Source organism: Chaetodon trifascialis, chromosome 13 (genome assembly GCF_039877785.1).
Source record: "Chaetodon trifascialis isolate fChaTrf1 chromosome 13, fChaTrf1.hap1, whole genome shotgun sequence".
Taxonomy (NCBI): domain Eukaryota; kingdom Metazoa; phylum Chordata; class Actinopteri; order Chaetodontiformes; family Chaetodontidae; genus Chaetodon; species Chaetodon trifascialis.
Genome location: NC_092068.1, coordinates 3,192,992 through 3,434,669, shown reverse-complemented (window position 1 = coordinate 3,434,669; position 241,678 = coordinate 3,192,992). Strand labels below are relative to the sequence as shown.

The 241,678-nt window shown below is 41.1% G+C and overlaps 4 protein-coding genes across 7 annotated transcripts; 1 reads left to right on the top strand and 3 right to left on the bottom strand.

The window, feature by feature from the left end:
- Positions 1–27,458: 27,458 nt before the first annotated feature.
- LOC139341484 (inactive pancreatic lipase-related protein 1-like) lies at positions 27,459–50,688 on the bottom strand. Its single transcript, XM_070978035.1, has 13 exons — positions 50,668–50,688; positions 50,520–50,574; positions 50,126–50,277; positions 48,112–48,231; positions 45,590–45,724; positions 40,994–41,102; positions 39,480–39,599; positions 39,142–39,258; positions 34,609–34,727; positions 33,120–33,249; positions 32,234–32,348; positions 31,421–31,588; positions 27,459–27,528 (listed from the first exon to the last, which is right to left on the bottom strand). The coding sequence occupies exons 2-13, from the start codon at positions 50,572–50,574 to the stop codon at positions 27,459–27,461; spliced, it is 1,410 nt and encodes a 469-aa protein (XP_070834136.1). The 5' UTR covers positions 50,668–50,688.
- Positions 50,689–64,735: 14,047 nt separating this feature from the next.
- pitx3 (paired-like homeodomain 3) lies at positions 64,736–85,162 on the bottom strand. The gene is made up of 4 exons (XM_070977650.1): positions 84,988–85,162; positions 76,793–76,910; positions 70,440–70,645; positions 64,736–66,199 (listed from the first exon to the last, which is right to left on the bottom strand). Exons 2-4 carry the CDS (start codon positions 76,899–76,901, stop codon positions 65,630–65,632), a joined length of 885 nt encoding a protein of 294 aa, XP_070833751.1. The 5' UTR covers positions 76,902–76,910; positions 84,988–85,162; the 3' UTR covers positions 64,736–65,629.
- Positions 85,163–99,526: 14,364 nt separating this feature from the next.
- On the top strand, positions 99,527–200,711 carry gbf1 (golgi brefeldin A resistant guanine nucleotide exchange factor 1). Of its 4 annotated transcripts, none has more exons than XM_070978299.1 (41): positions 99,527–99,823; positions 102,660–102,764; positions 106,644–106,710; positions 151,914–152,045; positions 162,461–162,579; positions 163,604–163,712; positions 164,501–164,561; positions 167,183–167,237; positions 170,431–170,466; positions 174,251–174,398; positions 174,670–174,899; positions 175,162–175,330; positions 175,603–175,814; positions 176,011–176,109; positions 176,193–176,387; positions 176,799–176,991; positions 177,261–177,395; positions 177,499–177,587; positions 177,694–177,896; positions 178,104–178,227; positions 179,364–179,489; positions 181,772–181,854; positions 182,585–182,821; positions 183,773–183,866; positions 185,183–185,359; positions 185,555–185,619; positions 185,719–185,842; positions 186,692–186,763; positions 186,933–187,027; positions 187,223–187,376; positions 188,571–188,796; positions 189,373–189,530; positions 189,734–189,983; positions 192,065–192,273; positions 193,399–193,549; positions 194,636–194,766; positions 194,967–195,068; positions 195,450–195,563; positions 195,949–196,126; positions 196,297–196,491; positions 197,106–200,711. In XM_070978299.1, the coding sequence occupies exons 2-41, from the start codon at positions 102,669–102,671 to the stop codon at positions 197,354–197,356; spliced, it is 5,664 nt and encodes a 1,887-aa protein (XP_070834400.1). In that variant the 5' UTR covers positions 99,527–99,823; positions 102,660–102,668; the 3' UTR covers positions 197,357–200,711. The 4 variants fall into 4 exon arrangements, with proteins under 4 accessions (XP_070834400.1, XP_070834399.1, XP_070834402.1 ...); XM_070978298.1 differs by having other exon boundaries at positions 192,065–192,285; positions 197,106–197,956; XM_070978301.1 differs by lacking the exon at positions 170,431–170,466 and having other exon boundaries at positions 192,065–192,285; positions 197,106–197,956.
- A 1,229-nt stretch (positions 200,712–201,940) lies between these two features.
- Positions 201,941–212,503, bottom strand: macroh2a2 (macroH2A.2 histone). Its single transcript, XM_070978303.1, has 9 exons — positions 211,787–212,503; positions 210,073–210,250; positions 209,188–209,294; positions 207,831–208,028; positions 207,017–207,115; positions 206,650–206,749; positions 206,458–206,547; positions 203,806–203,980; positions 201,941–202,478 (listed from the first exon to the last, which is right to left on the bottom strand). Exons 2-9 carry the CDS (start codon positions 210,242–210,244, stop codon positions 202,313–202,315), a joined length of 1,107 nt encoding a protein of 368 aa, XP_070834404.1. The 5' UTR covers positions 210,245–210,250; positions 211,787–212,503; the 3' UTR covers positions 201,941–202,312.
- Between the last annotated feature and the right edge of the window lie 29,175 nt (positions 212,504–241,678).

Below are 241,678 nucleotides of genomic sequence, written 5' to 3'. Positions count from 1 at the left end.
CTGGTTGTTAAATTAGACATCATTTACTACATTACTCCTACTCCCTTGTAGCAGTTACCAATGATGATGCCAGACATCGAAAAGTAAATCTGTGACTGAAGCCTCTAAAGGAAAAACAACCCTCTTTGTTGTTTCTGCTCTGTTTTGTAGGTTACAAAGATACAAGAACAATTTTCCATGAAAGTCTGTTTTTTTTTTCTCTTTCAGTTCCCCTCAAACACCCCCACCAGTGATTCGCCTTGTGGAACATGAAACTAAACACAGGCACTTATTCAGTAACCAGAATACATTTATGCAGTGAGTGTATTATTCTTACAGAAGTGGTGGTAGAGAGCCACTCAACCTTTTACAGGGCAAGGTTGTTTTTAGCTTGGATGTGTGTGTGTGTGTGTGTGTGTGTGTGTGTGTGTGTGTGTGTGTGTGTGTGTGTGTGTGTGTGTGTGTGTGTGTGTGTAGGGGTTAGGGGAAGGGGGCTGTGGAGACAGGGTGAGAGGGTTAGATAGGTGTGGCCGATTGTGGCCAATTTCCCTCAAATAGCTATGAAGTAGAATAGTTGCTACGGCAATCTGGAGGGACCCAAACTCTCCAAGTGGCTCTTTAGTTGCCAGCTCAGCTGCCCTCCCACATACACGCTCTCTTCCAGTTAATGGCAGGGTTCAGAGCTACATGACTAACCAATGAAATCATGGGACGGTAACAGGGGGCTTGACACACTTTGTGCTTGTTAAAGCTTTACTTGGTTGAAAACAGACAGAATGTAAGTTCATTAGAATTTGTTTGTTTGAATTGAATATTTTTGTAACCTTCTTAAGTGTTCAGGTGTAAAGGTACGCCTGGACACTTAACATACACACACCTCACCCACTCACACACACATGCTGGTGTTGACTGAATGAAGCAGACTGAGGGGAGCAAGAGATTCAGAACAAAACGTGGTGTGTTCTCACACTCACTCAGCACAACTCCACGTCTGCTCATCAGAGATGTTTGTGCATCCCAGCAGAAGCAGACATGATTTACAGCTTCAACAAAACTAGAAATGACCCCAAAGCTATATTCTAACTAACTTAAGTCTGTGGAGGTAAACAGAAAGGACACAAATAAGTAAAAAGTGAACATGCATAGGCATCATGCATAGATATTTGGACGGACCTTTGAAAATGACTATTTTCACATACAGCAGCATTAAGGCCCTGCTGTGCAGGATTTGAAAAATGTATAGGTTGACTTGTGTCAGTATTAAAAAAGCTGGTGTGATACTGTAAACAGGCCCTCCCTCCCCTTGTGCTTATGTAAACATGTGTCTTCTTCACTCACGCATGTCTCAGCTCTGTCTAATTTCAAGGGTCTTCATACCCACACTTTCAGTCTTGAGCACAGACGTGCACGTTGACGCACCGCTTGGAAAAATGCCAACTCTCAGTTCATGTCGCTCAAACAAGACACACACGTCGCTTAATGCAACTGTTTCCTGTTTTATTTTGAAGGTTAATCTCCTCATGTGTCATAGTTAGTCTTACTTCCTGTCTTTGTGTCTTGTCCAGTCTATTTTGCATCACCTGTGATTCACCTGTTGTATTCTGTCCACGTGTTCCATCTTTCGTCACCTGTGATTGGTTGCTTGTGTCCCTTGTACCATCCCAGTTAGTTCAGTTTTTGTATTTCTCTTTAGTTCTTGGATTAGGCTCGTTCTGCTTCCATCAGTCTTGTTGTCTGCCTGTTTTGTGGACTGCAATCAGCTTTATTTTCTGAAAGCTTGTTTCAGTTTCCCTATCTCGCCTGCTTGTCCTGTATTCAGGTTCAACCCCTAGTTTCCCTGCACCCTCCCTCACACGAGTGTGACCATTCTGTTAATGCCAACATCCAGTGCCAGTGCAGGGAATAATGTTTCCTCAGCTTTTTAGTTGTACTAACCTTTACCATTTTCCTACTGTCTCTGCCTAAGCAGAAAGAATTTCATTTCAATATGTTAAAAACATTGAAATTAATGTTATTTGGGGTTTTACAGGATTTCCCAATATCTTACAGCCAATAGGCCTGGCTATTAAATGTACTCTACAAGTGGGCTGCCATGTGGCCATTCCCCTGCTTGACACCTTATAGTGCTAGAGTAACAGTCAAGTTGTATGTGCTGGCCACAAAGGTAATATACAGCTGATATGAGGAACAGTTGATGCAGCAGCAGTAAAAGAGAGACACCAACATGAGTACTCCTCCAAAGAAACATCCTGAACTTGACTTATTCCTCTGTGTCTTCACAGAATGCGTTCAAGCCACTAAGAGACATGATCACATTATTTCACCGTGTGGCTAGAGGCTGGACAACATTCTGTGTCACTTAGGTTGGTGGGTTTTCTTCCCCTCGCCAGCCACAAAGAGCACCAATAACACCATTCTGCCCAAATTTGGTCAAGCCACATACTGTGTTTCCACACAGTATGTTTCAGTTTGACAGAAGAGAAGACTTCAGGAATGAAGACTAACGAGTTGGTTTGTGAAATGTACATCTGGATAACTTCTCTATCTCTGATACAGAGCCATGCGCAGCTGCTTCCCGGAGCTTTGCAGTGGGAAGCATGCAGGACTGCCTCCAAGCAGAGCTACTATATTTCTGTTGTCAAGCTGCAGCAGTTGTCTGTATTAATGAACTGATTTGTTCCTACAAATTCCAATAAGAGAAGGCACGTTCCTCAGATACATCTGGGGAGAGTTTCTTCAGTGGGACAGCTCTGTCAGCCTGTTATGGCCTATTTAATCTTGAAAATTCAGAAATGGCACAGAGATATAAGCTAGCTAACTGTGGAGAGCAGCGAGAGCAGCCACGACTGACCAAACATGGAGGAACAGGCTACGATAAAACTAAAAATCCTAAAACTCCGGGAGTTCACGGCAAAGTAAATCTGTGAGCTCAGTGCAAACAGCGCAGCAGTTATCTACTCACACTGTTGAGCACTACACACCTTCAGCACAAAAAGTCAGTTGCTTTAAAAAGACTGTATTGACCCCTGTCTGACCCATTTGCCTCTATTCAACCTCCCTCCGGCTCACTATAATAGATTCCTTTGTGTACACTCATATTACAACTGAATCCATTTATTATGAAGGTCAGAAAATATAGTGGTTTTATTTTTTTTTTTTATGGAGATCAAATAGGCTTAGCCTTTCTCCATGTGGCAGCTTCAGGAAGATGCTGGACAGCGTACTGTTTCCCTCTGCTTTCAGCATTGTCTTCTATATTAACACACTGTTACAGACTGTTCTGTCCTTGTTGGACATTCATTCAAGACATTTCTTGCTTTTGCTTGAACAACAACAGACACATGAATTCTTTACTTCTCAGTTCATACAAATAGTTTTTTGACAATACAATATAACCAAAGGCCAGGGGTTAAGTTTGTTGTGCAAGCATTCCCCAGGAGAGCTATTTTTCTCTTGCCACCTACATCTATACCTCACTAATTCATGACCTGTCTGTAAATGATTTGTTAGTAACAATGCCACCCCCGAAGCTACTGGCTTGAAGATCAGAAAAAGAAGCGCTGTCATTTGCAAATTTCTTGTGACAAACACACATAATTACAGGAATTAGCCCGCTATTTTGTCATTAGCCTTCACTTTCAATGAGCCAATAATCAAAAGAGAAACAACAGAGTCAGAGACAAAGACGGATGTCTTTAGAGGATTTCAAGACACTTTCTCCCCCACCTCTTAGCCCACACATTCAATTTGCTGTTTTATTAATATTATTAATGTAGTCAAGCTTGAAGCTTTGAAGCCAAGATTTTTTTCTTCTGATTGGTATTGTGTGAGCACTGATGGCTCAGCTCAGGGGAAGTCAGAGTGATTTCAAATGCACTTTGTTAGTACCATGATGAAAATGGCAGCTCGCTTTTTTAAAGCCGTATATTTGCAAGCGTGATTACGGGGTGTGTGTTCAAATAAATGAAGCCAAAACAATGGCACACAATCAGGACTTCATAAGCCAGCGAAAGGCCACGGACAGATTAATAAGTGCTTTGCAGATACGCACACGCATTCACACATGTACATGCAGAGGCCTTTTGGAATTACAGATATATGTGACACATTAGACAAGATTTTGTCTAGGACCATTCTGTATCCAAATGAGCAGGAGAAAGCAGTGATCTCACCATGTAATTTACTGTTGATTTGTGTTTGCACAAATGGAGCCTGGTGTCTTTCAACATTAATGAGGGTAATGTTTACCCTCTCCTTGTCCTGACAGGCCTTGGCAGTGAGGAACAGTTAGCTTTGTGAGGACAGAGAAAGACAAGGGACACTAATGGTTGGACATGTGAAGTATCCCTCATACTGCTGCTATTGTTGAGCCTGTTAAAGTGACAGTAATAACATTACAGTAATGGGGGACTATAAATAGCGATGAAGTTGTCAGAGATGTTTTATGTTAATTTATGTGAATTCTCACTCTGCTTCAAAGACTGATAAATAATGCATGGAGACTGTAAACTTGCAGTTAAAGATGCACTGCCTGATTTTGCAGCATGTTTTTTGAGACTCAACAGTGTCCACTCATTGACAAGCTAGTTTAAATAAATAAGTAGGTTACATTATACTGCTTACATGATCAGTGTGTTCTTATCTATTTCCTAGCTTGTCCAAAAGTGACATTGCAGGGATTTGCTATGTCTGTGTGGGCAGTTCGTCATCTGTTTGTGGGATTTTTTCATCTCCTTGTGGTAGTTTTGCATGTCTTTGTAGTTGTTTTGCATCTCTTTTTGGTTTTGTTTCTCTTTGTGGTGGTTTTGCTTCTTGTGGTGGTGGCTGTGCATTCGTGTACTGTTTTGGTGAGTTTGTGTCTCTTTTTTGTGGTCAATTTGTGTCTCTGTGGTCATTTTGCATTTCGTTGTGGTGATTTCACATCTTTGTGACTGTTTTGCATCTGTGTGGTTGTTTTTCTTCTCTGTGGTGGTTTTGCATCAATGTGTAGTTTGTATTTTTTTAAATACACTAAAATATACTAAATATCAGCACTGAGCATACCAAAGCGTACTTGCATCCAAACTATAAAATCGTGTACTTAAAGTGTGCTAAATTGGAACACCTAACTTTGTACTTATTACACTGAAGAGTAAGTGCAAAAGTCCAACTTGAGTTGTAAACCTGAAATGGCACTATTTTAAGTATACTTAATATCATGCAAATATACAATTATTTTATATTCTCTCACACTATTGATACATATTGGTGCATAAAATCTGAGGTTAATAGATTTACAAACACATGTACATTTGGAAACTAATGTATTTTTGCTTACTTGTTGTACATTTTCACTTTAAAACTCAGGATGAACAGGATGTACTCTACATGCTCTATATCAGATCAGATATATCAGATATATCATGCAGTCAGTGCACATTAATGCCTGCCTTTCCTTGACATATTTTGCACATCTTCTTGTCTAATTCTTGCAAAATGTTGGTCACTTCCTGTTTTTCCTGTTACTAACAGCATGACACATCATTCTGGATGTTTGTCTTATGATGATAATAAAACAAGCTTTAAAAAAGAAAACGGTCACACTTCTTCTCTATAAATTTCATTTGAAATGCAAAAGATGAAGATGATCCTGGAAGATGTTTTACTTTTTGCAAAACTGGCAGATGTAGGACCAGGTGAAAAAGGAAAACCTTATGGTTCGACAACAGGAGCAAAGCTGCAATAAAAAGACGAAGAAGACATTCAAAAATACCAAAAACAAACATCAAAGAGTTTCACCAAATGTAATCTGCTGGAGCTCAGAAGAAAGATGTGTGCTCGTTCCGTCATGGTGAAGTCAAGAAAGCTAGAGGTCTATTCATTCATAAAGGCTGTTAACATCTGTAAGGGGTGGCTGGTTCATGCAGTCACTTGCTCTTTTATACCGTCCATGTTAAAAGCAACGAGTGTCATAAAAGATGAAGTTACCTTTCCCTTCCTCATAGCGTTGTAGATCTCTTTTTACTGCTGGAACTTCTCCAACTCTACCTTAAACAGCACCTGTCTGATGTGCATCACCTCCTCCACAGTCAGAGACAGACACTCCACAGGGAAACAGAACTCCTCCTGGAACAACACACACCACACACACGCACACATATACACACACAGATATGTACAGACACACACAACAATGACTGACTCTGGCTGCAGAGACACAGGGCTCACACACAGCCATCCCTCTGCACCTTTCAGAGCTGCCAGTGTGGGTCCAGACTTCAAAGAAATGTTTTCACTGTTCACTGAGGAAAAGTCAGATTTAGAGCAGCTCATGATGGGTAATGAGAATGATGGGAAGACATGATTCCAGCAGCAGTGCAGAGCAGCAGAGTTACTCACAAACTGGACAATCATTGTCTTGAAGAGTTGTAGCTGTAAATATCCTGACACAACTGCACTCCACACACCCTTATTTACTCTCCATAAAGAACGAGGTGACAAATCAAGGCTATAACTGTGTATCTGTTGTTTCATCTGATAAAAGTTGACAGGTGGAAGCATTGTGCCTTGGTTTGAATATTGGTATAACTGTGTTGTGATTGACAGGACGTGGGTCGCATACTTATGATATTTTTTAATCTTCTGGGGCTTCGTGTTAAAGGAAAGCACCATCAAATTTTACATAGTTCATCCTCAGATGTAATATGTCCTACACTTTGCCATTGACCTCAGCGATCTGTAACGCACATTAAAATATGACAAGAATAAATGATTGAAATGTATAAATAAGTTGAACTAGTTAAAATGTTCAATTAATTAATTTACAAGTCAGTTAAAATGTTTTGACAACAATAATGTAATGTGGGGAATTTAAAAATGTGTGAAGAATAGTCGTGTCACCGCCCCTTTAAGAAACGCGCGGCTGCACCTGAGCAGAATGGAGTGGGCACAGAAAAAAAAGCAGAAGGTACTGAGCTGAAAAGTGTCTTTAGAAGCTCAAAATCTCATCTACCTGGCTGGAATTTGATGAAGAACATATGTAAAATAACCGACAGCGGTTTTGGTGAGTTTCAACTCATTTTGATGCACTTTTGCTGTGTTGTTTATGTTGTAAACGCCAACAAAGGGCAGATGTTACTAGCGATATTGTGTGAAGAAAACCTTTAGCACAAATGGTTTTTAGTTCATATCTTTAGGTTTGTTGAGCAACCCAGAGTGTAAATGTACAGTGTGTGAACGTATATTGTGTTAGGAGAGAGAGCTTGAGTTTTATTTCATGTACGCAACAGCGTTGCTAGCTTAAAGGTGCCGCTGTGCCGCCATTTTAGGTCTGGTGAACAACGCAGCAGTAATGTTAGGATTCACAGCTGCAGTAGAACATTCTTGAGTTTAATTAGTAATAGTAATTTATTTTGGTTATGATCTGTTGTACAGGTTAGGGTTTTTTTTTTTTTTTTTTTGTTTTTTTTGCTTCTGTTAAAAGCTCAGTCAGAGCGAGGATGCTGTGGTGTGTGGCCCTGCAATCGGCTGGCGACTGGTTCAGGGTGTACCCCGCCTCTCGCCCATTGTAGCTGGGATAGGCTCCAGCCCCCCGCAACCCTGAAAGGGATAGGCGATATAGATAATGGATGGATATATATATATATATATCTTGATAACATTTGCTATTCTCTTGTAGCAGTGTACACACCCTGTATTTGGAGAGTAAATGATCAGTCATGCAGTGCAATGCAGTTGATGATGGAAAGGTGAAATAGAAGATGGCTAAGAGCTGGGAGGAGCTGAGTTTGGTCTCTCCTCCACACTGACCAAGAAGGCCATAGACGGTGTGGTGATGAAACAATGGGATTTACCTTTTAAGAAAACTCTTGCAAATTGTATCTTTTCTGAATTGCTGCACGTCTTAATTTTTTATTCTGCATCTCTGGAAAGTTATTGTTGCAGTGAACACTGGGTAGTGTAGGAAGCCTGGGGGAAAGAGCTTTTTTTTTTTTTTTTTTCCTTGGCTTGGATTTGGATACACAAATTGTTTTTCACTTTTGTTAATACTGTGAGAGAGGGCATTAGGCCTTGGCAGAATAAATGCTGTATATCCAAACATCCAGTAGATGGTAGTAAAGTTAAACAGTGACAAAACAGCCAATTGTAGAGATATGATGACTTCATACCACAATTCACATTCACAGGTACCAGAAATCCTCTGGATCAGCCAACACACAGAGCTGCTCAACCTTCATACAGAAAGCAGTCGTTATGGAGCACTCAGGGACAGTGGTTTCATAGGAGGACCAGTACAGTTGCTATCATGCAACTAATTCCACTCTTATTCACATCCAAATGTTAAATTCTCATTGTTTTGGAAATATCCAAAATATCCAGACATATATAGTGGGTGCTCTTACAGATTTACATGTCATAGAAAAATGGACCATTGGTCTTGGCAGAGGTCGGCGCTGCTTCTAGTCGAGTTGTATTTTGTTATGGATCAGCCTTTAATACTTTTACTACTCTTGAAAAAATGTTGAGGAAGCAGCCACATTTGTGTTAGGATCAGTTGTTCACTTTTTTAAATGCTGCTTCAATAACAGTAACAGAAGACACACAGCACTGTTGCTCTGCTGCTCTCATCCTCACAGCAGTTTAACAGACAAAATATCACTCAGTGTTCTTCAGTCTGCTTTGAGGCACAAAATGTCTTTTAATATTATGTTGCTCAAGACAGCTGTTTGTATTCCCAGTGGAAGTGTAAAAACTTCAAAACTGTTGTGTTAACTTCATGTTCAGAGTTGTTGTCTTACCAACACAGTGTTTATGCTTCTCTGAAGGATGCACCTACATATAATATTCTTCCTTTATCAGGTATCCTTCACGTTTGTGTCCACATCAGTAAAGTTGGTTTAATAAGCAAATAACTACTGCTTTTTAGCAACAATTGTGTTTTTACTACAAACTTCAAATGTAAATCAGTAAAAAACAACTAAAATTAGGTCTGAAAATAAATTATTTTCATTGTCAATCTGCTGATTATTTATTATTATTATTATTATTATTATTATTCAATTGTTTAGCCTGTGAAACTTAACAAATGTCAATTGCTTGGGTTTGTTTGACCAAAAACTCAAAATTCCACTTTCAGTGACAATGGCAAAAGGTGAATGGACTGTATTTGCATAGCGCTTATGACAATCACTCAAAGCACTTTTACAAGTCTGCATTCACCCATTCACACACACTCATTATGAGCGTATCCATTCACACACACTCACACACCGACAGCACACCATCAGGGGCAATTTGGAGTTCAGTATCTTGCACAACATTTATATTTACAGTATATTTACATTTACATTTAGCTTTATCTTGTATTCACTGCTGCTTTTTCTGTATATATTTTTGTCACTTTATTGTTTACTTTTTTAAATTCTTGTATATATTCTATGGTCGTCTGTATGGGATCGAACCCCCAACCTTCTGATAGGTGGATGACTTCTGTCAACCTCCTGAGCTGTACAAAGAAAAGTAGCAAATCATCTCATTAAGATGCTCCAATCAAAGAGTGTTTCTCATTTTTGAAGGATTTTTGCTTAACTGAAATGTAGTCAATTATCAATATAGATGCCAATTATTTTTCTGTCAACCAACTCATCGTTTTAGCTATAACTAAAACTGATGTCAACACCGAATCAAACTATGTATCATGCAATGTGAGTGTAAAAGGTGATGCTACCTTTGCAAGTCTTTTCCATCAGCCTTTGTAACACATGGAAGCAGCAGTAACAAATTATGTAACCAGGGCAATTGAGCCATTAATTGAAACCAGTCTCTCCTTGTGTCTTGTAGGTACCTGGTGGATGGCTACCTGTCTTCAGAGGCTGTTGTGAATATGTTTAATAAGGCTGTCATGGAAATTACAAATTAGCTGAGTTTCCCAAAAATTCTAAAATTGGTCACATTTGATTGGTAAGCTGCTATTCATCTGGAAAGAACAATACTGTCGATTTACCTGTTGTTCTTTTATCTGCTGCTAAATGTGCTCCCTGAGGTGTAACACCCCCTTACATTAACTGTGCAACTTTATCACATTAAACTAACTAAACTTAAACTGTAAACGTATTTAAACACTGGTTTCACGCAAATGTCAGTCAAAATACTCACACTTTACTCTCCACTGTGTACTATGCTGTTTTTTACGGTTTAGTTCTACCATTTTTGGACTGCACACTTACTGTTTAATTGCACACTTACTGTTTAATGTTTAATTACTGTTTAATGTTTACCTTTACCAATTTGCACATGCTACTGTCGACTGTTTACACCTACCAGTTTGCACATAACACCACCTCGCACTACGTGAATAGCTATTGAATTATGTATATAGTCACTTGCAATTTCTGCTTATAGCTGTTGCAATTCTGTTCATTTATCTCGGATTTGTTTATTTATTTATCTTTGATTCTTTAAATTGCTCTTTGTTTGATATTGTTGTTTCTTATAGATCTCTTTTATCCTGGCATTCTCGTGGATGGTAAAGTAAGAATTTCATTGTACAAGGAAACTTGTTTCTTGCTGTGCATATGACAATAAAACACTTTGACTTTGACTTTGAAATCATGTCATGTGAGAGCCAGCTGATAATAATAATTATAATAATAATTGGTACTATCATCTGATAACCTAAACAATAGAAATGAATGTCTAACATGTGATATGGACTTCTGCATGTAGTTATTTCAATTAAAGTGTCATCACCACCATGCCCATATATACACTGAAAGAGTAATTGATTTTTGTAATCATTCCTTCTGTCCTTACTAGCAAAGAGGAGATCCTTTTTTAACGTGATTCAAATGTGAGTGATGGGGATACATTTGCAAAAATGCATTCTGAAACACAGCCGAAGTGGAAACCGCTTCAAATGGCTGAATTTGTCAAATCTTCCAGTGGGTGTTCTTAGTGTGGAGTTCCCACTTTGTATTTCATCTGACAGTGTTTTCTTGGTGAGCTGCGGCAAAGCATTGACCTGAACTTTGAAACTAGTATTTACAGAGAGCAGAAAATTAAAACCAGTCACATTCCTTGTATATTTAAACATGCGAGATGAATGATAAGCACGGGTTGGGGAAGGCATCTGTTCAGGCCCAGTACAGTCAGCAATGATTACAGTCAACAGTAATGTTTTCATCATACCATGTGGACATTATGAGCATGGTTGTAAGGTGGACTTGAAAAGATGTGAACCAATCCTTTAATGTACTAATGTACTGGCTTTGAACACTAGCCCATAAAAGGGTTGACTTTGAAGGATCAACGAATTCACTTTTAGGTTTTGGTGGATTCACGGGATTGTGTTTATGATCAGTTTCACTCAGACAGTTTATTGTAATTTAAAAGGTTTCACTAGGTTTGAGTTTTGGTGGCCACCTTTCAAGTTAGTGGGAGCTCTGGCTGTCATGACAACAACTTCCACAGTCCCCTGGAGGAGGCATGAGCCCAGGTGATGGCGAGGACGGAGGGGTGCCAGGGTCTCCGCTGTCAGCTGGGAGTTGCCACGGAGTGCCGCTGAGCTGTAGAGCTCACGGCTGGTGATCTGTGCCGATCACCGCTGCCACTGAGCAGCCACCTCAGTCAACGACCGACGCTGCTATTTCAGTCGTCCACCGGCAGAAACGTGAATGAGGAAGCCAAGCAGGTCTCGAGTCACTGGCAAGGATGCATGGATCGAGAGGAGCTGCTGATACATCATTCTAGTAAGTAAGTTTATTTTCAAGTGATCTCTAGATAAGACTTTGTTTAAAACTACTGACAATTTAACAGCATATTTAGAGAACAGATTTTGGCCAAACTGCAAGTGACTAATATGACGATAGCAACTAGCTGCTAGTCTAACCTAACGTTAGCCTGATGCCACGCAGCCATAGATATTTTAGAACTATGCATTGTTGTGACCCTGCAATCGGCTGGCGACCGGTTCAGGGTGTACCCTGCCTCTCACCCGTTGAAGCTGGGATAGGCTCCAGCCGCCCTGCAACCCCGAAAGAGATAGGCGGCATAGAAAATGGATGGATGGATGGATGGATGGACGGCATTGTTGTGACATCTGGTCTTTGATATAATTTGCCATCATTCATTGTAAATATTTGTTTGTACAAGGTTTCTCTGATTTATGCAAGGATTTACTCAAAGGTGATTGTAATGGTTTATAAGAGGTTTTGCTGGTTAAAAGTGTTTTCAGTGGGTTTGAGTTTTGGTGGCCACCTTCAAGTTAATGGGGTCTCCGGATGTCATGACAACAACTTCCACACTCCCCTAGAGGAGGCAAGAGCCCTGTTGATGGCAAGGATGCAGGGGCGCCAGGGACTCTGCTGTCAGCTGGCAGTTGCCAGGGAGTGCCGCTGAGCTCACAGCTGGTGATTTGTGCCCTGGAACAGGCACAGATCACTGCTGGATGCCACTGAGCAATTTCAGTCGTCCACTGGCAGAGAGATAGGCGTCATCCGGAGCATCTGAGCTCTTGTGTGTCCTCTGGAGGTGTGTTGTGGTTGGTGGACATTTTGCAGTGTCCTGTTGTGACATGAGGTGTTTTAAATGCTTTCCTCTGAGAACACATCTGAATTCCCAAACTTGTCCTTTTAGGTCATGGAGAGGTGGCCTGTGATGATTTTCTTCATTTTCATAATTTTAACCCTCTCAATGCCACACAAAAATTTATTATTTTCTATTTGATGAATGCCAAGTGGATTTAAATTTTTTGTGGATAATCAGTCTGGGATATGTCAATGATGAGCAACAACACTGATTTTGATAGATTATTTTTCGTGCAGTTACAAAAATCATTTCCATTTTTCGACTTTCCTCTTTTGACCTTTTAGGTCACTGTACATATTAATGATAATCGTCACAATTATCAATCGTAATAAAATGTATTTATTATTATTTTTTATTATTTATTTATTATGCTTTTTTTTTGTCATTAACTCCTGTCCTCATCCTGTATAGCAAATGTGAATTCATTTTCATAATTTGAACCCCTCAGTCTGAGTACAGTAACAGCACTGTCACCTTCGCCCAGCCAAGAATGCAAATAATTCTAAATAATAATTAAAGCCTACCTTTTCAAGATTATCGACACCACCTTTGTTTCTGCTGTAGTCCTTGTTTACTGAGCAGAAGCTCCGACTTCGACTTCCACTCAAACTCCTTCCCGACACAGAGACGTCATCTCCAGGGTTTTATATCCGCTGAGCGATGATGCTTACTCCGCTCGAAAAGGCCTAAAAGATGCCAGCTAGCCCTCCTTCAGCCATCTCAATCGAGACAGTGTGTCGTCGAAGCGAATCATTGCGGATATTTTTTCTAGTGACAATTTTTTCTAGTGACGATTTCCATGGCTTGCTCCAGGTTGAAATGCAGTTAGAAATGTCGTTCCAAGTTTTGCGGACAGGTAGAAATGTACAATTCCGGCCCTGGCTAAAGTTTATAGCTTGATGACCAGACGCAGCTACGTAAACAAATGGCGGCTACATTACGAGCATTCTTCTGCCACGCCCCATCTGCACACAAACCTGACACCTCCCCCCGATCTTAGTTGGCCAAAAAGCCGACTGTTTTGCAAACCAAACCACCCCTGAAGCCTGTGCTCGCTTTGAACAGAGACTCCTGAATTATCAAGTTCAGCCAGGGCTGCTTTTCATTGCTGGTAGCTGTTACGCACTGATGTTACAGACCACATCTCTGTTGCACGCACACGCACACACCTACAGACACACACTGTGGGCAATTGGGCAGTGTTGTTGCCATGGTGATGTGGTTGAAGTCACCCGAGATAGCAATGAATGCACTCAGGTGTTGAGTTTGCAGACGGGCCACGGCGGAGTGAATGATGTCACATGCCAATGTCGGGTTGGCAGAGGGGGGGATGTAAACAGCTACGATAATGGCATGTGAAAACTCCCTGGGCAAATAATATGGCCTGAGCCCAACAGCCAACAGTTCAATGTCCAGGCAACAGATACGTTCCTTGATGGTAATGTGACCAGGGGCCCGTTTCACAAAGCAGGTTTAGTGAAAACTCTGAGTTTGTTAAGCCTGAAATGAAGGAAATTCAGAGTTTTCCGTTTCACAAAGGAAGGTAACTCAAACCAGAGGAGGAGGGGTAACTCTAGCCGGTTTCACAGAGAGCGGTAACTTAAGCTCTCGGTCACTTACCATGGTAACAGACTCTATGAACTTAACCTGGTCGGGACCAGGTTTTTCCAATGAACCTCGAGTTTCTCTCTGTCTCCGCCCTCTGTCAGCCACACACGTTTTTTGATTTCCTCATTCATTCAGTCAGCAGGCGAGTTTTGGTATAACATAGTTCTGCCGTCTGTTATTTAAAAAAATCAGTCAGTCGGCCAATATGAGAAGTCCACTTTTTTTCCACTAACATGGCATGTCCTTTTGACAACGATCCTGTGGGTGAAGGTGCAGCATTACTGCGCAGCTAAATATTCGGGAGATGGTTATCAGACCGCGCATAGATGTTCTGGCATTTCCAGACAATTATCTTTTTGAACGGTACCGTTTCATGTCACAGTCCATCATCTACACACACAACCTAATCCGTCCTTACATTTGCAACATTACCAGCCATAGTCATGCTCTCACATCCCAGCAGATATTGTGTGTTGCGCTGCGTTTCTTTGCAAATGGGAGTTTTTTGTATAATATCGGAGATGCAGAGCACTTAAGCAAGGCAACTGTATGCAGGGTGGTCAGAAAAGTGTGCCTCGCGCTGCAACGGCTATTACCCGTCTTTGTGGTTTTCCCTGGACATAAACCTGTCAGAGTCATCAAGGAGGAGTTCCACAGGATTGCAGATGAATGATATAGAGATCCAAATGAATTTTAAATTATATTCCATTAATGACATTGTGCTGCAACCTCAGAATGGGATTAGTAATTTTAATTTCTTTTAGGATTCCCCAGTGTGATTGGCTGCATAGATGGCACACACATCCCCATCACGGCTCCCTCGCATAATGAAGCAGATTATGTCCATTCACAGCATAAATGTGCTGGTACATGTAGATTGACTACTGTTTCAAAATGTTAAAGACTGCATCATAGTTCAACATCTGTCATTCTCTGCACTGTCAAGATCGTATGTGATGCTGCATACTTAATTTCCAATGTGGAGGCCAAGTGGCCTGGGTCTGTTCATGACTCAAGGATTTATCACGAGTCTAACCTGAGCAACAGACTGCAACGTGGTAAGCAGCCTAAAGATTTGCACAATATAATTCACCTGTTTCCCTCCTTTAATATACTCTGATGTGTCCCCTACACATTACAGGAGAGTTTGATGGCCTTCTGCTGGGTGACAGAGGTTACCCATGCCAACCTAGGCTGCTGACTCCTTTCCCTGACCCTGAACCAGGCCCCCAACAGACCTTCAAATGGGCTCACTGCAGGACAAGAGCCCGGGTGGAGATGACCATAGGCCTGCTGAAAGCCTGTTTCCAGTGCCTACGTCACCTCAGGGTGACCCCTGAGAGGGCCTGTGATATTATTGTGGCATGTGTTGTTCTTCATAATATTGCCACTATTAGAGGAGAGCGACACCCTTCCCTACAAATTGAAGACCCTGATGATGACCCCATCCACCTACCAGCTATGCAGGACGGCAGAGCAGTCAGAGACACCATATGCCATAGTCACCTCAGAGATTGAGTCACCATCATCACCATCACCATCACCACAGCAGTCAAATAAAGACACAATACACACTTCATTTGGTCTTCTTTATTTCCTACAAATAAAAGAGCTAGATTAGTTAATGTTCCAATAGTTAACATAATTAACATAATTCACCTGTGACCATGCACCAACCTCTAATTTGTGTTCCAGTATTTCAATTTCTAAATCTGCCTTCCCAAGTATTGCATTTCTTTGTTTGTTTTTTGGATTTTTTTCAGCAGGTGAGTTTTATAAATCTCTTTTACTGGTAACTGGGAATACATAAGGAGGACATTAAATTATACAGTTGCACATCCACATCTTAGCACAACATCCATCTTACTGTGTCAATCTGTGCAGTGGAAGTTGAGGGACTCTCCTGCTGCTGCCCAGCCATGCCCTGTTAAAGAGGATGAGAATATGTTAATACTTCAATGTAGGATAAATGTCACACTCTATATTTCACCAGAATGTTAAGAGATGTAAATGGGAAGAGAACTATCAGTAACATATCAAGATGTTACCTCTATAGGCCTTTCTGGATCCCCCTCTGTAAAGGCAGCAGACACGGTTTCCTCATGTTCTTCATCCTAGATGAATGATATGTTTCAGTATACTTAAACGACCATTTGGCAAAATCTTTGGAGTATTGCCTGCTTACAGTATAGTCACAAGGTCTGTTGTGGCATTAGATGGCTCCACCAGGCAGATAGCACCATCAGAATCTGTTGGGACCAAAAAAAAAAAAAAAAAAGACATAAAAGGGAAATAAATATTTTTATGAATAGGCTTAAAAGAGATATATTGGCCTAGGCATATTACATTTTATAAAGGCACTTGTGTCTTGGGGGGTAAGCTCTGAAGATGAGCTCCCTCCAGGAATTCCCTCAGCCACTGGCCTTCCTAAATTGTGGCTTAGGGCCAGCTCCTCTGCCTCCGTTAGAGGTGGCGGTGCTGGGCCACCACCCGTTTTGCAGGCATCTGCCTTCTTTCTGTTGGCTGAGCAGAAGTCTGTGTTAGTTTAAATAGGCTTAATTATTTAACAGAATATGATATAGATGAGAAGACATGTATGTGTGTGAAAACAGCATTATGTTGGGGATAAAACAAAAGCCACATAATATTTACTTTACAATGTAAAACATGATCAAAATGAGGTACCCCTATTAAATTATGCCGGGGTCTTACCTGTTTGAACAATGTTTTTATATTTCATCTTAAGCTGCTGCCAAGTGCGCTTCTCCCCCGCAGGATTGCACCTACATGAAATAAATTAATGAGCTACCATTCTAGCAGTTTTCCCCTGTAATATTATTGTGATTGCAAAGGACTGCATTTAAACTTACGCACTGACCCGAGCAGCAATGTTCCCCCACACCGTCTCTCTCTCTTTTGCAGCTGCAGCGGTGTTGCACTTTTTTCTAAAAACGTGTTCAAACTCGCCGTATGAGCGCATTAAGATTTCTAGCTCTAGTGCAGTAGTGGCTTTTTATAGTCGTGGTGCACACGCTTAACTCTGAGTTAACTTACTCTGAGTTGATTGAACTAACCCAAATCACCTGTTCTGAAACCAGAAACTCTGAGTTTCCTGTCTCAGGCTAGATCAACACGAGGTTCAGGATTAGACTCGGAGTTTGTTGAACCTCCTTTGTGAAACGGGCCCCAGGATTACACCATTGGTTGTTGACTAGAATGGCGAGCCCCCCTCCTTTATGCTTACCGCTCTCCGTGCAATCCCGGTCGGCCCGAACAGTCTGAAAGCCACTGATGGAGACGTCGTCGGGTATGTCCTGATGCAACCATGTCTCAGAAAAACAAATCAGACTGCACTCCCGGTACTCCCTCTGACTCCTGGCGAGTGTTGTTAGCTCATCCACCTTATTTGCCGGCGACCTCACATTGCCCATGATGAGAGAGGGGAGACACAGCTTATATCTCCCCTTCTCAATAAGCCTCTTTTGTCTCGACCCAGCTCTTTTCCTCCACTGTTTCTGTACTCCCCTGTATCCTCTGTGTGTTTTCCTCCAGATTTCAGCGGGGATCTCTGATGTTCTGGCCGACAAGCCAGCCGGCCTCAGCGCGATCAGCTGATCTCTGGAGTAAACAATGCGCTGCACATCGGTGCTGTGTCTCAGTGAGAGTAGCAAATCCAAAGTGAGAAAACAAACCAGAACTCTCTGGGCCAACATGTTTGGAGAGGGCACATTTTCAAAATGATGGTCATAAAATTGCAGGTGGTAATAAAAAAGAATAGAGCAAAAGAATTTGTAAAACTAAGAAAAGAAACTGGAGCGACTGCGACAGGCTGCATGCACAGTCGGCACATGCGCACTAGATTTGTGCCCTTCATTTGTGCCATTGTAAATATTTGTGCCATTGTAAAAATTTGTTTGTACAAGGTTTCTCTGATTTATGCAAGGTTTTCAATGAATGATGGGAAAGCATTTCAAACACCGGATGTCACAACAGGACACTGCAAAACATCCACCAACCACAGAGGGGATACAAGAGTTCAGATGCTCCGGATGATGCCTATCTCTCTCCCGGTGGCCGACGCCGGGAGGCGGCGTCAAGAGGCGGCTGCTCAGTGGCATCCAGCAGTGATCTGTGCCTGCTCCAGGGCACAAATCACCAGCTGTGAGCTCAGCGGCACTCCCTGGCAACTGCCAGCCAACAGCAGAGACCCTGGCGCCCCTCCATCCTCACCATCAACAGGGCTCTCACCTCCTCTAGGGGAGTGTGGAAGTTGTTGTCATGATAGCCGAGACCCCACTAATTTGAAGGTGACCACCAAAACTCAAACCCACTGAAAACACTTTTAAATCAGCAGAACCTCTTATAAACCATTGCAATCATCTCTGAGTAAATCCTTACATAAATCAGAGAAATCTCGTATAAACAGATATTTACAATGAATGATAGGAAAGCATTTCAAACACCTCATGTCACAACAGGACACTGCAAAATGTCCACCAGCCACAACACACCTCCAGAGGACACACAAGAGCTCAGATGCTCCAGATGACGCCTATCTCTCTGCCATTGGACGACTGAAATTGCTCAGTGGTGTCCAGCGTTGATCTGTGCCTGCTCCAAAGCATAAATCACCAGCCGTGAGCTCAGCAGCACTCCCTGGCAACTGCCAGCCGACAGCAGAGACCCTGGCGCCCCTCCATCCTCGCCATCAACAGGACTCTTGCCTCCTCTAGGGGAGTGTGGAAGTTGTTGTCATGACAGCCGGAGACCCCATTAACTTGAAGGTGTCCACCAAAACTCAAACCCACTGAAAACACTTTTAAACCAGCAAAACCTCTTATAAACCATTGCAATCATCTCTGAGTAAATCCTTGCATAAGAACCTTGTACAAACAAATAAATGAATAATGGGAAAGCATTTCAAACACCGGATGTCACCACAGGACACTGCAAAAAATCCACCAACCACAACACACCTCCAGAGGACACACAAGTGCTCAGATGCTCCAGATGACGCCTATCTCTCTGCCGGTGGACGACTGAAATTGCGACGGCAGTCCTTGACCGAGGCGACTCTTCAGTGGCGTCACTGCGTAAAAAGTAACATTTCCGTCAATTTCCGTCACTGTAAATTGCCGTGGAAGTTCTCTCAGCCACTGTGACCATGAGGTGTTAAAATGCAAATTGTAAATGCTGCAAAGCTATACAAATGCAAATTGGGATTTTGTGTGTGTGTGTGTGTGTGTGTGTGTGTGTGTGTGTGTGTGTGTGTGTGTGTGTGTGTTCTGTGCCTACAGAATACAAAGATTTTTTTTTTCATGAGGATTTAAAAGTGTGTTTAAATAATTTTATAGGTTACATACAGGATAAGTGTCCTGACTCTCGAAGGTCTTTAATTTTCCACTTAAATTGCTAAATCAAAATTGTGAAAATTAAAGCATCTACAGTTCTTGGACACTGGTCACAATTTTTCACATTTTGCCACCACAACACCAGATGAACAATGCTTGTATGATTAGCTTGCAAAATTCCAGCAGAGTAAGTCCACTGATGATTCTTTAAGTAGGAATAAAAAGGGAACACACCAAAGTAACTTTTCTTTTTTTATTTTCGATGATGTCACTTTAAAGAAGTTTACATGTTTTCTAAAATATTCAGGTACAAAAATAGAAAATCAAAGTACCTGACAAAATCACAGCATGTTTTTCATTCTACGCAACAAAAATGGTCTCGCGAGAAATTCCGAGAGCGTGACCTCACATATGATTGGACGCCTCCTCTGACGCAATGACATCTGCAGAAAACGACCTCGGCGCGTCTGTGAACGCGAATCGAGCTTGGATTAGAACAGTTACGTTTCGGGTCCTGCTAAACTTTAACTCTGTTCATGCAATGGCCGGACGTCGTCTTCAGTTCATCCCAGAAGGCACTCCTCTGCAACGAGTGGACGGCCTGGCTGCGGAGCGACCATATCCAGAAAGTCCAAACAATTTAGAGAAGAAACTGCTGAGCGCCTTCAGTGGATTGCCTCAGCTGCTAACGCAGCTGATCGGGCAGTTGGCGAGGAGAATGACCGTGATAAAAGCCAGACTGCTCGCTCTGGAGGAGCAGCCCTGACCGAACTGCAGCTGCGGAGACGAAGAGACGGGTGCGTAAGTTACGTAAGTAACGTTAGCATTTAGTACTACATTGTGCAGTTTTTAGGGCGCCAAACTTTTATTATTCTTATTGCACTACGTTCCGAACGTTTGGTAATCGTTCACTTTACATTTAACATTACAATGTATTTTGTATTTTAAAGGAAAAGGTGCGACGTCTGCACAATAGTGACGGAAACGACAGGCAATATAAACCTGAGCAGGGGTAAGTTAATAAAATACACAGGAAATATTCTGCTGAATGTAAGTAAATATAAATGTTGCGTGACGTGTTTGTACTTTTTGTGTTTTACAGACTAAACTCGCCCCACAACGAAACGGTGACATCATATTTGATGGCGACTTTAACTGGGAGTCCAGACATGGATGGTGTGGACAGCAGTCTTTTAAACCCTTTCTGTTGTTTCTTGTTGTTGTTTTTACTGAAGCCTGTCTTAATTAATTCAAACCAATATATATTTTCTTCCAGCGGCCTGTAAGACATATTATGAGACCGTGCGGAGGAGCTTCAGGTATGCCTAGGCAGCTCATTCAGGTCAGGCAGCAGCAGCTGAGAAGATTTCAGCTCACAGCAGACAGAGAAGGAAGCGGGTAAGAGTTACATGAATGCCGCTTTATTTTCACAGCAATGTAAAAATGGGCTGAATTTTATTTATTAGCTGCATTGTTTTTTAACAAACATGGTCACATATGTTATCATGTGTTATTGTTTCTTAGCAGTACTAATATTATATTAACACCTGTATTTACAGCTGCTGGAAGCAAGAAGGAGTGTCCTAGCTCTCCAAACTCTGCCAGACACTGCAAGAGCAGCTGGAGAGCGACCCAAAGTATGTGGCGACACACCGCAAGAGGCTTCGCATCGAGTCCCCTTCAAAGCGACAGGCGCCAACTCTGTATGACCCAGAGGCAGCAAAGAAGCATTTCCATAGGCCTTAGACTGTTTGTTGCTATCCAATCACATGATGGTTTCCTTTTAAAATGCCTGTGGAATCATCCAATGGTTGTTTGTGAAGTCAGCAGGCCAGCCTGAGTAGATAAACATCAGTAGCATTCATGTGCTAATTAAAGCTATTCGCACCTTCGCGAAGGCGCGATTAACCACGCCCCCCGCCGACAGGCGGCGAAGTTCCCCATAAACTTGCGGTAAATCACTGAAAATCAACGAAATTCGCGGGGATTTACGGGTCGAAAATGTGGTTTTTCATGCAGTGTGTACAGCGGTGATCTGTGCTTGCTCCAGGACACAAATCACCAGCCATTGTGGTGTATTGGAACTGAGGCCCCAAGCCACATAGGCCATGAATTCAGAGTTTTTAGCTACACTCAATTCTTCAAGAAAATCTTCTCGGTGTTCAATGAAATCATCAGCAGGAGTCAGAGTTCTGGGTAGCAACAACTTTTATGTCAACAAAAAAGGAGAGTTGTTCAACATGCACACAAGATGCACATGACGAGCTCTGATCTAAATTGGCTGGTGCTTCTGCTTTTATACAGTTGGGACTGTGCTTGTCCACACCTATTTTCCATCCTCTAAACATTGTCATTCACCTAATCATTGTATGAGTCTTAATACACCATTAGGTAATTTCTCAACATATATTAGCAGATGGTGTTTTCTGTGTCTTATCACATTTCCCGTTCCAGATGCTCCCTAATTACTAGGACATCCTTGGGTTATGTCCTCTTTTTATTTAATAATCTCCTTCAGCCAGATTACACCAGTATTTTCGTTCCTTGGTCTTGCTTTCCAGTTTTGGAAAGTTATTATTAGTTCCAGACACCATTATTTCTTGGCTGTTGATTATGATATTTTTTAAAAATAATAATTTTATGCAAGTGCACTTAGGATTACATCAAGATGGGTGTTGCAGTGGGGTTACAAGGACAGAGTTAATAACAAAGTCACAGTGAAGTTACATGGACAATTAGATAACACAGGGTCAAACTGAGGTTACATGGGCAATTAGTTCATGACAGCCATTTCATCCTCGTTAACTCGTGTCCTTCTATGTCATACTAATGTACTTCCTTAATCTAAAACAGAACACATGACTTACTAATGGACTTAATCTAATACACAACACATGATTTATTGTTAAAAATTGCCATACGACGTCTCATCAGCACATCACATATCTTTGAAAAATTATAGTGCATTTCCCACCTTTGTGACTCTAGAGTCACATTGGCATTGATGGTTCACACCTTGCTAATATTAACAGAGATCCTAATCAACAACAAATGATAAAGAAAATGTAACCACTTCCTTTTAGAAAGAAAATGTAGCAACTTTCTTTAAGATAGTGAGGTTAAGGCATTGCTATTAGGTTTCCATTTAAAACACAATAATACCATACTCAATACATGATTTGGTTGTAAGATAAGTATACATAGTTAGTTCAGTGACCCAGATTACCCCTCTTTAGTGATTATTCAGTGCTCCAGGCATGCAAGGTATATAGTCCTTGATATCAGTGCATGTGGTGTTTGTGACATGGTGCTCCTGTGCAAGTGATGGTGGTACAGAAAGTTGTGTCTGTTTGTTTATTTGTCTATTGGAGGAGGAGTAGTGGGAGAGGACACAGGGGAATCCAGTGAATTGGATGTTTCGGACCGTGTTTTATCCAGCATTCGAATGATGCCCTTTTGAATTTGAAAAATCTTCTTTTGCTGCTGGATGAGTTTGTCCTTCTGTCGAATGATCCTACTCTTCTCGAGGATGACTGCTGCCAGCTGCTGATTGAAGCTTTCTTTGAGTTCATCCTTGGAGCGCAGAATGGTATCCTTCTCCTGCAGGAGGCGGCGTTTCTTCTCTACCCACTGTGGTCTCTCCTTAGCATACTGCTTATAGGCAGGCCTTTTATGGCCCTTCACATGAGAATACTCTCCTGTGTTGGGCACAGAGATACACAGCTTATTCAGGTGTTTTGTTAACCAGGAGGAGGTTGAACTAGGTCAAAGGCAGGGTGAGCAATGTCTCTGGGACTGGTAAACTCATGAGTGGATGCACCAGCTTGAGTGGTCATAGCCTCCCCTTCATTAGTGGTTTCTCATTCCGGATCCATCATGGTGTTGCTGCTTTGGGGCTGAAGTAGCATCAACCCCGCTGGCTGGGTTTGAGGCAAGGCTGATGTAGATGCATAAGATTCCATGTCTGTGCCTCCAGTAAAGGTGTTATCGGTCCCCGTCCTCTGACCATTGGTGTGGTTGCTTGCATCGAGCCATCCAATGGCTTCGGTGGGAGTTGAGGGTACCTCGGGTGGCCTATCCAATTTCCTTGGAGACCCATAGTGGAAGGCATGAATGTGACAGCCAGGTGATGTGTGCACACTGCCCGAACTGGACCCGAGTCATCATTTGTGCTTGCCAACCAGATGGATAAGGTGGAGGTGGGCGATAGGTTCCATTGGCGCATGTAGGTCATACTGCCAGTGAGCCCCTGGACAATCTGCTATGTTTTTCTTTCGTGGGGTGATATGAAAGGATTAGTATACCAATAAATCCTACTCTAGTGTCTATCTCCCCCTACTATGAGTTGTTTACCCACTTTACCCACTTTAAAGCATCTTTTCATTTCTACACCTTTTCATTTCTGCTCTATTCCTTCCCTCCCATACTTTTGCAGGAAGACATGTGTACTAAATAGTAAGAGTGACCTATAATACAGTGAGAGTATATTTAGTGTGTTTTTAGCGCTTAGTGGTATACGTTGAGGAGTTCCAGGAGTCAGTAAATCATAGTTAATAGTTGATAGTTAAAAGGTAAGTTGTGTACATACTGCTATGACACCTTGATTGAGATTATAGGTTTTATCTGTCTGTGCCATCTCTTGTATGGATTCAATCCGAATTACTAGGGGCAATGGCGGTAATGGGAAGTTCCCTTTCAGTCGATTCACTCTACACCTGCACATATATACGTGTACCACCACAGTCATCCTTCAGTTCACACAGTACACTCTTCACCTCCCTTGTGTCTCGATATGAGCACGCAGCCTAAGCAAGCGAAGGGAAGGTCTTCCATTCGCCCCTGTCTTCAGGGGTGCAGCTTCTCTCTGCACGAGAAGGATTTCCACAAAGCATGTCGCATCTGCCTGGGGATTGTCCACACCAGGAGAGCGTTGACTTAGCCTGGGTCTTGTGAGTCCCGTCACCAGCTCCAGAGCTCAACCCTGGAAAGACGGGTCAAGTTTGTGGAGAGAGTCCTGAGAAAGACAGCCAGTGTACGTTTGGACCCCCTCCTCTCTGAGTACAAGGACCTGGCTTCGTCTGAGTCCAGCGATGAGGAGCTCTTGGTCAGAGATCCCGTTGAAAGCTGGGCAGACCACATGAAGTGTGCTGGCGGGTTAGCAGGGTTTGAGCCAGGTCCCTTCGAGGGCGCTAGCCAGCCACTACCCGGGCTAGCCTGCTACCATGATGAGGAGGACGTGCTGGATGTCAGCCTGGACATACATGGTTTGTCGGAGGATGAACTGGAGCCATTGTTGTTGGGTCAGTACACCGCCGCTACTGCGCCGGTTGACCAGGTCGACACATCCTTCCTCTCACTGTACCATCATGCAGCTGAGAAACTGGAAGCAAATTGGCCCTCTCCTCCACCGGCTCAGAAACCATCGCAGTTCTCTGATTTTTTTCTTCCTCCTGAACCATCGACCGTGAAGAACAGCCTGCCCATGTTCCCTGATTTTGTTGCTGAGCTCACCTCGACATGGAACAAACCACTGTCTGCACTGCATGCACTCCATGCACTGAGCTCCATCACCATGCTTCAGACATATCAAGCTATGTGCCTGGCGAAACTCGGGTCACTCATGCCTCCCCATGGTCCACTGTCTCGTCTTCTGAATGAGGTGGGAGTCGCTATGGATTACATCCTCCGTGTGTCCTGCTGTGCAGCGCTTTCCCTGGGAAGAGGGATGGCTTCCACGGTGATGGCACAGAGGTACCTGTGGCTGACTCTCTCTGATGTTCCAGACCGGGACAAAGCGGTCTATCTGGACGAGCCAGTGTTGATTGATTGTTCGGTCATTTGCTCAACACCATCCAGGCTAAGTTCGAGCTGAGGAGGAAGCAAACGCGCCGCACGTGAGTTCGGGGCCCCAGCTGGTGAAGCAGCAAACAACCGGCCAGAACCCACGCCCATCAGCCTGGAGCGAGGGTCCGCCCCCAGGCCGCCAGAGGGGCTCAGCACACTGGAGGAAGAGGAAGCAGTCATCCTAGCATCAGGGCCGACTCTAGAGACACTGCTGCCCCTCAGTTGTTGCCACCAAAGAGGCTGCGTTTATGTTCCGTTCAGGAGTCCAGTCCCGTGAGGCACTGCACTCCCAAACACAAGTGCCCCAAAAATGGTGCCTGTTGTTCACTGTGTGAATGTAAATGTGCATTTATTGAATTCAATAAAGACTTCGTTTTGCTCTCAAAACATTGCAAATCAAATAAGCCGCAGCAGACCAGTGTTGCTGTTCCCCTCCAGCACGCCAGAGGGCGACAGCCCCTCCCCCACAGTGCTGCAGGTCAGTTGGCTGGTGGTTCACCTCCCTCGGTGGCGCGCATGCGCAGTCTCACCTTGGGTAGAGCGGTCCGTTGCCATGGGTTACCGTCCACAGTTCGGGGCCCGGCCGCCTCGTTTCTACTCTGTAGTAGACACAGTAGTAGGAGACAAAGCGGCAGCAGTTCTGAGGGAAGAAATAAACAACTTGTCGAACAAAAGAGCGATACGAGTTGTCCCCACTTCGGAAACGAACAAAGGTTGGTACAGCCGTTATTTCATTGTTCCGAAGAAAGGAGGGGGGCTCCGTCCTATTCTAGGTTTGCGAGTATTAAACAAATATCTACAGACTTACAAGTTCAAGATGCTTACACTCAGACAGCTACTGAGCGCCATCAGACCAGGAGATTGGTTCACAACAATCAATCTGACAGATGCTTACTTTCACGTAGCGATTCACCCGGACCACAGGCGGTTTCTAAGGTTTGCATTCGAGTGCGTTGAGGCGGCGTTAGCCCCACTATGGGAGAAAGATGTTCGCACATTATTATCTGGACAATTGGGCTCTTATTGTGAGCTCCAGAGAGTGAGTTAAAACTGTCTCTTTGTTGCTCTGGTCTCATTTTCTGTCCCTCAGAGCCACACATGTTCCAGGGCACTTGAACCTGGGGCCGGACTTTCTCTCCAGGGGAGGTCCTCTGGTGAGGGAGTGGAGATTGCACCCGCTGGCAGTGTCTCAGATATGGGATCGCTTCAGCAAGGCAGAAGTGGATCTTTTTGCGGGGATGGGCCAGTGCATCAGAATTTTCCCGGTGGCCTTTGGTGCCCCACTCCGCCCCATGCCGTTGACCCTATAGCAAGTCTACTCACAGCCTCCTTGGATGTTGATACACATTTGGTTCGTGTCACTTCCATAATTACATACACTTCTCCTGTCAGGGTCATAAAATGATCACTTTTACTTGTTTATTCTCAGTTTAGATCAATATAACTATGTAATAAATCGATATCATGGATTTGTACGGATTCAGTGAACACGGCACTGCACATAGTACATTACAAGGCCTCATAGTTATATGCTGATTGATACTCCACATATGATATTGGAGACATCTAGTAAATTGTTGTTTGGTATTCATGCTTTCCTTGCCTGTGGAGAATATGACTGGTTGCAGACATACAGCTACTCCTTATTTAAGATATGTTCTCATTGTCACAAACCATTTGCCTGATGAAGCACCAAAATGTTGTAAAGCAAACAATGGCATTATTGCAAGTTACACACTGTGAAGGAGCTTGTTTGCAACTTTTGATCACCTCGTCCTTCTCTTACACACCTGTCTCATGAAATAGATAAGTGAAGTGTTCTTTTGTTCTTCACAATGCCTAATATTCCAGGTCAATAAAGCATGCAGTAGGAAAGCTAGTTCATTTCGGGTTCATCAGCATCATCATATTCTTTCCTGTCTGCTGTCTTTATGTGACTTTGCACTTGATCTGCCCTTTCATCAGCCTTCCTTCATTGTCTGCTCATCACATGACATCATATCACACTACACTATGTGCAACAGCACAAAGTATCACATCAGAGAGAGCTGAAGAGGTTTGAATGTAAAATCTTTATTGAGAGACCCTGACTAACATGAGGATTGTGGCTGGTTAAGGTTGGCATGGAAGCACAGACTGGATCGCATTCTCTACCACATTCTTTGTTCCACAAAAGAAGTTGCTGTGAAAGAAGAAAAGGAGACAAAAATGGAAAGAGACTGAGTGAGACATTGTAGAAGAGAATGTTCAATTAATATTTTGTCTTAAGTATCAATTTTACAACAGTGTCTAATGCAGCTCAGTTATATTAACACAGGAATCAGTGAGGGCTGGCAAACCAAAATGTATTAACACAAATAATTCCATAAATAATTAATATTATGAACATAATGTTCATATTATTATTTTGTTCCAATTTTGTTCCAGCATGAGCAAAATCTTTCCCCCGTCACTGTTTTTATTTCTACTGAGAGATGTATGTTAATGATATGAAAATGATGACAAAGCATCAGTAAATACCAGACAGAGAAATCCTAAGGATGTGCTCAGCCATACCATCTTACCTCAACCCCATCCCCCACCTTCCCTAACCACTAGAGGGCACTAGGGGCAGTCCCATACTGCCCTCTAGTGACCAAAACTAGTCCAACTGCCACAGCTTGACAATAGAAACAAAGTCTCTCTGTTGATCAGTTTTTGTAAATGTCTACATTTGCCCACCCCCCAAAACTTCAGTATCATAACACTATAGAGTGATATTCTTTCTATTTCTTTTTAGCAAACCCACATTATCAGAAACTGAGTTACATGTTTATTACTGAAATCATAGTTTAAAGTGATGTTGTCCTGGACTACTATATATTGAGAGGTGTTCCTATTTTTTTTGTCCTTTCGATTTACATACATGTTGGGGGCAGCATATTAGAAACACCACTCTGTATAATGTAGTCCAGTACAGCACATCACTGACTATGGTCTCTGTGATCAACTATGGTAAAGTTGACTTTATGGCAGAACTGTTAATGTCATTGGATTGCATTAGATTGTAGAGGTGTGCCTGCTAAATTGGCCATGAAGTTTATATTTGTTCCTGCACAGCCTGTGTAACATATAAAATACATAAAAAGGGACATATAAAAAATAAAATCCTTATGTGGTGTAATAACAATGATAATAACAATGACTTATGGCCATATCTGTATTTAATCACCGTTAAATCCGGAAGCCCAGATTGTGCTAAAGGGAAGAGTTAAAGCTTCATACTACATATTGGGGGTTTTTTGTGACATCACAAGAAAAGAAAAATATATTTTCTAAATATATTAAATATATAAATATATAATATACAATTTGTTTACCAGCAGTTTTGTTGTATGAGATTTCTTCGGGTAAGCATTTCATTAAAATTGTATTTGTTCAGTCAAAATGTATTCACAAATGTTTGTAATCTTATTAAGATAAGATAAGATAAGATAAGATAAGATAAGATAAGATAAGATAAGATAAGATAAGATAAGATAAGATAAGATTTACCTTTATTAGTCCCACAGTGGGGAAATTTCAGGTATTACAGCAGCAAAAGTGGATAGCAAACATAGAGGGCATCAGTAAAAGGACATTAAATATTAACTATCAACCAAACAATATAAACAATATAAACAAGGAGTAATGAAATATGAGCAAACACTGATATTGCACATTGATATGGTTGATATGATTGCACATTGATATGAATATGAACCATCAGTACTGACATTTCACAATTGTACTCCTGACTGGAGTATTGATAGTGAATAGTTTTCTATATTGCACATAGGAATTGATATATTGCACCTTAAGTTGAAATACAAATATTTTCACAATGGGACACAAGTATAGTATAATGGGACACAAGTCTAAACACCTTTTTCCTCAAGAAAACATGAAGCTTGGTTCATCAATTCATCAAACGGAACTATTTCAATTTGTGCTTTTTAAAATGGCTGCTTGTTACAATTTGTTTGCTTTTTTTTGCATTTCATAGTTCCTTTTGTACTACAACAGCGACAACATGAATAAAATCAGTTTTTAATTTAACACCTCTTGTTCAAGACAACAGAAGGTGTAAACTTGGGATATAAAACATTTCACATAAAACATTACTAGATAAAATGAACTAATGGCCATATAAAATTGACAGAAAGTCAGTAAATATATGATGTGATCTTTGCAGAATCACATCAGACTTTCTCATTTGTGTGGCATCTGTGACCAACAGCTCCACAGTTTTTTGAGCGATGGATTCTTGTGGCGTGTTTCACTAGCCCTTGTGATTAGAGTATTTGGCTTTCTTGATTTATTATGAGTACCATCCTGAATTTACCTAATTTTGATAGTATATTAATAGGAAAACATCCAATAAATCTTTAAAAAAGCAGATGTAATAGTTTCAACAAATATAAAATGAAATAATGTTAGATTGACAGCAGTTTCTAATCAGAAAAATTCATATCCTATGGCAGTATCCATATCCATAAAAATTGATTTGACCGTGAGCATGAATTTTAAAACCTCAGTACACCTTGGGAATATGTCTATTTACTTCATCAGAGTAGCACAGTACAACTCATTTTTAACAAGATATCACAGCTCAGTTAATGTATGTATGCACATTAACAAAACCAGTTAAGGGTTCATGACAAGTGTTTTACTAGTGGTTTTATTGATTGGTATTTACTAGTGCTGTCAATCAATTAAAATATTTAATCACAATTAATCTCATGAATGCCATCGTTAACTCATGATTAATCGCAAATTATTCGCACATTTTCATCTATTCTAAATGTCCCTTGAATGATCATTTTAATACTCTTATCAACATGGAAAAGTAGATAGGTTTGCTTTGTGCAAATGTTTTTTAATTGAAACAGCAACGTGTAATTTTATATTTCACACTAACATTCTCACTTTGAGCAGTCATTCACCTTTGAATGAATCAAATCTCACACAATTTAACACTGTCAATAAACAGATGACAAAAAAAAAAAAAACTTGGTTACAAAAAAGCCCCTTCAACAACCCTTTCTAATAGATCAAAACAGGGTGATACAAGATAAAGTTACAAAGTGCACATCATTGTAAACTAGGACTCAGCCTATAGTGTAGTTGGCTTAAACTTTCCTTTCTTAAGTTTCCTTTGAACATACAAGCAGTCAGACTATAACGCTCTTCTGTTTATTCACCAGAGGCTCATCAACCATCCATCCATCCATTATCTATACCGCCTATCCCTTTCGGGGTTGCGGGGGGCTGGAGCCTATCCCAGCTACAATGGGCGAGAGGCGGGGTACACCCTGAACCGGTCGCCAGCCGATTGCAGGGCCACATGCAAAGACAGACAAACATTCACACTCACACTCACACCTACGGACAATTTAGAGTCATCAATTAACCTAATGAGCATGTTTTTGGTCTGTGGGAGGAAGCCGGAGTACCCGGAGAGAACCCACGCATGCACGGGAAGAACATGCAAACTTCACACAGAAAGGCCCCGCCTGACCCGGGGATCGAACCGGCAACCTTCTTGCTGTGAGGCACGCGCACTACCTGCTGCACCACCGTGCAGCCCAGCTCATCAACCCAGCCTCTTATTTCTCTCCAGAAAGAATGAACATTACTTGGCTATGGCTGCAGTAAGCTTGTTTTTAGCTTACGGATCCTGTAGTTTGTTTTTGTTTTTTTTTTCTTGTGCTGCTAGCAGTGGCCACATCTTATAAAAAACTACAAGTTCACTAGGTCACAAAGAGCGTTAATCTTGCGATAAAAAAATTGACGGCATTAAAATTGATTTGCGTTAACGCGTTAATAATGCGATGTTTTTGACAGCACTAGTATTTACCATTACTGGCAAAGCACTATTATTTTTTAGTACCACATATATTGTATACCGTCTATACCAAACTTTCTCCTAATAGCTACCAATTGTCTTGAAGAAAATGGCTGATGTTTAAGATATTACAGTGAAGGTGTTTGATTTTCATTATGTTGTGAGGAGTGCCACCTGACAGTCATGTTTACAGAATAGACAAACTTACATCTTCTTGTCTTTTCCTCTCTGCAGCTCCACCATGGATGCACCATATTTGGGTTTCATGGGGTTTAAGATATGGTTGTTCCAACGAAACTTCACCTCTGTCACATCACCCACGTCTACCTCAGCATCCAACAGCAATTCATAGGTCTGTCCAGGCATCATTGTACCCCTGGAGAAACATGTCACACTTGAAACCCACATGAAATGTAAGGATGTTTTTTTTGTTGTTTTTTTGTTTTGTTTTTTTTGAAAGTCTTTCTTCTTGGATGGCTTTGACAGTGCAATCTGAGCACCATTACTATAGCAGAGTTTGGTGGTAATGTGATGTTTGCTCATGACATATACTCATTCCAAACTGCAGTATTATAATACTTAATGCAATTAAAGTATTTTGCACTTTCATTCCTGCTAGTACATTAACATACTACTAATAGTAATAGGCTACAACTACTTTCAAAGTGAGATTTTGTGGAGGAACAATTTGGTGGCTATTACTACAACAGCAGCCTAAAACACTTAATGAACATTGCCTCTTCTGTTGACATACAACGCAGACATATGGAAAACGGTAGTCCACTGGCTGATGTGTAAAATGGTACAGTCAGTGATCATATCTGTCATCTCGGCAGCTGGGAGCACATGATTAGACAAGAGAAGGTACAGTTGTTCAAATTCTCAGGCTTAGTCAGCAAAGAGAAGCACAATATCTATGACAAAGAGGCAGCTCCCCTTCAGTGACTTCACCCCAGTCAGTGTGTTGTCACACAGACTAAACTCTGGTGTTTTTCACAGAGCAATGTTAAAATGTTCTTACATATGAAGCCTGTACTCCTTGGTGCTGTCATTGTCTCCGGCAAGTGCCACATACATGAAGCCTGGGTTAGGCCAGCTGGGACCATCCAAGGTAACTTTAATCTTGAAGCTATAACCTAGAAATGGAAAGAAATAGTTAACAGTCACATTATTGTGCCATAGCTCTGGCATGCAGTGTCACATCTTGGTAAATACAGAAAGAACATGTCTTCCAGTCAATCTGTTACTTTCATATTGTTGTTAAAGTAAAAACCTTGAAAATCTACATACTGGTAAGAAAAAAATGAACAAATATTTTTCTACAGATACAGCCTTATACTCGACCTTCTCCAGCCTATTCTGCATTTATATATAACTAAACAGCAATGAAAATGGAAGTAGTACAAACTTCAACACTTCTCAAAACTCACTTGAGTACCTTGTGACGATGCTTAGCTTGCTTTAAGCAATGCAGCTCGTGACTTACTAATGGTTCACGCTTTCCCCACTGTGGCTTGGCACAGCTGTATACCATTACTGTTAAGCTTATTCATGCTCATTCACATGTAGTCTATAACTTAATATTTTGAAAGGACGATGTGTAGTATAAAATAGTATAAATTACTTTGGTATAAAAATGTGTAATCCGTAATGCTCAAAAAACGTGAATACTTGAAAATTTGATATAGCTAGAGGTCCAGACAAAAGAAACATAACACTAAAACTTATAAGAACTATCTTTCAGGATGTTATTGAAATAGCCTTGTTTTAATGGATGATAATGCATTTTTGAAAAAGAATGAAGGTTTCAGTGGTTCTTCACAGTGAACTCTAAAAAGTGAGTTCTTACAACCTATGTGTAAGTCATACTTTTATTTTTGCCAGGACAGGAAGAGCAGTGTACTTACAGCCAAAAGGATTTGAACTTCCTGTGTTGAGGAAATACTTCATCTTTGAAATGCTATCAGTCACAGTGAACTTGTCAGCATAGTGGCCCATCAGAGGACATTTGTTGTCTGCACATGGGAAACACTTTCCCTGTGAAGACAAGGATATAGTTAGGTGTGAAGAGTGAGCTCACCCTGTGATTGAGTTTAAGTCTTCTATCAATGAATAGTCAGGGAAAAAAACTTCTTTAAAAGACTTCTTCAAAATGTTGCAGATTGCCACCTTATGAAGGTGAAGAATGGCAATAGTTTCACAATAAGTCACTGTGTGGGAACAGGCTGACTTTGCGGCTGTCAGCTATGACTGCAGGAATAACACCAGGGAGTGTTTACGAGGTGAACGACAAGGAGGTGCTGTCATCTCTCAACAGGGACATAGTCATATGAGGTCATGCTTGGCGCTCCCTGGGCCTCCTTTGATCGGGGACATGTGTCCAAAGCAGGGATAAACTGTCATTAACACCAACAGCTGCAGATACAAGCCCTCCCCATGGAAGACATGAGGGAAGCCCATTTACATCACCCCCTCTGCTGCAACAAAAGTCCAATCTTGCTGAATTGACTTCTAAAACCAAAGAAATGGTTCACAGCCATATCAGTGTCATACAGCAACAGGTGGTAGAACCATACACATGCTGGAACAGTGGAGACATGGGCCCCTTCTCCTTCTTCAGCCTTTCTCTTGTCTGAGACCATCTGATAGCCCTGAGTCACTTTTTAATTTAAGGACATAAGATGCCTTCCATATCCCTCATCTGTGGCCCCTACCACCAGAAGCTGTGTTGGAGTATGATTTGGCATGGTTTTAAGTTGGTCATGAGACAGGAGTCAATGGTACAAATGCATCTTTTAAGTCAAGCACACTAGCTTTGCTCGCTGTTGTAACTTGCTAGTGCTAGTACATAACCAGCTCAATAGCATGTTGCTGGTTAGCTTGCCAGCCACAGTAGCTTTCCAACTTATGTCACTCAAGAATAAATTCCCTTGTGCTACTTTCTGGTCTGACAGGTACTAAGAAGATATATGCCATAAGGTCAGCTGGTAGAAAGTAACCATGTAGGCTATATTAACTCAAATATTCTACAAATTGAGGGTACTGATGCTTTACTATGTTTATTATTCCACACTGACTTATCTTTAGCGACAGTAACTAGCTTCTTTTTATTTAGGATGAATTTTATTGCAGTGAGGTTATTTAGGCTACAGGAGATAAGAAAGGGATCATGAAGCTATTTTTTTTCTTGCATTTAGAGAATTCTACCTGATCCTATCATAACTAAACATGTCCAGGTCAACTTATTCAAATATTTTAAAAGATTTTGAACATGCACCAACCAACAAAGATCATAAAATGTCCAATATGGACTATTAATGTCTCATTATGTAATTTCTGTAAATAATAACGTGGTCTTTGGTTACATTCTGTTACATTCTGTAACCAAAGACTTACAGCAGCAAAAGTGGCCTTGTCAGGGCAGGGGAATCCTACAAAGCCTTGGGGTTTGACTATGCTCTCGCTGTAGTACTGGTGTGCTCGGACATGGTTGCAGGCATCAAACTTCACGGTACCTGGGAAAAGATTGGACCAGATTATGACAGAGGTGAAGAAGCCAGAGAGCCCATGTTAAAGAGGGTAAGGGAAGGAGAAATTCTTCAATTTCAGACAGCAAAGTATAAACTCATGACCTTCTGATTGGGGTCATCACTGAGCATAAGTAAAATTTGACAGTTTAGAAGATTGAGTAGCAGTCAACTGAAATAGAGAATTACATTTAAAAATAGAAAGAAATCCCCTGCTATAATTTTGAATTCACCAGGAGGATTAGGAGGAAGTTATGGTTTTAAAGTAATAATAAGGACAATCTCAGTGTCAGTCAGAATGTTAGAGAGAGAGAGTGTTAGGGAGAGAGAGACAAACATAGAAAGAGGTCATGGCTTCTGCTGTTTTCTCTGCTAGCACAGGGTAAACACTAGGCACTCAAAGACCTTCAGCTATGCAGCCCTGGCTCCCACTCTCCCTGTCTTATCTATATGATCAAAAGTGGCAGATTCAGCTGTGCCAATTCCCAATCCCCCTGCCCTCCACCACCCCAACCCCCTCCTAGATCCAGGCATGGCACCAATGCTGCCACTTGAGCCTTGGTACTCAGCGGTACATTTCAACAGAGGGCTGTCGTCATCCATATTAGAAAATATTTGCTCAGATTGGAATAACTCTGCCTGGGGTTTCTTTACAGTTTTTCCGTTGGGGCAGCTCCAATATTCCACAGAGAGTTTGCATTGTAAGTTGCATGGTTGAGAAAATAGGATGCATGAGTCATTGTGTTATGTATAGAAAATATGCCTGTGATGAAGCCTATAGACTTCAGAACACTGGATGTGTTATGTGAAGAGCATATCAAAGTAGAATATCAAAGGTCACATCATGTGCTAGTAAGTTTACAGCTACATTTTAGTTACTTTTTTCAAATTAGAAACCATGGATCTCAACAACCTTGGATTTAGTGAATTGAGACCAATCAGAAAGTAGATGAATGATTGTTGTATTGTTCCTAATGTTGTTCTGTATTACTGGTTGGTACATTGCATACCAAGTACGGTTTGTAGATTAGCTTGCTGACACTCATCAATGACAAGTAACCCATGTCCTGAGGTATCAGATGTCTAGCGACAGAGGAATCATTAATCCTTATGTAGAAGGGTGGGAAAAATCTAATTGTAATTAAGACCACAAGAGGGCACTATTGCATTTAGGGTACCCCTGTGAGCATGAGGGCTATTGAGAAACAGAACAGAATTAGACGGGAATGGGAAGCCATTAACACAGCACTGACACATGCTAACCCTTTTTGGCTGTTTTCAGAATGAGAATCCATCCATCCATCCATTGTCTATACCCGACCATCCCTTTCGGGGTTACTTTTCTCTTAGTTTTTTTCTATGTTTATGTTTATCGTTAAGACCACCAGCACCGGATCCCCTCAGGGCTGTGTTCTTTCTCCTCTGCTCTTCTCCCTGTACACCCTGTAAACAGCTGCACCTCCAGTCACCAGTCCGTCAAGCTCCTGAAGTTTGCAGACGACACCACCCTCATCAGACTCATCTTGGTTGGCGACGAGTCAGATTCAGTCAGAAGATTTTGTGGCTGATCCCTCCCACCCTGGACATAAACTCTTTGAGATACTCCCCTCTGGCAGGAGGCTGCGGTCCATCAGGACCAAAAACCTCACGCCACAAGAACAGTTTTTTCCCCGTCTGCTGTCAGCCTTATTAACAAGGCCCGGAACCCCCCAACACTCTTCACACTCCACCTCTGACTCAACTTGTCATTGACATTGCCATATGCGTTACATTAACGCTCTGCTTGGACTTCCTTTCGAAAAAAAAAAAAAAAAAAAAAAACAGACTGTGCCTCTGTAAAAAAAAAAAAAAACTGACTTGTGTACATATATTTATACTGTTAGATTTTTTTACTTGCTGTTACAGTTTCTAATATTGTTATATATTTTACTTATTTTTATATTATTTACTTACTGTTATATTTTTTACTGTTCTGATTCTTTTTTCTTCTTTTTAATAGATGTGTCATGCACCAACCTCACCAAAGCAAATTCTTCATGTGTAAAATCGTACGTGGCAATAAAGCTTTTTCTGATTCTGATTCTGATTCTGTTTCTGATTCTGATTCTGATTCTGTTTCTGTTTCTGATTGTTTCACCTGCTGCTGCAACAAAAGAATTTCCCAATTTGTGTAGCAGTACATTTTTGTGTAAAACTATGGCTAAATATGTTCATCAGTGAAAAAAAAAAGTAAAAGTAAAGTAAAAAAAAAGAATAATCTCTCTTTATTTTCATTAATAAAAGAGAGGAGACTTTTTTTTTTTCTATGCAGCAGTTTTGTTTGTGCTGCTAATGTCATGACTGCCCCAGCAACACACAATGAGCACAGTCAGAGAATACCACAAACCTGAAGAGACATATTAAGGCTTACCACAGAGAAACTGAAGTACGTTAATAATGTTTTGGATGATCAGATAATGATCTTATGTGACTTGGTCGACTGGAATCTTCAATAAAATCCGATGTCTAAAAACAAAACTAAAATGTCAACAGTTTTCATTGACGAAAAACAGCTCTCAAATTATGGCCTAAAATTATTGTTCAATTAGAGGCCAGCCCCAAACAGTACAGTACAGGCCAGGGGAAAAAAAACTCCCTGTGGATGTTATATAATGTGCATGCCAACTATGCATAATGAACATTTGCATCACAACATCCATCCATTTTCTATGCCGCTTATCCCTTTCGGGGTCGCGGGGGGGCCGGAGCCTATCTCAGCTGTCAACGGGCGGGAGGCGGGGTACACCCTGGACCGGTCGCCAGCCGATCGCAGGGCATATACACACAACCATTCACACTCACACTCACACCTAGGGGCAATTTAGAGTCACCAATCAACCTAATGAGCATGTTTTTGGTCTGTGGGAGGAAGCCGGAGTACCCGGAGAGAACCCACACATGCACGGGAAGAACATGCAAACTTCACACAGAAAGGCCCGACCCAGGAATCGAACCGGCGACCTTCTTGCTGTGAGGCACGCGCACTACCTGCTGCGCCTGCGTCACAACAATATAATCATTTTTTATCACTTTGTTGTTCTGGATTACTCATCTACTCATCTCTCAGTACTGTTGTCCTATTTCAGTCAGTTTGATGTATGTTTGTTAATGTCTCAACAATAATGCCAAACAATATGTTGTAGAAATGTACAAGTATCACAAGATTATAGTGGCTACATTTAAAGTACTATAATAAAACACTGCAGAAGTCAGTGAATTTTACCTTTCCTGCAAATATTTCATAATAATTGCAGTTAAGAAATAAAGGTATTCTGTCTACTAAAACACTATAGGGCTTTTAATATGAAATGGATACAGGAAGTGTTGGGTTTGTATTAAAAGCGTACTGTAGTTACAGAAATTTAACAGGTCAAAATGGGAGCAGATCAGAAAACAACAATGCCTTGTACTAACATATGCCCAAGTATAATTATCAAACAGGGAATATGAAATAAAGGTTTGTCTCTAATATAAGCCTGCTTCTTATAAAGGCCTGATATACTGTGCAGTTAAGTGAAATAAAGGCCATGGCAACTGTTTGAGAGTTTGATTCTTTAATTAAATTTACACAAAAGATTTGAATGTACAATTTCTAGTTGTGAATATGTGGGCTATAGTTAAGGGAACCAGTGGGGGCCAACAGCATAGAGGACAACACCTCCTCTCATAGAATGTTGAGCTACAGTACATACCAGAAGTTCTGTTTCATAAACGTTTCACTGTCTAAGGCTATCACTAGTGGGATACTGGTGATGCAGGATGTGGCACATGTCCACATCCACAACACACAACCACTTCACGAGAAATCAGTATCCAGTCCATACCTTGCCATTGCACAGTCGCACATCATAATATATCATAAGCACACAGATGACACAGAGACAGTAGAATTCCTGATACTCACCATGCAAGAATGAAACAGGAAAATGACATAAAACCTATTACTGTGGGAAGGAGAACTGATGGTTTTGCAGTATAATAGTCCAGCATAGAGCAGAGTATGAGACAGAGAGGCAAAAGAAGGGCACACAGTCAAAGCTCCTCAAATAACCACTCAAATAAAACACTCAATACAGAGTGAAGCATTGAAACATGACAGACACCTGCAGATAGAAACTAATGAAAGAGCACAGGGAGATAATAGATCATTAGAATTGTTATAATTACAATTAGACAGAAAAGTTTACTTTCAAACCAAACATCTTGAGTGAAAGTACTGTTCTTGCAATTGCATTTATAAAATTTTGCTGCAAAAACTGCAGGTTTTGACTGGATAACAGACAAAAAATAACAAACAAAAAATACCAACTCATCATAGTGATCATTGCATTTCCATGTCAAATGTGTTAGTGTTTTATCTTACCCTCCCAGATGGCATCCAGGTCAGTGGGTTTGCCTTTGTTGGCAGAGCAGCCAGGCATCAGCTCTCCTCCGTTGGGGTAGAAGTCAATGTGGCCCACTGATTGTGACATGCCCAGACCTGAGGATGGAGACAGAAATCACTTTCTGATTATGATTTATTGAGATTTGACCAAAATTTGATAAGAATGATCAAGCTTCAGTTCCCTTACTTCCAACTCTATTTGGAAAAATGGCATACAGATGGTTAATTGAAATTGGCTGAATGTTTTTTGAAGAGCACTGAATATTGTTGATGAAGACGATGAGTGATGTTTCATTGATATCAACAGTGATATGTACCAAGTTTGGAGTCAAAAGGAAGGTCATCAGTGTGAATGACATCCACAAAGGTGGCATCACTGGTGTCCAGACGAACAGAGACATCAGTGCCCTGGAAGTAAGGTTCAGCTGGGTCCAGTCCTAAGCAGAGAAAGAAAGAGTGAGAGCACAGGGGGATCAATGGAAGGCCCTGTAGTCTATCTGATCTCATTGCTGTAAGCCTAACCTTAATTTCTAAAAACCTTGTCATTATCAAATAATCAGACATGTACAAGGACAGATTCCAATGTAGAAAATCAGCTGTCTCAGCAACCTAAATCCCATGGAGGACTGAACTGAACATCCTTTGCATCTTTTCAAATTTAAGATGCTGTAGATTCACCTGGTTGAAAAAATAAAATAATAGTGTCAGACAGGGGTCACTTTTCTCCCATTGGAAATAACAGTTCAAAATAAGCAAAGTCCAGGCTGTCTTTTAACCAGAAGGTAAAGTGATAAAGTGGTGCTATCTGTGTTTTGTAGTTGATTTATGCTGTGTCTCTGGGGGTGTTCAATACATCAACATATCTAAACAACTGAATAGGTTGATTGCCAATGACTCCTGAAAAGGTATACATGACCACTACCAAAACGATGTATGTCATCAATGGAGAAAACCAGTGACAGACCTTAATCCTCATGTGGTTAACATTGTGAAAAATTGCAATTAGCTTAGTTTCAGGCACCAAAACTATTTGGTTAGGTTTGGCAAAAGATCATGGCTTCAGTTAAAATAAGAGTGTTATTAAAATGCTGGGAGTTTGCTGAGGTTCAGCCACCAGAGCTTCTCGGTTAAGTTTAGCCAACAAAAGTACATAGTTTAGGTAGGTTTAGGAAAGGGGTTGAATATGTGTTAAAATAACTATGTTTACTATTATGTACTTTATTTAACATTGACTTTCACTCTCACCCAGCACATGAATAGTGGTCTTCTGGGTGAAAGTCCTGTGTTTGCTTGACCCATCCATACACCCCATCTTCGTCCACATGCAGACTCCCTTGCTCTTTATACTACTTCACCTGACTTACTTGTTTTGTCCCATCATAAGTAGTACAACCACTAGAGGTCACTGTCTAACAAGAAACATAATGGGTCACAATAACCTGCTTGCACAGTTGACCTATAGGGAGGTTTTTTCTGTTGGAATTCATTGCATGTGTTGCGATGTAGTATGAAATTATGAACAGTTTTTTTAAAACACTTCACAAAAAAAACCTTTCAATATACACTTAACTTACGAACGAATATGTTGGACTGGTGTCAGTGTCAAGCTGGTAATAAATGTAAGTACATTATATGTAACAATATTGGATATTAGTTACACAAAAATGCAATAATACAAAATATTGTGTTTTTGAAATTCAAAAAAACCTACATATTTTACCTAAATAATAGATTCTACTTTCAGAAAAAGCATTTGAGCCATTTAAAAAAAGTGCTGTCTGTTAATCCTATGGGCATGATTATTGAGAAATAAGTGCTGCAGCAGGTTTACCTGTGACGCGTGCGAGGCCTGGGATCCTGCTACCAGCATCTCCTGCAGCGTGAGCTCCAAGGCTGTGTCCGATAATATGGAACTTATCAGCCTTCTGCTTGTATTTGCCCTGCATCATGCAACATGCATGTTAAATTCAATTTCAGCACACAATCATACATACAACATACAATATATCCTTTAACCACTTTGTATAAGACAGAATATCGTCTCAGCTTCCATTTGTCTGTCTGTGCCCTGTCCACCCTGTCTGTTGTGAAATTTTTTTTTCTTTAGTTTTATTGTAGTTTTGGTTTCTGCTGATAACAGCTGTTTGGAAACAGTAATATGAAAAAGTTTGACATACAACAAAGCTCCATTTTGAATATGAGGGTGTCTGTATCTATTTCCACTTTTTGTTTGAGACACATCTTGAAATGGATTCAGTTCATTTTTTCCTCATTAATCTACACACAATACTGCACAGTGACAAAGCAAAAACTGTTTTTTTCCGTTTTTTCCAGAATGCTCAGGATCACAGGCTGGGGCAAAGCTTTAGATTTCAACAAGAAAATGAGGCACGTTGTCTTAAATTGTGTCCACATTTGCCTCACTTGCATGTTTTCCTTAGATCTCAGTCCCTCCCACCGACAATGCACGGAAAAATACAAGGGAACTATGCAAGAAGAAAGGAAACGAGGAAATGTGTTTTTAGAGAAGTAAGACATCCTTTACTTTGAAGCATCACGTGAAGCACTGTCCTTTTCTGATGATGGTAGCAGCTGATCACAGCTGGATAAGTTGTCAGTCAGCTTTAACAGCTATGGAGCTTAATTTGTGTCTGCACACTTGCACTGTGCAAATACTAATAAAGGCACATATTTATAGTATATATTTATACTGCATACTGTGTCCTGCTCAGAGGTCCAGGAACCATCTTTACTGGCAGAATAAGATAAGTAAATTTATTGATCCCACCCTGGCGAAATTAAGTCGTTACAGCCAGCAAGTATTAAAAAAGCAGGAACAGTGGCACAGAAGGATAAGATAAAAAGTTTCATACAGGATATAGAATAAATAAAATCAACTATGTAAATGTACATTATGTAGCAATTATAAAAATACTAAATGACATGAAAATACTACTGCTCATAAAAATACTGTTGCCAATATTCTTATGAGGAAAAACTACCAGTGTCGTCTGTTATATTTCACTAGAGAAGTACTGTTTCATGGAAAGAACATGGAATTTTACAAGTCTATGCATATGTGCAATATTTACAGCTTGTAAGATGTAATGGATAATGTGAGCGTATGTTAGCATGGATAACAGCGGTGCAAAACAAAAGTGGGTTTATGATGTAGAATTGGGACAGACAGCATCAACACAGTGCTACATTACATGATGCTGGAGTTTAACAGTCTGACAGCTGTTTGGATGACAAACGTCTGCTACTGAAGGAGCTGCTTAAGCCCCCCACCGTCTCATGCAGGGGGTGGGATGGGTTGTCCGTGATCGATGCCAGCTTGGCTAACATCGTCCTCTCGCCCACCTCCTCCATGGTGTCCAGAGGGCAGTCCAGGACAGAGCCAGCTCTCCTGACCAGTTTGTTTAGTCTTTTGCTGTCCCTCTCAGAACTTCCATAACTCCAGCAGACCACTGCATAGAAAATTGCAGATGCCACCACAGAGTCCTAAAATGTTTTTAACAGCGTTCTACGTACTCCAGAGGACCTCAGTCATCTTAGTAGGTGGAGTGTGTTGTTGAGGTGAGCACCCAGGTATTTGTACTCTTCCATGATCTCAATGTTCAAACCCTGGATGTTCACCGGTGTAGTCTGTGGCACTTTCTTGCAGAAATCTATCACCACCTCCTTTGTATTGCTGGCATTTATGTGCAGGTCGTTCAGTTCACACGATTTGACTAAAGCTGATGATGACCCTCACTGTGCTCCCAGTGTTCTCCAGGTGGGAAAGAGATCAGTCGAGCCGATAGATGACTGCGGTGACAATGACCTACATACGTTAAAGGACCTCAGTCTTCTGTGGAGGGTGGAGGCCACTTTGGCCCCTCCTGTATGGGACGCCTGTGTTGTTTGTCTAGTCCAGTTTGTGATTAAGGTGAACACCCAAGTATTTGTACACATCCACAATCTTAATGTCCAAACCCTGGATGCTGACCGATGCAATCCGCGGCTTTCCTTCGGAAATCTATCACCATCTCCCTTGATTAGCTGGTGTTTAGATGGTTCAGTCCACACCAGCCAACAAAGTTGGTTATGAGCTCCCTGTATTCCAGGTCATTCCCCCGTGATACATGTTCAATGATGGCTGTATCATTGGAGAACTTCTGGATGTCTGTTGTGAAGCCTCACATACTGTGGTCTGTGGGTGAGGTAGTTGATGGTCCACTCAGCCAGGAGGCAGTTTACTCCAGCTCCTCCCAGCTTCCCCCTGAGCAGTGATGGTTGGATTGTATTGAAAGCAAGTCAAAAAACAGGATTTTCACTGTGTTCCCAGAGATTTGCAGGTGAGAAAGAGATTGATGAAGCAGGTAGATGACTGATTCCTCCCTCATCCCTGGTGTTTCTGTTATGGCTGGGTTTTTTGCTTTGATTGTGTTTTTGGTTTTGTGTCTCTCCAGGGCTGGTACGTGGCAGGGGCGGGGCTGATCTCACCTGAGACTAAGCAGCAGCCTGACACACCTGCAATTAATTTTCACTGATCAGAGCTCCCTCTCTTAAGCGTGCTTCTCTCACTCAAGATTATGGTTCTTCCCCATGTGAGTCTCGAACGGTTGATGGTCTCTGGTCCCTGCCACGTATCTCCCGCCGCTGAGTTAAGCCTTTGTTCAGTTCTCGAGTGTTTTGTGTTCTGCCTGTTTTCCCTGACGGTGATTTTTTGTTCTTCAGTGCTGTCGAGTTGTTTTTCCTCCAGTACGTGTTCCTTCTTTTGTCTGCATTTTTCCCCTAACGGAGTTTTTTGTTTCAGCTGTTGAGTTTTTTTCCTCCAGCCTTGTCTCCTGTCATCGCCGGCCTGTGCACCTTCCCAGTTTTTTTGGAGTTTTGTGTTCCGCTGTTCGAGCTTCCCTCCAGTGCAGACTGTTCTTCCTCAGCAGTGCACGGAATCCAGCCTCTGAGAGTTTTTTTGTTGTTACTTGTTAAATAAACTGTCTTACCATTGCCACTCTGCTTTTGAGTCCTGCTTACCTTGCCTTGGTGTCACAGTTTCTGCTGTTTTCCCATCCCAAGTGTTTCCTGTTTGTCTCTCTCTGTTTGTGTGTATCGATGTGTCTGTTTCAATCAAGGCATGGCAACTGAATTTCCTCTTTCCACCTACTCATCTGCACACCTGCTACCAATCCACTCGTCAACTACACCTGTAGCCTGCAGTAGAAAGACCCTGGTCCTTCACTCTACTCTTCACTGCATCATTCTGTGTCATAGTGGTACTACGGTTGGCAGATTCTCAAAGTTCTGCCTGCCTAATCCTATTTTACCTGAGCTTCAGGTCTATTGTCTGCTGCCTTCCTGATTTGCCTGCTACACCGTGATCCTTGTATGCATTATTAAAGTTAATGGGTGAAATAACAACATGAAAAGAAATATTCCTAATAAGTGAAAGTTGTTTGTGGTCCTTTTGTTGCTCAGCCCTACAATTGACACAGATTTGAAACTAGGTGGTGAATGAGCAAACAAATAAAATACAGAATTTGGGAGTGATACTCTGAGTTTAATCTGAGTTTCTCTGAAACTTCAGTGATGTTGTGATGTATCAGATCAGTCCAATCACCTGCAGTGTCCAATCAAGAACTGATATCCAATGACAGAGCAAGTTGGCTCGTGAAACACTTCCTCACCCAAGACTCCTCAGAGATCCCTCCTCAAATCTGTCATTGCTACCAAAGGTGCTTTAACTGAGTACTATTCTAATAAATTTATGAAAACTCCATAAACTTGTTTTTGTTTGTCATTTTGAAGTATGGTGTGTAAGTTGATGAGCATTCTTTTTTAAATCCATTTAAGATGAGTTGGGGGGGGGATCACCTTAGATGACTTATTATTTTCAGTTTTCAGTTGTAGTTTGCTTATGTTTAGGCAACATAACTACATGTCAGCATTGTTGGCCAAGGACACCTTGGTGCAAACAGCCGTTGCCTTTTTTAAAAAAAAAAAAATCTGTCACTTGAAAGTACCCCAGCTTTAAGGAAATACAATAGTATACTGCTGTAATACTCCTTTACAGGAACCTGACCAATAGTCAGGGAAGTACGCGTGTATGCTGTCTTACTGGGAGTCTGATGAGAATATAGGTATCAGTTTTATCTCTCTGTGTCCAATGCAGAGGTGCAGGATATTTTAGCCTAGCTTCAAATAAAAATAGAAGCAGGGGGACACTGCTAGTTGAGTTCCATCAAAAGTTTAAAAACATATCTAACTCTGTACAAGAAATCAGCAATAAAAAGTCCTTCCCAAAACTTCCATATAGAAAGGAAATTCATAGTTTTTTCTCTGTCACCTGTCTACCAGTAATTTATCTGGAGAGCACAACTGTTGTAGTTGTGACCTACACCTACATGACACCAGTGTCTGACAGTTAATTAAGTGCTATATTTACCATGAGGAATGTGACCATGGATGCCACCTGGGCAGCCACCACCCTGGCGTTATTGGCAGCCTGGGCATACTGAGTCTTCACACCTTTCTTCCACTCCACAGCAATGCAGTTCACATTCTCCCACTTCACCATAACCTAGACCCAGCAACAAGTTTTATGCAACAGGGTTAAAGGGTCAGATCACCCAATTTACATAAACATGTTTTCTTACTAACTGATATTTAGTAAATTCCTAGAGATTAATCATACAGCAAAAGCTACAAGGTGCCTCACTATAATAGAAAGGAAGTGTAGCATGAAATAGCAAACAGGCAAAACAGAATGAACAAGACATACATAAACAAAAGAGCAAGAACATCAATTGATAAAATCACACATACATAAGTGAGGTTTGAGAAGTATTTTAAAAGCTGAATCGAATGACATTGACAGGTGAACTATTGCAAAATTTAGGAGAAAGACAGGAATACTACAAATACTTCCTTTATGTAATAATCACTGGCCTACCAGGGAACCTTGCAGCTGCTAGTTTCATCACAAGCTTTATCATCATATCACAGGCAAAATCATGCACTAATTTCTCAGTACTTTCAAACGACAAAATACATATTTCTCAATGCAGAAAAGCAGGACGTTCATGAAAAAAAATATGGAAAAGTAAACTAAACTAAACTTAACTCTTGTCCAGGTTGATGTTAGAAGATGAAGGTCTGGCAGACTGTGGCAGGGTCTAAAAAGTAGGAACTCTGTTTTTTTTGTTTTTTGTTTTCTATATTAAACTCCATTTTATCAGAGTGGAAGTTTAAATGTCAGACAGATATCTGAAAAACTGGACAAAAAAAGGCAGGCAACAGGCTGCAAACCTCCAGCTTCTCAGCAAGGTAACAAAATCCCTTCAGTCTCAGTGCCTGCTGTCCAACATCTTTATTAATACCACAATAGTTTGTTTTGCTGCGCCAGAATTATGTGACCTGTAGTATTAAATCACATTTGCTGTTCCCATCAGTAGCTACAGTGTTACCAAAATAAACCAGGACTGAAACCAGGACTTGAGAGGATTTAAGAAAACTGGACTGGAATTGTGTTCATATGCTGAAGGCAAGAGCAGTGGGAAGGTAAGACCTGTCAGAATGAAATGATCATCCTATCAAACTGATAAAATTGATTTCTTTTCTGGGATCAGCCTTATAAACTCAAATGTTTGTCCCTGGCTGAGTGAGTGAGTGAGTGAGTGAGTGAGTGAGTGAGTGAGTGAGTGAGTTACACTGTTGTCAATACACTGCAAAAAACTAATATCTCATAAACAAGAAAAAGAAACAGTAAATTAATTGGAGAAATATTACTTAAAATAAGCAAGTATCTACCAACAGCAGAGGGAAATTTCATTTACCAAGTGAAAATATCTAGTATCAAAGAACCTCATCTAAAAAGTAGTGTGGCCAGCCTGAACTTAAGCAAAGCAGTTTTATACTTTGTTGATCAAACATCTTCAAGCATTATTTTAGATTTATTATTTCAGTAACAAGTTCTAATGTCTTATTAAGATAATTAAGGACAAACAAATCTTGACAGAAGTGAAATGATCAAACATAAACCCGCCCGTAAGAAGTTCTTTCTTGCCAGACTAAAAACAAGCATATATTATCTTGATTTAAGATACTTCATCTTACTTACTTTCACTTTTTGCAGTGTAGCCCTGAGCAGTCCTCAGTTTACATTCTCACTGGCTTTTACAGCTGTTCCACTACTTGACTACCACACACTCTAAACCTGTTGCACACTAGGAACAAAATATTATGCTTCTCTTCGAAGCTACTATCTGAAGACTGGAGGCTTCTGAATTAATTGACTGCTTACAATGTAATGGTCATCGCCATGTTCTGTTTAGTGTAGTGTATTATAGATAGATGGCAACAGACTTTCAATAGACAGAATATGATAAAAAACTGCTTGCAGAAGCCAATCAAAATTATGATAAGAAAGCATAAGCACCATAAATTCTCAAATAGTGGCCATAGCCCTTATTTACCTCAACTGCAGAGGGTACCAGGCTGTATTAGAAGTAGGCTTATATTAGAAACAGGCCTCAATTTCAAATTCCCTTTGCATGATAAGTGTCAGCTTATATTTTAGTATGAAGCCTTGGTTTCTTATCCCCATTTTCCCTGCTCATTTTCCTTTATTGTGAAATAATAGCAGGACCATGTTATGGAAAATGTAGTAACTTACACGGTTCTCATATGGTGCTTCGAATGTAACTACTGCCACCTTGAAACCCTTCTTGTCGAGCCTTCTTGCGCTTATACAGTGCTTATTCCTAAACAAATCTGTGCAACAGATAACCACATATTAATTAAATGAGGGGGTCAATAGGGGCATTCATTTTTGGCAAGGGGCCTCCTTAAAATTTCCAGTAACTTACCCACAGCTTAACTTTCTGTGAAGCTTCCTGATCATTGTCTGTCTATAGAATCTACTATTTCAACATCCTTGACAGAGTTTTTCAATGTGTGCTTTCTTACCTTACACATCTCCTGTGGCCAGTCCTCATCTCCTTTTTCCAAATAACCAGGAATGATGAATCGAGTCTTTTTCAACCCACTGTAGTTTGATGCCTGGATACTTTGATCAGTCTTGATCTCCTAATAGTTTTAACAGAGAAGCAATTTAGTGTTTAAATGATAGATTGATATTTTTGAGCTTGTTTTATGTAATACTTGTATGCCCAAATGTACATTAAAAGCATTAATGGTTGAAATTGTTCTTTTTGCTCATATTAGCCACAAAGAGATCCCTTCTTTAAGCAATATCAACTCAAATAATGGAGGACAAAATCCACAGCCTTGGTTTAAGGAAAGAATAATTCTGAAGTTCAACTGAAGCTAGTATGAGGCTACTGCAGTCTGAGACAGACAAATGAAGTGGGTACATTCCAAAGTTGTGGTCATTTTTTTAATTAAATCCTCTCCGTGTTACTGTCTTGCTGCTATAGCTCAGCAAGGACATGAGGGAGCTTCATACTATAAGTATGTAAAGTCTGACAGCAGCAGGAAGGAAGGACCTGCAGTATCTCTCCTTTACACACTGTGGATGAAGCAGCCTGTCACTGAAGGAGCTGCCCAGTGCTGTCAATGTTCTGCATGGGATGGGACCTCCACTAGGTTGAGGGGGCATCCCAGGCCAGAGCTGGTGTTAACCAGTCTGTCATAATCTCTTCTTGTGAGCAGTCAAGATGCCATTGACCCAGCAGACTCCATTAAATGGGAGATGCCTTGTGCCACCACAGTGTCAAAAAAGGTCCTCGGGAGTGCTGTCTGCAATCCAAATGACCTGAGCCTCCTCAACACATACAGTCTGCTTGGGTCTTATATTGTGTATTTGTATTGTCAGTCATGTAGAGTTTATTGGAGTTATTGGAGTCCATTTTAATGTTGGATTTCAACATTTCAGTGTTCATTTCCTGGATGACACTGGTTCAGGATGTGATTCTTTGCACCTGCCAAAGTCCACTACCAGGTCATCAGATTTCTCTGAAAGGGAGCTAGGACTGTTCCCTGCAGGGTCCCCATGCTGCAAACAACCATGTCACCCTCACACTACTGTATACTCACATACAGTGGCACGTTGGTGTGGTTGTCCATGATACATGCTGTTTGGTGGTGGTCCACAGCACAACATACAGTTTAGGGCATTGGGTTGGGGCATTGGACAGGAAATGCAGTGGATGCACAGGGTGGCTGTGAGTTGAATGTAGTTGGAAGGGGGATGGAGGTGGGGCAGGACACAAGGCATGCAGACTATGGGGGTTGCAGCAGAGAGGCCTGGACATGGGAAGGGGCAGACAGTTGATCAAATCTATTGAATTAAAAGTTCAGATCATTCACCCACAAGCTGAGAGTTGGGCTTCTTGGTTTAAAGGCCCCTCCAGTATCTACTGATGTTCTGCTCCGACTGTTTCTCCATCTTCCTCTTGCACCTGTTTTCTCCTCCCTAACTCTCCTCAGTTCTCTTTGCACATTCTTCTGTTCCTCTTTGTTTCCTGACCCAATGACCCCTTTTTTACCTTGAGAAAAGCCTTTATGTAGGAGTAATCCAGTGTTTGCTGTTGGAAAAACACTGTAGGTACAGCATTCTCCACACAGAATTTGATATAGTCCATTATACAGTGAGTGAGACTGTCAATGTCCTTCCCATGAGCATCACAAAGTACTTCCCACACAGTTGTATAAAAACAGTCCTTCAAAGCCGCATCAGCCTAGTTGGACCATGTTTTCACTGTGCGAATGACAGTTGGCTACCTGTGTTTTGATCGCCATACATGCTTGGAAACAATACAAAAACTAGTAGAGAGACCAGGGCAATATCAGTGAGTTTAGTGTCCATAGTGCAAAAATAAATCAATCACATTAAAATCACATTAACTTAAAGAACCTAAAAGAGAAGGCTCAATGGTGAGTGGCACTGCTGCAATGGGTTGCCAACTGTGCAGCACTGAAGTTGAACTGTCAAACAAAAGAAAATCAAGCTTTCCCTTGCCTGATAGTAGCGGTTCTTCTGGGTGAAGAGGAGGAAGCGGGTGCCAATCTCCTCATGGTGCCAGGGCAGGACACCGACTGGTCTCTGAGCAGTGCCCCCCCAGGGAGGTAGGTCATCAAAGCAGCCCAGCTCATCAAAACAGACCTCGGCCGCTGAGGACATGGAGAGCACAGATGCATGTTAAAGGCTTTAATTGGTCACCAAACAAGTACTTTAATGGAGAGGGCAATAGCATCTAGAAGCTGTGCCACTATCAGCAACAACAAAATAAAGAACTGATTCGATTTTCAGGAACATGAACATTTATCAAGCGGTGGTCTGATGGTGGGGTACTCATGCATGAAACAAAATGTCACTGAATGAAAACTGAATCAAAAAATCAAAGTCAGCTCACCATATGATGTGCCAATGAGGAAGCAGAACAGACCTAAACTCCACATCTGTGCCATCTGTTGAACATGCACATGAGATGACACACATGAGGAATTTTGTTCGTAGAGAAGTGAAACAAAGATATGATTGGGATCATGCTGTGTACTTACCTCAAGGCCAGACAACAAGGTAGTGAACTACCTCAGCACTTCTTTATATAGACAGTCAGACGCCTTTTTGTCCACGTAGGACTGGGAAACACACAGGTGACAGACACAGTTACATGTAAGAGTGTGAGGCCAAAAACAGGTTACTGATTAGTCACATGTGTGCTTCATGTATGGATCTACTTGTTGCCTTCACCTACGGTTCAGAGTTTGAACAGATATCTTCAGTCAACAGGATTTGATTATCGTAAATGTTTGAGCAGCTGGGAGGAAAACTCAAACACTGTGTTGAACACAGCTTAAGCAATTCACCAGATTCTCAACTACTCACTAGTCAGAACGGTATGAATAGTCACCATATCATATAGAATAGATACATCTGGGTGTGGAAAAAGCTGTTTGTGTACTGGTTGGATTAAGAAGAAGAAGAAGAAGAAGAAGAAGAAGAATCAGAGGGACAATCCCCTTTATTAGTCACACAACACACGAACACGTGCACGCCATGCAGTTGGTGAAATTTGTCCTCCGTATTTGACCCATCCTGGTCGTCCTTCCTCCGCAGCAGACCAGGAGCGGTGGGCTGCCATCCGACCGGTGCCCGGGGACCCAGTTTTCTTTGTCACCATTGGTCAGGTGGTGAACTTCTTGCATGTCTTTAGTGGGTATTTTTAAGGAGGATACCCCAGGTGAACACGGGGAGAACATGCAAACTCCACACAGTAAGGCCCTTTTCCTCGAGCAGCAGGCACTGGAGGCATGGTGGAGGACACGCCCCTGGTGCCCACAGTGCGAATTGAACCCAGGGACCTTCTAGCTGTGAGGTGACAGTGTTTCCACCGTGCCACCCTGGATTGTACTAATTATGCCATTGATCCACCAGCTCTCAAGTATTCCCCCCAAAAAAATGTTTTTGAACTTATTGGTTATTGAAAATTATTTTTAATGCATCTACTGCAAAAAAAAACATGAGCAGAGGAAGAATCCTCCACTTGCCCCAACACATGCATCACCCTACACTCAAAAAAACATACACAACCAAACACAACACAAAAAAATGTAAAAGCACAACAAGCACAGAGAAAAGTTGACTGACAAATCATTGAAAATATAAAAAGCAATTAAGTTAAGAGAAAGATTTCTGGATGTGCCCTGCGATCGGCTGGCGACCGGTCCAGGGTGTACCCCGCCTCCCGCCCATTGACAGCCGAGATAGGCTCCGGCCCCCCCGCGACCCCGAAAGGGATAAGCGGCATAGACAATGGATGGATGGATGGATTTCTGGATGTAGCAACACAAACATTTACAACAGGGTGTACTATATTCTGTCATTATAAACAGCTAACTAGTTCAATCAGTGTATGAAGAACTGGGTACTGAGACTTAGAGCTTGGTCATGGTCTCAGCCTTAACTCTTTTTCTTTGGTCAGATACTAACAAAGTCTAATGTAAATTTTATTCTAGATTTTACTTATTTGTTTTAGGATGTTAATGTTAAGAGGACATTGATGCTATTGGAGATTTGACTGACTCATTTTGAAAACTGAAGAAAGTCAAAGAGACAATGTTGTTGTGACCAAATTTGTATTGTGTATGCAGCGTTTTTCCCTGCCTTCCAGAATGCTGCTGGTTTCTATACATTTCAGTGTGATGACTTAATTGGAAACTATAAATGCTTGAAAATGCAGTTGTTGTTTTTTTTTTCAACTCAAGCTCTGGTCAATATGCTACAGTTCGCATATCAAACAGGTATTGCCGTGGAAGACGTAGTCGTCTACCTGCTCCACCGATTTCTTTCCCACCTGGAGAACAATGGGAGAATGGTGAGGTTCATCATCAACGCCAGCAATACAAAGGAGATGGTGATAGATTTCCCCAAGAAGGTGCCACAGACTACACCAGTGAACATCCAGGGTTTGAACATTGAAATCATGGAGGATTAAAAATATGTGGGTGTTCACCTCAACAACACACCTGCTAAGAAGACTGAGGTCCTCTGGAAAAACCTTTTATGACTCTAATGGTGGCATCTGCAATTTTATAAGCAGTGGTCTGCTGGAGCTGTGGAAGCTCTGAGAGGAACAGAGAGTCGTCAAGGAAGTGGATGAGACAAGAATGTTAGCTAAGCTGACATCAATCATTGACAACCATTACATTAAAAGATATTATTAGATGAACTCAGGAACACTTCATAAAACTGTTGTTGTTAAAAACAGCAGAAACTGTGGAGATCTGCCCTCTCTGCACATTCCTTGAATAACCTTTAAACTGTTATTTTCTAAGTCAGTGTTTATAGGTCTGTCCCTGCTTTGCTGCAGTCCATCCAAAATGCTACAAAATGAGAAACACCTTATGGTCCTTAAAGTAAACAAATCAATGCCTTGTTATTTGACTCATGGTGATTAATGATGAATGCCATTAATAATTACATTACTGAACAATAATGGTACAGTGTTAGAGGGTCACATTTGTCTTGCTTACAGTATGTGTATTTTTTTTTTTTTTTCAATACTTCAAGATTCAGGATTTTAAACACCACAGCTGATTGAACTTCACTGCATCTCCTGACCATTGCATCTCATCTCATTTAAATTATCAAAAAATGTTATACTGCTTATAATGCTAAATGAAGTGACCTATATGGATGATATTGACATAAGAGTAATTTGTTTTTCTTAGATTTTGGACCTTTGCATGTCCAGTAGATGGCATTAGAGAGCAGCTTAATGTACCAGAGCCTCCCTGCTGCACCATGCTCTGACAGACCTCAGCTGAAGCATATCCCCACTACCAGTGTCCTGTTGTTGCAGACTTACTGTACATTGTCTTGATTCACGATGACCACCCCTGCAGTTTGATAGCATATTGTGCTTTGAACAGCGTCACTACTCAAGATAAGTGACTGATTCATTGTGGTTTAAAATCATCAAGTATGTCACACTAATTATACTAAATGTGTAAAACTTACCAACAATACATTACTGTGAAGTCCTATATTTAGAATTTTCAAACCTTCAAAACATAAAAATGATTTCTACAAGCAGGTGATGATCAATAACTGTCCTAATGATATTGTGGGTGGTATTGTGTCCTAACCTGGAGACCACATCTTCCACAACTCACATCTCCCCTGAAGAGAGCAATCCTGACCTGCGTTCCAACTCAATGCAACAAATTTAACTGTGTTATGAGTGTGACAAAATGATACAGGCCTACAAAATCATGACAGTTTTGAGTGTAGGATTGATTAACATTAGTACTCTTTCATGCATGGAAATATAAAACCTTGATTGTCCATGTTTAATTTCAGAAGTTCCACGTCTGCACTTTTGAATGTCCTGTATATATTTGGAACTTTGATTTCTAATCTTAGAGCAACAGACTCTGTAAATGGAAGGTGCAAATTCCATGACCTTGAACACCCAAGATATGCAACTAGTAACCAGTCACTGGTCACTTAGAGGACATGATGACAATTAAATACTCTCCCTGCCAACTGAGCAAATGCCATCTACTGATGATGATAATGATGAAAGCCCAGGAAAAAACTTGTAAGAAGAGCTTGAGTCAGTGTATATAGTTGTAACTGATTTCTGTAGTTGAAATATCGGATGCTGTAAATGGAAGATCTCAATAATAGACGTTTTGTTTGTTATTCCAGTATATAATATTCAAATGTTTTTCGCCTGAGAGCAAATGATCATTTTCCCCATCACCAGTTTCATAACCTTCCATAAATTAATTTCAAATACTCCTGAGCACTAAGGCAGTGCAGCAACAAAAAAAGTGTTTGTGCACATAAATGTGCACACACACTTATGCGCCATCACATTGGTGTTGTGAATGGGAATCGTGGAGCATTATGGGGTTGTGGCGTCATTTTCATTAGGATAGTGTACTAGCTTAATTATCTGTCATTGTCACCAGTCATCTGTCAATCCTTCATTGAGGACAGAAATGTTTAAAAGCACACACAAAGACAAATGTTAGTTCAAGTTATGCTAAACTATTGCGATCAACATCTTAGCTAATCATGCAGAATTAATCTGCCAATATCTAGCAAAATGAAACACCATTAGCCTACTGTTGTGTCTGACTGAATACTGTGACATCTAATGTTTTCAGTCTCATTCAGTGTGTGTTGTATGTTTTCAGTTCAGCAGTTCTTTTTGACACCTACAGTAAACAGCCAGCATGTGGCACTGTTACCATTGTATAGAATACGACAGTTTTGCCAAGATCCTGAGTAAATATCATTCTTGTAGCTTCTCACTGTGTAACACGACATGTTATAGCCTACAGTATAGCCTAAAATATCTGATTTTAACTACTTCCTAATTTATCTCCCTAGCTATCTAAACGTAACAAAATATTGAAGTTGCTGTCACACACTGTCTGTCCTGCACTCACAGCACCTCAGCATGACCTCTGGTTTTTGTTTGTTTGTCAAATGATCGGCTTTTACAGGCCACTATACAGCAGTGAGTTGAGACTATTTAGCTAGATAAGTGATGAAGTTGTACAGGTGAGGGTAGGTATCCTCCAAAAATGGTCGATTTGCTGTTAATGACGTCACATTCCCATTCCCTTTCCATAACATATTCCTGGCAAATTAAACATGGCGGCCTCTCATCACATGGAGAGGTGTTTTCTCCCTTAGTGTGTTCTATGCTGTGCTTATACAGTGTGTAAGTACAACAGTAGGCTTTATGTTTGTCCCCCAGTGTCATTAGCTATTGTGCTGTGACGCATTGGCAGAGGGGTTATTGTTTCACATGAAGTGGGTGTTTGTGCTTATGGTTGCCAGAAGGACCAGTGGAGCATGGACCACATCCTGCTTCACTACTGATAGCCCTATAGGGCAAAGCCTCATGAAATAGATCATTGTTGTCATTAGTGGGTTCATCGCTTCTCACGTTACTTTTAATCCAGGCTCACATATTACGTGAGCAGGAGTCAGTCTCACTTGGTGTGCAAACTGGGCTGAGAGAGGACGATCAGCTCCCAAACAGCTGAGTTTTTCTTTGTTTGAGTCTGTCCGTACCTAATGTTATTCCCTATGCATTTTAAAAGACCCATGGAAACCCAAACACTACACCAACTGATGGTGTAACTACATCACTTGCTCAGTAAGTCAAGGGCAGACTTTTGCTTTCACAGGGCAAGCCCTGCTTTGCTGCTGTCCCTCCGCAATGAGTCTTTCAACTTCGTCTGGATGTTCTAATTTTAAGAGACTTTTGACAGGCAAAAAAACACAGTGATATGACGTAAAATGCAGGTGACTACAGGGTGCTGTGATATTTCGAATAAACCTGATATTTTATAACATCATTTGTGTTTAAAATAATGTGTGTAGCACCTTCGAACTCATTGCCTGCCAGAAGACCAGCAGCTCAGAAACACTGAGTTAAATCAGAGCAGTCAGATTGAGTAAACAGGCCAGCAGGGGCCAATTTTTGTCAGATGATGCAGTGAGAGTTTTGGGCTTTTCTCTGTGAAATTGGGATTTGGACCTGGGTTAATCCCATGTGAAAACAGCCCTGAGTGCACTCTGCTCTCCTGGGCTCCTGGATAAATACCGGCCAATTAGAGGTGTCTGGGATAGGTTTTAGACTAGAGCTGCAGCCACAGCCACTGGGAGTCTGAGCGTGTCTGTATGTTTGTTAAAAGTTTCTGTTCTGCCTGTGTTTTTTTGTTTTTTTTTTTTCAGACTATTTGGATTTAAGATCAGGAAAATCAGAATCTATTGTGATGTATATAAACAGATTTCATTTCTAGGTTTCATGACATTCACTGAGGATAACAAAGACACGATTAAATTGTCTTTAAAAGTAATTTAAACTTAAATAAATGCAATCACACACAAAATCCCTGAAATACTCTACATCTCTCTTACTATCAACAAAGACCATATGTGGACCTAAACCAACAATCACATATCCTACTAACAAGTACTGTGTGTGCATGGAAGCCTGATATATCTTATTCCTCTGTGACATAGAGCTCAGTTGGTCAGAAACTACTGAAAGCACATCAGTGAGCCACACTGTTGAACTGGGTGTCATGTCCCTTCATTACTATGAACACACACTGTATTTATTCTGAATCAATCACACATTCACTGTACTGCCCAAAATACTCAGTAGAACAGTGCTTACCAAATTTGTCTCATGTGTCCTCATAATTCTGTCAGAGATTGCCCTTTATCCCTTCATGTTGAACGATTCCATATGAATTTTGTCCCATGCCAATGTTCAGTGCCAGTGCTGGAAGTTTGCCATAATCACAATCGTTGTCTAGAGTTAATTATACTACAGTTGCCATACAGAGATACTGTCAAAGGTGAGAATTTTTACAATGCTGGCACTGGACATAAAAAAATAGTCAGTGAATGTCATTTTGGGTTTTGTGATACTGATACACAGTATGATTCAGCTTATTGTGAACATGGTCATCCTGGAATTTATGATGCTCAAACCTGGTCTCTTTTTGTCTTTTATCCATTAGGTTCAGTTAAGTTTGCATAACTATTAATACTAATATCCCATTGTTTTACCATCCATTTAAACTTTTCTGCATTCTGACAAACTAGTTTTCAAGCATACAATCACCACACATAGTGTTCAGGTGCTGGTACATCATGGTGGAGAGAATAGAGCAACTAACAGGCCTGGGACTCAGTGCCACAGATGCATTTATTTTGTGGATTCACTTATTTTCAGAATGAATAAATGAAAAGGTGAAGAGGTCTGCTTAGATTGTAATGCACATGGCCCAAATATGTCTGCTACACCTTTGTCCAGAGACATGACCTGCGGTTGACTTGTCACAGCAGGTAGGTTATTGTGATGATAAATACACTAAAGCCTCACGCTCAGAATTTCTGCTATTCCAATCCTTCCTTCGTGCACCCCCTGGTAGATGAAAATGTTGCACCTGGAGCACAAGTACCACTTGGTTGGGAAACACCTTATCTGTGTCAATCCATTCATTTTTAAGTTTATTCTAAAATTACAGTGGCCAGGTTTGTTTGTTTGTTTGTTTGTTTGTTTGTTTGTTTGTTTTCTAGGGCAGGTTAGAGAAGTCAGAAAGTTTTGAAAGATGGACTAACGACTGTCTTACATTTTTTTTCATGACTGTTATGACAACATGACAAAATGAAAAAAAAAATTAAAATGAGCCTAAAGGTCAGGCAAATAATTTTATGAAATAAGAAGCAAATATCATAGCAATTCTCATTTTTTAGAGATATTTTTAGCAGACTTTGCTGAAGCCAAAGTTGAAAATACTTTCCTGTGAAATATAGGATTTGATTTCTCTCATGTGTAAATGAAATCAGAATCAGAATCCAGACTGTCAGCACAGTGTGTGTCTGTCTTAATACCAGCAGTACAGGCTCACAAATAGAACTTAAATCTGTGTGCGTGGCATGCATGTTGGAGTCTGTTGTTAGGATGGTGGGGGAGTTATAAGGCAAACGGGAAATTACATGCAAGCAAGCACAAGCTGGAGGGACTAGGGAAGAGGACAGAAAAGCTTGGTTGGTTGGGTCTGCGCTGCAGCAGCTTACTGTAGGAATGTTAATCCTCCTAATGTATTACAGTTGGAGGAAGAGCAGGACCACAGGCTGAACTGGGCCTTCGGGGCACAGGGTGGAGCAGGAGGGAGGAAAAAGTGGAAGAGGAGAAAGGTAAGAAGGTGAGAGAAAAGAAAAAAGGAAATGAAAGGCAGAAGTGAAGGTGAAGAGCAGAAAGATGGAGAAACAAAGTGGATGTACACAATAGAAACAATAGAAAGAGTGCTACTAACTCTATGTGTGTGTGTGTGTGTGTGTGTGTGTGTGTGTGTGTGTGTGTGTGTATTTTCTGCCACCTGGCATATAGACAATACGTTTCCCCAAATCCCTAAATCAGCACTGAGTGTAAGAACCCTTTGAAAAACTTCAGGTCCTGTTTCACAGGAGTCTAAATTAGAGGTTTGAATGAGTCCTTCTTCAGGTTCAACACTGTATGTGTGTGTGTTTATATCCCTGTGAGGACTTCAGAGTGACTGCACACAGACACCTCCTGTGGGACCCGAGGGCCTCAGACTGCTTTGTGAGGGTTAAGGCTTGTTTTAGGGTCCGGGTTAGGCTTTCGGTTGTGATGGTTAAGGGTTGGGTAAGGGGCGAGGGAATACATTATGTCAGTGAATACAAACATGATGCAATGCAAACGTGTGTGTGCGTGTGTGTGTTTTCCAAACACCCCTAGGAAAATGAGGCAGACTACACACACCCAACATTGTCTCTTTTATGGTTCTACATTAGCTTCAAAGCGATTTGTTGCTTTGTTGGTGCATCATACTAATGTTAGTGATTTAAAGTCAGGCGTGTTTAAAAGATTGATTCACCCAAATTACAGAGAATAGATTTTCTTGCACAGGTACGATAAAAGGTGAAGATATTAAAACTGTTGGCAATGGACATTAAAAAAAAAAAAACTACTGTATTAGCCAGTAAATGTGTTTTTGCAAAATTGACCAACACTGACATTTAAATATACTGTTTTTTCAAAAACAGTCAACATATACATGGTGATTGTGGAATCGATGATGTTCAGGCTTACTCTCTTTTTTTTCTTTTGTTCAGTAGGTAGTATAAAGTTTGCATTTGAACAAACTAGTTTTTAAGCACATGCTCAATCACCACACAGTGTTCAGGTGCAGGGGCGTCACAGTGGCACAGTGGAGGGAACAGTGGTGCTAACAGGTAAAGATGTAGCAGTTGTAGCAGCAGGGGCAGCACAGATTTTTTGTGCTCTTACACAACATGAACGTGGTGAAATTTCCAGACATTTGCAACAAAGTGTTTCCACACCTTAGCTTTAGGATGCTCGGTTTCAGTCCTAAAATAGCACATCTTCTTCATACTTTTTCTTTTGTGCTTGTTGACCGCATATCTTCTGTTCTGTTGCTGGTAAAAAACAAGGCTTTGTTTTGGATCAAACACCAAACAAGGCATGTTCCTTATGTCCCAACAGGTGTGCCATCACTGGCTGTCAGCTGCAGGGAAGAGCTCATTGTGAAGCTGCTCACACCTGCTGTGAGGTAAAGGCCATTGTGTAAATTACGGTTAGACTGATATACTGGTTTGCTGATATACTGGCCTCATGTAGAGAAGCACTGTTCCTCTAGCTCTTCCACTGTGTTAGTGGCCATTGGAACTGGAACCTTTCATGGTCATCAATGTCACTACGCTCAGAAAACGACAGCCTTGAAGTTTTACCAGCGCATATTGTAACAGCTGCTTTCAGGACTGTCCTCCCGTAAAAATGTCAGGCATTTGTTCAAATATGTCACATGTTTTTTGTTCAAGTGTTTGCGCAGTGTGTTCATCAGAAACTGTCAACAGTGTATGAAGCTGCATTTTGTAGTCTTGGAGTTTGATAGTGTTGGCACACTCAGTTCCAAACACAGTGCATCAGTGTTTCTATTGACTGAGCACACAAATTCACAGGGCAACAATGCTAACTACATTACCTCAAGTAGTACACTTGAGAACAAGTTTGAGGCACTTGTGGCACAGTTGAGTTTTCACATCTTGTGCTGGTCAGACTGTTTCTTTGAACATGATGGGGCTTTCTTCTAACACAGCTATATGAAAACATCTACAATAAACATCTATAGTCAGGTGGCAAAAAAAGAGAATTTGTTCATCTTCACATCTATGAAACTTTTTCCTAAATCAGCACTTGCAATTAACTCCTGAGATTTATCCCACTTTAAATAAGCTGAGCAAACAGCTCATAAAAAGTATCTGCAAAAGTCACTTTGCTTAGTTAATAACTTTGAAAGGTTTGTATCAGCCAGTTCAAATTTTTTCTAATCCCCTACCAGGAACAAACAGTAAGAAGAGCCTGCTGAATTTCTCCCTCGCTCTGTTTTTTCAACAGTAATTACTATGAAGGTGTTTTCTGCTTGAGTCCTAATTATATTTATCACATTCCTTGCTTTCATTCAGTCCACCTCCTCTGAGACAGTAATCTACCATATCAGTGAGGAATAGCAAAATGCAAATAGACCGGCAGATTTATGTGTACAGGTCAGCAGACATGAGCCTCTGAACTAACCCGCCTTGTGGAAAATAGGAAACATCTAATAGTTTTTACAAATACACACATGATCAGATTAACAAGGATGGTCCTGCATAATCAGGCTTTGAGTTAAATCACTTCGACATCCATGTGATTATTAATACTGTGTATTTACAAATGGCTGGTCAAAGCTGCTTTGTCACCGCATCATGACTATTTTTTTTTTTAATCTTAATTGGAGTGGAAAATATGAAGCATCACGCACATGTGTAATGGTGATTTGATGTCTCTGAAATCTCCCTCCACGTCAGTGGGAGGGGTGTATCAGAGGCTTGAAACAGATGTAAATATTAACCGCCATTACGCTAATCTGCTGTTGACTGTAAAAGTGATTTGGTCCCCAGGAAGTTGCAGTGACGGGTTACAGACAGATCCAGTTGCTCAGAAGCATGTCACTTATGAGTTCTTAGCTCCGTGCTGACATGACACTGGCTGTATCAAGTTCTAAGCAAGAAATAAAAATTGTGGCATTTTTTTCGCATCTTGGTTTTTTGGTGCTGCACAAACTTCTACAAGGACACCCACACTCACTTTATTCCTCAAGAAGTAGATGTTCAGATGTTCCCATGTCTGTGCACAGAGCTGGAGTTAGCCTAGCTTAGCATGAATACAGGAATCAGAGTGAGGGGAACAGCTAGCCTGGCTCTGTCCAAAGTCAAAAAATACAACACATCTAAAGCTCACTTGAATGTTAAATCCATGGAGAAGTTACACCGTCCTGCTGCCCAGATGCTGACCACAGCACTAAATGTGCATTAATCTACAGCTAAAATAGTCCCCAACAAATGCACTTTCATCCTGTTTGAGGGAGATTTTATAAAAATGACAGTGGCTGAATGTTTTAAGAAATAATGAGCCTATTTTTTTAAAGAAACTATATATTTGAGCTGCTTTTAAAGATTAATATCTCACATATAAATGAGCACTACAGACAGGGTAGAGAAGTCAGGAAGTATTGAGCCACGCTGATGCTTTTGGTCTTTTCAAGAAATTCATTGATGATTATTCTGAAAACAGAATGCCAGTCTCGTCCTTTTGGCATGTACATATTACACTGGTTTTGACAGCTTTAAATGGTGTGTAATTTCATAAAATGAATGAAAACATTATTATGGCTGAATAAATTATGTTGGGTATTGTAAGCATCCTTACAACCAAAACCTCACTTTAACCAATAGCTTTTAGAGAATGTCTCTATGTGTATTTTGGTGTGTTTCTGTGTATTTATGTAATTTGTCCTGTTTTTTTCACTATAGGCAAAAGTAGTACAAACCTCTCAGTCATAACATCATACTATTAATTGTTATTATACTCATTTATGTTTTGCATGTATCATTATTTTTTCACATAAAATGACATGATGTAACGTGATTTTAATAATCTAAAGGTCATATGTACTTAATATTCCATATCATCCAATAAGTAGAAATGAATGAATTAATGAAACCAGTGTCCTGTAGAATCATATAATGTATGCTCCTTCAGATATTTCCACCTCTAATTCCACCATCTGTTATTTTGTTATTTTTCCTCCTCTCTATTCTCTGAGGTAATCGTTAGAACTTCCTCTGCTTCTGTATTTTTTTCCAGACCATGGTCTGTGCTCTTTCTTCACTTGCTGTAGTTTTGCACTGTGAGTAAACATCAGGGACCGTCACACATCTCCCCTCCAGTGGAATATTGATTCTGTAGTGTGGTGTGGTGGTGAAGAGCACACACTGTGACCGCTTCACCTCACTCCACAAAACAGGTTTCTGTCTGCCACCAGGAGAATAGCTGCTGTCAGATCAGCGGGTTGATTTGGGAAGCTCCTCACTGCCTGTTTTAGAGTTTGAAAGGGTCTCTCTCTCTCTCTCTGACAGTGTTTTTGATGCAATAACACATTGTTGCTCTGATGAAGTTGTAATACATTTAATCTAAAACTTGACAACATGTGAACTAGAATTTCTTGGATACTGATAAAGACTGATAAGTGAATTTGCCAGTGCACGAGGTAGACTTGGCCATTTCTGATTGTTCTGATTGTTTCTGGTTAATGACATCTCTCCTGGACATGACGTGGATCATTCCTACACTGATGTTCTTCAGTGCCTTCAACATGAAGTGATTCTGAGAAACCTGATGATTCATGTGTGTAAGAGATTAAAAATGGCCTCATCCTTTCGGAGGAGCGTGTTATCCTGATTTTTGTCCAGCTGTTTTTAAAACATGAAAATTAGCAAAACTTAAGACATGTATGACCAGTGTCATGCATATTATTTGTATGCTAGTCTTTGCTGTCTCACCGTGGTTTGTCATTTGTGTAATCCTTATGCAGCAGAGTACAGACTGTGTATTTTTAATATACTTTATTGTAGTGTCCGACCGGTGACCGGTGATTCATGGCTCTCTTCCGAGATAAAATCTTTCTGGTTCATATTTTTTGATTGCATGCCAACAGCAGCCACTGGTGACCCTGAGGAAATTTTCTCTAATTTTCCTGGAAATATATGGGTTTGCATTTGTGAAGTTCTACCTTTTTGAGGCTGATTTAAGTATTTCTAGGCCCAATGCTGTAAAATTTAGTATTTCTGAACCAGGAGCAACATGGAGACAGCATGCAGACTCTCATATGGAGAGAAAAAAAAAACAGTAAGTACAGTTCGAAGGTGTAATTAGAAGAAAAAGACAAAATTATTATTATTTTTTTTATTTCAATGCAAAATGTTTCATTTTTTTATTTTTAGTCTTTTTATTCTCCACATTTGTTCATGAAAACTATATGTTATCTTATATATTTCATTTTTTGTACTGTGCCCTTTCACTGTAAAATGTATTGTTTTGAGCCATCTGATATCAAGGTCCTCTTACAAACTTTTGCTGAGCAAACTCATTGAAAGCTCTGAAAAAAAAGAAAAGAAAAGAAAAGAAAAGAAAAGAAAAGAAAAGAAAAGAAAAGAAAAGAAAAGAAAAGCTAGTGCTGTAAGTTCACTCTGATTACAATGTTTTATTTAATGTAGAAAACATTGATGGAACGACTGTTATACTGCTTTTCACTCTGTACGGAAACTCCAAATCACAGGCTTTTTATGTCTTCTTCCAACAACTGTTTTTTGTGATTTTATGGCCTCATCATTGAATTTGGAGCTTGTGAGTGGACCTTGCGTTATTAGAAAGAACAAATGCCAAAACAAATTGTACTTGTGAAAAACTTTGTTTTGTTTTTGCCTGTCTTTCCATGTCCTCTTTAAAACCATGAGTGCGTACATTTTTTTAACTTGTATCTTGCACTTGTATACTGTTTCAAAGATATTTTAGGAGCAGTAGTTATATTAGTATGAGCAGTAGTATCTGAAGTCCAATTTGTTTGTGAAAGAATTTAACAATTAAGTGGTATAAACATTGAAACATGTCCAGCATCATGACAAGATATTTTAGAGAGGCTAAATGACTTAAAACGTGACTTCGTAGAATTTACTTAGAAATAAGCATGAAGAAAATAACAAAGGAAAGAGCAATAAACAGTTGCAGGGGCTGATGGGAATTGACAGGCTGCTAACTCCTCGTTTGTGGCTCCGCTGGGACACCTCACTCCTTGAGGCCCTTATGTAATCCTGGCGCTGCTTCAGCCTCGGCCTCTGTGAATTCCTGCTGTGTTACTGGATAGCCTGTGGTTACTGCTTGGAGTGTAGGTCAAACATATCAGTGAGCAGCCATCGGGAACATCTATATCTCCCCGCCTCTCCCTCTTCAGCCAACTACTCTCTTTCATCGTTGCGTAAGTGTTGCCATGGAAGTGAGTCGGGGTTTCCATGGTGTTGCTCTCATTGTTGTGAGAACACAGTGTTTTTAGTGTGTGTCATAGGCTATAGATTAGAGACACGGAAGGACATGTACTGTTCGGCTCAATGTGAAAATCCATTTGTAGTTCATAAAAACAGATCCTTTAATTGGTTCTTTAATGAGACAAAGCAGGCTACACCAGGAAAAAAAGCTTGTTTTTTTGTTATGACAACTGCACTCTTACATACATTTTTTTACAGTCATGGACTCCCTTTGTATAACACCACACAAATCTATATACTCAATGGCTTTTTAGAGTTTTACTTGAAAAATCATTCTGATATTCTGGTATAGGTGTGAGTAAATTGTTGCATTTGTGTTTAACCACTTGAGGTTGTGTTAACTTTACAGGACTGGTCTCCTCTTGCCCATCCAAGCTGACCTTTGACCTTCCAAGGGGAGAAAAATTCACAACAAAGTTTGAAGTTCCTACAGGATGTGCTCACAGTACATCAACCTAGGGCCTTTGCTTTTAAAGAACATGCTTTTCTCATCTTCAAAGTACATTTTCATATATTTTTTGTCACATACAAAACAGAAAAAAGTCCATTATATACATCCTCCATTTCTCCCACACTGCAACCATTTTCCAGGTCCCTTTTCCTGCGATAGTAGCAAAGATTGCATTTGATGTTTTATAGGCCACCTGTCCAGTTGAAGCATCCATGTTTTATTTACCCTTCATTTCTACGATTACTCTAATCATGCAGTTCAAAAGAAGGAAAAAAATGATAATGGATAGTAATCTTTAGAAATCCTTTTAAGCAGTTGGTCAGTTCAGCAACAAAGTCTCACAAACTAGAGAGAATTCCTTTGAAGTGCGGTGGTCCATCTGGGCATGTCTATTGTTGTTTGTCAGTTCTGAAGATTATTCTCATTGAGTGCCATCACCACATGATCTGCCAGTCTGCAGCACATTTGGCAGCTTAGAGATGGAACTGAAGAGATGTGAAGTGGGGGAATTGTGGACTTACTGGTCGGCTGGGTCAGAGGTCATTGCCGGAGCTTCGTCTTCATACCGGCCGATCCACAGCATACTGGCAGGGGCTCAGGTTGGACACAGGGTTCTGCACTCCCGGGTAAGCGAAGTTGGCGTGCTGCTTGGCCTTGAGCCGCAGACTGGCCAGGCTGGAGTTGCAGGTGTCTCTGTACATGTAGGGACTGGCTGTGGTGGCATAGGGGCATGTTGCTGCAGTCACCGCTACCGAATTCAGTGCCGTGGGGCTGTTGAGGTTGTTGAGGTTGCCCAGGTTGTTGAGCCCCGTAGTGGGAACCCCGGCCACCGCTGAGGGCACCATGCTAGAGGCCATGTTCATGGAGGGGATGGAACTAGGGGGGGAGAACATAGGCTGGGATGACAAGGGGCTTACATTCATTGAGTTAAAGAATGGGAAGCTCTTGGCGGACAGTGGGCTGCTTGCTAGGCTCTTGGTGGCCCAGTTGTTGTAGGAGTAGCCCGTGTACATGTCATCATAGGGCTGCATGAGTCCATTGAACTGGGCACCAAAGCCATTTTTGCATAATTCTGCCTGCTGGTTCCTCTCCCGCTTTCTCCACTTGGCACGCCGGTTCTTGAACCATACCTGTGGAAGCCAAAAGGAGAAGAACAATGAGTGTACAGTTTATTTGACGAACCCTCTTTTAACCCTGATGCTCCCATTAAGGCCCTTCAAAACTTCACTTCAAACCTCAAGATTTCTCTCATAACATGAAATATGTATGACTAAATAACAAATAGGTTTGATCAGAAGTATGTAACAGCACCTTGTTCTAACCTTAGGGCAGTGAGAGAAGTACAAAGAAAGACACAGATGTAGATACCTCTGAAGGGAAGTAGCCTAATCTTTTCTAACTTTGCAGATTCTGTTGTTTTCGTGTAAGATCCCATCACTCAAGAAAATGTGTGGGAAAAATGGGAACAGGTTAACATCACTAAAATGCGGGAGTCATGGACCAGTTTATATGTTTTTAAGTTACATATTTAAAAAAAAAAAAAAAAAAAAGGCTTGAACAAATATGATGTAGAGTGGGTGGCTTCAAAGTCGATAGGAATTGCAAAGTAAAATCTTTTCCAGCTGACATCAGTGACCTGCACACAGCCAGTCAGGTAGGCTTAACTGGACTGGAGTGAATCACTTTGCCCACTTGTCAATTAAAAAACATGAGATGTTGTCAAAGCTTCTCATATAATTTAGACTAGTGTTATTTTTCTGCACCAAGTAAAAAATATAATGAGTGAAAAAGATATTTTTAAATGACTTTTTCCTTAACTTATCAGAAAGTTTCAGGAGTCAATAAAGTCTAATTCTAAAGCACATCCAGTCAGAGTATCCTAACCCCTCTCAAATACTGTCAGTAATATTGTGTGCATATGTATCCAGAATATTTGAAAGAAATAATGATCCCAGAAAGTAACTTGAGGTGTATCATCAAACAGTCATATTAGGCAAGGCTTATTAAAACTAATAATTGACTTATTTGAATAGTGAGAGCCCAATGAAACAAATGTCAGGGACGAGCAGTCTCCACATTTGTCATTTTATGGTCCTATATTTGGAGGATATGAATTGGATTAAAGCTTTAGTGGAAATCTAAATTGCAGGTTTTTCAAAATGAAAGTGTAAAGTTGTGGACAAACATTTCATTTGCAGATATAAAATGATATAAATACAGTATCTGACAGAGATTTCTTGGTCATCTGTTAACACTCATGTATTCATTTTATATTAAAATGATTTGGTATCAAATATTTTATCTCTTTAATCCTCATGAAACTTTTACAGGCCTTTCCTGTGTTGATACACAGCCGTGTCTCTACCCCCTTTGCATGCATGCTGTGTATCATCCAATCCTCTGTTATTATAGTAACAGAATGCTGTTGATCATTAATATGTTGAGTATAAAGTGCATGACTCCAAGTTTTCCATCCCACTCAGTGACAGCAGGGGAAACCCCACGCCAGAGGACAGAAGCTACCCAATCTTTACCGTGACTCTGAGGCAATGCTGTTTGAAGGTTTGTGGAAAAGGCTCAATGTCAAGGTTATTCAGCGGCTCATCTGCAGCCATATTTATTCATCTTCTGTGAAACAGTCAAATGATTGCATTAGAAGGAGATCAAAATGTAAATGTAAATGTAAATCAAACAAACCTGTCTATGGCTGACTTTAGAATCAAAAGAACTCGCAGCAGGCAGGCTGTATTCTGATTGATTCCGATTTGTTTGAACAATTGAAGTTGTGAGATCCTAATGGTGAAATATATGTAACTCCAGCGTTCATTTTCAGTCTAGGCTAATGATTCTTATTGATGTCAGCATACTGTGGGCATCACCTTTAAAATATGAAAAATACCCTGATACCCTGTCGTGAGCAGCCTAGTCTCTGTTGGAATAATGCCCAACTGAAACATTCATTGCTAATGCAGGAAGTATTTGCAGGACGTAGTGTGACATTTTTGTAGCGTAACGAAAGTGAAGGGTGTGGAAGTAACACATTCAACTTGCTGAACCTTATACCTGTATTCACTGATTTTTGGGCCACTTGCGTAAAAGGCTGTATATCTGATATATTATCACCTCATGCAGTTGCTAGCAAACAGTTGCCTGTTTACAGATCCTGTAAACATGGAGCTGCATATTTAGTGGGAGTCATATTTTTAAACACCTGATGAGTCATACTACATTCCATCTGCTTTTAGCTCTAGTTTGGTCTCCACAGATTTCTGAAGAAACTTTCCTACTAAATGCTCCACTATGTTCACCAGCTAGCTGATGTCTTGCTGTATTTTCTGTCTCTTTTGCTGGACAGGTGCTATAAAGTGAGTGATCCTCTGTGGTCTGTCAATATGAGGAACACCTTTCACTTAACATATTTGACTCATTGTTCATGCAGAATATAATTAATGAGTGCCATTAATTAACCATGCCTTAACCACACTGTAATCTGTCTTCCAGATATTGTAGCAATGATTAAGAATAAAATGTTAGCACTGAACTCTGAAACACTGAAAACTGTATTTCTGTGAGCACGTTGGTCTCTAAATACAAAATACATAGTGAGCTGCTTATATGTACTCCTAGAATCATGTCTCCCATGCACAAGATGACGACTTGCTAGTACAGCCAGAACAGATTGCTGAGAAATGAAGGCTAACTAACAGATAATATTTGATATTGTGTAACATTTACGACCCACCCTGTATTTTGATATATTTAAGCTCATGTGGTGCTGAAACACAGACAGAGTCAGTCATGTCGTCGGTCCACCACTTTGGTCCAGACTGAATTATCTCAACAACTGTTTGGATTGCTGTTATTTTTTCTACACATGTTCATGGCCCCCACAGGGTGAATCCTACAGTCTCTGGTGATCCATTGGCCTTTTATCGCACACCACCAGCAGATCAGATTTTTCATTAATGCAATGAAATATCTAAACATCTATGCAGAAAATTTGGTGCAGATGTTTCTCAGATGATGCATCTATAGACTTTGGTGATCACCATGAGATTAAAATGTTTTGGATTCAACTGAGATGCTGCTCACAGCAGCTGTAGAGCAGAAAATGTGGAGCATATGAGCTGTTTTTGTGGTATACTCTGATGGTCCCATTACATGATGTTAATCAATATGTTTCAGTTGAGATAATTGTATCTATGTGGCCTGAAATCACAAATCATACATTTGCTTCAAAGGTTTTTACAGTCTCTACAGCACATGATACCTTCTACCCCAAGACCAATTGTCACTCAGTTGAGTGTTATCAATATGTTCCGTCAGGCTGCAACTGTGATGATTAATGACAGCTCTCTGACAAATCACATGAATCAAGCTGACAGGCAAAGTATTTTGGGCATGTAAGAGTCTGCCTGCATGCAGGTGGAAGAAGGGCCACTGATAGATGCTAAGGATGTAGTCTGTTGTCCTTTCAAAATAACAACCATGAGTGCATGCTATGTGACCTTTCATCCAGCCAACATTAATTTGATCCATTACTTGTCAGGCAGGCCAGCGATTGTATTGTCATCCATCAGAATGTGTGTCCTCCTGCTCCATATAGCTACAACGACCAAACCACTGGGCGTAGGCACACTCTGCTGCACCTTTGACATTCAGGTTCAGTGAGTGAACTTAAACTTTGGCAGAGGGGAATAAAACATCTCACCTAGCATATCAAATATTTCTATTTTCTGACCATTTCTGACTCGTATATTTTCCCTGTTGTAGCATAACTGGAAATTGATTTGTATAATCTGGAAGAGGTCAACAAAACTACAAAATGATTAGGGTTGGACCCGTATTTAGCTTTGGAAATGATAATGGCAGATTTCAACACTTATTAGATGGTCACTAGAAGATTTGTCGCAATAATATTACACCAGTATCCATGGTAGGATTCTAACCTTAAACTTTTTTTCTATACTATAGGTAACATCCAGATTTAAAGATTTTGAAAACTGCTAAGTTTTGGTTATTAACAGCTACAACAGCTTGAACATGATAGAAATCAAAATCCATACTGTCTTGAAAGCACCTAAAAGACTTTAAATCTGTGAATAGATTTTTTTGGCCACTGGGGCAGCCGAAATCTTTTAAGGTGATATGGGCAGCAGTTAGCCCAAAAGACTCTTTCCATCTTTTTCAGATGATTTGCATTTGCTCCATGATTCTGACGGCTTTCATTCTCACCAAATACTACACTTCACTAATGAGCACACCTTCAACTGGACAGGAGGGTCTCATCATTGAAATGAGCTGCTGTAGTAAAAATATGGTCCAGGTTCTCTGTTCCAGAGGGACCATGGCAGAGTTGTGTGTACCCACCCTGACCCGTGCCTCAGTGAGGTTGGTCCACACTGCAATCTCCTCTCTGGTGCTCATGTCGGGGTAACGGTTTCTCTGGAAGGTGGCCTCCAGCTCCTGGAGCTGCTGGCTGGTGAAGTGAGTCCTCTGCCGCCGCTGCTTCTTCTTCAGAGAGCCATCCTCAGCACTGGACTCATCCAGCTGGTTCTGGTGGGATTTCTCTGCGTCTACAGACAGACAGGAAGGAAAATGATTTTATAAGAACAGTTGGAGGGACGTTCAGCTTAGGAAGATAGAGGAGAGCAGACAGAACAACATGACTCACCAATGACAGCAAAACTAATGAGCATCAAAGTTCATTCGTGACCCTCACGGTAGCAGTTAAACAGCACAATGTGATGACCATAGTTTCCATGCTTATATGACAACTGAGCTGTCTCTATAACAACTGAACAAACTCCATAAACAATGAAGACTATGACATGCATTTAAAAACTTTTTTGGGGGGGTCCTCAGTTACAATAACAATTATTCAAATCACAATTGTGGATTTCAGTATTTAACCAGAAGGACTAATTACAGTAATGTTAAAAATGTGATCTGTTCCATAAAAAATAATGAATATAAAATGATAATATACTTTTATTTTTATATTCTCTACATGCATAAATTCAGACATAATGAATGAAATGAATGTAGCCCGTTTTGATCAATGCATCTCTGGGTATTTTGAAGATAACTGTACTAAAACACTGTAGAAATGCACGCTGTAGATGTCAATGTGGAATATTTCATGTAGTGTTTTGAGAATGAGGGAATGTACAGAGGAAACTGAAGCTGTGGAATTGTTTTGAATGGCAACATACAAACATACAAAGCAATCATTGAAAATGTGTGAAAAGATTGTGTAACCTTCAGTCAAGTGAAATATTCTGAAAACAACATGAAATGAGACAGAGGGTTATTATCATTTGTTTTCAGGTGTTTGTCAATATTAAAAAAAGGTTTTCACAACTACAAACTACATGCATGTGTGCTGACATTGTTCATTGGTTTGTTGTCATGTTGCATTACACTCAGGACTGTATTAACCCATTAGGAGCTGTAGGTGCCTATTGGCCCTCCCACTTACATGTATGTGGCTTGATTAAGCACACATTTATTCAGTAGTGTCCACCATGTAAGCACAGTATAAAGAGAATTTGAAACTGGCAACAAAACTAGATTTTAAACTGGGGCCCCTCAACAGGACAGGGCCTCAAGATTAGGCAATAATGCAGATGTTGCCTTAAGGTCCCCATCATTTCACTGTGTAAAATGCTTTAGTGATCCATTACAAAAACAAATCTGTAGTCAAATAAATTAAACTAACTGCCACACTTTTCTGGACCCTTTCCCCTGTTGGTAACGCCTCTCACCCTACTAAGTCAAAATTGGAATTTTAACCAAAGTTATCACAAAACCAGTGTTTTATTTTTTGTATCACAGTAATACTGATGAAAGGATGTCAGCAATATTATGACCTTGAACAAAAATATAAATAAAATGAAATCTTTTTCACACGTTGTTAAAAGTAGTTACACTTTATTTTAACAGAATTTGTTAATGAAAGTATTACAGTATGTAATTTAGCGCTAATTATAGAGAAAATGGATACAGTATTCCAAGGAAGCAAAATATGCATTTGTACAATCATGTATGAGTCTGTCAGAATGAGAAAAAAAAATATGGTTATAACATAACAGATGAGAAGACAGTGGTGAAGAAGTATTCAAACCATTTAGTCCAGTAAAAGAACCACAATGTCAAGAAAGTCCATTATAAATAAAAAGCCGGCATTCAAAATCTCACTCTAGGTGAAGTTCAACAGTACTATCGGCAAAATGTACTTAAAGTATCAAAAGTGAAAGTATTCATTATGCAGAATGTCATGTTTCACAGCGTTATCATATATATCAAATCAGTGGATTATTAGAATTATTTGAATATGTCAGCAGCATTTCAGTGTCGTAGCTGGTGGAGGTGGAGATAATCTGAACACATTTTATAATGCTGGGTAGTTTAATCCATACAAATATACCATTTAATTGTTAATTATACACTATGGCTGGTATGTAAACTTGTATTACTGTCTGTACTTCACTCTGAAATGTACCCGATTAGAAGTATAAAGTAGCATCAAATGAGTCCTTCTGAAGTACCTAAACATTTGAAAATAGAACAGATGAAGTTAGATGAATTTCATATATTTGTTGTTGTTGAAATTTCCTTAGAAGGAACTACTTAAAGCTTGACAATTGAAAAAGAACAGATTTAAATAGAAGATATTAGAATTTCCATGAATGAATATTCCCTTCTAACTGGAAGCTTTATTCCCTGAACTGTATGCTTTAATTTCCATCTGGCCTGCTGTGCTGTGGGTAAAAGACTACCTGTGCAGGTTACAGATGAATTTGAGTTAATTAAATGGAAATGTACCAACTGAACATTGTCTGTTTCCCTGTAACTATTACCAGGTTTCACAGGAAGAAACTACAGGTTTCAAGGTCTTTCTAGAGAATTACTAGGATTCTGTGGGATCTGTAATAAAGTGCCCCTGTAGCACATGGTGAATGCATTTAATGCACAAAATTATTTGACATTAAAAAAAGCATATACACTCATGCTGAGAATTTCTAAAACATATACTGGAAGCAGCTAAAAGCAGAGCTCTTTTGCGGAACATCTGAACCCTGCTCCTGCAGGTTTAATTGGCTGAATTCTGCATAGAGAAGCAGTGTCAACACTTCAAAAGCGAACACATTCTGTATCGGTGAAACAGCACACTATTCTAACACCTTTCACCCCGGATTGCATCAGCACTATCCAATCCCTGCTGAAACTGACTGGATAATATTGACAGATCAAACATCATCTGAAATCCCTCCATCCCACAGGCTGGAAATTGACAAGCATGGGTGTGACGTCGCCAAGAGAGAATGAATCCAAACACTGCATTAGGTTCAAAGATGTGCAGGAGCAGTGAGTGATTGCATTTGGCCCCCAGCGCAGTGAGTTTAAGGGACCACACATCCATGTTATGTCTGCCAGGGCTCTTCTCTGCCAGATCTTACTCCGCAATTTGAGGACCTCACAGAAAGAAGTGAAATTAGCTTGCCAGCTAATCCTACGGATCAGGCTTTTGTGACTGGGGCAAGTTGGGCTCTGTTTGGCAAGGGCTTAGCTCTTGGAGCAGTTCGAAATGATCAGCAGGGTTTAAAAAGAGGCTCCACAGGGCCACCAGCAAAACCAATAAGGGCCAGGCCGAGGCTGTTATCTGGCAGTAAACTGACACTGGGTAAGCTGTCACTTAAGGCCAAAGTCTATAAAACAATACAGAGAAAAGGGCAGCCCTTTTTAGAGTGACGCGCTGACCAACAATAGGAGCAATCTGACTGATAATGTGCCGACATGACAAAGCCGTCACAGGTCAGCTTCTCAGAGGGTTTTAATCTGGAAGAGACCCGCAAGAGGCTTTTAACTAAATCACTTTTCCACATCTGAAAATACAAAAAATAAAAGGCTGTCATGTTCTGCACTTAATCAAAGAGCAATAACGACGAAGCATGGACGATGCTGTCCAGGTAGGCGCTTTTAAAAGCTGGCTGCCAAACTTGCTCTCAAGTCATGGGTGGGAGGTAGCACACTCTATGGCTGTGGCACGGGCATCTGCTTGGTGTGGTGAGATGTGGCAGTCATATCATACTTCAGTATAACCAAATCCAGATTAAAGGTTGGGTTTTGTGTTCATTTTAAAGGGGAACAAAACCCACAATTAACTGTACAAAATATGTTTGTAATGCCAGCCTCAGAAAACATTCAGGATGATTGTTCTGTCAATTCCCTCTGCTTTCAGAAAGAATGCACAGGAGAAAACACATATGGAGTGTTTCTCATCAAGGAAGTCAGTTTACAGTCATTTTCTCGAAGTGGTGTCAGGGCATGACATGCTTAATCTACAGTGTGTGACAGTGCTGATCAGGAAGGGCCACAGGAAGGACTGTACAGATACTGAGATCAGGAGTCCCCACAATGCTCACTGCACTGAGCGCTGACACAAACCAAAACTAATATTTCTGCAACTTTACAAAGAAACTTTGATGTCTACATTTGAGTTCCCACATTGCCAGCAATAAAAAATGGGCAAAGAAATGCTGAATTCTTTATTCACTGGCCTTGAAGTACTCAGATTTAAACCTCAACAAACTGACGTGTATAAAATGCCCGCAATATGTCAGTTTTTAAATATAGAATGTATAATATGTATCATATTAGCAGATTAATATTTCATAATATTTTACTGCAAAAGAAGAAACAGTCTTTATTTTCTTTAAGTCATGTTATTGAACAGTACACAGATTCAACACTGAGGCAAATATTTAAGGCTTCATGTGAAACTATATGTGTTTAATAAAACATGTCAATTAGATTTAATTTTACAAAGAAGTAACAATGATATTCAATAATTGTATGATCTAAAGTCTAAAGTGTGGTGAGTCCTTACCACATTTTTCTAACAGGGTAAACCTCCCACTCCGAGCACTCATTGGATTGTAGTTTTACCTTCCAAATAAAATCCATCCATCTATGCAAAAGACATGCAACTGAGATACTCGTGAATAAGGGATTTATGTAAAAACTGCCTCTGTTTCTCCCTCCTGTGCTCACATACATATACACCATCTGGGCCTTGTTAATATCATCAATTTGACATTCAGGCCCTATAAAAGCAGCAGGTCCCAATAGAGACAGACAGCAAATGAGTTTTACTGAAGACTAAATTATGAAAGATTTTATTAGCTACATGAGTCCTTAAGAAGACGAGCCACATGAAAGCATTATTACACCACATTTCTCTCCAGAATAGCTGGTGTTTGACAGTTTGTTAAGACTGTATTTCTAACCTCGCACAGTTTAGCAATTAGATTGGGTTACACACACATCAACACAGACAACCACACACATACACCAGATATAGACAGGTGGGTGGGTTAAGACTGGATATTGTATGGAGGAGATCAGAAAATGTGCCCCGGTGATTATTTGGCACGGGGGCAGCCAGGCCTGATCACACTGCAAGTGTCTGAAAGCAGAGGAAGAAGTAACGCTGACAGAATATGACCTCCAGCTGATCCTCATAAAGAATTATGTCACAATCCACTAATCAGCAGGCAGCATTTACCACCTGTTTCCACCAATGAAAACTCAGATCAAGCAGCTAGATGCGTTAAGAAAAGTGAGTGAATCTTGATTTAATATATATCAAAACCCCAAATATTTCAAAACAAAATCTAACTTTCTAATCTAACTCTCTCTCTCTCTCTCTCTCTCTCTCTCTCTCTCTCTCTCTCTCTCTCTCTCTGTCTAGAAGTTTAATGTCCTCGTGGAATATGTCAGCCTAATAGGTAACCATTTATTCGTTAGATGTATTCTTTATTATCGACTGCAGATAATTCAAAGAGTCTATAGATGATCAAATATAGATGATCAGGTCGATCATAATAAATGAGATATTGCTTGATTTTATTGTGCTGAATCAAATCAAGCCGCCGCGCTCTGAGTCTGATGCTCTCAGGAGAAATAGCTTTCGCTCATTTGCAATGAATTTACATATTCAAAGTCAAATGAGTGATGTGTTATTACAGGCCATCACCTGCGCCTGAGCCGGATCAGCGTCAGAGGAACTCACACAAATAACTCTCCAATTAAAGAGGCTTTGGTTTCAGGATCAAGTCTCTGCACACTGACGCCGAGTTCCTTTTCATTCCTCTCAAAGCCGTTTACAAGCCGAATGCTGCGTAGTTAAGAGCATGTCTTCTTTTTAGTAAATGATCTGGATTAAACTGCCAGAACTACACCTGAGTGCGTAATCGGAGGACTGACCGCACAGCGGGAATGGTTGTCTCCTGCATCCTCGGTATGATTCAGCATGCAGAAACACTGAGCACCGAACAGGCTGAAGGTCTGTTATTAAAGCGCAAAGTAATTACAGCCTGTTTGTTTTGGAGCCAGTTTGTTTCAATAATTTATAAAAGCTATTGTACAGAAATACGCAATCCGCTCCCGATCATTATTATTATTATTATTATTATTATTATTATTATTATTATTATTATTATTATTATACTTCCTCCGCATGACATCCATCACTGCACGTTTCTGCGGCACCGAGCTTCTCCATGATCGTCATTAGTCATTTTGAACGTTTTCTGTCATCTTGGTTTCATCCAGTGGTGCGCTAGGAAAGTTACGTCGGCTCCGTATCTACCATCAGCCCGGACAGATCTAGCCTACAGACGCACACACAGCGCACATGGTGAAAGGTGTTCACTGACCGCTGTTGTCCTGGCCTTTACATCCCTGGTCGTGCTGCGGGGTCCCGGAGTCGGAGAGCGACAGCGCAGGGCTGCGGGGTTCACTGTCCGTCAGCAGGTTAAAATCCATAACCAGGCTCTGCAGAGAGACACACAGACAGACATGTCAGGCTCCATCGTCCTCAGGCTGACGGTCACACGGAGCGCAGCCGCAGGCCCATGTCGGCCCATCATGTCTTTGTTGGAAATGCGTAAAATGAACACATTGAATTTGTACTGAATTATAATGCATTGGCCCGACTTCAAAGTTCTCCTGTCACTACGACAATATTCCAACTGTAACAGAGGTCTATATAATCGTCTCGTGAAGCTTATTATTATATATTCATTGTTTTATATTTGATAATTTGGATTTCCTTGCCTATTTATCTAGTATTCCAATGACTTCATCGGGGAAACAGCAATGACTCTGTACACCCGAGCTGCTCAAAGAGATACACAACCGGTAATATATTAACTGATACCCTCATGTAACACAGCAAAAAGCTTTATGAAGTCTTTTGTCTTGGTTTATGCCTCCCAGAAATCACATCAGCTGACCTATTAAGAGATTAAGAGAGTTTATCAGAAGCATTTGCAGCCTGACAGAAGGACTGTCCACATTCCACCAGTCTTTAGAAAGTTCTGAAACCTCCTGGACAGGTTTTTGTGGAAAAAAAAAATAAAAAAAATAAAAAAATAAAAATAAAAAATATGACCAAAAAACAAACAAACAAACTCAAAATACTAAAATGGTTTAATCTCCACTTTATAAATGATACCAGGCAGAGAAGGACCCTGCGTCCTGTAAAATAGAACATAATTTACCATAAAATCTTTAACCCCACATGAAATCACTTTGATCATTTTGCATTTCATGAATTCTACAGTATTTCAATAGCAATTCTGGTTCTTTTGTTGGATTACAGACACGATTAGCAGTTTCATCATCATGTGTTGATTGCTAGATTGATGTAAATGTATTTAATGTGTGATTTTGGTTGTAGAACACCTGACCTGCTGCGTCCCTCTCAAACATACACCCTGCTTTCTTCTTATTTTGTCTCCTATTTGGGGGAAGTATCAACATATTTCTGTCAGTATGGACTCCATCTGAGTGTGTATTTGATTAATTTGGCGGTGCAATCAGTTTCTATTTTCTCTTTGATCTTTCCATTCACCCTTGGTTGTGGGTGTAATCTTGATCCCTTTATATGATCCTGACATAAGTAGCTATAACAAGACCTGCCCTGAATTGACTCTATTTTGAGCTTCATGTGGAGAGCAATAGAGTTATTGCTGTAAAACACTGGATGGCATTTCCAAGCTAAATTCTAGCCGGCGAGGTAGAACTGTTGCTCTACGGAGCCCAAAAATAGCTGACCGTTTATTTATCCGAGCAGTTAACACCTTGAAAACACTGGGGGACACATACACTCCATCCAAGCTGAGAGACGGTTGGGATTATTTATGGCTGCAATACTTATGAAGTCAAAAAGAAGAATAACGTCTGTCTTACACTTCATATGTGTTTTATCAAAAAAAAATATATAAATCCTAATTCATGTCGACAGTCAGAAAGACAAAGACTCAAACATCAAAGAGTTTTGCTCCAGAAACTAGTCTGGTCCTCATGATGTCCTCATGTGACTTAATTATTATACCTGTGATGTCATGTTACATTTAGAAGCTGGCAAAGTATTGAACATAATGTCAAAGCACTGCATCGAATGTGGGAGGCACATATTTACATAGAGGAATAAAAGGGATAAAGCAGGCGTAAAACGAAGGCTCAGCCCACCTAAACCCAGCGCACTGCTAACTGCTTACCCTCCTCCTCTTATTTACCTTGCATTCACCAGGACACTGGTGAGTAAAACCTAAAGTTTACAGCTTTAGAGGAAAGTCTTAAGGCTGCTGTAGACTACAATGAATCCATGTCATCAAAGATTTAACAAGGCGATAAACCTCATCTCTGAAAATCAAACAGTGACTTTGAGCTGGGGTTTAACCATCCCTGCTGACTGTTTGGACGTTGCCACTGTGTGTGTGTGTGTGTGTGTGTGTGTGTGTGTGTGTGTGTGTGTGTGTGTGTGTAGTCAGTGTTGTGGTTACGAGCTTGATACTTGGAAGCAGCAGATTTAGATTTTCAGGGGAAGGTGCATATGTCACTGCTACTCGCCTCTCTTCGCCCCTGGAGAACGAGTTGCCCCGCTGTGCCCCGCACTCTGCTCGCCCCCGTGCCAGTCCTTTGTGTGCCAGTCACATGTGACCTGTGCTGGGGTTAAATCTGAAGCCTCGCGGAGGAGGCAGGGTGCAGAGCATGGCACAGCGTCAAACGACTACAACAACACATTGTACAACTTGGTTGAACTCTTGAACCAGACTCACAGTCACCACATGAAGTTGTTGAAATGGCATTATTTCCCTCGGCGCTCTTTGAACATCAGCATACGCTTCATACACTCAGCCACTCTATTTTTAGAGCTGACAAGGCTGAATCCTCCTACTGAAACTCTTTAAAACAAGAGGATGAATTGCTACAATGCAAACGTTTTTTTCAGTCAGCAGCATAGTGTCATTTTATCTATTGTAATTTTTGGAGGGATACGTAGTCTTTTTATTATATATCATTTTTTATTTTAAAGTCATTTACTTCTTTTTTCGAAATACAAATGCAAGATATTGTGTCTGAAAAGCATCAGAATCCACCTTCACACCCTGCCATGTGTAATTTGGTTCCAGCTGTAGAATGTAAACTCCTCTTCACGTCATTACAACACACAGACACAATTCTGATTATATGAGCTCAGTTCAAAGTTCAAATTTGAAGTTAAAGACAGAGATAATAGATTGCAAAAATAGGTTTTAGATTAAAGAGAATTTGATCATTTAGAGGTTTGTCTTGCTGTAATATGAAAATTCTACTAAAAACTTGCTGCATACATCAGTATCTCCAGTTTTCATTTACTGCTGATGAAATCAGTGAAAGAGTGCTTTTCTTATTTCTTTTTCCCTTCTCATCCTTTTGTCAGATGTGCCGCACACAGGCTGTGACATCCTGAAAACCCACTGTGTACCTGAAGCCCTCCAGCCTAAAGTGCAACACCTCTAACAAACGTCTTTGCCACAAGAATACAGTATATTCAAAATTCAATTGCATGCCTGTTCCGTTTCTCAGGAAACTTGTCAGACACGTTTTGTGCTTTCCTGTAAAAGGAAATGTGACAGAAATGACCGACTTCCACTTTAGCAGCTAAACATATATCTAAAGCTTCAAGCACTTAAGACACACAAGGATTCTAAAACTCAACTGTGATCAATTTCATAAATAATCATTTATCATTAACAATATGAATAGTCCAGTTTTAAAGGAAACTCACATTAAAATCTATTTCATCCACTTAAAATGGGCTTTAGAAGTCATAAAAGCTCATCGAATAGAGTTTGCTTTGTTATTTTGTCAGCAACCACAGAGCTCCATATTTCACTGGTTTCAGTAAAATCTGACTTGGCACACAAAAATGAACAATGTCATCAGTTTTTCCTTAAACTCTTCATGACCCTCACTTAACATTGTTTCAGTCACTCTGACAAAGCATCATAATGCTGCACTGAAGCCAACCTGCATATTCTGATGAAAGGTTTAGCACCTTATTACCAGTGAATATCTAGGACAGCTGATAGGTGAGTCAACATTTTCTTCCATCAAACACATCCGCCGTCTTCTTTTGGCCACACAGACAAAGCCTCAACACTTAGAAATGCTGCCTGACGCACTTTTAATATTTGTCACTGCAAACACAAGTAACATTTGCCGGAGACTTTAAAGAAAGACTTGCATCTGTTTTTTGTTTAGTATTCGTGAGAATGGCCGAAGCATTTCACAAAAGATTAGGAGACAGGAAAATGGGTATTCTTCTGTCGGCCAGAGGCCATCTCTGCATCCCTGGGAAAAAAGATGTGAGACTAAGGATAAGGTCAAATCTTCCAGTAGAGAGATTACCTCGCTAAGCACGCTCCCTCTGTGTTGAGGCTTTGGATTAATGAGCCTCTGATATGGATTTGTGGGTTAAAGTTGACTTGTGAGTAAGAAAGATCAGTTTTCCCTGCGTTCATAACTGCACAAATGTTGTTTATTTTCCTCTTCAGTTTGGTTGAATGAGAGCAAATGATGTGCCTGTTTTTGGTTTTCAAAGGGGTGTCAAAATGTGACCTAAAATTGAACTTCATTTGTTGGCTTTCCTGTAAGTAGCAAGTTTGATTTTACATTTATCTCATTTTGTGTTTGAGTTTTGCAAACAGCCCTGACCTGACATTTCAGAAAGCCTCATCTGATAGAGCTGTAGCACTGTGTTCATAACGGAGAACGGGTTGCATAACCTAAACTGCTAGCAGTAAATTACTGATCTGGCAAACATAACAAGCTATCACCTTTGCTGAAGGTTTCCCTTTGGGAAAGTAACACCACTCAGCACAAATGTAGGCTACAGCAACAGAAGTAACAAGAGGTGAATTCAACACACAAGTAACTTCGATATTATAAGGAAGTTTTTAAAATTAGACCATCTAATTTTTGGTTTTAAACCGCATTACCTTTGCTGCAGATGTGTGCTGAGCCGTTTCTCTGGGTTTTAAAATCAAAGACACTCCACAAACTGGTCCCAGTGGCAGCTGGAGCAGTTCAGTCAGGGTAAGATGCTTGCCTGACAGAGCAACAGCTGTCCCTTTGTGAGTGCAGAGCCCAGGTCTAGTATCAGCAAGGTCCAGTATTTTGGTCAGAAATATGAATGCGAGCCAGCCTGGGGGACTATATCCGCTGTGGCAGTGATGGATGGACAGGCGGCCTGGTGTCAATGTGGTGCTGAGAGGCTGGCTGGCTTGGCAGCGAGGGGCGTGCGGGTGATGCAAGCCAGTCATTTTGTCCAGAACAAGGTGTCAGTACGCCTCCACCTCGCCCCCCTCCTCTCCCAGCTACACACACCCGGGGCGCCACATGATTATATTTCCAAAATCAAGAGCCCCTCTCCCCCTCCCTTTGAGCTCAATATGGCCAACAAGCTATCACTGAGCTAACGAGCAGGCTGAGGTGCTCAGTATCTGACAGTTACACTGATCACTGAGCCACTCTAATGCTTAAATGGTGACTGTGTTGATGCTGATTCCCTCTGCGGGGACACATCCCACTGTGAGCGGACTCAGAGCAGTTTATGAACATCAAAAAGCTTGAACCCTCCTCTCACCTACCACGGGGCTCAGGCTATTTCATGGTGAACTTGCGGTACGGAAGCCGCCACCTCCACATCCACCTGACATGCTGTTGCGCTACTTCTGTGTTTAAATAAAGCCGAAAACATTGCTCGGATGGGACTGTATGTTTACGCTTAATGCTGGAGGCCTCCTGCTCAGAAATGGACGCAAATCAACAGCAGGATGAGAGTCTCCGGTTTGCATAAGATTGGGCGCTTTGCATAAGCAGTCGCCGGGTGACACCGATCTCATTAAAATATATATCTGGAGATAATAATAAAAAATAATAATGGAAGCAAAAATCCTCTCATTTTTCGGGAGATTGCCGGGTCCATCTGGCGGTGCGCGCCGCAGACTGCTTGCATTTCCACGGACTGCAGGCATTAGCCCGGGAATTATTCATAAACGCGTCGAGAATTAATTCCCGGGATTAAGAGTTGATTAAGATGTGTGTCACTTTGCTGTCTGAGAACTTATTAAGGGCCTCCTCGAAGAGGCGGCAGATGGAATTTCAGTCCAATGTTTGTAGATGTTAATTTCTGCCCTCCTATAACATCCATTTGCATATGATTGAGGGACTGAGGCCGAGCAGTCCTGCCTCCATGCAAAGAGAGCCGACGAATAATTGGCTGTGGAAGCCAATAGAAGTCCACAACAGTGATTAATACAGAGCCTTTCTACATCAACATTTTATTACAGTACACCAAAAATATATTTCACTGAACCGACTCTAGAAGTGTAAAACAACGTCTCAAATTTATAGGAAATGACTGAAATTGTTGAAATTAGTCCAGGGAAATGTGAGATTTATCATTTTAAAATACAAAAGTATAGATGACATGATAATTGTCGATTTTATCAACAGATGCGCCGTTAAATTTAAGTGATGATATTATAAGAATTTGAATTTAAGTAGGCCTAAGTCTCCGTTTTACAGTTAACAAATTTAATGGAGTTAAACGCATAGAAATTAAATACAATTAACAAAATAATATTCAGGTTTGAATGTATGTAAATGTAGATTTTTGGCTGTTTTAATAACTTTGTTATGTGCGAGCTCTTGGATTTGTGCGTGTTGAGGTCAAATGATATGGACCCATGAGTCTGAAATAAAGTTGAATTGAACTTGTTAAGGGCAATGAAGTGGATTTCTTCACTTTAATTGCAAACATTAAAGTGAAGAAATATTTGGGAATGAGACATGATTTCTAAATGTTTTAGCGGACAGAGACGCGCTGTGACGCTTCAGCTTGCAGCGTTGGCCTCTCAGCACAGCAGGCCGTGGCCTTCACTTGCCTCCGTCGCACATGGTCGGCTGATAACCATTTACATTGCGCCCTGAGGCCAAACGTAAACTTCGATTAAACAAATGGTATTTTCATATGTCCTGACCAGGGAGCACATGCAAAAAAGGACACCAACTGAAGGCCTGCCGGAGGAAATCTACCCGCTGATTCTTGAAAGGATCTGCCCGGCCTTTCATTTCATATATGAGAAACTAAACAGCGCGGCCTTTAAATAAAGCACATTGTTTATTAATTGTTTTTGTAAGTTTAGCAATAAATCATGCCTCAACCTTAAAATACGGATTAGGCCTTTTTTTATTGTAAAATACAAAATAAAGAAACTAAACATAACAAATCTGTTCACGACACTTGCACTGTGGGCTCCACTATTCACCGAAAATTTCTCTTATAATTTCCAGAATGACAGTATTTTTATTCATGAATGTATTTAAATCGAGTGAAGCCGAATGGGCTACAGTGTGTCAGCCTCGGTCTAAAAACGGGCCGTGGACAACAAGAAACATTTAATTTGGAAAAATCCCCCTGAGGAAGACATAAGTGGACGTTAATTATTGTCATTATTATTATTATTGCTATTATTACTATTGTATTAGTTGTTGCTGTAAAAGTATTGTGAAAACTATTGTATCCAAAGTCAAGAATAAATATTCAGTCTTAATATAGAAACGGTAAAAACCTGAAATGATCTCGTCGTAATGTTTGAAAAATGGATGTAAATATTATGAGCTTATGTGAGACTGAAGTTTGGGTATGCGTTTGCGTGCGCGCGTATCCATGTTTGTATGGGGGGGGGGGGGGGGGGGGGGGGGATCCTGCTCTGTTTTTCTGTCCACGGTCTGCTGTGGCCCCGGCAGCCACCTGCCACCTATCAATTTCATCCACATCTCCAAACATTTTTGACGTCCCAAATATTTTCACAACGTCCGCCTCTGCGCCTCAATAGAATTTGGGGAAAAACAAACAACATACAAAGCTGTAAACATGAAAATTTAGTAAGGGGTTGTCTAAAAGGCTTTTTTGTGGGGTGGAAGCGCCGCTTCCACCAGTTCCTAAACAGTCTACTTTTTTCTACCCAAAGGCCTCAAACACGCACACAGAATTTCGGCCTTTGACAAATGAAACGTTCCCTTTAAAACACAGCACGGTAAAGATGATAATAAAACCGAAAAGGCCAAATATTCATGGAACCTTTACGCAGAGGGTGTTTTCTTTTTTCATTTAAGAGTTTCAAATATTGTTCGAACAATTCGTGATCACGGGAACATTTTGTCTGAATGGAATGCCTGATGCGCTGCCTCTCACTGGCGTTATTATCTGTTCCGTGGACGCACAGCCAAAAGTCATCTCCTGCTGTTCTTCTTTTTCTGTGTGTTTCAAGCCATGTCCAGAGCCTCTAAAAGCTTATTCTTGGCGCTTTAACTTGTAGGCCCACATGAAGAATCAAGCGATGCTGACATTGTGGAAAGCTGCGAACGACACTTTAGCACAGAGTTAATGAAGCCCCTGTTTCACACCTCGGAGAGATTTTGCCAACTTTTACGCACAAATACAATCGCTGGATGGATTCCAGACACATAAAGACAAAAATAGGGGGGAAAAAGTGCGGTTATTTGCACTTACATCGACTCCCGGTCTGGTTAAATTAATCCGTGGAAAAGGCAAAGAGCTTTGCTGCAGGCTGATGGGTGTCCTGGCCTCAGGTTTGCTGGTGACATGGACAAAAAGTTCCACGGCGCGTCAGAAAGTCAGAAAAAAAACGTCAGTCAGTCACTTTCCTTCTTCCTCTTCTTCTTCCCTCTGTGCTGTCAGACATGAAGGCTGTGGAGGAGTGAGGCTCGATCCCCACACAGAGTATAGGGAAGGAAGGAGGGGTGGGGGTGGGAGGGGGTTGACTTCATGCTAAATATTGTGTGTGACAGGTCTACTGTTGAAAGGACAGCCCCTACTCTCTCTCTCTCTCTCTCTCTCTCGCCCTCTCTCCCGCTTTCTTTCTTTCTTTCTTTCTTTCTTTCTTTCTTTCTTTCTTTCTTTCTTTCTTTCTTTCTTTCTTTCTCTTTACGCGCACATGGTGCACACACACACACACACACACACACACACACGCACACACACACACACACACACACACACACACTACGAGCAAACACAAACTCCAACCTCCCTCAACCCTCCCTCTCCCATTGGCTCCTTGTCTACAAATGGTCTCCATCTCTTCCATCTCTTTCTTCCTCCAGCCTCCACAGTGCAGCTTTTTATTGTGGGTTGGGCTTGCAAAGGTGTGGGGACTACATTTTAGTTTATAGGTTTTTTTCATTTATTAATTTTTTTATATATATACATGCATGTATATATGTATACATGCATGTATGTGTGTGTGTGTGTGTGTGTGTGTGTGTGTGTGTGTGTGTGTGTGTGTAGGTATATTTATATATATTACTTTAATGTGCAACAATGCTTTTTCAAGGCAAATTAAAATCAATTTCATACTTTTGGCAGTACCTGCAATGCAATAAGCCCCCCTGAGGAGACACTCCCAGAAACCAGCCTCAGTGCCAAGAAGGAAGCGGACTTGGAACAGACTGTATCGGACAGAATAGACATGAGGGACAAAAACATGTACTCAAAAATCACACAAACTGCATAAAATGATTGACATGGTTCGTTTAGAACTCATGCTAAAATTGAACAGGTAGTCGTTACCTGTGCTGCTTAGCAAGCTCACTTTACTAGCCTAGAAGATGCTCCATGGACCTGAAGACCCAAGTGCTCCAAGTAGGGAAAGAAGTGACCAAGCGCAATCAGAAAACTGCAGATCTGGAAGGAAGACAGTGTCTCTGCACCATTTGAATTCTTGGGACAAAGGAAAAATTTGAGGCAGGTACTACTCCCTACAGTCTGGACGCAACACCAACACTGGACAGGGCCAATTGCAGTCTGTAACCAGAACCTGGAAGAGGACATCAACGCAGGGCTTTCATTGTAAAATTTCATTACGAACAACAGAAGTTGGAAGTGCGACTGAGTGTGGTAAGCATGAGTCTACCGACCCACAACAGTGACAAGATAATGAATTTGCCACACCTGCTACTCACTGTTGTGAATTGCATGGCCACATTCAAAGAAGTAAAGGAGTGCCACCATGGCCAGCATATGTGATTCAGAATGCTTTATCCAGCAAGACTTAAAGGGGTATTTCACCACTGGCAATACGGTCTTGTCATAAAACTGTATGTAATTGGTGCTACGCGACCAGAGAAAAAGAGCTGTTGTCTTACCTTTTGCTCAAAAGATAGAAAACTTACAACAACCAGAATGCATTCCCTTCCAAGGCCATTCTCAGGCCACTCCAATAGGACAGGTTTAACCAGAGCTTGGAGACCAGACCACACCAGCATCATCACTTGCTCTGCCTCAGCCTGCACTGCCAGTCAGCTTTGCCCCAATGCCCAAACCTTCAACGGGGGCCACAGTAACCCATATCCCAAGTCGATTCAGAAGCAGACAGATTTCTGGGTGTGTGGGTGAACTGTGGAATAATGTGTAATAACTGTTGTTGATTTTCGTGATTCAGATTAAAATCCTCATCGACACATTTTCAGTCTGCTCTTAAAAATGTCAATTTCATTCAGTGTTATTGCAATAGGTGAAGAGAAACAACAAAGTTCTCTATTTTGCAAACACAAGTAACAGGGATAGGTTATGAAATGAAGTACTTTTGGGTTGATAACTCCTGCACTGGGATTACTAATTTATTTATTCATTCATTTTAATTATTGTAATAAATGTATTAGTATAAAACAAACATTTTATGTCTTGAGAGAGAATCAATAGTTATGTGCAAAGAGAAACTATAGCAAGAAGCAAAAACCTTTTTGTTGCTGCGCAATAGCATGTCCTCACTAATGAATATGACATACATACAACAGAACAAACTACAATAAACAGATGTTAAAAGTTTTACCCACAAAAGTTTTGAAAAATGCACAATCTTCAATTGCATAATGCAGTGATTCGGTGACCTGAATAATGTCATGATCTTGCTCCTGTCGCTGCCACGGCCATGCCTCCAGTTGTTCCCCATTGCCAGTTTTAAATTCCGGTAAACTCTACAAATTTCTTGCCAGCTTCTGTCTGAGTCTTGCTTTTGAGTCCAAAATTTGCTGAACATAACAGAATGACCTTGCCATTATGGAGTCTGGAGACTCAGAACAAGAATCACCCAATGGTTGAGTCAGTCACCAGCCAAGGCATCTTACTGGGACATCATAAATAGATCCTGTGGACTCTGTTTTGGCAACCAGGCTATGGTAAGTCAGTATACCCAATTAACTAATGAAGTACCTACATTAACTTATCAACTCCCCCTGTTAGCCTCTGCAGCACAACCGAGTCAGCCAGTCCCTCTAGTTCCATGTCCTCAGTGTAGAAAATCCTACATTCCAGATCAAGAAGCCTTCACTAGCAATCTTGGGAAAGCAGGGGTTTCCTCCGTCAGCGCTTGACCAGCAGCCTCTGACTTTTCATTGATATCAATCCAAGGCACACTATGTAGTAGGTCTATTGAGAGAAAGGGCTCTGGCTCAGGCGAAGCAGTTCCTGCAATTCAGTCCATCACTCTTGTCTGATGAATTTATGTCTAACATGGAAAGAGTTTTGATCATTGTGGAAATGATGACGCTCTACAGGGCTGTTTTGAATGGACTGAGTGAACAGATAAAGGATGAACTTGCGTCTCGTGATGAACCCTGTAACTTTGACTCTCGTTTCCCTCACCATCAGCCTTCTCCACTACCTCTCACAAGAGCAGGGGTTAATGCATCATCTGTGGCCCAAGCTCCTTTACCTCCTGTGACGAGCTCATTTATCAGGTCAAGCCGGTCTCTCTCCTGTTCGGTGTCTTCACAGGATGAGGGCAGGTTAGTGACTTCACTCTGGTCAATCTAGTCACTTTCTTGCTTCCTGTCCTGTTCGACCAAAAAGGCATGGTTTAACAGTGAAAGTGGGAGTACTGGTGAGCCAGACTGATTCCCCTGACCCATCCAAACCTAGAATGCAAATTCAAGCTACCCTTTGTACAGTAAGTTCAACTTGCCTTTCACTGCTTTGGTCAACTCTAGGGCAACAATCTCTGGGCACCTAAGTGCTAAAAACTACAGTTCCTCAAATGGCCACTTGAGGTATTCCGGTATTCTGTATTCTCACACAGTTAGCCCCGAATGTCCAATTCCAACATTACAATATTAAAGGAGACTTTTTTTAATTTCCAATACAGGCAGACAAGAAGGAAGCTTTGTTTTTGAGTGGCATCTACAGCACATTCTCTGGATATCAAGAGGTGGACACTAGAAATAATGGGAGAAATAGCCTGGAGTTCTTCAGAGAACCAATGAAGGCACAAATTTTAAAGCAGTGCCCCAGAGACACAGAATATTAAACCTGTTGTTGTTTGTCACACTCTACCCCTTTAAGCGTCCCTTTAAGGTCTCCCCATGGAGAAAAATATCCATTGACCTAGCTGCTGCCAAAGACAGTTATAAAAAACTGTCTTTCAGACCAGAATCATAAGACTAACAGATAAGTGCTCTATGTTAACTAACGCCCTGCGACCGACTGGCGACCGGTCCAGGGTGTACCCCGCCTCTCGCCCGTTGACAGCCGAGATAGGCTCCGGCCCCCCCGCGACCCCGAAAGGGATAAGCGGCATAGAAAATGGATGGATGGATGGATGTTAACTAACACATAACTAATCATAACATAGACTAGCATGGGCTGTGAGTCATGATTATGAGGTTTGAACCGGCAAACTGTGTGAAGTTTGCATGTTCTTCCCGTGCATGCGTTGGTTCTCTCCGGGTACTCCGGCTTCCTCCCACAGACCAAAAACATGATCATTAGGTTCATTGGTGACTATAAAATTGCCCCTAGATGTGAGTGTGAGCGTGAATGGTTGTTTGTCTTGTGTGTTGCCCTGCGATCGACTGGCGACTGGTCCAGGGTGTACCCCACCTCTCACCCGTTGACAGCTGGGATAGGCCCTATCCCCCTCGCAACCCCGAATGAATGTTTCTCAAAACACTTGAACCTCTGCTTTATGGAAAACTTGTAGATTCCAACTGTCAGCCAAAATCAGCATGCAACTATGGAAAGCTCCTTTTCAGAACATGATATTGAACTTGCAGCTAATTCTTTACATAGTAGGAAAACTCTTGGCCCTGCCTTAAAGGCCTACATGTGAATTTTAAAAAAGCATTATTGTCTTAGTCCTCTTTGCAATGTGCAGCATTTTCCAAAATAGATGCAAAAGGTCTGTTGCTGCACACTTTAACCCAAATGACATTTTTTTTTTTTTCATTTTTATACCCTATGTAGAGCTTCAAGCAAAATCCAGTCAGCAATCATTTTTGGTCCTTTGGAGTATGTAGGACACTGTTAAAAACATTTTAGGACTCTGTGGTGGCATCTGCAGTTTTCTATGCAGTGGTCTGCTGGGGCTGTGGAAGCTCTGAGAGGTACAGAAAAAGACTAAACAAACTGGTCAGGAGAGCTGGCTCTGTCCTGGACTGCCCTCTGGACACCATGGAGGAGGTGGGTGAGAGGACGATGTTAGCCAAGCTGGCATCGATCATGGACAACCCATCCCACCCCCTGCATGAGACGGTGGGGGGCTTAAGCAGCTCCTTCAGTAACAGACTGCTGCATCCAGACTATAAGAAAGAACACTACCTCAGGTCTTTCATTCCAACAGCTGTCAGACTGTTAAACTCCAGCATCATGTAATGTAGCACTGTGTTGATGCTGTCTTTCTCAATTCTACATCATAAACCTACTTTTGTTTTGCACTGCTGTTATCAATGCTAATATATGCTCTAATGCTAATATCTGCTCACATTTCACCTGGCACAGTTTCTAAGTTGTATATTTCTCTCAACTGTGCAATAACATTATTTATTATTCATTTTGGCAAGAGTACATTTCTAAACTGTATATATTGTGCATATACACAGACCTAGTATTTCTCAGGTGCAATACAATACATGTCATGTCAGTAGTTAGTGTTCTCATAAGACTACTAGCAAAAGGATTCTTTGGCATTTAATCTTTTTTTTATCTATCTGTTCTTCTATTCTGTATCTTGTATACTTTTATATTTCTATTTTGACCTCTTTATGCCACTGTGCTGTAATGACTAAGTTTCCCTGGTGTGGGTTCAATAAAGTCCTATCTTATCTTATGTTTTCAAGGAAAAATAAAACACAAAGAAAGACTGAGAGCCAAAGGTCATTTTGACCCTTTAAGTTGTGCGTTCAAATACATCTTCATCACCAGATTTGAAGGACACATTTTCTGTGCACCCTCTGCCATAACAGAACTGAATAGAACATCCACACTGTGCCTGTTTGTGTGTTTGTGTATGTAAAGTCTGAGAATGTGCTGGTGGGTGTATGATGTTGGATTCATCTATTTATTTGTCAGGTTTGATGTAATCTGTCCAATTTTTTGTATTTACAAATAAATCTAAATCTAATCATCTCAGTGGAAATGGCAGTTAAAATGAAAGTGCTACAAGAAATTAACTTCAAACCTCAATATGAATTGAGAGAAATTGAGGTATCAGGTGAAGTAAAAGCCCAAAAAAGAAGCGGAAGATTCAGTTGAAGTTCAAGCACTGAAAGGTGTTGAAATTGTTTTGAAGCTTAGTGATAAATTGAACTGAAGTGTCAGTTAAAGTGTCAGAACTCAAGATGTATCAGCTCTCAGTTAAAGAAGCAGATATGGAACCAGTGGAACCATCCGTTGATGCATAAGCACTGAAAGCAGTTGAAATGTCACTAGAACAGTAAGATTATGTCCACAGTTAGCCAATCAGTTTTGTAAACACAAATTTTTCTCACAGTTTCAATGCTCCTCCACATTAAAACAGCATTTTTCACTTTGATACTGCACTTTTCCAAAACGGTTTAGAGTGTATAAATCTTGAAATTACACCAGTATGGATCAAAGACTGCCTGAAAGTACAATCAGGAAGCAGTTTTTATCGGAGAAAAAGACACATCAGTGTTTTTCTATTGTTCAGGTGATTCACTGTGGATGGAGGCCTCCAGTAAAATGACTTCAAAATACTAACATGGATGCAAGCCATTTTCACACGAAAACTAAAAGCAGTTTATTGTTAGTTGAAGAAAAATATGGAAGCAGTTTAAATGTATTTTGAAGAGACGTGAGGGAAAAAAAATGTTTAAATATAAACATTGATACAGCTGTTAACCTGCACTTTCTAATTTTTGTCAGATGATATCTTTATCATAAAATACTCTTCCCTTTTTTATCAACACTTATTCTAAACATCCATTGAGCTGATCTCATAGCACAGCTGTTGACTGCTGTTCAACATATTATGAGCCACGATCGAATTTCATTCTTGTTCAATTTCTGACAACACAAAGCAGATGTTAAAAAAAAAGCAATCCCAAATCACCAAGATGCCAATTCGCACGGGATGGATATTATCACACAACCTCTGTGCTTGGAAAACACAGTTTTACAGTTGAAATGTCAGTTGAAGAGTCAGAGATGAAAGCAGTAGAAATGTTGGCCTCCGCAAAAGTATTGCATGAAACTGCCATCCACAATTACATAATTGTGTTGGCAGGCAGGCCTGACTCAACGCAGTCTACAGCATCGAGGCTCTTTGTTGATGACTGCTTTGTTGGTCTGTGGGACTCCCAGCCCAATCACTTCCTCTTTTGTGACCTTCAAAAACACACCAATACTGTAATTTGAGTCAGCACAACATTATTTAGGAATATGCACCATGTGAGCATAATCTGAACTGAAATAAAAGTCTTAAAACTAAATTTTGATGAGACTGAAAATCCCAGAATCCAGTAATCCAGTATCATTAGTTCAGTTCTGCGTTATTTACACTTGAAATATACTGACTCCAACACATTCTCTCTCCCAACTCGTCACATGGTGGCATGGTGGAACAAGTGGTAACACTGTCGCCTCACAGCTAGAAGGTCCTGGTTCGAATCCCGCTGTGGCATCTGTGGTGTGTCCTCCACCATGCCTTCAGTGCCTGCTGCTTGAGGAAAGGGGCCTTTCTGTGTGGAGTTTGCATGCCCCTTAAAAAAACCCCACTAAAAACATCCAAGAAGAACCACCTGACCAATGGTGACAAACAGGAACTGGGTCGCCGGTTGGATGGCAGCCCATGGGATAAATGCTGAGGACAAGTTTCACCAATTGCATGGCGTGTATGTGCATGTAACATTGTATTCTCTTACATAAGAGCATTTGGCCAGGACCACTTGGTATCACTTTTTAGGGCCCTAGATACCGCTTTAGCATCATTTTTCAAAGTGCAGGGCAAACCTAACTACTTGTTAGGTTTAGGAAGAGAACAAACCCCAGTCTGCTGGGTGAAAGTCATCGACTTGACAAAACCTCCTCTATAGGTGGGTTTTTTCTTGTTCTTTATGCTCTGTCATTTGACATGTTGGGAGTGAGAACAGGCAGTCTATAGAAGTCTACCAGGCTACCCTGCATGTTAAAAATGACACCAAAGGAGTGCCCACTGCCTTAAAAAGTGACACCAATTGATCCTGGCCTGGTCCATATGTGACAACTTGGGAGTGAGCATAGGTTGGATTGGTCACACACACACACACACACACAGACACACACACACACACACACACACACACACACACACACACACACACACACACACACACAGGACCTTATTTCAGGATTTCTTTGTTAATGGAAGGATGTTATTTTATTTTTATGACTAATTGTGCATTTATCCATTTATGTATGTTTGTTATGTCAGCAAAAGGACTACAATAAGCATTTTGTTAAATAACTCTGTATTGTAAAATAATGGAAAAAACAAAACCCTGTGCCTTGTAACGTGTTAACTGTCAGTGGCTACATCATACATGGACTGTATTTTGTAAAGCGCTTTTCTAGTCAGAAGACCACTCAAAGCACTTCTACAACTGTTAACTCAAATCACAACTGTGCATGTTGTATACTCTAAGCCTTCTTACTTCAAATGACAACTTCAAAATTTCAGTCAAGTAAAATTACTGTATTTTTAAACCTTTAAATGTTTTACACCTGCCAGAGTATTTTTGTTGTATGCAAAGCATTAAAAACTGTGCCCATTTCTTATTTTCTATATTATTGTCATTTTACCAAAAAGGAAACCTTACTTGGGATTTTTATTGTAAGGGCAGTGGAAGTTTGAACTGTAGGCAGAGAGTAATCATCCTGGAGTTACACTGGTTCAAAGAAAGCTATGAATCACACATATTTGAGTAGTGCAATTCTTAGGGCTCTGTGGGCTTTGAGATATTACATCGGTGTACACAACGTTAACGTTTGTCATCTTTCAATGAACTTTGCTGGTAATGCTGGAACTCTGGGGCTTGCAAAATCATTGCCAAAGCAGGTGGCTATGAAAATGACTAAAACTTGAATGCAGCTGTATTTGTTTTTCTGTAACACCTGGTGTGTGAAAGGGAGCCCATGCTGCATGCCAGCACTGATAAACTGCTTTTTAGTATTCTGCAGGTCAAGCGATACTGAGCGATGCTAGTTTGTTTAGAGTGGGGAGCATTCAGAGCTAACTTGTCATGTCCCTTGGATTTTTCCCTGTGAATTTAGTGGGTTTAGCAACCTGCAGTGAGTTTACGTCTAGCTTAGCATAAAACATTGAAAGTAGAAGAAAACAGCTTACCTGTGAAAAACACACGAACCAACACCTTTGAAGTAAATCAGTTATCTCTTGAATCTCTTTTGTTTAACACTCAGTGAAAGATATATAAAAATGACAGTTATTGGTTGTAGGGGGAGCTCTGCACCAGAACTATTTCCTAGTGAACAACTGTCTAGCTGACATCACACACAGGTTTCTGAAGAGCCATTGTGAAACTGTCAGTGGCTCTGGTCGTTGCCATCTTGGCAGTGCCTGACTCCACCAAACTCCCAGTGAACCCAAAAATGGGCAAAGATGTGGAGTGTGGGTGGAGCTGAGGTCGGCCCAATGAAGCCTGGTTGCTGAATCATAGCAGCTAGCTGTCACTTGAAACCGCCATGCCCATAATAATGTTAAACTTTAAGCCTTAAGATAATTGAAATGAGTGAGTTATATAAAAAAATCACCCCTGTACAGTTGTCATGAACAGGCAAATTAGCTGTAGAGAGTAAAACTGTTTTTCGTACCAGGCGCTAAGCATGTTTATTTGCATTTTAGTATGGGGGTCTTTTTGGGTCAGCCTCAAGTGGACATTTAAGGAATTGCAATTTTTGGCACTTTGGCTTCATTTTGTAGCCACAGGCGTTGTGCAGCTTCACAGTGTCATGCTATTACAGTGAGGTTGTCAGGTTTGGTGCCACAGTAACACCTTAGTAACACAAAGGACATCACTGAAATGAGTAGAAGTGATTGAGAAAAACACTCCCAGAATCAGAGGCTTCAGCTAATTTGGTAGACAATGATTTGTTAGACTGTCCTGTATACAATTTCGGAGACATGATTGTGCGCTCAGGCCTGAAATACCGCTAGGATATATCTCCAACAATCTTGGATAAACTTGTGATAAACAAGTCTCAATTTATCACATCTTTCAAACAAGAAAACGCTTGCCAAATATGACACACCCATTTTGTGACACAAAGCATCTTACATTGTCTGGGTTTATGTTTGTATAATTTGTAAAGCCAAAATGTTGATTCTTTGTCTTCTTGCCAGACAACAGGACAGATTATGAACTTACCCTGAAAGACCAAATAGGAACAATATGACGAAGGCATCATCACTGAAGCATACATCAATCCTCACCTGGAGCCTGACAAAGTGGTGAGAATGTGTAATTTTGGTGTTTTAGGGATTTGGATAAATGAGATTAAAATATTAATGGAATCTCAGTGCTCTCTTTCTCGTGTCTGTAATTAATGATGAACAGGCTCACGTCCAAGACACTAGCTTACATAAATATTTTCACTTGGGACGAAGAAAATGTAATCAACAGAAATCCAGCTGTTTCATATGCAACTGAACATGGATAGGACAGGGACATGGTGGATCAAATGAGGATATGAAACGTGACATCATGGTTATTAAAGATAACTGGAAAGACACTGTTTCTTTGGTGACCAAACCTGGTTCTATAGGCAATGACATTTACATCAGTCTGTGACTGCATGTTTGTTTCCCACATGTGGATTGATTTTCTATACTATTTGTGAACACATTGCAAATGTACATGCAAGTGCATGAGACACATACAAAGAAAAGTGTTGTTATTGTCTCATTGGTGCAGACATATCTGCTACTGTGGAAATGACATGCGTATATTTGCAGATGAAATGTTGCAATTATAAATCCCACAGGTGATCAAACACTTTGCAAAGAGCAAACAGAGGTCTGACACAAGTAGCTTTGACATGCAACACAGAGCAATACTTTGAGTGTAGGTGTTGAGCAAATGGCTGCTTCTGATTGCACAGAGAGATAAGAGATTGTAGGATTGTAGCTGTGCAGTCTTTGCTCAGCCCCCGCCCTGCCATTATAAAGCAAACACACACACATTGTTTTGTGATTGACTGTTGGGTCATTGGACTACAATGTTACATTCTATAAAGTCTTTAGTACATTTTGCACACTTTCTTCTTATTTTTGAAATATCAAAACAGAACATACCAGGAAGGGAAACAATATACATATAATCCAATTTTTTAACATATACTGCAACACCAACATGCACACAGTAGACAAAGCAGAACATATTCCATTCTATCATTCCACCCAGTTGCCACAAACAAAAAAGAGCCTTAAAAAGACGGCAACAATGGGGAGAAATACACATTCACAGATGAACATTGCATTACATTATTTAGCTGATGCACAGATGAACATTGCATTACATTATTTAGCTGATGCTTTTATCCAAAGCGACGTACAATAAGTACATTCAACTATGTGGACACAACCACCAACAACTGCAAGAACCATGCAAGTATATTAGCCTCACCAAATAAGCTGATCTGTTTCAAGGGCTACATTTAGAAACAGTTAAGAGATTTGATGAGCAAAGCAAAATTCTGAACAGATTAGTTTTCAATTTGCAATGGAAGATGTACAGAGTTTCTGTTTTATATCATCAATGGGGAGCTTGTTCCACCATTGTGTAGCCATGACAGCAAACACTCTGGGTTTTGCTGTGCAGTTGGTGGGCCCTCTTTTTAGTGAGAAAGAAGCAAAAGCCATTTGGCAGTAGAAGAATGTAATGGCTGGGTTGTGTAGTTTGACTAAGTCCTGGATGTAGGATGGGCCTGAGCCATTCGCAAAGCTGTAGGCAAGTAGGCAGATTATTTCTGTTCACTCACCAAAATACATCCTAAAGGGTGTTTAAAAAAAAAAAAAAAAAAAAAAGTATTAGCTAATATCCCATCCATCCATTGTCTTTCCCCAACTATCCCTTTACAGGGTTGCGGGTGGGGGGGGGGGGGGCTGGACCGGACACCCTGAACTGGTCGCCAGCCGATCGCAGGGCAGCATATACAGACATGATAATTGCACCAGATGGTTTGTTACACAGAATCAGAATCAGAAATACTTTATTGATCCACGAGGGGATCATATGGGAAATGTCCATGGAAGGGCAGGCACTTTCAAAAAATACTTGGCAGGTGATTGAATGAACCCTCTGTCCATCATGTATATCACAGGCTAATTTCAACCAGTCAGATCAATAAACCATATGATGGTTCCTCTTTTCCATTGAGAAAATTATCTTTTCTCTTCTTTCAATGAGGAAATACTGTCCTGTGGATCGTGAACTGTACTTTCCCCGGTGAATACACTGACCTCTTTGGCTATTACAGCTGTATTTCTGGGTGGGGCAGAATGGACAGGCCGGAGTGTTTGATGGGTGGGCTACCACCAGGCTGCCCCTCTACATGCACCAAGCTCTAAAAAAGGATAGCCAGGACTAACGTTGCTTGGCTTCAGGGGCAGCACAGTGTGGTTTGTTTGGAGAGCAGACCAGAACAGATGGCAACTGCGGGTCCACTGAACAGCCTGGTGGACCTACCGGTGCCAGGTGTGGCAGGTGCTGGTCCAGGTGTGTGGGTCTGGTTTAGCCTGGTGGAGAACAAAGCGGAGAAGTGGCCATGGACCAGCTGCACAAAATATAGCCTGTATGCTTTACTCAAGTGTTTTCCATTATGGCTCTGAAGGAGGGGAGACCCACGTGAGTACAGTTTCCATGGGAACACAGCCGTCAAGACTTTCATCATACGGAAGTGGGCGTGGTTTCATCGCAATTAGTTTGCAAGAATTATAGATGCCACTCACCTGTAGCTGCCAGTAGTTCCTGATAAGATGCTGATTGGTCTGAACAGCTGAAGCTCGTTGGATGATGGTACTAGTACTTTAATACATCCTGGAGTGTGCCATGTCGGAGTTTTTCAGTATGAAGACAAGTGAAATTTAACTGTCAGGAGCCATTCTCGGGACAGTGATAACAAATGTTTCTTTCGTCCCACTACAGCAATAATGAGCATCTCTTTCTCTTTGACTAATGTAGTCACACAGCATGTATTAAAAGGTTTCTTGCACCAACAGAATATGTCCTTTATAACTTCTGTATTTGAAGAAAATTTTACCCCAAACTCCGTTCAAAAACTGTGATGTATCTGGAGTGAACAGTAGACCTCCCAAAAACAAAACTAAAGACTTTATTTATTCTTCATAGTATACTTGGATACGGTATATATCTGCACAATCCATGGAGCAGCAGTTTATTTGAATAAAACTACAACTTAATTTTTAAAGGTTAAGTCCAGTTAACAATAATGCACATTGTTAAAATGCATTTTTGTTGCCTGCAGTGTGTAAATTACATTACTGAAAAGAGCATCCAATTCAAAGTTTAGCTAAATATTAAAAAAAGAAAAGTTAATTGTGTGTTGGGAGACGTTCAGCTCACCCCTGCCTGTGGAAAGGGTGGGTGCAGTTTAAATCTAGAACAATACTTGGTTTTGGCATTGGTGTTTATTCATCTATAAAGCTTTAATGAAGTTTTTAACTCTGAACTCACATAGTCTTGGTACTCATTTTCTTAGAGTGCACCTTAGACATGGAATGACCTGCAAAAGGCCTCACACTTGGACTCTCTGCCGCCACTACGGCTGTTCAAAGGTCTTATTTCAGACCTATTTTTTTCATTGATTGTAAAGGTTTTTAACTCATTATTGCACTCCATTTTAAATATTGTTTTTATTTATTCTATTTTATTCACATTTTCTTAGTATTTACTTGATATCATGTTATTATTCTGTATATAACTGTTTTATTGTCTGCTGTTGTTTTAAATGATGATACCTCCTCAATGGTCTTTGGTGAAATAAAGGTTAAATGAATGAATGTAACCATTTCTTTAAAGCCACTATTAACGTACTGCGTGAAACACTCAGTTTCAGATGATGCAGATGAAAACTGACACTGAAAGAGGGTTAGAGGGTTTAAATAAATCCAAAGTAACAATGTGCAACTTCCATTCAAAGTCAATTATACCGAAGCCCCCCACATTTGCACAAAATTGCACCTGGTATTGATAGAACACAGAGAACGGAAGTTAGTTTCTGTCTCTAACCTCATCATTTCTTTGGATGAGCATGACACTTGGTATGGCAGCTCTTGCTGCCATGAACAATTTAATTTAAAAACATGACAATTCCACCAGGTAGTTGTAGGCTACCCGAAACCCTCTGCGGCTCTTTCTTGGAAAGGATTAATTTGTCATTTGTTAAACCTGCAACAGAGTTACTGCGCGGGCACCCACTGACAGTAGTCCACACTGTCAGATTCCTCTCTTCAATGGTGATGCTAACCGTGCTTTCGTCATCAACTCGGCGTAACCAACCTTTACTCCACTACTGCTACTTTGTCCCGCCCTCACATCTCTGTGATATTTGCTTTTTTGTGAGTCTTTCTCATTCTATATGATTAAATTAAATAGAACAAACACTAATGGAGCCCAAACGTAAGTTATCTGTTATGTACTTGTAGTTAAAAGACCTATATCACGCTGAAAATGATCATTTTAGTGGACTGTCAATCAATACGCAATCATCAAGGTAGGTTGAGACGGTAAAGGTTTTCCACGTCAGTGTGTTTACCAAGACCAGATTGACAGCTGCAGGAAGGTGTTCAATTTATTTACTTATGGAGCATTTCTTTGAAGAGTGAATTAATAAGTGGTGTTTAGGGATACTACGTTATCACACAGTGGAATGTCCGAAATTTTTAGTTTGTCTTTTTGTCGTAGTGAACTGAACTTTGGTCTTCATTCACTGTTGGCCGGCTAGCCTGCTAGCTTGCAGAGCTAGGCTAGCATTATCTACAGCAGGACTCCATCTTTGAAATAGCAGCCACACACAGGTAATATATTTATTTCTAGATAACCAGAAAAGCGTTGTCACATATCTGACAACAGGCATTTTACGTTGTTAAATCAAGAAAATGAACTACTGGTGTCTGACAGGACAAACGCTGAACCTGCCGTTAGCCGGTTAGCACGCTAGCTGGTTGAGCTAAGTTGTTAGCTGTAAGGTTTCTGGGCAGGCAGTTGTTCTTGTTAATGCAACAAATGCATTAACTCTTCAGTCCGTTGATGGACAAGAACTAAATAGTAGTCACGTGTCCTCTCATTGCATTTTTGTTTGTCCCAGAGGACTGTCAACAGTTATAACGCATGAGTTTGGTGGAGAGCTAGCCTGTTAGTTTTGCCTTTGAGTAGACGCTTCCGACTTAACATTAGTTAATCTAATTACCTAGCAATCGCCTTCCTAGCTCACCTGACAGCCAACTCATTGACTTGTGTCACTTGCTTTTAGTGTATGACTGTACTATGTTGCATTTACGAACATGTGTTAAGGGTTTCAATATGACAACGTTACATTCTGGATTCTGAAATCTTGCCTTTAGTTGGCTGTTTCAATATTTCTGGCAAGTTACAGGCTGAGATGTTGTGGTACTGTGACATTCATGTAATTATTTTAAACCAACGTGAACTACCTTCTGTCACTGATATCTAGAATTTACTCAACAACATGTAGTGATTCATGTGCTTCATTGCTAGCCTGAATGTCAGCATCACAAGGAAAGCTCTTAGTATCATGCAAGACAGGTGTAACATCATCTTCCAAAATGAACTGTTTCATTAACACTACTAAATCTGGATATCTACTGTTTCAAACAACAGGGAGCCCCTTTGGCCCGTGAGCTGTCATTTAAATGTAGTATAAGGTACTAAGCTGGAGGAGAGACATGTAAACATACAGAATTTTTAATTATTTGTCTAGAACATGAATGGGCAGAAAGTGTTAATCTGAGTAAACTCAGGATTCAGAAAGAAGAAATTTGTTTAGTAGGTTGGGACAATCTTTGAGAAGCCCTCTGTGTACAGATTGTAAAGCACTCTGTAAAACTGGGTTTTTTACCTGAGGAATCAAGGGAAACTGTAAACCTGTTGATCTCGTCATCTGTCCCTAATTTGTGTTTTTCTGAATTCATGTTGAACAAATAGTTCTTCCTGATCTCTGACTGTTCCTGAGCAGAAGTTCCTACCCCTTCACCCTTTTCCTCTGTCTGAATTAGACATAAAACCAGTCAAGCCAGTCAGTGTGGAGTGGACATGGACAGTAGAACCCTCCAATAGCATGTCTGAAGCAGTGGCAACTTGTCATTATTCACAACCCCTAAGATGAAGTGCAGGTGCAGGGGTAGTGCAGTGATTCGTACTGTCACCCGATAGAAAGAATGGTCTGCGGCAGTGTTTCTTACACTTCTTTGTTGTTTTCCTAGAAAATAAATGAAATAGATCAAAAATAAGGTGTGATGCACAGAGTTTTTACTTTATGCAGAGCTATTCAGCTGTCAGAAATTTATCTTAAAATGACTTGGTTTTACTAAGTTTACTGTACCTGCCTTGTGCACTGTGCAGCTGCATTATTTTTGAAAATACAACATCAGATCAGAACTCAACATCATTGATTTAGATTGGAATTGATGTTGTGCCTTAATCGGTACATCTGTAGTGACGACTCATTTATATGATAGCTGTTTCAGCTCTAAGCCTATCCCTCTGTCCCTACATCCTAGCCTTTATCCATCATACCTTCATCCTCATTATTTTGAATAGGCTGCTTACCATGAATTTAAAAGAGCCTCAGCCACCCAGTCTCCACATTCAGCAATCCTCCTGTAAAGTAAGAGTATTATCTGACACGGCTTTCATGACACAAGGAAAAAGGTTAATCCAACCATTTTGAGGTATACTGCTGGTCAAATATGGACTGCATGTCATTGTGATTCTGTTTGGTTATCTATATTGGTTTTAGGGATTGTCAAGGTACACATAGAAATTTGTGGTTTTGTTCTTAGATTCTATATTCATTTGAGGGTGAGAGTTCATAGGTTGACTTTAGACCTGCAACTCAATTTTAATCTGTATTTGTGTGTATGTTAGTTCTGTGGATCATTGATCTTATATCCACCCATGCAAGCTCTCAATTTTAAGCTATCTGCAGGTTGGAAATCAAATATTGTATCAAATTTTGTATTAATCACAGCATTATTACAATAGTTACTTCAGTATTACAAGTCACATAAAGATAATATTATGTTCTGTTGAGTCAAGTGGTTTGTAGTGTTTTTTTTGTTTTTTATCTCATATTTACACCAGATGTGAGACATCACTGGCATGTAAATACTTCTGATGCATCAAGCCATTTTATCCAAAACAACTCTGATCTCTGCTCTGTTACAGCAACACTGTCCACAGAACCAGCTGTGCTATCAGCAGAACAGCTGAAAATAAGTACTGGTCTTACTTGGCTAACTGATATCAGTAATTCAATTGACATAATAATTTTTATGTAGGTTTCATGAAGAGAACACAGGAAGAAAATGGCATTGTTTGTATTTATTGAATGATTTATTTTTATTTCCTCTGTCCACTGTAGCTGTTAATACCCATAGTGAAACCAGAAAGCTCATTGTGAAACTGGGGGCTGTAATCTGTCCTTACAGGTTTTTCATTTCATGCTGTGACAGATTTGAATGAAATATAACCTCTATAATTCAACCATGATATCCTGATATGAGAATTTTGTAGCAATATTGAGGGACTATAAATGATAATATAGAACTTTCTCCAAACCCTGGCTTGAATTTCTGACAAAACTAACCAACCCCTCTTCTGTTTTTGTTCTAGAAAAAAAGGATGGTGGACAAGAATATCTACATTGTCCAGGGTGAAATTGGTGCTGTTGTTGGAGCTATCAAGAGGAACTCCAGATGGAATACGCACACTCCACTGGTAAGTTAAACAACAATTGTATTTGCTAATTTTAACTGACTTCATGTTGGATTTATTTTGCAGACTACATCAGTAACTTCAGACTGATATTGTAAGGGTCGGTGTTCCTCTTTTCAAAATGATGGACATGGAAGTTAATAACAGGGATAACATTGGTATAAAGTCCACAGTAATTGCTGATTCATTCCTTGTTTCTGGAGCTTAGGTATGGTTACAGGGCTCTACAGTGCAACATACATGTTGCACGTGCTATGAAAAAATCTATATGTGCAATGAATGAAATGACGCCAGTAGCACCCGTGCCATACAACCTTGCAGTGTGTGTGTGACAGTCTGAAACTGTGCTAAAATGCGTGTCTGGCTAGAGACCGCTTTGAATTAAAACACTGTTTTAAAATGAAAACGCGCATGTAGCCAGATCTGCTTGATTGTGTGAGAGGTGAATTGATGGCGCAGCACTATTCTGCTCGGCAGTTGTTGTCTCTCATGCACTTCAAAATCATGCCCCAGCATACAATCTAGACATTCAACAGCAATTCCCACAATTCCCACAATTCCTGGGGAAAGGCTGCTGCATTGGTATAGGGAAATTGGGCCTCTTAATCCAAGTACTAAGTATGCCCTAAGGCAGGAGGTGTATACACAATTAAAATCATCTTTACCCATTGAATTTTCCACCGATTTTCGAATGGCAAATTTGTTTTATGATACTGAATTTAACCAAATGAATGAAGAATGTGGGTTTTCATGCCAAAATTATCTTATGTAGTACAACATAACAGTAAAAGTTGTGTAATATACATTTAAGATGAACTAACCTTACATAATTAGTTTCTAAGTACATTCTTTTTACTCCCTGCATGTAAATTGGCAGCCATGGTATCATTTTGTTTCTGTTTTTCCAAATAAATTTAGACTTAATTAAATGAATTAGACTCAATTGCAACAAACACAAAAGATACATTTCTGTCAGGCTTCACAATTCTGTTTTCAGTTATATTTAGAATGACATATTCATATTTTTCTAATCTTAATTTTGATTCACACATTACATCCAAAAAATATCCAGCATATTTCAGTGTATCAGCAGTGGAACAGTCCCAGTCTGATAAGTGAAAATAAATGACCTGAGTGAAGAAAAATTAATAAAGTTCACAAATGTATTTTTGATGCACACACAAATATAACTTGTTTTGAATATATATCACAGAAATCCACAAATATCTTTATCTAAAAACATTTGCAATTTTCATCTAAATCATATATGTATATTGTGACATTTATTCACGAACTGTCGAATCTGCATTTGCGAACCGCTCTCCATTTTTGAACTTCGCTGCATTTGTGTGTGAATGTTTTTGAGACTCCCCTGCCGTCTCTCGATCCACAAATGCATTTTTTTTTAACAGGGAAGTATCTGTAGCCAATCAGATGTCGCCCTCTTTTCAGCCAATCACAAGAACGTGCCCCACATGGGGGTGGGATGTACTTTTCAGCCAATCATATGAACGCGTCCGCACAGCACTATAAATGCCTGCCACAGCCAAGGACAGGCCGTCGTTGACCATGAACATGGCGTCCGGCAGTGGTAATGCGGAAAGTGTAAATGAAACATTATACAGGTTTCCTTAGTTTTCCTAAGTTGTGAGGTTTCCTCATAGTTAGAAAATTGTATGAAATATATAGTTATGTGGTTTCATGAGTGTGAGTGTTAGGCCTACTACTGTATGCACAATGTTCATATATCATACTTCCATCTTCAAATGATACAGAGCGGTGGATGGCACTGATGGATTAATATTAAATGTGACAAAGTGTGTAACAATCATTCAATTTGCTGAGAAAGCATATAAATAGTGCAGTGACACTCGTGCGTAATGCTGCACAATGGATGCGCTGGCACTGCTGGAAGATCACGCAAATGGTGGGATCAGGATGGAGAGAAGTTTTAGTGACCACGGAGATTTCCTGGCCCATGATGATGACTGGCTAGTAAGCCGATTTAGATTCCCTAGAGCGGTGCTCTTGGATCTATGTGCTGAACTGGGCCCAGTGTTAGATAGACCCACCCGCCGGAATCGCGCCATCCCGTACCAAGGATCGAGGCTATCTTGGTGTCCAGTGGTGTGGATCGTTCTGTGGCACTGGAACTATTCACTGCGGTGACGACGTGCTGCCACTAATTTTTTTTTTTTCTATTTTTTATTTTATTTTATTCCTGACGCCATTACTGTGACCACCAAACAAAATATCCTTTCTGGCCTCCACCTCACCCACAAGCACCTCGATTTCAGTCTCCGTAAAATTTCTTTTTCTTTTCTCTGCCATGCTCGAACGTAAAATGCCATTGATCAGCAGGCATATTTATATGCAAAGACATTCATGAGGTACTTTGCATTGACCATTCATGGTAAAATGTGGGTGTGTCAGGGGCGGGATGTGAGGTGAATCCACCTGTGCAATCTTCCAGGTGGAGTGTGATTTATAAAGGGAAAATTGCGTGCAGGTGTGAGTATGCACGGTTTTATTAATCCTAATGTTTTTTGGCGTACGCCATTTTCAGCCTTTTGGTGTACGCACACTTTTAGTGTGGATTCTACACAATATTTTATAAATGAGGCCCGTGATCATGCTGTCCATTGAGGTAGAGGGTTTCTTGTATTCTGTAGTGTCAGCTGGTAATGGAGCTCTCAGGTCACACTGGACATGTCCTGTGGATACCAAGACTTCCTGATGCTGCTGGCCGCTGTGATGTCTTCAGGTCTTCGCTTGACTGAGGCACAGCACCTGCTGAGCAATAACTTACTCCTCTAATGAATTCTTATACTGTGAGGAGAGTCTGGTGGATCGAGGAACACAGCTTCATCAGGTCATGCAGATAATCTGTAAAACATGGCAGACTGTTATTTTTACCACCAACCATGTACAACAGAAGAAAAAGTTGGTCTTGAATGAAGGAGAAGCATGTAGGTGTGTGCTGATCACAGTGGTAATGTGACAGTGGTTACAGTATGACCAGAGGAAACCAAAATGGCCCACTTACACGTTGTAATTGAGTAATTCGTGATTCTAGCTTGTTAGAGCATGCCATGTTTTTATTCCCAGGCTATCCGACCCTAGTTACTGACATTAAATATTTTTCTTCTTTAATTTGCTTTCTATGAGGATAACTTCCAGAGTTAATGTAGCCTGATATTGTGAAAGTGTTGTGACATTTGGAACATGTTTTTTAGGATCTTAATTTTAGTAGTCATTGGTAATTCTGGTAGGCATGATTTGTTTTCGTATGAATTATAAAAAATGACCATGCTTTTCCTAATTTTTATTTTTTTTATATATATATTTTTTAACATTGGAATATTCTCAATTTCTGTGACTATTCTCAGTAATTACACCAAGCATTTTCTCTATGAAGAACCATAGGATTACACTGTGGGAGGCCTCATTGGTGATGGCTCAGCTTCTTCACATCATTAAAAAGTTTTCAGGAGACAAGGCCTGCAACTGAGCCTGGAATAACATTACAAAATAGGTTCAGATGCTAAATTGCAGTGCCCATGAAAAAATGGTTCTTCTAGAGCAGAGACTGAGAACTTCTGCAGTATGGTGTTATTTCTGTCAAGAGTCAACATACTGGGGACTTCTTTGGAAACATAAACAAAACAAATACTCCATTAGAGACTTTGTTGACTCAGCCATCTCTGTTTTTAAGTAGAATATTTTTCATAAAGTGCTGTGCTTATTGCTGGGAATGGATGGCTTTATAACCCACATTCTACCAAATGCATCCTTAGACTGAGCATTCAAGTATCAAATTAGTGTCTTAAATGTCCTCCCATGCTCCCATCTTGTTCTTATCATGTTTTTCTCTCTGCCCAGGATGAAGAACAGGACCCATTACTGAACAGCTTTGGCCACCTCAAGGAAGTACTCAACAGCATAAAAGGTATGTGGGCCTGTGGTAATGTTGGTTAGGTGTAAGGTGATGGGATCAGCACCAGTTTGAACAGTGTGGACCAAGCTGTTTGAATGTGACAGCTTTCACATCAGCTTAGACAAACTGAACAAAACAGGCAAATTCACCGAAGTTCACAAAGGAGGTTAGGTGTTAGGTGTGAAAATACCCCAAATCCACAAAACACTAAAATAGCTGTCATTTTCAGTTTTCCTTGTTTTAACACATTACTTGAATATATCTCAGGGATTTAGCACAGTAAATTTGAGCATATTCAGGTCACCTGTATAGCTAGAGATACTAAATCATGTGTGTTCAGTAGTTTTCCACCGAGAAATGCCTTGGCCTTTCAAACTTGTCAAAATGATCTCACAACATTTTACAGTGAAAGAAATTTTTTCCTTTGCCAATTTTATTAGAATATCCTCATTATCAGAAGACAACAAAGGTAAATGTAAATGAGAATTGTGAGGATTTGCTGCCTATTTTGTCTTATGTTGTAGTAATTTGAAACTCTTTGGGTTTGGTCTGTTGATTGGGCAAAACAAGACATTGGATTCAGTGCTAATCACAGTAAGTGTGGTGACTGATCATTTGTGAGTTCAATGGGGCGTGAATGCAGTGGTGTCTGTCTGACAGCGCCCCCCCTCCCCTTTTTCTGAGACAAGCCCAGATGGGCTCTGAGGACAATCCTGCATGCTGTCATGTCTTTGCAATGAGAGTCCTGGCAGCTCCCTCAGCCCTACAGCTCCAGTTGTAGAATTGTAAGCAATGGGAAAGATGCAACACATGGAGCTGCACAGTCTGAGCCCCCACCGCTGCTGCCTTCCTCCAGGGAATGCCTCTGCCACTGTGAGATGGACAGGCGCTGCTGGCTGAGGAGGAATCCACCACACTGGTTAACCCTTCTCTACCCTTTCCCTCTCCCTATAACCCTTTCCCCTCAGCCCTCAAATCACCAAAAGCCTATGTTGTACTGTTACCCTCACTAATACAGATTCTGTTACATTTACTGTATTTGACCAGAATGAAATTCAAGTATAAAATTGAAATTTTTCTTTCAGCTTTTTTTAGGACATTTGCATGAAGTAATGAATCCATGTCAAGGATGCTTGAAAGCCTTGTTGCATCCTTACGCTCAAATCCCCTGTGCACCCAGTCTCTCAAATCATCCATGCCCTGATGAGAGACAAAATGGAGATCAAATAACCACAGTAGAGCTGAATTCTGTGCTTGACAGACTGATCAATTTGTTTTGTTTTTACAGCAGCATAATAACCTAATACATCTCTGTAGCTGTGTCTTATACAGAAACGCAGCAATATTTTGGTAGGAAATCTTGCGGGTGGGCTGTTTTGCTGCTGCTTTGAGGTTTTGCAGCAGCCCAGCTGTCTGTTTAATGAAAGCCCAGTAATTCCCATTTACTCTGCTGTGTATCTCCGCTCCCTTTTAACAACAAAAGCCAAACAGCAAAGGAAATATGAATTAGGCTTCTCAGCCCCTCTCTGTCTGTCTTCACTTTCTTTCTTTCCATCTTTCTCTGTTGCTTTCTCTGTCTGGCTGAGGGTCTCTGGTCTCGCGGTCCTGTTCTGTTGTAACTAGTGTGATTGACAGGGCCATGTGCCATAGAGCTGGAGAGAAGTGCAGCTGGAAGTATATCATCTGCAGTTTTAGTTGGGTAAATATAGCAGGGAGTCTTGTCAAGCAGAGAGATAAATTGTTCTGGGAAAGGAAGTGTTGTCTCTCTTTTCTGAAAGCAGGAAAAAAAAAGTTTCCTTCAACTCCTGGAAAATGTGGTCCTCTCTTGACTGTCGAACAATGAGAGCACAGATGAAGAAGCTTGGGCCAACGAAGGACCATATGTTGTGATGCCTCAGCTCCACCTTGCTCCGTCAGCCAGGCAAATCAGACCCAGGAAGCAGGAGCGTTTCCTCTGATTTAAATGGGATGGTTTGGATTTAGCCTGCTATCTAATGCCCCATCCCTAACCTTATTAGACCCATATAATTGAGTGCTTTCCACAGCATCTGTCTTTAAATGTGTACTGGATTGCCAAAAAAATGTGGTGTTTTGTGTCAAAGGTTCTTTGGTTTGAACTTATAAAACACAGTGGTACATATATCACTTATGCTTAAAAATATTCCCTATGTGTGTCACAAATATAGACGTTGATATAATGATAGAGCCCCCTTGCATATTAATGTTTGTTTACATGTCGACTATGCTCAGGAGCTAGAGAGGTCATCCACTTATCAGAAGGTTGGTGGTTCGATCCCTGGCCACGGCAGTCTACGTGTCGAAGAATCCTTTGGCAAGAGACTGAACCCCAAATTGCCCCCGATTCTGTGCAATCAGTGTGTGAGTGTGTGTGAATGGTTTAAAGCTTGTATTGAGCAGGTGGCTTAGCCATTGTATGAATGCATGTGAATGGGTGAATGCAGACTTGTGTTGTAAAAGAGTGGTCGACAGGCTAGAAAAACAAGAATTTTTTTCTTATTGACCGTATGGCGATGTTTGAATGCCCTAATTTTTACAGTAAGGACTTTGGTTAATGAGCCATTTTTAAATGTTTATCTTTGTCAGAATAAAGGTAAAAATGTTTGTTTTTCCATTCTGTATTGAAAACGTACACCCCTAAATCAAGCTAGGTATTGAACATCGCTTTTGCCAAAAACCCTATAAAATCTGTTAGTTCTTGTTATTATTATTTCAATTATTTTCATGACATTTTGAACCTTTATCTAGCAAGTCTTGTCATGTAATATAACTTCATCAGTGGTAGTTGGCTAAAAGGACCAGTTGCCCTTGCAATGACATGAAGAGCCATGTGGGCTGTGTCACATCTAATCCAGGCCCTACACTGAAATTAAAAACTAGCAATATTAGCATTAACAAATTGGTGCTAAAATTTGATTCATTGCTGCCTATAAACATGAACTCCCATGATCAACTACCAAATATAAGAATGCACAGAAAAATCTTATTGTATGTGCTGTTCCAACACCTGAAGCATTGTTTTGAACTGCAGATTGAGTCTTTGTCTCTTACCTGACATTGACGGGGGTCTCTGCTGTATAGGATTGTCATCACACAGACAAATCTGTCTCAATCTCTTGTTGAATAATTCTGTGGATTTATTTTATGGCTGGACTATACCTCAGAGAGTAAGAGAGCGTGTAGAACAGCCTTTCATTCCACCATACACTTTATTTCATCTCCTGCTCACCTATTTTTTTCAGTTGCACCTTTTTATGCAGAAGTCACTGAGCCTCAGCTTCTCAAATCTTCAATTCTTTCCTCCTACCCTCCTCTCCCATCAACCCCCTCTGCTGCAGCGAAGGTCAGATTTTTGACAAGTCTGCAGAAGAAACAGTCTGATCCTAAATCCCTTCATTTTTATTCATACAAATACAGGTTTAGAGCCCCTTGCAGCCCCCTAGATACAAAGCCAGAGTGGCCTTTTGACTGACAGCTTTCTCCTTTTTATCCCAACACTAACGAAATTCAAAAGCACACCTCTAATTGACTTGAATCACCAGCACAGCAGCAGAGGTAGATATCAGGGGGCATGGAAGTGGATTTGCAGAATGAACATTGTGGAGAATGATTTGATTACTCTCCAGCTGACCTTTGAATAATTATCCAGCTTTCCCAAAAGCAGAACACAATTACACAAGCAGTGCTAATTTTATATGGAACAGTAGAAGTATGACAAAAATATTTTATCATGTCGTCTGAGGCCCCAACATGTAATCCTCACTATATATTTTATCTCTTCAAATAAAATGAAGGCACTCAGTGTGACATGTGTGTTTTGAAATGTTTTCCGTTTGTTTTCACACGGCCTAATCCATGCGTTACTGACAACCCCACTAATTCATCACATTTTACTGTCCTGTCAGTCATCAAGAGAGAATGCACACATGCCGTTCCTCTCAGTCTTATTTCAAGGTCAAGCGTGAGTGTATGTTGTCTCAGTCCCCAGCTGTAGTCAGGCTGGCACTAGTGGGCCTCTGGGGTTGGAGCCTGAGCACTTGGGAACTGGTTGTGGCCTTTTAGCCCCCCCTTCCACCCTCTCTCCCCTCCCTTCCTCTTCCCTGCCACCTGATCTTCAGACATAAATCACTCCCAATTGAACCAACAGAAGGCAGCTGGCAAATGCTGAGGAGGAGGAACCATAATTCATGTCGCTCAGTCACTTATGCAAATATGTTTACTCATGAAGGCATTCTGAGCAAGGAGAATCTGCCTCATGCCAATTCTTTACATGTCTGCCACGTGGCCCCTGTGTCCCGTCGCTTTAAGCACAAGATCATGGGTTAAATTCTTGGTCATGCTGTCAGTGTTATTTTTATGATATGGTCATAAAGTCAATGAACTGAGTGGGTGGAGTTGTCACTTACATTAATGCCTTGTCAGGTTTACTTTGGCTTGACGTTGGGTGGGCATCGTACCCAGATGAATGAATCCCTTAATATTTATGCATGTGCATAGGAAAATACAGTAGGGCTGCAACTAATTATTCTATCCATTATTTATTAATTAGCATCATTTAATTTTCTTGATTTTTTTTCATTTAGTTTATAAAATGTCGGAAAATACTAAACCTGAATGCTCTTCATCTTTTTCACAGTCAAGGTGATGTCTTTAAATGGCTTATTTTTAGTCCTAAAAGCAGTAAAAACCCCAAAGATGTTCAGTTTTTTATCATAGAAGACAAAGAAATTATTCACATTTGAGAAGCTGGAACCAGCGGCATTTTGGTACTTTTGCCCAGAGTTACTTGAATGTTTAATTGATTTTTGGGATTGTTGATTTTTTGTCAATAGACACTTTGAGCTCTGAAATATACTGACAGTAACAGCAATGATAAAATTCAGAATTATAAAAATGCAACACACTGTCAAAATGACAATGTCATGTTTGATACAGTCACAATTTCACAGATTATTTTGCCAGATTATGTTACCGTGAAGGGAGGCTGCACGGTGGCGCAGCAGGTAGTGCGCGTGCCTCACAGCAAGAAGGTTGCCGGTTCGATCCCCGGGTCAGGCGGGGCCTTTCTGTGTGAAGTTTGCATGTTCTTCCCGTGCATGCGTGGGTTCTCTCCGGGCACTCCGGCTTCCTCCCACAGACCAAAAACATGCTCATTAGGTTAATTGATGACTCTAAATTGTCCGTAGGTGTGAGTGTGAGTGTGAATGTTTGTTTGTCCTTTCATGTGGCCCTGCAATCGGCTGGCGACCGGTTCAGGGTGTACCCCGCCTCTCGCCCATTGTAGCTGGGATAGGCTCCAGCCCCCCGCAACCCCGAAAGGGATAGGCGGTATAGATAATGGATGGATGGATGTTACCGTGAAGGTGTTGACCCTTTCATGCTGACCTGACTCATGTTGGCCTGACCATGTCCCAGGTTACCCTAATAAAAAACATCTTTGTTGCACCCAAAGGCAGAAAATGCATCACATTTGATTATGATAGAAGTTGCTGGACAAAGATGAGTAACATGTTATCCCTTGAGGTCAGTGATTTTGGTGGTGGGAGGGGTTTGGTATGGAGCTCGAAGGTGATTCTAACCCCTGTAACTACCTAAGATAATGTGATGCCAAAGGTTATAGTGCTGATGTTGAAATACTGCTATTAAATCAAAGTAAAACATTTTTAAGTCAACTTTTAGCTGAGTGAGATAGAGGTTATTGGAGTTTTGAAACTTTTTAGTTCATTTGACTATTATACAGTGTAGCCTGGCTTCTTAGAGTTAAACTTAGGTCTCTTAGGCGTCATTTGTGTGTAGTTGTGATTGACGGTTGGTGGGAGGCACCATGGATTATCCAGGTGTTATATAGTGGCAAGCCTTTGGTCTACCAGTTGTAAAACTCTCCATCAAAACAGCTATGATTAATCGGAGCGGCTCCCCCTCCCCAGACAGGCTGCCACCTAGTGCTGGTTAGTAGCTGTAAATCTGGCCAGTTAACAGTGCCCTAACCGGGAACTGACAGGCAGGGCTTAGACCCAGTGTGCAGAGGGGATGCAACTGTTGTCCTGTTTCAGAGGCTCTCAACAATGTGCTGAGTGGATGGAGAGTCCCAGCAGAGGGCTATTAATCATGCCGGCCAGGGTGTCTGTGTGGGAGGGGGGTCGGGCTCAGGCATGGACAGAGCTGAGGGTTAGATGGAAGAGAGGGTTGAGGGTGCCGTGGAGGATCTGGATGTGCTGACAGGAACAGTGGGCAAGATGTGAGCAAAACAAACTAGCCCCCATGAGCCCCAAAGGAGAGGAGGAAGTGGAGGGGAGGTTGGACCAGGCCTTGGACACAACAAATGTGCTTTGCACTCCATGCACTCTCAAGAGTGCATGGAGAATTTTGAATTTGTTTGAATCCAATTAAACATTGTATTACTTGTTCATTAATACAGAAATTCATTTGTTCTAAAATAAGTCTCTGATGAAACCCATCACTTTAAACTGACTGCACCAACACAATTTATTACCGTTCAAACTGTGATTATGCAAAGCACACTAGAGGCACTAGAGTTTAAAATGCTGAATAAGGCAGGAGGTAGTTGGATATGGTTAGTGATGACAATGGTGCGCTGTGCTCCAGTCCACACCCCCTGAGCAGAAGAATGAGTGAACCACTGCACAGCGACAATTTCTCATTCAGTGGCTAACCCAGCAGCACCAAGCATGCACCCACAGCAGTGAGCATTGACTGCTATTTTGCTTGTGTTAATATGACTGTGGCATTTAGTGAAGTTGTCATTTATTTATTTATTGAGAGAACCAGTACTCTCATCACTACTCCTCTCTCCAACAGTCTCTTGGTGACTCGTCCTCCAGCAGTTGTCAGGCAGTGTGCATTCATGGGTTTTGGGGGAGTGGCTGGAGGGAGGCATTACGGGAGAGGATGGAGTTTTTGGTTGTGTACTTTGAAAGCTAACTTACTCTTGCTGGCTTCTCCAGCATTACCATCTCCAGCTTTTCAGAATTGAGGATCCAAAATATTTAAAGAGCATTTTCACCCAGTAAAACAATAAAACTGCAGAAACAGTGATTTATATTCTAATTTTATGCCTCTGTGCTGACTCCAGCCATGACTGGAGGCATTATGTTTCCATCTGTCCCATTGTTGTGAACACGATATCTCAGGAACTTCTTGAGGAAATTTCTTCAAATCTGGCAAAACCATTCACTTGGACTCAAGGATGAACTGATTAGATTTTGGTGGTCAAAGGTCACAAATGTCTCATAGGATAAATTGAAGAAGTGAAGACATTTTATAATCAAAAGGTCAAAGGTCAACCTCATTATGACATCATCATGTTTTGCTAAAACTCTTTTCTGGCCCTTATTCAACACATCACTCAGGAACAGAAGGGGAGATTGTGACCATGTTTCACATTTGATCAGACACTGATTTGATGACACTAATTTTGAGCATTCACTGTGAATTGCTGATTGTATAGATCATCTGTGCTGCCGGGTTGAAGATGTATGTGAAGCATCCATGTTTCAGAATTTGTAACTTCTTTGTAGCAACATCCACATCTGAAGCATTGTTTTGCTGATATTGAGCTTCAGGTGATTGGTGGTGAAGCTCTCTGTCAGTCCTCTGTGCTCCTCAGTAAAAATAGTCTCCAAGTGAAGACAGCATGTTTCTCACTGGAAATGATTCACTGGAATCAGACATCAATGCAGTGATAACTTCCATTTTACCAAAAAATACACCCCATACCTTTTATTAAATTCTTTCAAAGACTTCTATACATATATTATGACATGGATGTAACTGCAGCTTGACTTGTTGGAGGCAAAATGTTGCCGGCCAAATTCCTCAGGCCATAAGGCCCACCGGCTCCACTTTGGGCAGCCCTGGTCTAGACCTTCTCTGTGTTGTCAGCTGTGACTGGATGGTGAGGATTTTGTGTTTTTCTCTGCACAACCTGGACTATGTTTTAATTTTCTGTTAAGCATATTCTTATGAGGTGGTAATTGGGGTTCAATACAAGACAGATACCCTGATGCACACCACCTCACTTTAGTTCGCTCCTGAGCTAATGGGCTTTGAGTTCACTGTTGCTTTAATTACTCCACACTGAGCTCTGAGCATTAATAAAACAAGGGGTATTAAGGTAGGGTTTTGGATGTTTCAACACCTCTGAATCCAGTGCCCACTCCTCACAGGAGGTCTGCTCTAAAAACAGACTCCTGGTCTGCACGTGGTGACATGTTGATTGGCCGAACAGCATTTTCAAGATTGACTATACAAGCTGGTATTCACAATTTCTGAAGGTGTCAAGTGTAGGTTTTCAATGTGTAAATGAGTGTGTCTCCAAATTTAGCCCCTATGCAAGACAAAGTTAGAGGGCCTCTGAATTTTGTTGACGTGACCTGCTGTATATGACTTTTAGAAGTGATCATCAGAAACGTATCTGCTGTGAATGCCACATTTGAGTATTGTGAGATTTTGTTTTTGCAATTGGTGTCATCTGAAAATACTAATTTTTGCATTTTTTACATCAAACCTCATGCTTCTTTTCATTTGGTGTCACCCAACATGTGAGAGCAAGATTGAGGTCGTCACCACTAATAAATGAAACAGGAAAGTATTAAGTTCATTCTTAAACTTGGAAATGGTATTCTGACAAAATTATGTTAAATGAAATCTGCTTTCAAACTTTGACGAGCTTCCGACAACATGACAATTGAGCAATGTTCAGTTTGTTGTTGAAGACTGCACGTTAAGATTATTTTGTCAGGTGCCGTCATTTTCCTTCAAATTAAATATTTTATTCACACTGAAGACTCCCCCCCCCCCCCCGCCCGTGTCTTTAGTGCACATTATTCCCTACAGCAGAAACACGTGAATGCTATGCTTCGCCCTATTAAAATTGAACAGGTCTGAAAAAAAATTTCAAGTGTTTAGCAATAACAAACATTATTGAGAAAATTATGGACAATTCGGTGTCAAATTGAGCCTTGTTTCAATTAGATAACAGTACCGTGACGCAGATTTCTCTCATATGAACTTAAGATTTTGCATGTTGTTCATTGACAAAAAAATCTCAAGCACTAATCACTGTATTATAATTACTTTGGTCAAATATTACTTTTTGTGTTCTCTGGATTATTTTCATTTTTGTATCATCTGTTTTCTTTCTTTAACATGAGTGCTTTGTCCTAAGACTTGTGGCACATGGTTAGTGTAACAGCTTGTTATTGGAAAACTATCCAACATAAATAACGCTAAGTCAGTGTCAACAAACTGGCTATTATGCGTATGCTGCATAAGTCATGGCTAGTTAATGGTCTTCCCATTATTCTGATGTCTGCTATGGTGCCTGCTGGTTGTAAAATGTGTTTGCAAGAACACTGACTAAAATAGGGTCTTTAAATCCGCTGAACCTTTGACAGAGCCCTGTAATTCCATACTGACAGTTATATAGGGTAAACTCCTGTAAACTAGGTTTCTCGCTACTCTTTTGATTATTATCTTAATCTTATAATGTTCTGCAGGGTGAATCACAATGGAAAGTAAGTAATAAAGAATTGAGGCCATTGTTGACAATCTCCTCAGTACGACAGCAAAGCTGGTGCAATCAAAGCTCACAGTCCACTAGCTATGTAAGCAGCGCTGGTGTAGAGGTGTTGGCTGTGGAGGGGTTTGGAGGGTGTATGTTGTGTGGGGGGCTTGTTGTGGTAGAAAATAAGGGCCTTTATTAGTATTGCGGAGAGGCACTGTCTTGCTGTCTTGCTTGTGTGGTGCTCACATCCTTAAGCCTTTGGTGTTTCAGTGTGAATCCCACACTGCCTTGATGGACTGGGTTAATAAACCTCTCAGCAGCCATCCCTCCCACATACACAGGCAGACAAACTGGGCACACACACATGAGGTCTCTTAACACACACAGCTGCTTGTTATTTCATGCCCCATAAGGGTGCTGTGACCACGGACATTGTAATACACATATCCAATTAGCTAAGCATTGCATTACCCATTGGTCTCAAGCTGGGATTCTCACAGATACATACATGCTCTGTTGTACTGGATACAGAATTTATTTTCTTGTTGGTCTCTCATCACAGAATAGGGTTTTTTATTTCAAGCTGGGCTTTACTCATCTAAAAATTAGTTAAGTTGAATATGAATTTATCTTAACATTGCAGTTGTTAAATTGATAGATAGTTTATACTTTACACTTAATAAATGCTGGTGTAAAAGAGATCTTGCCACTGTTTTTGAGACTGTAGCAGGTTTTATTGTGTGATAAAACACATTCTTAAGACCATTACTGAAATGATTATTTCAAAGTCTCCATAGACTTACCTCTTTTACTTTTTGCCTTTGGAGTAGAAATTAAAGCTATGAAAACAGCTTTTAGCTATAAATGTCCCAATCATGTGTTTTTGCCTCCAATGCAGATTGCCAATCATCTATGAGCCATAATGGCTGATCTCTTTTTTTCTTAAAGCAGCTGGTGTAGCTGTATTGTAGGTTAGCTTGACTACTTTATAGTGTATTGGCACTCTATTACGTAGCAGTATAATCTTGGATATAAATGCTGTGTGACTATGGTGTGACGTAAACAACCACAAAATGTCAATCTTGTTCAGAGGTGTAGCGCTATTTGCTGAAGTACCAGAGTACCTAAGACGTGCATGATTAAGTTATGGCTCATTTAAAATTTTATGTAACTGTTGTTCCTACGGTCGCAAGTTTACATACATTTGTCAACTATAACTCACCACACAGTCAAGTACTAGACTGACTTCATGAATAATATCATCATACTGAGAATATTATGCAGCAGTCAACCAAACATCTAGCTAAGTAGTATTAAATGATAACATGGATATAATTAGTGGCATTAAGCAATACAGGCGAACACGAATATATACGAATGATATTCTGGCTTATTTGTACCAAGCAAATGAAGCTACATTTGAAACAGCCGTCCTGAGAAGTTACAGTGCAGGCAGACATCAAGCAAAATGAATCACAAATAAAGAAACTTTCAGAAGAGGAATAATGAATGAAAGGATAATTTGATGCCATTTCATCTTCACTAACTCAATGTTTTGCTCAAAGGCTACTGGCAGCTACCAGCAACTTAAAAGTTGGAATGTTTTCTTGTATGTTACTTAGTGCATGATGCAGTGCACGAGTGAGTTGATGTTGTGATTGTATTTTCAAGCCCTTAAAAAATGTGTATGAATTTATATGACGTCTGGATTATGTATACTGAGAATTTTCTGTGTCCACACTTGGAGAAAAAAACTGCTTGAATGTTGTTCCATTGTGCTCCAGCAGCACTACACCTATGATCTTGTAGGTTTCTTAGGTTCTTAGGTAGGTTTCTTGCTTTTACTTCGTCCATTCAATCAACAGAGCATTGCAAAGAAATCCAAAAGAGCAACAAGTAGCCTACAGTAATAGGACAACTGAAATAGGCTATGTCATCTCTCTCCCCCTCCTTTTGCACCATGTGCAGGCAGTCAGTGTGTGAGTGTGTGTGTATTGTGCAGAAGATAGGACACTGGAAGAGGACACCACTTGCTGGAAGTTCACTTGTAGTGATGTAATAGCAAAACAGAGTGCCCTTAGAAACTTAATAAAATACGCGGGAAAGGCCAGTAGTACCTGATTTGCTGGTCTCTGACTAAATTCACCAACATAATCATGCTTTTTTTCAGCACTTTCCTGTTCTTGATTACTTACTTGATTACTAGTGTTAGTGTCCAAGTGCTGTATGATGTTGTAGTAGGACTTTGCTGAAGCCAGTCATGAGAAAAGCGAAAATATCTTTCCCGTCAAGAAAAGCCTTCAGCATCATTCTTGGCTCTCTCGTCTGTTCTGATATAACTCATGCTATTACAGCATCTACGTGAACCTCTTTAGGAGCCACCATTGTTGTTTTCAAATGAATAGTTGCTTCTCTACCATGTCCATACCTGCCAGTAGTTCCTCATAAAACGCTGAATGGTCCAAAACAAACTAACACATAAGTTGATTCTGGCAATATTGATTCTCAGCTTTCGTGATCTCACAATATCGCAAATCTAGCTGCCTCACAAGGTAACTGAAACCCTAGATTGCTTTTAATTTGACACAGAGACAGGAAATGTTGAGTTTGTGTTAACATTTAATGCAGTAACTTTTGCAGGGCAAACAGGAGCCGATCAAAACAAGGCTACGTATAAGAATATGGCCAATTATACTTACCAAACAAAGGGAACTGAAAATAGAGGCCTGCCTCAAATTCAAGCCTGCTTCAAATAAAGGCTTTGCACCCTTTGCAGCTGATGTAAATAAAGGCCTCAGTCACTGTTTGTGGAAATACAGGAGTTAATATACTTCTGAAGAAAGGATATTTTTGGCCGTGAAAGGTATTGTTTTACCAATCAGGAGTGTACAATGGATGCCTGCACAGCTGCCTGCTGGTCGTTAAATAACACTTCCCATTAAAACAGTAATTATTTCATTTGCCCCATTTGTTGCCCAATTATTATTCAGTTTTCCCTCACCCACTGTTATTGTAATACATAAGGCCATAGTTTTTGTGCCCAGAGGTAAATCTTTTATTTATCGTTAGAAAAAGTTGTCAGATATTTTTCATCATAGTTTCTATTGATGAAATGAAGAATGACTGTATGCAGGCTTATTCACTGAATGTGCAATGGCTGATGCTCAATTTCATCATTGAAATCATTTGACAAACTCACTGCACAACATCCATTCTGTTGTCATCCCCCTCTTGTTTGAGCTTGGAACAAGATACTGGCACAAGGCACTTGCCTCTGAGTGGACACCCAGAATTAAAAAAAGATGTCCTATTTCTGGGCTGCAGCTGGGGATATGAAAGAGTGTGGGCTTCAAAGGTGACATGGGTCAAAAATCTCTTGTCAAGGCATGGTGGGAGGGTGACTGGTGGGGAGAGGAAGACAGGCATGCTGGTGGGCATCTACAAAGGGGGCGGGGGGATTAAACAACAGGCTACATTTCGTAGCACAAATATTGAATCAAAAAGAGGTGACACATGCAGCAGGAGTGCTTTAAACCTGTTGACGCACCCCTTCTTAAATAGAGTGGGATCATTGCCACTGATAACAAATTTTAACAAAAGCTGCCCCGCTGACAGGGGCGGGAGCCGAGCAGGCCGGTGAGGGCCAGTGCAGCTGACGAGGAGACACGCTAACAACCTAGGACAACAAGAGGGTGTTGATTGCCCTGAAAGCAAAATAGACCTGCCAATATGTACAACCATGTTCACTCCCTGCTGTCTGACCCAGTGTTTTTTTTCACAGCTTTGGACTGCACAGGCATGTAGAGAAATAGAGAAGTGAGGTTGAAGGATTTGTAGTAGAAGTATGAATCATATTTGCTGTGTGTGTGCTCAGACTGGAGGAGAGTATGAATTTTAAGCAAATCAGTTTGTTCCTATTACGTGGATGGAATGAATTCCTCCACTCAGCAAGATGTCATGTAGAAATAGAAAAGATACTTTTACTGGCCTAAATGAAAAAAGTTTCGGTAAGGCAGAAAGGACCATTCCAGCATTGACGACTGCACAGCTAAGAACTAACCCTGCTGCTGTTGAATATGAACACAAGTATGAAGCTTTGTCCACAAGATACTCAGCACATAATAAGAGTGAAATATGAAGTTTTTCTGAACAGCAGTGATGCAGCCTTATGTCCAGAAAAAACTGGAATCACTAGCATTTGACTCGCTGCCTCCCTCAGAGAGGCCATGATGAGCGTGATGTCTGCACTATGTTTTATGATTGCTTTGGCTGAATTTTCACATTTGAAAACTCTTTTTTTTTTTTTTTTGGCCTTTTGCTGGTATTGGATAGAAACAGCTGAAGAGAGACAGGAAAGGGGAGAGAGAGAGGGGATAACATGTAGCACAGGGCCCGTGTGGAATGAAACGCAGGCTGTTGCGTTTAAGTCTCTGCCTTGTTACACGGCACACACACTCTACCAGGTGAGCTCCTGGGGTGCCCACATTTGTAAAACTCTGAACACAAAATGCTCCTAATGCTCCTATTTGTGAGTGCAAAATCTCCTGATTTGCACCCACAAAGCCTGTGTGTAATGAAGTAATGCATTATGCATCAAGTTTATCAGAGCATCACAACATTGTATTTGTTCATTGCTAAATTTGAATAATTGTTGCATTTTACAATAAAATGGTCATTATCAAAAAATATTGCCAAACAGGATTTGCATATTGCATCTGTGTTGTGAAAATCACAATTGTGACTTTAATTGCAAATATGAAAAAAACTAATTTTATTTAAAACTAGGTCAGACATTTTAAATGAGGCATTACAGATATTATTGCAAATGTTCATGTGAACAAATGCACATTTTTTTCTTTGCTCTGTTAAAATACACGTTGCCTGTATGATTTTCCCATTGGTGTTTGATATGTTTCCCCCTAGATTTGACCATTGTTCTTCATAATCCCTGTTAGAGAGGAACAGAACTCTGGCTCTGCCTTCTCTTAGTCTGACAAGCGCCTATAAGCATAGAGAAGCTAACAGCCATCTTTGCAATGCAGATATGTCTATGCTGGTTTTGAACTGTAAAATTCCTGCTAAAGTGGCAGGAGCTGACCAGGTTGTGAATAGTGAAATGATGTTAAATTTATGACTTTGGAGGACTTATGTGTCATCACAGTCAGTGTCTTCTGGCTAGACTTGAGATGGGGTTGGTGTGGTGGGGTGGTAGGGGGTCAGACGCAGAGGTCAAGGGAGAATGAACTAGTGGGGAGTCAATGTTACTGTTGAAGTCAAGTATAGGCCAAACTAATCCAGGGCTCAAAGCACAGATTCCCCTAAACTCAACACCATGGATGTATTGGTCTGGGCTGTAGACTGCATGTGCTCCGAGAAAACAGGGTACGCAAATGCAACTTATGTGCTTCGTCATACGGGGGCTATAACATTTTGAGAAAAGGATACCACCCAGTTGCTTTGTTTAAACCATCTACATGGCTCCTTATATGTCAATAAATGTACTACCAATAATTTCTTGACAAAATAAAGGAAGGTTATGTTATTTAATGTTGCACTGATGAAGTAGTGACAATAGTTTGCTGATTGGCTTAGTGTTTGCAGTGATCATATGTGGATGGCACCCACACTCAAACCAACATGTAGTACATTCAACGGCATGTACCTACATTTTGGGGTGATGGTTTGGTATGAGAAAAACAGTTTGAAATGACATTTTTGTCATTCATTTTGAAAAATAAGTCAACATTCAACATTTGCCACAAATTACTGTAACAGTCAAGGAATTTAGATGGTTGTATTGTTAATCAGATGAAATAAATAACAGAAATAGATAACACATGTCAGTAATGCTCCATCATAAGACTCTGACCTGTTGTTCTTTCTTGAACAACAGCAGCTTGTGCTTATTTCAACAGGGCAGCACAATGGACTGACTAAAATGCACACTATTATCAACACTGAAGCGCTACCTGTTGCTTTGGTCTGAATCTGCATTGAGAGGCTTGAAGGACTCGCCTTCCAGTCTGTTTTTGACTCGTTCTGCTTGTCCATACAATCGGTCGATCCCGACCTAAATAACATGTCTGACGTGCTTCCACAGACGTACCCAACATCAGTGGAACAATGTCGGCATACAGGTCGACAGTAACTAATTCATTTCATTGAATTCTTTAACAGAAGTTATGTTGATGTAAAATTACCCAAAATATTAGAACTGCTGCTGTTGCGAAAATGATGAATAGAGCCCTTTAATTATTATCACTGCGGTAAGGCTAGGCACTGCGTTGTCTTCACATACAGTCAGTCTTTAAATAATGAATAAATGAATACATACATACATATATACACAATGTATACCAAACCAAGGAAGTGTCATACCAAAACTGAATGTCCTGCATGGAACGGTTTGAGACCCTTACACCTACCGTTACACTCCTAGTATCTGCGGATACATATATTTGTCTAAATTTTGACTGAATATGTATCTGACTCATTGAAGTAACTACTGAAAAAAACACTGCTGAATTTTGCACAGCTTACGTTTTACAAGCTACTTAACCAAAAATACTTAAATATTCCATTTTCATTATTGATCTAATATGAATGAAAGTTTATCTCAGAGGTTCTGACTCCTTATGTTGACATGATACAATATGCTTGTTGTAGTTGTGGGAACAAAGCATTTTTTTGAACAGGAAGGAGACGTTTTGTTTGCTGCAATGAAAAAGAGACAAATGACTGATAAAGCATGAGACATGGACCTCCTCTGTGGTATAAAGAGTTTCAAAACTAGCACAGGTAAAAAAGACATGTGCATGTGATATGACCACACAGAACGGTATCTGTGAGAGGAAAAGTCCTTGTGCGGGAGCATTTTTGCTCAAATGCGGTCCCCCGAGCATGGGGCTCTGACAAGCACAAGCTCAACCCTCCCTACATGCTTGCAACTGCTCAACACTCCCTCACTGACTTTTGAGACTTTGGAGGCGGGTATGAAATAAACAGTGACTGATGTATCTTCTGTCCTTGTCTCTCATCATAATTACAATAATAGCAAAGTATGTACGTAACTCATGACTGCAAGATTGCGCAAAATATGATAGCTTTTCATTTTTGTGGGTAATTCTTCAAAACCCCTTGTGGTGATTTCTTCCCCTTTCATGTCGGTACTCTGGTTTATGATGAAAAAACTAATGGCACTCCATCAGCCTCAGTGCTAATTTGCATGTCAGCAAATGTTAGCATGCTAACCAACCACTACCAACTTTTGAATTTTACTGTGACTGCTAAGGATCAAAAACTTTGGACCTCGGCTTTTATCTGTCTTATAGTTTGGTTTTCCTCACCAGAGTGTTACAGCAACACAGAGTGCTAAGACAGCCTTTTTTATTCGACTTTGTTATACTCTAAGGTATTTGCTGAACTGCCTGTAAACCCCTCATATATAGCTGTATCTGAATAGATTAGATCTCATCAGATGTGACTAATAGTGTCGGTATCTTTTATCACAGTATCAGTGATAAGTAGAAATGCTGTTGGTCCTTTCTGAAGAATCCAGAGGATTAAAGTAAAGGTGTGAATATAATATGTATATGATATACATTTATTTTACATCCCTCTACTGTTACAGTTTACAGAGAGGTTGTGTTTAGCCATACAGACAGTATTTGTCACTTATGCCAACTACTACCAAATACTACCCATGCCATTTTCTTTAAAGGTGACAAAAGGGATAACCAATTGTTTTTCTGTTTATCAGAGGTGACATGACCAGTGGCGCAAGGGGGCGAGGAGGCCCTGTGTTGCCATAGCTAAATATACATCCCTGACAGCTCCATAATAGGTTCCAGGAAGTTCAGTCGAAAATAAAAACAAAGCAACATTTCTAGCTGATTGGCTTTGAAAGGCCGTTTTTCCTTGCTGAATGGGAAAAATGTGGACTTCAGCATTCCATGGCCGTGATGCCAGTCGGATTGGATAGGCGCAGCCTTGCGTGTGCAGAACGAGCTTGGTGTGAGGGAGACACATTGCACTGCAGAAACCAACTTTATGGGAAAGAATTTGTCTACATGTTTGAAAGAGCTAACGGCAAACAAAAAATATTTTGTGCTGTGCACCTGTCAGTCTTGTGTTACACATTATTTTGAATTTTGCAAGTCAGTATTGGCATTTCTATGCTTTTAACACAGTACAGTGTAGTTTCCAGACATGTATTATGTTGACGCTGGCACCTTTTCACTTTTTGTAGTGCAAGACATTAAAGAGTATGATTTTTTTGTGGTTTGGAGTTAATTCTTGTAAAGCCTGTAGTGTAAGCCAAAGTAACTGGAAACTATGTACTCCTAGTTTTCACCTACATTAATGTGATGTTAATGATATGAGAGTGATGTGTGCAGTAGCGATGAAGTTTCTCTTTTCAGTCGAGTGATATTGCAGTGATGAGACAAATGAAGACAAAGTAAAGCCTGCCGTCCACTGTATATTTCAGTTCTTCAACATTCTTTTGCGAGAGCAGGCCACAGACAGTGTGTTTACAAACACCTATGCCTCTGTCACTTTTGTACAAAATTTAGTCATGAATTCATAAAGATAATGCACTCTCTGGATCCCATCCCATTTGCTCAGCTGTCTGACATTACCTCACAGTATCTTTTGAGGAGCCACTTACTGCAGCATGGTTTAGAATTACTGCAGTCTTGGCAAACAGCCTCAGAATTAGACTCCAACATTACTTTGGTAAATTATGTTTGTTTTCCATTTTTTTTTCTCTTTTTTGCCTCTCAAGTTTGGTTAAATTATGTGCTGAGAGATGTTTTATGACAAACAGCAAGCCCTAGGGAAGTGCACTTTATACATCTGTGGAAGTAAGCTGCCATGTGAACAGCAGTGAAGTGGCTCATTTTTCTCTCCTCTTCAACCACTCAGCCCCCTTCTTGAGTTGACACGCTAAGAAAAACGAGGAAACTTCTCATGGAGGCAGAAGAGAAGGCTACAGTGTTAGAGAGCTTATTTTAAAGCGATATACCAGGTTTATTAGAAAAGTTTAATTGTTAAGAGTATATTAAAGTGTCCATAGGTCCTTGCTGATGGCTCCTTCATATATAGGTGACAAGGTATGGTGTATGGTGGGGGGATGGGGTGGGTGTTGCCCCAGAGTTTCCCTAAAGCTGTTTCAAGTATGGCAGACATGCAGGCCCACAGGGGAGTAATTTATGACAGTTGTCACCTTGGTCTGCTAAGCCAGCCCGGGCCATCTCCAACCACTCTGAGCAGGGCAATTCAGTGCTCCAATGGGGATAAACCTGATAGGCTTTAATGTTTCCCTGCCATGCAGCCTGTGTGGCATCAGTGGTTAGAAATGTCCCCTGTAAGCCTCTGTTGTTCGAGAGTCACCATGTGTTGCCATGGAGAGGGCATCCTGTTGCAAATGGAAAGCTTACATGACACCATGGCTTGTGCATGGTTGTCTTTTATAGAAGGAGCTGTTGTGAAATGCAAGTGACAGCAGAAAAATCCAGTGCGTTGGCCCTCTCTTGTAATTTCATTTTATTTGGCGAGTTGTCACATTTGTGAAGGATTAATTGTACTATCCTTAATTATTCTTCAATGAAGTGATTGTTAGATCATGAAGTGATTGTCAGATCATGAGAAACAACTGAAGCATCCATTCTGATGACAGAATCAGGTGGAGTGGGAAGCTGCATCTGAGTTGTGAAAGTAGCAATAACTCAAGATCCATCCATCCATTGTCTATACCCGACTATCCCTTTCTGGGGTTGCGAGGAGCTGGAGCCTATCCCAGCTGTCAACGGCGAGAGGCGGGGTACCTGAACCGGTTGCCAGCCAATCGCAGGGCAACATATACAGACAAACAACCATTCACACTCACACCTAAGGACAATTTAGGAGTCACCTGTTAACCTAATGAGCATGTTTTTGGTCTGTGGGAGGAAGCCAGAGTGCCCGGAGAGAACCCACGCATGCACGGGAAGAACATGCAAACTTCACACAGAAAGGCCCGACCCGGGATCGAACCGGCGACCTTCTTGCCGTGAGGCACTACCTGCTGCGCCACTGTGCTGCCTAACAACTTAAGATGATCAGTTTAATAGTTTTGAACGATCATGTGAAAAATAATTAGATTTTAAATTTAATAGGCTGCAGCTGTTATTTCAATGTGCCAGACACATATTTAATCAACATTCTTCATCTTCTGTTGTTATGTAAATGCGAGTATTGGATTGGAATTGGATTGAGATCCAAAAAATCTTTGAGATATCCCTCACACAGAGACTTTTGGGAAGCGACTGTTAGTTTGTTATTATCCAATATACTTGCCTATATGTTGGACATGGTTGGATAGTACATCCTACTACGCAGTTCAGTTTAAGCATACTAAGACCTTTAAGGTTGCAGTCGGAAATGGGTACAATGGATACCCACTGAACCAAATAGCAACATGAATTTATCTCTGCCACCTGCGTGCAATACAAATTTATCTTACATGCCTTCGAAGCATTGTTGATTCACAATCCTTTGTTTTGATGTTATATAGATGTCATTTATTCTTTGGTCTCTCTTGTAAAAGACCCGTTGATCTAGGGCCGGGTCCCCAACATTGATACTTTTATTGCACCGACTGAATTGCTTGAATGCTGTGGAGTATCAGAAAATGCATTTTCACTCAGTAACATATTTCAGTACCTAAGGTGTAAATGAGCATTAAGGATGCAGCATACTTGCACCGAGATCAGATAATGCTGGTCATTGGCAGTCTAATGTTACATATCACTCAGAGATAGACAGGGCTAACATTTTTTTTTAACCTGGCAGTTGCTAATCTGCACAGATAACTCTGTAAACTTTGTGCTGCTTGTTAGTGAGCCAGGGCAGCTAACCTGCTAGTCAGTGAGTCCATTCACCACATCAGCCAGGGGCACATCCTCTCTTCTTTGATCTGGAGTCAAGGCGGAGAGCATTTCTGACTGCAAACATGGTGTTGCATACAGACTGACATGCAAAAGGACAGAAACATCCCGTAGTTGATCCGGTGGATGGCCAGAGAAGGACAGAGAAAGTAACAGGTCTCACTCTGGTATGATTTCCCAATACCATCACGTTGGATAAGGCAGACTAGATGCTACAATGGTGTATTGCTTCCCTATTCTGTATATCAGTGTTGCTTTTGACAGTTATTTCTATTTTGTATATAGTCCAATACTGTACAGATATGCCATCAATTTCTTCATTTCAGGCCAGTTATCCAGGTTAAGAAAGGTGCACATAGAGAATTTCCCCGGTATGGGATCAATTAAGTCTTATCTTGTACTCTAATATGTAATGTAATTTTCTGTTTGTGAAGATTTTAGAAAATTGGTATTGAAAAATGTGTCGTTCAGGAATCAGTATTGAAGTCAAGGTACTGGTACTGGTATAGGAAATTTTGATCTCAGTGAGACTTCTTGAATAAATAAGGCTTAATTAACAAGCTTCACAAGATCATGTTCTATTCAGTTTGAGTGAATGCATTCTTGTCATCTCATGTTAGAATTAATGTTCTGCATACTGCCACCTCCAGGGGGATGGGCAGACAGTTAGACCTCCCATCAAATTTACAGCCAACCTGTTTTTTTTGACAGGTCTGGACCTGGTCAAAATACCAAACGTGAAACCATATGTGAAACCATATGTGTGTCTACATTAAATCCAAAATATCAGAATTTGTAATCTAGAATCATAAAATCTTTATTTTCTTTTTTTATTGGTTTCTTGCATCTACCACTTGAAGTACACTTTTGGCACAGGTATCAGGGGAGGGAAAACATATGAAAAGAGCATCCTGGAAAGGCTCAGTTGTTCAGAAGCAAGGATGGAGCGATGTTCACCACTTTATAAAACTATAGTAAAAGTATACATAAGTATTATATAAAGGATATTCATACATGGGCTCAGAAATATTTGCAAACCTGTTGTTGGAAAAAACTTTGTTTGCTAATGTTTGCATTCTGTATTTACCTGTTTTACACAGTATCTCAGCTTTTTGGAATTAGAGTTGTAAAAATATATTAGCACTGATTAGCTAGGTTACAGTAAAGTTATATGATTTTTGAGACAAAACTGAGTGTAGCTTTTCTCTACTGCTTCTTTACTTTTTTCATTGTGTTTTTTTTCTTTTAGCTTTTTTGTAGTTATACACATTTTAAAATCATTGTATACTCCAGTGTGCAACCTTTTGCTACACTATGTCATATTTTTTTTATTTTTAAGTGCTGTTTGTAGAATGAGGCAAACCTCAGCTTCAGGACTGAGGACTTGTGGCTCAAGACTGATCACCAAGTGCACCTTGAGGCTTTCAGCTCTGTATACCCAGCCTCAGATTTTGTTTGTTTGGGTGTTTATCATAGCTGTTGAGAGCAAAGGGTGAGGTGCTATGTGTGGGGAGGCTTTTTATTTATGTGTGTGCCCTGGAATAGCTAAACAGCATGTAGTCCTAGAGATGGACCATCAGCCAGGCTATTTCTTTGGCAGTGCTCAGCATGCAAAACCGGCTCAGTAATGTACTTTTGCTGTCTTTGGGAACTAGCAGACTAGCTGCTGGTCAGGGAACACACACTGCTCTGTTGTCCCCTCAAACCACCCACCCCTTCAGCCCAGGGTAAACTGAAACAGCCAAGATTAGTATTAATCCCTCTTAATGCTGTGGGTCATAATATAGTCATTAGGTGACTTGAGACTAAGCCATCCCACCTAACTGCTGTGATTTATTAAACACACACAGAGGATTTGCTGTCAATGCTGGGTGGGTATAAAGCGAGAATCACGTCTAAATACATTGGTATCAGCCTATTAATACTGATGAGATGTGCTGTGAATGGTTACATTCAAATGAGGGGTTCACACACTGAGGCAGGGATAAAATAGGATGAATGGCCTCTCCACTGGGTCTCCTGCTTTCCTGCATGTTGTTGAAATTCCTAAGCATATTCTACAAGCACCTCACATATTTATCTGTAATAAAGAGCTGTGTAAAATAAATTACTACATCTACTACTACTACTACTACTAGTACTACATATCCATCCAAACTTTAGAGCTTTAAATAAGTGAAACAATGTTTTTATGCTCTGTTCTTCACTTTGTATTAGATGTTAAATCTGAAATACCATCAAACACATTTCCTAGGCTTATGTTTTGATTTATTGACTTATCGTCAGCCTCGCCCAGCCTTAAGAATAGTTAAAGCACCTCCAGTGATGGTACAGCTGGCTGTGAATGTAATGTCAAGAAAATCAACCGTGACCCTGAGATAGTTCTTGAGGGATTTCACTCTGGAGGAGTGCCAGACTTTGGAACTCTGGATCTGATTTGCCTCAACTGCCTGAGGATGGTGGTGGTGGTGAATTGTCATGTCACGACACCCATTTTTTGCTTGGGCAATATGGTTTATAGTAATTTTTTTTTCTGTTAATTTTTCTGAATTCTATGTGGTCAAAGGATGAAATTTCAGCAGTTCAATAAGAAAATAATAAGTTTAATGATTAGCAATTAATTTGATCTAACACAACATAACACTATTTTATATCCAACAAATCTTCTGCAGAACAGCCTCTGTGCTCAGCCAATGCTCCTCTTTGTTTACAATGCATGACCAGAAACAGGTGTAGCTTTTTGATTTTTTCCAACAGAATATCTGATTCCACACATATAGTCACAAAGTCGTCAACTTTAGGGTATTTTGTGCTATCACATAAATCATAAATCAATAAATGTTTTTGGTTGTATCATATTCACTTTACCAAGGATTGATAATTGAAATGCATCAAAGGCATACTGAGAGCGATTAAGGCCCTTGGCTGTGGTAGAGCCTGGGCCATATAAAATAGTATCATCAGCAAAAAATGAAGCATTGATTAGGAAGAGGGCTGCACGGTGGCGCAACAGGTAGCCTCACAGCAAAAAGGTTGCCGGTTTGATTCCCGGGTCGGGCCTTTCTGTGTGAAGTTTGCATGTTCTTCCCATGCATGCGTGGGTTCTCTCCGGGTACTCTGGCTTCCTCCCACAGACCAAAAACATGCTCATTAGGTTAATTGGTGACTCCTAGGTGTGAGCGTTTGTGTGAATGGTTGTTTGTTTGGCGACTGGTCCAGGGTGTACCCCGCCTCTCGCCCGTTGACGGCTGGGATAGGCTCCAGCACCCCCCGCAACCCTGAAAAGGATACGCGGTATAGAAAATGGATGGATGATTAGGAAGAATTATGTTTTTTTTATATGCAGTGTAAACAGTAATGGACCAAGGATAGACCCCTGTAGTAACCCATTTCCAGTGGTAAGGTCTTGATTGAGTTCTCTGTTAGGTAAGAGTGGAATCAATGAAGTGTGGCTTCATTTAGACCTATAGACTGTTGTTTGTGGAGTAAGATTTTATGATCAGTGGTTTCACACGGTTTTGAAAGGCTGATAAAGAGGGCAGCACAGAATGTTTTTTTTATCCAGCCAGGAGACAGTGTTGTCAGTGAATCAAAATGGTGGTGTGTCTGTGCGAAAACCAGACTGCTGTGGCTGTTGTATGTTTAGAGAGTCAATAAAGGGGTGTAGTTGTAAATTAGGTACTGGACGGTAGTTGTTGTGATCAGACACATCACCACTTTCATTATTAAGTATTAATTCTAAATATTTAATATTGAAAGAACGATTAAGGTGCTTCTCCACTATGGTGGAATCATGCCTGTTAAAAAGGTTTGAATAAAAATAAAAAGGTAAATTTGGACATATTAAGGTGCCACTTAGAAGAAGATACTGCTCAGGATTATCTGCACTGGTGTTTTTGTATTGAGCAGAGCTTTGTAAACATCTGCACTGCTTACTAAGGTGAAAGAAAATTTGCACTCAGAAGAAGTTGAGGCATTGGGCACTCCCTCTGCTGGACAGATATGGTAATTCTCTATTGTTTAATCAGCAGACATATTAAATAATAGACCAGGGGAGAGGAAATGGTGATTAAAGACTTCACCCATGGATGATCAGTTGGTAATATGAATAGATACTTTGATTTTAGGTGGGAGGTGTGCTCATGATGAGATCTTTAGAGATTTTACAGCATTCCAAAATTTAATGGTACTATCACAGGCAGAAATAGCTGACTGATAATAATTTGATTAAGCCTTCCGAATTATGCTGGTACAGATGTTTCTTTGTTGCCCAAAGGTTAACCAGTCATCAAGGATGTCACTGGATCCAGCCATGGCCCCAATTTTGTCTCTATTATGGATGGCATTGGAGGGTTGTGGGGAGAACAAAGGACTGTATCTGTTATTAATTCTGTTTTTTTATAAGGAGCATGTCTGTCAGCATTAACTTTAAAAGACTGTAAAAAGTTTTCCAGTGCCACGGCAGGGTCAGTAATAGAGAAAATATTATCAGTGTCAGAGAATGACAAATCATTTAAAACAATTCTGCAGATTAAAATGCTTATGATTTCTTGTGGTGATAATTTGAGAATTAGGAATTTTAGTGTCCCTGACACAGTGATCACTGACATCATGGGGAAAAACTCCAGAGGCAGAGTATTTGTGTGGTTGGTTAGTAAATATGATAACAATTAATATGCAGTTAAGAGGTTTTTTGAAATTTGATCTGGCGGGTATATCTATGAGCTGAAAAAGACTGAGTTCCAGATACTGTTTTCAGTATCATTGCTTTCAATTTGTTGATAGCCAGTCCAGGTTAAGATCCACCATTATTATTAACTCAGAGGAAGCGTACAGTGACCAGGGCTTTGCAGTGCTCTCCAAGACATCAAACAACATTAATGGATGTTGCACAGTGTTCCGTAAACTCTGGACCCTGTAGGGCTCAAAGGAGAATGGCTATTTCTGTGATACTGGAACTACAACGTCTAACACCAACACATCATTGCAGAGTCCGTAAAATCACTTGTGTTGTCACTCTAATGTTTAGTCAAGCTGTAACTTAACCTCTTGACCCTGGCTACATGCTTCATGAAATGAATTACAGCAATATGATTCACTGGCTAACAGCAATGGCGAATGAAGATGACACTGTGCATTTCAAAATTCTGACATAATCATGGAATATTTTAAAGATAGGGAATATTGTCAAAAATGTGAAGAATATCACCAGTATCTACCTTTAAAAGCCTTGGTTTGTTGAGTGCTTTCAGCCCAGATTGTGTTAGATGTACTTACAACTCCATAGATGTTATGTTGACTTAAATATAGATGTAAAAAGCAGCTCTTTCACTAAATGTAAAAACCCAACCAATATAAATAGTGCTTTGTGATAGTGGAGTGTTTCCTGTGAAGATACATTATCCATTCAGCAGCAGTCTCACTGTTTACACTGCATCAGTTTGTTCAAAGCGGCCGTGTGTGATTCTCAGCAGAGTGCAGTTGCAGTGTGAGCCTCTGTGGCATTGGTGTATTGTGTCTCATGTGAACAGAGTAGAATCGGTCTGTACAGTGTGTGGTTTCTGGAATCTCTCCTACCCCAGGGGAATGCCATTAGTGGGGAGCTGAAGGAGTGCAGCAGGTGAAACAAATAAGGACGATAACTCCCCACTCCTCTACGCACACACCCTTACACCACAGCTTTGTCTCAGTCTTTTCTCTCCCCACGTCTCACATATTCTTTCTCTCATCAACTCCTATCAGTCCACATTCTGTTTTTCCTCTGTGCCACTTCACATCCTTGCTGTGGAATGGATTTTCTACTTGTTTGTACAGAAAAAAGCACCCAATCCAATATGGATTTATACACTGATATCCCTGTTTGGAAGTTTACAAAAGCTATATATCTATATGTCAGCCAACGGACATAAACATATAGCAAACAAAGCAAGCAAATAATCTAGATTATCTAATCTAGATTTGTGTTTTGTTGTTTTTAAATTGTGACAAAGATGTATACTGAGTGGGACATTGTGTAGTTAAAAAATCAGCTTGTCAGTGCTCTCTTGTGGACATTCAATGTAGTGGTTCCTCTGTGCTACAATTTTTTGTTACATATTAGCTGACACATCTACTGATATGTCTGCACGTTTTGCTTCAGACATCAGTTGATTTGAGTAAGAATTACCGTATTCCCTGCAAGTGTGCAAATTACTGTCACTGTCAGTTTTCCCTACCTTACAGTTGCTTCACTACCTCACCATACTTCTCTGACCCTCCATCCCTCATTCTTTCCTTGCACTTGTGGAAAGCGGTACTCATCAAGAGCGGTGTGAAATCCAGTCCGAGCCCAAGCATGTGTGCTGGTTTATCCGCCAAATGGATGCCATCTGCAGCTTAACCCTATACTGTACCCAACCTTGAGCAAACCTCATTACCCCAACTGTATGCGTCCTCCCTCCCTCACGATCCCGTCCTCATCCCCTTTTTCTTTCCCCGCCCAACATCTTAACCAAGACACACACTGACATTGGCAAGGGTACGTGGTTAAAGGATGGGATGGAAATTGTGCGTCTTGCTCTCCACTGTTTGTTTTTCTGGAAATAGAAGTGATAATACGAGCCTGCCTCATCTGAAGGGCACCTCACTGTGACACTACAAGCAAACACTTATGAATCAAAATTAAATAGAATGGTTTGGATTAGTTGGCTGCATTTATACCAAGGCAGGCCATCTAAAGAAATGTGTAGAGTTGATGTTTTGTCAGCTCCAGTGAAGGACAGAGATACGCAACTATGAAAGATAAATTCACATGAAGAATGTTATTTTACACAAACGATATCCTGATGAGTTACTTCCGTGTGCTAACAGTGATACCAGAATATTATACACTACACACTTATACAGAAATGTTTATATGCACTCCCTCAGGTTTGAATTCAGCATAATAAAACATCCGTTATTTATAAGTACACTGAGCGTAAAGTATGTCCATCCATCAGAGGGGACAGCAGGCTGTGAAACACATTAAGTGGAAGTTGGGGCCCAGCCAGCTCTCTGACGGAATAATGTGGCCTCTGTGCAAAGTATGCAGCATAGAAAATACATTTTATATACAGGATAACAGGTGCAAAGCAGTGCAGTGGCTGGTAGGCTTCAGCCCAGGCAAGGTTTGGTAATGAAGTCATGCTGTTTGAATGCACCTTCTTTACTGGCTGTGTGTTTGTTTTTTGTTTTTTTTGTTAGAGAGATTTTTAGAGATCCAAGGTCTGGACTATATGTTATTTCAGAAGCTTTCTCTCCTGACAGAAGTAGAATTCATGTTTCACATTTTAAACATTGTGCAAAAGCATGAATTACTAAAATTAAATTAATTTTATTTTTTAATTAATTTTTAAGAATTAAAGTGATCTTTTGTTACAACACAAACAATAATTAACACACAAAAAAACAGACATCTGGTGGATGCACAAGTATTTATCCCCTTGATTTATTACTTGGTAGAACCACCTTTAGGTACAATTACAGCACTGAGTCTGTTGGGGTATGTCTCTGCTAGCCTGCACATCTAGAGACTGCAATTTTTGCCTATTATTCTTGGCAAAAAACAGCTCAGTGTCAGTCAGATTGAATGGATACTGTTTGTGAACAACAATTTTCAAATCTTGCCACAGATTCTCAATTGGATTGAGTTCAAAGGTTTGACTGGGCCATGAAGTTCTGGCCATATGCGTAGGGTCATTGCGCTGCTGGAAGGGAATTCCTCACCCCAGTCTCAAGTCTCTTGCCGACAGAAACAGGTTTTCTTCAAGAATTGCCCTGTGTATGGCTCAGTCCATCTTTCCCTCAATCCTGACCAGTTTCCCAGGACCTGCTGATGCTGTGATGTTGCTACCTCCATGTTTCATTGTGGGGATGATATGCAGTATTAGATTTCCAGCCCACATAGCATTTTGCATCAGAGCCAAAAGCTTGATTTTTTTTTTTCTCATTTGACCAGAGTACCTTCTTCCACATGTTTGCTGAATCTTCCACGTAGTTTGTGGCAAACTCCAAATAGGATTTTATACAGCTTTCTTTCAGCAGCAGCTCTCTTCTCACTACTTTTCCATAACATCGAGATTTGTGCAATGTACAACTAATAGTTGTTCTGTGGTCAGATTCTCCCACCTGAGCTTTAAATCTTTCCAACTCCTCCAGAGTTGCCATTGGCCTCTTGGTGGCTTCTCTGATGAATGCATTCCTTGCCAGGTCCATCAGTTTATAGTGGCATGAAAAAGTTTGGGCACTCCTGGTCAACATTTCTGGTACTGTAAAATGTTAAATAAGTGGAAGAGGAACTGATCTAAAGTTCAAGATTAGTGCATTGTTTTTGGTTTGTACAATTTTAGAGCGAAAAAAAGGAAAGGAGCACCATGTAAATGTTTGGGCACCTGAAGAGCTTTGAGTCTCAGATAACTTGTCAAGACCTTACCAAGGTCTTGACAAGGTCTTCAAAATCATCATTAGGAAAGGCCAGGTGATGCAAATTTCAAAGCTTTATAAATACTGTGACCATGCATCACTGCATCCCAACGATCAGCAGCCATGGACTCTTCTAAGTAGCAGCTTAGTGTTGTGAACATTAAAATAATGTATGCTCACAAAGCAGGATAAGGCTAGAAGAAGATAGCAAAGAGTTTTCAGGTAGCTCTTCCCTCTCTTTGTAATGTAATGTAATTTAAGAAATGACATTTAACAGTTGTGGTCAGGTTCAGGCCTGGAAGACCAAGAGAATTTTCTGAGAGAAGCGCTCATAGGGCTCCTAGAATGACAAATCAAATCACCTGTTTGACTGGCGATGATGAAGATTTAGCAGACACCAGAGAGGTGGTTCCTCTGCAGTGAAACTTGCACAAGTATGACCTTCATGCAAGAGACATCAGAAGAAAATCTTTCCTGCATCCTCACCACAAAATACAGTCTCAGAAATTTGCAAAGGAACATCTAAACAAGCCTCATGCATTTTGGAAAGAAGTCCTGTGGACTGAGGAAATTGAACTTTTGGCTGTAATGAGCAAAGGTATATTTGGAGAAAAAGGGTGCAGAATTTCATGAAAAGAAGACCTCTCCAACTGTCAACCACAGGGGTGGATCGATCATGCTTTGGGCTTGTGTTGCAGCCAGTTTTTGACTTTACAGCTGCTCCTGACCAGGCCTAAGATTTATGCCTGGTCTTGGCAAGAAGAAGGCTTAAGCTGAGATGATGCAACTGGTGTAACTATTAGTTTGGACTTGGTACATCAAGTTATGACTGACTTAGTTTAAGCACAGACGTTATCCCTGTTGGTGCAGCGGGCCCCAGAAATTGAGATTCTGAATTGTAGTCCCTCGTATGTGCCTGGATCCTATATTCCCCATGATGCATCCAATAGCATGTTTTCATTCAGTCAGTCTTGCTTGGTAAATGTCTTTTGAACTCCACACTACCAGTTTGTTCACAAGCTTTCTGTGGACAGAAAGTACTCTCCAAGCCCAACCCTGCTTACATCATCAGGGTTATTTTCTCAGACTTGACAAGGCCTCTTCAGAGCCACTGAAGTCATTATACAAATGTTTTCACAGGCTGAGGAGTAATCCATGACCAGTAAACTGACCTTTATGTGTAAAGATGCTGTAATTTGATTTATCACCCAGGTTCAATATCAGGCATTTGGTATGAAAAGGTCACACTTTAACATAGTATACACTATGAAACATATTATAGCAGTTATCTGGTTCTGGTTCTAAAATCCATGCAGAGTTTGAACTCCAAATGAAATTAAATAAAATATATTCATAATGCGGGCTGCACGGTGGCGCAGCAGGTAGTGCGCGTGCCTCACAGCACGAAGAAAGGCCCCGCCTGACCCGGGGAACACACAGGGTCAGGCCGGTTCGATCCCCGGGTCAGGCGGGGCCTTTCTGTGTGAAGTTTGCATGTTCTTCCCGTGCATGCGTGGGTTCTCTCCGGGTACTCCGGCTTCCTCCCACAGACCAAAAACATGCTCATTAGGTTAATTGATGACTCTAAATTGTCCATAGGTGTGAGTGTGAGTGTGAATGGTTGTTTGTCCTTGCATGTGGCCCTGCAATCGGCTGGCGACCGGTTCAGGGTGTACCCCGCCTCTCGCCCATTGTAGCTGGGACAGGCTCCAGCCCCCCGCAACCCCGAAAGGGATAGGCGGTATAGATAATGGATGGATATTCATAATGCCTACAACATTGTAGTTAACTGCATTTCCTACATTCTTTAACCCTATGTCCTAGCCTTATCACCTTGCCTGTAATACCTCTATTACATTCACCCCCCCACACTTACTCTCTCATGCCTCATACATAATTGGAGCCATATGCCTTCCCATTGACAGGTGGTCCAGTTTGTCTTAATGATCAGCATGAAGTCCAAAGGCCAATTTGAACTCAGCCCTTCAGGTCAGAGGTTGCCACCAGTGCTGTGTGTTTGGTTGGTCTTTAGTGGTGTCATCATTAACATCAGGGCCTCAGTTGCAGCAAACAAAGCATGGAAGACCAGCAATGGGGGTCATTCTGTGACTTTCCAAAGGATTTCAGTGAAAAATGATGGGGAAACAGAACTCACATACTTATGTTCGCGTAATTATGGTCACACACAGGTGGAATCTCTCAAAGTGCTGTTTATTACAGCTCCGTCTTTGGAAATGATTTGCTTGTAAGTAATGTAATTTAAAATTGTTTTTGAAATAAGTGCATTTTTGACAGACTGCCTTCACTGGGTTATTAATCAGTAATAGTGACTAGATGATGCAGTACAACAAAGGATGATTGTTCCAAACACAAAAGCACTTTTTGTTGCTTCTTGTGTCTGTGTAATTGTCTCATCTAATATCACCATTTTGTGCCATTGTTGTTGGTTTCACATAGATTTGCATTAACATAAAAGGATGATGCTTTGAATGAGTGACAGATTTTGCAGCATGTTACATCTCAAAAGGCAAAAATCTATTCAGCTTTAAAACCAGATAGAATTGTGAATGGGGACTAGTTATTTTGAGCATCCAGGGTTCCAGAAGGAAAAGCTTTATTTTCTGCGTAGACAATCAATATAGGTATAGGTACAGGTAATGTGGTTGACAGTTAAAGCACCCCAGAAACTTCAGTCTTCCTGTCTTTGACATGGAATTTGACAATGCTTCACCCCATAACTTTTCACATTTGCGTGATACCCTGAGAATCTCTGCATCTTTTGACTGTATTTTACATGAAAATGTCTGGTATTTAGCTCAGAGCTTGAAATATAGCATAATAAAAAAATTTATATGTTGCTCATGCAAAGAACAGGGGGATCTTTGAGCTTTGAAAAACCCCCCCACACACAAACACACAAAGCTGTACTTTGTGGGCTTCACTTATAATAACTTGGATGCGAGCTTGTTTAATTGCCAGTTCAACTGTTAAACTAAGTAGCAACTGTTACATTTGTTACTTTTCTGAGGAAGCAATATGAAGTCATCTTTTGATTGACTTTGTGATTGATTGGACTTTAGGAGCTTATACATGCTTGTGAGGCTGTTGGTTCTCTGCTGCTTCCTCCTGGAACAATCCAGTAAGAGCGTTCTTGTAAATACAAATGCAAAGTGTATTCCGTGGAGCCCTTTAGGAAATGCTCTCCTGCAGTAGCCATTACAGCTGTCCTCCCAAGCATTTTAGAAAAGTTTTAATTTCTCCGGGGCTTTCAAATTGCCTGTTTAGGTTGCGCAGAGGCATTGTTTCAAGCATCTATAAAATACCACTGTGACCCAGTGAAATGACCATATGTGCTCCATAGCATTGTTCCATCCTAATTGCCCCCCTCTACAAGTGTCTATTTCATTCAGGAGAATACAAGGACTGAGGGCTGAAAAGAAGAATGAACGAAACAAGGGTGGGGGCAGAGGGCTAAGGAGAGCTGACATTCATCAAACTTCTCCCGACAGATGTATAAAAATACTGTCATGCAGGACTTTGTTCAGCAGATGAGCAGCAGAATTCTCTGTGGATTTCATTTAGCCTTGCCGGTCTTGTTAAACCGTCGCCTTTCTCCTCAGTACGAGGAGCCTCGGCATTGCAACCAAGGACCCTGACTCTTAATTTTAGCAGCTGAAGAGGTCCAGATCAATAACCATCAGTGTTTGGTTTTGGGCCGCTGCGTCAGTCAAAAGGGGCTTTCACCCCCCCCCGCATTTGCTGCTCCACCTCTCCTTGCCTCTGTTGCACCTAATAGAAGATGTCATTTTATTTTGTCCATTTTCACTGACAGCTTGTGAAGTGTGTGTCAGTGTTGGGGCTGATTTTGTGCGCGCGTGCGCGCGTGCGCGCGTGCGTGCGTGCGTGCGTGCGTGTGCTGTACAGACAGGTGTATACCGCAGTGAAGTCAAACAGCTGGACCATGTTGTTTCTTTACAGATTTCTTCTGCTGTGCCTGCTCATAGATGCATTGATTTTTTAAATAATCATGTGTTTAGCCTTCTCAAGATTTCACATAACAAAGGATCTGCTGTTTCGTTACTCAATCATACATGCTTTCTCTTTTTGTGAACTCCGCAACACAGATATTTTAATGATATACAGTAAAATAAGATATTTTGAAGCATTATCTAAAAGTCAGATGTCATGCCCAGTAGAAAGTAGATGGTAATGCAGTTGAAGCGGAGGCTTGTGTCACTGTAGAATTCGACACATTAGACTGGAGGATTCAGTTCTCTGTCCTTTTATGATTGTAATGAATCAACAGCAGATGATTTGCCTAAACCAGCAGCTGCAGCTTTAGTGTTTCTTAGTGAGTCTCTCTCTCCTGCCTTCAGCACCGCTGTACCTTGATCATAAGTGCTGTGGAATTCCTCCATCATAATATTCCAACAGCTGCCCAGTTTGGATTTTTTTTTTTATTTAATGGTAACACACAGAGGACCTTGACCTATTTAGACCCACTGTACATCAGAATGGGAATGAACAGAAAATAGCTATGTCTGGTGGTCTTGTTGCACTAAATATAAAATGCACATTCACACAGTTAAATTTAAACATTTTTAAAGGAATAACATTAACATCACTATGGATATGAATGCAAATACAAAAACTCTATCAGTTGTATTGAGTGGCACTGTGTGGTAATGTGCACAGCATGACTACACCCTGAAAAGAGCTAAGCATTAGAAGCTGGGAGGGAGGATAGATTAAAGAACAGATTTAGCTTCAGAATCCAGGTACTTTGCTACATGCATGTCATAGCTCAAAGTCAGTCAAAAAGGTGCACATTAATAATTTTTTCTCCCACCTTAAACATCATAAGCATTTGCAAGCAAAATGGTAGCACAGTAGATAGGACTGAATGATAAGGCCAAAAATTTTAACACAGGACAGGACAGAACCTTAAAGAAACCAGAAAATCAGTTATGATTTATGATTAGAATATATTTCTGAACAGAACGAGTAGATGTCAAACATTCAACAGAGCCAACATGGAAAAATAAAACAAAAACTTCCATGTTGCAGGTGGTTATACTCCTGTAAATTCTTTGAATATTACACATTCTTGGCAAGTTCACCACACGTTTCTTGCAAGAAGGACTAATTGGCCAACTGTCTCAGACTTTAAAGCTGCCCTATGGCAGGGTGCAGTCTTGGTCCCTGTTCTCAAAGCACTCTCTGAGGAGGAAGGTGACAGGTCTGCAAAGGTAGCATTTTGCCAGGAGGCTCACTCTAGGAAAGGATGTTCCATGCATCTTCCACCATGCCAGGGGAAAGGTCTCACTGTCTGTATCAGGAGGTAGCAGGTAGTTGTTGAGTTCAGGCTCAGTAGGCTGCCCTTCTTCAAGACCTGATGTGGTGCTGGTGGAGGATTTTTTGAAAGTACCCAGTTCCTGTGCATCTCTTCTGGTGTAGGTGCAGCTGCAGCAGCTCCTTTCCAGCTCCTGCTCCTCTTCCAACATGTCAGTTGTGGATCTGTCTTGTATGGCTTTTAATTTCTCCTCTCTTATGTACGTGGTCTTGAACCTAGACTAGGATTTACTGATAATGCCATGCACAGAAGGTCATCAGTGGTGATGTCATCATATTTCTCTTTTAAATGTTCAGTGACACTGTCATCATTCATGCTTTAACACCTCTTTATTGAAGTTGTGGGACTGTTTTGGAAAAAGATACACTGATATAGTCTTACCCAGAGAGGGCATCTGTGAAGTGTAGAAGTGGATTCAATACCTTGTGGATTGCCTCGAGGACATCTGTATCCTTCCACATGGGAACCAGATGCTGTCTTTTTGGGGTTTTTTACCACAAGACCTGTGCAATGGTTTACTCTGGTTCCAGCACACTCTTTACCATCTTTTGACTTGACCCCCATCTTTTAGGTGACTTGACCATCTTGTGCTGTGGTAGTTTGAGCTCCTCTTGAGCTGCTGCCAGGTCTCTTGTCTTTTTCCAAGAGAAGGAGAAGGCACTGACCACTCTTCTGTATACTCCAACCGCTCTTTCAATCCTTTTTTCTCTTCCACTCTTCTCTGACGATACATAGAATGGCAATATAGAAAATGTGATAAATAAGATTCAACAACAGTCAGTGATGATATGAAGTTTTGAAAAAATATCTATATATCAACACTACGTTAGTATCTCCAACATAACAATGCAATTAAATAAAACTAATACTGTGCAGAGGTTGATGACATGAAATGGCTTTTGAAAGTTCAGTTATTTAAGGATAACACTGGTGTTATTTCACATTTGCCTTATCTCACATCATTGCATTATTAAGTCAAAAATGACTCAGCTGCTCATTGCCTTATCAACGGGGTGTCACATTCTAACCAGAAAATCATTAAAAATGGATTCAACATGCTAACAGTCAATGTTTATCACAACAGTTTATTTGTATGAAAAACCTCTATAAACCATATACCCCTCTCTCTCTATATACACACACACACACACACACACACACACACACACACACACACACACACACACATACACACACACACACACACACATACACACACACACACACATGAGACCAATTGGTTATACCGAATTGACATAAATTGCATTTAGCATTACTTTCCAAGTTGTGTGTGATGATCATAGACTTTGCGTAACAGTGCTGCATGTTTTTCGTGCTTTTTGGAACACAATGGGATCCAATGGCTTCTTTTACATGTTTAGGCTTTGCAATTTTCTTGCATTACTTCGACAATCTTCCATTTGTTCTTTCCAGTACTATACGAATGTAAACCTCCTCTGTTTTGATGTATCAGCCGTTAAAAGAAATTGATATTTTGCCTCTGTCCAGCACCTCTACACTGCGATTCTGTGGAAGACAGACTTATTTGTAAAAGTCTCGACTCTGCTTAGAAAGACCTGCAAAGGTCTTTGGAGACTCCACAGAGAAATGTGGTCTGGTTGGATGTAGAGATTGTTTGTGTTTCATTTCTTCATATTTTCTGTGCAGTTTTTTCTCCGGTCTCTTCTGGACAATAAGGTGTATCTGCAGCTTCTCCTGCTGTTGTTCTCTGTGTTCTAAGCCTTTTCTGCTCCAGTGCCAATAGATGTGCATGTGTTAAAGATGGCTTCTGTTTAGCGGTGAGCTGGCCTCATCCCGAGGTGCTCTCCTGGGGGCAAAGGTTCACCCCTGCCTCCCCTCTCTCTCCTTGCTGGGGTCATTTGGAGAGGTAATCCACACATGGCTGGATACTCTCACTACAGCTCCGAGCAGAAAGAAGGAGCTCCAGCATGGTAAAGGTAGATAGGATTAGGCTCATGGTGAATCGTAATAGGCTCATTTCACAAACCTCTTTTTTTTTACCAATTAAGATCAAGTTTTGACTTGTACGCACTCTTAAATCAGGACTTGTACCCAGCAAACCCAGCCCTTAGATGGCAACATGCATGCTTCGGTGAGTCGCTTTAATCCTGTGGGTTTTTTTTTTTTTTTGGTCAATGTCAGCCAGAGGTTAACCTGGTTATAGAATGATTGCCTCACCACGGCTGCAGCCGTCGTTATTTATTTCACTCCACACCACAAGCCCCGGAGATTGAGTTGAAGTACAGAGCCTGTATTTAGACTTTATATAAGAAGATTGGTGGTGGCCACCGACAGACCGCTCCAGTCAGCCCTGTGTTCACCGATGGCCAGCCGGATCAATACAACACAATTGAGTTTTCCAATCTGTGGTCTTTGGGAACGCAGCCACAGCACTTACAGGGTGATCACATCTGATGAAGTCTTCATCAGGGTCTATTGACAGATTCATTTGAGCACCCCCCTTTCACCCTTACTACACTGTAAAGTAATGGGACACAAAAACCCTCTTTAAAAAGTTTTATGGCAGCTGATGGACCAATCAAACCAACAGAGCTACTCCACTCTCTGAAGTTAACACTGATTTTAATTTTTATTTTGTGTCATTCATAAGTTTATGTTTTTATGATATCTTTCATAGGGAAAACTGCTTATTTTACATGCAGCCATTTGTAAACTTACACTCTGTGTCACCCTTCACCCTTTAAACCAAAACTGCTCCAAGCTTTCAGATTTAACAATAACTAAAATAAAGCACCAGATGAAAAAATATTCAATAAAGCAGAAAGCAAGAGATTTGCTTTTGAAAGTGAGGCCTAAAAGTGACCTGGCGGCCGATAAAGGGACTGTGTAAATTTCCAAATTATTTCATATTTGATTTCTAAACAAGCCGCAGGGGTATTGGATATCACACACTAATGCGCAGCGGTCACATGCGCACTTTTGAAAATTGGTTGGACACTCTCCTCGGCGCTTTTGATGTTCAGGTTGTTTTTTCTCGTCCGGACTGGAGCTGCTCTTAAGAAAGCCATAATCCTCACGGTATTGCTGTGGCAAGCACTCCCCTGGCACAACATTTCACAGCGGCGTTCGTGACTCCACTAATTTTCTCCCTTGTTGTTTTACCTGTTTTGTATTTTTGCTTCCCCCTTTCGACCCCCTTCCTCTCTGAATTCACCAGAGAAAAAGAGAGTCTATTGAAGTTGGGGTGGATTGGCCAAAGGTGTTTTCCCAGAGTGGAATGCCCAGCGAAGCTCCCGTCTTTGTGAACTGTTTACAGAGGAGGATCTGCTGCATCTCGCACTGCAGCTGGATTTAATAAAATGTAGGATTCAATTGGTGTAGCTTTTTAATACAAGTGCTGATGATCATAGTTTGCTTCTGATAGCTGATATTTATGTGAGGTCAATAATATAATAGCTCATTATTTGAGGTTTCTATTGAAAGAAAGAAAGAAATGTATGATTTTAGAATTTTTAAAAACAGTCAACATTTTTCTTAACACCAGACGGCCCTTTTTTCTGCTGTTATGTTTTTGAAATAACATGCTCACAATGACAGTTAGGAAGGTATGTATTATTTTGACCATGTTTACCATCTTAGTTTAGTGCGTTAGGCTAACTGTACTAGCACATAAAAAGTCTAGTTTTGGCTGATGGAAAATGTGCTAGATTTGTAGATATTTGGTCAGAAACCATAGTATTAGGCTGTCTGTTGTTGAAATTTTGAGCTTATGGTGGTGCTAGGGGAAAAGTCAGGCAGTTAAAAATGACAGTGGTTACAGATTTGCCAGTTGGTATTTGTTGTAAATTTTGGTTCATTTCCGACAGAGGTAGACAAAAAGAAAGCCTCTCATTTTTAGCTCACAACTATCAGTTGTTGCAGCGGAAATGACCAGTTGTTGGCAGATTTTACCAGTAGTCGTACAATTAGGAATGAACCACACAACAGGCGTGGTGTAAAAGCATGATGTGTACAGGTGTATTTTTGAACTTTGGACAGAGCCATGTCAGCTGTTTATCCGTGCTTCACATTGTTTGCTCCACTCATCTCTATATTGAAAATGCTATATAAAGAGTTATTATCTTGAAGTAACAAAGTGAACATTTTTCTCAAAATGTTGAACTCTTCGTTTAAATGCACTGTCAGCTTCTCTGAGCTGACTTTCCCATCCCTGTCCCACTTCCTTAATTCTCATACATTCCTCCTTGCTTTCTCTCTCACTCGAGCTGCAGCAGAGGTTCAGCATCCTATGACGTTAATTCCTTATTGATCTGGCCCCCTCAGGCCAACAGTGCTGTTTACACAGACCATCATACAGAGTGCATGGAAAAGAATATTAAAAGCTACACAACACTGCAGACCGCTCTGTTCTGGCTTGTTTGTGCGTCATTGTCTAAGGATGAGGCCTTCACAGAAGGACCCCGCATGGTGTGGCTTTGCCGTGACATGTAGAGGTACAGGAGGTACAGCAGAGGAGGAGAGATCATAAAGTTCATTTGTCCAGTTTTTTGACTTGTGTCTTAAAGAAAGAGAATGACTTTTTGTCACATCTGTTATCTTTGGACTGAAACGTTTGTATAGAGCAGTGTTTCCCACCCTTTTTTGTCTTGTGTACCCCTTGAGCCTTTTTGTCATACCATGAGTACCCCCTCATACGTGAGCGTCAACTGAATATTCAACGCAAGTCATTTTATTTCATCTTCTTAAATTGGAAAATTAATATTCAGGCATTATCTTCTTATTTAACTCAAATTAAACATAAAGTTATGTTGCCTTCAAGGCAATAAAAATGATAAATATAAGAAATAATATTAACGTTTGTATTATTAATACTGTATTATTAATACTAATATATTATGATTATATTGTTATTAAAGAAAAATAATGAAGTTGAAATTAGAAAAAAGAGAATGAGCTCTTCAACAATTGAGTGAGGCTTTTTTGATTTCGCCATGAGCAGAGATACAGCGTAAGATGCCTCCAGTGCTTTGCTTGACACACTCGTGGCTTTTCTCATTACAGTCTGTCTTGACTTAAATTCCGACAGCTTACATTTGTAAAATTCCTCAGTTTTACCAACACTTTCCGAGTGTTTGGTGCTCTGGTGTCGCTGTAAATGGGCTGGCTTTATGGAGTTATTTGCCAGGACTTCACTGCAAAAGTAGCACTGAGGCTGCGGTGGGTCCGCAGACATAGAAGTGAATCCATATAAAGTATAGTTTTCACTATACTGCCTTGGTTCATTTTTGGCATCTTTCTTGCATTTGTCGGCGGGCTCCTTTCCCCCTCCTGGATCCACAGCAACTGGACGTTTCAGCCATTTATCCATATTTACCTGCAGGTAAACAGGTTGCCGCTGTTTTGATTTTGGTATGGCTGTGCCACAGGTTATTGTCTCCCCAGGGAAACAAGTCATAGCACACACGTACCATTTTATTGACGGACTTATGAAATGACTGAGAATATTTTTTATTATCCATCCATCCATCCATTATCTTCCGCTTATCCGGGGCCGGGTTGCGGGGGGAGCAGTCTGAGCAGGGACGCCCAGACTTCCCTCTCCCCGGACACTTCCTCTAACTCTTCCGGGGGGATCCCGAGGCGTTCCCAGGCCAGCCGAGTGACGTAGTCACCCCAGCGTGTCCTGGGTCTTCCCCGGGGCCTCCTCCCGGTGGGACATGCCTGGAACACCTCCCTAGGGAGGCGTCCAGGGGGCATCCGATAGAGATGCCCGAGCCACCTCAGCTGACTCCTCTCGATGCGGAGGAGCAGCGACTCTACTCTGAGCTCCTCCCGGGTGACAGAGCTCCTCACCCTATCTCTAAGGGAGCGCTCCGCCACCCTGCGGAGGAAACTCATTTCAGCCGCTTGTATCCGGGACCTCGTTCTTTCGGTCATGACCCAAAGTTCATGACCATAGGTGAGGGTAGGAACGTAGATTGACCGGTAAATCGAGAGCTTCGCCTTTCGGCTCAGCTCCTTCTTTACCACGACAGACCGATACAGCGACCGCATTACTGCAGCCGCTGCACCGATCCGCCTGTCAATCTCACGTTCCATCCTTCCCTCACTCGTGAACAGGATCCCAAGATACTTAAACTCCTCCACTTGAGGCAGGAACTCTCCTCCAACCTGAAGGGAGCAAGCCACCTTTTTCCGGTCGAGAACCATGGCCTCGGACTTGGAGGTGCTAACTCTCATCCCAGCTGCTTCACACTCGGCTGCGAACCGCCCCAGCGCATGCTGAAGGTCCTGGCTCGAGGAAGCCAACAAGACAACATCATCCGCGAAAAGCAGAGACGAAATCTGCCGGCCCCCGAACCGAACCCCCTCCGGCCCCTGGCTGCGCCTAGAAATCCTGTCCATAAAAATGATGAACAGAACCGGTGACATAGGGCAGCCCTGCCGGAGTCCAACATGCACTGGGAACAGGTCCGACTTACTGCCGGCAATGCGGACCAAGCTCCTGCTCCGGTTGTACAGGGACTGTACAGCCCTCAACAGAGGGCCTCCAACCCCATACTCCTGGAGCACCTCCCACAGAATGACGCGAGGGACACGGTCGAATGCCTTCTCCAAGTCCACGAAGCACATGTGGACTGTTTGGGCAAACTCCCATGAACCCTCAAGCACCCTGTGGAGGGTATAGAGCTGGTCCAGTGTTCCACGGCCAGGACGAAAACCGCATTGTTCCTCTTGAATCCGGGGTTCGACTATCGGCCGGATTCTCCTCTCTAGTACCCTGGAATAGACTTTACCAGGGAGGCTGAGGAGTGTGATCCCCCGATAGTTGGAACACACCCTCCGGTCCCCCTTTTTAAAAAGAGGGACCACCACCCCAGTCTGCCAGTCCAGAGGCACTGTCCCCGTCTGCCACGCGATGCTGCAGAGGCGTGTCAACCAAGACAGTCCTACAACATCCAGAGACTTGAGGTACTCAGGGCGGATCTCATCCACCCCCGGCGCTTTGCCACCGAGGAGCTTGCGAACTGCCTCAGTGACTTCAGCCCCGGTGATGAATGAATCGACCTCCAAGTCCCCAGTCTCTGCTTCCTCTACGGAAGACATGACAGAGGGATTGAGGAGATCCTCGAAGTATTCCTTCCACCGCCCGACAATATCCCCAGTCGAGGTCAACAGCTCCCCACCTCCACTGTAAACAGTGTTGACAGAAAGCTGCTTCCCCCTCCTGAGGCGCCGAACGGTTTGCCAGAATTTCCTCGAGGCCAACCGGTAGTCCTCCTCCATGGCCTCCCCGAACTCCTCCCAGACCCGAGTTTTTGCTTCTACAACCGCCCGAGCTGCCGCACGCTTGGTCTGCCGGTACCCATCAGCTGCCTCAGGAGTCCTATGAGCCAACCAGGCCCGATAGGACTCCTTCTTCAGCTTGACGGCATCCCTTACTTCCGGTGTCCACCACCGGGTTCGGGGGTTGCCGCCACGACAGGCACCGCCGACTTTACGGCCACAGCTATGGACGGCTGCATCAACAATGGAAGTGGAGAACATGGTCCATTCGGACTCAATGTCTCCAACCTCCCTCGGGATCTGGTTGAAGCTCTCCCGGAGGTGGGAGTTGAAAACTTCCCTGACAGCAGGTTCCGCCAGACGTTCCCAACAGACCCTCACGGTACGTTTGGGTCTGCCAAGTCTGTCCCGCTTCTTCCCCTGCCAGCGAATCCAACTCACCACCAGGTGGTGATCAGTTGACAGCTCAGCCCCTCTCTTTACCCGAGTGTCCAAGACATACCGCCGAAGGTCAGATGATACGACTACAAAGTCGATCATTGACCTCCGGCCTAGGGTGTCCTGGTGCCACGTGCACTGATGGACACCCTTATGCTCGAACATGGTGTTCGTTATGGACAAACTGTGACTAGCACAGAAATCCAATAACAGAACACCACTCGGGTTCAGATCGGGGAGGCCGTTCCTCCCAATCACTCCCCTCCAGGTGTCACTGTCGCTGCCCACGTGAGCATTGAAGTCTCCCAGCAGAACAATGGAGTCCCCGGTTGGAGCACTTTCCAGTACCCCTCCCAGGGACTCCAAGAAGGCCGGGTACTCTACGCTACTGTTCGGCCCGTAGGCCGAAACAATAGTGAGAGACCTATCCCCAACCCGAAGGCGCAGGGAAGCGACCCTCTCGCTCAGCGGGGAGAACTCCAACACATGGCGGCTGAGCTGGGGGGCTATAAGCAAGCCCACACCAGCTCGCCGCCTCTCACCGCGGGCAACTCCAGAGTAGAAGAGAGTCCAGCCTCTCTCAAGGAGTTGGGTTTCCGAGCCCAGACTGTGCGTGGAGGTGAGCCCGACTATCTCTAGCCGGTACCGCTCAACCTCCCGCACTAGCTCAGGCTCTTTCCCCCACAGTGAGGTGACATTCCATGTCCCCATAGCCAGAGTCGTTGTCCAGGATTTGGGTCGTCGGGGCCCCCGCCCACGACTGCTACCCATTCCACATAGCACCGGCCCCTTCTGATCCTTCCTGCGGGTGGTGGGCCTACGGGAAGGCGGGCCCACGTCGCTCCTTCGGGCTGTGCCCGGCCGGGTCCCGTGGGCAAAGACCCGGCCACCAGGCGCTCGCCTGCGAGCCCCAACCCCAGTATTTTTTATTATCTTGGAAATAAATTCTTAATTTTTCCACGTACCCCCCGCAATGTCCTCACGTACCCCTAGCGGTACGCGTACCCCTGGTTGGGAAACACTGGTATATAGAGCTGCAGTCATGACATCACATCCATGCTAGCATCTGGTCCACTAATTTCTGGAAGTCAATGCAATCTATCCTTCATAATTTCTTTCATTATTCTTTCTGAAAATGATTACTTTGCGAGCACAGCGTGGGTACTTGAGTCATTCTCTCTTGGTTTCACCCATAGCTGTAAAACTCACCAACTAATGGTAGTCTCTGCTGTCTAAAAAGTGCAGTTATTACAGACAGTTTGAGCTCGACTCACTCGTGGATTTATCTTTTCTTATCAAACAGTGATGTTTTGCCTGTGAATGTCAAGTGTTTATGGGAAATGGTGTTTGCTACATACAAATTGAATAAACAAAAATATTAGATTGTTTTTTTTTTTTAATACTACCACCGTGATCAAAGAATATGAAGCAAGCTGCGTAGTACACTGTTCAGAAAGGCTTCGTTCCATCACTGTGTCTATGCCTCACAGCAGCAGCCATGGACAGAACCATTATGTTTTCAGGTTGTCGTCTGTCCCAGTAATGAGATGTGATGTGAACAGAACTCCTTGAGGACTTTTTTAAAAGACAAACATCCATTGGCACTCAATGATGAACTGATTTGATTTTTATGGTGAAAGGTCAAAGGTCACTGTGACCTCATGTCCATCCCATTCTTATGAACACAATGTCTTAGATGGAGGGAATGTCATTACACCTGCAACAAGCACGCACAAAGAACAGTTTTTGTGGTGGTGCTGATGGTATAGATCATTCTGCGCTGGCGGGTTGAAGATGTGTGTGAAGCAGCCATGTTTCAGAATTTGTCGCAACATCCACATTTGAAGCGTTGTAGTCCACAAGCTCATTGGTTCTGCTGATGTTGAGCTTCAGGTGATTGTTGTTGCTCCATGTGATGAAGCTCTCTGTCAGTCTCTAAGTGAAGACAGCTTGTTTCTCAGTGGAATCACTGGAATCATGTATGTTGATATAGTGAGAACTTCCAGTTCAACAAAAAGTGCTCTTAATACCTTTAATTATATTCCTTAAAAGTCTTCACTACCTATACTGTGTGAGTCTGGACAGATATAGATTTAAATGCATATTGACTGTTTGGCAGAGGCATTCAACTATGATGTGGTAATTGTAGTTTCAGTATTAGCAGTGGGATTTCTTACTTCTGGAGCAGATCTCAGAATTTCCCTTGTTACTTTGGCTCTCTATGAATATATATTAGTGCTGTCAGGCGATTAAAAAAATTAATCTAATTAATTACAGGATTTGTAATTAATTAATCTAATTAATCGTATTTTAATCTCATATCTGCTAAAGGTCCCCAAATAAAGAATTTGAATTCTAGGACATTACAGTTCACTGACATTCACATTACAGCTGGTGAATTCTTTTCATCACTGTAGTTCTCGACGGTAGCTGGAAATTAGAGTCAGATGACGCTATCTGAAACGCCTCTTTTAGGCCCTCGTCTTCCACGATTGAAATCGGCCTGCAATCAGCAGCAACCCACTTTGCGATGGAGTTTGTCAGTTTTTCTGTCGTGGCTTTGCTCATTCGTTTTCCTAACTCAGCAAGTGTGGGTTGGCGGAGTGAGCTCACGGTAGCACTAGCGGCACTAGCAGCAACTACATGTTTAGCGTTTAAATGATAATTCAGGCTGGAGCTGCTACGGTGATAGGAAAATTCTTTTTTACACAAGGTACAAATCACTGCGTTCTTGTTAATAGTCCCGTCTTTGTTCTTTTTATAAATAAACTTGCCGTTCAAAGGTCCAAGTAGGCTTGCCTCGCTCTCCGGTGTCGCATCCATGTCTGTTGTCACCCTGCGTTTGACTAGTGGCGCAGGTAGGATGCGACCTGCCACTGCAGCCTACGGGTCACTCAAAGGGCCAAATTTAAAATGCTTGCGGATTGACTTGCCACTCATGATTAATTGCGTTAATTTTTATAGCGTGTTCATTTGCAGTGTAATTAATTAATCTAATTAACGCGTTAAACTGACAGCCCTAATATATATATATATATATATATTATTATTTTTTTTTTAATCTTTTGTAGTGTTTCCTTGAATAGCATTTTTGGTCAGGTCAAATATGTCTCAAACAGTATCTGTAATGTGTCAGACTGCATCCTATCCTGTACATGTTAGATTTTGGGTGACAGTCATATCCTCATGATCAATTGTTCATTGTGTGTTTACCTGACTGTTTGTCTCTCTTCTTCTTCAGTGTTGTCAGATGTTGAACCCAACATTTTTCTGAGGCCCTTCTTGGAAGTGGTCCGCTCTGAGGACACCACTGGACCGATTACAGGCCTTGCTCTTACCTCAGTCAACAAGTTCCTTTCCTATGGCCTTCTAGGTAAGACATCTTGACATTAACAATGTGTCTGATAAGTTTTCCCATGAAAGTGTACCAACATCTGCTGTGTTTTCAAAAGCACATGGCCCCACAATGTTTTTAGAGGTCGATTACTTGATGTATACTAATGCTTGCAGTATTAGTTGATGATAGATGACTATCATCTATCATCATGCATATATACCTACAGTACCGGTCAAAGGCTGAGAGCTTGGGAACACCTGGTGAATGCCTTAAAAGGAGAGAACCAGCATGTTAGGGGTTGATCACACAGAGATGCATCTGCAGAACCATTTTAGAACTGCGCTGCGTTGCCCTGTGTGTGTGTGTGTGTTTTTTAATTACATAAATTACACTTAGGTACTCTGAGTGATCATCATCTTAGATATGTGTTGGCACAGAGGCACAGAAAGAGTTTCTTCTGTAACACATGGTCATTAAAAAGAAGAACTATTTGTTCTTTGTTCATAGTAGGCAATGTTGATACAGCTTAAGATAATATTTAGTTGGCATTACCACATTAAGTGATTTTACCGTATTGCATTACCACACTTAATTAGACTCTTCACATGTCTTGTTTTCCATTGCTTTTTCATTGCTTTGCACTCTAACCAGTGTTTCATTTGCTGTACTTCTTCTAATTAGGTCACGTTCACTGACAGTGATTAAGATCCCTATGAGCAGTTGCTGTCACATCTGTTCTTTGTCAAAATACAAGTTAAAGCTGCAATAAGTTGTATTAAAGTAATTTTTTTGTCATATTTGATAAAACTGTCCCTTTGCCCAGACAGCAGTACATGAAACATGTAATCTACGAAAAAAAACAAAAAAACAGCTCCATTGGTCCCACCTATATTGCTCCTACTGCGATCTGCAAGAATCCACCCCACCTGACACAAAATAACCAATCAGAGCCAGAGGACCATCTAAGGGAGTGTCTAACATCTGTCAATCACTACTCACACACGCTGCGAACCACCCCCTCCCTCCGCCCATGCTGCTGGCTGCCGCTCAGTCAATTGGCTCTATGAGAGGCGTCAGGAGGCTAGTGAAAGCTATGGTGGAGCAACAGCCACCCGCAAAGGAGAAACTGCCCATACCGCCGCTGCCAACAACAGCATACAGCTTATAACAAATAACCATAAAGCTAATATGGTGATTGTTACAGTAACACTCCACAGTGCGTACGGTATGTTAGTGACTGTGATGTAGCGACTGGGCACAAATTTCAGGCTATGTCTGCTCTCTTCTCCATCTTACCTATTGCAGCTTTAAGCAATATTCTTCACAGACTTGGCTTTTTTTAAGTCGGGGGCACCTGCTAGCCTTTTTCTTAAAACCTTAAGTGTTTCTACACAGACTTATAGACCTGATTTCCATGATTTTATTGATATGCATTCTGTGTCTGGATATCTTATATGGAGGATAAAGTTGTTTTTATTAAAGAAATACACTTGTTAATTCAACGTGTAAATGCATGCAGAACTCAGATCTCAGGCAGGTTTTAATGACATCTGTACATTTTGGCCACAGTCTTAAGAAAAACTCCTCCCAGGTCACCCAAGTTCACGTCTGCAGATGAGCCCTTCCTCTACAAAGAAAAAAGAAGAAAAGCAGAGCCCATGCAGCACCATCACTCAGGACTGCGATAATGAAATGAATCATATGATTCTCCACTGACATTAGCTTCACCAGCAAAGCTACTGAAATATATCCTGTGGATGTCTTCAGCTATTTTGAGCTGTCATCATCACCTGTTGTCTAACCTATTTTTTTATTCAGGTACAACTCATATGTTAATACAAGGTGGAGCAGGGGTCAAACTATTAAAAGTATATATAATTAGCAATCACTTGGTATGACATACCTGAGTGCCACTGACATCTATGGTCAAAGGTATATGCACAGAAATATTTTCACTGGTTAATTGAAAGCCTGTGTATCATTTTGACACTGTCCAAAGTTCTGAGTTTTCCATGCGGAAGCTATGGGCATTTTTTTGGTTATGTCTGTTGGTGATTGTTCGTCTGATGGTCAGTCCAGGAATGCCAGGAATGGTCTATTCTCATCTTAGATGCAGAAGATGACTTGTGCTGGCGTACAGTCAAGACTGCCTGTCCTCATTAGCCTCATCACAGAAATATGGCCCAGTGTCTGCCAGTTGTTTTGTTAAGTGTGAAATGAGCATGTATCACCAGATGTTAGTCTTAATAGCAAGAGTTGAGTTAGTGTTACATTGCTGTCTACACAGCTGCAGTCATTGCATAACTGAATCAGATCCTGTGCAACAGGAACATTGCACACTATTAAAAAAACACTGAGGACGCACATCACATTTCTAGATCTATTAAATAGTTTGTAGTTCTCTTTTTACCATGGTCAAGTGAGCAACCATTAGGCGATAGGATTTCATGTTGGAACTGAAATTTCTTTGAAACAAAATGCAATGCATATAAAAGTGAAAACATTCTCTGGAACAGATGAGGGTTCAGGATGTTTAGATGTTCATTCAAACTGAAAACCAGCAGTAGTCTATGCTTTCCAGACTGCCAAGGCTCACACACACACACACACACACACACACACACACACACACACACACACACACACACACACACACACACACACACACACACACACATAATATCTGTTCAAAGATCACATCACAAAGTCCCAGAGTCTCAGTCTGTCACTGCAGACCTGACACCAGTTCCCTTAATCCCCACCACCCCCATCCTGACGCCATCTCACCACCACCACCATCATCTCATCAGCACTGTTCTCAGGGGTTCTCAGCTCGGTCGCTCTCAGGGCAACGGCTCTCACTCTCCACTTGCTGTAAAGATGAAGAAATATGACAGTAGTTTGACATCTTTATTTACCCTGCTGCATCTCAGTCTGACTTTTTTTTCCTCAAACACAATACAAAGTCTCTGGCAGCCCATTAAAACACTTGACTCTCCTCTTGTTTTACTTCACCATGCATCTTTTTTTCTGGTCGTGGGGTGATGGGGGTGTGAGCATGCAATGCTGAATGCGAGTTCAAAGAGTAGTGAAACTCGATCTGAAGAATGTGTCAGAAGCTCCATGAGGAGACCAAAGACACATTTTCTCATGACAATGTGGAGCGACTGTGTATTAGACTTTGGTTTTCATTTCATTTTTTACTGAACCATGTGGTAATTTTAAGTCAGCTGCAGAATATAGCATAGCTTTCCAATGAGTTTTTAAAATGTGATTCTTCTTAAACAGAGCCCCTTTTTAATGTCCAGTGCCCATTTTTGGTGTCTGTTTCATTTTAAGTGACTACTGAAATTTTAGATTTTGTTTTTGAAGAATGTAAAACACATAGCAGATTTGTTATGTGTTCTAAAAATACATTTAAAGGTGAGTGTTGCATTAGTCTGTCTGAGTTTTTTCATGGATAGTTGCATGTTGTATCTGGTTATTTTTTTGTTTGACAGCTGCAACTCAAGATAGAAAGAACAATATGAAAGAATATTCAAGTAAGTAGGTAGATAGATGGGGTAGATTGGATGGGTGGATGGATGAATAGATAAATAGATTTTAATAATTGTTTGATTAATTATTTAATCCTAATCACAAAATGCAGCGTAACACCACCAAAGTCATATAAATCACGAAGGGAAGGAAGTGAATACATGCAAACCACAAAAAAAATGTACTGCATATACGCTGCACAATGATAGTGACCGAGACCATACTGTACTTTGGTAGTGCAAATCAATCCAGGTCACCGAAGCAAAAACACCATCCATACAGCAGGAAAATGGTACTTTTAAAAAGCATTTTACTCTGACTTTCCCATAATTTTAATTGAAGCAAATCATGCAGTTAATTACAGCAGTGGAAAAAAGTTTTTAAACAGCTGAATGATTTCCTCTGCAACAACAGTGGGTTTGAAAAATTCCAGTCTGGTTTTAGGGCCCAGCACTGCTGGCCCTGTTAGATCTCAGTGCTGTGTTCGATACTGTGGATCAGAATATTCTGCTGGACAGACTTGAACACTGGGTTGGTCTCTCTGACACAGTCTTAAATGATTCAGGTCTCATCTCACTGGTTGACAGTTCTTTGTGGCCATGGATGATCACTCCTCCAGTAAAACAGACCTGACATGTGGTGTCCCACAGGGCTCTATCTTAGGTCCAGTACTTTTCAGTCACTTACCACTTGGCAATATTATTAGACATCATAACATCAATTTCCATTATTATGCAGGCGATATCATTTCTGTATGTCGGTAAACTTAAATGACTACAGTTCTATCAACAGCTCAATTACATGAATCTGAGACATCAGCTTGTGGATGACTCAGAACTTACAGCTAAATGAAGACAAAATATCCATCCATCCATTGTCTATACCCAATTATCCCTTTTCGGGGTTGCAGGGGGGCTGGAACCTATCCCAGCTGTCAACGGGCGAGAGGCGGGGTACACCCTGAACCGGTCGCCAGCCGATTGCAGGGCCACATATACGGACAAACAGCCATTCACGCTTGCATTCACAGCTAAGGACAATTTTAGAGTCACCAATTAACCTAATGAGCATGTTTTTGGTCTGTGGGAGGAAGCCGGAGTGCTTAATCCACGCATGCATGGGAAGAACATGCAAACTTCACACAGAAAGGCCCTGCTGACCCGGGGATCAAACCGGCGACTTTCTTGCTGTGAGGCACGCGCACTACCTGCTTTTCCAACGTGCCGCCACGAAGACAAAACAGATCCTTGTTATTGGAGCAAAAGCTGAGAGAGAGAAACTGTCTGAACACCTAAATCTACTTACACTAAACATCAAGGAACAGACTGATTCAGACCTAAATTTTGAACATCACATTAGAAACGTGACTAAAGTGTCATTCTGTCAGTTTAGGAATATTGCCAAAGCCATCCGTTTCTATGCTGGCCAGACATGGAGAAGTTAATGCATGCTTTTATCTCCAGCAGGCTGGACTACTGTAACGCTCTTCTATGCGGTGTATCTAAGAAAGCTATTGGTCAGTTACAGCTTGTGCAGAAGGCAGCAGCAGACTTTTGATGAAAACCAGGCAGAGTCCACATTACTCCAGTCTTAAAATCTTTACTTTGGTTACTTGTCTTGTCTGTCACTTTAGAATTCGTTTTTTTAAATAATTGAATGGCTTTGCCCCATCTTATCTGTCTGACATGGTGAAGACATATGTGCCTGTAAGGTCGCTTACATCCTCTGACTCAAACCTCTTGACTGTTCTGAGTCCAGTACTGTAAGGCACGGAGAGGCAGTCTTAGTTAATTACAGCTCCCTGAGGCTCTTAGGGGTTCTAAACCTGCTGATTTATGAACAGATTCTTAAGACACATCTTCTTCATATCATTTTGTGTCTTTTCTTTTTACCTAACAGTTGTTTAATTTTGTTTTATTTGGTTGTTTTAATTTTACTGTTATTTTATTTTTGTTTTCCTGTTATTATTGTTTTATCACACATCTTATTATTATTTGATTTTATCTTAAACACTTGGTGTTGCCTTTTATGAGAGAATTATTCTATATAAAAGTTGTCTTTATTATTATATTCTAATTAACTGTTAATCGTAAAAGCATTCATGACAAACACTGACAGTAAGACCATCTCTCATGATCTTAAATCATAACTGAAGTTAGGATATATGGAACTGACATTGCCTTTGTGATAGCCGAGTAGATGTGAGTGGTAGATTTATAGAAATAACAACAACATTGGTCTTGTCAAGTACTGCCATCTTCTGGTTAGGAAGAAATACAAAAAACCTTACTTTTGAGTCTTTGATGAACATTTTTTGTAACTATGACACCTGGAGTCAGATTATCTTAAGCATTAGGTTTGCATGTGAAACCTCAGCTTCAGATCTGTTAGTTTTAATTACCTGCAGTAAGACAGAGGCTGTTTGCTATACTTCTGTAAGTGGCCATGATGTTCCGAGTGTATTGTGATGCTTGCAGAATGATGTCATGTTACTGTTTGATGCCTGGTAAGCTTTCAGGAAAGGTTGGAGTGTGTTGGTGTTTAGGATCAGTTCAGGTTTAGACACATTACACCATCACTCCTCTCTAAGTCTGCAGTGAAGAAATGGCTTCCAGCAGGCAGTTGTGTTCCCCGTTATCCTTAGTATTGTGTCGAATATGGTCCTCCTGTTCAGTGTGTCACTGGGGATATTTTCCCCTTTGTCCTGGCACTCTTTAAAACTGTTTGCTTGTCTAGGGCCTTAGAGAAAGGGATAGGTCTCACTCACTCACTCACTCACTCTCTCTCTCTCTCTCTCTCTCTCTCTCTCTCACACTCACACTCACACACACACACACACACACACACACACACACACACACACACACACACACACACACACTCATTTCACTCACCCATTTCATTTAGTGTGAGATAATTCCTCTCAATCTGTGGCCTGAGGTCTCCTGGCATGGAGGAAGCAGTAAACTAAGCCTCTGTGCTGACGGATATCCAGATCTCTGCCCTATCCTTTCTTTTCCCAGAGCTCATCTCTCCTCCCCTGTTCCTCCTTCATTCTCCCTCTGTTTCTCCTGCCCAGCAGAGTCAGCAAAGCCCCTCACTGTGCTGCTAGCAGCCGCATGGTCACCAGCCCACGCAGGGCTCACACTGAGGCTCAGCTGAGGCTTAAGCTGCAGCCACTGCCAGAAGAGATGAGCTTAGAGTACAACTGTAGCCTGCCTATGATTTCAGAGTTGAATAAATTGTTGGTATTGATTAAAGTGTTTGTTATGATTAAATAAAGAAGTTCATAATTGACATGAGCAGCAATATTACATGTAATTCAGCAAAATATTCAGCAACACCTAATCCACAGACAGAAAAGAAAGGGAAAAAGTCATCATGGTAAAAGTTCCAATTTTTATCCTCAGTACAAATTCAAGAAAAAGGTGGCAGTCCAGAGATTTAAAAAAGGAAAAACCGTCAATCCGTGTCGTCACATGTCTTTTTAAAGAACATATAAAAAGCAGGAAACAGGAAAACAGTTTGACTTGTGAGAAAACAAGTCAACACACAAACAATACATATAAAGAAAAAATATAAGAAAAAAACATGAAGCTGTGAAACTGAAGTAGAGAAATAAAAAAAAAATAACAGAAAAAAAAAATGATTTAAAGAGGAGGAAAAGTCTGAGAAATCTGAGGAAATATCCCAGTGATGTCAGTAAAATTATTTTGAAATTTCCCTTTTACAGGTCCAAAGCCCTCATGGTAATACAGTACCAAATATCTGCAGTATCCCTTTAAAAAAAAAAAAAAAAAACTTGGAACAAAAGAAATTAAAGGATAAAAGGATTGCAGTTCACATGGTCTATGCTGATACCTGCATAACTCACACTGATCATTTTAAACTCGAAATCAGTCATCATTTGTCATTTGGATCGCTCTGTCTGTATTTTACTGTTCAGTTCTGAGTTGTGTGTTCTTACTGTATGTATGTATTACTGAGTTTGTGTCAATGTGTTGCGTATTTGTTGAGTTGAATGCAGTTTTAAAGCCCATCCAGGGACAGGCATTGCGAAGTAGCTTAGACCACACTGTAAATGCTGTGGTGTGTGGTACTGGTTCACGCTACATACTTGTCCCTGTACAAATATAGTTTTTGATATTTCTAATTTTTTTTTTCTCACGTTTTTAACAGCTTGATTGCTGCATTTATCCTGCATTTGTTTTGGGGAAGCACAAACATCCCAGAGATCATGTTTGTTGCATTTTTGAAGAAGGAGATGCAAAAACACCACAATACCATAAAAAAATACTCCATACATTTACTCTTATTTACACCAAATGTGTGGCTAAAGCAGGGAGCGCAGCAGCCAGCTGAAAGGTGATCTTGTGCTATTCAGAAGATGAACAGGTGAACAAACTCATTTTCTTCTCTGACCATGGAAAAACCCAGCAGTCCATTTGTTTGGTTTCTAAAGATGTATTGGCCCTCGTGCAGAGTGCAGCTCGAGAGCTTTTTGTGTGTTGCATGCTTAAAACCATCCACTCTGCCCTCTCTGCTCTCCCTCACTCACGCCACGTCTTTGATTTTTGTGACCAGAGTTTGGTATTACTTAAACTGCTTTATGTGGCAGCTGGTTCAACCCCCTATTGACTTTGCCCACATACCCTCAGGCGCACACACACGCACAAACACACACGCACATATTGAGCCTCTCCTCTCCTCAGTGTTATTTTAACAATCCCACCCCCCCCCAACCACTCTTTTGGACACTACTTGTATAGACTGTGTGCCAAGAGAAGGATTAGTGTTTTATATCACTTCTGACATTGTGCTGGATCCCCCTGTGGCTCCAGTTTCTGTGTCTGGACGTTGGATGTTTTCAGCGCAACTTCCATGCTTGTTGTCGCCCTTGCCTCTGGAGGGATATTGGCATTGCTTTGTCTCAATGGCCTCAACCACACGAAAAAAACAGATCTCAGCCATTAACCAGCTTCTGACCGATACACTGTCTTTACTCCAGGTCTTCACAACAGCCACCAATCACTAAAACGTCCCAGACATTCACAAAGTTGGTACTGTCTTAAGGAGTAACATCATTTATCTGATGTCCTCTAATAATCACATGCTACTCATCTTTTCTACATATCAGTCTTCATGTTGACAAGCTGCATTGTTGTTTTACTCAGAAAATCCTCATCTGCACCTCTCTTTCTCCTTCTCTGCATCCGTCCTTCCTCCCCTCTCTTTCCCCCTGTGCTTATTAGTTAATGAATTGCTGCTCCTGAGGGCGATGGGAAAGGAAAACAGGCTGGCTCCAGGCAGATAGCTGGCCAGTGGCTCGGGTTTCAAAAACACTGGCTTCTGTCGCTCTGACAGCCAATTTGTCCCAGCCTGCCTTCAACAAAAGGCCACATCTGGTCATTAGATCCCAGGGTTTGAAGGACAATGTGGACAGACCATACTAGATTTGTCTAGTTTTGTTTATGTGCTGAGCTGTAGTTGTGTTCTTGGTTACTGAGAGAAGTAAACCATTACCTCCACTTTACGTTACCTATAGAATTGTGACATCTTGTTTTGTCATATCTGACAAAGAATGGTTTTAATTGCCCAAAACACCACTTTCCATTCAGAAGTTGCATTTAAACTCCTGGAGTGGGTTTCCACCACAGGCAGGGGTAGTTATAAACTGCTCCTCCTCTTTTCATTGGGTGGTGGAAATGAGTAGCCTGCATGAAACAAAGTCTTTACAAGATCAGTTTTCCAAAGTACTGCTCACAGTTGTAGGTTCTCCCAAATGGAGTAACAAACTTCAGTGCATGTCTCCTCAGATAGGAACATCCTCAGGATACAGTTTCTAGCCTTGAGCTCATCATTGCTTTGCAGTTCACTGAATTCATGTTCGATGCTGTCAGACACATCAGCTGGTTCCATGTTAAATGTTCGAACACATATGTTCAGCTGCATCTGAATATGCCTGACCAGCAGACTTTTGTTCTTGCAGAGCAGGAAAATGGACAGTGTTTCCTCTTTCCAGTTGCACTTGCCACAGCTTTAATTTCACTTCAAATGATTCAGGTTTTCCTTCATCTCTATGAATCATTCCAGACAAACTGACACTTTGGAACACTTTTGATTTGTCTGGTGCTAGCAGCTCTACAACAGCAACAAGGCTCTCCTCCCTTGCTATTAACTTGTTCACCGCAAAACCTGCCTGCATAACACTGTCTCTGTCAGAATGTGGTCTTGTGGGGCACCCAAACTGCCAAAGAGCGTGAACTTGCTCCCTTCATCCAAGCAGATTTGCCCTTCCAGCTCATCTGGTTTAGGATGTTTTGGGCTGTATTAAGCTCCAGATTGTCCTTTTTCATTTCTGTGAGCTCGTCCCCACAAACTAACTTAGGCACACTCGCTTGCATTTTACGTCCACAAAACAATAAGAATTTCTCCATTTCTCATGGAGAACCACCACATGCATGTTATGTTCAGGGACTACACAGCAGCACATGCTAGCCTACTGTTTTTTGTACTGTTTTATTTAGTCACCAATAAGTTACCAATTCTTTTCAGTCAGTTGCTAAATCCACCAAACGTTTCAGCTGTGAATTCTACTTTTTATCAAGCTTATAATGTTCTGTTTTTGTTTATGGCGTCAGAACGGTGTTAAATGGTTATTAATGTTGCATTAAACTGCATCACACTGAGAAGTGGAATGAATGTTACACACTTGATTTCTGTTGCGCATTTGTACATATGTACCAGTGATGTGTGCCCCCCTGCATAATCAGCTTCAACTCCAACTGTCCTTCCAACTGAAGTGTTCTTTCCCATTAAAAGCTCTCTTTATCAAGCTAATGAAGTTTGTTGTAGAGTTTGAATTTTCTGAGTCGGCCTGTTGAGAAAATTGTGTGTTTCTTGTCTGTTTGCAGATGCTAACCATGAAGCAGCAGCAGAGGCCATTGAGAACATGGCTGACGCAGTCACACATGCAAGATTTGTAGGAACCGACCCCGCCAGTGATGAAGTCGTCCTTATGAAAATTCTGCAGGTACAGAATGTTTACTAGTAGTAACTCCACTGGTCTTGCTCTGACCTGATAGACCTGACAAATGATGTCCATGTTGTCTCAATCCCTGTGCAAGTTAATCCAGTATAGTGTGGCAGCCTTTCAATAGCGAAGCCCTTTGAAGATATTTAAGTTCATAGTAAATTCTAAAGTCTTGACAATGAACATACAGTTGGCACAACACTTCTCTGAGAGAAGCATCACAAGTAGAGCAGAATGAGATAGCTAAACCACAAGAAGTGTGTTTTTCAGCCTTTTGACAGTCCTGCATATTCATGAAATCTCTGTGCTAAAGACTTCTTTTTACAATGAGACATCAGTTTCAAATGAACACTGCACAGGCAAGTACACACCATACAAGCATTTCTATATTATTTATTTAGTTTTTTTTACTTTATTTTATAAATATGTAAACAAGATTAAAATGCTATCTCTCATTGTTGTTGAAAGAAAATCAATGTATCATATAATACAAAGCACCAGAAGACTGACTCTGGGGCTGACAAGCCAGCGGGTCTTTCATTTGATGCAGTGCCAGCATTAAGTCTGGTGATACTACCCAGTACAAGGCTATACCTGCTTCTGCCTGTTCATAACAGTAAACAGCCAATTTAATGCACAAAACTAACATCTTTTTTTTTTAAATTTCCAACCGAAAAGCAACAATAAAATATTTTGAATAATGAATATGTCACTTAGCACTACAGTCATTATGGGAACCGGATGCTTGATTTCACCATTTTACCATGAGTGTCACCGATATCTCCAAGCTTTCACTTGGGAGTGAACTACACATTTTCAGACTGCTTTTTGTGAGTGTTTTTCCATGCTGGGTAAAAAACATACATATAGCAGAGTGAGTAGTTGCACAATTTCACTTGACAACTCCAGTACACATTATTTTCAGTGTCCTCGTGTCAAATACTTGTTCCATGAATGTGATTGATATGTCTGTGGATTTTAGTACAGTCATAGTATGTCATAATCCTTATCTTATTTGTTTCAGGTCCTGAGGACTCTGCTTCTGACTCCAGTCGGAGCCCATCTGACCAATGAGTCTGTCTGTGAGATAATGCAGTCCTGCTTCAGGATCTGCTTTGAGATGCGCCTCAGTGGTGAGTCACATCAGACACTCATCAAGCACTATTTCTGAGAGGATGGTCATTTCTAGGAAGACTCAGAAGATTTTAAAGATGTTTTACTTCATATCAACTCATGGTACAAAATATTTATTCTGGGGGTCAGGACCTGCAAATGGGTGTCAAGATAAATCTGACAGTTCTGGAGACGACAGTAATGGGATAGGAATACAATCTAAAATGTGTTGTATGATTATTTATGTTTTATGACTTTTTAACAATCTTTATTTTTTATCTTTATTTTTACTCCTCCAGAATCTAAAAGGATTCAAATCCAACAAGCTGAGAAAAAGATGTGCTTAACTGAAACCTGTGATGAAGGGTCACATTATTGCTTTGTTTTAAGGGGACACATTTAACAGTGTATTAGGGGCAGCACTGTTTAGCTAAGACTTTGCAGACAATAAGAAAGAAATGTCCATATATCTCTTGTATACACATCTTCTTTCATCTGTTTGATGACGTTTGTTGAGCAGTGTCTCTGAGGTGTAGATGCACGCTGTCTTCCTTGGTGTTGAAATGGTCAGTTGAGAATGAATGACAGCACATAAAATTTTGTTAATTAATTCAAATTTCAAATGCATAAGCTGAAAAAAAGACATCACTTTTCTCAGGCCTGCTCTATTAGCTCTACCTCGCTTATACTCCCCTTGAAGTTTGTCTAAATGTCTCTGTGCCTGACTGTTGCTATCTCCTCAATTCATGTACCTTCCTCTGTTTCAGTCTGTTTGGTTCCAAAGTCTCTTTCTCCCGTGTGTTTGCAGAGCTCCTCAGGAAATCAGCTGAACATACACTGGTTGACATGGTACAGCTACTGTTTTCAAGGTAAATGAATGGGACAGTGGTGGATGAAGATGAGTGTCATATGAAGGTTGATGGTTGTGTTCAGACATACTTTAACGTGGACTTTTTGGAAGTTGTTAGGACTCAGTATGTTTACATTCAGTTTTTTTGTTATATATTGAAATATGATGCTTGTTTGGGTTTTTTTTTTTTTATCAAATCAAAACACTTTTGTGGGGCTAAAATTGAAGCATGAATGCTGCTTCAAAGTGAAGGAAAGTGAAGGATACTTTAAAATCCCAAATCTTAAGTTGTCTCACCACAGAAGAAGAGCAGGCCAAACTGCCCCTCCTCCATCACCTCTGGATTACAGATAGACGGTTTTCTGCATATATCTGTCTCTCAGGCCTCATTATACCCCTTGGAGCTCATGAATTTCATTTTGTACTCTTCACAGGGTCAATGAACCACTGATTCACTAATGCCATAACATGATTTCTCCTTTGGCATTTAGCGTAAGAGCTCCTCTCCTCCATCTTCCCCCACCACACAAACCACCTTATCCAGATGCATCAGAGTGCCAGTCACATTCAGTCACAGACAAGCGGATGAGCCAATTGAGCTTCACACTGCATGATCTGCATATAGATGAAGCTGGTCTCTGCTTCAACAGCAAAGCTCCCAGCCCCATACCTACAAAAAGACACACAGGCACACATACAGAATTAGCATTGCCAGTGATCCCAGACAGAAGCAATCAGGAAAATCAGCCACAAGAAAAGCTTTCTGCTCATCTGAATGTGACAGAGCACACCTGGAGAACAAATAGAGCTCTAAATAAAGTTATGGGTTTATCCACCTCCTGTGTGAAGGCGTGTATGTCTCCATCGAGACAGTTTGGCGCAGGATTTGCCATAAAGTGAGGGTTTATCTCCCCTCAAGTGAAGTCCAGTGTTGGTTTTTGCCAAGCTTGTCACCATTCACTGACTCTCCCTCCAAGCATTCTTGGCTTGTTTTATTTATTGGCAGGACTCTTGTATGACACCTTATTATCATGTCCTCTAACAAGATTTTACTGTGCGAGCGTGGAAATAGAAAAGCACGGCAGCCACAGTCATAAACAGAGGCATCCCTGCACATGAACCGGAGACATAAATTTAGTGTGGGATTTTTACTACATCCCTCTGATACTGCTCACACACATGCACGCACTTCACATCTCATTTTGCACATGTTCAACCCCCAGCCCCCCACTTGTCCACAGACCCTGGGTAATAGAGATGTGAGAGGGTCTTGGCTGCCCCTCCCCCATCAGAGAATAATGAGCAGCAGCTTTCTTCAGCTCCTCAGAAAGACTCTTAGATTGCCTGCTGAAAGTATTAGGCATGTTAATCTGTTGGACCCACAGATCATCCAATAATCGTGCTCGCAAGACAACACTCTATTAACGCTGAGTTAATGTCAGGAGGGGGGCCGTCGGCTCCTTTTTCTTTGTTGGTCTGTGTGTATGTGCGTGACTGGTGGTGACATCTCATTTTCCAGCAAGGCTCTGAGTCCACAGAAACCAAGTGGCACACACACACACACACACACACACACACACACACACACACACACACACACACACAGAAAGAGTGCGATGCCTTGGGAACAGCAGCCAGCATTGCTCATCAAATGCTGGAAAAGTTTATTAGCTCAGGTTTCAAATGTTGAGGTTCCCACCGTGATATTGCCTCTTAAGCAGCTTAGGACAGGTTCTAAATTCCTTTTGTGTGAATTGTGTCATGTGTTTTAGGTCAAGAAAATACATTAAAGGGGCACAATTCTTCATTGCACTTCTGTCGATTTGGGGGAATCATAGTAGACAGATTTGACAAATTGTCAAAATCTAAGCAGGCGAGGCTGAGATATAATGGCTTAAGAAGTGAAACGATTGGTCGATAAATCAATCATTCAATCGTCTGTAACAATTATGATAATCTGCTAAATATTTTGGAAGCAAAAATAACAAAAATCCACAGGTTCCTGCTTTCAGAGGTGTGGCACCATGCTTAACCAGTACAAGAAAACAAAGAGATCATATGTGCTAATTGCTCAAGTATCAATAGGCTACACCTCAAGACTTAACACCAGTCTGTGCCTCATTCACATTAAATCATTTGAACAACACAGTGAATAAAAGGTAAGCTGTATTTCAATGAGTGTGCAATGTATTTTCAGTATTTGAGATAAACTATGCCAGTAAGATGTCTAAATTACAAAGGTGTCCCAAGATGCAGCTGTAATGGTAAAACCTGTGGGTAACAATACAGTTTCACATTTAATTTGGAAAAATGTCACCTTTTTAGGTGAGCCACAGCTCTGCATCCTACACAAAATTCTTTAGTATTTAGTGATGTACACAAATGTCCTTTTCTGTGGAACATGGAATATGCTGTTTGGGCCTTTTTGAAAACCTAGTGTCTGAACCAGCAAAGTAACATAAGGATACAATTAAAGAAAAAACAGCAAAGGCATCAGCAACACAATAAATGCCTTTTTAGACACAAAATCATGCTTTCAGGTTTCCTGTACTTATGAGACTGGTGCCTGGACAATAGTCTGGAAAATAGGCTATATTTATATCAGAGGATTGTTTTATGTTTTATGGCTGTTTCTTTCAGGCTACCACAGTTCAAAGAAGAGGCCAAGAGTTATGTGGGTGCCAACATGAAGAAGGTAACAGGACTGAGATGTTGATTGTCTATTTTATCTGCTTGCTTAATGTTCTGTTTTTCTCCATTTTTACAGCATTTGTTTTTCTCATTGTCAGTGTGTTGTTTTAGGTTTCTGTCTGAACATTGTATCTGTGGCTGTATAATACAGTTAATGACGTAAAAACATCACTTAACTGACAGAAATGTAGACATGTCCGAAATATCAAGATCAACCACATTTTTTCTGCATATTCTAATCTATAGTACTCTATTTACATCTAAGGTAAAATGCCCTTGATTCATTAAACAGTGTAATTAAGGATTCAAAGCCTGGATAAACCTTCAACGCCCCCTTTATGATCATCCTGCTCCTGTCACCTGCTCCTAACAGTGCAGTCCCCTATAATCTCATTTCTGCCCTTTCACCTCAGTTTGGCTTTTTGGAACTTTTAGTTTTCAGTTTGAGTTGCCCATCTTTCTGTGTGTGCCTGTTTTCTTCCCACAGACCCCATCCTGTGTCCTGCACATGCAGGATCTGATTTGTGAAGAGCAGTGTAGAAACACAAGTCAGAATGGCCTAGAGAGGGTACTGAACTTCCTATGTGATTGGCCTGCTGGTGTAGTGCACTGACAGGCAGGGTTAACATGGCTTCTTGGCAGGAGTGCATGGGGTGCTTTGGGTTGCTATTAAACTTTGGTGGTTTTCATGTTTTTTCAAATAGTTTTTCTCATGCCCTTTCAAGTTCAAAAGTTACCATTGAATTAATTCCTTTAGAGATGAAAGTTTTTTTTCCATTATTCCACCATTAGGCATTCTAGTTGCTCATTCTAGTTGAAAATGAGAACATTAAGTGGTAGAACTGAACTGAACTGAACTGAACTGAACTGAACTGAACTGAACTGAACTGAACTGAAGTTTGAGCAATGGCTATCAAAATGCTGCAAGTATCAAATACTGCCATTGCAATGCATCCTTTAAGGTGACTAATTACCAATTTCTACACCCAAAGTTGAAGTGATGTCAGTAGTTTAAGGCGCACCTTAGTGACCATAAACATGTTTGACCCAGAATTGAATTACGCAGAAAAGCTAGTGTATAGCAAGGGGTGCCAAGACAAAGTGAATCACATATCTACTGCTTTGGAGACAGTCCCGGATGTTTCCCATTGAAAAGATTATTCCCTTTTCTTACATATGAACTCATCCAGTGGAGACGTGACAGGGTTCAGTTCATAGGAAATTGGACCTCTGGCCCTGTGATTCAAAAAGTCTCCCAGCAGTGCAATTTGGGGCAGCTGAATAAGGTCCAACTTTATACATGTCATGGTAACACATCATGCAGGAAATAAACTACTTTGTCATGTATGGCAATGTGACAAAATAACTACCCAGAGCTGAGTATGTTAAGCATGCTCTCAACACTTAACACTTAAGCAAGCTTCAGGCTCATGAGGGACAAGAGAGAACCTGTCACTTTGAGTCTGGATGTGTGGATTGACAGTTATAGAAGTGTATGCTGCTCTTTATCAGAGGAACGTTCATGTACATTTGCCATACCAACCAGTAAGTCTTTATTCTTAAGCCTTCTGTTGTGTGAAACAAATCAGATGAAGCATAAATCTCACCCTGATGTGACTAATTCAAGCTTTCAAGTGAGACATCTTCTTTGCCTCATTTTCATCTAATGTGCCAAGCCAGAAATGGCTCGTCCCTACCATCTGTGGTTGTATGGTTAGTGAGAACTGCAGGTGTAATTGGTGTCGTTTCTCCATTCGCCCCAAGGGGCGACAGTGTGTTACTTTGAAGGTGCTATTGGGAATTTTCAGAAAATCTGTGTTATTAATGATACCGTTGGCTGGTAAGTGAACTGTAGTCAGTATCCTGTTCCTCATGTTCACACTCTGAAGGTGCAAGTGAGCATCAGCCAAAACGCAGATGTGATGTACATGAGACTGAATGCTAAAATAAACACTGAATGCTGGAAACTAAATTACAATCACATTTAGAATAATGGCACTATTTGTAATGTTCCTATATTTTGTTGGGACTGCTAGCTCCATTATACTACCTACCAGCGTTGGAAATTCATCTTTTTTCATATTTTTTACCAGCAACCATTTTGTAATTTCACTTTTGTGTGTAACGAAATTTTGTGTAAATGTTGTTAGGTTACAGTTAGCTAGTTGGCCGTTCTGCCTTTTGTCGCTCTTGGCTAGTAGAAAGCAGTTGTAGTTTGCTTTTTACCGTTACATAATTTTTTGTAACCTAAAATCAACACCATTTGTCATAATACACTAGTAGTAATTTGGCTAGCAGGCCAACTAACATATCCACACAGATAATATTTAGCTACCAATAATGTATGTTATCTAGCTAGCAATTTGTCTGCATTAGCAAGCAAGCTAATGTTAGTTAACAGTATCTATAGCTATATTTCACTGGTTAACTTAGACTTTGGACTTGGACTGTTGATGTTAGCACACTCCATTTCAAAGCTACTGTTACACTGTTAGCCAAGACTCTTTGGAGTGTGTATAAATATGTCACATCCTTTGCACCCCCCCCCCCCCCCCCAAAAAAAAAAAAAAAAAAAAAAAAAAACTTGATGGATGAGAGCTAGCTAGCTGGTTTGGCAAATGCACATCTGGTTACGTTCCACACCTCTGATGAAGAGCAGCACAAAATGGCTTCCCTAAGCTTTTCAGTGGAAATACTATGGGATCCCCTGTGCAGTGGATGGGAAAGTCCCAAGTAGGTCTGGGCTGAAATGGACTTTTAATTTGATTTCTTTCAACTTTTCCACTCGTGTTTCTACTATAGTTCCTACCAAAGAAACAAAACACATGTTGTTATAAATACACCAATAGCCAAAATTTCTCCATTTTGTTGTTTCATTTAAATGGCTGTTGTGTTTGTGTTACACATGCAGTATTTTTGTGAGACCTGAATATTGAGCTGGAAGCAGGAGTTGCTTTTTGCATGTTCTGTCAGCCTGTCCACTCACACTGCCTGCTCATTAGCTGGCTGCTCATTCTCTAGTAGTTCGAGCCTATAGTGGCTGTGTCTGTGTCTCCAAACCCTGTGCCCTGTTTGGATCCCACACCCCTCCCATCATGCATAAACGAGTATGCTCAAATGTGTTTTGTGTTGGTCCCACTGCTGACATGTTACCATCACTAATCACGGGCACCTGCCCGCTCCCCTTCTCTTCTGAGGCTTACAATATCTTGTGGAAAAACAAAAGAGTGCAGGTAAGGAAGATGACTTTCAGTATTTAGGCTGGAGAATCTCTCCCCATAACCTTTCCCCTGTCCTTTTTTAAGACCTCACTAACCTCCCACTTCGTTAGTCTTTAAACTTGACTAAAAAGAGGAACTTGACGTACTGTGTTTAATAAATAATCATCTGTTATTAAAGAACAACGTAACTGATAGTTGATTTTGGACAGTCTTTATCGTGTTAAACACAGTTCATTATGACATGTCTGCTTGTGAATGCTCACATTACATTTGTATTGTTATTGAACTTTGTTTTTAATTGAATTGTCTTTTGGGTTTACGCCCTCATGCATATGTCTCATCCGCTGTATATCACACCACCCTTATGCTGTCTCAGCTTTTGCAGGATAGAAGCATGTCTTAGTGGTTTTTGCTTTTTTAAAGAAAGGTGAGATAAAGTCACAAAACAGATTTAGAAGAGTGTCAGAAACCATACAAGATTTCTATAAATAAACACAAACAATGAACCTGAAACAGGACCTTTACAGAAGCTCTTCAAATAAAAGCACTCCACATCAGAACAGATTAAGTGACAATGACTCTTCATTGTCTTCAGTAATTGTGTGCATGTACTTAGTGTTGTTTTTTTCAGTGAATTGTTTTATGAAATGCAGGTTAATCCAGTAGCTGAAGCTTTGTTTGTTTTGTGCCGTGATCAAATAGGATATTCTCTTTTGAACCTCACTCAGTATCTTATCTCATCACCCATTTCTCAGAGAAACAGCAACCAGCAGGGTTTATTTTTATGTTGTTGTATGTGTATAATTTGTACAAGCTTGATTAACTATAAGGTTACCAAAGCATGTTGCACAGGGTTAACAGTATAAGTGTAATAAATCAGAATGTAAGAAAATAACAATTTTGAGCTTCCCTTGGACAGTTCAGTATGTAGCTTTGAAAATATGCAGCCGTTTAGTGATGCTGACTAAAGTGACATCACTTGAGGACATTTATCAAACTTCACTCCCTCTGGTGACACTAAAGGCTTTAAACAACTTTTTTCACATAAGCATAATTATCTATGTGTAAAGTCATAGGAGTTCCCCTCTCAGAATAAGCTCTTCATGTTTAAGAAAAGCTTACATAAAGCTAAAAAACAAACAAAAAAATAGAAAACCCAAAACACTAAATAAAATATCAATGCAGGACTTTTGTTTTTGCTCCCATTTTTCACGAGTTGAAATTAAAGCTATGAGACTTCCATACAAAAGGTTAATTTTGCTTAAGTCGTGTCACAAGTTTGTTTAAATCTTTGTTAGGCAAGACCTCTCCTTTGCCAAGATAATCCATTCAAGGGAGCATATATATGGCATGCTGACTGCAGCAATTTCCACCAGAGCTGTTGCCAATGAATTGGTTGTTCATTTCACTTCCATAAGCCATCTCCAATGCCGTTTCTGAGAATTTGATGGCAGAGCCTCTCAATGGCAGACCACATGTAACGATGCCAGCCCACGACCTCCACATCCGACTTCTTTAACTGCAAGATCATTGGGCACCTGCCACCCGGTCAGCTGATGCAGCAGTTGGTTTGCACAATTAAAAAAGAAGATTAATTACATATCTCAGGGAAACTCATCTGAATGCTCGTCGTCTTCACCGAGGTTTTGACCTGACTGCAGTTTGTTGTTATAATTGACTTGAGTGGGAATATGGTCCCCTTTGATGGCGTCTAGCACTTTGAAGAAGTGTTGTCTCCACAGATGAATTCCAGATTTCACTGCACCGGGCAGGTCGCAGACTGTGTACAGCATTGTGCGAGAGTGGTTTGCTAATGTCAACATTGTGAATGAGTGCCCCATGGTGGTGGTAGGGTTATGGTATGTGCAGGCATAAGCTACTGACGGTGATGAGATCCTGAGGCCCATCGTTGTGCCATTCATCCACTGCCATCACCTCATGTTGCAGCATGAAAATGCACAGCACCATGTTGCAAGGATCTATACACAATTCCTGGAAGCTGAAAACATCCCAGTTCTTGCATGGCTGGCATACGAACCAGACATGTCACCCATTGAGCATGTTTGGGATGCACTTGATCAACATGAAAAGCAGTGTCTTCCAGTTCCTGGCCACATCCAGCAACTTTGCACAGTCATTGAATAGGAGTGCAGTAACATCACACAGGCCACAATCTGGACTGTTTTCTCAAGATAAAATTTCACATTTTACAGTGGCCTTTTATTGTGAAAAACCCAAGGATAACTTGAGCAATCATCATGCTGTGTATCAGCTTCTTGATATGCCACACCTGTCGTAGGAATGGATTATCTTGGCAAAGGAGAGGTGCTCACCAACGTAGATTTTAAACTAGTGCTTTCAATCGATTAAAATATTTAATCGCAATTAATCTCATGAATGTCATAGTTAACTCGTAATTAATCGCAAATTAATCGCACATTTTTATCTATTCTAAATGTCCCTTTAATTATCATTTTAATACTCTTATCAACATGGAAAAGTAGATAGGCTTGCTTTGTGCAAATGTTTTTTATTGAAAACAACGTGTAGTGTTATATTTCACATTAACATTCTCACTTTGAGCAGTCATTCACATTTGAATGAATCAAATCTCACACAATTTAACACTGTCAATAAACAGATGACAAAAAAATAAATACGTGGTTACAAAAAAGCCCCTTCAACAACCCTTTCTAAGGGATCAAAACAGGGTGATCCAAAATAAAGTTACAAAGTGCACATCATTGTAAACTAGGACTCAGCCTATAGTGCAGTTAAACCATGGCTTAAACTTTCCTTTCTTGAGTTTCCTTTGAACATACAAGCAGTCAGACTATACTGCTCTTCTCTTTATTCACCAGAGGCTTATCAACCCAGCCTCTTATTTCTCTCCAGAAAGAATGAACATTACTTGGCTATGACTGCAATAAGCTTGTTCTTAGTTGCGGTATCCATATGCCTCTGTCGAAAGCCATCCATTGTCACCTGGTTTTGACAAGGAGGTGGCGGAGAATTCACATTCGCCGTGTGTTTGGTCATCAAGTGGTATTTCAGACTTGATGTGCTGCGGTGATAATTCAGTTCACACCAACAATACACACACACAAGATAACTTTGGTCTTGTCAGTCGACCCATCTGGCAACTTTTTGAAACTAAATCTTCCATTCAGAATCTTGTTCGCATCCATTTCGGTGTTTCGCGCTTGACATCCACACAAACCGGTAGCCTACTCTTTTACAGCTAGCGAGCAGGCAAGACCAAACACGTGTGGGGCGTGCCTATTTTTGTTTCCGGTTTACAACCGGATCCTGTAGTTTTTGTAATGTTACTAGCAGTGGCCACCATTATGTCTATGGTGGCCACAGCTTATAAAAAAGTTCACTAAGTCACAAAGAGTGTTAATTGCGCAATAAAAAAAAAAATGACGCAGTTGAAATTGATTTGCGTTAACGTGTTAATAACGCAATATTTTTAACAGCACTATTTTAAACCAATTTGTGAACAAAATTTTAGAGAAAGTAACCTTTTGTGTGCACAGAAAAAACCTTAAATGCTTTATTTCAATGCGTGAAAAATGGGAGAAAAAAGCTTTGTGTTCAATGTAGCTTAAGAATTAGCATTAAGTGCTATTACTGTCTGTTACTGGCAATGCTCACAGTTATGTGGAAAACAATAGGAAGAATTTTATGGGAAATCAAGCATCCTATTTGATCATGGCCTTAATCAGTAATGACTGTCCAACAGTACGGTGTGTTTTGAGAGGCCTTACTCAGTGATGGACTCTGTTTCTTCTAGTTGAAGATGCGCGCCGGTGGAATGAGTGAGTCATCCAAATGGAAGAAACAAAAACGGTCACCGAGGCCACCTAGCCACATGGTCCGAAGTTCTTCTGGTCAGATGGACCCAACTCAGTCCAGCACCCTCAGCAACAACAACCTTTCCGGTAATGGACACACTATTAGAATTATACACTCGTAATCATCAGTGACCCTTCCTCAGCTTTCTGGACTTTCCAGAAGCTAAAATCTTCTGCAGTTGTATGAATTTAAAGTAGACACAGATAACAATCTCTCTCTCATTGTCAAATATTAATCTTATTTTCTGGTAAACAAATGCATAAGAAATTTGTGGTGGACCTTACATATTGCTACAAATTGAGATGAAGTGGTAACATCATGTTACACCATTGTATAACAGTATCTCTTTCTTGATAGGTGGTGTTCCATTCATTGAGCAAGGCTTGTCCACCTCTATCCTACCAGCTTCAGACAGTGCTGGTTCGTCCATTTCTAGCCCTACAACCACAGACAGTGGCCTGGACACCTGTTCCAAAGCTACCTCCAGGGAAGACCTGTCTGACCTGGAACAATGTAGCTCATCTTCAACCACCCCTAGCACTGCTGCCACACTCCCTGGGACTGAGCCTGGCTGTCTGGATGCACAGGTATCACTGTTTGGAATAGCAACAGGATGACCAACAATCTTTTGCTTGCTCATAATTAGTTCTTTCACACCAAGTGTATTTAATTTTTGTCAATACTTTTTTCCTCTCGCTGTCCTCTTGTTCATTTTATGAAAATATGTCTGTTGTTCGTGTGTATTCAGTTAAGTCAAGTGAGAGCCCTTATGATTTTTTCTGTGAAGCTTGTATGTGACTTAAACTTTCATGATGACATGATTTGTGTTCTGTTTCCATTTGTGTCTAGTCTGAGGGCAGGCAGGTTGAACCAGCTCAGTCAGCTTCAGTGGAGTCAATCCCAGAGGTTCTGGAGGACAAAGAAACTATTATAGAGCAGTCAGACAGCACCTCTGTCCATGACATGGACTACGTTAACCCTAGAGGAGTCCGTTTCACACAGTCCACACAAAGAGATGGTAAGACTACTGAGGGATTTTAAACCTTGGATTTCTCTTGCACTCTTACTTTCACAAAAAGCATTTTGTTACTCTTGATACACAGTTTACATGCAAACAGTTGCTTTTAATAATCACTTAGCTCAAGAATCAGTGCATACAAGTTGACTTTGAAAGTGCCACATTGTACAGTAATTGGGTTTTCTTTATACACTGAAAACACATGCTATCAGCTAAAAAAATCTCACCTGCACAGTTACGTGTTGCTTAACCTCCTCTTGTCTGCTCTGTAGGAGCATCCCTCATCCCTTATGGCTTGCCATGTCTAAGGGAACTTTTTCGCTTCCTGATATCACTGACCAACCCCCATGACCGCCACAACACTGACGCCATGATGCACATGGGCTTGCAGCTGCTGACTGTGGCACTTGAGTCAGGACACATTGCTAATTACCAGTCTTTGCTTGGACTGGTTAAAGATGAGCTCTGCAGACATCTCTTCCAGGTAAAGTAGAATGGAGTGTATATTACTAATGCGGCAAATATTTTCAGGGACTGTTGGCTAAGCCCCGCCCATCAATGAATTATCTGGCATTAAGAAAAAAAAAAAAAAGAATAAATAAGAGTCAGAGAAATCTGGACTGATTTTCTATGTTGCTATTTTAAGGTATCTTTTCTAATGATTTCTATCTGTGTTGTAGCTGCTGAGCGTGGACCGTATGAACCTATATGCTTCCTCCATACGAGTTTGCTTCTTGCTCTTCGAAAGCATGAGATTACATCTGAAGTTTCAGCTCGAGGTAACCAGTTAACTGATTTTTCTACATGGCCAAAACTAATCCTGATGACCTGATAATCATGAGCCTGTGTGCTGAACTGGCAGATGTACCTAAAGAAACTGATGGACATCATCACGTCAGAGAACATTAAGATGCCTTATGAGATGAAGGAGATGGCTTTGGAGGCACTGGTCCAGCTGTGGAGGATCCCCAGCTTTGTCACTGAGCTGTACATCAACTATGACTGTGACTTCTACTGCTCCAACCTGTTCGAGGACCTCACCAAGCTGCTGTCCAAGGTTTCCCCTTATGGGATCTCTTTAAGCATATTGATGATTTTAAGATTGTTGATATTCAAAACATCAGGAATTCTTTGTTGCACAAGAGACTATGCAGCTCGTTGTTGAATAGGCCAAATTCCAAGTTGGAGGTGGAGTAAGGCAAGACATAATATAAAGGTGTTAATCTTCAGCATTTAAACAAAAAAGCCTTAGAGATCATTTAAAAGTCTTGAATGACTCTTGAGTTTTTTTTTTTGTTTTGTTTTTTTTTTGTGGTTGTGGGCTATTGGAAATATTATGCATCTACAAACTTCAAGTGAGAGTAGTTGAACAGCGATTACTATCTGACAAATTACTGACTAGTTTATGTCTCTAACGATGATTTTATATCAAATGAGTGAAATAAATGTTTCTTGTGCCTCGCTACAGAATGCATTCCCAGTGTCAGGGCAGCTCTACACCACCCACCTCCTGTCACTGGAGGCTCTGCTCACAGTGATTGACAGCACTGAAGCCCACTGCCAGGCCAAGGTGGTCAACAGCACTGCTCAGCAAGACCAGTCAGAAACACTGCTAGCAGAGGGAGAAGGTTCAACCAAAAATAGAACAGACACTTCAACTGGTATACACACCCTTGCACACATATAAGTATGACTTAATGGACATTTAACTGTTAGAAGCGATACAAAAATAGTGCTTTAAGTCTGTTATTTTCACAAGCATTTGCTCATAGTTTTTCTCCATTTTTTCTTATACTAATAATGAATAGTATTTTTTTTCTTTAGGCCATCAAAATGCTTCAAATTTAAAAACATTGAAAAACACAAATATCAGATATCAATGGCAAAAGTACAAGTGTTGACCTAGAGCATGTTTTCTTTTTGTATTCAGATCTTAATAGACTGGGTACCAATGGTCTGAACCTTCAACAAGCTGAGAATGCACCAGTGTGTCCACCAACCAGTGGACATCTGATGGCAGAGAAGATGAGACTGGGTAGACAGGATCAAGGAGACAATGACACTGGTGAGACTTTGACCTTACACATAGCTTTACTTTAAAGTCATCGTAAGTATTGAGGTAGAAACCATCAGTTGAAGCTAAAGTAAATGTGTGTTTTTTTACCCAGCTGAGAAAAGAGCCCCAAAAAAGCCCCAACGCTTCTCATCATATTTACCTGATTCCCAAGAGTTGATGGAAATCAGGACTAAGAAAAAGGTGAGACGCATTAAGTGATCTAGATTCATTGAAACATTACGCATCCACAACCGATTATAAAATCTGCTTCTACACCTTCAAACCTCCCTTTTTGTCCTGTGTCCAGCTGCTGATCACAGGCACAGAGCAGTTCAACCAGAAGCCCAAGAAGGGAATCCAGTTCCTGCAGGAGAAAGGCCTCCTCAGTAATCCCATGGACAACAACCAGGTAGCCCAGTGGCTCAGAGAAAACCCCCGACTGGACAAAAAGATGATTGGCGAGTTCATCAGCGATCGCAAGAACATGGAGCTCCTGGACAGCTTTGTAAAGTAGGGTGAAATTCCGGAGCATATTGTGCATTTGTTGATCATTAAAATGTTATTCTACAATCTGGTCTTGAAGAGTGTAGAGGTTTTGCTTCCTATGAAGCATTTGTTGTTAATTAATTATTAATTATTCATTGTTAATAATGAATAATGCTTAATGTGTTTTAAAAAAAATTAATTTGTTCAAATAATAATGATTTTTTTTTGCAGCACATTCACCTTCCAGGGCCTTCGTATTGATGAGGCCCTACGCCTCTACCTGGAGGCCTTTAGACTACCTGGAGAGGCTCCTGTCATCCAGAGACTCCTGGAAACCTTCACAGACAACTGGCATGTAAGGCACATTTCCTCAACTTCTGAAGAATCCTTTATTATCATGCATCTGCAGCATTTTGACCCTCACATGAATAGAGAACTACATTCCAGAGCTGTGGATCTGACTGTTAGACTTTGGACTTAAGTCACACTGCAGTAATGCATAAAAGATTCAAGCCTCATGGACTAAAATGTTGTGACACACTCACCGAAGCCAACGTAGAGCATGTTCAGTGGTATTGAGGACCCAATCAGGATAAGATAATATCAGCTAAGATGTAGCATTTAGTAGTTAACTTTTGGAAACTTGAAATCAGTGAGCCCTCAGCACAGCCAGGCCATAACAAAATCTTTTCATTCAGGCCTACATTGCCTAAATGTTATCTTTTAAAATCAATAGACAATCCATGTTTTACTGATTTGACATTATCTGTCATTGATGGGTGGCTAGAGTTAAAGTTAGCTGAACTTTGCCACTCTTCCTAATTCCATTACCACCTTCGTAGGACTGTAATCAAGACTTACTTGTGGCTTACAAAACAAGAATCTCTTTTTTCACCAACATGCTCTTTTTTCACCAACAACTTGTTTACACTTGCTATATACATGGTACCTTAAAACTATGATTCATGTTGGTTCAGAAATTTCCTGCTTTCATTACACACACGCACACACAGAAACTCACACACATGCACACACAGACACACACCATTTTCTTCCTTTTCCATCCAGGAACGACAGCCTGGAACACGATTATCTGATGTCATGATTAACCCTCCAGATTATAGTAGTAGGATGACACAAGTGTTAACTGAGGCACATGTACACAATGGTAGGCAAAGGACAAAGTCAACAGGGGAGAATATTTGACTTCTCAAAATAGCAGGAGGAGCCATGTGACCTGGAAACTATTCCTAGTAATGTCCTTTTCTTAGGCTGACCACATACACACAAATAAGTGGCCTTGATGAGTAATTTTAGTCAGTGACACTGTAAATGAGTTTTCCACTCTATGGGGTCACTGTAATATCAGCAGGATGTGCAAGGTGAGATTCAGTGGAGAAACAAGGTTAGCTGCTCTTATGTAATTTACAGTAAAACCATCCTCTGATTTGATGCCTGTTGATTGTGTGCACTGTATGTGTGTGTTTGCAGAAGGTGAATGGCTCTCCTTTCATGACCAACGATGCAGGCTTCGCCTTGGCCTACGCTGTCATAATGCTGAACACTGACCAGCATAACCACAATGTCCGCAAGCAGAACATCCCCATGACTGTAGAGGTGAGTGATCTCTCGCTCTCATACACAGTTTTCTGTGGGGCTCCTTTCGACAGAATAAGCAGTCCCGATGAAAACTTTGGGTTTTCCAAAGTAATCATGACATTTCTTCTGGAAAGAGACATCAGTGTCGACTGTTTCAAATGTCATTTTTCTGTGCTCTGAGCAGCACTCATTGCATGACATTCAGCTCCTTTTTGTTGTAGCCCAACTTTCACAGGTACTTCTTACAAAAAAATAGAATAATGACATTGTCTCAAAAAGTGACAAAGTGTGTGAGTGCGTACATGCGTGCGTGCGTGTGTGTGTTTGTGTGTGTGTGAGTGATTTGCATAATTGACCCTGTTGTATTTCCATTTCTTGTCATTTAGCCAATAAAATTTCTGTGTCTTTGTCCTGCAAAAACCAGGATGAAGGCACAAATACCTTAGAATTTGGTTGTAGACCAGTGAAAAGTCACTGCCAACATGCTTACTTATGTTAAGCCGTTGAATAATGAGAAACAGTGCAGTGGTTGAAAAATAAGAGAGTATAAACTACCAGTGAGAGTCTTCACCATGGTCTGCTTACAAATGGTAGTTATGTCAAGGTGTCAGATTGAATTCGTAGAATGTAGTTTTGTCCAGAATGACACTAATATGCACATCTGTAAAAATGGTAAAAAGAATGTACCTTTGATTGTAACATATGTTACTTTCTAGATTTGAATTCTCAAAAGGGAAAAGGCTGAGCTGTCTTCACATATCTGTATTTTTCCTTTCACTGGGACATGCCAGTATTTGTGTCTGATGGTATGACATTCCTCTGTGAGTGCGAGCATTTGCACTGGTGCAGCTTGGCGGCTCAGAAAGCCCACAGCCAACAGCTGTAGCCAGTGGTGGTCCGCCTGAGGGGTGAACTCATCTTAAACAGGCGGCGGCGTGGGGGAGGAGGTGGTGGTGGTGGTGGTGTGCGTGTGTGTGTGTGTGTGTGTGTGTGTGTGTGTGTGTGTGTGTGTGTGTGTGTGTGTGTGTGTGTGTGTGTGTGTGTGTGTGTGTGTGTGTGTGTGTGTGTGTGTGTGTCTCTGTCTCTGTCTCTCTTCATCTGCCGTCTCTGTCTCTGTTTTTTTCTGTCTTTGATTGACAGCAGATGAAGACTAAACAGGGTCTGTGGGGCAGCTTGTGAACAGTTTGTGGGTGGGCCACTCTCACTGACAAACAATAGCAAGCACTTGCCTTCTCTTATTTTCCGCCCCACTCTTTTATGTACACATACTTTGTTGAATTGATCTTTCTTGAGTCGAGTCATACCTCATCGTACAGCTGGTGTAGTATGGTGTTTACGTTATCCCTACACATTCCCAAAAGGTCAGTTGTGGTTCGTTGAAGCAGCCTTGTTGACCTCCGGGCTCAGACAACAGGCAGAGGCTTCTACACAATAGTTTGGAGGGCCAAGAAAAGTGGCGCCAAGCACTTTAGTTACTTAGCAGCTTGCCATGTGTAGTATTCACCAGAGCATGTGTTGGCGGTGGAGTTATTTTTGAAATGGGAAAACTATGCTCAGCGTCACTGTGTGTAAATCAGATCCTACTTCCAAAGACCTGACAATGCGGTGACATGTTTTCAGTGAGGCACAGGTAAAGTCAGTGGTAAAATGTTCATTTCATCCATAAAACACAGCATGTGGCTCATTTGGCTGCTTGAGCATGAGGTATTGTTACCAGCAGCAGCTCCAAGAGTTGCTGTTTGATAGCAAGTGACTAGATGTGCGAGTGTTAGACAGTGTGTGTCCCTGCTATGAGCATGACAAATAGAGGCTTGATCCTTTGTAGCCTTCTGCTTCTCTGGCTGTCTCTGCCGATGTTTATTTTTCTATCCTTTCCTGCAGAGAAGCTCCTGTTTCTCCCCTTCCTACATGGCAGAAGCACAAACCTGCCCAGTCAATGCATAAAACTGAGGCTTGAGGCTGTCAGTCATCACGGGGTGGTTATGTTTATTTACAGGAAGCTCTTGGCTCTAATCCGTGTTTTCCTAATGCTGCAACTAAAGCGTATTAAGTGACACATAACGAGTATGTTTCTACACGAGCCCTTTTAATTGTTGGTTGGATGCACAGTTAATGAAGCACTGAATGCCAGAGGCTTGGGTGTCTGAGTTAAGCTTCCATGCTGAGATGCATTGACTGACATGTTGATGGTGGGGAAATGACAGTCCATTTTTCTCCCAGAAGAACATTAGGTGATTGACTAAAGTTTCTGCCATGAAATAAAGGTTGCCGCTAACTGTATCATTTTTTTCCTAAAACAGCAATTCAAGAAAAATCTGAAGGGAGTGAATGGAAACAAAGACTTTGACCAGGACATGTTGGAGGATATTTACGTTGCTATCAAGTAAGCTGCCATCACACCACAGCACTCACCTGACTTTCATTATCCAGCATCTAGCCAGCAGAGAAATATTACCTATCAAGAGAAAAATCTTTAATCTGAATCTAAAACTCCACAGCTGCACTCAGCAGCTCTGTCTCTATTTTTAATCACCAGTTTAGACTTGTTTGTTTTGTCCAACCAACAGTTCAAAACCCAAAGATATTCCATTTAGGATGAAAAGGAAAGCAGCAACTTCATATTGGAGAAGCTGCAACCGTGGAACGTTGGGTAGCTTTGCTAAAGATGATGACATGATCAATGGATTAGCACAATTTTGCAGATACATTTTGTGCAAATCCATGAATCGACTAATCGTTCAGTTCTACTGCGAGCTGGCATCAAATGTCTGTTTAGATTCCTAATCTTGTTTGTTTATTATTTGACCAGATTGTTGCAAATGCCAATTTATCTTTCACAGATGTGTGTTCAGATAGTGTTAAACGTTTGAGAATGTCATTTAATGAAACAACCAGAGTGAAATGAAAAAACATGTATGCCTCAAATATTCCTTAATGCGTCAATAAATGATTGCTTTGATATCGGCGTCACAGGAGTCACATCTGCAGTAATATAAAAATAATCCATTCATCAGATTTAACAAAGATTCACTTATTAGTTTTTTCCAGAGCTTTAATTGATAAACTGAGATGAGTGAGGTGGTGTTAGAGCTGACGTGGTTTTCCCTCTGTAGGAATGAGGAGATTGTGATGCCAGATGAGCAGACAGGGTTGGTGAAGGAGAACTACGTGTGGAGTGTGTTGCTTCACCGCGGTGCTACACCCGAGGGTGTTTTCCTCCACCTGCCGCCTGGCAGCTATGACCACGACTTGTTCAGCATGACCTGGGGTCCCACCATCGCTGCCCTCTCCTACGTCTTTGACAAGAGCCTGGACGACAACATCATCCAGAAGGCCATCACTGGCTTCAGGTACAGCTTGAGAAGAGTCAGCAGCCGAGGTGGTTGAACATACAGCCACGCCATGAAACAACCTTCACAGATCCTATGAGTTGGCAGTCAAAATGTCTTCACCCACTGGAGTTGTTTTTTTCAGTCAGGCCTCTGAAACTCACCTGTCCAGCCCACAATTTTTGCTTTTCTCGCTCTGCTGTTGGCATCATGTCAATTGGCTGCACACTGTTTCTTTAACCAAACACGATTAAATGAATGCAACACTCCAGAGGCTGTGATTGGTCTCAGCTCTTAATTCATAAAATTGAAAAATGTTCTGGCTCTGCTGGAAACCTTGTCACATTTCTACTCAAGCGCCTATGCAGCTGTTAAAACATGCATGATTTTATGTCCACGATGGCTGGTTCGAAGAGTTCAGGAGTTTCTTCAGGGGCCAAGTTGTGTAATTTAATCCTTAATTTTCTGATTGGTCTGAGAACTGAGCCTCTGAGATTTAGGTTGGGTGAAATGAAATCCATGTACCCATATTCAACAGCAGAGCAGACCTTCATCACTGAAATCCTTTAGAGTGCAATTTGCATGAAGCTGTCTTTTCTTTTTCCAGTATTTCTTCTAATACTGCATGTTGTTGTTGTTGTTTGTGTGTGTGTGTGTGTGTGTGTGTGTGTGTGTGCGTGTGTGTGTGTGTGTGCGTGTGTGTTTTTGTGTGTGTGTGTGTGTGTTTTTGTGTGTGTGCGTGTGTGTGTGTGCGTGTGTGTGTGTGTGTTTTTGTGTGTGTGTGTGTGTGTGTGTGTGTGTGTGTTTTTGTGTGTTTTTGTGTGTTTTTGTGTGTGTGTGTGTGTGTGTGTGTGTGTGTTTTTGTGTGTGTGTGTGTGTGTGTGTGTGTGTGTGTGTGTGTGTGTGTGTGTGTGTGTGTGTGTGTGTGTGTGGTTTTAAGGTGTACAGTCATCGGTCTCTCTGTCTTTGCAGGAAATGTGCAATGATAGCAGCTCACTATGGCTTCAGTGATGTTTTCGACAATTTGATCATCTCCCTCTGCAAGTTCACCACCCTGAGCAGTGAGGTGAGGCCTCAGTGAGGATTGTCCTGCCAGTGTAGAACGTGAATAGCAAACTTCAGTTTGCTGTTAAACGTGAACATATTAAAATATGTTCAGGTGAACGTAACACCTGAACATATTACAGTAAAATATTGTTCACATAAACTAAAAGCAGGATCCTCTTTTGAACTACAAAAAGACACATTAGTAAACATTGTTTACTGCCCGAGGTTAGAATAATGAATGGATTTTACAGTTTCAGCTTGCATTTTTGGTAATGGTGACCTTCTCCTCTGATGTGGTGGACGTGTCGTTTTTATTGTAGAACTTATCAATGCTGCACTTAATGTGTCTCAAAAACAGGTGAGACTTTGAAAAAGGAAGATATAGTTAGAAACATGATCCGTTGCTATTACTTTGCTTTTTTAAAATGTTATTTATCGTTGAACAAATATATCATCATGCTTCGTCCTTCCTGAAACCCAAACCCTTGATGAGTGGAGCTCAGACAGTCATCACAGCACAATGTACTGTGGAAACAGAACACATCACAGTAACGGCAAAATAGGAAACAAAGCACATATACAGTACAAAGATTCACATTTCCATTCATGCAAACCAAAATACATATTAACAATAAAAAAGCAATGCTCACTGGCTCTGCTGGCTGTGACTTTTCTCTGTGAATGAATGTGAGATATTATACTGTAGGTCAATATTCAGGTTGACAATTCATTGTCATACATTTCCTTGCAATTAAAAGTGCAAGAGTTTTTTGGAACCTTGTGCCAAGGAGACACAGGTTAACTGAGGACAAAAATATACTGTGTTAATTATGGCGTTCCCAAAAACACTGCAGGCACCTACTGTTTTTCATGCTGTACATTGTGATGGTGTTCCTGGCAGAAAAAGGACCGTTCCTCACTCATGTTTCTTTTTTTCAGCTTTTGATTTAATAAAAAAAGGTGTGTCCTTAAATGGAAAATACAACCCTAGTTTGTCACTAATTAATTCATCAGTATTTTATAAAATTAAAGAAAGAGTGCTTCGTACCTTTTTATTCTGTTGGCCACTTGTAAGTTGCTGTTCGAACAGCCTGTAGAAGGAAGGTGTCACGGTTGAAATGCCAATCATCAGCTAAATGTACAAATTTCCCTCCTGGGACATTAAAGGCTATCTGTCTAACACCAGCTGTAAATTAATTAGTTTAATGTTGTGGTGTGTGTAAACAAAATTCTATGCTGTAATTAAAACAGCCAAAATTGTATTAGTGATATTTAAATACAGTAACTGTCAAAATATCTGTTGACTGCATGTCGGCGTGTCATCTCTCCCTGCAGTCTGTGGAAAACCTTCCGACAGTGTTTGGCAGCAACAGTAAGGCACAGACAGCAGCCAAGACGGTGTTTGACCTCGCTCATCGGCACGGCAACATCCTGAGGGAGGGCTGGAAGAACATAATGGACTCCATGCTGCAGCTGTTCAGAGCTGAGCTCCTGCCCAAAGCCATGGTCGAAGTCAGTGCCCCATCTCTAAACTCTGAACGCTCTTTTCCATTCTGTCACTGATTGGATAAAACAGTATCTGCTTTGTGATCAGACTGCAGATACAGTCTGTGGGCTGTTCTGTCTGTATGAGAGAGAGAGATTGCATTCTACATGTTCTGCTGCCACCTACTGTTCACTGCTCAAACCCTGTGCTTGTTGCCTCAGGTGGAGGATTTTGTGGAGCCTAATGGGAAAATTTCTCTTCAAAGAGAGGAAACACCCTCAAATCGGTATGCACAAATCTCATCTACCATCCACTGATGTATTCTGAAGTGACCTGACCCAGAGGGCCAAAGTGAAGTCAATTTTCTGTCTCTGCTCCGTGTCAGTGGCGAGTCGGCAGTGTTGAGTTTTGTCAACTGGTTGACGTTGAGTGGAGCCGAGCAGTCAGGACTCAGAGGACCGTCCACGGAAAACCAGGAGGCCAAGCAGGCTGCCATCCTCTGCATAAATGTGAGGTTAAAATTTCTAACAAGACGTGTATTTGTTTGTTAAGCCACATCCTAACAATGTTTGAAATACATACGTGTCAAAGTGTATTAAAATGCTTTAGAAAGTTAATGAAGCACTGATGTTTTCACTGTGTTACAGCAGGTTTCTCGCTGTCTGATCACTCTTAGATTACTGCAGAACAGTGTTTGTGGTACAGCCAGGTTCCTATCTGCTTGACTAATCACAACTAGAAATGATTTTCTTCATGATTCATCTCTCAGCCTGTATTCATTAGTCCAATATCTTGTCATATCAAAGAATCGATACAATAGTTCAAGCGGTTTTTAAACTTATGTCAGCTGTTAAAACTGGACTGTTTTTGCCTGCTTTGTTTCATTAGTTTTATTTTTACATTGCTCCCAAAGGTCTCTTACTTTGACTTTTTAAAACCTTTGACTTTTTAAAACTTTTTTTCCGGCACGGTGGCACAAACAGGTAGTGCGCGTGCCTCACAGCAAGAAGGTTGCCGGTTTGATCCCTGGGCGGGGCCTTTCTTTCAAAAACATGCTCATTAGGTTGATTGGTGACTTTAAATTGCTCCTAGGTGTGAGTGAGTGTGAATGGTTGTGTGTTTGTGCCCTGCCGGCTGGCGACTGGTTCAGGGTGTACCCCGCCTCTCGCCCGTTGAAGCTGGGATAGGTTCCAGCCCCCCCGCAACCCCGAAAGGGATAGGCGCTATAGAAAATGGATGGATGGAAAACCTTTGGTAGTAATTTGTATCCTGTATATTAAACCTACTGTGGTTTCACATCATCCATTCACATTTTCACTGTCACAGCAGCCCTGAGTTTTCTGTTTCTCTCTTTCCAGCAATGTGACCCAGAAAAGCTGATCACGGAGAGTAAATTTCTACAGCTGGAGTCTCTACAGGAGCTAATGAAGGTTGTTATTATTTTTTCATGCATTTCTTATCAACATATTGTCTTGTGTATTGATTTTGACTTCCTGGGTAGAAGTATATGGTCAAGGTGCTTGTAGGCTAGTTTAGATAATTGTAACATGGTCAATCAGAAAGACAACAAGCAAAAACAAACTAGATTCTCCTCCTAAGGCTCTGATATCAGTCACCCCAGATGAAGAGACTTATGATGAAGAGGATGCTGCCTTCTGCTTGGAGATGTTGCTGCGTATAGTTCTGGAGAACAGGTAGGAAGGAGATTCTGTCAGTAAGACCCTCACTCATTTGTCTTGTCCGAGTCATTTTTAACACAACAAACCTCTGTGTGTGTGTGTGTGTGTGTGTGTGTGTGTGTGTGTGTGTGTGTGTGTGTGTGTGTGTGTGTGTGTGTGTGTGTGTGTGTGTGTGTGTGTGTGTGTGTGTGTGTGTCTGTGTCTGTGTAGAGACCGTGTGTCATGTGTGTGGCAGACAGTGCGTGACCACCTCTACCACCTTTGTGTCCATGCCAACGAGAGCTGCTTCCTGGTGGAGAGGGCTGTGGTTGGACTCCTTCGACTTGCTATCCGCCTGCTGCGACGAGAAGACATTAGCTCTCAGGTACACCAAACACGCACAGGCACACGCACACACGGACATACCTGCACACAAACACTGATGTTACAGGTGGGTAATCATCTCAGGTCAGCAGACTGTCCCTGAAAGCTCAGCTCATGTCGGAACAGCTGATTGTGGGGTTGGTCCACACCAAGCCTGCCACCACAGCTAGTAACATAATCCTACAGGTATATCAGGGGGCCACTGATAATAGGGATGAGGCATGTTACCATGGTAACTTTGATGACCTACAGTATAATGTAGAAAGCCTCTCAAAGGTATTAATTATTGAACTGGATGGCACTAGATGTTACAAGTGTTGGTGTTTTGTTCCCACCCTACTCCAGTTGGACACTGTCTGAATACTAAAACTCTATTGTAACTAAACAAAGACTTTGAGTGCTGTGTATACTGAGAGTGATGATGAGTAGGTCATTTAATGCTGACCTGACCTCATATGAGGAGGGTGGCCTACATTTCAGCCTCATGATCTAATACTCAACATTGTGTTTGGTTTATGTTTGTTTGCCTGTAAACAGTCTGAACTTTAATATGACATAAAATCAAGATCACTGAATGCTTTTAAATAATGAGTTTTCCTGACTTATTAAAGTGAGGATCTACCATTACCAGTTGGTCACACACCATTTTAAATCACAGTGGCCTGTGCTTGCAAATGATATGACTGGAGGACAGAAAGGACGATTAAACTTGCATGTTTCTACATGTCAAGACATTTGTTGATGTAACACACATCAAAACTTCTCCACACTATTATATAAACATCTTTTTCAAATATGCATTTCAGGTTGATTTATTAAAGTACAATTTCACTAAGGGGAGTATTTATAATGATAAAGTATTGATACTAATAATGAAAAAAATATTTCTTGTCTAAATTTTCTGACCATGACTGCAGGTCTTGAAATAAAGTGAACAATAAAGAAAAATAAATATTAAAGAGAAATGTGTGAGATGTGAGTAAATTTGCTTTAGTAATTCTGGATTAGTTAAAATATGCTGGAGTCAAGTATCACATCTACAATTGGTATTTGTCCTTTTTAAATGTGCTTGAACACATTATCTTGTAAAACTACACCAAAATGAAGGTGTAATTGAAGAATGAAGAAGGTTGAATGTACTGAAAAGATCCATTAAAGTTAAGGCAAAATCGTATTTCTCCTTGTGCCCCCACAGGTTCTCCTTTCCCTGCGTCTCCTGCTGATGATGAAACATCACGTCTTGTCCCGGGTCAGCAGGGAGGTGGCTTATGGCCTTCATGAGCTGCTGAAGACTAATGCAGCTAATATCCACTGTACAGACGACTGGTACACACTCTTCTCCCTGCTGGAGTCCATCGGTGCCGGAGTGAAACCTCCTGCCTCTTTCCAGCTTGCCTCCACCACTACTGACAATGACACAGGTTCAACATTTCTCTCACTATCTTGGTTTTATACTGATGAGCACATATTCAATCCAACCATCATTACGCATGGTTACACACCACTGCTGTGCAACCTCCAAAAGCAGTGTTGAAATGCATACATTTGTCCTCTAAATTTCAAGGAAATGGTCTGTGATGATGATGATGTCTTAAGCCTGAACAGTGTTGAAAATATTGAGGTTACTCAGGATAATCAATAGACCTATGACTGTCAGCATTTCTCAGGTAAAAACACAGTGATGTGTGTGGATAATCTAGGGTACTTGGGACATTTCTCTAGAAAAAAAAAATACTACCACACAGTCTTGGAATTCTGGAGTTTTAGCAACTTGGCAAGTCTACATTGTACAGTTTATATGTGTCTATTTTTATGCCAAGAAATTAAAAATTGAACAACAACAAATAAAGTATTTTACTATTTTCCTACCGGAATTGTATTCCTACCACAGCAGGGAAGATAATAAAATCAATAATTGAACAGTTGAATAGATAAGAGTGTATGTTATAGCGTATATAAGATAAGAGTGTATATGTTTGCCTGCTTCGTATCTCCAGGAGCTCAGTCAGACAGCGAGCTGTCACCTCATCATCCCAGTGAAGTGAGCGTAGACCGTGGCTACACGTCCGACTCAGAGGTCTACACTGAGCACAGCAAGACCAGGATCCCTCGCTCCACAACAGACGTGGATGTAGCAAGCAGTGGATGGCTCGTGGTCAGCATAACATACACACACACAATTTGTATAGAACGTTTGAAAATAAAGTCAAAGTCAGGTCAAATGAATTGGGGATAAAACAGGATAAATTCATATCTACAAAGACCTCTTGTGTCTAATTTCCTCTGTGAAGAATATAAAAGATTGGACTGATGTCTGGTCAAATTCTGATGAATTTATATTGATTTCTCTTTTTCCAGGTTGGCAAAGATGACCTAGAGACAAGTAAGACACCTCTGGTCAGCTCCAAAGCTCAGCTGAATCACCCACTGGTCAACCAGTACAGTCTGACGCTGGGTCAGGATCTGGGTCAGCACGACACCAAATCTCTCATCAAGTGTGTGGAAACGCTGTCGTTCATCGTCCGTGACGCTGCCCATGTTACCCCTGACAACTTTGAGCTGTGTGTTCGAGCTATACGAGTGTTTGTGGAGGCCAGCCTCAACGGAGGTGAGACATTGAAATACATTTTGAATTTCACTGGAGTTACATAAAAGACAAGATTTCTGAAGTGTTTAAAGCTGCAGTAGGTAAGATGGAGAAGAGAGCAGACTTAGCCTGAAAATTTGAACCAACACAACTTCCATGTCACTCCCCCTCCCTCTCCGCTGCACTCATCCCTGCCTCCAAGCCCCTCCTCCCTGCGGCATCTGTGTGGCTGCCGTGACAACCAGTAATGTTAGCCTTAGCATCAGAAACAAGCTAACTCTGCCCAGCCGCTACATCACAGTCACTAACATACCGTACGCACAGTAGAGTGTTACTGTAACAATCACCATATTAGCTTCATGGTTATTTGTTGTCTTAGCCATATGTGCTGTTGTTGGCAGCGGCGGTATGGGCAGTTTCTCCTTGGTGGGTGGCTGTTGCTCCGCCATAGCTTTCACTAGCCTCCTGACGCCACTCACAGAGCTGTTTGACTGAGCGGCAGCTGGCAGCAGGCAGCAGGGAGGGGGCGGTTCGCAGCATGTGTGAATAGTGATTGACAGATGTCAGACACTCCCTCAGACGCTCCTCTGGCTCTGATTGGTTGTTTTGTGTCGGGTGTGGTGGATTCTTGCGAATCACAGTAGGAGCAGTAGGTGGGACCAATGGAGTTGTTTTTTTTTTTTTTTTTTCACAGATTACATGTTTCATGTACTGCTGTCTGGGCAAAGGGACAGTTTTAGCAAATATGACAAAAAATCACTTTAATACAAGTTACCTACTGCAGCTTTAAGGATGAATATGTCGTGAAATATGTTGACCTGTGAAATCATGAATGTGTGGCAAAAATGGCTATTTGCTCTCATTCACTAGATCTTCACTCTTGCAAAGGTTTACATGAAGAAGGTCAGACCCTCTGTGTCCTAGTCAGTCTCTAAGTGAAGACAGCATGTTTCTCACTGGAAATAATTCACTAGATCACACGTCATGATAGTGATAACCTCCATTTAGACAAAAAAGACACTTCATGCCTTTTATTCAGTTGCCTCAAAATCTTCACTACATATATTATATGAGTGTGGACAGACATGGATATAAAGTGCATCCTGACTGTTTGGCAGAGGCATAAACCACGAGGTCTGTCCTGCTTCATGTTTCCCCCTCAGTGTCTTGCCCTGCATTCTCTCCCCTCTTCCTCTTCCTCTCTTCACACTGTATCCTTGTCATCTGCCTCTCAAACCTCCCCTTTTTCCATTCATCCCTTCTTGTGCTGTTTGTGATCTACAGTAAGACAGGGATTAGGGTTGAGAAAGGCCAGTGGTACACGTATGCTTTGGCATAGTTAATGGCCTATTCATTTCTCCTAGTGCTTCAGGCCATTGGATACATGCTGTCAGCAGAGCTTTACACAGACAGACAAAAGCAATGGGTCGATCAAAGCACTGGGCTGAGGATGGTGCTAATCTGTATGAGATACTAATAGAAAGTGCAAAAGCTGCTATTACTCTATTGAGCTTTTGTGGTCTGACTTCATATCTTTTTGTTAGAGGTGGTTTCAAGATAAATAGAAAGTTTTGCAAATGGTCTATAGCGCTGTGGTTGTTTTGAGCATCAGGCCATCTTGGTTTTTTTAGGCATTATAATAGACCGTGCCAATTCACACTGGGGTGTGGGCAACGGCTGCATGCCAGTGAAATCTGGGTGTGGTGAACATATTTTGTTTGATGTTTGTCTTGGTGCTTCAGTCATTCTAAAGTATTGCACAGCGGCAGTGTATGCAGGCCGATCATGAGATGTCTAGATTGGCTCATGCTACACAGCATTAAATATGTAAACCTGGAGTGTGTTTTGTCCAGAGAGACAGTTTTGTACTGCTACAGTACCTACTGCAGTCCACACCACAGAGGTGAATTCTCAGAAGAGTTATGAGATAACAAATACATGATATTTTAATATAGACGTTATCCCCTCATCCCCTCAAAGGACAAACTTGAAAAATGAAAAATGTAGATTCTGTCGTGGGCAAGAAAGAAAATGAAGACTATGACTGCCTCTAGTTTTAGATCCTGAATAACATTTTTTTTTGTTTTTATTAATTTCCTCAGGTTACCGCAACCACGACAAGAAGAAGAGCCATAAGTACGACTCCTCCAAGTACCGGATGAGGAAGAAGGCAGGGGGGAGGGAGAAGGAGGGTGGAGGTGGCATGAGGCGAGGTGGCAGCCGGGCATCCAGCCAACGTCCATCACGTTCCCACAGCGACGATGAGGAGGACGAGGGTGTCCCAGCCAGCTACCACACGGTGTCATTACAGGTTAGTCAGGATGTAAGTACAGCAGCACTCTTTACCCTTCTACTTTTTGTTGATTTGAGCCCAGCTGTCCCAAAAGTATCTTGTTTCACCCACAAATGTTTATTACTCAGCTCCCTCTTGTCTCTTCAGTGGCTCCATAAATAGTGCTTTAGCATAAGAGGATTGTGGCATCAAGATGTTTTTGGGAAACTATGGCTTTGGCTCCCCAGGGAACCTTTAGGACGGGTGTAACTTTATATGAAGACTATGATGAAAATGTTACATAGTGTGGAATAAAGTAGCATTTAGAATGATGTCAGTATTTGAACCGTGCGTTACACCCCTCCTGATAGTCTCCCAATTGTCCTGTGTTTCTGGTGTGGTACTGACTTGGGTGGGAATTTAAGGTTAAAGGATAATATCAGTGTGTTTATAACCTTTTGCTGTTAGAACTATCCAGTTTCCAACAGTCTTCAAAAAGCACATCATCCCATCAGTTGATCATTATTGTCACACACAGCAATGATGTAGTTCAGCATCGAACTTAATATTAGAGTTTCCTTTTCTATGCCAGTGTTCACAATGTTCACATGTGTAAATGTGTAAATTTAACTGTGTAAAGTTTTATTCTTGATGGCTGATGTCTTGGGCAGCCAAGTGTAGCTGTAAATGGATGGAAGGCAGTGTAAGATTGGATTCAGTGAAAGATCAAGATGGTATAAGATATACAAGCTGGTATTTCTTGGATGGCATCAGGAAAAAGGGAATAATACACCAGTGATATCCTTTAATTTGAGTTGGAGGGAACATGACAGTGCTGTGAACCTTGTTTTCCCTTTTACACACACACACACACACACACACACACACACACACACACACACACACACACACACACACACACGCACACACACTATAGACAGTACATTTTATTATCTGGTTGAGGGAGTCTGTATGTACTCTGTATGTCCTCATCACTACCTTCAAATTTGAAATTCATCTTTGAAAGCTATTCTTTATGGTTAATTAACAATGGATTTTTAAAGATTTTTAAAACCAACAGCTCTTTTTAAAGATTGTGTGTGTGTGTGTGTGTGTGTGTGTGTGTGTGTGTGTGTGTGTGTGTGTGTGTGTGTGTGTGTGTAGCTGTTAGATCTGATGCACACACTGCACACCCGGGCTGCCAGCATCTACAGCTCCTGGGCGGAGGAGCAGCACCATCTGGAGGCGGTAGGCAGGAAGATCGAGGCCGACTCTCAGACTCTGTGGACCAGCTGCTGGTGTCCGCTGCTGCAAGGTAGAGATAGACGATCCAATGCAGTCTAATCCAACGGCACTTGTAATGTTAGTCTAAAGACTAAGTCTAAGACTGTGTTTAATGTAGCTTATAATGTTTGTTCAGACATGGTCACTTTTAAAGCTGTACTGTATGGTGACAGCTGCTGATGTGGACAATAGTCACTGACATGGTGCCTGTTTGAATGTATGTTTTAGAGTGTGTATGTATGTATATGACACATCTTGATGATGGACTGTATTCTAGTGTTTTACACAAGTTTACCTGGAGGGACCGTTACAGAGGTCAGAATCTTGGACAGTGAAAGTCCCTCAGTTGATTTGGTCTGAAAGCTGCTCCTCTCGTCATGCTGTTCTTACAAATGAAACTGGAACAAGCGAGTGCCACTGGAGCGCTCAGACTAATGGAGCGGACTGGCAGGTGAACAGGCTTCGCTTTCAACAAAACTCATGACAACAAACAAAGTGTCCGTACAGGCTGGTACATATATGTCCATGGAGACAGCGCGCCTGTCTTGCACACAGCTCTCTGATCCTTGTCCTCGGTGCACCTGGCCTCTGCCAGCTCGTGTCTCAGTCCTCTCCTTGGACCCAGCTTCACTGTGCTGTTTAAGCACATTACCTGCCTCCCACATGGCCAACAATCAGCCCGAATACTCACAGATGTGTCGACTGCCGGTGAACTGCTACACCCTCTACGCCTGCAGCTATTGCCAAACCACAGCCACCGTCTCATAAACTTATTACCATTTTAGCAAGAGACTACATTAATCTTAATCTTTTAAATGCACACCTGACATGTCAGACACCACTTTTTACACAAGGCTGTCTAGAAAGTATTGTGGCATTTAGATAAACTTGTTAAGGGGATGTTAAATATAAAGTGCAAAGCTTAGATCTGAAAAGTGCTCTCTGGTCTCTGTCAAGCTACGTCTGAATGACCATAAACTCTCTGTGGGATTTCAGTCGACATGTACCCCACATGTCATTCTGTCTGTTCTGAGTTCATCCCAGGTTGAATATCAGGGTTTAGGTCAGTTTGAATCTCCAGCACAGCTCATGCCTGGCTTCTTGTTGCCCTCTACAGGCATTGCTTGGCTGTGCTGTGATGCCAGACGACAGGTTCGTATGCAGGCCCTCACGTACCTCCAGAGGGCGCTGCTGGTCCACGATCTGCAGACACTTGATGCAACTGAGTGGGAATCATGCTTCAATAAGGTAAGAAAGGAGACATATCGGACTTTACATTTCTCGATCTACTCTACATTATACAGATTAGTGGATAATTAGCGTGCTAATTTCACAACTTTGATTACACCTGCGTTCATTTTAAAACCAGTATTTTTATGTGTGTGTGTGTGTGTGTGTGTGTGTGTGTGTGTGTGTGTGTGTGTGTGTGTGTGTGTGTGTGTTTGCAGGTGCTTTTCCCCCTGCTAACTAAGCTGCTTGATAACATCAGTCCAGCAGATGTCGGCGGTATGGAAGAGACCAGAATGAGAGCTTGCACACTGTTGTCAAAGGTACGAAGCAACACACACTACAGCACACACTAACAGCCAGCGAGTGTCATGGGTATTGAAGTTCTCACATGCAGAGATAATTTGGAGGTCTTTCACAGATTGATAAATTAGAGATTTGACCGTAGACTCATCAAAGTTGCTCTTTTTGTGACTCTGTGTGGGAAATCTTTGCGTTGCCTTCTTATGTTGAATTTTACATTTACGGTTAATAAAAATCAAACAAATGATAGATAATGTAAATAAACAGAGTTAAACGTCAGCAGTAGCCGCTTGTTGATGAGCACTGGTTTGACATGTTCAAACACAACATGTGCAGAGACACTACAACAATCTTTGTTTCTTTTCCTCTGCCTGAGTTTGGATTGTTTTCCATCTGTCCAGGTTTTCCTCCAACACCTCTCTCCTCTGCTGTCCTTGCCCACCTTTGCTGCCCTCTGGCTCACCATTCTGGATTTCATGGACAAGTACATGCACGCAGGATCCAGTGACTTACTGGTAAGTGTTAATACTAACATACAGTATTGTAATGGGATTACAGCGAACAGATTTATCCGACTGGTAACTGATGCCTTTCTTCACGTGTGCACATCAGTCATTGTTCTCCACCTCTGATGTGATGACATTTAAAGATCAGAATGATTTGACAGACTGACTTATGTGTTCATTCAAGTTAGGCTGAAATACATTTGTTTGTCAGTCATTATCATATCTGATCCACATAAGTGGAAAGAAAAACAGCCTGTTTAATAATAAAAATCTGGGGCTTAAAGGGTTTGTCAGCTTTCCCTTCAAGTTGTAAAAATCACCAAATATATTTCCCAGATTTTAAAGTATGAGCCTGATACTGAATGACTGTTTGGCTGTGTGTTTGTATGTGTAGTTAGAGGCAATCCCTGAATCTCTGAAGAACATGCTGCTGGTGATGGACACAGCAGGCATCTTTCACAGCGCTGACTCCAGGACAGGATTCTCAGACTTGTGGGAAATAACCTGGGAACGAATCGTCTGCTTCCTGCCTCACCTGAGGGAGGAGCTCTTCAAACAGACTGTCTTACCAGGTACACAGCAGACATGCAGGGGTGGGGAACATACAACTCTACCTGCTTTCACACTTTCTATGTGACAAACAATATGAAGTGCAGCTTGATGTAATGCCAGGACAAAAGGTGCGTATTCATCTGTGGTGGAGGTGGACACCAGTGTTTCTCATGTTCATCTTTGTCTTTAGATCCAGTACCCAGTCCTCCAGCAGAACCTGTGCAGTCAGCACCCACAGCAGGACGCCCTCCATCCCCTCAAGCATCTCCACCACCTGCCCAGCTGCCCTCCCCGGTCCCAGTCCCAGTCCCATTTACCCCCGCAGAGACCCAGACCCCCAGCAGGCCAGCGTCACCTCAGGAGTCCCAGCCAGCCAGTGCCAACGGTAAAAACACTGAACCCGTCTGAGCACAGACAGTCATGCAAATGACGCCTGATGCTGGGAAGGTAAATCAGTGAAGAGGCCCCGAGTCTCACGCTGACATTGAATCAGTCTCATATGAAACAGCTGTTCAGAGTGTTGCAGACACACACTCTTTACTCTGCATGTACCACATAGAAACTTTATTCAAGGTCCACTAACTCACTGTTTTAACCACATTTCATGGCCTCCCTCAGCAGACTGTGCAGCAAGTTCTAAATACTCCAGCCAATCAAACTGCCTCATATCCAGGACATAGTATGAGGCCAGTGCAGAGTCTGTATTTGTTAAACCTCTGAGAATTGCTCTTAAATATGCTCAAACGAGGCTAGAGTAGAAAATGGCTGCATGACAAGTGAAATCTACAATACTTCCAGCATGGAAAATGGCGTGTAGCAGTGACTAAAATGTTTGTGTTTGTCAATAAACATTTTACTTTCATCTTTGCCTTAATTCCCATTTTTTTACAAGTTTGCTAAGTTTGAAAGAGCCCTGTCACAGCTGTGTGCTGCTGAGTAGTGGAGCAGTTAGTGAGGTGTGCTGAATGTCTGTGTTGTGTTTATGCTCGTGTCTTCTAGGATCAGACCGATCGTCTCCGGTCCCCTCGATGCCCCCCATGCCGGTGCCGTTAACGACGTCCCCTGCCCAGGGTTCTTCACCTTTGAGCCAGTCTCCCCTCATCCTACAGCCCCTCGCCTCTCCCCTACAGGTGGGAGTCCCGCCCATGTCCCTACCAATCATCCTGAACCCCGCCCTCATCGAAGCCACGTCCCCTGTACCGCTGCTTCCCAGTCCCAGACCTACAAGCCCCTCTGACGAGGTCAAGTAAGAGAAGTCCGGCTGCCCTGTAGCCCCTCTCCCCTCTGCATCGTCTCTCCAGACCACCACCCCCTTTTCCAACTGGACCCAACAGACTTCAGCTGCAACTTAAGGATCTGCTTGTCACCAGGTTTTTGAAATGATGTAACATGTACGAGAGGACATAGAAGTTAGATGAGGCACCTCAGTTAGTGAAGGAGAAAATCCCTGAAAACACGACACTGTTAAAGAAACACCATTTACTGGTGCACTTCGCCTTTTTGTGCCATTTTTGTGTTTAGCATATTCTTATTCCTATCAAGACAATGTGGCATCATGTCTGGGTATTTGGGAACAGAAAACGCAGGATCAGAGTCATTTTAGGAAAATATTACAAGTGAAAGTCTGATTGAGGTAAAGTGGATTTGCCAAAAATGTAAATGAGAAGCAGGGCTGTAGCTGCCATTGAGAACACTGAGATCCTGTCCTCGCTGCTTTCTGGGGTTGTGGTAACCTGCAGAGCTCATGCTGTACTGCACACAGTGAGCACTGAACCTCCTGATCCCAGAATTTTTAAACTCAATACATTGGATATATTTTAGACCAATACAATAAACTAAATGCAAAATTCAAAGAAATGATAAAACAAACACAAATTGAGATCCAGTATTTCCAAACCATCTCTTACTACTCTGACATCTGTGCTCTTAGTTCTCAGCTCCTGTAGTTCCAACTGAAGATGTCAGTCTTTAAATACATAGTTTTGTTGTTGAAAAAAGGAAATGGAGCATTTGTTGGGGACTATTTTTAACAGCAGATTAATCCACATGTGCTCCAGTGAGTGTGTGTGTTCATGGTAATGAATGAACATGTCACCCCGTGTGACGGCGTGGCTCACTGAGGAGTTTTAGTCACACAGAGGAAGAAAATATAAGATTCATACACAGGGCATGTGAGCGGGTCTGTTCACTGGTTGCTCGGTTGTACATGTGATTTGTGGGTAGTAAGAAAAATCTTAAATTTCACCTGCTTTGGGAGACTTGGTCTCATGTCTTAATTTCTGGCTATAGCCCTGTTTTGAACACTTTTCCCTAAAAGAAGCTCCTGAATGAACTTGATATCACAGATTGATTGAATATGTCGAACAGTTTTCATGAGGGTGGAAGTGTTCCTGTTAGGATCAACATCAGGTTAATGTTTTCAGAGTAGTTGGAGGTGGTCTAAAACTGATGTTTTCTCATCAACAACAGATGAACTGAATAATTTTCCCACCCGGTGGGCAGCAGTGTTCTCTTTCTTTCAGAGGACCCCCTGCCCCAACTTGATAAGACCAGGCTGACCTCATGGCTTTGCTTGCACACCGGTGCTTCTTATTAATCTAGAGGTTTCACACAGTAAGTTATTTGGGTTTTAGGTACTGCATGTTGCTGATTAAAGTGGGTTTCCGTAGCTTTAACTTCAGGTGGATGTCCCAGAGGTCTGAACAGAGCCATCTGACTGAACGCTGCACAGAAAAACAGCTTTATTTCTATCAGTCAGTTTTTGTTGAAGAGCCCAAATTCTCCTGTTCTCCTGTCACAGCTGAAGGCAGAGGCGCTGGCCTGCACTGTTTGTTTCTACCACTTTCTTTTGGATTCCATGCAAGGTTTTTGCCCCCAAAAGAAAAAAGAGGCTTTGACTTGGGGATTGTGAGCACATGAAGCCTTCCTCAGATGGACTGGAGATGTCACACCCACAACATTCCAAAATGTAGGTAGTTGAGTGCAGTGAGGTCGCTCCACTGTTCACGGGACAGGTAGAGATCCAAACAGTCACCTTTATGGTTCAATGATAAGTCTAACAAGTGATTTAAAGAGTTGAATATAGATGTAATTTATCATGTTTGTGCAGCTCACTGCATTCAGCAGTCCACTCATGATTAATCCCCAGGGCCTGAGGAGCTCTGCGTAACAAGACTGGGTTACTCATCACATCACAGGGACGTGTGGAAGCTGAGCAGAGCAGGAACTTAACACCTTGTTAAGTTTAATTATTGCTGAATTCTTCATGTTGAAATTCACTGGCCATTGAATTTCTAGCACTGAAGTATTTTGCCTTTGAAAGCCATCCATCTCATTTGTGTAGCTTGAGTTTTTCTGCATTTTATTTCAAATGGTTTAACTTCAAAAACATGATTTCATCTCAGTAACTTTCTTCCTCTGCAGTGGGACTATTAAAAAGCAGACAGAGCACACACACACACACACACACACACACACACACACACACACACACGCACACACGCACACACAGCGGCTCCATAGAGCACACAGGACAAAATAATACAATAAAAAATCTGATTTATGGAACAGTTTCGATCTAAAAATTCAAGTCAGCTAAAATTCAAAATGAAATATTGAATATCTACCAAGGACACTCATCACTCATCAGATCATATGACTGACTGGACAGAGGCGTGAGCTACTTCACTGAGGATCATTTGCTTCTGCCTGGAACCCCATATTACACCTTTAATGTCCGACTGACAGCTGTCAGTCAAACCCATGTGAAGTGTGTCTGGCTGTGACACTGATACACAAAGCGGACACACACAGGATGTGGGATTCAGGCTTAAATTCAAAATGTATCATCTGGTAGCCATGGTAACACAAACGCATCAGCATGTGAGTACAGGGATTTTTCCTGATACATCAGAGACACACTGTAAAAAGGCAGTGACTCAGTTTTTACTCGTTTGTGTCACTGCATGACTTCTTGATTTTTGACCTGACTTGAAACTTTAGATCAGAGTTTAATGATCTCAACTTCATTTGAGAAACTTGAATACAAAACATAAATGTGAAACTCAAGTTTTTGATTTTCAAGGTAATCTACTGAAGTGCTATAGATCCAGCGGTGTTCCACACTGAGGTGGTCAGTTGCTCCAGTTTGCTTTCATACTGAACTTTTGACCCTCTTGCATGCTGCCTTGTGTACAGTGACATGAACCCTGACAAACTGAGTCTAATTCACCATTTTAATGCCAAATATGTGAACTAGATTGTGGTGTAGATGTGGACAGAAAGCTTACCATCCATTTAAAGTGGCCCTGGGATTCTCTCAGTGATGTTTAATGTTATTTATTGAGTTGGGGAAGAAGAGATGGACCTTTCCACTGCAGTACAGGTGACATAGATACAGTGTGTGTGTCAGTCAGGTAACACTACAGCCTTATAGAGCCACCAACATGAGACATTTTGTAAGTTGTGTTTATTTGTTGTACGGGACTCTTAAATATATCAGGAGCTGATTCTTGCTTGAACAGGAAATTACATGAATATAATGTGTATATATAAATGAAAGGTAAAGTACTTTTTACTATGTAATAAATATAAAGAAAATGCTCATTCTGCTGTGTTGTGTTCTTTTTCCCATGAAATTCAGACTGAATTCACAAAGGATCTCGTCCCTGCACTGAGAAGGCTGGGCTTGACCTTGTTACGATGTCACGTTTTAGATCTTGAACTCCGTGTTTCAGGAATGAGCATCCTCACTGTGCACAGTTATTGGTGGACACTGGATCATCTGTCAGTGAATGTGACATAAATTACATTTCAAGGAACAAATTGAGACAGATTTTGCCATCCAGTGCCAGCCATGACATCAGCTGGATTCACTGCAGTTGGTGATGATACTTAATTACAACTATCAAACAAATTAGTGTCTGAAAAGAGCAATTTTGGGCTGATATTCAGTGGAGTTTTCTAGTGTCACAACAGTGCACAGTTGTGTTACGGATCATTTTGATTCGGGCCTTATTTCTTGAAATCCATCAGCATATCATTTTAAAATGTCTTTTCTTGTTTCCAAAGCACTGACGCTGCAGGCTCCTGAGCAGCCTCAGGACTGTGGACGGAGGAGCAGCTCTCAGCGTGTTGTGAATAAAGGTTAGGGCAGACACACGTCTTACTTTAAAGGTCTATTTCTGCATGAAACATCACCAAAACAAATTCCTTGTATGTGTAAAATCGTACTTGGCAATAAAGCTTTTTCTGATTGTGATTCTGAAGTCCCATGTGCTGATCTAAACAAACAATGATCCATTAACAACTACTGCGTGCATGCGTGCGTGCGTGCGTGTGTGTCAAAGCCTGGTCTATCTTACTCCTGTTCCATTAAAAACACATCAATCAATCACTGTTGCAGCAAATTACAGACCCTGTTTTTAATGAAACTACATATTGAAGAGGAATATTTAAAGATTTACGCCTTCAGTGGGACAAATAAGGCGTGAGCTGACAGCCACAGACAGAGAAGGGAAGTCCGATGGTAGTGAGAGGTGGACTAATGTTGTTGGTCTGAGTCTGCACATGGGATTTATGGACTGTAAGAAAAACACAAAATAACACCAGCCTTGTTCTTTCATGCCACTTTAAGCCTTTGGGTGTTTTGTGCATTTGGCCACCAGCATCATATGGTTAAATTACAACTGACGTCCGCTATCAACAGCTCGTGCTCTGATCAGTGTGTGCTGGACTTTCTACAGAGTATGTGTGTGATTTTTACTGTACTGTAAAATAATACACTCAAAAATGAGACAAAAGAAAAAAACAGGTGTTGAAAGTCTGAGCGGATCTCTGGTGTAAAACATCTGAGTTTTTATTTCAAAGCAGAATGAGAACCACAGTTTTTTAGTAAACTAACTGTATCAGAAACTACAGAGGCCAGGAAAAAAACTGTTATATTTGTACATGGAATGTAAAAACATCATTGAAACGAGGAACCATAATGGCAAACTGTACGGATTTAAATTATCTAATCTAGAAAGAAATGCAACCTCTTGAAGGGACAGTGGAACATAAACGTGAACAGCACTCCACTCACAAATAGTTTTTTTTCCTCTTTAACCAAGACAGATTCCACATCAAAACCCCTAAATTCATATCACCTATCTACACCACCTGCAACAAACAACAGTTAGAAAAACAAACCCCTAAAACAACAATCCTCACTTGGCGTCCAGCTTGGCCATTTCCTGAAGATATATTCCAATGCTCTCACTGTCAAACAGAACAAAGTAAATGTTTTTCAGAGAGGAGCTGGTGGACGACACAAAATGGTTGGAGATGGCCTTGAGGATGAGCTGGGCAGCTGTTTGCTTTGGGAATCCGTTCCTGCGAGAGAGATTCAGGCTGTTACATGAATCTGAAGAGAGCAGCAGAAATGACAACAGCAGTGAATTTGTAACAGTTCGTACTGGACTAATGAAGACTGATGTGCGAGAGCCTCAGCGAAAAACAACAAAGCTGTAAACAATAATGATGTGAAATGTCAACGTAAGCAGAAGTCTCAGATCATTACTGCTGTTAGAGATAAATGCTGCTCACAGCTGCATGGAATCGTTTCAAAAGGAGTCACCGAAATGCTCAAACTGTCAGCACTGTGCAAAGAGTGATAATGCTTCATGTCTGAGGCTGACAGACATCATGTCTATGTTAGCCAGAGTTCTGTTTGGAGGAGTCATTTAGTGAAACAGCTCTGCGTTAAAAACAGTCAGGGAGGTGAGCTGCTGGAACCAGTCAGACATGAAATACTGTACATCCAGGAAGTGGCCGGAGCAACACATCCATGAGCGTGAAGCAACGGCCAACCTCCAGAGCTCAACGATGAAGCCAAAACTGCAGTTCCTCAAAGGGCCACTAGAGGCTGGCTCCAAAAGTGAGTCAGTCCCCATAGACCTCCATATTACACTGCCCAACTTGACAGCAGAAAGAAACACATTTACAGCCTGGTGCGAAAAATGTTCTTGGTCTCTAAATCTAACGTCTGAATGTCTAAATCTAAAGTTCATGACAGCTCTACGGGGACATCACTCTACATTAAGGCTTAAAGTTATGCAGAATTATGGGCTTCTCTGAGTGACAGGAATGTTTCAGCTACCAGGCTTCATTTGACCCTCTCAGCTCCACCCACACTCCACCTCTCTAGAGGACTAGCTGGTGTTGTCAGCCACTGAAAATATGGGATGCACCAGAAATGTGAACTTACACATATGTGCTTGTATGTGACATCATCTGGCAAGATGCTGCAGCAAAGCTGGACGCTGGATCAGCTTTGTTGCCAGGTGACAGTGTTTGGCACCCCACTGTGTTGACTGACTGGCATCATTCAAATGAATGAAGGGGCTGCATGTATTCACGCTGGGCGAGAGAGGGTCTGAACACAGCCTAACCCGAGCCGACATCAAAGACAGAGACACCAAATAACCAAGCACAACGGCTGGTTTGACACAACTTTAATAACAATAACTGTTTAAAATGATCCTTTTCGTCTTTCACACGTAGCTAAATTTTTACACTCATTTACCTGAATGACATTAATGTGTGCTAAGTCAGGACTAGGTGAGCTCTCACGGTCCGCCTGTCACCTCTCAGTGGACATCGGCAGCTGCTGACTGCCACACAGACGCTTTGAGGTGAGCGCTGTCCGAGCGGAGCTTACCGTCCAGCAGGAAGTGAAGGGAAAGCCACAGACTTGAGCTTCTTCTCCTCTGCTGCTGACAAGCAGTTCTTCACTGTCTTCTCTAGCTGGTCCTCACACTTGTCTGAACCCCACTGCGGGACGTTACAGTGGATGATGAAGCGGGCTGCCATCCCGCTAGCCTGGGTCACTGCCACTGCAGGGAGCAAACACACAACACGAATGTTCATCTCGTTCATCTCACTGACGCCTTCAGGTCGACTGTGGTCTTCAAACTATCTTTTATTAACTTGATTCTGTCCAAATTCTACTTTTTTCTCTCACAGGTTTATTTAGGCTTTACAGACCTGAGGTCTGTGGAGTCAGGGTATTGGTTTTTCTTTCATGGTACTGTGATTAGGTAGCAGACACTGTTGTGTTTCCTGTCTGGCCTCATTGTGTCACTGATGCTATAAAGTAGCCTGGACATAAGAATGGATGTATTTCTGTTCATGTAGGGTCACAGAAACATGATGTAGCGGTGCGGGGTGATACATAAATCACTGCTCTCTAAAGACTCCAGCTCTGGAGCCATGTCTGGCTTAAAGGTTGCTCTCATGTGACAACCACTTGGAACACATTCAGTTTTAGCAGCACGTATAAATGTTTAAAAGAACTTGTCCTTTTCACCTATTTTCTTGTACTTATAATTTTAGATCAAACAAAATTCACGAGTGCTCCAGGGCCCCTTCCCTGATAACAGTGGGTCAGAGCAGTTTAGAGTTCTCTATGAACACACGCTGTTCAGAGCTTAACGTCAGCGTCTGTGCTGCTCAGAGTGAGGCTGGATGCACTTCACTGCCTGTACGCCATGCTGTACATTAAACACATGCATGGTGCTGTTTCATACATGTATATGAAAACAAAGCTTAGTGCGCAGTAAAAGCTACAGCTTTATATCCAGTTTCATGAATGTGCATCATTTCTGTGTCATGAGGCCAGCATCAGCATCAACATCAACATCAGCATCTACACGAAACAACAAGAACGTGAGAATATGTCATCAGGAAAGTTTCAGGAAAGATTCATTTAAAGGTATGGACCTTTAACAGGTGTACCTCTACATACATGTCAGTAGGTTCCACTGAAATGTATTAAAAAGAATATACAGCAATACTTTAAGTGGTATTTCAAAGTACTTATAAAGTGTACTTTATTGTAATTGTATTAGAAATTATGCTTAAGCGTACTCTCAAATACTTTTAATATTACTGAAGTGTACTTCATATTACTGAAAAATATACTTATTTTCAAGTCTTTTGTAATACACTATTAGCTTTAGTTTGCATGAATTAAAATGTACTTTTCACTTCATTTGAAGGTAACTGAAGTACATTTCCAAAACATTGGTCATATACTATCATTTTACTGCAAGTAAGCTTACCAGCTTACAGCGTACAGTTAAGTTTCTAAGAAGTTGAGCCAATGTGGCAACTTTTTACACTTCATGTATACTCAGGTGGTACTCAAGGATTACTTTAGCACACTTAAGTACAGCTGAAGGCAACAAAGTGTAGTACATTCTTCAAAAAGAATACTAAAAGTAAAAGTTTTTTTTACCTTGGTTTCTTGACATTTTGTGAGTTTATTTCATTTTTATCTATTTGACTAAAAAAGAGCTTGTGAAACACATTGAACCTGCTGCCAGCTGAGCCCACAGCGGACTTTACTATCAGACTATCACCTCTCGAGGTATGAAGCAGTATTACAAGACAGGATGGGCTGAAGCTAGCTGCTTAGCATGCTAACTTCAGTAGATATCTCTGCAACACAAAACACAGACATCTTTGATACATCAGAACTGTTACTTCTTTGCATTCTGTTCATAATGTTCCTTTTTTTTTTTTTAACTAAAATTCTGGCCATATCTGACACAGTGCCTTAAACACACCATCAGCGTCTGGATCAAAATAGACACTCAAAAATGAACAACAATAAAAGCTTAAATATGTAGTTGTGGTTCTGGTTCTGGAGCTTGTGATGATGCTCTGGGGCCCCTGCGAATGGGAAGGAGGCCCTCATTAATCTACAATCAAGTCTAAAAGTGTCGCTAGTTAAAATGCTTTTGGGAAACACCTCTCCAGCTTTAGCAAGCTGCTCAGATGCTCTGGTCTGGTCATCTTAGCCTAACAGTGCTCCAGATATCATAGATTCATCTCCATCTTTGACAATTTAACCCTAATAAAATCAACAAAACTGAAAAATCAACAGCTAATAAAATCTGATATAAAATACACTCACACTGTTCATCAGATCAGTGTGGTTGTCAATTTACTGAGAGCTGATTTGTTTGCTGATTTCTGACAGCAGGACTTGAAGCTCTGCAGCATGAGGCCCTGTCTTTGGTGGACACTGGTAGAGTGCAGCAGAAGTCTTCAAGTGAGAGGCAAAACCATGAATAACCAAACCCAGATCTACGTGAAACCCGTTGGTCAGTCCAGGTTGAAGAAAGACAACTTCACCTGACTTGAAATGCTGTGGACAGTGCGCAGGGATTAGCTCATTATGTGCCTTCGACCAATTTGCTTTGGAGGCCTGACACAATTCCAGCCACAGCTCTTCAAACCTAACCTCACACAGTATCTCAAACAGCCCAGCTGACACAGTTTTAGATGTCTGAAGACTCTGTCCCACCTGATGCCACCTCCAAAGGCCCCTGTGCTTTCCGCAGCTCCTTGACTCCCTCCAGGAACTCTCGGCCTCCAGCTTTCTCCAGGGCGTTGCCTGAAAGCAGCACACAGCAGCCGGTGAGCACAAGACTGGAGGGACAGAGGGCAGTCTGAAAACTTGATAAGAAACCAAATAATGTGAACATGTACTCCTCACCCACACCATCTTTGAGGTCCATCTCTGCATTTGTTGGGTTGATTATCCCCTCTACCTTGATTGTTCCAATTTTGCTGATTTCACTCTCTGTTAGTGAAAGCTGTGGATTCATCAACACAGTGTGAGACAGCTGCTGCTGTTGTTTTCTTAGTGTATATGGCAAGAGTCACAGATTACACTGATATGATGATTGACCTTTAACCAAAAAACACACTGTTGTTACTCCCATGACTACATATTTCCAGTGGTTGCCACTTGGAAGACCTCAACATGAATTAACTCTGATGGGTCATTTTACCACCATTTTGACCCACCAGAGTTAATCAGCAGCTTCACAAACTATGAGCACTGAGTCAGAGTCTGGTACCTTTTGTCCGAGGAACAGGCTCTTTGCTGACAGGATGGTGAATCCATCTCCAGGACCGTCTTCCAGTGTGGAGTTTGGTACAGACTCACTGTCTGTGCTCTTTGCCAGATGGAGAGAAAAACAGCATATTTAAACCACACTTCCATCATAACAGAGTGTACAGCTTAAACAAATATAACAGAGCTGTGTATCAAACCTCATTACTTGAGTGCCGACATTGACGAGGAAGTGTCAAGGATCCAAAAACGGCATCCAATGCTGTGTCAGATTCTTGGGTTTATCTCTATTATCTGATCAGATATCAGCTTTTCTGGCTTTATCAGATTCTATTTCTTGATTTATCACACATGCACTGCAGTTTGTCATGTTTTCTTCAATGAAATAAAGCTTAAAACAGGCTGTTTGACAAAATAATCTTTACTCAACATCCACTCACAAGCCTTTTTCCAGGGTTCAACCATATCTTCTGTATTTTAAGCAAATCCATCTGATCAGAGCTGAGAGCTGCATCGTCTTGGACATGTGCGAGGTGACTTCAGAGGTCTTGGTTGAAAGCTCCAGAAACAGCTGAGAAGTGAACCTTGACTAAAGATCATTCTATTATCAGAACTCAGGTGGTGCAAAAAGATCCTTTTGGCATCAGGACAGAAAAGGACTTTCTTGCACTGGTCATTTGACACACAGTTGTTTTTCCTGCTGTTAATTAATAGTTGTAACACACATGTCAGCTCTGGGTGTGTGTGTGACAGCACACAGAGCTCTTTACAGCGCCCCGTCTCCCTGTGTATTCTGTCCGTCTTTTCAGTTGACTGACCTTTGGCTTGCGGCCTCGTTTGCCTTTGACCTTTTTGAAGGATTTCGCGGGTTTCTTGCTCTTTGCGCGTTCTTCCTGCTTCTCGGGGACGGATGCCTGGCTGTCCACTTTCACTCGGCCTCCCCTCTTCTTGGAGAGCAGCTCTGGGTGGATCCGAGGCAGAACCCCTCCATTTGATATGGTCACCCCCCGCAGAAGCTGATGGAGACAACATTTCAGAGACAAAGAGTTGGACTTTGTACTGTCCTACATCACACATCTTATTGCTTCGTAAGCAGGATGCTCTTTGAGAGAGCGTCAGCTGAAGCCTTCACAATCACCATGAATACCAGGAAAATCACTCACTCACATGATCATGAGAACACATTGTTACTTACAGTATAATACAATACTTACATAACTCCATTTGTTATGGTATGCATTTTATACATAGAGTGTGCTGTACAAATAGTTCTGTGACATGTCTGATATCACTGGAAACTGTATGATCTGGCACAGCAGACCAGGTCAAATGTGTTCCAGGCACCCTGATCCACTGGAGAGCTCTTCTTTACTTAGAGATCATGCTGGATGGTGTCAATAACTTGAATATCACCTCTGGTGTGGAGACATGTTCCCCTTAATTCAAAGCTGCCCTCACCAATACGTTAACATTAGCTCTGGATAAAATGATTGTGTGGATGTGAAGCTCAGTGATGGACCCCTCAGCACTGCCTGTTTCAGCTCTGATGAACCCACTGTACACTACCTGCTCAGCTCCAAACAGCAGACAGACACAGCTGGTGACTAGAGTGGAGCATCTGGCAGCTAAAGAGCCAGAGATGTTTCTCAGGAGCAGGTGGTGACCAAAAACAGAGCTAAAAGGAGAGTGGATATTGGACTTCAATTCAACACAACTCCAAATGAATGTTAACGTGATGTGGGAACAGACAGCTGTTTGTTAACCATTAGCCCTGCTCATTCAACAGTGATCATTGTGTCAAATGTTGTGATTGCTACTCAAAAAAACATTTTTACACAACATTTATTTGTGTTAATTCTGGCTATTGGATAAAAAAATCGGGTGAAATCCTTTTCCTGCTCCTCATCTTTCTCTTAACTTGCTACAGTACTAATGAAAACATATTCTGACCTGTCTCTGACAGAAGACACATTTACTGTAAACACTACAGAGAACAGTGTCTTCTTTTAGTAAGACACACAACTTAAAACTACAAATAAAAACACTGCATTAATAACACAAACCTCCAGTTTGCTGGTAAGCTGCTATGATAGCCCACTTGTGATTACTGTACTACCTGAAAGGCAAAGGTGTACACACAAACATCAGTCAGCTGCTTGCAGAGCACTGTGTTACCTGGTTGAGCTCCTCATCATTGGCCACAGCCAGCTTGATGTGCCTGGGAGTTATTCTGCCTTTCTTGTTGTCCCGTGCTGCGTTTCCTGCCAACTCCAAGATCTCAGCTTAGACGAGAGCAAACACAGTGTGGAGACCCATCAAACATACAGTGTGTGTTCGGTTACTTAAACTTATTTATTTTCCACTGTGTGGACTCCTGCCCATCAGTCAACAGTTGGGACATTTAGATGAGCGTCTCCAGGATTGTTGCAGCAGTGATGTGGACATAAACACAGCAAACAAACAAAATAAAAAGTCTTTTTCTTCTCTTTTGCAATCCTTTTTAAAGTTCAGCAAACTAAATCCCTTTCCTATTTCCAACAGATTTATTTAATGATTGTTACTTGATTGCTGTTTATTAAGGAATTAGTCTATATTTGATCGCGGTTTGTGTTATAATTTGTGGAATTTATGATCAGAAAGTTTTGTAGATGGCACTCCAGGAAGTTACTGGAAAGTAATTAATAACATTGTTAGATGCCAATAAAGTACCTGGTATGTTTTTCTTTAGTAACCGTCAATGTTTAATCTTGTTAGGTGTCATGTGATGTGAATTAAATGTATAGAAATATTATTATGACTGTTTCAAGTGAAGGGTATTAAACACAACACAATCAGGCATTATTACACCACAACATATTCACTGTAAATTAAATGCAATATATAATAACATAACACGATACTTTTGACTATTTTAATGCTTCACAAAGAAGCTTTTCAAAATATGTGCTCAAACTTTTTGCACAACTTGCTTACAGCTAGACTCATTAGCATCCCAAAATGCACTGTTTCAGACACTGAAGCTGCTATATATGAATCTCAAGTCATGTGATGCTGCCCTACCTGCCAGGTACTCAATGACTGCTGCCATGTAGACCGGTGCTCCCATACCGATGCGGTATTTGTGCGTGCCGGTGCGCAGGTACCTCATCATCCTCCCCACAGGGAAGATGACACCCGCCCTGGATGAACGGGACAGTTTGGTGGCCTTCTTCTTTCCTCCTCTGGCTGACATCTTGCTCTGGACACAGAGTACAACCACAGCCAGTGAATAACAGAAATAACATATGCTCCACCACTGCATGTCAAACAGAAGACATGCATGTATGTAATTTTTTTTTTTTTTTTTTTTTGCAGTGGTCATGGCAGAGCACCAATCAGGTGAAATCCTCCTGTGTGTCTTTCTTCAATTCCTGTAAGAATATCAGCTTTGTGTTCAACAGGCCCAGGTTTCACACTGAGTAAGTAAATTAAGCAAACTGAGACTAGATTTTCATTATATTTCAATAAATGTACTTTTTGTGACATTTTTATTTGGTGGTGTGCCTTGTGATTTTTCTAGTGTAAAATATGTGCCGTGGCTCAAAAAGCTTGGGAAACACTGATCTAATCCACAGAACAGTTTTCACAGGGATTTCTGTGGTCAGAAGTGGATCTGAAAACTGTACACAACTTCTTCAAATATTTTTTTATTTCAAAATCTCGACAAACAAAACCAAAACTGTCAACACTGTTTATTTTGATTTTTTTTTTTTTTTTTTTCTCAGTCACCTGACTGACCCTTTAATATGATAATAATGGCGACATCTGGGTATAACTGTGGCGTACAGTAGTGGAAGTGGAGGTGCTACAGTTAGACAAAAATGAGGGTAATTAACTACTTTTACATTAATCCCTGCACTTAGACAACGAATTGATAATTGGATAATGATTAAAGTACATCCAGGACTGCACAGATATGTCTTTCCAAATGATTTATGAGGGCTGCTCGAGAAAAGTGGCTGAACATATTTTCATATAACTGAAGTGTAATGGGAGAAAAAAAACATACGTCACTACTTGAATTGAGAGTGCCATAATGAAGGCCAGTCCTCTCTTTCCTCTTTCTTTCCTTCAAACCATATGTTGACGGAGGATGTTATGGAGGAAAGGTCACCGCTTCCCTCGAGGTTTCCATGTAAACAAGTTCCAGCAGCGAGCGGCCTGCAGCCGCGCCGCTGGAGCCCGTCCATCGCTTCCATGTCCGCGGCACTGAACGTACGAGCTCACCGCCGGCTTTAAAGGTGGAGGGATATGACGTGTGGAGAAAGACGGGACCGTGTGTGACCGTGGCCATGGAGGCTAACGTTACCGCACCGAGCCTAGCGTTACAGCAACACCTCCGACACGAAGCTACGCAGACGCTAAACTGGACTTTTGGGTTATTCAAGTTGAAGAAAAGCCTGACAGTTCACACGAAAAGGTGTACTTATTTATTAGCATTAAATTAGCGGGGGAAACACAAAGCTAAAGGTTAATGTTAGCTACGCGAGGTCGGCTTGGTTTAGCTAAACCTAATGATTCCGTCATGTTAACGGAACACATTCAGCGTGTTACTGTACAATAGAGCCATTAACCGCGGCGACCCTTCCTTTAAACAAGCCCCCTGCCTTCGTGGAGCAGCTAGCCTCCAGTCCTCTGCATGTGTGTAATCTCATCAGACATGGAAAGTAAAGCGTCCCAGTCAATCCGGATATGCGCTGAGGCATGAAAAATGAAAAAGCCTCCAAGTTTGTACCTGTTTGGTGCTCCTTCAGGCGGATGAGCGCGGCCGGAGATGCTCCTGAACACAGACGGATCCCCGGTGAGACACGGCGCGCTTTCTTTCCACTCTGTTTGTTTGCCGTCCTTGTGCGTAATCTTGCTTCCCGAGCGTAGAAAAAAAACAAGCCACAGAATGAGCAGGAACAGCGCTGTCTGGTCGGAGGCTGGCTCTGTGCTACTGATGCTGCAAAGGGGAAAAATTCAGTAGAGGGAAAATTCGGTGAAAACGCCCCCCGAACATGGCTTCAAGAGGGGAAGTGTTGGCTGAAAGCACGGCGATGTGCCTAGAGAAAAGCGAAGCATGGTGTCTGGCGGCAAAGCACATGTAAACATAACATATATTAATAAACAAACAAACAAACAAGCAACTAATTCCTCTGCAGATCCTAAATGACAGTCCTCTACAGTGACTCTCTTAAGGCCTTGTTTATTTCACACACCCCAGCTCTCCATCCTCCCGGCCACCCTCTCCCTGATGAGCTGTAGGCGATGTAAAAAAGGATGAAACGTGCATGATTCCACGACTAAAAGACAGTGAGACAGGAAGTGAACATCTCTCCTCCCTGAACATGCAAGTTGTGGAAAGTGAATCAGACAGATGATCCTGTTTGATGCATCAGAAGAGAAATCACAAGAGGCTGAGACACTCTTCGCAGCCAATCAGATGGCTTGACTCCATCTTTGATATGTCAAACCTGATTGATCCCAGCAGGGGACAGCAGACACGTCCACTCACTGACAATGTGGCATTATATGACTTTGGGTATCACATCTTTTCATCCCCGCAGAGCATTTTAAGTCAAACCACTGTGATTTCTATTTTATTTCTCCCCTATTCATTTCAGAATATCATAAAAATCAGCTTGAAGCAGTTTAAGCTTCCTTGAGTTTGCTCATCTGTCACTACATCCTGTCTGCATTTGTTGTCAGCTACATTATTATTCCAATGTAATACTGTGCAGACTTGTCAAATCAGTTTATACTGCTGTATTGCCATGTTATCATAATGGAACTTAATGGAGAAAAATACACACAGATATGATCTGATAAATTACCAAACTGAAAGTTGGTTTCAGCTCACATTGAAATGAGCTCATGGCTGTCAGTGAGGGTAGCTCAGCGGTCAGCCGTGCTTTGAGTCTCGGCTCTGATGCTCTGTGTGTGTGGAGATTGAACTGTGCAGTCTGGTCTCGCTGTGTTTGTGTAGATTTTATTCTCACACCAGCAGACAGTATGTTCAGGTCACAGGCTCCTGCTGCTGCTCCCTGGGCCTGGTCAGTAAATGTCCACTGTCTAGTTAAAATGGTCACTTGTGTGATGACTGTCAGTCATTCGTAAAGTGCAAGCTTTTACTTACTTGGTATGGTTATGCAACATTATATCATAGTTTTACAGCACTCTTGCATTTCTAAAGTACTGCCTTCATTGACATTAAAAGTACATAATGAGTAATAATAAAGAATGTGTGTAATAACCAAATGAACAAGCACAGCATAAAGCAGAGCTGATAAATGAGGGCTGTTCCCCCTCTCTCCTCTGGTGGGCACTACAGAATACCCCACACCAGAACAAGCACACACGAGGACACACATGCCAAATGCTTGTTCATGGGGGCCTTGTTGGGTCCCTGTGTACTAAAGGAAGTGTCCTGAGACAACCTCTGTGGTGATTTGGTGCTATTTAAATAAAACTGAATTGAATTGAACAGCTTCTTTCCACATGTCATTGCCCTCATGAACAGCTAACTCAGCCATGTGATGTCAGAAAACAATCCTGTGAAATAACAGTAAAACTAAATCAACTTACTGTACTCTACATGTAGTGTAACACACACTGTGCAATCACATGTAAACTGTATCCTTCCAGTGACACACGGAAGTTGAAGCAGACTTGCAGACTTGGTGCACATAAAACCATTTCCAGCCTATCGAGCAACTTCTTGTCCGCACAGCATTTATTCCAGCGTTCTTTGTACCACCTTTACCACAACCTGGGAAGTACAGTACAAATGAGCAATCTGACCTGTGCACAGGTTTGTATTTGTATTATAGTTGTATTTGTGTAGTATTTACACAGCTCTTGCCTGTATATAATCGCTGCATATAAGTTTGCTCTCCTTTGCTCAGCTTTTGTCATATATCTTTGCCTTACTTTGAGCTCACTGTGTAAGTACTACCCTCCTTGGTTGTGACAACACACTTGGCCAACAAAGTTGATTCTGATATTTCAGACAACAGTCAGTGTGCCTCCAGTTTTGTGGCAGCACTTTTTGTTTTTTCCGTTTTCCGTGACAGCTTGGCACTGCCCTGTGAAATGATCCGCTCATGATGTGGAACGAACTTAACTGAACCCGAACTCAACCCATCCACCTTTGGGATGGACTGGTCATTCAGGCCGTTGTGGGATGTTCTTTTTAAGCTAATCACATGCAGGAAAACACTCAGCAGGGTCATTCTCCAACTGAGGGACTGGGGGTCAGCCACACACACATCAAACAAGTTGCTGCATCAAATTCAGAATAAGCATTTTTCTCCAAAAATCAATGAAGCTGATGAGGTCAAACATTAAATATATCGTCTTTGTTCTGTTATCAGTGCATTATATGTCAAAAAGACATGATCACATTCTGTTTTATTTATGTTTTCCCAAACATGCGGGGGGGGGGGGGGGGGGGGGGGTGAAGCTTTCATATGTTTTTAATGTTTTAAGATCCTTTAACTTTTCGCATCCCCCTTCAGCGATCTCTTCAAATTCCTTTTTTTCCTCCAATTCTGGTGGAAAGCTGTAAGAAACATCTTTAACTAAATGTCACTTATACATTTCTCCCTCATACCCTTGTTGTATTTATTAGTTATTATGTGCTTTATCATTTATATTCCTGCTTGTCTTTTTAAAATCACCTTTTTTGAGGTGAGAGCAAACTGCCAAATCTGATTCTATCTTGCATTTTTTCATACAATACATGAACTGACTCCTATTAACAAAGTTATCACATCAGCATAATACAGGTATCATATATCAAAACACTGAGAGTATGACTGTGACTGACTGTGTAGAATTTAAGATTCCTTGGCTATCATTACTTGGATACAATAAATTGGTAAGTATTTACTGTATTGTCTTATCTAATTTTATCTGGCTTCTCTCTAACTCTCAGTGTGACATAAAGATGTGAAATGAACTAGCAGTCACCTCCTCTGCATTTATTTCTGTGTCTGACCAGCTGAAGAAAGCCTGTTTGTATATTTGATTGAATATACATTTATTCAATCATTTACTTACTTATGAGCCAGCGTTGTTCAATGCAGATGAGCGTGGTGGTCTACACTAAGGGGAGGGGGATTGCATGGTTATGCTATTTTAGTGTGTTTGATTTTCTTTCCTTCTTTTTGTTTTGTGGCAGAGTGTGCTCATGAATACCACACAGAGTTTTGATCTTGACCACCTCGGTAAGATGTTTACTTTCCCATGCTTATCTGCTTCTGTGAAAGGAATCAGTAGTTCCATCCAATCAAATGAAGTCCAGATGTTCAAGCCATATCCTGTGTGATTATGTTTGTTACCTTCCCCGCAGAAAGCACTATGGATGCTGGTTTGAGCTCCTGTCAGTACGCTGACAGTATCAATGGACTTTGACAAGTTATGATAATGATTCCCAAATGCAAGGTGGGAGTGAAAGTTCGGTGTTATCAGAAATAGCAGACAGTATTTAAAGAGTCTACAGAGGGCAGCAAAACACCAGCTTTGGGAGGCCCTGCATACCTAAAATGGACAATTCTGTCTGTGGTTAGAGGTTCAAAATTCATTCTTGACCATGTAAACAGCAGTTAAGAAAACAAAGCTACCACAAAAAAATGGAAAAAAGGGGTAGACAAGAAGAAAGGAGAAGGGGAAAAAATAAATAAATAAATAAAGAGTGCAGGCCAGAAGAAACATGCATAGGAAAGTCATTATCTTTCAGATAAAAGTTTTAATTACAGATTTAAAGATGATTCTGACGCAGTGTTATCTCCTCAGAGCCTCTGCTCTCTGTCTGTGCCCTCTGGTTATGAGCTGGGACTGCGGAGCAGACCCCTGTCCAGGAATCTCAGCTCGTATGAGACTGAACATTATGCAATGCACATGGAAGGCTTCTTCCACAGTCAGCCAAACTAAACATAGCTATACAACAACAAACAATAAAAGATCCTATGTGGACTGTAAACGAGTTTAAAGATGTGAGGACATTTTCTAAAATTATCTCCTGACTGGAAGTGACCGTAGACGGTTCAGTGTGAAGCACTGCCAGTCACATATTCTGCACTGATGACCCCTCAACCCCTTAAAACATGAGAATGAATCTTGGTCATGCCTCTTATGGACGAACCTGGCGGCTGAGCTCTGATGTCTGTAAAAAGGAATTTGAAGGCATGAGATAATAAAACCTTCTGTGATGGTCTGTGTGTCTTTACAGGTAAAAATAGATCTTATTTTTGGAAACATAAATTCTAAAAAATAATGGATTCATGGGAAAAAAATTAAGGATTGCTAAAAAAAAATCTTGATCTGCTGAAACAGGAAAGCAGCAGATGACAGAGTCTGTCTGATAATGTGCTGGAACACACTGTAGACGACACCGTAAACCCTACATCACATTCATCATCAGGCACAGGACTCTGCAGATTGGCGGTTTGGCTTAACGGGCAGGTACAACTGGGTGTAGCAGATACATTTAGGTATCATTTAAGATAATTTATGGTCTGAGTGGATATGCTTGTGATCATCGCTGTTACAGTATACAGTCATGATTGTAGGTTCCTTCACTGGTGCTGTATTTCACGTTCACCAGTAGAGGTCAGTACAGGTCTGACTGAAGGCCTCTGTTGACTAGTGGACAACAGCAGGCATATCTTTACTTGGCTCAATTTGCGTAAGACAAGAGGAAATAATGATTTGAAATGATTATAGATGTAAGGGAGGGTTGTGCTCGTGTCCACGGGACCACCAAAAAGATTCAGGATCAGCCTCATCTCATTGCATCCAAACAAGACAAATTTTGATGGGCTGTGTTATCTCACATGCTTTATAAACATGCTGAAAACTTCAGGCTTTTAGCTCTTTCTGTTTTCATGTAGTTTGGAAACACTACTGTCTGTAAAAGTTGAGCACTGGAAAAAAAAAACAGTGTAGTGTTAGAAATAACTCTGGCTATGTTGACTCTGAAACAGTGGAAGTACGTAAGTGTTCATTGGCAAAGTGTGCGTGTGTTTGGAAACTGGGCACAATAAGAGTCAATGCTGCCTGTGTGAGAAGATCCACCAGTGAAAATAATACAGCAAGATGAGAGGAGGCAGCGAGCTCCACTGCCACACAATGACTGAGAGTGAATTAACAGTTCAGAACAAAATACCACCGGTGTCGCTGATTTTAACATATTTCGTCTTCTTTTATTACAATAACTTCATTGATGAATTGAATCTGGATGAGTAAAAGAGGAGGGCATTGGTATTCATCTGAGATTCTTTTATTTTATGCATTTTAAGATGTTGTATCCCCTCAGTCACTGGCAAAAGCAAAGCAAACCTGGTTAACCAGGCATAACGCCTAGGCAGTCCACCCAAGAAAAACACATCATATTAGCAACTACCCCAAAACAACATATGTTTGCATTTAAGTAACAAAGTCCCCTAGAGACTGTAAGAATTATAACTCTTGTCCATCAAGAGCAAAGGAGGAAGTCATTATTATAGAGACACAAAGTCCACTCAAGGAGGAGGCCAGGGTGGACCCAAAACCATGTTTGTGTGTCTGAACCAAACTAAACCTTAACCATAGCAGTGTAATATGAGGAAAGGGCTTTATTTATGAATATCTATTCAGCCAAAATAATTTGAATGTGTGGGTGAGGGGGCAGAACAGGAGCTGCTTCACCAAAGTATAATAAAAATCTCATCCCTGCATAATTAATTGTATTGTGAATAACTTCTAGAATTTATATCATGTTGATGGTAAAGTAAGTGAAACATAAAAGCATAAACAAAACAATTTCAACTAAAAATATAGGCACAAGCAGCGATCCTGGGTTCAAGGCCTTTAGTGTACAACAGATGGAAGCAGCTCAATGGGCCAACATTAAAGTGGCAAGCAGCAATGAGCAGCTTTCAGGCTTCACAAAGGTGAAGAAAGTCATTTCAGCTTGTCTAATCCTGTGAAGACAAGGAGTGAGACAAATCACACACGTCTGAGCTGTACAAGGAGCTCTGTGTCCTACTCAATGATTGGCCTTCCAAAGGTAACAGCATGTAACTCTGTTTCTAGATATATGTGTTCATCACTACACTTACTGCACATAACATGCACAGGGTACTTACACATACACACCTACACACATTCCAAGCTATTTACATTCATATGTAGAGGAAGTGTACTACTAAGCAAGTTTAACATAACCAGACAGACAGACCCCAGTCACAGATTATGAGTATCATTATGGTGGCTACAAAGTTCCTCTGTTAACCCAGCTTTTCTTCATCAGACTCTGTGTAAGTTCCCCCAAAAAGGGGCATTTGGTGCATCATCTGACTCTTCTGCACAAAATGGACTGATTGCATGCCACCTACTTGAAGAGGAACGATTTGTTATAATGGAGAGCTCTGAAGATTATGCAAAATAATTACAGCAAAAAGAAACAGTGTGGCTGCAAATAAGGCAAGAGAGGAATGCTGGCAGAAAACTCCAAATCATGTAAATTTCTAAGTTGACATATTCATTTTACCACTCAGTGCACTCTCAATGCCTCTGCTGCACGTGTGAGCTCTTAACTTAAACTTGATACAGCATATTGAAATATTATGCCCAGGAACTGCACTGAGGTAGACACTGTCTCACAGTGAGCGATACTATGATACAGATGTATGGATGACACATTCTGTGTAAAAGTGTTCATTTTAACTGAAGAAAACAGAGAAATGATTTCTGCATCACCAGCTGAATGCACGCAGGTTCCCATGGTAAGAAACCACAGAGCCAGGAGGAATTACTGTTCTGCTGGCAACCATTAGAATAACTAAATAAAAACTTCCAGATCTGTGGAATCTCTCTGTCCAGATTGTCCAGTTGTATCATGACGAGCAGGCACTTGTGAGTGTAAACATGCAGGTTCAGTCACTGAGGGGGATTCTGCAGGATGCTGGATCCACTTTAATGAACTTAACCTACAGGATGTGATCAGTGTGGCCAGTAGACTTACTACTATAGCAGATGCTGCCCGCTTCAGCATCCTCCTTCAGAGGAGCCCAGCAGATGGCTTCCCCAGCCTCACTGCTGCAAGGGAGGGAGGAGGCCCCAGAGCTCCTCAGCTAAAGAGGCATGGACACTCTTAGTCAGCATGCACGGTGGATGGAGAAAACACCTGGATACAAAGGCAGTCTAAACAAACCCTGTGCCTAGTGTTGAAAAGACTGGACCAGGTCCTCTTGGCTCTGCTGCGGGAGGAAGAAGCTGTGTGTGTGTGTGTGTGTGTGTGTGTGTGTGTGTGTGTGTGTGTGTGTGTGTGTGTGTGTGTGTGTGTGTGTGTGTGTGTGTGTGTGTGTTTGGATGTGTATTACTCATGTTGTGGGGGCATAAATCTGTTTACACAGTATCATTATGGGCACTGGCCTTTTTTGGAGACAAAACGCAAGTCTCCATAACGAGAATCATTCAGTTTTAGGCTGAAGGATTGGACTATTTAAGGTTAGGATAAGGTTATGTTTAGGTTAAGGATGGAGGAGGTCTCCAGGAAATTAGTCTAAGCCCATGTAATGTCATCAGAAGTGATATAAACACAACTCTGTTTGTGTGTGTGTGTGTGGATGTGTGTGTGTATGCCTGTTTTATTCCATTTGAATTTAAACACTGCGAGTCAGGTCTGACGGGAGCTGGCCATACCGCTCGTAGCTGGATGTGATGTATGATCTCACTGACTCATTCTGAGCATCAGTGGGGCCAAAGACAGTAAAACTCCTCTCCTGTCAGGGACCAAGCCGAACAGGGAAAAGGACAAAGGTGTGAAAAGAGAAATTGCTTTAATAAAGTTGAAAAAATGCTTTAAAAAAAAAAAAGGAAATTTAAATAAATCTTAATGTAACATAAGAAACTAGAAGAAGACACTGCAACAATTAAAGTTCAGACTCAAAGGAGTTCAGCTAAGCAGTAAAGAAACCAAAGCTTCAACTGAGCAGAACGTAACTGACCTGAGGGGTGAACTATGAAGTGAGATTCATGGGTTATCGAGGGATGTTGAGCCTAAAGCCAGTTTTAGTTTTTCAGGAAAGGAAGTTTCTTTTAACCTGCACAAAATCACCATGGTAACTTATGCTGCACACCTAACCTGCTGTGGAGGAGGTTCTCTTCAGAGTTTCAGATTTCAATCAGCTATAAACGGCAGCGCCCTTTCATTAATTCTTGATTTGGAGCCAAGTCCATTTTACACTGCTGGTACTGCAGCTAATACAACGCTGATCAGAGAACTGATTCATGCTGCTTTTTGCTATAATAACTTTTTTCTATTCTCCAACAGGCTGTTCCTCTTGACTGAGGTATGTGACACACGGTCAGTCCATTTTGTGCAGAAAAACAGTCAAAGGACGCACCAAACTTGCACTTGTTCTAATACTTTCTACACTTTATAGATGCTGCTGTATATTGGAATTTCCCCTCGTGGGACTAATAAAGGAATATTGAATTGAATTGAATTGAATTGAATTGAAAACACAGCAAATTGCTGGCGATGCTGTGTCATCAGTGGGTGAATGTGGCATGTGTTGTAAAGTGCTTTGAATGGTCAAAGTAGATTAGAAAAGTACTCTGTAAATGCAGTCTGTTTACATTTTATTATACTCTTTCACATATCTGTCCTCATTAGGTGAGCTTTTCTTTTTGCTAAAACACTTTTTATCCATTTCCACAGAGAAATATGATTGCTCACCTTTAAACCAAGCTAGTCAGATGCAGGCTGACGTAAAGCATCACACTGAATGAAATGTAGACATAACCTGAAAATCTTTTGTAATTGTTGAAGATATGTGCAGAACTGGTATCTAATTAAAGGAACTACAGCATACAATGATATTTTACATAAGAAGTATGCCTCCACCTTTACGGCAACAGCTCATAGGCCTGGTCAGTAAAGAAATGGCTTTCCAGTCTGCTGTGGAAGAAGCCTGAAGAAGCCAGACCTTATCACCCAGCATCAGTTTTAGAACGGGAGCAAATCCCAGCAGCCAGGCTCATTATCTGGTGGAAAGCCTGCACAGCACATTACTGACCATGGTGTCAGAGTGATATGTTCAACAAAGACATGTGACTGTAATGTTCAGGTGTCCACATGCTTTGTGTGGATGTCCACGTACTTTTGGCATGGGGAATCACAGCATTATTAGGTTATTATTATTCACTTGGTAAACACATCCCTGTCAGCTGAATTCTTTTTCTCTGCAGGTCTAGTATTTCACAAATAATGATATCCCATCTGCTCTGAGTGTATCCATTTACAACGCTGCCAAAAACGCTCCTGCTCATCATGGTGCAGCAGCCTCATTGTAGCTGATGCAGGACACACCACAAAATCCCCATGACACCACAGCTCTCTTTGGATCTTTTTGTCTCTTTTCAGCACTGCAGCCAGACTGACAGAGAATCAAAGAGACAACTCTAAAGAGCCATGTATTCCTATAGTCCTCAGCAGTAACAACTTCATGAGCTGCTCCCGATTCATCTGCCAACACAGGAAACTTAGAAACACCTGATAAATATTTAGACCAACCAGGTCACTTAACTGTAGTCACTGTAGTCAGTCGTGGACTGGTGCCAGTGCTGCCTCCAGATCAACGCAGGGAAAACCAAAGAACTGGTGGTGGATTTCCGCAGACGACCACCCTGCCCCCTGACACCGGTGAACATCCAGGGAACGGACATCGAGATGGTCACATCTTATAAGTACCTGGGTGTTCACCTAAACAATAAACTGGACTGGACTCACAACACAACCGCACTTTACAAGAAAGGCCAGAGCAGACTTTATCTGCTCAGGAGACTGAGGTCGTTTGGAGTGCAGGGGGCACTCCTGAAGACCTTTTATGACACTGTGGTGGCATCAGCCATCTTTTATGGAGTGGTCTGCTGGGGGAGCAGCATCTCGACAGCTGACAGAAAGAGACTTGACAAACTGATCAAGAAGGCCAGCTCTGTCCTGGGATGCCCCCTCGACTCAGTGGAGGTGGTAGGAGAGAGGAGGATGATGGCTAAGTTGTCATCCATGATTGAGAACGACTCCCACCCCTGCAGGACACTTTAACAGCGCTAGAGAGCTCCTTCAGCGACAGACTGCTTCACCCAAAGTGTGTGAAGGAACGCTATCGCAGGTCCTTCCTTCCTGCAGCAGTCAGACTTTACAACCAGCAGTGCTCCCAGTAGACCACATTCATTCACACTGTGAAGATATTGTATCTCAACTTGCAATGCAATATATCAGTTCCTGTGTGCAATATAGGACACTATTCACTATCATAACTCCAGTCAGGAGTACTATCATTCAATGTGAAATGTCAGTACTGATGGTTCATATTCATATCAATGTGCAATATCAGTATTGTTTGCTCATATTTCATTACTCCTTGTTTATATTGTTTATATTGTTGGTTGATATTTAATGTCCTTTTACTGATGCCCTCTATGTTTGCTATCCACTTTTGCTGCTGTAATACCTGAAATTTCCCCACTGTGGGACTAATGAAGGTATATCTTATCTTATCTTATCTTATCTTATCTTATCTTATCTTATCTTATCTTATCTTATCTTAATTTAGGAACTAGTAAACAAAATCCTTGTTGCTCTGATATTTTAAAGCAAGTGGTTACCCAGTGGTGATAGTAGGATTCACTGAGTATAGCTTTGTATAAATGGAAGGGGTTTGTGGACAGTGGTAAGGGTGGTGGGATGGCCCAAGGTGGGGCGTCACCCTTGTTTTCAAATGCCAATGTTGACAGGTATGACTATCATACATACTGTATACCATATACACACACTATCACACATTATTCTGTATTAGTCATTCTATGATCGTTGTTAGTATAATCTAGTAAAGCTGTTATTGTTATTGTTATTATTGTCTGTCTATATGCTGTCCGTCTCTCTCTGTCTCTCTTATCACAACCGGTCGAGGCAGGTGGCCGCCCACCCAGACTGCTGCTCTCTTTGAAGTTTCTGAATGGTAAGTTAATGTTAATGTTGGGTGTTTGCTTGTGGGGATAGTTGGGTCTCTGCCAATTAAATTATGCTCTAGATTTGACGCCATACAAATAAAACTGAATCAAAAAAAATAAATGAATAAAAAAACAGAACAAGATGGATAGAGTATGTCTTTCCAAGTTCATCTATTGGCAGGCTCAGGAGATGACTCCATGTTATCTTATGGCCCACTTGGGTATCTGGCTAATCATTTAGCAGGATTATAGACCCTTCCCTTATGTTAGTTTTAGCTTGTATCCAAGCAACAAACATGTCAAGCATGAACATTATTTAGTGCAACATCCAGGTTGTCTTGTTCTTGTAACAGTTGGTGGGAATATAATAATAATATCTCAAATGTATAATAAGAAGAATGATAATATGTAATATTTAATGTTTAAAATTGTTTACTCCACGTGTTTATCTACACTCTACGTAAACCCTGAGAGCAGATAAAACCAGCTTTAAAGGTCCAATGTGTAAGATTTATGGGGCTCAATTGGCAGAAAGGGAATCTAATATTCAGAATGATGTTTTCATCTGTGTGAGGTGTATGCAGTTGGTGGCAATCGGCCCCCTCCCTACTAAATGTCCCAAATTCCTACACACGGAACCTTTAAGATTATTGACTATTACTGACATCTTAAAACATACATCATTCACTGTGGTCTCATGCACTGAAGTAAAAACACCAAATTCTTTATCCAAGAAGACGACGTGCCATGTAGAGATGTTCTGTAGGCCTTGAATATAGAACGCTGTGTAAAGTCAAAATATCTCCTCTTAATGACTGCACTCGAAGACCAATCACTGCAGAACATAGGTGTGGTTGAAATGAAATTTATTTCACTACTAAATTATCTAAAAAAAGCAATGTAGTATTCTTAATCAGAGTTGCACATCTGGCTTTGTAGAAGGCTTTGAAACAACATTTAGACAGTGCTATTTGAACAGTTAAATGAACGTAACCTAACAGTGACATAATCATGTGTGTTGTTGGTTCCATCCAACAAGTTAGTATTGTTTGGTGTAATAAACACAAATATCTCTAGAGGCCAATAGTCTAGCTTAAAAACTTTAGACTTCCATTTTTGTAATTTTTTTTTTTTGTGCTTTTTGAGTAAATAAACATCAGATTGTCCACCTTGCTTTGATTTACTACCGTTCTTGCTCTTTTGTAAAGATACTGAGGAACTTAATGTCTCTTGTACATTTCATTGTACACCCTTGTTTTTCTCATCCTGGGAAAGTGACCCTGCTGGCCAGCTGGGTGGAGCTTCCTATCATCCTTTTCCCTTAACTAGTTTGTCAACTACACACATCTAACATAAGAGGGAAACCCTGCCTTTCCTCTCCTGGCTGTTTATAGACAAATATCACAGGAGGTTTATTGGTCACTGTGTTTATTTCAGTACCTTTTTCACTTTGCAGTGTGACCCGTAAGCTGCAGGGTCAGGATGAATGTAATGGAGCGTCAGCTCATATCTATTAGGTTTTGTAATCGGACGACTTTGGCACTGTGTACAACAAAGACCACTCAGCACAGATTAGAGTGGGGAACAGTGATGTATGACGGCCTGACGCTTGTTATTTCCAGCAGTGGTTGAAGCTAATTTGTTGCTAACTTTCAGCTCTTGACGTCAGTTACTGTACTGTGTCCTCAGGGCTGGCTTTCCTTTCTGCTGGCATCTTACCCATGTTTATCTTGGTGGATTTGTGCACCCCAAATTCTTAACAGTTGTGTAATTACACAGACACACACCACACAGCACAATCATGCAGGCCTTGATTTACAAGTTCCGTGCGAGTGGCAGCTTGTTACGGCAGCTACAACTGTTTTTCTTTGTTTAAGTGAGTGTTTTTTGTGCATTTCCCATGTTTCTTCCATCACTATTCTGTCACAATGATGTCCTGTACAGGAGGGGCCAAAGTCGTCTCAACCTCCACCACCAATACAGTGTTATCTCATCTCATCTCATCTCATCTCATCTTGTCTTATGTAAGTGCAGGAGTGTGTTTCTCAGGATGAAGACGTTCCTTCCTAAAGCCTATTGTGTAAGCCTAATGTCCCAATGCCTATTGCATATTGTGAATTGTGTCCCAAAAAGGATGTTGCCACTTTCTCTCCTCTCCCTCCTTGTTCGTTTCAAAGAGGAAGCAAAGAGATAAGAGTTAATGACAACCAGAGTGTTATCGGACCAGGTACCTTCACGTCAACTTGAAACTATGCAATTAGTGGAGATGTGGAACACAACTTAAATGGGTTTGTGCAGCAAATACAGCAAATACAGCTAATACAGTCATCCATCTGTTTTACATCAAAAAGATGTAAAAAGAAAGGAATGAATGACAGTACATTTCATATAAGATTCATTTTGTGACATGTTGGCTTTATTGGATAGCCAACAGAGGAACAACATGCAACAAAGGTCCTCAGGTCATAAGTAGCCTGTAATGATATGCTAGTAATGATATAGACCAAATCAACACATTGTGTATTGACCGCTCTTTTCTGAGGTATCTACTTCATTGCACAAAGCTTTACTGAAGGCAGCCTTGCACCCATTTCTTATTTTTCAAAATGTTAATTAAATATACATCCATTATACATTACCCTTTCACTTTACGTTTGCTGAATGAGCAGAATCATCTGGAACCTCCACTGCTTTGATATTTGGGTAAACAAATGAACAGCCAAATCACTTCTGGAACCCAGATGATGTGGAAATTACAACATCACTGGCCAGCTGCATCTGAAAATGAATGTGCTAATGATTTATTGATGAAAAATACATCTACTTACATTAATTCCCTGATGAGTCCAATTCTTCTCCCTTTCTTCCTGTTACGTGACTACATGTATCTACACGTATTAAAGTGTATCAGCAGTCCCATAAGCAAATTCAGTGTGTTTGATCTTCCTAACGTCCTGTGGTTTTGTGATGTTCGCCATAATTAAAGTCAGATGCAGCCCATTTAGTAATCCAGCATGGGTTAACCCAGGCCTGTGTGACAAACCCATCAACAGCAGCATGTGGGACTGGCTCAGAGCTCTTTCCCAGCAGAGGAGCCCCTTGAAAAGTCGTCTTCCAAACCGCACTCAGGTGGCACTGTTAAGAAGCAGCTGGAAAAGCTGTTTACTTTGTGTCTGTTTGGCTCACTTTTCCCATGCATTCATGACTCATGTTAGGTAATGATCAAACCTTATTTTGGACTACTTCTGAATGTTATCAAAGCACTTTTTCAGCCCGGGGCCAAAAGGTCTTTGGTTTTTGAGCTCATTAAGCTCAGTAGCTGACAGCTAAAAGTATTGCACCTCCAGGCACCAAGTCTTTACTTTCATCCAGTCACATCAGCAGCAATTTTCATTGCTAAGTTTAATCTCACATGCTAATCAGCCAGAAACTGAAGTTCTTAGCACTCAGATTCACATTATTGTTAGGAGGCTGTACAGCCGCCGAGTAATAGGACCCAGAGATGCAGACCCGAAACGGAGATTGTGTAAATCAAAGCCGAATTTATTATCAAAAAGGAAAACAGAAAACGCGCTCAATGAGCGGATAATGAACAAACAAAAGACGCACTCAAACGGAGTGGATAAACTGAAGGAGCCCTGACGAAGTGGGTATGACACGAGGCACGCGTGGAAGCGACAGGCAGACACTGAAAACAAAGAAAAACACAGCACACTTAATGGCTGGAAAAATGTGGACGACAAAAGACATATTTCTGAAATAGAGAGAGAAACAAAGAGACTTGTACTTACGAACCATATGACCAAACATCGACACGAAGATCGAGGAACAATGCGGCAAGGAAGAGGAGCAGGTTCATGCCTTAAATACTCTCCCTGATCAGGGAGAGTGACTGCAGGTGAGTCGCAGTGGGAGGAGCTGGCAGCAGGTGAGGGGCTGCCCAGCCACGTCGCCAGGGGTAGACAGACAGACACACACACAGGGAAAAAGGGAGAGGAGACACACAGGGAGAGACAGGAAGCCAGAATCATAACAATTATGGGCGATGGCCAAAGGAGATTAGTATCTCTTTTACTGCAGATTATATCAACAACATCCATCTATGTAATACATTCTCTGTTAAACTGTGACTACTATCAAGTCATCACCATCACAGCTTGACATGACATACAGAAGTCATGTCATCGCTGCTGTGTGACATCTTTTAATGCAGTGTGCTACACTGACTATCTGGCATAATGGTCACATATCATTGCCATATCATCAGTATCATCAACAATCAGTTTTGAAGCAACAATGTCATGTTGTTGTTGTAATATAACAAAATACAGCTTGGAGCAGTTTTGGCTCAAGAGGTAAAATGGTTGTCCACTAACCAGAAAGTCGGTGGTTTAATCCTTGGCCTCAGCATGTCGAAGTACCCTTGGGCAAGATACTAAATGCCAAATTGCTCTCAATGCTGTGCCACTGATATATGTGTGTGTGCGTGTGTGTGTGTGTGTGTGTGTGAATGGTTAAAGCTTGTAATGGTCAGGTGGCTGTTCATCGTATAAATGTGTGTGAATGGGTTGAGGCAGGCTTGTGTGTAAAAGTGCTTTGAGTGGTCGTCAGACTAGGAAAGTGCTGTATAAATACAGTCCATTTACTATACTTTGTCTGCAGTTTATGAATGAAGGAGCTACTACTAAAAAAAGAAAACTGAAATAATAAATCCACTGTACATCACCTGCCCAGCACCAAACAGCAGACAGAGAAGGGAACTAGCTGGTGAATGTAGTAGCAGCTGTTTTTCTTTGGAGTTGGCAGAGACGAAACCAGAGCATGGAGGAGAGAATACTGAGAATACTGCACTTAGGGACGCCATGAATCCTAATATTGCTTTGCGCGATCAGGATTTGTAAATACAAAAGAGTTTGCTAATGCATTTCCTTTTCAACTTAAAAAAAAAAAAATCTATTCAGTTTTATTAATATAGCACTAAATCACAACAAAAGTTATCTCATGACGCTTTTCATATGGAGCAGGTTTAGACCAATCCGATTTAAATATCCATCTCGCCGTCTCATACAGACAATTAAGGTACCTTTTATCATCTGTATGAGACACAAAACAAGTAGTTTTGGTGGCTAAACTGAACCAAGCCGTGAGTGTTTCACAACATTAAGCATGTGTTAGAATGGCTTTGTGGCAGGCAGGCATAAAGCAGCATTGGTATTTGACGACCTGGGATGAGAACGTGTTGGGCAGCCAGAGCAGTTGCTCTGGGGATCTAATATTGCTGTGGATGGGTTTACATTGGATTTAGTTGAAATCCTGGGGCGTCTCATACAGACACTCAAGGGTACCTTGGACACCTGTAGGCAATGCTGAGGGGAGTGACAAAGCATACAGTAGGTATTTGACACTCTGGAAATTAGAACAAGTTGCTAAACAATGCTCTTTACTTAATTTCCTCGGTGAGGGATCAATACTTTTTTTTACCTTATCTTATCTTCCAGCTCTGGATGGGCCATCTGCTTTGGCCAGCTGTGGAGAAAGAGAGAGGCAGAGCAAGATGCACAACCAAAAGCGACAGTAACAACAAGCTAGAATAATAGCATATGATAGTATGTGTTTATCGTATGATCAATCTTATGAAGTGATTAAACATCAGTGCAGGCTGCACAGCTTGTTATGCTGGCCCAAAACAGCTGTACGGAGTGAGGTTTATCTGACATGACAAGCTGATTTGAGTAATGATTTGCATCAGGTGTAAAATCACACAAATATCCAGAAACTTTAATTGGTTTAACATATGTTGTTTGGAAATCAATAAAAAACATTAATGAGTTTGAATTTGTCAAAGGAAAAAAGTACAACTTAGTAAATAATTGAAGGCAGCCATTGCCTTCAATTTGTATATAATCTGTATAGAAAAATTCTGCTTTCCGCATCCTGTAGAGGTAGGCTCCACATGGAAAGGCGAGCCAAGTCTAGCATTAATATTAATGTTACATTGCCTTTATGGCCAGTTTAACATTGACAGATGCCTTTTGTTCAAAAGTATTATCACCCTAAATGATAACACTTCTCTCTTATGTTTTACTTTGGCACATGCTGTAACTGTAGTTAGCATACACTCTTATTAACATCATTAGCACAGTTGGGTGTCTTCCTTGATTCCTTAAAGAGCTCACCCCTGTACAGTTGTCATGAACATAGAAATTAGCTACAGAGGCCAAAACCATTTTTTGTACCAGGCTGTAAACATGTTTATGTTGAAAGGTACATTCCATATATTGGTATTGGGAAGAACTGAGACAATCATTAGTAGAAACATTTTGATAAATGCCGAGTGTTGGTGATGCCGAGGAGCTGTCACTGAAATGCAATGTGGACCCTATTCAGGCTTGTGGACAACTGTTCATGATTTACTGTAGCTGTAAATGAGAAATGGTCAGGAAATGAAAAACAGGCCTCGAGACAGCATTCATTACACTGAGAGCACCACAATCAATAAGTGACTCTAAGTCCATTTATTATCTATAAAGTGAAGTCACAACTTGGCCAGTGTGCATACAGTCAGCGAGCTTGTCTACCAGGCAGTTTGTTATCCATCAGTTTTCCATATGTCCACTCTTTTCCTACCACTGTACTTTGGTTTCATAAATAACAGCCCTGTCTGGAAAAATAGATGAGAAGCTTATCACAGCTTTTCTACAGCATTTATTTGACAGACTGTAGATGACTAATTGCTTTACAACAATGTATGGAACAGAGATGCATCAATGCTTGTGGTTAATACTGTACATACTGTAGATGTAGCTCATACCTCTCCACCCACGATCAATCACAGCAGTAATACAATATTCTCAAAGACATTATGGGCAAAAAAACATGATTGTTTATAGGATGTGTAAAAAAACACTCTTAATATTCCTGTATTATGAGAACAGTATGTCCAGTGGACAGACGAGAACAATGTAAAAATCGTGATTGTGAAAGCTCATTCTTGACCTTGGAAATAGTAGTCTGACAAAATAATCTTAATTTAACTACCACTTACCAGCTTCCACTGAGGTTTCAACTGCATTTTTAAAAATTCATATGACAACTGCATAAACTTAACCTGCCATGAAAGATAAAGTCCATCGATGCAGGGTGAAAGGTCAGAATGTGAAATACTCAATCAGAGGTTCTCAAACTTATGATTCAAAGGTCTGCATCTGATTCTTATTCAAAGTTGAAAGCAACAACACACAACCCTTTCTCCAGCAGTGAATGTCACCATGAAAACAATGTCAAACAAAAGGAAATAAGCCACATTAAAACCACATTCATCTGAGGACAGGATCACTGTAAAAGACGTCCAGCTACACTATATAATCAGCACCACTAAGAATGTATTGATCAATAGAAAATTTATTTCAAAATGGGAAACATCACACTTCATAACACATTGTAGCTTATTCATAACATGAGGTGGCAGGAGTCCTTGACTACATTTGTGGGGGCCAGACTTTTTTTTTTTTTTGTAATATTCAGGCCTAATTAGCCATTGCATCTAACAGACAAGCTTAGTGACTCTGGAGTTTCCTGCTTTAGTCCAGCCAGTGTGCTGCTGTCAGCTCCAGTGAATAGACAGCCTGGGAGCCGAGTGGTTTGATGGTGGGTCCTCTAGCAGAGAGGAAGGAGTTGGAGAATAATCAGATTCTAGAGAACAGGTGAATTATGAATTATGGACTTTTTTGCTTGTTGCCTGAGGTTCCCAAGCTAATCAATGATCACTCTTAGCATGGACTAGGCCTCTTCCACTGGTGAGTAATGTTAGATGCATGCATTTTCTGAATTCACAAATATTCTGTGGGACAGATACGGCCTACGGGCTGCCAGTTGATGATCACTGAGTTATGGGCTGACTCTGACTTGACTTGTGTTTGGTCTGGATGTGGACCGAGGTCCGGGCTTTGAGAAACCCTGTACCAGATGGTTGTTCCAAAGCTGAGGCACCAGTACAGCAAAAGCTTGAGCACCCATTGAATTTAAAGGATAGGTTCACCATGTCTGTTCATACCTTACTTAAATGCCCGAATCCTCAGTCCCCCCACTTCCACAAACTTCAACTGTGGAATAGATCACTCTGAAGCCATGCCAGGATCCCCACACCACAATAACTGACATTTCACCATTTTCAATTACAAACTTTTTATTTAGTTTGTGAGAATCATTCTTCCCTTATTACTGCCTATTGATAATTTATTTTTCAGTATCATTATTTTCTTTTCTCTCATACACACAATCATACATATAAACACAAGTGCCATATTCAACAGATCTCTAGTGAAGTAATTACACTCATACAGTAATTACAGTAACTGAATGATGGTTATTACTATTATTATTGTGACTATTATTTCATCCTTGTTTTGTTTCATATATGCCAAATGAGTGGAGCTGGTGAAAGAATGTTGATAGTAGTAAGACTTAGCTCTTCTTAGAGCAGCAGTTACAGCGATTACTAACTGGAGATTCCACATGGCTGTTGCATTGCAGGTATGGGGAGGTTTTTGTTCTGTCCTCCACGCGGCTTCAAACGCAGCTGTTTGTGCTTCAACCATGGGTAAGTGGGTTTCTTGGTTAAATGTTTTCATTTTCTGTCTGTTTCAATTGTGTTTGAATGTCGATTCATGATTGGGGGTCTGCACAGGGTGTTTCGTTGGAATTTCCCCTTGCGGGACAAATAAAGGTATATTGAATTGAATTAATCTGAAAATTTGCTGGATTCTCTATGCCATTCCCGTGTCTGACTTCCTGGCTGGCTCGGTCTGCTCTGTGCAGCTTGACAGTGGAGTAAGTTGCCTGAACACAAACCAGTGGGAAGGGATTCTGGGTCATCTGTCTGGAGCTTGAGCTCTGTTTCCAGAATTAAAAAGATCAGCAGTGCACCATGGACTAGACCTATCTTAGATTTCTAAAAGTATGCATTTTCAACTATTGAACTAAAAAGAGCAATAAAATGATTTAAAGTAAATTCTATGTTGGGAATTTTAATAATGTCAGACATAGTACTGTGACACAGGTCATGTAGAAAGGCTTGATCACTGAGCTTTTTCAGGCTTCCTTCTATCTTTCATAGGGGAGGTTACTTTTTGAATGCTCATATCCTTGATTCAGGAAAGGCAATGATCACTTATCACTACATCAAATACACCACTAAAGATGTGTTTAGCAAGTTTATTCCTGAGAATAATATCAGTCAGGCTAGATTTTGAGATATTGTGTGGGTTTGGTTGTGTGGGTTAAAAAATTAGCAGTGTTCACTTTGAACTCATTCATGCAGATGATAACCAGCCAAGACTGAGACCTGTAAATACACAAAACTATAATGGTATTACTGTGATGTTCAACTTTCAGAGCGATAAAAATCAAACGATATAAGAGATTAAAGACCCTTTAAAACTACAACTGAGAATTAACATGGACTGCCACACCACCTCCTCCACCCACCCTGTCAATTCTATATACGAAACATTATTAATAACTATCTCTGCATCACTAACACCTTTCCTTAGCCAGATATCCTTGTTTTTACTGAATCCTGGCTCAGTCTGAGGTATTAAAATGTTTATTTTTCTGTAATAAACTTCTTGTATTTAAATGCATCAACCCCAAGTCTTTCCTCAACTTGAAGCAATGAAGATCAGGTAGGATTTAGGGAAAGATGGTGGTTTGTGTTAAAATAAGGTTAGAGGACTTTCATTGTCATGGTTATGAGTATGAGCAATGGTTTTGCTAGAAATAAACCATATTGACTGTTAGTTTGGTAAATGCACAGCTGTCTGATGCTTTGTTGACGCAACCGTCCACCCCGACCTTCTTCATATGCAGACATTGTCATGCTAGGAATACTTCCCAGACTTCTTCCTTTGCTCCCATCATAATTCCTACAGCCGTTTGAGGGTTTTATCACCCAAATGTACACCAATGTTGTTTTTTGGTTCTTGCTGAAATGATTGTCTCTCTCTTCTTGGGAGGACGGTCAGAGCCATCACAGAGTGGAGGAGGTGGAGCAGGAAGTAAAGTCTGGCACATGAACAAGCAGATCTGCCGTGTCGTCCAGGCCTGGATACCTATGACCCGTATTTATAGCCACCAGACGGCTGAGCAATGCTGCATGGTGGACAAGGAAATAAAAAAAATTTTAAAAAAAGCACTTTCAGAAGACTCTCCCCAAGGACCCCAGGAAAATGACTCCCAAATCTCTCAACTGCTCTTGGAGCCTCAGCAAACATCCCCCTGAAAACTCTCTGTGAACAAAATAGAAGATTAAAGTGGAGCTGACCCAAGGAGCCGGCTTCAGGTTTCGGTCTGACGGCCCCTTGTGTTAAAATAGACCCCGAGTGTGGCGACAAAGCCCGGGCCACCAGCTTGTCCCTGCTGCCAAGTCCTGCATTCCAGTTGGGTATTTTTAGTGCTGGCATTTAAACCTGGCAACACATTACATTCCCATACCATCTGCACTATTTCCTGTTCTTGTGAAAGATGGGGTGTTTGGAAGTACACATCACCACCCATTATAAAATGCACTGCTAAAAATGTTTTCGCATATCAAAGTTATTTTACAATACAAATGCAAAAGAAAGTACTGAATTCCACTGCGGTACACTGACAATTATACTGTCAACAGCAAGCTTTATTGAAAAGGTCAAAAACTGGATCAGCCATCAAACTCATAATATGAAACAACAACATCTTTTGACTGCAACTCAGACTGAGTCAGACTGCGACACACTGTGATTTTGAATGCAACTTTGAGACCTGTGGTAGTAAAATGCACCAACTGGCCACCAAGTGTCACCAAATCCCCCCAGACTCACCTTCTGTTTACATTCAACGCTCTCACCAGAATGCATTGTGTGCATGCTTGAGGTCTGATGTGATGAATGCATTTCCTTCCTATAAAACACTTCCAAAGTTGAATTTTCCTAGAACTTTGAAACCTGCATTGATTCCATCCATGTTTATTAACGAGCAGTGCTGATGTTGCTGGCACATTGCTGTATGTGTTGCATCACTTGCTTGCATGTGCTCAGGCATGTGTGCCCTCATGTGCATGCATGAGGTAAACAAAATGGGGTCCCTCTCATTGAAAAACTACTCCATAGCACTGATAGAGGTCAAAAACTCCACAGGATATGTTTAAATATTATTCCTGAGCTTTAAATTATCATCCACAGCCTCTGGGGAAAATGTTTGTATAAACAACACAGAAACAAACAAAAAGTACAGTTTGCTATCTTCAAAAACTGCCAGAACACAAAATAGCCACTCAATTTAAATTTCGCTGCTGAATTTTGTGTGTGACCCTCACTCCTGCGCTGGCTAGTGGTTTGACGATAGCTGTTATTTATGCTCCTGCAACATGAAAGTGGAATGCAGTGACACCCAAATGAATGGGATATGATATGTCAGCCATCTTATGAATGTAACTTGATGCTTGCTGTGTGACTCTGATGAGACCAGACTCTCCTGCTCGGCCTCTGGGAAGATGACCACTAATGTCCCTGCACTCAGAAGTCAAGAAACTGGTCTGACCAAGTCCCACCTCTCAGCCCAGCACCAGCACTTCAGCACAGAGGAAAGTCCTTCTTTACGATACACTGCTAGTTTAATGAGTGCAAGAGGTGGCTGTAGAAGAAGCTGGAATTGAACATGAAGAAAAATAAAATCATTCTGATAATGATTGATGATAATGGTGGCACGGTGGAACAGTGGTAACACTGTCACCTCACAGCTAGAAGGTCCCTGGTTCAATTCTTGCCTGGGGCGCTGTGGACGTGTCTTCCACCATGCCTTCTGTGCCTGCTGCTCTCTAAGGGGGAGCCTTTCTGTGTGGAGTTTGCATGTTCTCCCCGTGCTCACCTGGGATATCCTCCATAAAACCCCCCACTAAAAACATGCAAGAAGATCACCACCTGACCAATGGTGACAAAAGGAACTGGGTCCCCGGGCGCGGCTGTCGGCTGGCAGCCCACCGCTCCTGGTCTGCCGTGGAGGAAGGATTGCTGGGATGGGTTAAATGCAGATAAAATAATTTCACAAAGCATGGTGTGTGTGCAGTCTCCCCCCCGGTAGCGTGTGTGTGCTGTGTAATAAAGTATATCTTAAATCTTAAATCACAAGCCTCTGATGAGCAAAATACATGCATGTTAACTTTGTAACAGCTTGTGATGTAAACAACTTAAGGACTCAGCTTTTTCTTTTCTTTACGTTTCAAACCACAAATGATATAGTCAAGAAAAAAAAAAAACAACAACAAGCAAACAGAACCACTTGTTTCCATATTCTGTTATCCTCTGTGTGATCCTTTTGTAATTTTGCTCAGTTAGCAATGCAAATGGCAAACTGAGTCTTTGCGGTGGTTGTGACAACTGATCACTGCCAAACCCCACACTGTCTGGAAATAGCTATAGAGGGTACTGTCATCACTGACACAGAGGTTGAATGGCTGACACTTCAGGCAGCAGCCGTGTTATCATCAAGAATCAGTCTTGTGATATTGTATATCTTTTAATCGTCAATAAATCCCACATGCAGGCCAAAAGCAACAATATATTGATCCTACTAACACGTATCGTGTGTGTATCAGTGACTTATATCTTATTCCATTTTGACTCAACCACATATGCACCTTTCTTAGAAAATCCAACCTCAGCTCAATGACACAATTTTGAAGATTTACTTGAGAAAGTATCAAGAGGGGGACTAACACATTGTTGGTTTTGGTCTTTTCATGGGATTTTTTAATGGAATATCTTCATTCTTATCCTATGAGGGCAAAGTGCAAAAAACAGTTTAAGACAAACCAATGAGGATGACTTTTAAAGTTCAGAAACTGCGTTGAAATATTCAGATCCAATAGCAATTTTTGATATACTTCATAGTCTCACTCCTTCCATTTTGACTGAATGTCATACTTATGGCAGTATAGGACCCAAAAACAGTAAAAAGTTAGTCATGGACAGAAAACAGCTTGCAAGATATAGTAGTATGAATAGTAATATGTTAGGAGTGTGAGTTTCTCTTGGTGGAAGATATTAAATTTGACATGTAAGAAAGTCTCCTTACCGTCGCCAAGTCACCAAGGGTTCTCTGAGTTCTCTGAGATGCAGTCTGTGTAGTACGAGCTTTGTGGCTTTTCACAAACGCACAAACCTCTGACATTTTATCCAGCACTGAGAAGTGATTGTTAATGATTGGACTAAAGTGTTCACATTTCCATGCTTTAAAACAACATTGCTGTCAAACACCATAGAGAAACTGACAGCTGCAGCCTTGTTTATTAAACGAGTGTGTCTCTGATGGCAAAAAGGCTGAGACTCCAACGTAATGCAAATGTCAAATGAAATACATTTGTGGTCACTGACACACAAATCCTGAGCCAACAAATTCAATTTCTATGCCATGTGTTAAAACAAGGTCCAGAGTGTGTCCACTGGTGTGTGTACAGCCAGACATGTATTGCTTAAAGTTGAAAGACTAGTGAGTTTGAAAAATTCAGATGCAATTCTACATGTATTATCATGAATATGAAGATTAAAATCCATGTCCATCTTCATAACTGATGCCAAAAAATCTGTGACATCTGATAAAGAGGAGCTGACTAGGCTGGTTATCAGTAAATTAAAATAAAATAGATAAGATTTAGCTGACCAACTCTCAACATTTGCAGTTCAAAAGAACTGCAAGGCTCAGTTTTCACAATCTGGCACGTAAACTTGTCTCTAACAATTTCAGCAAGTCCACCACCACAGCTGTCAGCGAGGGTGTACTCATAAAAGAGCAGTCTGCAGGACAAAGTTTGGTCAAATGGCAGTAATCCGTGTTCTGCTGCCATATTTCAGTCAATAATATAAAGTCCATTCTTTCACCGCAAAATAAGTCATTCAGGATACATGACTTGTTTCCAGTGGACAACGCATTGATTAGACCAGCTTGACTAAGGAAGGCAGAAGAGCAGCAGAGCAGGCAGAGGTGTGAGGCAGCCAGTGGAGGTTCCCATTGCACACATTTAAACATGGAGAGTGGACGAGAGGCCCGGTCTGTAATAATGAGCTGTGCGGGGAAAGTGTCCAGTGAGAGTGGTAATGACAGACAAGGCTGATGGGAGCAGCCAGCGGCGGGAAGAGGTGACACCATAGACATAGACAGAGATGGAGATTCCGGGGAGGGACTGTGGAATGTAAACAGTCTGTAATTAATGTGTGTCCTCCCAGATAAAAACACAAGCAAACCAGTAAATGAAGTAAAATAAATCTATCCAGAATCTTTTTCGTAAGGCAAGGCAAGGCAAATGTATTTATATACAAGAAAGTTGAGATATATCACAGTATCACTCAGGAGTCGTGACTCTGTCTGTGTAAGTCGAGACCTGCCCTTGTCTTCTCTCAGTCAGGTCAGAATCATGTAAACCTGGACTAGACAGCTTGAACTGCACCTTGAGCATGTTGAGCTTCAGCTCTGTGCATTGGTCCATGAGGGCAAGTGGGTTGTTTTCATGATTATGCTCTGCTGCTGCATCAAAGTCACAACTAATTACAAGGATCTCTTTCACATCTCATTACCTTTGAGGTCCTCACAGAACTCTTGCTGCAGAGCCACAAAGACAAGATTCCACCTCAAGCAACATAATGCTCTGTGTCTGATCTCCTCAGTGTGCTTCCACTGAGCAGCTATTTAAATCTTTACTGTCCTATTAATCCTGACCATGTTGCCAAGTTGTAACACATCCATCATGTACATTTTTTCCAGCTTTACTCACCTTCACTTGTTCTGGTAAATTATGAAGCATCAGCTGGTAGGGTGTGCGCCTCATGTATCGAGGCTGTTAGTCCTCTGCAGTGGCTGCAGGCTCGACTCCCACCTGCGGCTCATTTGATGTGTGTCGTCCCCTCTCTCTACCCCCTTTCCTGTCATACCTTCAGCTGTCTCTATAATAAAGGCTAGAAAAGCCCATAAATAATGATTTTAAATTAAGTGAACAGCTTACAGTAAGGAACCCAGTGTGTAGTAGAACATAGTATCATATATAATCCACATCTGATCCACAGTCAGTGATCCTGTGAGACAGTGATCTACTTCAAAGTTGATTTAAATTAAAGACCACATTGTGAATGATCCTCCTGAGATGTGCGGTATGTCACTGTATTTCTGACTTATTCAAGGAGCACTTGAAATTATACTCACTGCAGCCATTTTGACCAGTTAAATTAAAACTAAAACTAAACTAAAACACTCTATTCCATTCATTGCTCCAAACTGGTGGAAGCTGGTTCACTGGCACATCTAAATGAAGCGGAGCCATCATTAATGTTACTTTACACATGTGCTTTCCCTAATAAAACCCTCTATCTGCTATGTCTTGCAAAAGGAAAGTCTACTGGCATATATTTCTGTAACACCTGTAGGCGCTCTGTAGGAATTAATAAGTAAGCACCAAGTCCCCAAAAGTAGTGTAAACCAGACATTGTGTGTGTGTGTGTGTGTGTGTGTGTGTGTGTGTGTGTGTGTGTGTGTGTGTGTGTGTGTGTGTGTGTGTGTGTGTGTGTGTGTGTGTGTGTGTGTGTGAGAGAGAGAGAGAGAGAGAAAGAGTCGGAGAGGGAGGAGAAAGAGAAGTTAATATGGTGAGTGCGACTGTGAGTTTAACAGAAAAAATGAGATGGAAGACACACCTCTGACAACATGATAGCATGGAGCCAAGGTGAGTTATGCTACCATGCCATCTGTGCATTTAAGGTGTGTTTATAGATGTATGTAAAGGCATGTGGATGAGTGTACGGGTTTGTAAAAGAGAGAGGGAAATGCAGTTGAAGCAAAACAGAAGAGATCTGAACTGCAATGGAAAGATTCAATAACTGTCTCTTTATTACTCAAACTTGGTTTGTCATTGGTCGCAGTGGTCTTTTAACCAACACACCACACAGCTTACCAGTTTTACTCACAGTGACATAAACCCAAGCACAGCCCAATGGTGTGGGACAACACAATCAATGCAACATGTTCGGCAAAGAGAAACAAGCAGGAAGCACAATGGTTGAGGTATTTCAAGCAGCAACGACACAGCTCTATAGGCTATAATTTCACACAACAACAAAGCTCACAGTGATGCACTGTTATAAGGCTGTTTCTTCTCAGACAGTAGCCTCTTATTATTCTCATTATTATCACTTTTGGAGCAATTAACATGTGCTTCAGTCCTTTTGGTGGGTCTGGCTGAATTTCTGCAAACTCAGGCAATAAAGGGGCAGTTGTACCACTGTGCTGACGGTTTAATAGCAGACTGGTCCTCCTAACTGAAGGAGAGCAGGGTTTAGAACTTATGCTTCACTTTTTTAAAGAAAATGCGTGATCCATTACTTCCTTCTGCGGGCAAGGTGAGACTGCTGGTTGCACAGCAATCTGTCTCAGGATTCAAACAGGTTAAAACAGTTAAAGTACAAACATTTGATTAGGAACGAGACACATTCTGTGGCAACCAGAGAGTGCAGTGGAAAGGCAAGGTGTAGTGGGGTGCTGTTTCTTTTAACTGTGGTGATATCATGGCCATGTCTTGGGAACTCCCCCGAGTCCAGTAGGTCTCATGTGATGGGAAACCAGCATTTGTGTTCAAACCAAATGTCGCACTCAGGTGCGGCACTCAACAAATCTGTGGTGGCACACTTGCTTTGCGCTGTAAATCAAGCCTTCATTTTCCCTGGAGATTGTACCCAGGTGGCAGACAGAATTGCATGGTGAAGAGATACTTAAAGGAAACCAATCTAAAATACCAATGGTGTAATTATTATATAGCCATTACATTGTGCAATTGACATTTACTTCGATTTAGTTAGAGCAAAACAATCTGGGCAGCCTCAGCTTATTAACTAGAAAACCAGCTGTCATTTTCTAAACATAAAATTAACGAGATGTGTAACTGAAGAAATAATTAATTCTCAGTAACGACCAGTGCAAAAGTTAGTTGAGATGGTTATATTGCTCCAATATGGCCACCCCAGTGTCTATACCATGGCCTGAAGTTGCTGTGACCTGCTGTAACACCAGTAGCTTTGAGGTTCCACATCAATGTTGTTGAATATTCATGTTGACCCTCTCTGACTCATCATGGCCAGAGAGCTATACGCCAACTATTTTTCAATGATGTTTATGGCAAACTAATATTCTGATAATCCTCTTGAGTCACATGAATTGGAATCCAGCTCATAGGATGATGCCATGAAGTTTCCACCCTGCTCCCTCAGTCGCTCTCTGGTGAGTCTCATTTGGGAACAAGGGGATTGCTGTGTTTCCATTCCACAGACCTTAAACCATGGATAAGCTCTGTTCACACAACAGCTTCCTGCTTGGAAAGGCAAACTGCCCTGAACAACACTCTTTGAACGTCACAAATTTTTGAACAACAGCCTTATTTTCTGGCTGTCAGGCTGTTAACAGCATGTTTCATAAAGACTGCCTTTTTCATGATGTGGAGTAATTAGTGATGATAGACTCAACAGTGTGATGGCATGGCCTGATTTGATTTTATGAGCTGAGCCTCTTTCCTGCCAACATATTTCCTTCTACAAAACATAGTGTTACATTTATTGGACTTAAAAATGTGCATTTAAACATTCAATAAGGTACAGTCCACTTGAAAGCACATTTCTGACTTTATCTACAGGCCTCAGAAAGCTGTTTTCAAGCAGTGTCTGCAGTTGCAATTCATTAAATTTACTGCTGGAGTTGATAAAAAAGGGAAGGGGATTCGTGTGAGTCACAATACAAAGCAGCTGTGATATTTCAAAATAGAATACTGTTACATTTTGCAGCCCAAATGATTTACCTGTCTTTAATCCTCAAGTATTGAAATATCTCTGCTCGCTCAAACATCTGCTTCTTATGAAATGCCAGTACATCAAACACACCCCACCATCCATGAGAAGCTCAGAAGGAGGCAATGCTGAAAGTTATCTACCAACCTGCTGCTCCTCTGTATGTGAGGGCAAAACACACACACACACACACACGTGCACACACACACACACACACACACACACACACACACACACACACACACACACACACACACACACACACACACACACACACACACACACACACACACACACACAGACAATGAAGGAGTGATTTTGTACCTGCTCCAACAATCTGAGTTGTGGCCAGAGCTGCAGCAGGTAAGATCCTGCAGCAGTCAAGCATCCATCTGGAAAAGAAGTCATGCTCATAAATCATAATGTGCAGAACCATGGGTTGGCAAAGCACTCTGACCATGGTAAATGTGTCTGTGAAAAAAACAGAATTTACTGCTGTGACATACAGAATTGCCCTCATACAAATACAGATGTTTGTTGAGGAGCCAGAGCTCCATGTTCCCAGCAGCAGTGAACAGGGACAGCCTGTGAAAACACTTACCCTGTGTTACCTAATTAAGCTACTGCTGTGTATGGCATTGACCTGCATACTGGAGAGCATGCAAATGAAAATAGAAGAAAAAAACAATCCACATGTTCTCACTGCTGCTAAAGTTTTTGTCATCATTTTTTCTATTTTTTGATTGCTCCCACCATATGGCTTTATACAATATACGGTAATGTTTTATGAAGTGATG

Bases quoted from the DNA above. Each gene is read 5' to 3' on its own strand.
- LOC139341484 (XM_070978035.1), bottom strand. From the start codon at position 50,574: ATGGCACAGATGTGGAGTTTAGGTCTGTTCTGCTTCCTCATTGGCACA. The intron at 34,728-39,141 runs GTAAGATAAAAC...ATCTTTTCCCAG, and splicing joins CCTGGATGCCATCTGGGAGG to GTACCGTGAAGTTTGATGCC. The intron at 32,349-33,119 runs GTAAGTACACTG...TTCCATTTCTAG, and splicing joins AAGTTCAAATCCTTTTGGCT to GTTATAGCTTCAAGATTAAA.
- pitx3 (XM_070977650.1), bottom strand. From the start codon at position 76,901: ATGGATTTTAACCTGCTGACGGACAGTGAACCCCGCAGCCCTGCGCTG. The intron at 70,646-76,792 runs GTCAGTGAACAC...GTCTGTCTGTAG, and splicing joins TAAAGGCCAGGACAACAGCG to ACGCAGAGAAATCCCACCAG. The intron at 66,200-70,439 runs GTGGGTACACAC...TGGCTTCCACAG, and splicing joins TCACTGAGGCACGGGTCAGG to GTATGGTTCAAGAACCGGCG.
- macroh2a2 (XM_070978303.1), bottom strand. From the start codon at position 210,244: ATGTCAGCCAGAGGAGGAAAGAAGAAGGCCACCAAACTGTCCCGTTCA. The intron at 209,295-210,072 runs GTAGGGCAGCAT...CTCTCGTCTAAG, and splicing joins AGTCATTGAGTACCTGGCAG to CTGAGATCTTGGAGTTGGCA. The intron at 208,029-209,187 runs GTAACACAGTGC...TGTCTCCATCAG, and splicing joins ATGATGAGGAGCTCAACCAG to CTTCTGCGGGGGGTGACCAT.
- gbf1 (XM_070978298.1), top strand. From the start codon at position 102,669: ATGGTGGACAAGAATATCTACATTGTCCAGGGTGAAATTGGTGCTGTT. The intron at 167,238-170,430 runs GTAACAGGACTG...TTCTCTTCTGAG, and splicing joins TGGGTGCCAACATGAAGAAG to GCTTACAATATCTTGTGGAA. The intron at 176,992-177,260 runs GTATACACACCC...TTTTGTATTCAG, and splicing joins TAGAACAGACACTTCAACTG to ATCTTAATAGACTGGGTACC.